At 38.5% G+C, this 254,462-nt stretch overlaps 3 protein-coding genes and 1 pseudogene across 3 annotated transcripts; 2 read left to right on the top strand and 2 right to left on the bottom strand.

The window, feature by feature from the left end:
• Positions 1 to 80,076: 80,076 nt before the first annotated feature.
• On the bottom strand, positions 80,077 to 238,444 carry ATP7A (ATPase copper transporting alpha). The gene is made up of 23 exons (XM_004022208.6): positions 238,292 to 238,444; positions 160,354 to 160,494; positions 138,652 to 139,141; positions 137,427 to 138,152; positions 132,972 to 133,178; positions 129,329 to 129,492; positions 115,971 to 116,132; positions 114,072 to 114,148; positions 113,649 to 113,874; positions 112,303 to 112,536; positions 110,940 to 111,031; positions 108,994 to 109,121; positions 107,838 to 107,992; positions 107,490 to 107,624; positions 103,539 to 103,733; positions 98,753 to 98,935; positions 96,838 to 97,054; positions 91,906 to 92,052; positions 90,936 to 91,078; positions 89,241 to 89,444; positions 88,605 to 88,722; positions 86,486 to 86,588; positions 80,077 to 86,106 (listed from the first exon to the last, which is right to left on the bottom strand). The coding sequence occupies exons 2-23, from the start codon at positions 160,471 to 160,473 to the stop codon at positions 85,830 to 85,832; spliced, it is 4,503 nt and encodes a 1,500-aa protein (XP_004022257.1). The 5' UTR covers positions 160,474 to 160,494; positions 238,292 to 238,444; the 3' UTR covers positions 80,077 to 85,829.
• On the top strand, positions 217,997 to 219,928 carry LOC114111621 (translation machinery-associated protein 7-like; annotated as a pseudogene).
• Positions 220,662 to 221,024, top strand: LOC106991989 (small nuclear ribonucleoprotein G-like). The gene has a single exon (XM_042242495.2). It carries the CDS (start codon positions 220,707 to 220,709, stop codon positions 220,935 to 220,937), a length of 231 nt encoding a protein of 76 aa, XP_042098429.1. The 5' UTR covers positions 220,662 to 220,706; the 3' UTR covers positions 220,938 to 221,024.
• Positions 238,445 to 249,957: 11,513 nt separating the features above from the next.
• On the bottom strand, positions 249,958 to 254,243 carry LOC101116886 (cytochrome c oxidase subunit 7B, mitochondrial). The gene is made up of 3 exons (XM_004022210.4): positions 254,117 to 254,243; positions 251,300 to 251,424; positions 249,958 to 250,159 (listed from the first exon to the last, which is right to left on the bottom strand). The coding sequence occupies exons 1-3, from the start codon at positions 254,169 to 254,171 to the stop codon at positions 250,082 to 250,084; spliced, it is 258 nt and encodes an 85-aa protein (XP_004022259.2). The 5' UTR covers positions 254,172 to 254,243; the 3' UTR covers positions 249,958 to 250,081.
• Positions 254,244 to 254,462: the final 219 nt, after the last annotated feature.

Genomic DNA, 254,462 nt, shown 5'->3' with positions numbered 1-254,462 from the left:
GTCAAAGGAATTAAAAGTAGAGATAACTTATTGGACAAGATTTTATCTTATAAAAACATTAGTCAAGGAAATGTACTCTGAATGGAAGAAAAAGACAGAACCTATGAATATATTTGAGTCAAAGTATATATCCATTTCTAATAAAAAATATTAGTATTGAGAATGTCTTCCATTTAGTAGAATTTTTTTTTCTTCTGTGGAGGGTGTTTTCTCATATAAAAACATTGTGATGAGAAGAGTCAATTGAAGATGTTTGCCATTTCAAATTTATAAAAATTTGCAACTATGAGACAAACTGCAGGCAATTTTATGAAAAATGCAACTTTGAAACAAATTGCAGACAGTTTTATTTAAAAAATTAAAATATCACAACCATATGGAAAAATACATTTTCAGAGAAATATTGACAGTGTGATGTTAGAGACAGGTGTGGCTCAGAAACCAATTAAAGTATGTGGATATATACCAAAAATTCTTCTGCTTGTATTACTTTTTAATGTTCAAATAATTAATACAAATAAGTGTTTTTGCTTTAATGTGAAATGACATATGTTTTTACTTTTAGAAAGAATTTTATTTTTGAAATTAGTTTTTAACAGTACTGTTTTACAGTCTACCAATATAATAAAGCCAATTTGTTGATAAATAGGTAAATATTTCATATCTATTGAATTACTTTAGTGCCTCCTTTCACTCTCTAAAGTATCCCAGTCTAGTTAATATGGTCTCTAAGGCTTTAGGATCTTTCCTGTTTGTTTTCATCCCTATCCTTTAGCATAGCAGTTTCTATAACCCAGATCTCATGTCATATGTAAATTTCACCTTCTGCAAATATAAAAGGGTCACTTATTTGGGTCACTTAAGCTACCCATTCTTTTTCACATTCAAGTGATGTGGAAAGTTTAGAGATATAAACAGGTTCTTGTTTTTGTTTTCTGGGAGGCCACTTTATGCCAATTAACTCATTAACAAGTCCCATGAGTTGCCTCAGAAAACAATTGTTATCTCCAAGTACATGTGAGTAAAGCAATAAGAAAAGAACAAGCAAAAGAAAAAAGCCTACACACATATAAGAACACACACACACACAGAGATAGCAGCCCTAGCAAATAGTAAATGATTCTGATGGGGAAAAAAAAGCACCAATGTTGTGAGGGCAGGTAAGTAAAGCCTATAGGAACCCTAGACACCTTTGCACTGGTCCCTGCAAGGGAAGAATTTATGCCATTCTTCAGGTTACAGTGCCTCAATACCTTCAATGTCAGTCCTTAGCATTAGGTCACCATTGTAGAAGAAACCATTTCCCCCTATTTACTAATAGAACTCTTAAATTTTAGCCAGCTAGATGGCTATCCAGCAAGAGACTACATTTCCTCATCTCCCTTGACACTTGGAATGGCCAAGTGACTAAGTTCTGAAAAATCAGTGTGAGCCATTCCACATATGACACTAAAATGGAAAGTTCATGTTCTCTTTTGGCCCTTTCCCCCATCCTGCTGGCTAGGAGATAAAAGATGAAGCAGCCACCTTGGACTCAGACACGGCAGAGCTTCTTTACCAGCCCTGGACCACTTACCTCTACGCTGTTAACATGAGAAAAACCAACTTCTATCTAGTTAAACTACCTGTGTTCAGTCTTGAGTCTCTTTGTTACAGTACCTGCACCCTCCTTAATAAAACCATGCTGAGCTGAACTTGCAAAATTTTAAAAGTACACACTGAGTCACTACAATATGAGGAGACAGACCACTGGGACAAAAAAGAAAGTCCAGCATAGAACCAAACACATAGAGAAAATTAGTACAAAATCAAATCAGTGCAGTAAGCATGGACATTGTTTTTTGAATGAATGGTGTTGATACAAGCAGGTAGCTGTTACTACAGAAAAAGATAAAGTTCAATCTCTTCCTCACACTATAAGGTGGGTTAAAATTCTAAGTGGAACAAAGAGTCAATGGATTTACCCTTTGAGCCAACAGCTTTATTTATGCAAATTTATTCACAATAAAGACACTCCTGTACTTTATGGATAATGTATGTACATTTTCTCATTGTTTATAATAGCTAAATACAGGAAAAAACTTAACTATCTATCAATAGGGGATTAAATTTTAAAAACTATAGTATACAATAGAATGCTATACTATATATGAAGTTGTAAGAAAGAATGGGAAGCTCTGTAAGCACTGATATATCTTCAGGATGTACTTAGGTGAAGAAAGCAAGATGCAGAATAGTATATAGTAATAAGGTACCTTTTGTATAAGTTAGGGGAGAAATTAAAATATATATTTATTTTTGCTTATGTCTGTATGAGAGTGAAAGCGAAAGGAAATGTCACTCAGTTGTGTCCAACTCTTTGCAACTCCATGGACTGTAGCCTGACAGGCTCCTCTGTCCATGGAATTCTCCAGGCCAGAATACTGGAGTGGGTAGTCATTCTCTTCTCCAGGGGACCTTCCTAACCCAGGGATCGAAACCAGGTCTTACATATTGCAGGTGGATTCTTTACCCTCTGAGCCACTAAAAAACACTAAAAGGACATATCAGAAACTAATAAAATGGTTAGTTGTGAGAGTGGAAAGAGTGGGGTAGATGGGAACAGGAATGGTTATGTGAGTTCTAAATTTGAGTATTATGTAAGTAATATTTCAGCTCACACACTAGCAAAGTGATGCTCAAAATTCTTCAAGCCATGTTTCAACAGTACATGAACTGTGAACTTCCAGATGTACAAGCTGGATTTAGAAAAGGGAGAGGAACCAGAGATCAAATTGCCAGGATCTGCTGGATCATCAGAAAAGCAAGAGAGTTTCACAAAAGCATCTACTTCTGCTTCATTTACTATGCCAAAGCCTTTGACTGTGTGGATCACAATAAACTGTGGAAGATTCTGAGAGAGATGGGAATATCAGACCACTTCCCTGCCTCCTGAGCAATCTGTATGCAGGTCAAGAGGCAACAGTTAGAACCAGGCATGGAACAACAGACTGTTTCCAAATAGGGAAAGGAGTACGTCAAGGCTGTACATTGTCACTCTGCTTATTTAACTTATATGCACAGTACATCATGAGAAACGCTGGGCTGGATGAAGCGCAAACAGGAATCAAGATTGCCAGGAGAAATATCAATAACTTCAGATATGCAGATGACACCACCTTTATGGCAGAAACGAAGAAGAACTAAAGAGCCTATTGATGAAAGTGAAAGAGAAGACTGAAAAGTTGGCTTAAAACTCAGCATTTAGAAAATGAAGATTATGGCATCTGGTCCCATCATTTCATGGCAAATAGATGGGGAACCAGTGGAAACAGTGACAGACTTGATTTTGGGGGGGGGGCCTACAAAAGCACTGCAGATGGTGACTGCAGCCATGAAATTAAAAGATGCTTGCTCCTTGAAAGAAAAGCTATGGCCAACCTAGACAGCATATTGAAAAGCAGAGATGTTACTTTGCCAACTAAGGTCCATCTAGTCAAGGCTATGGTTTTTCCAGTAGTCATGTATGGATGTGAGAGTTGGACTGTGAAGAAAGCTGAGTGCCAAAGAATGGATCCTTTTGAACTGTGGTGTTGGAGAAGACTCTTGTGAGTCCCTTGGACTGCAAGGAGATCCAACCAGTCCATCCTAAAGGAAATCTGTTCTAAATATTCATTGGAAGGACTGATGCTGAAGCTGAAACTCCAATACTTTGGCCACCTGATGCAAAGAACTGACTCATTTGAAAAGACCCCGATGCTGGGAAAGATTGAAGGCAGGAGGAGAAGGGGACAACAGAGGATGAGATGGTTGGATGGCATCACCGACTCAATGACCATGAGTTGGAGTATACTCTGGGAGTCGGTGATGGACAGGGAGGCCTAGCATGCTGCAGTCCATTGAGTTGCAAAGAGTTGGACATGACTGAGTGACTGAACTGAACTGAACTGAAGTAATAATTATTACTATTATCAAGTATTAATAAGAATTATTATATAAGTAAATGTATTATTTGCATTTTGAACTATGCTGATATATTACTTATTTTAAACAAACAAATATAAATTTCAAAGAAAAAAAATAAGGGTGAGGAAAAATGGCAGAGAGGATCAGCAACAATGAGATCACAGCATGCAATGAATTTTTATTGAATCATTTAGCCATTTGGTCATGTACAAAGATAGCTGTATGAACAGAGAGAATTGATAAGGATCTTCAAATGGCTTCAAGTGGCCACCTTGCTTAGATTTCCGGGTACATTGAAACTAACAAGTTCTTAAATCATTTAAGGCAATGTTGGGTAAAATTTGGACAACCTTGGCTAACTAGGGAGTTAGAGTTGTATTAGGTGATTACCTAATATTGTGCAGAGGAGAAAGAACCATCAGAGAGGGAAGGGGCAAAGATTCAAAGTAAGAGTAGTGATTGTTGGAAAGAGATTTCTAAGATAATAAGAAGGGATGGGAGATAAAGCTGGCCAGGAATTCTTGGAAAGATTGAGGTATAGCACTGAGAACTTTATTGAAGCAGGAGACTATAAACTTTTTGGGTGTTATCAGATCAAAATGTGGTGAGTCAAGAATATGGAAAATAGTGGTTGAAGTAATGAATTGTAGGGCCCAGGCCAGTTAGGAAAGAAAATTAGTCTGGAAGAGACTGATAAATTGGGAGGAAACAGGAGACCAAAGATTAGGAGTAGTAAGAATAAGGAAATATAATCCCTTAAATGGGGAAAAAAAAGTAGCCAGAGTTGCAAATACAAATTTAAGATATTAGAACTGGAACAGTAATGAGTTATTTAAAAGACCCTGGATGTGGCCATGAGTGTGGACAACTGAAGTGCAGGGGAAGTCTCTGAAGTTGAGTCAAGTGGTGCTCTGTATGATTTATTTTCATGGATGTTAAAGTCTCTCCATGATAGTACAAAGACTTCATCAAATATTCAGTTTACATGTGGGATAAACCAGGAAGTAGGCAGATGCCAGTGATGAGACTCATTGGTAGGAGAAAGCTAGTGTCTCAATTTTCATTTACCTACCCTTTAACTATACCTTTGTCCATATAGTCAAAGCTATGGTTTTTCCAGTAGTCATGTATGGATGTGAGAGTTGGACTTTTGAACTGCGGTGTTAGAGGAGACTCTTGAGAGTCCCTTGGACTGCAAGGAGATCCAACCAGTCCATCCTAAAGGAAATCAGTCCTGAATATTCATTGGAAAGACTAATGCTGAAGCTGAACCTCCAATACTTTTACCACCTGATGTGAAGAACTGACTCATTGGAAAAGACCCTGATGCTGGGAAACTGAAGGCAGAAAGAGAAGGGGATGACAGAGGATGAGATGGTTGTATGGCATCACTGACTCAATGGACATGAGTGTGAGCAAGCTCCAGGAATTGGTGATGGACAGGGAAGCCTGGTGTGCTGCAATCTATGAGGTCGCAAAGAGTCGGACACGACTGAGCAACTAAACTGAACCTAGTAGTATCTTATTAAGAATTAAACTAGAGTTCTGAAAAATGAGAACAAGAAATTATTATTTTCATTCTGGAAAGAAAGCTAAAAGGAATGATGCAATGAACCCAGAAGAGGGCAGGCTTGGGTGAGTCACAATAATAGAGATTGTGAGGAAAAAATAAAACATGAGAGCTTAGAAAATGGAGTTAGACAGGGAAATGGATGGGCCAGGACAAAAATCAGTCTAGTTCCACACAAATGTCTGAGCTCCTCCAAGGTTTACTAGATTATATGGTAGATGAAACTTCATACAATACAAAAATGTAATACAAATTGAAAGAGGAGCTATAAAATTTTATCAAGTACCCCAGGTGAATCTAATGCACAATGAAATTTTAGAATTTCAGTTTTCTGGAATCTATTCACTATGGTAGTTGTATCTGTCATTGTGAATAATTAAATTTGGTTTGGGGGGAGGGTTGGACAATTCTACAAGAATTCAACCCTAGGACATGCCTAAGGCCTCAGTGACTTTAGGGGACTCTAATAGTTCATGATCAAAGACTGGAATTAAAGCAAGTGAAAAAAAGAGAGGGAAAAGAAACACTTTAAGAAAAGTTTGAAGCAGGGCAAACTTGAGCAGACACTGGCCTTATCGTAAGATGAAGCAACAAATCCACAAATGCCAACAGATTCTACGAAGGAGGAAACAGAAAAGGCTCTATCTTGAAAGCAGGACTCCATCTTGGGCCGGACTGTGGACTTTTAGCTATATCCTTAGTATCTATGGAAACGACATACCAAATGGAAAACCAGGCCCCCAGAAGGAAGAATCCCAGGGCTCTCCATCGCCTAAAAGAATACCTTAATTATCTGTGTAACCGAATAGAATTCTATTCTATTCTATTCATTCTATTATCCTTATTGGGGTATGACCACAGGCCTGTTGATAACTGTCCACTGTTAACTACCTAGGTTTAAGGCACATGAATCACTGGTTAACTTTGATTGTCAGCGAATTTGGGGAGGTGGGTTTGTCCTCATACACTTAGGGTATATAAGGTTTTCACAAAAACTGGTCAGGGTCCTTGGCTAAGAGAAGACTCTTCCTTGGGCCTGCCAGTGTAATAAACTGCACTGTACTATTTGCATCATCCTTCTGAGTGAGTTTGTTTTCCAGAACGTGTGGCTACAACACTAATATTATAGTTACAAACTGAAGGATACTGTTCACACATGCATAGTAGTAAAATAATGATTGGTCACACAATGAATCATCAACTACATTTCTCTATTAGCCATATTATCATGAAATATAAAGAACAATACATTATATATATTTAGAGATAATTCAAGCTTTCACATAATTAAAGCTCAGCACTCTGTGCCTCAGACAGTGAAGAGTCTGCCTGCAATGCAGAAGACCTTGGTTCGTTCCCTGGGTTGGTAAGATCCCTCTGGAGAAGGAAATGGCAACCCACTCCAGTTTTCTTGCCTGGGAAATTCCATGGATAGAGGAGCCTGGAAGGCTACAATCCATGGAGTCACATAGTTGGACACAACTGAAAGATTAACACACACACCAGTTTGGCTGTAGAATATATTTTTTAAATGTGCTCAAAAGTAAATATGTATCAAAATTCTGATGATAATGTCACGCGAGTGTATGTTCCTCCATTCTTTGTCTCGTCACAACAAAGATTTGGAGTGACGGACATTAAAGCCCCCTCGGCGTGTCACAGCTCTCAGGTCTTGGATAGACCGTGTTATAGCTCTCAGGTCTCGAATGGACCATGTTATAGCTCTTAGACAAATCAACTCTTAGACAGCTCAGTGTTACAGCTCTATTTTATTTAGAAGATAGCAGGAAAATCCATCTTCGAGGCGTGAGGGCGCGTCGATCTAAAGACACAAGGAGAAGAGCGCCCCAGCGCTCGGGAGAGAGAGAGAGAGAGCTGGCATTGGCTCTTCTATTTATGTGTTTATCTTTCCCTGGGCCTGTCCTATGTAAATTGGGCCAGCCAGGAGTGTTGTTTGTTTCACCTGAGGTCCTCACTCCGGTCCTTGGACCTTCTTTTGTTTCATTTTTGCGGGCTTTTCCCTTCCTTGTCTTGTAGCCACCGCCATTTTGGACTCCTTTCCCCTGTCCTACTACCTAACAATAACATAACAAATGAGTGCCTGTATTTAAAAAGTTATTTGCTTTATAGCAAGTATGGTCAGAGTATGATTCTCTTTACAATAATTCAACTTATAGACAGCACTTTAAATCTGTTGTTTAAATTTGTTTTAATTATTTGGGGGGCAAGAGGTGAGTAGTGACTAAAGAGCGGCTAACAATCTTTTCTTTGCTAATCGGCTGCTCATTACTTGAGTGTGTCTATGAGATTTCATCAGGCTTATGCATTTTATGTATACTTCAATTGAAAGGTTAAAAAATAAAAAGATGAGGGAAAGTATGACAGGAAAACAAACAAAATACACAATGAGAAATAAATAATGCTAGAGCAGATACTGTCATTTTCCTGTAAGTTTGAAGAGAACCATACAGTTTTGGTCACTCTCATCAATCTATAGATAACTGTAAACTACACGTGGGGTAAGATTTAGATGTGGATATGAATAGTTTAACAAGTGTGAATTAAATTTTTGTGATTGCTTTACCAAAAACAATAACAATAAAATAAAGATTTTTGGCTGTATACATTCTCTCAGATTTTCTAGAAGAAAATCATATTGTCTGCAAACAATGACAGCTAGTTTTGTCTTTTCTTTTATCATATTTATACATTTTTATTTCTCTTTCTCATTGATTGGCACTTCCAGAAAACTGTTGACAAGAAGTCATGCTATTGAACCTCTTGCTTTTGTTTCTGACTTTTATCAGTACTTTCACCTGTATATCAAGGCTTTTCAACTTTTTTGATCATGTTTTGCAGTTTAAAAAAATTATTTTATATTCCAATACACACACACACACCAAGTTTTCAAGAAAAAATGTTTATCTTTCCTATATGCAGCACACTCTAACATTTTGCGTCCTAGTTTATGTTTTCATGCTGAATGCATTAAAGACCTTTAGTGACAACTGAGTAAATTTGAATATGAACAGATTTTATCTGATATTAAGAAATTATTGCTATTCTTCATTAACTTTAATAATGATATTGTGATTATATAGAGAAATATGCTTATATTATAAACACTGAAGGTTTTAAAGGCCAGGTGACATGATAATTTACTTTGGTGATGAACACAGCTATTACACAGCTTTCTTTGTTTTGGGGGGGTTTTTGGCCATGCGACACAGGATCTCAGCTCCCCAAACCAGGACTGAACTCAGGCCACAGCAGTGAAAGCCCAGAATCCTAACCACTAGGTAACTGGGGAACAGTCTTACATGGCTTTTTTTAAAAGCTGGCAATATCAAGACCTGGTGAGGATGCAGAGTAATTGAAGCTCTCATATATTGTGGTAGGAATACCAAGTGGTGCAGCCATCCCGGAAAATACCTTAGCAGTTTCTTATAAAGTTAAGTGTACACTTACCATATGACCTAACACTCTCACTCTTAGGTATATATTCAAGATAAATGAGAATATATATCTACATAGAGACTTGCACATGAATGTTTATAGCAGCTCTATTCATAATAGCCAAAAGTGGAAATAACTTTAAATGTCTGTGAACTGACAAGTGGATTTTTTAAAGTATGGTACAATGGAATAATACTCATTAATAAGAAATAAACCATTATTAAATGCAAAAGCATGGGTGACTCTCTAATGCATCATGTTAAGTCATAAGAAGCCATATTCAAAATGCTATATACTATCTGATTCCCAGGGCGAGGAGTAGGATGAGAAAGGTTGGTGCTCAGGGCTGTGCAGCTGCAGGATCAGAATCTGAGAGTGGATGGCTCCTTACATTTTGCTCCATAGACATACTACTTGCCTCTCCCTAGTCATGGCCCTAATGATTCCATTTATATGATGTTCTAGAAAAGGCGAAAAAAAAGAATAAAATGAAGATCAGTGCTTGTTAGGGATTGGGGTGGGGAAAGGGTTGGCAACAAAGGAGTAGAATGACAGGATTTGAGAGGGATCAGTCATAGAATACCCCACTCCAGTACTCTTGCCTGGAAAATCCCATGGATGGAGGAGCCTGGTAGGCTGCAGTCCATGGGGTCGCTAAGAGTCAGACACGACTGAGCGACTTCACTTTCACTTTTCACTTTCATGCATTGGAGAAGGAAATGGTAACCCACTCCAGTATTCTTGCCTAGAGAATCCCAGGGATGGGGGAGCTTCGTGGGCTGCTGTCTATGGGGTAGCACAGAGTCGGACACGGCTGAAGCGACTTAGCAGCAGCAGCAGCAGTAGTCATAGAATATCACCTGATTGTGGTGGTTACATGACTGGGACTGTATGTATTTGTCTAAATTCAGGTAACGATACACCAAAAAGAGTGAACTTTAGTCATATAAATCTTTTAAAGTGAACAAAAATCAAGAAAAAATCTACAAATGAGTATATAATAATTCATGATATTATTTTCTCCACTTTTCTTGATGCTAGGTATTTTTCATAATAAAGAGTAAAACATCAAAATGCCAGTTGCTTGCAAGCATATTGATTTCTCAACCAGTTGTTTTAAAAACACTGTGCTAAATTATACATTGAAACGTGTATATTATCATATGTAAAATAGATGACCAGTGCAAGTTTGATGCATGAAGCAGGGTACTCAAGGCTGGTGCTCTGGGACAACCCAGAGGGATGGGGTGGGAGGGGGGTTCAGGATGGGGGGACACATGTGTCCCATGGCTGATTCATGTCAATGTATAGCAAAAACTACCACAGTACTGTAAAGTAATTAGCCTCCAATTAAAATAAATTTATAAAAATAAAAAAAATAAAAACACTGTGCTAAATTATACATTTCTGTAATGTTTGAATATTTACTACAGGATGGATACACAACAAGGTCCCACTGAATAGCACAGGGAACCATATACAATATCTTGTGATAAATTACAGTGGAAAAGATTATATGTATAGGTATAACAGAATCACTATGCTGTACAGAATAAACTAATACATGATAAGTCTACTATACTTGAAAAAATACATTTGAAAAAAAATTTCATCTTCTGTTCAGTAAGTGAAAGCATACTTGAAGATCAAAAACTTTCAGGCACTTCCCTGGCTGTCCAATGGTTAGGGCTTCAAGCTTCCACTGCAGAGGGCATGGGTTTGATCCCTGTGAACTAGAATCCCACTTGCTGCAAGGTATGGTCAAAAAAAAAAATTGTTCTAAATTTTAACAAATCTTGCATCTCCCATGAAGGAGTCAAGCTGGCAGGGATAGTTCTTCATATAAAAAGCTCTAATTAAATTGGAAACAATTAATGAGACTTATTATGGAACTGGCATCATGCTAAATATTTTACAAGCTATATCAGTTTGCTAGGGCTGCCATAAGAAAATATCACAAGTTGAGTGACTTGAACAACAGAGCTTTATTTTCTGAGTTGTGGAGACTAGAATTTTGAGATCAAGGTTTCTTCTGAGGTCTCTCCCCTTGACTTGTAGACCAGCGTCTTTTCACTGTGTCCCCAGCAGGTCTTTCCTCTGTGCACACGTGTTCTGAGATACTGGGGGGTTAGGACTTCAATGTATGAATCCTGGAGGGACACATTTCAGCCCATAACTCATGTATTATCTGATTTATCCAACAATATTATAAGGTACATTCATTCCCCATTTTACAAATGCAGAAGTGTGTGGGAAGAAGTCAAAATATAAACTCAATCCATTAATTTAAAAAAAAAAAACTTCAAAAAAAGCCTACTCACAAAAAAGCATTTTGTAAAAAGTTTCACTTTTAATTAAAATATAAAGAGATGGAAACAACTAAAGCAGTTTTTTATTTGAAAGGGAGGTGATTTGGTTCTTTCAATTTGTCTTCTAAGGCAAATACTATTTCATTTCTGTGCAATTTTTGTTTTTACCCTGACTGGGCCAGATGTGACCCTCTACCCTGTGGGGATTTCTGCTTCTCTTCCAGTCCTCTTTACATAGCAAAACCATGTCAGCCGGAGAGCTAAGCTGAAAGAACCATTTCAGCTATCTCCAAGAGGTTACCATTAGAATCCTCCTCCTCCTTCTGTAACCAGGAAGGGTTAATTTTAAATTCATGCTAGATCTGCTTCTGTGACTTTAACTCTCATCTTGCTGCTTGCTTTTATTATTATAGCATACATAGTAACTTCCCATGTTGCTCAGTGGGTAAAGAATCCGCCTGCAAGGCAGGAGACCCAGGCGACTGGGGTTTGATCCCTGGGTCAGGAAGATCACCTGAAGGAGGAAATGGCAACCCACTCATGTATTCTTGCCTGGAAAATTCCATGGACAGAGGAGACTGGCAGGCTATGGTCCATGGGGACACAGTCATCCACCACTGAAGCAATTGACCATGTATGCATGCAGGCAGGGAGGCATACCTAATGGCCTGCCTCAGGGAGATAACCTGAGCCTGACCACCTGTGAAGGACTCTAAGGAAGTGAAACTAACACGACACCCAGTCTGAGGCTTGCCATTCTAGGAGATATTTGCAAGGATTGAATAGTCTTTTTACTCTGTTTCCTTACCTCCTCCCATCTCTGATCCATAAAAGAACCTGGCATCTAGGCCCTGACAAGGCAGTTATTTTGAGGTGCTAGCCTGCCATCTTTTCCATCAGCCAGCTACCCAAATAAAGCCCTTTCCATGTCTCAACTCCTCATCTCTTGGTTTTATTGGCCTAACATGTGGTAAGCAGAGCAAACTTGGACTCAGTAACACTCCATCTGAAAAAAAATTAAAAAGAGGCTGGAGAGATTTGTTCTATACCAGTTTGGCCCAACTCCAGACTTTGAAAAAGAATCACAAAAATTTTTTCATACCAATAGCAAGTCAGAAAAAACTGACTATATTACAGCTTCCCTCAACCAGTGGTTCAAGACCAATCCTTTTGTAATTTAAACCTCATTGATTTACTTTCAAATAAGCTAGGAATCAGATTTGAAGAATATATTTGGGGGAAATGCAGCTTTATTATGAAAATTAAAATGGTCACCCATAAGTAAGCAATTAACCATTTGTCTGCCTGAAGCAGCACCAAAACAATCAAACAAAAACCCTAAGAAGTGTTGTTTACATTTGATGTGGGCACTCATTGAAGTAGGGTGAAGTAGACAGAATCTGGTTTCCAACCATACTAGGTGTGTCATCCCTTAGGCACTCAATTCTCAGCAAAAGAACCTTCTAATTTAATCTGAAACATTTTTGTTTATGTTGAGGACAAACAGGCATTATGTTGAGTCCTGCTCAAGGCCACAGATATGAGGCTTTGCACCAAAGCCACAGAAGTGGAGCCCAGAACCACAGTCACCTCCTAAGCTGACTGAGTATGTGTGTTAGTTGCTCAGTCGTGTCCAACTCTTTGCTACCCCATGGATTGGGGCCCACCAGGCTCCACCATCCATAGGATTTTCCAGGCAAGAATACTGGAGTGGGTTGCCATTCTCTTCTCCAGAGGATCTTCCCAACCCAGGGATCAAACCCAGGTCTCCCACATTGCAGGCAAACTCTACCATCTGAGTCACTAGGGAAGCTGACTGAGCCCCTTTGTAACTGTTGCCAAAAGCCCTCTGTTCATCACCAACAAGCTTCCTGACTCCCAATTAGGCAAAGGTGGCCACTTCAGCAAGCACCCTATAGCACCCCAACCAATCACCTAATGCCAACCTGCCAGCAGGAATTTTCTTTGTCTTTAGGCTACAAAAGTTGGCTATTAACCCACAGAAGCTGTCGACTTTGCCTGGTCTATCAGGTGGTCAGCCCACTGCGATCACAGTGCCCACTTATCTCTGCTCTTTGTTCTTAATAAACTCACTCCCTTCTGAAATACTGTGTCTGGAAATTCTTTTTCAACCCATACTCGGACTGCCTCAACACGATAGTCTCCATTCAGACTTGTGACTGTTGCGGTGAGAAAGAAAAAATAGGAATGAGTTTTTCTCTTTCTTTCCTGAGAACAAAGATGATAAAGAGAACAGTGGGCCGGCCTGAACATTCCTAGTATTTTTACTTTAACAGCTCCTAACTCTAATGTCTATTACTAAGTTTGCTTTTCTGCCCCCTAACTCTGCAGGAGCTACAATTCACATTTTCTCCTTTGACTCTATGCTAAATACATCCCCTATCTGGTGTTTACCCTTACAACACCTTTCCCCTTGTAGTTACACATCAGAAAGAAGGCTGCAGAGACACCAAACTACCAAGCTCAATTACTGGCTTACCAATGCCATTTTATGACTGCCTTTGAAACAGTGCAAGAGGAAGAAATTAAGATCCTATCACCTTCGTTCCGCATCACTGACTCCTGACTGATAGCCCTTTCCTTATATAAGCCCCTAGACGTCCCCTCATGGCACAGAGGCACAGTTCTTGAAACATGCGACTACTGTGTTCCCCTCTCTGCCAGCTGAGAATAAAAGCCACCTTTCTGTTTCCTCCAAACTGTCTCCGTATTTTTCATTTGGTTTCAGTGGGCAGAGAAGGCCAAGATTTTAGTCAGCAACATGACCATGCTCCAATCTGGGGTAGAATTTAATGGCACCCTCATTATACCTCTCCCTGGTTATTTCTATTTGAAATCATCTAAAAGGATCCTCCCTTTAAAGGAGGAAACAGACAGAGCTGGACTCCATCTTAGACCAGCCTGTGAACATTAGGCTACACACAAGGTCACCCTCCCAATGGACTCTGAACTTTGCGCCTGGTGTCTATAGAAACGGCATACCAATGGAAAACCAGACCACCACCACCACTCCCCTCCCGGGGATAAAAGAGACTCAGAACTTGTACCTAGACTCTCGGTCGGTCGCCTAAAAGAATATGCTACTTATCTCTGTAACAGAACAAAGTCATAAATCCCCTAATGCTTACTGGGGAATGACTGCAGGCCAATTGATAAATGTCCACTGTTTATGTAGGTTTATGACACATGCATCATGGGTTAACTTTGATTGTATCTCTCTTTTACCTTGTCCCAGACTAGTTTCAAGGAATTTGGGGAGGTGGGTTTGAGCACATACACTTAGGGTATATAAAGTTTCCACAAAAACTGGTCGGGGGTCCTTGGCTAAGAGGAGACTCTGCCTTGGGCCCATCGGTGTAATAAACTGCACTCCACTATCTGCATTGCCTTTCTGAGTTTGTTTCCCGGAACACGTGGCTACAACACCTTTACCCAATTCCCCCTTTTCCATCAACCTTCCCTAACTTCCCATCCCTTTCCTCATTTTCTCGTTATATTCCCATCAGTCATAAGCCTACAATAGACTGCTTATAAAAAATGTTAATGTTATAATGATTTATTTACTATATTTATACTTATTTAGTGTCAGGAAGTGCTTGGTTAACTCTACCACTTTTGCTTATTCTGAGGTATTTCCATCTTTGCCTGGGTACATAAAACCTGTTGAAATTGAAGTAAGGAAGTGTGAAATGAAAATATCTCCTGACACATTAATCAACAAGAAATGGCACAGGCATCAGCGATTTCTGGCCTCCAAATGTCAACGAGAGATCCCAAGCTGCAATCCAACCTGGCAGATGCTGCCACTCCCACAGTGATTGCTGAGGAGCTGGAGGAATGCAAGAAGCAAGGTGAACAAGGAAACAGGATTGGCCCCAGACAGCTGAGGTGCACGTGAAAGGAATGAATTCAGTGAGTCCAGAGGCTTGCATCTTCCCATATATAGAGTGCTAAATTCCTTAACTTGATATCTGATCTTTGATGTTCAGACTGTCCACTCCCTTTGTTACAAGCTTGTATATAGCCTGACTTCCCCTCCTGCCTCCTTGGAACGGTTTTCTCAGAGCTACTGAGATGCTGTCCCTGGCTCAGTGTCCTAAACATTCCCACCAAATAAAATAACTCTCTACTTTCAGGTCGTGACTATATTTTTTAATCAACAGAAATCTGCCTAAACTGCAGAAGACACTGCACACCACACCAAGTGACAAGAAATGCCTGTGGAGGGTACTGGATATGGATGTTGCACCTGGAGCTCCACAGGGCTGAGATTTTTCCATTTCAATAAATACATAAATTTATATGAGGCCTGCATAGCATTCCTTTTTATAGACCTATTGTCATTTATTTTATCAATGTCCTATTTGCAAACATTATTATGGTTTCTGAGTTTTTACCATTACATATAATGCTTGAAGAAATAGGTTTTTGTATCTTTTAGAATTTGTTATTTCCTTACTATTAATTCTGGCAGTCAAAAGGCTAGATTCAAGAGAATGGGCATTGAAAAAATATTTAATGGAAAATACATATATATGTAGGTTGATAAAAATTCAGATCATACAAAATTCAGGATATGGAATTGAAAATGTCTCCCTTTTACTCCATACTTTCCAAGTCCCTCTTCTTTTCACATGAATGATAGCATAATATATACATGGTATTGCTTTTCTTCATTCAAATGTCTTAGAAAGATTTCCATGTCTTATTTTTCATTTATTTTCCATACTAAAGATAAATAATGAAGCTTGAAGACGGTATGCTAAGGTAAATAAACCAGATAGAAAAGGACAATTATTATATGATTCTATTTACATGGATACCTATAGTAGTCAGATACATAGGATGGAAATTAAAGCAGCAATTACCATGAGCTGGGAAGAGGAGAAAGAGGGATTTATTACTTAATGAGTACAGAGTTTCAATTTGGGATAACAAAAATATTTTGGAGATGGATAGTAATAATGGTTGCACAATAGTGTGAATGTACTTAATACCACTGGAATGTGCACTTAATAATGGTTTAAATGGTACATTTTATGTTATGTGTATTTTATCACAATAAGATAAAATAAAAAGAACCATGAGCACTCTCCTTCATCTTGCTAGCACAGTTAAGTGCAAGTGGTCATAATTCTGCATTTTCATAAAGGTAATCGGACACAACTTGGCAACTGAATAACAATATAAAAAATCTACCCAACATTATATAATGTGTGTAAATAAAGTTATTTGTATAAGATGGACGGTATTAAACAAAATCTTTTGCTCTTGAGAGGAAAGCTAGAAAAGGAAACTAGGAGTCGGTACCAGAATTCTGCAAACAGGCTCTCTTGAGGACCCACAAGGCTAGGTTAGTGGCAAAGCCTCATTTTTCTCAATGATCCATTATTTGAATGTATCAAAATGTAATCAGCCACTGCCTTACTGAAGGACGTTTCCAATCGTCTGTTACTAAAAACAATGCAGTAACAAACACCTTTATATAAATGTCTTAGAAAGGAAGAGGGAATATATATGTAGAACAAATTCTTAACTATTCTGAGTCAAAGCATTTAGGTTTAAATTATGGATACATATTGTGAATTTCCTTCCAAAAAAGTTGTACAATTTACACTGTTATCCACGATATATGAGAGTGTTCTTTTCCCTACCAACACAATGTACTGTCAATCTTTTTAAAATCTTTGTTCATAAGCAAGGTAAAAATGGTATTTCCTTGTAGTTTTAATTTGTACTTCTCTTATGAATAAGGTTGGAAATGTTGGTTCAGTTCAGTTGCTCAGTTGTGTCCTACTCTTTGCAACCCCATGGACTGCAGCATGCCAGGCTTCCCTGTCCATCTCCAACTCTCGGAGCTTACTCAAACTCATGTCCATTGAGTCAGTGATGCCATCCAACCATCTCATCCTCTGTCACCCCCTTCTCCTCTTGCCTTCAATCTTTCCCAGCATCAGGGTCTTTTCAAATGAGTCAGCTCTTCTCATGAGGTGGCCAAAGTATTGGAGTGTCAGCTTCAGCATCAGTCCTTCCAATGAATATTTAGAACGGATTTCCTTTAGGATGGACTGGTTGGATCTCCTTGCAGTCCAAGGGACTCTCAAGAGTCTTCCTCAATACCACAGTTCAAAAGCATCAATTCTATGGCGCTCAGCTTTCTTTCTAGTCCAACTCTCACATCCATACATGACTACTGGAAAAATCATAGCTTTGACTAGACAGACCTTTGTTGGCAAAGTCATGTCTCTGCTTTTTAATATGCTGTCTAGGTTGGCCATAGCTTTTCTTCCAAGGAGCAAGCGTCTTTTAATTTCATGGGTGCAGCCACCATCTGCAGTGATTTTGGAGCCCAAAATATGTTAAGGCTTTTTATTATTGTCAAACTGCCTTTTAGAAAGAGGTTTATCCCTATCACCCCCTAGAGGAATGCATAAGAATAATAATTTTATTAAATCCTCACCAGCAACTAGTGATTTTTCTTTTCATGTTTGCCAATTTGTTCAGTCAAATATGGAATCTTATTATTTTTACTTTAATCTATAATAATACTAGAGTTGAAAATTTTTTCATGTACTTATTGACCAGTTGTATTTCTGGTCAATTGTATTTCTTGTCACTAGCCTTTTCATACCTGCTGCCCAATTTTTCTACTATGGTAGATATATTTTTCTTTCTAATTAAAAAACTATAGTCTGCCTCAATCCTAGAGGCAGTAGAGGCATGTCTTTTGGAAAGTGCATTGTGTGTGGAGAAATGGTGAGCGTATGATTGTCTTCCTAGCAACAAATGAGTAGTGTCCCTGTCTTTTCTCCTCAGCTCCTGTTTTTCAGTGCCTACATCCTAATCTTTCAGGAAGAGGTGGGAGGGCAGTGTACTTTCCTGCTACACTTTCTCAACATCTCATTCTCAGTCATTTTTCCCCTTGCCATTGTGGGGTGTGTGACTGTGTGTTTTGTTCTCTATAAAAGGAAGCAGGGATATGGTCTTGCTCTGGCTGGCGACCTTGGTTCTAATCACTTGTACTGCAGCAGAACCAGGCCTTGTGCTCCCTTTTATTTTTTTTTATTTTTTTTTTATTTTTATTTATTTTTATTTTTTAAATTTCAAAATCTTTAATTCTTACATGCATTCTCAAACATGAACCCGCCTCCCACCTCCCTCCCCACAACATCCCTCTGGGTCATCCCCATGCACCAGCCCCAAGCATGCTGCATCCTGCGTCAGACATAGACTGGCGATTCAATTCACATGATAGTATACATGCTAGAATGTCATTCTCCCAAATCATCCCACCCTCTCCCTCTCCCTCTGAGTCCAAAAGTCCGTTATACACATCTGTGTCTCTTTCCCTGTCTTGCATACAGGGTCGTCATTGCCATCTTCCTAAATTCCATATATATGTGTTAGTATACTGTATTGGTGTTTTTCTTTCTGGCTTACTTCACTCTGTATTATCGGCTCCAGTTTCATCCATCTCAACAGAACTGATTCAAATGAATTCTTTTTAACGGCTGAGTAATACTCCATTGTGTATATGTACCACAGCTTTCTTATCCATTCATCTGCTGACGGACATCTAGGTTGTTTCCATGTCCTGGCTATTATAAACAGTGCTGCGATGAACATTGGGGTACATGTGTCTCTTTCAATTCTGGTTTCCTCGGTGTGTATGCCCAGAAGTGGGATTGCTGGGTCATAAGGTAGTTCTATTTGCAATTTTTTAAGGAATCTCCACACTGTTCTCCATAGTGGCTGTACTAGTTTGCATTCCCACCAACAGTGTAGGAGGGTTCCCTTTTCTCCACACCCTCTCCAGCATTTATTGCTTGCAGATTTTTGGATCGCAGCCATTCTGACTGGTGTGAAGTGGTACCTCATTGTGGTTTTGATTTGCATTTCTCTAATAATGAGTGATGTTGAGCATCTTTTCATGTGCTTGTTAGCCATCCGTATGTCTTCTTTGGAGAAATGTCTATTTAGTTCTTTGGCCCATTTTTTGATTGGGTCGTTTATTTTTCTGGAGTTGAGCTGCATAAGTTGCTTGTATATTTTTGAGATTAGTTGTTTGTCAGTTGCTTCATTTGCTATTATTTTCTCCCATTCAGAAGGCTGTCTTTTCACCTTGCTTATATTTTCCTTTGTTGTGCAGAAGCTTTTAATTTTAATTAGATCCCATTTGTTTATTTTTGCTTTTATTTCCAGAATTCTGGGAGGTGGATCATAGAGGATCCTGCTGTGATTTATGTCTGAGAGTGTTTTGCCTATGTTCTCCTCTAGGAGTTTTGTGCTCCCTTTTAAAATGAGAAAGTCTAAAGGATTTGTCATCTGAGATTTTGTTCTTGTGTAACTAAGCTTCTCAAGTGATATGAACTTAGCAGGAGCAGCAAAAGACAGGTCATGTGGTAATCCTTCATTCTTTTATGCATCCTGTTTGGGCAAACACACTTACTGGACACAGTGCATAACTGTGGAAGATATCAAGATAAATTAAATTATCTGCCTTGAAGGAGCTCTCAGGCTTGTGAGAGTTGAGTAGTATTTATGTCTTCTCTAGATTTACTGGGACAAACATAGAATAAGTGAAGACCCAGAAGAAATCACCAAGATTGCAGAGAAAATGTTCACTGTGCCCCCAGGTGAGAGTAGCTTCCTGATTGATTCATGCGACAAATATTTATTGAGTGAAATAATATATACTCAATACAGGAGGGGCAACTACCTCCTGTTTTAACAAGACACAGTAAGTGAGAATCTGGCAGATTTGTATGTTTCATAGCAGAAAAAAGTTGGGAGAATGCCCATTTGATATCTGCTCTGTGAAATGAGGTCATCTATCCAGAGGGAGAATGGGGGAAATTGTAAGATTAGAGATTTGAAAAAAGTGGAAACGTTTTGTAGAGTATTGAAGCATAAGTTAACCAAAGAAATAGAGTAGGACTGCTGAGCAGTGTTAAGGGTCAATTGAGGTTAGTGATAAAGGATTTATATTGGCGCCAAGTTGCCCTGGGGAAAGACTTTCTGAGGAGCTCTTGGTTGCTACAGTGTAGTCACTGCCATATCAGCAGGGCCCTTGAGAAAGTGATTTTGGAGCCCAAAATATGTTAAGGTTTTTATTATTGTCAAACTGCCTTTTAGAAAGAGATTTATGCCTAGCACCCTTGAAAGGAACCAGGTCACTGCATAATATCTAAGGGCTCAAACCTTTGCTTCTGTTTGTTTTGTTATGTTTTCTGTGTATCTGCATACATTCTGATATTCTGACTATAGAAACAATATTTGCTAATGTGGTAGGTTAACCTATGAAGATACTAGTTTATTCTTACTTTTCTCAAGGATAGCTAAAGAATTAGAAGGTTAATTTTTCCCTTCTGCCTCTTGTGAAAGGATAGCTAAGCCTTTGTATATGAAAGTCTAGGTTCTTTGTGTTCAGGAGCTGTCCTTGAAAAAAACCCTCTGTGAATTGAGTCTCAACTGTTAGGAGCATTAAGTCAAATTCTTTTGTCTGTTGTGCATTCATCTTTCTATTATTGATTAATAAAAGGTCCTGTTTGGTAAATGTTTCATTCATTTTTGTGTTTTAATTTTGTTTTATGATGGGTTGTTGTTTTGACATATAGAAATTTTACATTTTATGTCTTGTCTTTTATGATTTTTGGTTTGTCTTTTGTTTAGAAAGGCCTTTCCCAACCCCATGCAAGAAGTTTTAAATATATGGCGCTATTTTCTTCTAAACAAAAAAAAAAAAACAAAAAAAACTTTTGTTTTACATTTAAATCTTTAATCCAGTTATATGGTTACTTCTGAAAATGTGTTGGGGAGTTTTAAATAGCTTTAATAAGGTGCTTTCTTGGAAATATTTTCATTTGGAAGTCACAGAAACATCGACAAAATCCAGCAATTATGCAACACAATGTTGCATTGTGTACAAGACAAAATAATTCCATATGTATTTTAAATATCAGTATAAGAACACTTTTCTGTATTGAACTTTAATGAGATTTCCACCATGAGTTGACTTTAAATACTTTAATGTCCAAAATATTCTGTTAAGAAGTTTTATCTGTATCAGTACTAAAATTCAAATACCATGACCTCCAAGACCAATGGCAATGCTGCCACTCTATTTGGTTTTGTCAAAGTCCCTTATAGCCTTTAGGACCAAGGCCATTCACCTACATTTGTTCAGTTTATAGCCCCAGTTCCTGCAGTAATTTATCATGTATCACAGACTCATTGCATGTACCTACAAATATTTAAGCATAACTGCTTGGGAACAAAAATTGAACTAAAGATAGAGGGAAAGATATTTAACTTCAAGAAGCAAGATTTTACTGAGCTAGGTGAAAACAAAGATAAAAGAAATGATATGATGTTAGTGCTTTTTGAGAGGTGCTTATGCCATCTAAAAATTTATGCAAAAACAATTTCTGAGAGTTCAATATGTATTTATACATATAAAGATGTCATATATACATATTTTTAAATTTTTTGAATCAAAAAAGAAAAAAAACTTGAATCAATTTGGAAATAATATTTATAAAATATGCATGTATGTATTTATAATCCCTACTTACTTTACTTAACATCTCACATAAAAGCATTTTTCATGTTATGGTACACTTTTCATAAACATAATTTTTATGACTATATTTCCTCATATGGAGGAACCATAATTCACTCAACTATTACTCTCTAAAGGTAGACATTTGAGCTGTTTTCAATATTCAAGAGTACCTTAAAAAGGTATAGGAATGTCTTTGCGCATAAATCTTCCTATATTCTGATTATTTCCTTAAAATAGATTTCTAGACGTAGAATTACTGGATAGAAGTGTATAATATATATGTAGAATTGTTCTCCAGTTCTCCAAAAGGATTTTACCAACTCCACCCATCTCACCAGCAATGTCTGAGAGTGCCCATTTCCTTATACATGTAGAGGATTTAAAAAGTCAGGATCACACACATTCAGCTTATTAAAAACAAACAAAAGTTAAATCTTGGCTCACTACCCCTTTCTTGCTCTTTCTATTCTCTCTCCTCCATACCAGAGTCTTCTGTGCTACTTCCCAGCCACCCAAGGTCTCTCACCAAGCTGTCCACCCAAGCCAGCCTTCCCGAGAAAACACTCGACTTTTCCTTCCTATCTCATCCCCACATCCAAATTCAAAACTCAATATCCTGCATCAGCATGCCCTGGCCAGCAGATTGATCTTATATATTCATTACTGACAATGTAAATGATAATAAAGAGAAATATGTTAAGCCAAAAAAATGGTCCCCAAAAGCTATCCACATCAAATGACTAGAGTGTTTCCTGCCCTATTTGGAAAAGAGTCATTGCAGATGTCTATTGAATTAAGCAGAAGCAGATGTTTTTCTGGAACTCTCTTGTTTTTTGATGATTCAATGGATGTTGGCAACTTGATCTCTGGTTCCTCTGCCTTTTCTAAATTCAGCTTGAACATCTGGAAGTTCATGGTTCATGTACTTTTGAAGCCTGGCTTGGAGAATTTTAACATTATTTTGCTAGCATGTGAGATGAGTGAAATTGTGCGGTAGTTTGAACATTCTTTGGCATTTCCCTTCTTTGGGATTGGAATGAAAACTGACCTTTTCCAGTCCTGTGGCCACTGCTGAGTTTTACAAATTTGCTGGCATATTGAGTGCAGCACTTTCACAGCAACATCTTTCATGATTTGAAACAGCTCAACTGGAATTCCATCACCTCCACTAGCTTTGTTCGTAGCGATGCTTTCCAAGGCCCACTTGACTTCACATTCCAGGATGTCTGGCTCTAGATAAGTGATTATCATGATTATCTGGGTCGTGGAGATCTTTTTTGTACAGTTCTTCTGTGTATTCTTGCCACCTCTTCTTAATATCTTCTGCTTCTGTTAGGTCCATACAGTTTTTGTCCTTTATTGTGCCTCTCTTTGAGTGAAATATTCCCTTGGTATCTCTAATTTTCTTGAAGAGATCTCTAGTCTTTCCTATTCTATTGTTTTCCTCTATTTTTTTTCCAGTAGTCATGTATGGATGTGATGGTTGGACTATAAAGAAAGCTGAGCACCAAAGAATTACTGCTTTTGAACTGTGGTGTTGGAAAAGATACTTGAGAGTCCCTTGGACTGAAAGAAGATCCAACCAGACAATCCTAAAGGAAATCAGTCTTGAATATTCATTAGAAGGACTGATGCTGAAGCTGAAACTCCAATACTTTGGCCACCTGATACAAAGAACTGACTCATTTGAAAAGCCCCTGATGCTGGGAAAGATTGAAGGCAGGATAAGGGGACGACAGAGGATGAGATGGTTGGATGGTATCACCGACTTGATGGACATGAGTTTGAGCAAACTCCAGAAGTTGGTGATGGACAGGGAGGCCTGGCAAGCTGCAGTCCATGGGGTCACAAAGAGTCGGACACGACCAAGCAACTGAACTGAACTGATTGAATTAAGAGTCTTAAAACGAGGAGAAGATACTTGATATTCCAGTTGGCCCTAAATGCCATTTCCCTATAAAAGAGAGACAAAGAAATATCAGACACACAAAACTGGAGAAGACCATATGGAGTAGTCAAGCAGAGATTGGAGTGATGTAGCCACAAACTCTGCAATAGCAGCCAGCAACCACCAGAAGCTGAAAAAGGCAAAGAACAGATTCTCTCCTAGAGCTTCTAGAGGCATAATGGCGTTTCCCACACCTTCATTTTGGACTTCTGGTCTCCAGAACACTGAGCGAATAAATCTCTCTCGTTTAAGTCACCATCTTTGTAGTGATTTGTTATAGCGATTACCAGAAATGAATACAGTGTATCATCCCGTTCTCTCAGTTAACACTAAGGGTGCACATTAGAACAAGACTGTATGAGGAAATGGAGGAGGAAATGGCAACCCGCTCCAGTATTCTTGTCTGGAAAATTCTATGGACAGAGGAGCCTAGTGGGCTACAGTCCACCGGCTCTCAAAGAGTCGGACATGACGGAGCACGCATATGGGAGGAAAAGATAGCGTAGGTCATTACATAACCACCAGGTGGCAGTACGTGCAGGGGATAGCAAGAAAACACGTTCTGCTGCTGCGTGTTCTCTTTTTTCCTTTCCTCGCTGCAACTCACGGACTCCGATCATTTTTCTGATCGTAAATAGCTGCAGGCTTGGGCCTTGGGTATCCAGGGGTACTTTAGATTATAGAGATTAGGTTGGGCACGTCAGGGGATGGTAAGCAATGAAATGAAACCTATCTTTTCAGTTCAGTTCAGTCGCTCAGTCGTGTCCAACTATTTGTGGCCCCATGAATTGCAGCACGCCAGGCCTCCCTGTCCATCACCAACTCCCGGAGTTCACTCAAACTCACGTCCATCGAGTCAGTGATGCCATCCAGCCATCTCATCCTCTGCCGTCCCCTTCTCCTCCTGCCCTCAATCCCTCCCAGCATCAGAGTCTTTTCCAATGAGTCAACTCTTCGCATGAGGTAGCCAAAGTATTGGAGTTTCAGCTTTAGCGTCATTCCTTCCAAAGAACACCCAGGACTGATCTCCTTTAGAATGTACTGGTTGGATCTCCTTGCAGTCCAAGAGACTCTCAAGAATCTTCTCCAACACCACAGTTCAAAACCATCAATTCTTTGGTGCTCAGCTTTTTTCACAGTCCAACTCTCACATCATACATGACTAATGGAAAAACCATGGCCTTGACTAGACGGACATTTGTTGGCAAAGTAATGTCTCTGCTTTCGAATATGCTATCTAGGTTGGTAATAAATTTCCTTCCAAGGAGTAAGCATCTTTTAATTTCATGGCTGCAATCACCATCAGCAGAGATACTCTACAAATCTTGAAGTACCATTAAAGCAGAGCTGTATCCTTTGAGGGAAACAACCTAGGTATCCCTTTGAGATGACCTTTAGTAAATGGTGAACTGTACAGAGCTGGTGGCCTCTATATTTCTAGCTGCTCCTCTTTAGTAAGCGCATCCTCAGACACACATTGCTCTTTCTGCTCCAGGTCCTTCAGTAACGAGGAAGGTGCATTTCTTAGCTAACATCTATAAGCCAGGCATCCTCCTAAGACCTTCTACCCATTGTTTTATTCAGTCTTTAAAACAGCTTAGAAAAAAAAACTATTATAATTAACCTGATTTTTACAAAATGGAAAATTGAGGTTTAGAGAGGTTGAATAATAGAATTACAGTTCCTAAGTGGTGGAGTCAAGCCTCAAACCTTGGTCATTTGATATTAATTGCCATTCCTTAGTGCTACTCAGATTCTGATCATCTTTCTCTTCTCTAATTAACTTAGCATTTACTGTCTGTATCACTCATTTGACTAGCATTTTAATTTTGTTACATAAATATATGTTATCTCCTGATTAAGTTGCAAGCTCCATTAACCTAGGGATTACAATTTAAGCTGTGTTTGCAGCCCACACAACATTTGAGGTAGTGAGCCTAAAAGTTGTAGCTTTTCAAAAATGCTCAACATTTATCATCTTGGGAAATAGTTCCCACAGTTAGAACCCCGGTCTGTGCCACTTTGTTTAATGATTTTCAATTTAGAAAGATTCCATTGAGAACTTTATTTCGAAGCTACAAAAATTGTTAGGACTGGACTCAGAACCACCATAATCCACAATAGCTTTATCTCATTCTTCCTAAATGTTTTGGGATGCAATACACCACCTAGGACAGGCTTAAATTCCTCCTAGAGGTACTATTTTTAAAAATCAAAGATAATTGTAGTAAGTGACATTATTGGGTCAGTGTCATCTTCTTAATCTGCCAACAAACCTTTACAGCAGTGTCCAGACACATCTGCAAATCTGTTTTTATAGTTCCCAAGTTAATAGATCCTCTACACTGTTCTCATTTTTCCATTTAATATCTGCATTTTCTTAGGCTAATTTTAACTCAAGTTGTTTACTATTTTAAATGAACACATGTATAGCTTCCAGAACCCTTTTTTCACTTCAACAATTAGAATGAATGTTATTTTAGACATAGTAATTTAATCTACCCAATGATGAAGAAGAGTCTTTCTAGGAGTCTATGAACAATTCTATTATTTTCATGCTTAAAGATATATCCTCACTATATTATCTTTTATCTTAAGACTCATATCTATTTTGTACTCATAATTTATTTGAATTTCACTGTACCTATATATTAAGGGTTTCCCAAGTGGCACTAGTTGTAAAAAACATGCCTGTCAATGCAGGAGACATAAGAGATGCAGGTTCAATCCCTGGGTCGGGAAAATCCCATGGAGGATAGAGGAGCCTAGTGGCCTATTGTCCATCAGGTTGCAAAGAGTCAGACATGACTGAAGTGACTTAGCACACACGCCCTTACCTATATATTATTCTTGCAGTTTTTCCCCTGCCTTAATGATATATAGCTGACATAATATTGTGTATGTTTAAGGTGTACAATGTGTTGATTTGATACTTTATATACTGTAAAATTATTACCATCATAGCATTCTTTTTAATGGCCTTTGGCAAAGGCAATACAGTATTGACCTACCTTCATATTTATTGGTAGAATGATTAGGGTACACTTGTTTAGTGGGCTACCCATCACAGTTATCAAGTAAGATCATAGGTATGAAAGTGCTTTGGAAACAGTAATCAACAACACATGTAAAATTATAGTACTGTTACTGTTATTTTTTTTGAGAAATATCACAAGAAGAGAAATCCAAAGAATATGTAATGATTACATTTTGGTCACTGTGTAACCTAAGAGGAATTAATATTTGAAGATAGAAGAACCTTCCCAGAGCTTCCTCAATGTAAATAATTTCTTAACCCAGTGGTTTTCAAGCTTTAATGTGCATAAGAATCTTCTGGAGATCTTGTTGACATGCAGATTCTGGTTCAGTAGGTCTGGGATAGGCCTGAGAGTCTGCATTTCTGACAAGCTATAGGGGGTTGCTCATGCTTCTGATCTCTGGACTACACTGTGCATGCCAGGGAATAATTTTGGCTTTGCCTCTTAAACCCAATCATTAATCCTATTATTAAGGGCAAATGTGTTTTTACAAAGAAACATATATTCAGTAGGTGGAGACATTATCCTTTTCCCATAAATACAGAGCTGGCACTTAAACTCTGATTTGGAAGATAAGTTTAAAAATCATTCAAGCCCATATAAATAATTTGAAACAGATTTCTATCCCTTTTTTCAGTATCTGTAGGGAAAAATCTTTCAGATCTTTCTAGCAAATTAAGCTTAATATATTTCTAACTTTACTGGTAGAAACATTTCTCTTCCTCTCATCTAAATTTTTTTCTATTCCAAGTTAAACCTCTTGTTACTCCGAATTAACTATGTCATTGTTTGCAAATATCTTTTTTTATATAATCAGAGCTCCAATGACTTCATTTTAAAATGCCTATGTGTGTGTGCTAAGTTGCTTCAGTCATGTCCAACTCTGTGCAACCCCGTGGACTGTAGCTTGCCAGGCTCCTCTGTCCATGGGATTCTCCAGGCAAGAATACTGGAGTGGGTTGCTGTGCCCTTCTCCAGGGGATCTTACAAAACTAGGTGTCAAACCAGACTGTCTTACATCTTCTGTATTGGCGGGCTGGTTCTTTACCACTAGCGCCACCTAGGAAGCCCAAAATGCCTATAGTTATAGTAATTTAGTTTAGGAAATGAATTTCCCTGTACCCCAGCTAGTCAAGGCTATGGTTTTTCCAGTGGTCATGTATGGATGTGAGAGTTGGACTGTGAAGAAGGCTGAGTGCCAAAGAATTGATGCTTTTGAACTGTGGTGTTGGAGAAGACTCTTGAGAGTCCCTTGGACTGCAAGGAGATCCAACCATCCTAAAGAAGATCAGTCCTGGGTGTTCATTGGAGGGACTGATGCTGAAGTTGAAACTCCAATATTTTGGCCACCTCATGCAAAGAGTTGACTCATTGGAAAAGACTCTGATGCCAGGAGGGATTGGGGGCAGGAGGAGAAGGGGACGACAGAGGATGAGATGGCTGGATGGCATCACTGACTCGATGGATGTGAGTCTGAGTGAACTCCGGGAGTTGGTGACGGACAGGGAGGTCTGGTGTGCTGTGGTTCATGGGGTCACAAAGAGTCAGATATGACTGAGTGACTGAACTGAACAGCTAAGTAAATATTTGATACATGTAAAGACATAATGCAAACCTTTGTATAACATGCATGCCTTGAGTTACTACCCCAGTCCTATCTAAGATTAAAACAACAAAAAATGACAACAGCATTTAATCTGTGGCAGTGATTTTTTTTTAATACAGAAGACAATTCCATTTATTTTTTTAGATGACCTCAAAGACTGGTGAGATAGTTTCATTCAAAGAAGTAATCATCCATTTACTGGATTAAATAATATGTTCTGTGGGAAAATACCTGCTGTTTTCCTATTTGGAGATTTAAGTTGTAAGAAACCAATCCTATGCACCTGGCTGATAGTCATAAGCAGGGCGGGTGTCATGGCCATGTGCAGTCACACAGGGCCCCACACTCAGAAGGTCCCTATACTTGGTTCAATGCTCTGCCATCTCTGTCTTGAAATTCTGAACATTTTTGGACAAGTGATCACACATTTTCACACTAGGCCCTGAACTTATGTAGCTGATTCCAAGTATATGGGTAAACACTGCCATTCATCTACTTACCTAGAATATGTGTATAAAATTTAGTCTCTGTTCCAGCATGGTTGCCTCATCATTTCAGAAATGAAACCAGTTCAAGGTATTAATTATTCACCTTTCCTTCTAAGAAAGATTACACACATATGCACCAATGTGTACTTTCCTAATAGGCTACAGTCATCACCCTGTTCATGGTATTGTGTCTCTTATATCACACACTATAATTTCAAGGAATCCTATACTGTCATTGATTGGCATGCTGCCCAATTATCTCGGTTTGCCTGTCATTTTCACTTATTAATTTCACAGCAAGGATAATATATAGAGATATTTTTGCTTTATTTTTCTTGCTGTGTAAGAATCAGGAAGAATAAGAGAAATATAGCTCCCCCTATCCAAAGGGAACATGCTCCTATACCTGTTGAAGTTGTCTGAATACAACCTCTATTCCTGTCATATTTCATTGAGTCATGCCACTGTGTGTGTGTGTGAGTGTGTGAGTGTGTGAGTGTGTGAGTGTGTGAGAGTGTGTGTGTGTGTGTGTGTGTGTGTGTGTGTGTGTGTGTGTGTGTGATGGGGAGAGAGCAGGGCATCAAAGCAGCCAGAGAGGTAAAGGTTACTAAAGACCAGGAAAATAACAGAAGTCTACTTGCTGTTTCCTTGAGTAGAAGGATTCAAGACATAGTCCATATCGATGGAAGTGAGTGGCTATGCCCAATTTAAGGGGGAAAAAATGCATTGTTAAACACAGCCCAGAGGCAGCATTGTCCTCATATTCCAGGGATCTGACTTGGACAATGGGCATATAAGGGGTAATCAATGTGGGCCAAAGACTGGAGGATTTGCCCCCCGTTTTCTTCAGGATGCAAAAAGTTGTTATGTTTTACTCCTCCTGAGCACTTCTTTTCTTTCTTTCTTTCTTTTTAATTTATTTATTATTATTTTTTTTTACTTTACAATATTGTATTGGTTTTGCCATACATCAACATGAATCCACCACAGGTGTACACATGTTCCCCATCCTGACCTCCCCTTCCACCTCCCTCCCCATACCATCCTTCTAGGTCATCCCAGTGCACCAGCCCCAAGCATCCTATATCATGCATCGAACCTGGACTGGTAATTTGTTTCACATATGATATTATACATGTTTCAATGCCATTCTCTCATATCATCCCACCCTAGCCCTCTCCCACAGAGTCCAAAAGACTGTTCTATACATCTGTGTCTCTTTTGCTGTCTCGCATACAGGGTTAGCATTACCATCTTTCTAAATTCCATATATATGCATTAGTATACTGTATTTGGTGTTTTTCTTTCTGGCTTACTTCACTTTGTATAATAGGCTTCAACTTCATCCACCTCATTAGAACTGATTCAAATGTATTCTTTTTAATGGCTGAGTAATACTCCATTGTGTATATGTACCACAGCTTTCTTATCCATTCGTCTGCTGATGGACATCTAGGTTGCTTCCATGCCCTGGCTATTATAAACAGTGCTGCGATGAACATTGCACGTGTACAATGTGCACGTGTCTCTTTCAATTCTGGTTTCCTCGGTGTGTATGCCCAGCAGTGGGATTGCTGGGTCATAATGCAGTTCTATTTCCAGTTTTTTAAGGAATCTCCACACTGTTCTCCATAGTGGCTGTACTAGTTTACATTCCCAGCAACAGTAAAAGAGGGGTCCCTTTTCTCCACAGCCTCTCCAGCATTTGTTGCTTGTAGACTTTTGGATAGCAGCCATTCTGACTGGCATGAAATGGTACCTCATTATGGTTTTGATTTGCATTTCTCTGTTAAGGAGTGATGTTGAACATTTTTTCATGTGTTTGTTAGCCATCTGTATGTCTTCTTTGGAGAAATGTCTGTTTAGTTCTTTGGCCCATTTTTTTGATTGGGTCATTCATTTTTCTAGAATTGAGTTGCAGGAGTTGCTTGTATATTTTTGAGATTAATCCTTTGTCAGTTGCTTCATTTGCTATTGTTTTCTCCCATTCTGAGGGCTGTCTTTTCACCTTGCTTATAGTTTCCTTTGTTGCTGAGCACTTCTTTTCTACAAAAGTCTTCCACCAACTTTTTCTTTCTTTCTTTTTTTTTTTTTTGCCTTATACAAGAACATGAGGGGTTAGTGGGTGAGAGGGAGGAACCCATAATTTCTAAGGTAGACTTTTCCACCAATCTAGTAGAACAGGGCCTTAAAATCAGATATCTTTTGATTTTTTAAAAATTAAGTAATGTGCTATTTCTTGCATGCCTTATAAGGCAGTTGTAAATTATTTCTTGCAACAGTGTAATATTTAACCCACAAACATCCAGCTGATGACTCACAATTTCCCATGCAAATGCCTTTGGATTTTTCCATAACAGTTTAACCAAAGTCCTGTCCGAAACATGCTGCTGACCTCCCTTCACACAGGGATGTCATTTCTATACAGAGAGATCTGGCAAGGGCCCACTGAGATAAACATTTGACTACCCCAGCTGCTAAAGATTCTGCCTGTCAGGATCTTTTTTTCCTCAACAAACTCTTCCTAGAGTCTTGGGGATAAAGGAGGACTGGAGAAGGAAGCCAGTCATAAAGACCAAGTCCTTGTGGAGAGACAACCAGAAGAGAGCCATGTTGGTACCCTACTCATCTGGTATAGACTGAGCTCTAGATCTCTATGGCCCCTCTTGCTCCACGAATTTATAGTAATTTTCCTATAAGAAATTCCCTTCTACAGGAATTTGTAGCACTTTCGCCTACTACCAGAGCCATGGCCCCTATGCTGGGTGTTGTTCCCTATAAACATTGCCTGCTATAGGACACTGGTGCCTCTGAAAGATGAACCCATTGGGAATACAACCCAGTCTAAGAATGGCTACCAAAAACTGCTTGGTCTATGAAGTCTGATTTTATCACAGCTAGGTGATAGTTTCTGCAACCCTCATTGTGCTGCTAGATCAAGGCTGCTTCCCTTTGAGTAAATCAGTGGAATCAATCTAGGACTCTTCTAACTCTTGGGCTCTGACTTAAACAGAAGCTGGCCTTTGGAATTTCATGCCCTAACAGAGAATACACCAGAATCCTCTTTTTTGCTTTTATTGAAGCCTGTGTGGTGTTTCTGTTCTTATAGGTTCTTGGAAGAAGTGCAGTTCAATCTATCTTGACAGGAACTGATTTGGATAAACTAGATGAACAATGTTCTCAAGTACATATGAGGGCCCTGCTTGTCCTCAGAAATCCTAGTGCTTTGTCTCCCAAGCTTCCCCTTAATAAAACAAGAATACTTTCCAGATATCCAATACTCTAATATTGGGATTACTTCCTTTAACAACATTCCTGAAGCTTCCTCAAGCAGCTTCCTTCACTCTTCCAGTTGCCTGATGGACATTAGCCAAATAACAGTCATAAGCAGCCTTCTCCCTGCAGAGCAGTTATGTTCAGTCACACTCATAGCCTGTACACACCTTAGGCAACATTGGATTTGAAGTCACAAAGACTTCCCGTCACTGGGCCACAATTAGTTGTGTGTTGTCTTTCTCCACAGATTTGTTGCCCAATGCATTTCTAATGTGAGCCCAGATGAGTGGCCTCTCCTGGGCACTGTCTGGCCAGGTGATAAATGTCTGCCTGTTCACAAGTTTCCTGAGTTGGTGGTAGCTGGATAACTTATAGTTCAGGATCTCTTCCAGGAAGATCAAGATGATGACATCTTCATGCTCATAGCACATCTTGATGCTGGCCAACTGTACTTCAAGCCAGCACCATTCACTGTGCAGGCAGTGGTTACTCACCACACACAAAGTTTTCCGGCTGGTGTCAATGGCATTCTGGATGTTCTCAAAGATATCTGTGCCTGGCTCAAAGTCTCAGTGGTGAAGGCAGAGCTTAAAGGTAGGCTGGCCAACTTCCTTTAGGGCTGGAACAAGCTCTTCATATACCCACTGCTCATCAGTGGCAGTGAAAGAAACAAAGGCATTATAGATGAACTCCTTCTTTGTCCAATGCCACTTGGCCAGGTACTAGGCTCTAACTATGTAGAGCCCATACCATAGAGATGGAACCATCTTGTCAATGAACCAAGAGAAGATCATGGTTGTGAGGATCAGACTGAAGGAGCAGAAGAAGCACATTTTCCCAGATCAACAGTACACATAGAATCATCAAATCTATCAACAAAGTTTTGATATTTGGCTGTTGACAGGTGTAGCTCTGGAGGTAAGGGATATGGACATTTGCTGTGTTTATTGACCAATTCTTGAACCATGCATTGTCACAGCTGCACTGAAGTTTATTCCAATAGATATCAAAGTACTTCAGAGATTTCAGATTCTCCAGATGACTTTGATTAATGACCCTTAGGTTGTTGAATCTTAAAGAGAAGATCTGAAGGCTTTCTAAGGCAGAGAATATGCCAGGAGTCAGTGACTCTAAGTTGTTGTTTTCCAGGCACAGTATTTTTAGTCTTTTGAGTTTTTGGAATAAAAAAACATTTAAACTGAGACTTCAGTCTCCAGATTTTGTTCCTGAGATATCCAACTTTGTGAGATTAATCAGGGAGTCAAATTGAAGGTGGTCTAGGAATACAATGGGATTTTCCCCTAGGAGTAGCTCCTGCAGGTCATTCAGCCCTTGGAAGAAGTTGGTTGGAACAACTTGAATCCCATGTATTTGTCCTTCTAGGTTGAGTTGTTTCAAAGACTTGAGGTTCATAAATGGATGAAATGGCAAGGTCCTAGTGGTTTAATAAGTGATTTTATTAAATCTGAGATTCAAAACTTCTAGATTTTCCAGGCCCAAGAAAAGGCCAGCTTGAAAACTTGACAAGATATTGTATGCCAAGTCGATTTAATAGAGGTGATTGAGGCCAGAAAATGCATACTTCTCTATGATGCTCAGGTGGTTCTGGGAGAGAATGAGAACTTGGAGCTTCTTCAGAAACTGAAAGGTTTTGTGTTTCAGGGTCCAAATATTGTTGTATTCAAGATTTAAACTCTTTAAATTTGGAAATTGAGCAAAGCAGTATTTGTCAATTTTTACTATCCAGCACCCAGCCAAATTGAGCTCCTTTAATGAATACAGCCCATAAAAGGGGATACTATTGAGTTCTGTGATGGAATTTCTAGAGAGAAAGAGTCATTGTAAGTACCTCAAGGGTGAAAATGCAAAATCTGGAAAGTTTTTAAACTTGCTGTGGCTCAGGTCTAGAGCTCTCAAGTTCTCGAGGGCATTCCAGGTCCTGTCGCTAACAAAGGAAAGTTGACACTTGTTTAGATTCAGCCTTTGGAGGCTGGGTATAGCATCAAACTCACTGTCATTGAGGTGAACCAGATCATTGCTTTGGCTCAGGTCAAGGGATAAAAGCCTGGTACAGTTGTCAAGGTGCTTTATGCTCCCTGCATTAATGGCATTTTTCCTAAAAACCAAAGCCTTCAATATAGGTAACTTCTGGAGGAGGCAACACAGAGGAGGCAACCTCTGGAGAGGTTTAAGTGACTACCTCTAAACTTCTGGTTACTAAGATCCATTTCACTTAGATTCTGTAGGTGTTTGGCTGGAAGCATCTCTAGTTTCACCAGTGTTCCACTCAGATTCAAGTTCCTCAGTTGGGGCAGAGTTTCCAGATCCACATTCTGAATGACTCAATGGATCCAGAGTGGTCAGATTAGGCAGTGGACAGGGCAGAGAAGTTTAATTCTGTTAGTTTGTTCCCCTGCATCCCCAGCTGGGTCAGGGAGACCAATGATCTGGGGCTGTGATCCAAGGATCAAGGCTGTTGTTAGTAAGATCAAGGTATTCCAGGTGCAGCAGATGCTGGACTGCTTCAAGAATATTGGAAAAATCGTAATAAAATTTTGAGATAAACTTAAATGTTTCAATTTGACAAGAGGGACAAAAGCATTTTTATGAATATGGGTGATCTGATTGTGACTCAGGAGCAAAGTTTCCAAGTTGGACAGGCCCTCAAAGGAGTAGTTCACAGTTTGAATCTTATTTTCCACTAAATTCAAAAGGGTTAGACTTTCTAGTCCCCAAAATGCCCTCTCATCAATCTTCCAAATGAAATTCCATTGCAATCGCAAGTCCACCAGAGCAGACAAATTAGTGAAGCAGTAGGGAGGAAGGACCTGAATTTGGTTCTGTGTCAGTTTGAGGTGAGTAGTGTATCCAGGGATGTCATGAATGGCATCTGTTAAGTTGGTGATCTTGTTCCAAATGAAGAACACATGGTGAATGTCCAATTAATACTGTGTGCATTTGCTGAACCCATGTCTCTGCCAAAGACAGCAAAGAAAACCCAATTAAAATGAGCCAGAATGGTTGAGGAGGCAGTAGGTTCTCTAAACTCATCTTGTCAGCCCCAGACCTCAGAGTTACTATTAAGAAAAAATCCCTTCATATGTATGACACTCATTTTTGAAGGAATGGTCCTTCCATTTCAATTTGCTACAAAGAAAAATGGAAAGTTATTTAGTTTACATTTCTCTCTTCTAATAAATACTTCATAGCTGCTTCAGGAAAACTAAAAAAACAATGTCCCAAAGTTAAATTTAGAAACAAATCAAATTCCAAAGCAATCTCTGTACAGATCATTAAAAACCAGTGTTATTTTTCCTGTAATCAAAGTTGTTAGCACATGGAGGCAGAGAAGGCAATTACACACTTGATTTGATTTAGAGAATTAAGATGCACTCCAGCCCTACTCTCACCCCTGCACAATAAATTACCCACTGACTGTTTGCACTGATACCTGAGATTCCACAACTGGAGATGTCCAGGTAAAAGATAATCATCATGGTAGGGGGGAAAAAACAAGATTTACAGGTTCAGTCAGTTCAGTTCAGTCCCTCAGTCATGTCCGACTCTTTGCGATCCTATGAATCGCAGCACACCAGGCCTCTCTGTCCATCACCAACTCCTGGAGTTCACTCAGACTCATGTCCATCAAGTCAGTGATGCCATCCAGGCATCTCATCCTCAGTTGTCCCCTTCTCCTCCTGCCCCAAATCCCTCCCAGCATCAGAGTCTTTTCCAATGAGTCAACTCTTCGCATGAAGTGGCCAAAGTACTGGAGTTTCAGCTTCAGCATCATTCCTTCCAAAGAAATCCCAGGACCGATCTCCTTCAGAATGGACTGGTTGGATCTCCTTGCAGTCCAAGGGACTCTCAAGAGTCTTCTCCAACACCACAGTTCAAAAGCATCAATTCTTCAGCACTCAGCCTTCTTCACAGTCCAACTCTCACATCCATACATGACCACTGGGAAAACCATAGCCTCAACTAGACGGACCTTTGTTGGCAAAGTAATGTCTCTGCTTTTGAATATGCTATCTAGGTTGGTCATAACTTTTCTTCCAAGGAGTAAGCGTCTTTTAATTTCATGGCTGCAGTCACCATCTGCAGTGATTTTGGAGCCCCCGCAAAATCAAGTCTGTCACTGTTTCCACTGTTTCCCCATCTATTTCCCATGAAATGATGGGACCAGATGCCATGATCTTCGTTTTCTGAATGTTGAGCTTTAAGCCAACTTTTTCACTCTCCTCTTTCACTTTGATCAAGAGGCTTTCTAGTTCCTCTTCACTTTCTGCCATAAGGGTGGTGTCATCTGCATATCTGAGGTTATTGATATTTCTCCTGGCAATCTTGATTCCAGCTTGTGTTTCTTCCAGCCCAGCATTTCTCATGATGTACTCTGCATATAAGGTAAATAAGCAGGGTGACAATATACAGCCTTGACATACTCCTTTTACTATTTGGAACCAGTCTGTTGTTCCATGTCCAGTTCTAACTGTTGCTTCCTGACCTGCATACAGATTTCTCAAGAGTTTTACAGGTTACCTCTATCTTAATGTGAATGAATGCAGAGTCTGCTTTAAAGCCACTTATTTCACCACAATTTACATCTCTTAGGCAATCATATTCATTATGAGGATATGGTATTTCTGGTAAGCAGGAAAAATAAAAGCACAATAAGCATAGATCTGTCAGTCTACTTTCTGATGTGTGCTGCCCAGTGTTTCCCTACTCTTGTCTCCCAGTTTCAACCTGTTTGTTCTCAGTCATTTGTGGTAATGTATTGGAAAGTGGACCAGACCAGACATGGACTGCAATCTGTGCCCTTTGACGAATTATTTAACCTCTCTGAACATGTTTCCTTATCCAAACAATGGGCTAATAGTACCTATTCCCTCATAACGATGTATAGATTCAATGAGACAATTTAAAGTGCTCAGCTTGATGCCTAGTACACTGTGGAGCTCAAAAAAGATCATTTCCTTCTTTTTACTTTAACTCTAGGCCAACATTAGTATACCATCTGTGTGGATTTTCTAGCTCTTGTCTCAAGAGCACTGGTAGCCACAAAGGAAGAAGAGAAGCAGTATAGTTGAGTTCGGTATATAACTTATAAAATGGGAATTTTTTGGATTGGTATATTTATAATTATGATGGTATTACAGTGAATAGAATCACAAAATATGACTTTGAAAAGCTTTTATAAGTAAAGTAAGCCATTTGCTGAAGTCTGTAATATTAAGATTCTCAAGACTACTGCATAAGAAGGGCCATCGGCTCACATCAGTAACACTTGGTATTATTTCTATAATTTTTGCAATTCTGGTGATATTAGTGATATAATTTTGTCTTTTACTAACATATTTCTGAATATTTGTGATTTTGAAAATCTTTCCATATATTTAGGGTTTCCCAAGTGGCTCAGTAGTAAAGAATCTGCCTTCAATGCAGGAAACGCAGGAGACACAGGAGATGCAGATTCGATTCCTGGGTCAGGAAGATCCCCTGGAGAAGGAAATGGCCACTAACTCCAGGTTTCTTGCCTGGAGAGTTCATGGACAGCGGAGCCTGGTGGGCTATATTCCATGGGGTTGCAAAGAGTCAGACATGACTGAGCAACTAAATAACAACAAGATGCTAATTCCTTGTTGGCTGTAATAGTTTAGATATCATCTATATGTCATTTATCACTTAATTAACATTGTCTATGATATTCTTTTTTTTTATGATATTCTTAATGACCAGAAAATTTTAATGATAATATGGTAAAAGCCATCAAATTTTTGCTTTAAAAAAAAAAAAAGCTTTTGCCTCCTTAGATTACAATAGGAGCTTTACCTTAGATTACAATAGGAGCTTTACTGCCGGGAGCCAGCGTGAGGAATTCCACCCTTGACAAGGTCATGTGGCAGAGCTCTGATGGCAAGGCTAATCAGACCTCAGGTTTTCCCCCTGGAATTTCCTAAGCATCCCTCCCAAAAAATAAGAATCTGCCTGCTTTTCCACTCTTCTGACATTCTCTGGAAAAAGTCAATTCAGGGCTTTAATCTTCTGCATTTGAAAGAGTGTTTCAATCCAAAAACCCCTCTGATGGCTTTCTAGCCTGCCTGCAGGACTCATACAGCTGTGCATGTGATTGTTTGAGGCCTCCTGACCGCAGGAGGCACAGGAAGCTTAAAACATCCTAGGAATGTAGGGGCTTTCAAAGAGTCAAAATCATTAGACTATGACTGATTAAAAGTTTCATTTGTTGAGCCAATACTTGCTGCCAAATTTTCATATCCTTTATTTTTAGATATAGTTGGTATATAGAAAAACAAGTAGTAGACCTGGTATTAGCAACATTAGATCTTTGAGTTAAGTACCTTCTTTGTTATAACCCACTGCGCCTTTGTTCTATAGAGATGTAACTTTAGCACTTTAAGGAGATGTAGATTAAAGAAAAACACTTCAGGGAAAACGAAATTAACATTCATTAAGGAAGAGAGCCAAAAGGTGTTAACAAGCCTCTTGGCCAGAAGATAATGTAAATCACCTGAGACCTTTTGTATACAAAATGATATACAGAAAGAGTCTGGGCTGCGAACACTACATAATTTTGTGTTACCCATTGATCTCCATGTTTTATCAAAAGTATAAAAGGCCTTCTGAACAATAAAGGATTGGACCAGTTTCTCGAACTAGTCTCGGTCTGGTTTCTTGGGAATCTGGCTCCCCCGTGTCTCTCTCTCTCTTCTTCTCTCCCTTTCCTTCCCTCTGCTCTTTAACTTCAGGCTGAATTTCCACCTGGGGCGCAGAGGCCCGCCAAGTATACTTACTTGCCCTGGCTGTTAAGACCTGCGGGAAAGGGAGCCTAAGGCGAGGCACCCTTAGATATTCAAGCGAGCGCCAGTGGCCCAACGTAGATGGTGCAAATTCCTTGTCTGGAATTTTATTGGTCTTCCGCGTAATCCAAGCTATTCAGCCCTCTTCCTCCACTTAATTCTCCTACTACACTATTGTTTCTTAATCTAATCTTATATTAATAAATAAACAAGTCTTTCCACGCCAACGCCGTCCACCCTTCGAATTCCCTGGATCCACTGGGGCTGGACCCCGGCACTTTACCTTTCCCATTTACATCTAATCCATCTAAATTGCAGTTTTGCATATTGTATAAAGGACTTCCCTGTTGGCTCAGATGGTAAAAGCATCTGTCTACAATGCGGGAGACCTGGGTTCAATCCCTGGGTCGGGAAGATCCCCTGGAGAGGGAAATGGCAATCCACTCCAGCACTATTGCCTGGAAAATCCCATGGACAGAGGAGCTTGGTAGGCTACAATCCATGGGGTCACAAAGAGCCGGACACGACTGAACGACTTCACTTAAGGTACAGGGATAGAACCTAGGTCTCCTGCATTGTAGGCAGATTCTTGACCATCTGAGCCACCAGGGAAGCCCCCAAATTAACAAAGTAGCTCACAAAAATGGAAAAAAAAATCGGTTGTGTTTCTAATGTTTTTAGGGCTATCTTTATCATAGATCACTAAGGTACAGGGATAGAGCCTAGTCGCCTGCATTGTAGGCAGATTCTTTACCATCTGAGCCACCAGAGAAGCCCTCGAATTAACAAAGTAGCTCACAAAAACAAAAAAAAAATCAGTTGTGTTTCTGATGTTTTTAGGGGTATCTTTATCATATATCAAATTACCCTACATAGGTGAATGTATTTCTGAGCTCACTTTTCTGTTCCTTTGTTTACTTATGAGTTCCTATAAGAAAGGTACCATGCTATTTTATTACCATGGCCTTAAAGTGTATCTTAATATCTATTAGAGTGAATCCTTTCTTACAGCTTTTCTTTGTCAAGTTGATTTTCAAAGTGATTATTCATGAATTTTTTTCACTATAAATGTGATAAAGTTTCCCAAAGTTCTGCTGGCGTTCGATTTGAGACTGCACTGAATTTGCAAGTTAATGTGAGATGAATTGGTGCAATTGCTATGTTAAATCACCCCAAATATAGGCATGGAATGTTTTCATTTAGTCAAAACTTCCTGTATATTTTTAAAAAGTTTTAAAATATTCTCTGTAAAATTTTGTGTCTCTGCGTTAGAGTATTTCCTAGACACTTTTAGATTTTATTATTTTGGGAAATATCTTATTTTTCTTATTTAATTTTCTAGTTAGGAATAGCAAGAGTACCATAAGTTTTTTTAATATAAATTTATTTCTTTTAATTGGAGGCTAATTACTTTACAATTTTTAGTGTTCTTTTAGTTTAAATTTTTAAATTGTTGATCATAAGCAGAAAGGGTTTCCCTGGTGGCTCAGATGGTAAAGAATCTGCCTGCAATGTGGGAGACGTGGGTTTGATCCCTGAGTTGGGGAGATTCCCTGGAGGAGGGCATGGCAACCCACTCCAGTATTCTTGCCTGGAGAATCCTCATGGACAGAGGAGCCTGGCGGGCTACAGTCCATGGGGTTGCAAAGAGTAGGACATGACTGAGCGACTAAGCATAGCACAGCATAAGCATAAAAAGCTTTCTGAACTTTTATTAGTTTTAAAAATGTGACCATTGGGCTTTACTGATGGCTCAGTGGTAAAAAATTTGCCTGCCAATGCAGGGAACTCAGGTTCAATCCCAGATCTGGGATGATCCCACATGCCGTGGAACAACTAAGTCTGTGCACCACAACTATTGAGCAGTGTTCTAGAGCCCAGGAGCCACAACTACTGAGTCCATGTGCTGCAAATACTGAAGCCCGCACGCCCTAGAATCAGTGCCCTGCAACAAGAGAAGCCGACACAATGAGAAGCTTACATATCACTACTAGAGAGTAGCCCCTGCTCTCCACAACTAGAGAAAATCAGCTCATCAATGAAGACCTAGCATACCCAAAAATAAAAATACATAAACAGCGTGTTTATTCTATTAATCTGTTAATGATTATATTCTCTGTAGGTAATAGAAGCTATATATCTTTTTCAAATTCATAATTCCCTATGCCCTTTTTTATGCTAGTCTCATAATACTGGTCACAATCTCCCTATGTTAAGTCATAGTGATGATAGAATTTTTTGTTACTAGGATAACATCTATAGATTTTTCCATTATTTTATTTGCTGTAAGTTTTAATATATATCAAGTCAGAAAATTGTGCTTATAGTCCTAATGTTTTAAGGAAGATTATAGTTGAGTTTGGGCTTCCCAGGTGGTATTAGTGGTAAAGAACCCACCTGCCAATGCAGGAAACTTATTAAGAGACTCGGGTTCAACCCCTGAGTTGGGAAGATCGCCTAGGGGAGGGCATGGCAACCCACTCCAGTATTCTTGCCTGGAGAATCCCCATGGACAGAGGAACCTGGCGGGCTACAGTCCTTAGGATCACAAAGAGTCAGACATGATTGAAGTGACTTAGCACGCATGCATGCATGCATAGTAGTTGAGTTTGACCAGAGCACAAAAGAGTGAGGGGGGAATAAAGCCATCAACTAAGGGAGAGTGTACAGGGACAACTTTCTTGCATGATAAACTGGCAGTAAGTACAGAAGTATGAAAATATCAAGCACTTATTGTGTGTTCAGCATTTTGATAGGAATAAACCACAATAAAATTCAGCAAGATAAACAGTCTTAACCGCATTTTATGAATGAGGAACTGGAAGCTCAGAGAGTGGGCTTGCACAAATATTGCACAGCTAATGTATGGCAGATTAGCGATTCAAAGCAAAGGTTGTATCATCTCCAAACCTCATGCTCTTTCCACTACACCCTGTCACCCCTTAATTCCAAAAAAGCAGTCCCCAAACATTTGTAACAAGGGTTACATCACAAGGATACTCATAACAACTCTGATTGCTTTGATAAATGCTAATTTGGTATATAAATTCTAGAATATTCCAGAAAAGGTGGTGTCCTAAGTTCACACTTACAATTTATATTCATGTCAATGACTGAGAAAAATGAAAAAAAAAAAACCAACAATGATCTAATGATAGTTTCAATTTCAATTTTAGTCAGCCCCCTGGTATTGGGGGATTGGTGAGGATTGGTTCAGTGCTGGAGGCCAATGCTTTAAAATATGTTAACTTTGTTAGGCAACAAGAAGGAAATTGTTGAAAGGATGAGAGATTTCTTTGTAAAAGTAAATATAAGAAAAAGAACGGAAAAGAGGAGAAGGAGCAGAAGAGGAAGAAAAGGTAGTAGTATAAGTAAATATGTCTTGCATAAGTGTGAGGTGGGGCTCAAGGAAACTGGGTGCAACAAGATGACATTACTGGATTCATGTGTTCTCTGCTCTCATAGATGACAAGGGTTACCAATATGATCCCCAATATCTATCTCTGCTTGTCACAGGAAATTTTAAATGAAAGGAAAGGGTAAAGATCCAAACATCCAAATAGCCTGCCCTGACAAGGTACACAAAGGGACAAGCTTTGTTGGCAAATGTTTCACGGGGACAGGGCTAGTGGAAGAGGTTTCTTTTACCTGAAACTGCTGCTGTTACTGCAATCAAAGGAGCATTCAAAGTCAGCATCAGAGCAGGGAGCTGAGACCTGAAAAACCATAGAAGAAGAGAAGTACTTAAAGGTAAGCAAAATGAAGGGCTTCTAGAAGCAGTTGTGAAACTAAGTTCAGCATGCCAGGGAGATGAGAGCAAAGAGCAGACAAGCAATAAAAAGAATAGAAAAGAATCTGTGCAGCAAAGACCCAAACAGTGCTGTTTTTTGCAGCTTCAGTTTAGGCCTGTCACACAGAATTTTTTCTTTTCTGATTGCCGTGGCTAGGACTTCCAAAACTATGTTGAATAATAGTGGTTAGAGTGGACATCCTTGTCTTGTTCCCTCTTCTAGAGGAAATGCTTTCAGTTTTTTTATTGAGTATGATGTTAACTGTAGGTTTGATGTTAGCTGTAGGTTTGTCATATATGGCCTTTATTATGTTGAGGTAGTTCTTTCTATGCTCCCTTTCTGGAGAATTTTTTTTAATCATAAATGGATGTTGAATTTTGTCAAAAGCTTTTTCTACATCTATTGAAATGATCATATGGTTTATCTTTCAAATTGTTGTATGGTGTATCACATTTGTTAATATTTGCATTATACTGAAGAATCTTTGCATTCCTGGGATAAATCCCCCTTGATCATGGTATATGATCCTTTTAAGGAGTTGTTAGATTCTGTTTGCTAGTATTCTGCTGAAAATTTTTGCATTTATGTTTATCAGTGATATTGGTCTTTAATTTTCTTTCTTTGTAATATCTTTGTCTGGTCTTGGTATCAGGGTGATGAGGATCTCACAGAATGAGTTAAGGAGTGTTCCTTCCTCTGCAATATTTTGGAAGATTTTGAGAAAGATAGGTGTTAACTTTTCTTTAAATGTCTGATAGAGTTCATCAGGTCCTGGACTTCTGTTTGTTGAAAGATTTCTGATTACAGCTTCAATTCCATTACTTGTGATTTGTCTATTAGTATTTTCTAATTCTTCCTGGTTCAGTCGTGGAAAGTTGTATCTTTCCAAGAATTTGTCCATTTCTTCCAGTTGTCCTTTTTACTGGCATACAGTTACTCCTAGTAGTCTCTTATTTCTGTGAAGTCACTTGTAACATCTCCTTTTTCATTTCTACTTTTATTGACTTTTTTCTTGAGGAGTCTGGCTAAAGATTTATCAATTTTGTTTATCTTCTCAAAGAACAAACTTTTACTTTTATTGATCTTTGCTATCATTTTCCTCACTTCTACTTCATTATTTCTGCTCTAATCTTTATTACTTCTTTCCTTCTACTGACTTTGGATTTTCTTTGTTCTTCTTTCTCTAGTTGCTTTAGGTATAAGGTTAGGTTGTTTATTTGAGATTTTTCTTTGTTGTTGAGGTGAGATTGAATTGCCATAAACTTCCCTCTTAGAACTGCTTTTACTGCATCCCATAGGTTTTGGGTCATCATGTTTTCATTGTCATTTGTTTCTATGCATTTTTTATTTCCTATTTTATTTATTAAGTGATATCTTGGTTATTTAGCATCACACTGTTTAGCTTCCATGTGTCTGTGTTTTTTTACAATATTTTTCCTCTAATTGATTTCTAATCTCATACTGTTGTGGTCAGAAAAGATGTTTGATATGATTTCAATTTTCTTAAATTTTCCAACGCTTGATTTGTGACCCAAGACGTGATCTATCCTGGAGAATATTTTATGTGTGCTTGAACAGAAAGTGTATTCTGCCACTTTTGGATGGAATGCCTTATAAATATCAATTAAATCTATCTGGTCTATTGTCTAATTTAAAGCTTGAGTTACCTTATTTATTTTCTGTCTGGATAGTCTGTCCATTGATGTAAGTGGGCTGTTAAAGCCCTCCACTATTATTGTGTTAATGTTGATCTCCGCTGTTACGGCTGTTAGCATTTGCCTTGTGTATTGAGGTGCTCCTATGTTGAATGCATAAATATTTATAATTGCTGTATCTTCTTGGATTTGTCACTTGATCACTATGTAGTGTCCCTCCTTATCCCTTATGCCTTAGTCTTTATTTTAAAGTCAATTTCATCTGATGTGTATTGCTATTCCAACTTTTTATTGGTTTACATTTGCATGGAGTATCTTTCTCCATCCCCTCACTTTCTGTTGGTATATGTCCCTAGGTCTGAAGTGGATCTCTTGTAGACAGCACATATGTGGGTCTCGTTTTTGTATTCATTCAGCCGGTCTGTGTCTTTTGGTTGGAGGATTTTATCCATTTACAATTAGGGTAATTATCAATACGTATGTTTCTATTACCATTTTCTTAATTGTTTTGGGTTTGTTTTTGTGGGCCTTTTTCTTCTATTGTGTTTCCTGCCTAAAGAAGTTCCTTTAGCATTTGTTATAAAGCTGGTTTGGTGGTGCTGAATTCTCTTAGCTTTTGCTTTTCTGTCTGCTTCTGTCAAATATGAGTGGGATCCTTACTAGGTAATCTTGGTTGTAGGTTTTTGCTTTTCATCATTTTAAATATATCCTGCCACTCTCTTCTGGCCTGCAGAGTTTCTGCCAAAAATCAGCAGATAACCGTATGAGGATTTCCTTGTATGTTATTTGTTGCTTTTTTCTTGATCCTTTTAATTTTTTTTTTGAATTTAATTTTTCTTAGTTTGATTAATATGTGTCTTGATTAGTTTCTCCTAGAGTTTATCCTGTGTGGGATTCTCTGCACTTCCTGCACTTGAGTGACTATTTCTCTTCCCATGTTAGGGAAGTTTTTGACTATAATCTTTTCAAATATTTTCTCAGGCCCTTTCTTTTTCTCTTCTTCATATGAGAACTCTATAAATTCAAATGCTGGTGCATTTAATGTTGTCCCAGAGGTCTATGAGACTGTTCTCAATTCTTTCTTCTTTATTTTGCTTCTCAGCAATTATTTCCACCATTCTATCTTCCAGTTCACTTATTTGTTCTTCTGCCTAAGTTATTCTGCTATTGATTCCTTCTAGTGTATTTTTCATTTCAGTTATTATGTTGTTCATCTCTGTTTGTTCTTTAGTTCTTCTAGGTCTTTGTTAAACATTTCTTGTATTTTCTCAATCTGTGCCTCCATTCAATTTCCAAGATTTTGGATCATTTTTACTATCATCATTTTGAATTCTTTTTCAGGTAGGTTACCTACTTATTCTTCATTTATTTGGTCTGGTGGGTTTTTACCTTGTTCCTTCATCTATAATATATTTTTTTGCCATCTCATTTTTTTTTTTTTTTGATGAGTGAGACTGTGTTCCTGTCTTACTGGTTGTTTGGCCTGAAGCTTCCAGCAGCAGAGTTTGCAGGCAGTTGAGTAGAGTTGGGTCTTGGTGTCAAGATGAGGAACTCCAGGAGATCTTAGTCTGATTGATATTCTCTGGGGTCTGAGGTTCTGTTAGTCCAATGGTTTGGACTTGGTGCTCTCACCACAGGAGCTTGGGCCCAACCCCTGGTGCATGAACCAAGATCCTGCAAGTGCTATGCCGAGGAAAAAAAAAAAAAAAAAAATGGAGCAGAACAATAACAAAAAATAAGAAATAAAATAAAATTAGAAAAATACAGATATGTTAGAAAAATTAAAATATAAATGAAACAACAAGGTAAAACAAAACCATAATAGCAAAAGAACAAAAAATTCCAGAAAAGGCCTTGACTGTGGGGGGCAGAGCTTAGATGAAGTGGGATTTAGGTGGGGGTGTGGCCTATGCTCATGATCTAGGAAGCTGAACAAGGCCTTGGGGGGTGGGGGCTGGGGCAGAGCTTAGGGTCAGCACTGCCAGAGGGGGCCCCAGATTACCTCTGGCCTTGGAGGGTGGAGGATCAGGCCCAGAATTTCAGTAAGCTCACAGGGGCCCAAGTATGTGAGGGGAAATGCTAGCAGAGTTCCCTCTTATTTCCCAAGGGTCTCCTTCTCTTCCCCATTGATCCTTTCACAGTGAGTGGACCCCTCCAGAGGTAGGAACCCCTCCGATTCCTCAACTCCTGCCTCCATTTCTTCTCCCCCCTTGGTCCCCCCATGTCCTACCCAGTCACTTGAGGGCTCCTCTTGTCCACTTAGCTGTGGAAGTCCCCCACGAGCATCCAGTAGATGCCCTACTTGTGAGAAGATGCAAACTTTGTGACCTCCTACTCCACCATCTTGACTCCATCCCCTCTGTCACTATACACTCAGGTATAAATACTAATTCACTTTTAAACTCAGCTTTTTTGATTAAGAAAGACAAATGATATGAAAGAATTTCACATATACTGAATTAACTTGCCAAACCATTTGTGTGGAAGACTAGCCCATCTCTATCATGACTCAGTATAAATCCTTAAAAAAATAATACATTTGGAGAGATGAAGTGACTTGTCAAAAGAAAAGCCATGAAAAGAACCCAAGTTTACCAATTTTAAGATGATTTTATCTTCCATTAGGTTGTCCATGTAAGTTCCAGTCCCACAGATGGCAGAAAGGGCAATGAAAGTCCTACTAGAAATGATGTTACTTTGCTAGATGGATGGCTATCTCACAAACAGGAATACAATGTTTCCTTTAAGATAAGAACAATAAAGGGAAACAAAGGGATAATTCTTTTCTAACAATATCATTGCCACAAGACATATATTTAATGCTGGTCCAATCATATTTTCAGCAAAATCTCCATTGACCAAAAGGTTTAGAACTTTTTCCAAAAGGGAAAATTTAAGAATCTTTTTTTTATTAAAAAGATAGCATATCTGTAGATTAGTCAAGTATTTATAATAAAAAAGTGTACTAGCTTTGTACTTTATGATTTATGGTGTAGAAAACACCACACTTGTCTGTCATTAAATTGTCTTTATTCAGTGGCAAAAATATGTTTAATAATTATAGAGTAGAATTAGGAAACATTCTGAAATATTTTTAGGCATCAAGTAACTTATTATATTGTTTCATCTCACTTCTCCTATAAGATGCAATTTGATACAGTGGAAAGGATATGGGTTTCAGAATCAGATTTCAACTTTTGCTCTGTGTAACACTGGACTTAATCCTTGAGAACCTTAGTACTAGAACATTTATAAAATGAGTTAAAAATCCACACCACACACAGCAAAGTTTACATATGATAACATGGATGAAACTGGCTAGCACAGGGCCTGGAAGATCATACGTGCTTAATAAATGTCAATTCCTAATAGCAGGAACTTAGGCTTTGCCAACTGTTGCACCTTAGAAAAAGCAAGAGAATTCCAGAAAAACATATATTTCTGCTTCATTGACTACTCTAAAGCCTTTGACTGTGTGGATCACAACAAACTGTGGAAAATTCTTAAAGAGATGGGAATACCAGATCACCTCAGTTGCCTCCTGCAAAACCTGTATATAGGTCAAGAAGCAACAGTTAGAACCAGACATGGAACAACAGACAGGCTCAAAATTAGGAAAGAAATATGTTGTCACCCTACATATTTAACTCATATGCAGAGTACATCATGCAAAATGCTGTGCTGGATGAAGCACAAACTGGAATCAAGATTGGCAGGAGAAATATCAATAACTTCAGATATGCAGATGATACAACCATTTCGGCAGAAAACAAAGAGGAACTAAAGAGCCTCTTGATGGAGGTGAAAGAGTAGAGTGAAAATGCTTGCTTAAAACTCAACATTCAAAAAACAAAGATCATGGCATCTGATCTCATCATTTCATGGCAGATAGATGGGGAATAAATGAAAACACTGACAGACTTTATTTTCTTGGGCTCCAAAATCACTGCAGATGATGACTACAGCCATGAAATTAAAAGATGCATGCACCTTGGAAGAAAAGCTATGACAAACCTAGACAGTGTATTAAAAAGCAGAGACATCACTTTGCTGACAAAGGTCTGTATAGTCAAAGCTATGGTTTTTCCAGTAGTTGTGTACTGATGTGAGAATTGGACCATAAAGAAGGCTGAATGTCAAAGAATTGATGCTTTTGAACCGTGATGTTGGAGAAGACTATTGAGAGTCCCTTGGACTGCAGGGAGATCAAACCAGTTAATCCTAAAAGAAATCAACTCTGCATATTCATTGAAAGGACTGATGCTGAAACCGAAGCTCCAATACTTTGGCTACCTGATACAAAGAGCCAGTTCAGTAGAGAAGACCCTAATGCTGGGAAAGATTGAAGGCAGGAAGAGAAGGGGACAGCAGAGGACAAGATAGTTGGATGGCATCAGTGACTCAATGGACAGGAGTTTTGTCAGACTCCAGGAGATGGTGAAGGATAGGGAAGCCTGATGTGCTGCAGTCCATGGGATCACAAAGAGCCAAACATGACTGAGCGACTGAACAACAAGGCCTTTTTGATATCTCAGATACAAGAAGGCTGTAAAAGACAAGTCTAAGTGTTTTCAGGTTGGAAATAGTAAGAGTATTATGTTCATTGATAATATAATCAGTTTTTCAGGATTTGCATAACATAATGATCATTTCTACGTCACACAGGTTTAACATGAAGGAAACCAAAATTCAGTATTCATCAGAATTAAGAGTGGGGCTGCTCCCTGCAGCAGAAAAACATCCAGAGCAAGAGACAGATTAGATGTCTCAGGGCATTACCTGTGTCCTAGAAGCCTGAAGGCAAAGAGAACAAGTTTTTACTTGTGTTGAGAAGGAAGAAGTAGAGGAAGCAACATGGAGTGGGAAAGAAAGAGTGAAGAGTGCCGGGAGCCAGCAGGGGAGATCCCACCTATGACAAGGTCATGCGGAGGAGACCTGACAAGCAAGGTGGATCAGGACTCGAGGGACTCCCTGGACCTGCTCGAGCATCTACCCCAAACCAAAATCTGTCTGTCTACTGTTTACTATATTATGCCTTTCACCAACTCTTCTGACATTAACAGGGGGCTATCCCCGACCACCTTTCTTTGGAGAAAATCAACTTAGGGCTCTAGTTGATAAGTCTCCTGGGCATGAAAGGAGCATTTCAATTCAAACCCCTGTGTTAGCATTCTAGCTTGCTTGGAAGGTTTATCCAGACTCTTGCAACTACGCATATGCTTGTTCACAACATCCCAACCATGACACGGGAAGCCTAAGCATTCTAAAGATATAGAGCCCTTAGAAGGGTGAAAAAGTTTTATTAAAATAATACGGTGAAGGGTTTCATTGTTGAGCGAATGCTTGCTGCCAAGTTCTCATATCCCTTATCCATTGTGTGCCTGGGAGTGCATTAGTTAATATAGTTGGAATGTAAGAAAAACAAGTAGTAGCCTTGGTATTAACCACATCAGACCTTTGAGCTAATAAGTTCTTTTTTGTTGTTGTTGTAACCCACGGCACCTTTGCTCCATGAGAATGTAACTTTGTTTAGTACTTTCTGAGGCTGACACAGATTAGAGGTATAAAGAAAAAACACTTCAAGGGAAAACAAGTTTTCTGGTTGATCAACCTTCATCAAAAAAGGGTCATAAAATGTCAACAGGCCTCCAAGGCCAGAAGATAATGTACACAACATAAGACCCTTGTTTATGGGAAAGGTATGCAGAAAAAAATCCTGGTTTCGAAAAGGGCAAAACTGCTGGAGTGTTTGAGCTGACTCTGCATGACCTTGCATCTTTCATTTTCCTCTATGTACAAGTCAGGGTATAAAAGCCCCTTTTGAAAATAAAGTTACAGGCCTCGCTCACCAAAGCTTGGTTTCCTCATGTCATTCTTTTCACCAATGCCGTTCATCCTGAGGGTATCCCTGGATTCTGCTGAGGCTGGACCCCAGCAGAAGAGGAAGTGACAGAAAGAGATTTGAACTGTGGCTGTGGAGATGGACAAGAGAAGGGGAATTTTATCAAGCCTCACTGTTTGACATGCTATGTAAACCAATGTATCTTTAAGAAAATCTATAGAAAAGATTTTAAGAAAAAGTTGAAGTTGGATTTGTGCTTTGACTCTGTGCCAAGACTATACCATGAGTGAGTGAGTGAGTGAGTGAGTGAAGTTGCTCAGTCATGTCCAACTCTGCGATCCCGTGGACTGTAGCCCACCAGGCTCCTCTGTCCATGTGATTCTCCAGGCAAGAGTACTGGAGTGGGTTGCCATTTCTTTCTCCAGGGGATCTTCCCAACCCAGGGATCAAACCCAGGTCTCCCACATTGCAGGCAGACGCTTTAACCTCTGAGCCACCAGGGAAGCCCCAGTCTATACCATAAGAGGACCTAATTTTAGCAGTTTATACAAGCCTAATACAAGCTGATTTCCAGTGCGTCTCTCAGCAAGACAGATTGTTAATTGACTGCAAATTGCCTGGACCCTAAGAAGACTGAAGACTTTGAATTCTCTAAAACCCATTTAAAAATCTTACAGGGAGCACCTTATCGTCTCAATCCATCTCATTCCTGGGAAGTAAGAAAAAGAGGTGGGAAGTTCTTGGGCTGACCTGACTAGAGGTAGACTCAGCTTTGAAATCTGGAAAATCTGGCTTCAAGTTCCAGCTCTGTCAGTTACCAGCTATGCTCAAATTGTATACTTGCTTCAGTCTTGATTTCCTCATCTACAATCTAGAAGTCAATCAGTGGCCTAATATCCATTGTAACTCAGGCCAAAATCTTGTTGTGGAGCACTGAGCAACCAGGCTTCTGGTCAGCCCATGGTCTCTTTGTATGTTACCCATCAACTGGAGTTCCTCCTGGAGAAAAGCAGAACTGAACAGAGGGGCCAAGGTGCCCAATGGAGAGGGGCATAGGAAGAAATATTCTGTGTTGCTAAAGGAGCTGCAAATATCCTTTTGACCATGCTGGGGGGTGGGGTGGGACTAGAATCATGTCTGAATTCCTGGGCCATTTCAGCAAAACCCAAGAGGGGACTGAAGGCTACTGTGTACTCCACAGAAGCATTATTTTGCTTGGGCAACAGGAACCAACACTGGGTGGAGCTGGAAATGAAAGTGGAGGTAGCATAGGGGTTGGGAGGAAAGCTGTAAAGCGCTAATACTGGAAAAGTTTGACCTTAAATAACAAAGTTATGCAAGAGGCTGATTCAGAAAACTGTGATTTACTTAGTCTGCAGTCACTAGGGAGCTTTCAGAGCAGATGGGGCTTTGGGCACTCTGGCCTCTCCCATGCCAGAAGCTAAGCTGGCTGCTCTTTTTTCTTTTTCTTTTTTTTGTACTTTTAAAAAACTTTTTGTTTTGTATTGTGATATAGCCGATTAACAAACGTGTTGTGATAGTTTCAAGTTGTGAAGGGATTCAGCCATACATATACATGTATCCATTCTCCCTCAAACTCCCCTCCCATCCAGACTGCCACATAACATTGAGCAGAGTTCCCAGTGCTATACAGTAGGTCTTTGTTGGTTATCTATTTTAAATATAGCTGTGTGTACATGTCCATTTCAAACTCTCTAACTATCCCTTCCCCCCATCCTTCCTCCCATAAGCCAGGTGCTCTTAAATGGAAAAATGAGGAGTAGAAGTATGACTTAGGCAGAATAGGGTACAGGCTACACTGCCCTTGACTTCTGTGGATGAGGTTAGGAACCAGCTTTAGATAGATGGACCCAGAAATTTCACTAAGAGATGTCTAGACTGCCACCAATCTGCTCCTTTCCCAACAGAGATTTTCTTGCCCTATGGCTTAATCCATCCTGGGATCATCTGCAGATCCTAGCTCCAGATATAGCTAACTGACCTTTATTGCTAATCTAGCTTTAAAAAGCAGTTAGAGGGACTTCCCGGGTGACCCAGTAGTTAAGGATCTGCCTTGCAGTGCAAGGGATGTGGGTTTGATCCCTGGTAGGGGAACTAAGATCCCATGTGCTGTGGGGAAACAAGCCTGCATGCTACCTCCAGAGAGAAGCAACTAAGACTCAATGCACTCAAATAAATATATTTTTTTTTTTAAGTAGAGAATTTCAGGACTGGGAGGGACTTCAGGACTGGGAAAGACCATCAAACAGGCCTCTGCATACAGGCCTCTGCATACACAACGGATGAATTCTGAGCCAATTTGTCAGGGTCCAGGGAAGGAGAGTCCACAACCTTCTTGGTTTACATATACAAGTATTTGTTTAGTGGTTCCTTATAGCCCTGATCTTCCAACCTTATTCTCTGCAGCTTAAATTTATTCCTTTTTATTGGACTTTCTAGAAGTGAAGAGAAGCTATAGCACACAGTACCTAGCTAGGATAAATGTAAAAATGAAACATGCCTATAAAATAAGATATACTGGGGACAAGAGGACAACCTAAGGAATTCTTCAGTTACGTTCTGAACAGAAAGAAAAAGGAACATGACATAAAAAAGATGAATACATATAATTTATCAACCAAATTAGGACACTTTTGAAAGTGAAAGTGGCATTAAACACAATAGGCACTAATTGAGCTGTAGAAGACTACAACATCTGGTCCCCTTGATTATAAGATAACACACCTGGACTTCCCTGGTAGTCTAGTGGTTGAGAATCTACCTGCCAATGCAGGGGTCACTGGTTCGACCCGTGGTCCAGGAAGATTTCATGTGGTGCCAGGTAACAAAGTCCATGTGCCACAACTACTGAGCCCTCACTAACTGCTGAGCCCACAAGTTGTAACTACTGAAGCCTGCATGCTCTAGCGCCCATGCCCTATAACGAGAAGCTACCACAATAAGCTAGCACACTGCAACTAGAGAGTAGCTCCCACTAACCACAACTAGAGAAAGCCCATGCACAGAAATGAAGATCCAGCCCAGTCAAAAAATAAAAATAAAATTTAAAAATAATAAAATAACATATCTAAGATAACAAAAAGAAATCCAGATTACTCAATTATATTTTATTTATAGCTTCCAAGTCAAAACAACAGCAATCAACATTTTCAAGTTGGAAAGGATAGAATAAATATGACTAAGAGGGAGTTGAATGCCAAGATAGTTAAGGTATTGGTAAAAGAATGTATGTGTGTGTGCTAAGTCACTTCAGTCGTGTCTGACTCTTTGTGACCACATGGACTATAGCCCGCCAGGCTTCTCAGTCTGTGGGCTTCTCCTGGCAAGAATACTGGAGTGGGTTGCCATTTCCTTCTCCAGGGGATCTTCCCAACCCAGGGACTAAACCCAACTCTCTTGTGTCTCCTGCATTGGTAGGCGGATTCTTTACCACTGAGCCACCTGGGAATCTTAGAGAAAGAGAGAGAGAGAGAGAGAGAGTCACTATATACACAGTGACCATTATGTCTCAGTTTATGCCTATTGCTGTCATTCCATTCAATTATTATCCCCTCCCATTCTCCAAATTATTGAGGTTGAGTGATGAAATTATGGTTACCCTACATATGTACAGCTAATATTTATTAGTGCCATTTATAGTGTCCTAATATTTGTCACTGCAGATGGTGATTGCAGCCATGAAATTAAAAGATGCTTACTCCTTGGAAGGAAATTTATGACCAACCTAGATAGCATGTTCAAAAGCAGAGACATTACTTTGCCAACAAAGGTCCGTCTAGTCAAGGCTATAGTTTTTCCAGTACTCATGTACGGATGTGAGAGTTGGACTGTGAAGAAAGCTGAGTGCCAAAGAATTGATGCTTTTGAACTGTGGTGTTGGAGAAGACTCTTGAGAGTCCCTTGGACTGCAAGGAGATCCAACCAGTCCATTCTAAAGGAGATCAGTCCTGGGTGTTCTTTGGAAGGAATGATGCTAAAGCTGAAACTCCAGTACTTTGGCCACTTCATGCGAAGAGTTGATTCATTGGAAAAGACTCAGATGCTGTGAGGGATTGGGGGCAGGAGGAAAAGGGGATGACAGAGGATGAGATGGCTGGATGGCATCACCGACTTGATGGACGTTGGGTATGAGTGAACTCTGGGAGTTAGTGATGGACAGGAAGGCCTGGCATGCTGTGATTCATGGGGTTGCAAAGAGTCGGACATGACTCAGTGACTGCACTGAACTGAACTGAATATTTGTCATGCAAAATTTCACTTAATCCTTATTACAACCTTGTAATATAGGTGTTATATCATTATTCCCATTTTGTGAATGAGGAAGCTGAGTCTCTGAGTGTGTAAATATGCATCCCCAGATCATAAAGGTAATGAACAGGACTGACATCAGTTAGGCACAAGTAGATACAGGGTCTAGGGCTAAGTACACACTGTATCTACAATATATCTATACAAGTAGATACATTCAGTTCAGTTCAGTTCAGTCACTCAGTCATGTCTGACTCTTTGTGACCCCATGAATTGCAGCATGCCTGGCCTCCCTGTCCATCACCAACTCCCGGAGTTCACTCAAACTCATGCCCATCAAGTCAGTGATGCCATCCAGGCATCTCATCCTCAGTCGTTCCCTTCTCCTCCTGTCCCCAATCCCTCCCAGCATCAGAGTCTTCCAATGAATCAACTCTTCGCATGAGGTGGCCAAAGTACTGGAGTTTCAGCTTTAGCGTCTTTCCTTCCAAAGAACACCCAGGACTGATCTCTTTTAGAATGGACTGGTTGGATCTCCTTGTAGTCCAAGGGACTCTCAAGAGTCTTCTCCAACACCACAGTTCAAAAGCATCAATTCTTTGGCGCTCAGCCTTCTTCACAGTCCAACTCTCACATCCATACATGACCACAGGAAAAACCATAGCCTTGACTAGATGGACCTTTGTTGGCAAAGTAATGTCTCTGCTTTTGAATATACTATCTAGGTTGGTCATAACTTTTCTTCCAAGGAGTAAGTGTCTTTTAATTTCATGGCTGCAGTCACCATCTGCAGTGATTTTGGAGCCCAAAAAGATAAAGTCTGACACTGTTTCCACTGTTGCCTCATCTATTTCCCATGAAGTGATGGGACTGGATGCCATGATCTTCGTTTTCTGAATGTTGAGCTTTAAGCCAATTTTTTCACTCTCTTCTTTCACTTTTATCAAGAGGCTTTTTAGTTCCTCTTCACTTTCTGCCATAAGGATGGTGTCATCTGCATATCTGAGGTTATTGATATTTCTCCCGGCAATCTTGATTCCAGCTTGTGCTTCTTCCAGTCCAACGTTTCTCATGATGTACTCTGCATATAAGTTAAATAAGTAGGAGTCCATAAAAATGTTTTATTGTCTTTTTCAAATCAAATATGAACTTTCAAGTTGAAGGAAATGTTTTAATACATAATATATTTGTCTTTGTACCAACACAGTTGAAAATTCTAATTTTTATAGGTTTTTTTCTTTAACAGAAAAGGCCCACAAGGTAAAGGCATCTAGGGCCTATGAAACTCATAATATGGCCCTGGTAATGAGTGATAGAACTAGGATCCAAACCCAGTACCCACGCTCTTAAATAGTAAATTGGAAAGCTAAACAACTGAGGGAACAGGAGGTAGGCAGACCCAGAGCATTATCTGATGTCATCAGCTATCTGAAGGGTGGCCATAAGAAAGCGCTTTCATACTTATTTGATGTTTCTTCCTTGCCCTTCTGCCTCAACTGGGCTTGCTGAAATCTTACCCAAACTTCAAGATAGAGCTTAGTTCTTATCATCTCTATGATGCCTTCCCTAACTCCCATCTTTGAAATTGGTTTCACCTCTTCTGTACTCCAGCAGGTCATCTTTATATTTATTTTATTTGTATTATATTACCTATGTTATAGCATGTAATATAAATTTTATAGTATTTATATTATGGCAGATACCACATTCTGCCATTGTATGCATGTTTGTCTTAAAAATCTATAATGGACGAAGACTCTATTTTCCTTATCTTTGTATATACAAAATAGAGTGGTTTAAACATACTTTTGGCTCAGCTTATTTGCACTGAGTTGATCAGTTCACTGTAAAGATAAACTTCTCAACAGTCAGAGATGGTCCATATTGGACCTTTGAGATACTAAGCTCCAGGTATTGAAAATGTTCAAGCAGGGCAGGAATTACATAGAGGGGATTCTTGTGTTGGTTGGAAGGTTGGACTGAAAGTCCTTTAATGACCTTTCCAACTCAGAGGCTATTGTTTTAGAAATTTGCTTGCAGCCTTGAGAGGCAATACAATACAGTGATTGAGAGTATGAAGTCTGGAACCAGACTGCCAAAGTTTAACTCCTGACTATTGACTTTCTGGACTTGAGCAAATATTTAATATCTCAGAGTCTCAATTTCTTCATTTGTAAAACTGGGATAATAATTGTACCTTCTACATAAAGTTATTAAAGATTAAATGAGTTAATATATGGCAAGTACCAGCACCTAGAACAGAGTGAAAACCATATAAATGTTTTTTTCAATAAATTTTCTGCCCCTTCATTTGTGTGTGTGTGTGTGTGTGTGTGTGTGTGTGTGTGTGTGTGTGTATAATAACATATATTTTGAAATCCAAAGTACCATATATTTTGAAGATGTAAAAAGCCTGGACCAAACTATAGCCCAAAAGAAGGCTGATCTCTCAACTCCAGTTATATGTGATGCATATGATGCTTTTGAACTGTGGTGTTGGAGAAGACTCCTGAGAGTCCCTTGGACAGCAAGGAAATCCAACCAGTCCATTCTAAAGGAAATCAGCCCTGGGTGTTCATTGGAAGGACTGATGCTTAAAGTTGAAACTCCAATACTTCGGCCACCTCATGTGAAGAGTTGACTCATTGGAAAAGACTCTGATGCCGGGAGGGATTGGGGGCAGGAGGAGAAGGGGACGACAGAGGATGAGATGGCTGGATGGCATCATGGACTCAATGGACATGAGTTTGAGTGAACTCCGGGAGTTGGTGATGGACAGGGAGGCCTGGCGTGCTGTGATTCATGGGGTCAAAAAGAGTTGGACACAACTGAGTGACTGAACTGAACTGATATATATATCTGATGATGTGACTCGCATATCATGCTTACCTTTTGAGCAGATCTCCAAGGACCTTCTTTTGTCAATCTGAAATGTCAGGATGCTATTTCAGAATCCAGGGAACTAAGGACAACCTAGCATCTTTCTTGATGTCTTGGTCATGTTGGCACTGCAGTTGCAAGCAAGCAAGAAGGGATTGCTTATCTTTTGGACATAAGATGCACTTTCTGGTTTGGCAGACAGTCAGAAAACTTAGATTTTGGTCTTAGCTTGTTTAATTATCTGGAACAAATCTTATTCCTCCCCTGGATCTAAACCTATTAGTAAGGGTTCACTTCAGCCTGGCTTGCTTCTTAAACAACCACGTTACTGTGAAGTTTAGGGAAATGACAGCGTGTCTGGTGATTGTAACAGGAAAAAAGCTTCCACAAATCAGACATAACCTGCATTCAAATCCTACCTGACACTGTGTGTCCTTTGGGAATCAGGTCATATAAGTTCAGTCTTTTCTGTAAAACGAAGTAAGAATCCTACAAGATTATTGAAAGGATCAAATAACAGTGATTATAAATAAAATGACATAGACCCTCAATTAATATAACCATATTTGCCCCTGTGCAACATGCATTCCCACACATGTATGTAAACATGACTCTGTTTCTATACACCTTTATTATAACAGTAAGCCAAGAGAAGATGTAAAATAATAGACTGATTTAACTTCAAACAGAAGTTCATATTTTCTCTCTGCTGCTTCAGGATTCAATAGTTACATGTATGAAATAATTTTGCCCCTGAAAACCACTTTTTACATAAATATGATGAGTACAGACTTTTCCCCATAAAAATTTCACTGTGTAATGGAGGTGGTTTCACTGTACTGTGCATTTAATACATTGTCAAATGTGGGTGGTCTTTCTCTCAGCCCTGCCTGCCCCCTTCGTGCTTTGAGTGATGTCAGGCATTAGTCCCACTTTCTAAAATGGAGAAATGAAAGCAAAAGAAGTGCCCGATCTGAGGTCATAAGATTTTGTGACTAGGGGAGTTGGGAGTAATGAGGGGATAATGAAAGAAATGAAGGGACTAGAGATGTCTAGTTTGAAATGAAGAATATTCATGGACTTTACAGTAGCTGTATTTTAGCAACCACTGTCCCCAGTCACTATTTTCTTCAGAACCTCTTATTCTAGGTCTCTATACAGGAACCCTATATGGAAAATTGCTTTTTCTAGACCTTTAAAGAAGAAGAGACGGGACCAATGGGCAGAGGCACTCTAGCTTCCTTACCAAGAAACACAGGATTCACTCTGCCTAGGCCTTAATTCCATCACAGAGACAGGCCCTGAGCCAGGAAATGCTATCTAATCCTACAATCTATAGTCCAGACAATGGATTGGAAAGCCCATGACAAAAACTTGGTACAATCTCGAGAAACTTGTTCTTAAGGATAGAATGCACTTGTGCTTCTCAACTGCCTGAGCAACAGTATCATGCAGGGATTAAAAACAGGGATTTTCTGGGCCCCACTCCAAACTCTGTATTTTAAACAAATGCCTCAGGTGTGCAGCCAGGGATGAGAAGCCCTTAATCCTATAGTTTTCAAGTTTGAACATGAGTCAGAATCACTTGAATGGCTTTTTAAAACATGGATTGCTGGGCCCCACTCCCAGAGTGATAGATTTATTTGGTCTGGAGAGGGGCCCAAGAATTTGCATTTTCCTCAAGTTCCCAGATGGTGTTGTTACTGGTCCAGGGACCACACTCTTGTGAGCAACTGGCATTACCTCTTTATCTGAGTTTGGCCTCGATTCAAGCAGTTCTCATGGCCTCTACCTCAGGTGATCCTTGTACCAAACAAGTGCTGAGGAAAATTGAACCAGCCCAAACCCTCAGTTATCAAGTCAATCTCTACCTACTCTGTGGACCACTACAAAAAACAATCAGCTCACAACACTGCCAAGATCTTCTGGGCTAAGCACACATTCATGCACCTAAAGCCATCTGCTTCATAATGTAAAATTTCCCCCTAACACCTCCTGGATCCTGAAGAGAAGGGCTGGCCCAGCAGGGAACAGCAGCCTCTGACATAGTCTCACTGAGGCTCACCTAAAACAGAGAGCAACTTGGGGAAGTAAATCACTGTGCAGATAAATCAAGACATTTCCTAGCAGGAGATAAGCATAAGTCTGAGAACAGAAGACAAAACTTGTCACATTTACAAGGATTATCATGCCTCAGGAGAATTCTTAAGGTTCTTTTCCAAGGCTGATGACCTCATTGCTTTTACCCTGCCCTGTGTCCTTCTGAGAGAGTTAATTCATAGGTAGGCTGATAAGGAGTCTAGGGTCCTAGGGGAGGAGAAAAGGGTCTGGGGCCCATGAGGAGGAGAAAGGGACAAACTTTTTTTTCTAACTACATTCTTTCCTCTTAGTCACATAAAACTTTTTTTTCTTAAGCTCTGAGTTATTATGGCAACAAACTATTTGTTCTAAGATGAACTTTCTTTAAGCCCAGAGCTAATGATTACACAACTAAATGACATACCTTGCACAACTCAGTTCAGTTCAGTTGCTCAGTTGTGTCCGACTCTCTGCAACCCCATGGACTACAGCAGGCCAGGCTTCCCTGTCCATCACCAACTCCTGGAGTATACCCAAACTCATGGTCATTGAGTCGGTGATGCCATACAACTATCTCATCCTCTGTTGTCCCCTTCTCCCCCCCACCTTTAATCTTTCCCAGCATCAGAGTCTCTTCAAATGAGTCAGTTCTTCACATCAGGTGGCCAAAGTATTGAAGTTTCAGCTTCAGCATCAGTCCTTCCAATGAATATTCAGAACTGATTTCCTTTAGGATGGACTGGTTGGATCTTCTTGCAGTCCAAGGGACTCTCAAGAGTCTTCTTCAACACCACAGTTCAAAACCATCAATTCTTCAGCGCTCAGGTTTCTTTCTAGTCCAATTTTCACATTCATACATGACTACTGGAAAAACCACAGCTTTGACTAGACAGACCTATGCTGGCAAAGTAATGTCTCTGCTTTTTAACATGCTGTCTAGGTTCGCAGGCAGCTGCAACCGGCGCACTAACCACGGCTGAGAGGAGCTGCCCCACGTCCAAGGTGAGGGGCAGCCACTGAGAGTGCCAGGCTGTGACGGCGCAGGAACGGCCAAGAGGAGCTACCCCGCATCCGAGGTCAGGGGCGGCGGCTGGGAGGAGCCACCCTGCATCCGAAGTCAGGGGCAGCAGCCGGGAAGAGCCACCAAGAGTCCGAGGTCAGGGGCAACAGCCTAGAGGAGCCACCCCCCCTTCCGAGGCCAGGGACGGCGGCCGGGAGGAGCCACCCTGAGTCTGAGGCCAGGGGCAGTGGCCAGGAGGAGCAACCCCAAGTCCAAGGAACGGTGGCTGTGCGGGCGCAGGAGGGCCTAGAGGAGCCATCCCATGTTGAGGGTCAGGAAGGGCAGCAGTGAGGAGATACGCCTCATCCAAGGTAAGGAGCATAGGCTGCGCTTTGCTGGAACAGCTGTGAAGAGACCCCACTCCCAAGGTAAGAGAAACCCAAGTAAGATGGTAGGTGTTGTAAGAGGGCATCAGAGGGCAGACACACTGAAACTATACTCACAGAAAAATAGTCAATCTAATCACACTAGGACCACAGACTTGTCTAACTCAATGAAACTAAGCCATGCCTGCGGGGCAACCCAAGACAGGCGGGTCATGGTGGAGAGGTCTGACAGAATGTGGTCCACTGGAGAAGGGAATGGCAAACCACTTCAGTATTCTTGCCTTGAGAACCCCATGAACAGTATGAAAAGGCAAAATGATAGGATACTGAAAGAGGAACTCCCCAGGTCAGTAGGTGCCCAACATGCTACTGGAGATAAGTGGAGAAATAACTCCAGAAAGAATGAAGGGATGGAGCCAAAGCAAAAACAATACTGAGCTGTGGATGTGACTGGTGATAGAAGCAAGGTCCAATTCTGTAAAGAGCAATATTGCATAGGAACCTGGAAAGTCAGGTCCATGAATCAAGGCAAGTTGGAAGTGGTCAAACAGGAGATGGCAAGAGTGAATGTCGACATTCTAGGAATCAGCAAACTAAAATGGACTGGAATGGGTGAATTTAACTCAGATGACCATTATATCTACTACTGTGGGCAGGAATCCCTCAGAAGAAATGGAGTAGCCATCATGGTCAACAAAAGAGTCCGAAATGCAGTAATTGGATGCAATCTCAAAAACGACAGAATGATCTCTGTTCATCTCCAAGGCAAACCATTCAATATCACAGTTATCCAAGTCTATGCCCCAACCAGTAATGCTGAAGAAGCTGAAGTTGAATGGTTCTATGAAGACCAACAAGAACTTTTAGAAGTAACACCCAAAAAAGATGTCCTTTTCATGATAGGGGACTGGAATGCAAAAGTAGAAATTTAAGAAATACCTGGAGTACCAGGCAAATTTGGCCTTGGAATGCAGAATGAAGCAAGGGCAAAGACTAATAGAGTTTTGCCAAGAAAATGCACTGGTCATAGCAAACACCCTCTTCCAAACACAAGAGAATATACCCATGGACATCACCAGATGGTCAACACCAAAATTAGATTGATTAATTCTCTGCAGCCAAATATAGAGAAGCTCTATACAGTCAACAAAAAAAGACCAGGAGCTGACTGTGGCTCAGATCATGAGCTCCTTATTGCCAAATTCAGACTTAAATTGAAGAAAGTAAGGAAAACAGCTCGACCATTCAGGTATGACCTAAATCAAATCCCTTATGATTATACAGTGGAAGTGAGAAATAGATTTAAGGGCCTAGATCTAATAGATATAGTGCCTGATGAACTATGGACAGAGGTTCATGACATTGTACAGGAGATAGGGATCGAGACCATCCTCATGGAAAAGAAATGCAAAAAAGCAAAATGGCTGTCTGGGGAGGCCTTACAAATAGCTGTGAAAAGAAGAGAAGCAAAAAGCAAAGGAGAAAAGGAAAGATATAAGCATCTGAATGCAGAGTTCCAAAGAATAGGAAGAAGAGAAAAGAAAGCCTTCTTTAGCAATCGATGCAAAGAAATAGAGGAAAACAATAGAATGGGAAAGACTAGAGATCTCATCAAGAAAATGAGAGATACCAAGGGAACATTTCATGCAAAGATGGGCTCGATAAAGGACAAAAATGGTATGGACCTAACAGAAGCAGAAGATATTAAGAAGAGGTGTTACAGAAGAACTGTACAAAAAAGATCTTCATGACCACGATAATCACAATGGTGTGATCACTCACCTAGAGCCAGACATCCTGGAATGTGAAGTCAAGTGGGCCTTAGAAAGCATCACTATGAACAAAGCTAGTGGAGGTGATGGAATTCCAGTTGAGCTATTTCAAATCCTGAAAGATGATGCTGTGAAAGTGCTGCACTCACTATGCCAACAAATTTGGAAAACTGAGCAGTGGCCACAGGACTGGAAAAGGTCAGTTATTATTCCAATACCAAAGAAAGGCAATGCCAAAGAATGCTCAAACTACCACACAATTGCACTCAACTCATATGCTAGTAAAGTAATGCTCAAAATGCTCCAAGCCGGGCTTCAGCAATACATGACCCGTGAACTTCCTGATGTTCAAGCTGGTTTTAGAAAAGGCAGAGGAACCAGAGATCAAATTGCCAACATCACTGGATCATGGAAAAAGCAAGAGAGTTCCAGAAAACCTCTATTTCTGCTTTATTGACTATGCCAAAGCCTTTGACTGTGGATCACAATAAACTGTGGAAAATTCTGGAAGAGATGGGAACACCAGACCACCTGACCTGCCTCTTGAGAAACCTATATGCAGGTCAGGAGGCAAGAGTTAGAACTGGACATGGAACAACAGACTGGTTCCAAATAGGAAAAGGAGTACGTTAAGGCTGTATATTGTCACCTTGCTTATTTAACTTATATGGAGAGTACATCATGAGAAACGCTGGACTGGAAGAAACACAAGCTGGAATCAAGATTGCTGGGACAAATATCAGTAACTTCAGATATGCAGATGACACCACCCTTATGGCAGAAAGTGAAGAGGAACTAGAAAGCCTCTTGATGAAAGTGAAAGAGGAGAGTGAAAAAGTTGGCTTAAAGTTCAACATTCAGAAAACGAAGATCATGGCATCTGGTCCCATCTCTTCATGGGAAATAGAGGGGGCAACAGTGGAAACAGTGTCAAACTTTACTTTTTGGGACTCCAAAATCACTGCAGATGGTGATTGCAGCCATGAAATTAAAAGACGCTTACTCTTTGGAAGAAAAGTTATGACCAACCTAGATGGCATATTCAAAAGTAGAGACATTACTTTGCCGACTAACGTCCGTCTAGTCAAGGCTATGATTTTTCCAGTAGTCATGTATGGATGTGAGAGTTGGACTGTGAAGACGGCTGAGTGCTGAAGGATTGATGCTTTTGAACTGTGGTGTTGGAGAAGACTCTTGGGAGTCCCTTGGACTGCAAGGAGATCCAACCAGTCCATTCTGAAGGAGATTGGTCCTGGGATTTTTTTGGAAGGAATGATGTTAAGGCTGAAACTCCAGTACTTTGGCCACCTCATGTGAAGAGTTGACTCACTGGAAAAGACTTTGATGCTGGGAGGGACTGGGGGCAGGAGGAGAAGGGGACGGCAGGGGATGAGATGGCTGGATGGCATCACTGACTCGATGGACATGAATCTGAGTGAACTCCGGGAGTTGGTGATGGACAGGGAGGCCTGGCATGCTGCGATTCATGGGGTCGCAAAGAGTCGGACACGACTGAGCAACTGAACTGAACTGAACTGAACTGAACTAGGTTGGTCATAGCTTTTCATCCAAGGAGCAAGAGTCTTTTAATTTCATGGCTGCAGTCACCATCTGTGGTGATTTTCGTGCCCCCCAAAATAAATTTTTTCACCATTTCCACTGTTTCCCATGTTTCCACTGTTTCTATTTGCCATGAAGTGATGGGACCAGATGCCATGATCTTTGTTTTCTGAATGTTGAGTTTAAAGCCAACTTTTCACTCTCCTCTTTCACTTTCATCAAGAGGCACTTTAGTTCTTCTTCGTTACTGCCTTAAGTGTGGTTTCATCTCCATATCTGAGGTTATTGATATTGCTCCAGAAAATCTTGATTCCAGCTTGTGATTCCTCCAGCCCAGCGTTTCTCATGATGTACTCTGCACATAAGTTAAATAAGCAGGGTGACAATATACAGCCTTGACGTACTCCTTTCCCAATTTGGAACCAGTCTTTGTTCCGTGTCCAGTTCTAATTATTGCTTCTTGACCTGCATACAGATTTCTCAGGAGGCATGTCAGGTGTTCTGGTATTCCCATTTCTTTAAGAATTTTCCACAGTTTGTTGTTATCCACACAGTCAAAGCCTTTGGCATATTCAATAAAGTATAAGTAGATGTTGTTCTGAAACTCTCTTGCTTCTTCAATGATCCAATAGATGTTGGCAGTTTGATCTGTTCTTCTGCCTTTTCTCCATCCAGCTTGAACATCTGTAAATTCACAGTTCATGTACTGTTGAAGCCTGGCTTGGAGAATTTTGAGCATTAATTTGCTAGCATGTGAGATGAGTCCAATGGTGCCATAGTTTGAGCATTCTTTGGCATTGCCTTTTTTTGGGATTGGAATGAAAACTGACCTTATCCAGTCCTGTGGCCACCACTGAGTTTTCCACATTTGCTGGCATATTGAGTGCAGTACTTTCACAGCATCATCTTTTAGGATTCGAAATAGCTCAGCTGGAATTCCATCACCTCCACTTTGTTTGTAATGATGCTTCCTAAGGCCCACTTGACGTCACATTCCAGGATGTCTGGCTCTAGTGAGTGATCATACCATCGTGATTATCTGGGTTGTGTAGACCTTTTTTGTATAGTTCTGCTGTGTATTCTTGCCATTTCTTCCTAATATCTTCTGCTTCTGTTAGGTCCATAGTATTTCTGTCCTTTATTGTGCCCATTTTTGCATGAAATGTTCCCTTAGTATCCCTAATTTTCTTGAAGAGATCTCTAGTCTTTCCCATTATATTGTTTTCCTCTATTTCTTTGTACTGATCACTGAGGAAGGCTTTCTTATCTCTCCTTGCTGTTCGTTAGAACTCTGCATTCAAATGGGTATGTCTTTCCTTTTCTCCTTTGCTTTTCACGTCTCTTCTTTTCACAGCTATTTGTAAGGCCTCCTTAGATAGCCATTTTGCTTTTTTGCATTGCTTTTCCATGAGGATGGTCTCGATCCCTGTCTCCTGTACAATGTCATGAACCTCTGTCCATAGTTCATCAGGCACTATATCTATCAGATCTAGGCCCTTAAATCTATTTCTCACTTCCACTGTATAATCATAAGGGATTTGATTTAGGTCATACCTGAATGGTCTAGTGGTTTTCCCTACTTTCTTCAATTTAAGTCTGAATTTGGCAATAAGGAGTTCATGATCTGAGCCACAGTCAGCTCCTGGTCTTGTTTTTGCGGACTGTATAGAGCTTCTCCATCTTTGGCTGCAAAGAATATAATCAATCTGATTTCGGTGTTGACCATCTGGTAATGTCCATGTAGTCTTCTCTTGAGTTGTTCAAAGAGTTTGTTTGTTATGACCAGTGTGTTCTCTTGGCAAACTTCTGTGAGGTTTTGCCCTGCTTCATTCTGTATTCCAAGGCCAAATTTGCCTGTTACTCCAGGTATTTCTTGAATTACTACTTTTCCATTCCAGTCCCCTATAATGAAAATGACATCTTTTTTGGGTGTTAGTTCTAGAAGGTCTTGTAGGTCTTCATAGAACCATTCAACTTCAGCTTCTTCAGCATTATTGGTTGGGGCATAGACTTGGAGTACTGTGATATTGAATTGTTTGCCTTGGAAATGAACAGAGATCATTCTGTTCTTTCTGAGATTGCATCCAAATACTGCTTTTTGAACTCTTGTTGACTATGATGTCTACTTCATTTCTTCTAAGGGATTTTTGCCCACAGTAGTAGATATAATGGTCATCTGAGTTAAAATCACCCATTCCAGTCCATTTTAGTTTGCTGATTCCTAAAATGTTGACGTTCAGTCTTGCCATCTCCTGTTTGACCATTTCTAATTGCCTTGATTCATGGACCTAACATTCCAGGTTCCTATGCAATATTGCTCTTTACAGAATCGGACTTTGCTTCTATCACCAGTCACACCCACAACTGGATATTGTTTCTGCTTTGGCTCCGTATTTCATTCTTTCTGGAGTTAGTTCTCCACTGATCTCCAGTACCATGTTGGGCATCTTCCAACTTGGGGAGTTCATCTTTCAGTGTCTTATATTTTTGCCTTTTCATACTGTTCATGGGGTTCTCAAGGCAAGAGTACTGAAGTGGTTCACTATTCCCTTCTCCAGTGGACCACGTTTGTCAGAGCTCTCCACCATGACCCATCTGTCTTGGGTGGTCCTACACATCATGGCTCAGTTTCATTGAGTTTGAGAAGGTTATGGTGGATGTGATCAGATTGGTTAGTTTTCTGTGATTGTGGTTTTCAATCTGCCTGCCCTCTGATGGTAAAGTATAAGAGGCTTATGGAAGCTTCCTGATGGGAGAGACTGACTGAGGGGGAAACTAGGTCTTGTTCTGATGGGCAGGGCCATGCTCAGTAAATTTTTAATCCAATTTTCTGTTGATGAGTGGAGCTGTGTTCCCTCCCTGTTATTTCAGTTCAGTTCAGTGACTCAGTCATGTACGACTCTTTGTGACCCAATGAATCGCAGCACGCCAGGCCTCCCTGTCCATCACCAACTCCCGGAGTTCACTCAGACTCACGTCCATCGAGTCAGTGATGCCATCCAACCATCTCATCCTCTGTCATCCCCTTCTCCTCCTGCCCTCCATCCCTCTCAGCATCAGAGTATTTTCCAATGAGTCAACTCTTCACATGAGGTGGCCAAAGTACTGGAGTTTCAGCTTCAGCATCAGTCCCTCCAAAGAAATTCCAGGGCTGATCTCTTTCAGAATGGACTGGTTGGATCTCCGTGCAGTCCAAGGGAATCTCAAGAGTCTTCTCCAACATCACAGTTCAAAAGCATCAATTCTTTGGCACTCAGCTTCTTTCACAGTCCAACTCTCACATCCATACATGACTACTGGAAAAACCATAGCCTTGACTAGTGGACTTTTGTTGGCAAAGTAATGTCTCTGCTTTTGAATATGCTATCTAGGTTGGTCATAACTTTTCTTCCAAAGAGTAAGCGTCTTTTAATTTCATGGCTGCAATCACCATCTGCAGTGATTTTGGAGCCCCAAAAAATAGTCTGACAGTGTTTCCACTGTTGCCCCCTCTATTTCCCATAAAGAGATGGGACCAGATGCCATGATCTTCCTTTTCTGAATGTTGAGCTTTAAGCCAATTTTTTCACTCTCCTCTTTTACTTTCATCAAGAGGCTTTCTAGTTCCTCTTCACTTTCTGCCATAAGGGTGGTGTCATCTGCATATCTGAGGTTATTGATATTTCTCCTGGCAATCTTGATTCCAGCTTGTGTTTCTTCCAGTCCAGCGTTTCTCATGATGTACTCTGCATATAAGTTAAATAAGCAGGGTGACAATATACAGCCTTGATGTACTCCTTTTCCTATTTGGAACCAGTCTGTTGTTCCATGTCCAGTTCTAACTGTTGCTTCCTGACCTGCATATAGGTCTCTCAAGAGGCAGGTCAGATAGTCTGGTATTCCCATCTCTTTCAGAATTTTCCACAGCTTATTGTGATCCACACAAAGGCTTTGGCATAGTCAATAAAGCAGAAATAGAGGTTTTTCTGGAACTCTCTTGCTTTTTCGATGATCCAGCACATGTTGGCAATTTGATCTCTGGTTCCTCTGCCTTTTCTAAATCCAGCTTGAACATCTGGAAGTTCATGGTTCACGTTTTGCTGAAGCCTGGCTTGGAGCATTTTGAGCATTACTTTACTAGCGTGTGAGATGAGTGCAATGGTGTGGTAGTTTGAGCATTCTTTGGCATTGTCTTTCTTTGGGATTGGAATGAAAACTGACTTTTTCCAGTCCTGTGGCCACTGCTGAGTTTTCCAAATTTGTTGGCATAGTGAGTGCAGCACTTTCACAGCATCATCTTTCAGGATTTGAAATAGCTCTACTGGAATTCCATCACCTCTGCTAGCTTTGTTCGTAGTGATGCTTTCTAAGGCCCACTTGACGTCACATTCCAGGATGTCTGGCTCTAGATGAGTGATCACACCATCGTGATTATCGTGGTCGTGAAGATCTTTTTGGTGCAGTTCTTCTGTGTATTCTTGCCACCTCTTCTTAATATCTTCTGCTTCTGTTAAGTGCATACCATTTCTGTCCTTTATCGAGCCCATCTTTGTATGAAATGATCCCTTGGTGTCTCTAATTTTCTTGAAGAGATCTCTAGTCTTTCTCATTCTGTTGTTTTCCTATATTTCTTTGCGTTGATCACTAAGGAAGGCTTTCTTTTCTCTTCTTCCTATTCTTTGGAACTCTGTATTCAGATGCTTATATCTTTCCTTTTTTTCTTTGCTTTTCACTTCTCTTCTTTTCACAGCTATTTGTAAGGCCTCCCCAGACAGCCATTTTGCTTTTTTGCATTTCTTTTCCATGGGAATGGTCTTGATCCCTGTCTCCTGTACAATGTCACGAACCTCTGTCCATAGTTCATCAGGCACTCTATCAGATCTAGGCCCTTAAATCTATTTCTCACTTCCACTGTATAATCATAAGGAGTTTGATTTAGGTCATACCTGGATGGTCTAGCGGTTTTCCCTACTTTCTTCAATTAAAGTCTGAATTTGGTAATAAGGAGTTCATGATCTGAGCCAGTCAGCTCTTGGTCTTTTTTGGTTGACTGTATAGAGCTTCTCCATCTTTGGCTGCAAAGAATATAATCAGTCTGATTTCGGTGCTGACCATCTGGTTATGTCCTTGTGTTGTTGGAAGAGGGTGTTTGCTATGAGCAGTGCAATTTCTTGGCAAAACTCTGTTAGTCTTTGCCCTGCTTCATTCTGCATTCCAAGGCCAAATTTGCTTGTTACTCCAGGTGTTTCTTGACTTCCTACTTTTGCATTCCAGTTCTTTATAATGAAAAGGACATCTTTTTGGCATGTTAGTTCTAAAAGTTCTTGTAGGTCTTCATAGAACCATTCAACTTCAGCTTCTTCAGCATTACTGGTTGGGGCATAGACTTGGATTATGATATTGAATGGTTTGCCTTGGAGATGAACAGAGATCATTCTGTCATTTTTGAGATTGCATCCAAGTACTGCATTTTGGACTCTTTTGTTATTTACCTAGGGCTAAACTATGGTGGAGATAATGAAGATAATGGCGACCTCCTTCAAAATGTCCCGTGCATGTACTGCTTATTCAGTGCCCCCCACCCTGCAGCAGGCCACCGCCGACCCACGCCTCCAGTGGATACTCCTTGACACTCCTGGGCAAGTCTAGGTCAGTCTCTTGTGGGGTTACTGCTCCTTTCTCCTGGGTCCTGGTGCACACAAGGTTCTGTTTGTGCCCTTCAACAGTCTATTTCCCAGTCCTTTGTAAGTTCTTGCAGCTCTACGGTGGGGTTTACGATGACCTCCTCCAAGAGGGCTTATGCCATACCCAAGTCTGCTGCACCCAGAGCCCCTGCCCCTGTGGCAGTCCACTGCTGACCCTTATCTCCACAGGAGACACTGATATAAGTTCTCAGTCTCTGTGGGGTCTATGGGTCCTAGTGCACACAAGGCTTCTTTGCCCTTGGACGTGGGGTTGAGATTCAAATCCAGACCTCTTGGTACAGAGAAAGGGAACCCTCCTACACTCCTCAAAGTCGCTCTAGTGCCACGTGGCCACTGCTCAGGTACATATCTTGCTCAAGGGTATGTTTTTCCTAAGCTCTATGCTAATGATTATATAGCAACAATATATCTTGATCTAGGACATGTTTCTCCTTAACAAAAACCTTCTGGCTATCCTGTTATCTTAAGATGTATGTTGTATGAGTGGGTCTGATAAGACCTTTCCATAGTTAGTAACCAATTGTAAAAGTATATAAAGTGAAATTGAAGTCGCTCAGTCATGTCCAACTCTTTGCGACCCCATGGACTGTAGCCTACCAGGCTCCTCCGTTCATTGGATTTTCCAGACAAGAATAGTGAAATGGGCTGCCATTTTCTTCTCCAGAGGATCTTCCTAACCCAGGGATCAAACCCAGGTCTCCTGTATTGCAGACAGTTTACCATCTGAGCTGCCATGGAAGCCCCAAAGTATATAAAACCCTACACAAACTAGTGAGTGGGACACTCTCTGCCCCCTTCTGATGTCTATGCCAGAAGCTTTTTCTATCCCTTTTTTACTGTAATAAAACTTCCCACACAAAGATCTGAGTGCCTGAAGCTGCGTCTTTGGTCCCAAAGCAAAATTCTCTTCTTCAGAGATCACAAATCTGACACCACTCACCATAAGCTATCACTTCAGAGACATTCTTGAACTTGTACAAAGAGGAAAGGACCAAAGGAATTTTCCCTCTAAAATGTGGGTAAGGTCCTAGTGAATGTTTTTAGAAAACACAGTTTCATGACTCACACAGAACCTGAGAGTATGACACTCCATCTATTCCGTGGAAGGAAAGTTATGACCAACTTAGACAGCATATTAAAAAGCAGAGACATTACTTTGTCAACAAAAGTCTGTCTAGTCAAGGCTATGGTTTTTCCAGTAGTCATGTATGGATGTGAGTGTTGGACTAGAAAGCAAGCTGAGCGCTAAAGAATTGATGGTTTTGAACTGTGGTGTTGGAGAAGACTCTTGAGAGTCCCTTGGACTGCAAAGAGATCCAGTCAGTCCATTGTAAAGGAGATAGTCCTGGGTGTTTGTTGAAGCTGAAACTCCAATACTTTGGCCACCTGATGCGAAGAGCTGACTCATTTGAAAAGACCCTGATGCTGGGAAAGATTGAGGGCAGGAGGAGAAGGGGATGACAGAGGATGAGATGGTTGTATGGCATCACTGACTCAATGGACGTAAGTTTGGGTAGACTCCGGGAGTTGGTGATGGACAGGGAGGCCTGGCATGCTGCATTTCATGGGGTCACAAAGAGTCGGACACGACTGAGTGACTGAACTGAACTCATCTGCAAACAGGCATTCTAACAGTATTGGCTGAAAGTCTGACACAAATTAAACTGTTTATATCTTGTTATTACTATTATTTTTAAAATATTCTATGCTTTCTCTGTGAAATTAGAAAGAGTGGATGCTTTTATTTCAATTCTTGGAAGTTTCTTGACAACTTGAAAACTCAGCTGAGGATAGGGGAGATGAGAGCAGATATGATCCATATTTCATGCTCTACTTTGAGGAGTCTGTGGGCCTGACACCCAGAAAAGACAGTCTGGAATTAGCACTTTCCAATTTACAGTTCTGTCACATATTTCGCTGTGAAATTTTACAGGAGAGGAAAGGAGGTCAAGACAAGTAGCATGACTTTGCACTCAGCTGGTAAGTGATTACATAGGGTTGAGATTCAAATCCAGGCCTCTTGGTACAGAGAAAGGGAACCCTCCTACACTGTTGGTAGGAATGTAAATTGGTACAGCCACTATGGAAAACAGTATGGCATTTCCTTAGAAAAAACTAAAAATAGAGCTATCATATGACGCACCAATCCCACTCCCAGGAATATACCCAGAGAAAGCCATAATTCAAAAAGATACATGCACCCCAGAGTTAATTACAGCACTGTTTACAATAGCCAGGACGTGGAAACAACTTAGATGCCCATCAACAGAGGAAAGGATAAAGATGTGGTACATATAGACAATGGAATATTGCTGAGACATAAACAAGAATGAAGCTGTGCCATTTGCAATAACATGGATGGACATAGAGATTATTATACTGAGTGAAGAAAATTCAAGAAAGATGAATATCATGATATTACTTAAATGTGTAATCTAAAAAATGATACAAATGAACTTACTTACAAAATAGTAACAGTCTCTTAGACATATAAAACAAAATTAAGGTGATTGGAGGGGAGATGGGGAAGGATAAATTAGGAGTTTGGAATTAGTAGATACAAACTACTATATATAGGATAAACAACAAGGTTCTACTGTATAGCACAGGGAACTATATTCAATATCTTGTAATAACCTATAATAGAAAAGAATATATGTATAACTGAATCACTTTGCTGTACACCAGAAACTAATACAACATTGTAAATCAGCTATACTTCAATAAATAAATATAACAAATCCAGTCCTCTTGACCTCCATTCCACTGCTCTTACCGCCTCAGCACAGGTGGTGCAAACAGACCTTGACACCTGCTCTCCAAGTACTGCTGAAGGGACTGTGGGTGACATGGGCCCAGAATGCTATCTAGAATTCTATTCTTTTCTTTTAAATGCTTACTCTTGATACTTCTGAGGTGTGGTGAAACCCAGTCAAGAATCACTGTGGTAGTCAAAATCAAAATTAGCTCTAAACTTGCATATGTAATCTTAGTGAGTTTATTAGACTAACAAGTGCATTTTTTAAAGGACTGTGAAAAGCTAGAAAGCATATTCTGCCCAGTAGTTACAGCAGCACTTAGTTTAGGATGTACCTGGGGATCCCAAATTCTTTTATTCCAGTTTTATTGTTATATTGTTATGCTGCTGCTGCTAAGTCGCTTCAGTCGTGTCCGACTCTGTGCGACCCCAGGGACGGCAGCCCACCAGGCTCCCCCATCCCTGGGATTCTCCAGGCAAGAACACTGGAGTGTTATATAATTGACATATAAAATTGTGTAAGGTATACAACACAATGATGCGATATTTGTATATGTTGAAAAATGATTATCACAATAAGTTTAGCTAAAATCCATCACCTCACAGTTACAAAATTTTTTTCCTTGTGAAGAGAACTGTTAAGACCTACTATTTTTAGCAATTTTCAAATATACAAAATGGTACTTTTAGTTACAGTCATCATGCTGTGCATTAGATCCTCAGAACTTATTTATCTTATAACCAGAAGCTTGTACCTTTAGAACACTTTCACCCAATTGCCCTACCCCCATCTCCTGCCTCTGGCAACCACAAATCTGATCCGTTTCTATGAATTTTGTTTTTTAGATTCCACATAAGAGCGAGCTCATATACTATTTGTCTTTCTCTGACTTATTTCACTTAGCATAGTGCCCTCAAAGTGTATCCATATTGTTACAAGCGGGAAGATTTCTCTATTTTTTATGGATGAGTTTTATTCCCTGCATATAAATACCACATTTTCTTTATCCAGTCATCCACTGTTGGACATTTATTTCCAGATCTTTGCTATTGTGAATAGTACTGCAGTGAACATGGAGGTGCAGATATCTCTTTAGATCCCAAATTCTTAGAGCTTCTTAGGTCATCGGGTACAGGTGGAAAGGTTTAAGCAGTAGGAAATAAGGCTTGTTGAGTGATATGAAAAGAAATGTTATGCCACCTCCATGTAATGCCACTGTCTATAGTGGAATTTGTGAACGAATTACTTTGAAAAAAACATTATTGTCTCGATCCTCCAGTCTCTAATACTGCTATCTCTTGCTACCATTCTGGGAAGGATTTCCTCCCATAATTCCCTATATATTGCTGGGATGCAACCAAGGGTCAAGGGAAACAACATACCTGTGAGAAGCTCTTGGTACATATTCCTGCTGCTCATCTTTCTGTAGTCAGATTTTCTCTAAAATAAACTTTTCTCTTGGGAATCTTCAAAACCTCAAGATGATTGCTGAGCTCTTAGGACATGTGACCAAGCTAAAAGCATTTTCTTCCTCTTTGGATCTCATCTTTTTGTTTCCCCCCTGCACCTCCCCCCCACCCCGAGGAACTAAGGGAGTTTCAAATCCTGCTTGACATGTGTTATGAAACAAACATTTTTAGTGAGAAGATTTCACTTTCTGCTCACCACAAGTTTCTCCAGATTTCTTCCTCCCTGGGAGCTCTTGGGGTTACTCTGCTGGTTCAATCCCTGCGTTGAGAGAAATTCTAGCCAATATGTCTAGAATTGCACATATGGATTGGGTGTGCTTCATCATCCAGATCTCAGCTGTGTCTGAGCATTGTGGGCAGGCTGTCTCATCCTGCTTCCTTCCCCTCTGACTCCTTTCTACCACAAACTTGGCTGCCAGTATGACAGCATTGCCTGTGTTGTCTTATATTTTCTTTGAAGTGCAGAATTTGTTATTTTCTCCTAATGATGGCCAAGAGAAAAGTAAAGTAAAAAAAAAAAAGTAAAGAGACTGAATTCTGAACCTACAACATGATCAAGAACTAACTTGAAACCATTACTAAAGGGTGGGAGGAAGAAACATCACACAAACCCATTTATAGGGCCAATTCTTGGCAGAACTGAGAAATTTCTAGCTAGGTCTTAGTGGTTTTAACCTTAGTACTCTCTCCTTCATACACCTCTAGAGTATCTGGGGCCAAGATTTTGTACCATGTGTGTCACACTTCAGAAACTTGGAGAGAAACCTTCCTTTGATAGCCCAGTGCTTCTCACTTTTAAGTACTGAAACTACAAGGTTTCAGTAGAAGTGTTTCTCAGAAAAAGAGATAAAAGCATAATAGCATGTTTTGCAAAAACATCATAATGGGGAGGAGGGGTAACCCCTGGACAACATCTTTTTTGTGAGTCAGGAGACATTCCCTAGCAGGATCCCTGAGGTTTGTAGCAATGCCTTTCTTGGGAGGAAAGGACCCCTTTTTGGCTTTTTCAAAACTCTCACCTATTCTATGTATCCTCTTTTGTTTTTGAATAAAAATAGCAAATGGCAACTTCCCTGGTGGTCCAGTGGTTAAGAATATGCCTTCCAATGCAGGGGACGTGGGTTTGACCCCTGGTCAGGGACATAAGATCCCACATGCCTTGGGGCAACTAAACCTGTGCACCACAACTAGGGAGAAGCCTCTGTGCCACAAGGAAAGATTCCACATGTCTCAGCTAAGACTCAATGCAGCCAATAAATAATAAATAAATAGAAACAATTTATCATCTGCCAGGTGTAATTAGTACTTTACATGTATTTACTAGGGTAACAAGTAACTCTATGAAGGAAATATCATTGTTCCAGTTTTTAGATGAGGAAACAGACACAGAAAAATAAGTAGTCCAAGGTCACCTAGCCGGTAAGGAACAGAGCTGTGATGGTATCACTATTTACCCAAGACCATGTGGCTTCTCTTAATCCCTATACTTTCTGCTGGTGAGCTGGGTTGATACATGGATCTAACTATTCCTATGCAATATCCTTGGCAGGTTCCTAAGCAATATTGTTCTTTACAGCATCGGACTTTACTTTGACCACAGACATATCCGCAGCAGAGTGTCATTTCCACTTTGGCCCAGCCACTTCATTCTTTCTGGAGCTATTAGTAATTGCCCTCCCTTCTTCCCCAGTAGAATATTGGACCCCTTACTACCTGTGGGGCTTATATTCTGGTATCATATATTTTTGTGTTTTCATACTATTCATGGGGTTCTCACAGTAAGAATTCTGGAGTGGGTTGCCATTTCCTTCTCCAGTGGACCACGTTTTGTAGGAACTCTTCACTACGACCCCTTTGTCTTGGATGGCCCTGTATGACATGGCTCATAGCGTCATTGAGTTATGCAAGCCCCTTTGCCACAAGGCTGTGATCCATGAATGCAAGAATAGCTGGAACTCTCCTATAATACTGGCAGGAAGGTAAGATGGCACAACCAGTCTAGAGGAGTTTGGTTATTTCTTACAGACACTCATCATATGACCCAGCAAACAAACTCCTGAGCATTTACCCTAGACCAGGATTTCTCAACCCTGGCACTATTGACATCTCAGGCCAGCTAATTCTTGATTGGGTGGTGGGGAGCAGGTTGTTCTATCCTTTGGAGGATGTTTAGCAGCATCCCTGATTTGTGCATTCCAGTGATGCAAGTAGCACCCCCTTCCACCAAGATGAGACAATCAAAATGTCTCCAAACATTGTCAGATAGCCCTTGAGATTGCAAAATAGCACCCACTTGAGAACCACATTGCTAGAGAAATGAAACAAGTTCATGCAAACCCAAGTTCATGCAAATACCTAAACCCAAATGTTCATGAGTGTCTTATTCACAATTGCCAAAAACTAGAACCCAAATATCCTTCAATGGAGAAAGGAATAAGAAAACAATGCTAAGTCCATGCAGTGTAGTAGTACTACTACAGCAAAAAAAAAAAAAAAAAAAGTCATTGATATACACATTAAATTTAATGGACCTGAAAGTTATTATGCTGAGTGAAAGTCAATCTCAAAATGTTACAGAATGTATGGTTCCATATACATGACATTCTTGAAAAGTCAAAATTATAAGGACAAAAAGGTAGATCAGTGGTTGCCAGAAGTTAGGAATGAAGGGAAAATGTGGCAAAGGGATAACATGAGTTGAGTTTTGGTGGGTAGTAGAAGTCTTCTGTATACTGACTACTGTGGTGTTTACATGTGCTATAGCTTACAGAACTGTATACCAAAAGAAAGATCCAATTTTATTGTATGTTCAAAGTAAAAAAAAAATTAATTTGGCTGCATCAGGTCTTAGCTATGGCCCATGCGCTCTTCCTGACAAGGTGTAGGCTTCTCTCTCTAGTTGTGCCTCATAGGCTTAGTTGCCCCATGGCATGTGGGATCTTAGTTCCCTGATCAGGGATTGAACCTGCATTCCCTGCATTGGAAGGTAGATTCTTAATCACTGGACCACCAGGGAAGTCCTAAAATTTTTTTAAATAAGTTTTTAAAAACCTGGGACGCAAGGTTTTTGGATGTTATTAAGTGAAGCTGTGATTCCAGGAGCTGCTATAGTCATCTTGTCTTTGATTATGTCAGTGGTAATGAACTTTGGAACTGCCCCTCTCAGGACTTCTTGCTGTGTGACATAATATATCTCCTTTATACTTAGGAGATGTGGTACATATATACAATGGAATATTATTCAGCCATAAAAAGAAAAAAAGAATTACCATTTGCAGCAACATGGATGCAGCTAGAGATTATCATATTAAGTGAAGTAAACAAAGACAAATATCATGTGATATCACTTATATGTGAAAGCTTTAAAAAATACAAATGAGAATGGATAAAAAAGCTGTGGTACATATACACAATGGAATATTACTCAGCTATTAAAAAGAATGCATTTGAATCAGTTCTAATGAGGTGGATGAAACTGGAGTCTATTATACAGAGTGAAGTAAGTCAGAAAGAAAAAAACCAATACAGTATACTAATATATATATATATGGTATTTAGAAAAGATAGTAACGATGACCCTATATGTGAGACAGCAAAAGAGACACAGATGTAAAAAACAGACTTTTGGACTCTGTGGGAGAAGGCAAGGGTGGGATGATTTGAGAGATAGCATTGAAACATGTATATTATCATATGTGGAATAGATCGCTAGTCCAGGTTCGATGAGACAAGGTGCTCAGGGCTGGTGCACTGGGATGATGACCCTGAGAGATGGGATGGGGAGGGAGGTGGGAGGGGGTTTCTGGATGGGGGACACATGTACACCCATGGCTGATTCATGTCAATGTATGGCAAAACCACTATAATATTGTAAAGTAATTAGCCTCCAATTAAAATAATTAAAAAATACAAATGAACTTATTTACAGAATAGAAATAGACCCACAGACATAGAAAAAAAAAATTTATAGCTACTGAAGACAAAAGGGCAGGGGAGGGATAAATTAGGAATATGGGATTAACATATATACATTACTACCTATAAAATAGATAATCAACAAGGACCTACTCAATATTTTATAATATTATAATTTTATAATGTAAAATATTTAAAATATAATTTTATAATATTATAATATCCTGGAAGGTCCCACATTCCATGGGGCAATTAAGCCTGGTGCTGCAACTACTGAGCCCATGTGCCCTAGAGCCCATGCTCTGCAACAAAAGCCACCACAATGAGAAGCACGTGCACTGTACCTAGAGAGTAGGTCCCAACTGCCACAACTGGAGAAAGCCTGCATGCAGCAACAAAGACCCAGTGCAGTCGTAAATAAATAAATAAATATTAAAGAAAAGAAACAGTGGATGCAAAAGTGAAAGGTAAAAAGCTACAAGAAGGAAGAAGAGCTTACAACTGATTCTGTGTTCTACAATATGACCCCTTCTACATGGCCTGTTGTTTTTCATTTCAATAAAGTTATTTGGATTTAAAATAATCTTTTAAAGTAATTGCTAATACTTCTGGCTAGATCTAAAGGTCATTAGTACTTTAGAATGAATTAATCTCAGTTTTTTATTATGTGATTCTAATAACTGCAATGAAGAAATTGAAATTTTGATTGGGTGAGGGTTAAGCAAATAATGCTCAAGTAATGGCAGCACTTGAGTTTACAGAGAGGCCTGGGGGTTGGGGGAAGGGCTTTGACAATGAAAAGCTGGGGGCCATTCGAGGGCAATAGACACAATATGCCAGACTATTTCAAACTTTTTCAGAGAACTACATGCATGGAAGTTTTCAGATTTAAATTGCATGTGATCCTGTTTATACTAGCAATTTCATTTAAACCTTGTCCTCAAGAACCTTGCCTTTCACACCTTACTCATCACTCATTTCCACAACTAGTGGTCACATCTATGAAAAGGAAGCATTAAGCAATTCACAAATTTGACTAGGGCTCACTGGCTCTAGTCAAATTTGTGAAAGCAGCAGCCCAATCTCTCATCTCTATCTGAATTTTAGCAGGGCCTTTAAAGCCTCCCCCAACAGGTTTCTGGCTTCTTTGTTTTGTTTTGGTTTTGTCTGGGAGGTTTTGAAACCTGACGTCTTTCTCAGAGGTCAGTCAAGACTCCAATAGGAAAGAGGGCTGGCCAGCCAAGCAGATACCTCAGTGATTTTTTTTCTTCTGCTTTCATTTTTAATCTTATTTTCATACCCTGAATAATCCCAAGGATTTGAGAGGGAAATAAAACTTAGTTTTTCCTTACAAATAAGTTTAAAACCCTTCCTTAACTTGAATAAGTGTTAGGTATGGGAATATATTTTGGGTGGGATCCTCATACACAAATAGGACTCCCCAGTTGCTAGAAAAGCTCTTGTCTCCATTTAGCTCATTTAGGGTAGACAATCTATAAAGAAAGTATTACAGGCTATGAAGGAAAGGAGGACAGTTATATTCCTTTGTTTCTTATCATCACTAAAAGATACAGCAAGAGGAGTGAAGTCTGAAGGAAAACAGATTTCTCTCCTCTCACTCTTAGTGAATGTGTGGTACTGCCTCCAATCCTGCCCCATTGTTGATTAAAAAAAAAAAAAGACACCAAAACCACAAGGTAGTTTGGAACTTCTGGTAGAGGAGTTGGATGATATAACAAAATAGACACTGACAAAAAAAATTTTTTTTAGAATACTATAATTGTAAAATTGAAGGCACATCCTTGGCAGAAATATGATCAGTTGCATGCTTATGGAAGAACAAACTACTGAATATCTTATCTACAGTAGATGATTATTGCACAACATCGTCCACTGATGTTTTGGGTATTAATTAATGTTCAACAATGGTTAATTAAACATTTCTTTAACTAAAAGCATAAGATTGAGACGCCTGGTTTTGGCTATAAAAGGCATTTATTATCAATGTCATTACAGAAGCTCTTTTCACTGAAGAACAAGAATTCGTGCTTTTGTATTTTATCTGGTTACCCATACCAGATAAACTTTCAGAAAGACTACAGAAAGTTAGTGTAAAAATAGCTAATAATTTGGCATGAATCTAAATATTTTATATTTGGTAAAACAGTATTTTTAAAATATGGAAAAGAAAAAAAATCTAAAAGGAGTGAGGCCAGAAATGTTTTTATTTTATTAAAACAACCAGTAACCAGATGCCTCACCCAAAGAAAATAATAAAATAGAGTAAAATAAATATTAAGGAAAATAATTTTAAAGCAAGATCCACAAGTAATGGAAAAATTTCTCTAAGAACATACATTTTTGATTTTTAAGCTGCATATATAAAAGATATGGACATTTAAATTTTTGGAAACATTTTGTCTACAACGCAATTTTAAGTATTCTTAACAAGGAATACATCCAATAGAATAACTTTTAAAAAGTTAAAGCAAAGTATAAAATTATTTGTTCACAAGGCATCAAATCTAATACTCTAAAATGTTGATACTAAACTAGGAAAAATAACACTTCTATTCTCACAACTGACAACCATACTTCTTTAGACAATGACACTAAATAGTTATGTTTTAACCTTTGAAATTTAAAAGGCATCTTTGGGTATTTAAGATAAAAGATGCCCCTTAGTTGAGTCTGAATCAGCACTGGATATGACAACATCCTTGTTATCATCAGACTGAGGGCATGGTTGCTGAATGAATACAGAAACTGACGAAGAAACAACAAAAAAACGAACTTCAAATAGTCTAATATCAAATTCAAATATAAATCCATTTCCTTCTATATGGTAACGTGTATATGTGTATGATACGAGTAAACACAGATGCATATGCACACATTTATAAAGTTTGTTCTTATTAGTAAATAATTACCTAAAGCTAGTTACTAACTCAAAGCAGGGGTTTTGATCCCCTCCGTATATCACCTCTCTCTTTGGTGACTACAGGTGCTCTATGAAGCTAATAGGAGCTCAGAATTTCAAGAGACTTGTGGAAGAGAATTCAAAGATAGTGACAGATATTTAAAGCAGGATTCTTTTGAAATGGCATGTTTTCTATTCCTATACAAAAGGCTAAATTATATTATTGATTTTTCTGAGATTATATAGGCTCTCTTCTCATTGTCCTATGGTGTGCATCTCTTGGCATGTGGGGCCAAATGGACAACTCTAACACACACATGAAATAAAAGTAGTAACTGGCTATGTTCAAGTGCTTCAGAGAGACAGCAATGAGAATGAGGGGAAAGGTGTCTCTTTTTTCAAAAGTCTCTATTATACATTTTTTTGTATTAGCTATTTCTTCTAGAAGAAACAAGTTATGGTATGATGGACCACTGGGATTGAAATAAAAAACAAGTATTAAAATTCAAATTGAAAGCATGGAGGATGGCATAGGCATTGGTCTAAAAAGAGCCTAGACATACAAATTCATTCATACTTCATTAAAATTGGTTTGCTTTTCTAGATTAAAAGCACCTTCATCACATTTTAGTTCTCTTTTTAAGATAGCTGAGATAAAAACAAGATCTTTTCCAAATCTTAAAAGTCAATGTAGAATTATGTTGTAAACTTTTTGAGTCTGTATGAAAGAACAAGAGAAAAAGGAAGTTGGGGAAGAAGAAACCCATCCCCTACTCCCACATGATTTGACTCTGCTCTGTAAAAACAATTTTTAATATTTATTGCTGACCTCAAGGGGATATAATAACTAATATTTACTGAGTATAAATCTTATGTGCTAGGCATTGAGTTAGCAGCTTTACATGTGACAATGGGACTAGACATTAGGAACTTACGAGTTTTTTTCACTTACATATTCTGCATCTGAAATCCACCTTGCAGATAACAAATTAGTTTAAATAGTCATACAAGTACCAGACCTCTGACCAATGTATTAACTCTCAGGCACTCACAGGGCAATTTCTAAGTTTATATGCCAATGAGAAGCCCATAAATCTGCCAATCACACTAACTAGCAAATGCAAATATTTTAAACTACAGACAAATATAGATTTGGCTAAAAGGTATCATAACCTAGGGAAATTCTCATTTCTGTATTACAATTTAGTACAGTTTTTGGAAAAAGCAGCTTAGTGTAATGATATTATTTTAAAGTCATTTTGAGAGATTATCTAAAACAATAAGAAAATTAAAATCTATTAAATTATAAATATCAGCTAATGTCTTGTATTCTCTCCAAAAAGGACAGATTTAGTGAATCCAGGTTTTCATTCCAATCCCAAAGAAGGGTAATGTCAAAGAATGTTCAACCTACCGTACAACTGCACTCATTTCACATGCTAGTAAAGTAATGCTCAAAATTCTCCACACCAGGCTTCAACAGTATGTGGACCAAGAACTTCCGGATGTTCAAGCTGGATTTAGAACAGGCAGAGGAACCAGAGACCAAATTGCCAATATCCAGTGGATCAAAGAAAAAAGCAAGAGAATTCTAGAAAAACATCTACTTTTACCTCATTGACTACACTAAAGCCTTTGACTTTGTGATCAAAACAAACTGTGGAAAATTCTTAAAGAAATGGGAGTACCAGACCACCTTAACTGCCACCTGCGAAACCTGTATGCAGGTCAAGAAGCAACAGTTAGAACCAGACAAGGAACAATAGACTGGTTCCAAGTTGGGAAAGGAGTACATCAAGGCTATATATTGTCACCCTGCTTGTTTAACTTATATGCAGAGTACATCATGCGAAATGTCAGGATGGATGAAGCACAACCTGGAATCAAGACTGGCAGGAGAAATATCAACAACCTCAGATATGCAGATGACACCACACTTACGGTAGAAAGTGATGAGGAACTCAACAGCCTCTAGATGAAAGTCAAAGTGGACAGTGAAAAAGCTGACTTAAAACTCAATGGAGTGCTCAGCCTTCCACTGAAGACTGGTCTGCAGCCCCCACCGCCCAGGCCACGGAATGGGTAGGAACCACCACTGAGTGGTCGTAAGCTGCTCTTCCACACTTGTAGAACTTCCACAAACTTCCACCAAAATGGAAATTTGGTTGATGGAAAATAAACTTTCTAAAAAATAAAACTCAATATTCAAAAAACGAATATCATGGCATTTAGTCCCATCACTTCAGGGCAAATAGATGGGGAATAAATGGAAACAGTGACAGACTTTATTTTCTTGGGTTCCACACACAGACTGTGACCATAGCTATGAAATTAAAAGACACTTGTTCCTTGGAAGAAAAGCTATGACCAATCTAGACAGTATATTAAAAAGCAGAGATATTACTTTGCCAACAAAGGTCCATATAGTCAAAGGTGTGGTTTTTCCAGTAGTTACTTATGGATGTGAGAGTTGGACATAAAGAAAGCTAAGCACCGAAGAATTGATGCTTTTAAACTGTGGTGTTGGAGAAGACTCGAGAGTCCCTTGGACTACAAGGAGATCAAGCCAGTCAATCCTAAAGGAAATCAGTCCTGAATATTCATTGGAAGGATGGATGCTGAAGCTGAAGCTCCAATACTTTGGCCATCTGATGTGAAGAAATGACTCACTGGGAAGGACTCTGATGCTGGCAAAGATTCACGGCAGGAAGAGAAGGGGACAACACAAGATGAGATGGTTGGATGACATCACCGACTTCATACACATGAGTTTGAGCAAGCTCTGGGAGATGGTGAAGGACAGTGAAACCTGGCATGCTGCAATCCATGGGGTGGCATAGAGTTAGATGTGACTGAGTGACTGAACAACAGCAAGAATAACAACAAGGTAACTTTATGACCAGTATATGTTAAAGATGGTAGTGTCAATCTTTTGGGGAAAAAAAATCAATTGTAGAAGTGGTACAAAATCTTAAGTTCCTGAATAGAGGCTGAAATACTAAGAACTTATAGCTGAACTCAGCAGGAGTGAACTGAAAGATTACACAGAGCGTATGCAGGTAAAGAAGCAATAGTTAGAACTGGACATGGAACAACAGACTGGTTCCAAATAGGAAAAGGAGTACATCAAGGCTGTATACTGTCACCCTGCTTATTTAACTTACATGCAGAGTACATCATGAAAAACGCTGGGCTGGAAGAAGCACAAACTGGAATCAAGACTGCTGGGAGAAATATCAATAACCTCAGATATGCAGATGACACCACCCTTATGGCAGAAAGTGAAGAGGAACTAAAGAACATCTTGATGAAAGTAAAAGAGGAAAGTGAAAAAGTTGGCTTAAAGCTCAACATTCAGAAAACTAAGATTATGGCATCCGGTCCCATCACTTCATGGCAAATAGATGGGGAAACAGTGGAAACAGTGTCAGACTGTATCTTTTTGGGCTCCAAAATCACTGCAGATGGTGACTGCAACCATGAAATTAAAAGATGCTTACTCCTTGGAAGAAAAGTTATGACCAACCTAGACAGCTTATTGAAAAGCAGAGATATTACTTTGCCAACAATGGTCCATTTAGTCAAGGCTATGGTTTTTCCTGTGGTCATGTATGGATGTGAGAGTTGGACTGTGAAGAAAGCTGAGTGCCAAAGAATTGATGCTTTTGAACTGTGGTGTTGGAGAAGATTCTTGAGAGTCCCTTGGACTGCAAGGAGATCCAACCAGTCCATTCTAAAGGAGATCAGCCCTGGGTGTTCTTTGGAAGGACTGATGCTAAAGCTGAAACTCCAATACTTTGGCCACCTCATGTGAAGAGTTGACTCATTGGAAAAGACTCTGATGCTGGGAGGGATTGGGGGCAGGAGGAAAAGGGGACGACAGAGGATGAGATGGCTGGATGGCATCACTGACTCAATGGACGTGAGTTTGGGTGAACTCCAGGAGATGGACAGGGAGCTTGGCGTGCTGCGATTCATGGGGTCGCAAAGAGTCAGACCCAACTAAGCAACTGAACTGAAATGAACTGAACTGAAGGAGTCACTGAAGGAAGAATCTGATGTATTTTTTTTTTAACAGTGGAAAGATGGGAAGCAGGGAACTATGTAGTGTATAGGCCCTTAAGGACTTTGAACTACAAGATAAAGAAACAAAGAAGGTACTGGAAAAGTCATCAGTTACTTTTGTCAATGAGAAGCTATCTACACTTAGCTCACTTGAAAGAACATAACAAAAGTAAACACACTGGGGCATCTAAGAAAGCAACCACAAAAACCAAGATGCAGGGAGAATAAGAGGGGAAGAAAGTCTGTAATAAATAAGGCACGTCTATTTTTAAACAATTTCTACTGTTTTCCTTCAAAAACTAGACGTTTTATACAGTGCTTTGAAAGCCACAGCTCCCTAATCTGGCAGGCAGGGAGAAGGGCTCAAGAATCTCAAGATTATGCACTCAAATTTTACAATGTTTAATTATTTTTTCTTGAACTTTTAGTCAAATAAAAAATTATTTATGACTTCAGCAGCAATTCAACATCTTCAGCTGTAGGACTTGTAAACCTCACTGCTCTGCCTTATCTGTTGCTAGTGAAAACAAAAAATACTGGAATTTCATTTTCAATAAAGCTAGGTTCTGAGCTGATGCCCTGAAAAAGATATTTTTGCCATCAGACAAATGCAATTCAAACAGATTCCCTAAAATGAGAGCATGAGACCAACATAAAGCCTTGCAATATTTTAAAAAGCTAAGGTGATCATGAATACTGTGTCAGTGCAGGACAACACCATCTAGCAGCATTCTCTGTGGCCTGTTATAACGCACTGTCGTCATCTTCCCTGCAGTCTCCGACCAGGAGTGAATGCTTGTCAGGTTCACTGGTACCAACGCTGTTCAGTGATCGTTTATCAGATAGTAGTGAATTTATGGAGGCTCTACTGTAATTAACAATTCGGTCCAGCAAACCCAGTTTAGGAGAATTTCTTGAGGTATCATCTATTCCAACATGAACACTTATTTCTGAAGGACTTTTCTGTCCCATTTGGTTTCGGGCATGTAGTTCATAATTCTCATAAGTTGGTTTCCTGTAACTGGAAAGATGCAAAAGTATACTAGTTTGAAATAATCAAATGTGAACCAGGCACTTGTTACATTCAAAAATGAAGAGATTTGGATAGTATGAAATGTATAAAGGTGGTCCCTGCTAGGAAATTAGCTCAAAAGGAGTTGTATGAGGTCACATGATCAGAAATCCTACTTCTCAGAGCCAGTGTACTAGATATTACACCCCTCAGTGCTTGTGGTTGCTCTGTATAGACTACACAAGGTGATAATTACATAAAGTTAATATTTATTATTAAAAACAGTTTGGGCTTGTCATTAATCAATACAAGAATAAAACCTAGCAAGACTGACTGTGGATGATAAAAGGAATACAAAAGAGAAGCGTGAGCAAGTCATTATACTTACAGTTTAAGGAAGAGTGAAGAAAGTACTACTGAAACAGATGAAGCAGCCATTGCAGCAGATCCCATCCAGGGCTGCAAAACCAAACCAATGGGCATAAAAACTCCTAGGAAATAAGTTTGGATTAATTAGAGCAGACAGTACTAAACACATTACCAATGTGTTCCTAATACATATATATAAACATTTCCTTCCTCAATATTTAATCAGCAATTTATCCTCCTGTTGGTATAGATTTATGTCATTGCCAATTTTTCACTAACACGGTGTTGCTGTGAACATTCTTGTACATGTCTCCTTGTGTATGTTTGAGAACTTCCCTAGGGTACATACCTAGAGGTGAAACAGCTGGATTATAACATGGGCACACCTTCAACTTTAGGTAGATGCTTCTCAGTTGCTCTCCAAAGTGGCTATACCAGATCACAAACCCCCCAATAATGTATTAGAGTTCATATTCTACAAACTTATCTACACTTGGTTTTGACAGACATTTTAAAATTTGTTCAAATGATAGAGATGAGATAGACTTACTGTACTTGTAGTTTTTTATGTGCTAATCTGTATTTTTATACTTTTTCTACAGTGACCATATATTACTTGTATAATTTTTCAAAAATAACTTGCTCCATGAATTAATCTCCCTGGACTTTGTTTTTTACTTTGTCCTCTCTGTATCTGTGTTTCCCTGTTGATAACCAGCTTTGTAATTGTTCTCATGTTCTTCATGTTCATCTTTGGCTCTCTAACCAGAGAGAACAAAAAGAAAGTGATAATTATTTTTTTTTAAAAAAATTATTTAGTTTTTATTTATTTTTGATTGTGCTGGGTCTTCATTGTTGTACATGGGCTTTCTCTAGTTGCAACAAGCAGGGGCTACTCTTCACTGCAGTGCACAGGCTTCTCACTGTGATGGCTTCAGTAATTGAGAAGCATGGGCTCCAGTAGTTCTGGCTCACAGGCTTAGTTGCTCCACGGCATTTGGGATCTTCCCAGACCAGGGAAGATTGAACCCGTGTCCCCTGAACTGGCAGGAGGATTCTTAATCACTGGACCACCAGGGAAGTCTGATAACTATTTTTCTCATGTTATTGTTAACACCTACCAAGCCCCTAGGTAACAGGGATGATCAGATGCTTATTAAATAATTGTAACCTGCTTTTGGGGGGGTCATATTCTTTTGTTCAATCTCTCTCTCTCTCTCTCTCTCACACACACACACACACACCCCTGGCTCCCCAACCTAAAAAAACTGTTGGTATTTTAAAACATTAAGAACATTCTCTGTATGTTACAATTACAAAAATGAAACAAGATAAAAACTGATACAGAGTAAAAAAGATCAGAAAGACATGTACAAACTAAAATACCAACAGTAGTTGTATTTGGGTAGTGAGATTAAAGGTAAATTTATTCTCTTCAGCAAAAATAATAAATGACCAAGTAAATAAGTACATATGGAGAAAGAGATGAAGCAATGTGGCAAGATATATTAACTGTGAATTTAGGTGAAGGGTATACAGATTTTATTATATCATTTTTTCCCTTTCATAGGTTTGAAAATTTCAAAATACACAGTTGGAAGGGAAAAACGGTAAAATAAAATAAACCTGTCTGAATGATTATACATTTTAAGGCATAATGAAAATGCTGAAAATTTAAATTACTGATTATCCCTGATAGCTCAGTTGGTAAAGAATCTGCCCGCAATGCAGGAGACTCTGGTTCAATTCCTTGGTTGGGAAGATCCACTGGAGAAGGGATAGGCTACCCACTCCAGTATTCTTGGGCTTCCCTTGTGGCTCAGCTGGTAAAGAATCTGCCTGCAATGCAGGAGACCTGGGTTTGATCCCTGGGTTGGGAAGATCCCCTGGAGAAAGGAAAGGCTACCCACTGCAGTATTCTGGCCTGGAGAATTCCATGGACTATATAGTCTATGGGGTCGCAAAGAGTAGGACATGACTGAGTGACTTTCACTTTCACTTTAATATTCTCTCTCACCATACCAGCAGGCTACATACAAAACTGGGCTCAAAACTAGTAAGAAGAAGAGTAAAACTTCCAATATGGTAGGCATCTAACGACTTCAGGAAAAAAGCAATACAAGTTAACCATCACATACCAGCAGCTATAGGAATTCCAATCAGATTATAAATTAGAGCAAAGACAAAATTTATCCGAATCCTCTTGACTGTCTTCCTTGATAAATCAATACTTGCCACTACATCCAGAAGATCATTCTGAGAACAGAAATATTTATGATATTAACAACAGATTCTAACTTAACTAGTAACTTGTATTTGATACTATGTATGACAAAGATGATATGTATCTTAGGGAAATATGTGAATTAACTCAAATCTCAGATAGTGCTAAAAATTTGAGTCAGTCTTGGAAGAGGTTTTTCAGAATTTTTTTCTCAGGGTTCTGAAAACACTTTTAGGGTTGTATGCTGGTACAGGGACTAAACCCCACTAAAATAACTTCAGCAAGTACTTGCTGAAGATAATTGTGTTCTATGCATATTCCTAAATTTAATTCTTCATTTAGAAGCTTGTTGTTCTCATTTGCTCCCCTGAATTGAGAAAGTCTGAAAGTAATTACTAAGACTTCTCATACTCCCATCCTGAATTCTCCCTTTCTCAAAGGCCAGGAGGATGGAAATTAGAAGGACAGAGTCATATGCTCAATATACAACATTATCTCTGACCATGCAGAGCAGTCTCACACTCCTCAAAGGTCAGGCCACCAGACTTACCCTTATCAAAACCACATCAGCTGCTTCAATGGCTACGTCTGTGCCTGTGCCAATAGCAATTCCAACATTAGCCATGGCCAGAGCTGGGGAGTCATTGATTCCGTCTCCTACCATTGCTACCCGTTTCCCCTCCTCTTGAAGTTGCTTCACCTTAGCAACCTTGTGGGAAGGTAGAACTTCAGCAAACACTTTAGTAATGCCAACCTACATGAGGGAAAACAAACTCCACTCATTTCAAGAAATATTACTGAGTATGTGAAATACAGGGCTTCCCTGGTGGTTCAGTGGCAAAGAATCTGTCTGCCAATGCAGGAGATGCAGGTTCAACCCCTGGTCTTGCTTGGGAAATTTCATGGACAGAGAAGCCTGGTGGGCTACAGTCCATGGGGTCAAAAAGAGTCAGACATGACTGAGCAACTAAATAACAAAAACAACAAAGCCTAAAATATAACTGTTATATTTTATATAAAATATTTATTATTTTACAGTGATTTTATATACATAACAATGATGGTTCATTTTCCACCTTCCAGATGTCCAAATTTTAAAATATTAGTAATATCTAGGGATAGTAAGACTACAGGAAAATGAGCTCTCTTAGATACTGTTGGTGGGTATGTAAATGTGTACTGTCATTTTGGAGGGCATGTACCAGCATCTATCAAAGTGTGCATGTCATCTGGTTAAGGAATTCCACTCCTAGCTCTATTTTGGACATTCTTATACATGTATAAAAAGATGTATGCCCAAGGATGTATATTACTGCCTTAGTTGTAACAACAAAATTTTCAAAAGCACATAAATTATTATTTTTTATTAGAGGAATGGTTAAGCCAATTATGATACATTCACACCATGGAATTCAATGCAATGATGTAGAAAGAATGAAGTAACTTTATATGTTCAGACATGGACAAAGCTCCACGGACATGGACAAGGCATACATATTATTATCTGAAAGAAAGTAAACTGCTAAACAATTTGTACAAAAATGATCCAATTTATATTGAAAATACCAGAACTATACATCTGTATATGAACAATAAGTATATGAAAAAGTGTAAGGGGAGAGGGCTGGACAGGGAGCTTGGGAAAAGGGTGACAAACTTTTTACTTTATATCCTTCTGTATCTTTTTATACAAGACAGTATTTATATATTACTTCTATTAGTCAATAGAAGAGGGGAGAAGGCATTCCAAAGTAGAAAAGAATAACATGAGAAAAGTTTTAAAGAGAAAGCAAAAGTGGGGGATCAGTAGCAGGAAAATGCTATGGAAGAGATGGTTCGTTCTATCAGTGGTATCCAGGATGGACTAGAGAGGGTCATGCGTGGAGCTACTGCTGTACTTTAGGCATGAGAGGATGAGAGCCTAGCTTAGGCTGGCAGCACTGGTAGAGACTATGAGCAACATTTCAAAGGAAGCATCAACAGAAACTGTGTACAATGTCACTAAGCATCTCATGAATTAAGCAAATAGCTTTTTACTTATAACAGTTCCAGAAAAAAGCACAAAGTCCTTCCTGTGCAGACAGTATGTCAATTCTTTTTTAAGGAACCAGGTATGGCTACTCAGGGATAATGAATATAATAGGTAGTACCAATTCTTTAGCACCTGAAGGCAAGAAAGAAAATGTACGTGAAGAGTTAGAAGTTAACACATACTCCCACCCCAACTACTAAGTAAACCCATTACCTGAGAAGCAATAGATCTAGCTGTTTTACTGTTGTCTCCAGTCATCAGAACTACTTCTAAGCCCATAGATTTCAGAATATGGACAGCCAGTTCTGCTTCAGGCTTCACTGTATCAGCAATAGCTATCAAACCGCACAGCTCATCTAATATAGGAGCAGCAGAAAATAGAATTTGGAATATGGTGAAAGCAGAATAATATTCTGACTTAAAATTTCAGAAATAAATGATTTTTGTTAAACAAAGTTGTTCAGGGCTTAGCTTAACTCCAAATACCCCCAAGACCACACAACCCCACAGTAAGCCTCTATTCTTGGTTGTGAAAATACCACAAACCCCACAGTAACCCCACAGTAACCTCACAGTAAGCCCCTATTCTCGGCTGTGAAAATCTCAGAGTGATGTAGAGGTTACTAATGAAGGTAATAATAGGAAAATGAAAATAAACTTTACTGGATATACTAAAAGACTTACATTCTTCCTTTAGAGAAGTATTGCCAAGAGCTCCAAACACTTCAGCTAATTTAAAGGCAAATGAAACTGAAACCCAACACTTTCTTCCTTTCAAAGGTGAAGGGGTGGATGAAAACAAAACTGGCATTTTACACTGGGGGAAAAAAATCACTGCAAGTAGCTATTTTATTTCAAAAATGAAAGTAAATGGTATTTTCTGCTTTTTTCCTGGACCTAAAAAGGCCATAGAAAGATACTACCTTCATACTTAGCAAAGATGATAAATGTTAACTAATTAATCTCACAGCTATAAACTTACCCTAAGAAATAATTTAATAAAAGCCAGGCATATGCAAGATAATTTTAAATTAATCAGTAACAATTATGTATTGCTGACATTTTTTATTTTGCATTCAGGCTGCTTTTGAATAACCCTCATAGTTCAGATGTCTCTCAAAAATACACAGAAAACAATTGAGATCACAACACTGAGTCACAGTGTACTTAAGGAAAACCTTACCATCAACTGCTACCAGTACAGCAGTCCGACCTCTTCTCTCATGTTCAGTCATGGAATCATTTACATTACTATTAATGGCAAGACCATTTCTAATCATCCACTCCCGGTTGCCAATGAGAACTTTGTACTGCTGAGCATTAAGAGTATCTGAAAGAAAGTACAGAAGAAATATTTAGTGAACTCGTTTAATATTTATAACAACTCTTTAGGGACATTCTTCCTCTCTAAGCTTGCAGTTACTACATTGGTTTTTTTGGTAGAACAGCCTGTAACAGTGATTTCCAAATGTTCAAGGAAGACACTCTGCTCTTCTATGCCTCTGGGCCTTTGCACATGTTGCTGCCTCCACCTGGAGGTCCTCACCTCTCCTCTCCAAATACCAAATTGCATCATATTCCTTAAAAGCTAGTTCAAGCATTACTTTCTTGGTGATGCTTTCCATTCAACATTTCCTTATGATCTTCCATGACAACTGAATAAAGTTAAAAATATTTAGTGTACATCAGTACAACCATCAATGGTTAGATAAGAACACAGAACTACAATGATATCTTACTAACTTTAAGTGGGTCCTTAGTGCTTTCTGGCAATGCTACTATTATTTCCCTAGTCCATTCATTCTCCATTCCTTCTACATGGCTATTTTATACCTTTTCTTCTCCCATTCTCATAACAGATGATGATGTGCTTCTTACTTCCGAAAGAAAATAAAAGCAATCAGAAAAGAACTTCCAGAAGCTCTCATTGCCATATATACCCAACTACCTAAGCCTCTGTACATACTGATCTAGTTTCTTTTCTGTTACTATAAACAGCCCCAACTCCTATTTAAGGCCAACTTCTCCACTTGCATAAATAGATCCCTCTCCTTTGCCTATTTCAGAACATCTCTCCAACAATTCTCTCCTCTCTCTTCTGCATCATTGTATTTTCTACTTCTGCTGCACACAGTCCTATTTTTAAAAAAGAAAACAAAACAGATCTCATTTATCTCTCTAGCTACTGCCCCATTTCTTTGCTTCTGTTCATAGCAAAACTCCTACAGTGTTGTCTGTATCAGCTTCCCATTCTCCTGTGAACCTGTTCCAATAGAACTTTTGTCTCTCTTATGCCAAAGAATTGTTCATATGGAACACCAGTGATCTTTAATAAATGTAAAGGGTAATTCTTAGTCTTCATCTTACTTGCCCTATTAGCATTTAACACAGTTGACCATTCTCTCCTTGAAATACTTTCTTTATTTGGCTTCTAGAGTACCACATTCTTATGAGTTACCTCCTACCACTTCTGTTTTCTTTACTGATCATTCTTCATCTCCCTGACCTCTTAATTTGTAGTGTTGCAGGGCTTAATCCTTAAACCTCTTCCCCACCAATCTACTCTCATTTCCTGATTTTTTGGGGGGGCTCACCTCATGGTTTACAGAATCTTAGTTCTCTGACCAGGGATCAAACCCAGGCCCATGGCAGTCAAAGTGCCTGGTCCTAATCACTGGCATGTGTGAATACTCAGTTGCTTCAGTCATGTCTGACTCTTTGAGACCCCACGAACTATAGTCCACCAGGCTCCTCTGTCCATGGGATTCTCCAGGCAATACTGGAGTGGGTTGCCATGCCCTCCTCTAAGAGATCTTCCTGACCCAGGGATCGAACCCATATCTCCCGCATTGCAGGTGGATTCTCTACTGCTGAACCACTGTGGAAGCCCCCTAACCACTGGACCACCAGGGAATTCCCAACTCTTTGAAGATTTTATGCAGTCTCATCACTTTAAAGACCACCTATATCATCAGCACTGTCCAACAGAACTTTCTGTGATGACAGAAATATTCTACATCTGCTGTTTAATACAGTAGACGCTAACAACATGAGGCTATTGAACACTGAAATGTGACTAGTATGGCTGAAGGGCTGAGTTTTAAACTAAATTTTAATTAATTTAAATAGTCACATGAAACTAGTAGCTACCACACTGGATAGCACAGATCTATAAATGGATGACTCCCAAGTCTACAGACTTGTATAGCCACCTGCCTCCTTGATAGAACATTTACACAACATCTCTACTTGAACACCTAACAGGCACTCAAACTTAACATGTCAAAAACTGAACTCCTAATCACTTTTCCTCAACATTATCTCTCCTGTGATCTCCATCTTGTTTGAATGGTAACCCCATCCTTCTAAATTGATTAGGCTGCAAACTTTGGTCTAATTCTTGACTCTTGTTTCTCTCATACCCCATTTCCAATATGTGAGATATATCAGTCATCTCTCCATTCAAGATACATCCTGGGGAAGTCCCTGGCAGTTCAGTGGTTAGGATTTCCATTGCACAGGTACACAGGTTTGATTCCTGGTGGAGGAACTAAGATCCCACAAGCCACGTGGCATGGTCAAAAAAAAGAAGATACATCCAGAATTTGACCACTTCTTACAACCTCTACTGTTATTACATTGGTCCAAGCCATCATCTTTTACCTAGATTATGGCAACAGCCCACTAACTTATCCCCTTGCTTCTGTCCTTGTCCCTACCCACGGAAACAGTATATTTTTACCAAAGAAGCCCAAGTAATACTTTTAAAATATTAAGTCAGATTCTGTCACTCCTATGCTCAAAACTCTCCAACGGCTTTCCACCTCACAGTAAAAACCAAACTCCTTACAAAGTTCCCAATCATTTCCTCTGTTCTAGCCACAGGGTTCCTCAAACTAGTCAAGCACACTACTGACTTAAGGCTTCTGTACTCAATATTCCTCCTAACTGGAATGCTTTTGTCACAGATATTCACATATTCTTCCTCCCTCGCCTTAGGTTTTTGCTCAAACAGCACCTTCTCAATGAGGCCTACCCTGATCAGTCTATATAAAATAGCATTCCCTAGCATGCCCAATACCACTTGCTCTTCTTCATTTTCTTCATAGCACTATCCATCAGCCAGACTCTACTTGCTTATTTGCACACTGTCTAGCGTTCTTTCACCAGGAATGTAAACTCCATGAGATAGGGCCTTTGTCTATTCTGCTCACTGCTGATTCTTTAGTATCTTGAACAGTGCTTATAAAACCTGTCAGATGAACGAAATCACTATGTGTCAGTGTGCTTGATACTATGAATTCATAGACAAATAATAAAGAGATCACAACTTAGTAGAATCAGGCAGATAAATAAAGAATTATCATGCAGTGTGCCAGATAAAGTATAGTTATGACTAAAAAGGAAGAGCAAATATCTCTGCCTATGTATGTCAGTCAGTGGAGGCTTCACTAAAGAGAGATGTGAGCTGAGTCTTCAAAGATGAGAAAATAGTAAATAAAGTGATCTAACAGGCATGAAATGACACGATGTACAGAGAAACTTTAAGTAGTTCCATAAGAACAAAACACAGGGTACACGGGTGACAGTGGAAAAACACAAGATGGGTGGTGCAGGGAGGCAGGAGACATATCATGGGGAACAGATCTTGAACAAAACACAGAGAGACTGGACTTTGTCCTGTCAGAGACGGAGAGCCTATAAAGCCAGGATCCTTAACAGATTTCCACGGAGGGGCTTAGGGATATATACAAATGTGCAAATCAGAAATTTTCTGAGTAGTGGGAATAGCTTTTATCTCATTCCTTCAAAGGTTCATGACTCAAAAATAGGTTATAAACCACTGCAATAAAAGGTATTAGTCAGAAAGTGATATAATCAGGTTTGAATGTTAGCAAAATTACTCAAGTACAAATGTGTGGGGAGGTGCAAGCACACTTAGGTATATATATCTTGGTTTTGGTCAGATGGATAGACCAACAAGAAACTCGGTAAAGTGGCGTTGCTGCAGATATGGATTTTAGAGTGGCGGTGGAAACCCTGCAAGTGGTAGAATAAGCAATAAGCATGAACGAGATTATATAGAGAGAATATGTAAAATCAGCAAAAGACAAAAGACCAAAACTCTGAGGACACCCAACATTTGAGAGGAGGAGAAAAGAGCAATCAGGTGAAGATTAAAAAGAACAGCCAAATTGGTGAGAGAAGACTCTAGAGAAAGCAGGGTCATGGAATCAAGGGAGGAAAAAAAAAATTAGGAAAGAAGAAATGGTCAACATTGTCAAGTGCCTTAGCGAAGTCATGCAGCAATGAAGACTGAAAACTAACCACTGGAGAGGGGACTAAACAAGGTCATTGGTGAACTTAAAATAGTTTCACTAGTATGGATGGGGCCGAAGCCAGACTGTGCAGTGAATTCAGCCAGCTTCGACTAGTCCTTCTAGAAGCTTGGATATTAACGAAAAGACAGACAGATGGGACAAAAATCTAGATGGGAATACAGTGATTTTGATGGGAGAAATGTTTCTATTTTTAGGAGAAGGAGCTATGACAAAGAGTTGGAAAATAAAAGCAGCAAGGGGATATACTATAACAGAGTGTGAGGTCCTTAAGGAATCAAGAGAGGGTGAGATCTGGACCAAAGATGAAGGGATTCATTAGGTAAGAAACGGTATACTTTTTTCTCTGAAAACGGAAACATTCTAGGCAAAAAAAAGAGAAAAGAAATGGAAAGAACACATGTCTGAGAATCTTAAATTTCTGTGCGAAAAATAAGCCAGACAATTTGCTTAGAGAACTAGGGAGAAGGCCATAAGAGCTTGTGAAAGATACAAAAGGTCTGGAGCAGTTGTGGTGAGAAATAAAGACAGCTGAACTAAGATGGAAAATCAGCTAGAGCTAGGGTTTATCACCCTCTATTGTAATCAAGGAGTGAAGTTGAAAAACATTCTTAAGCAATTCTGTGAAATAATTAGAAGGCCTGTGGTGAAACTGATTTACAAGAATGAAACCATGATGCCAATCTTTGCTTCTTATGTAACAGTTCAATTTATAAGGTTAGATACCTGTTAATAACTGTCCCATAAGTGGTACTACAAAAAAAAAATTAGCTTACTTGAGAACTGAGCATCAATAATCATGGAAGACGAAGTTGATGACTGTTCATTACTCTCATCTATTTGAACCAGGGATGCATTTTTAATATTATTTTCCTCTATCTTCCAGTTATTCTTGTGTAGCAAGCCTTCAATATTGGTGACTTTACAGTTAATGCCACAGCCTGGCACAACCTGGAAATCTATGCAGGTACCCAAGGTTTCAGTGTCCAGCTCCTAACAAATAGAAACAGAAGGATTTCTTCTGCTGTTCTAACAATCCAAGGTCATCATTAGCAAGATCAAAGATTATTGCTGGTTAATTCTAAATGTTTAGATACAATCTACAGGCCTGGTTAATTCTAAATGTTTAGAATAAAATTGTCACTTATCATTGCCTATTTGATAGTGGGTTTTGATAAGGACAAAGGAACAGAGCATTTTGAGTATAATGTTCAAAGTTACAGGAGAACCTCATAATCCTTTAAAAAAAATCCCATTCCATAAGATTTATACCAAATTTAGGGGAAGAAAATGTGGAAGGTTTATCAATATTCTCTGTCCTTTCCAGTAGAGAATTACAAGTTAAATATTTAATTCTATTGTCAAGTTAGATTTTCTATTTAGTACAGGGCAAAGGGTAACAAAGAACAGAGCCTTTAGTTACCAGAGGGCCTCTCTAGTATGATTCTGTGTCCTTAGTAAGCCAAAGAATTCTGGTGACCATCACTGTTTCCTGGCTCTTTATATCTTTGTCCTCTCCATTGTTTGATTTGGGTGTATAGAAGCCAGATCAGTAATAGTTAATAGGTAAAAAGGAAAGAACAAATAAAGAAATGGCAACATCAATGGTGAAACTGCCACATTTTAACAGAAAAATTATGTGAGATAATTTACAAAGAACTTATACAAATCAATAAGAAAAGGTAAACAATCTTATGAAAAAAATAGGCAACAGATACAAGCAAACAGGGTATAGGAAGAAATGCAAATAACCAATACGCATGTGGAAAGATGCTCAACCTTATTCACAATTAAGACAATGCAAAGTAAACAGTCAATGAATAAATATTTTTTACTTACTGAATTGGAAAAATTAAGTGTTAGTGAGAATGTGGGGAAATGTCATTCAACTTTTGGTAAAAGTATAAACTGGTATACCTTTTTGTGTGGGTGTTGATAACATTTGCCATTTGAGCGTTGGTAGCATTCATCAAAATTTAACTATACCTATCCTTTGATCCAGCAATTACATTGATAGGCATTAAACATTAGAGATAAACTTGAAAAAGCTGACAAGGATGTTAACTACAGGTTTTAAGAGCCAAAAAGCCAATCATACAATGGAATATAATACAGGCATTAAAAATAATGAAGCAAATCTGTATGTCTTGATAAGGAAAAAATCACTTAATACAAATTTTTAAAAAACACCAAAGACTGGTCATTGTATTATCACCTTTCTATGTAAAGTTTAAAAATAACAAATGTTGGTATATACACTAAAAATGGTTAACAGATGCACACTTTTGTAAATATACTGAAAATTATTGACTTGTACACTTTCCAAGCGTGAACTTTAGAGTATGTGAATTTTATCTCAATAAAGCTGTTGTTCAAAAAGCCTGTTAACAGGTTAATACTTGTTAAACTTTGGAGAGAGGAATTATGGAAAGGGGCAGGGAATGAGGCTTTCCTTTTTCATTACGTAATGCTGAACTATCTAAAATTTCCTCCCATAAATATGTATTATTTCTTTTTTATTTCTTAGTTGACTGAGGTTATCTGTGCTGTAGGGTTACAGTTAATTTTCATCTTTATACTTTTCTGTATGAAGAAATTAAGACATACAAAACAAAATTAGAAAACACAAGTCTCTCTAGTTCCATATGAATTATATATGTAAATCATGAATAAACAAGGGAAAAATTGTACCTGCTTGCAGTATTTGGTTATGGCTGCTCCCAGAGGGTGTTCACTGTTACTTTCAGCAGTTCCCACAATAGCCAGGATCTTATTGCGTGGCATTCTGTTACTTTCCACTAGAACCTTTACTTGATTCACTACTGGGGTTCCATGGGTAATGGTTCCAGTTTTATCAAATACCACCACCTTTACCTGTAAGAAAATCAAAGCAGAATGCACTGTATGACTTCATAATTCTTAGTATCAGCATTCCAGAAATGAGAAAGAAGGTTTACTGTGACAAACACATTACTATTTTGTTTCTTAATGAGCTGACTTTGATTTAATTGGACTTTAATGGTCTTTGGGAGACTAAAAAGAAGGGAGAATAAGGGAAGAAATATTGTTAGTTACACCTAATAACCCTCCCTTGCAAATGTTCAATGTGCTGGGAACATGTGTTAAATAGCTAGAACTACCCATTAAGAGTTGACTGTTAATAGGTAACTTAGGCCTCTAGTGCTTCTGGGGAAAGAAAAAGACTTTCAATACTAATGAATTTTAGATCTGTAGGGGGAAAAAATCTGGGAAGTAGGTAAATAATTACAATTGAGGAATTAATCTGAAGTGTGCACCAGCTAAAACCTGGGTTGCTTTGACTTTATTGAGACTAGATGAGAAGCTTGGCCAGAGAATACAGCTCAGGAAATCAATGAGGGAACATCAGATCAGGCAGCAAGGAGGAATAATCTGGAATTAGAGAACATAGTTGCCTCACAGTAAATTCAGACAACGAACCTTGAGAAATGAATAGCTTGAGGAACCAAGATGAGAAGAGATCAGTTCAGTTCAGTTCAGTCGCGTCCAAATATTTCCGATCCCATGGACTATAGCACACCAGGCCTTCCTGTCCATCATTACTCCTGGAGCTTACTCAAACTCATGTCCATTGAGGTGGTGATGCCATTCAACCATCTCATCCTCTCTCGTCCCCTTCTCCTCGCACCTTCAATCTTTCCCAGCATCAGGGTTTTTTCAAATGAGTCAGCTCTTCACAACAGGTGGCCAAAGTATTGGAGTTTCAGCTTCAGCATCAGTCCTTCCAATGAACATTCAGGACTGATTTCCTTTAGGATGGACTGGTTGGATCTCCTTGCAGTCCAAGGGACTCTCAAGAGTCTTCTCCAACACCACAGTTCAAAAGCATCAATTTTTTGGTGCTCAGTTCAGTTCAGTTTAGTCGCTCAGTCGTGTCTGACTCTTTGCAACCCCATGAATCGCAACACGCCAGGCCTCCCTGTTCATCACCAACTTCTGGAGTTCACTCAGACTCATGTCCATCGAGTCCGTGATGCCATCCAGCCATCTCATCCTCGGTCGTCCCCTTCTCCTCCTGCCCCCAATTCCTCCCAGCATCAGAGTCTTTTCCAATGAGTCAACTCTTGGCATGAGGTGGCCAAAGTACTGGAGTTTCAGCTTTAGCATCATTCCTTCCAAAGAAATCCCAGGGTTGATCTCCTTCAGAATGGACTGGTTGGATCTCCTTGCAGTCCAAGGGACTCTCAAGAGTCTTCTCCAACACCACAGTTCAAAAGCATCAATTCTTCGGCACTCAGCCTTCTTCACAGTCCAACTCTCACATCCATACATGACTACTGGAAAAACCATAGCTTTGACTAGACGGACCTATGCTGGCAAAGTAATGTATCTGCATTTTAATATGCTGTCTAGGTTGATCATAGCTCTTCCTCCAAGGAGCAAGTGTCTTTTAATTTCATGGCTGCAGTCACCATCTGCAATGATTTTGGAGCCCCCCCCCAAAATAAAGTCTGTCACTGTTTCCCCATCTATTTGCCATGAAGTGATGGGAATAGATGCCATGATTTTAGTTTTCTGATGTTGCGTTTTAAGCCAACTTTCTCACTCTCCTCTTTCACTTTCATCAAGAGGCTCTTTAGTTCTTCTTTGCTTTCTGCCATAAACTGTGGTGTCATCTGCATATCTGAAATTATTGATATTTCTCCCGGAAATCTTGATTCCAGCTTGTGTTTCATCCAGACCAGCATTTCTCATGATGTACTCTGCATACAAGCTAAATAAGCAGGGTGACAATATACAGCCTTGATGTAGTACATTTCCTATTTGGAACCAGTCTGTTGTGCCACGTCCAGTTCTAACTGTTGCTTCTTGATTTGTATACAGATTTCTCAGGAGGTAGGTCAGGTGTTCTGGTACTCCCATCTCTTTAAGAATTTTCCACAGTTTGTTGTGACCCACACAGTCAAAGGCTTTGGCATAGCCAATAGAGCAAAAGTAGATTTTTTTTTGGCAACTCTCTTGCTTTCCTGATGATGCAATGGATGTTGGCAATTTGATTTATGGTTCCTCTGCCTTTTCTAAATCCAGCTTGAACATCTGGAAGTTCACAGTTCACATACTGTTGAAGCCTGACTTGGAGAATTTTGAACATTACTTTACCAGCATGTGAGATGAGTGCAATTGTGTAGCAGTTTGAACACTCTATGGCATTGCCTTTCTTTGAGATTAGAATGAAAACTGACCTTTTTCAGTCCTGTGGCCACTGCTGAGTTTTCCAAATTTGCTAGCATATTGAGTGTAGCACTTTCACAGCATCATCTTTTAGGATTTGAAATAGCTCAACTGGAATTCCCGGAGAAGGCAATGGCACCCCACTCCAGTACTCTTGCCTGGAAAATCCCACGGATGGAGGAGCCTGGAAGGCTGCAGTCCATGGGGTCACTAACAGTCGGACAGGACTGGGCAACTTCACTTTCACTTTTCACTTCCACGCATTGGAGAAGGAAATGGCAACCCACTCCAGTGTTCTTGCCTGGAGAATCCCAGGGATTGGGGAGCCTGGTGGGCTGCCATCTATGGGGTTGCACAGAGTCGGACACAACTGAAGTGACTTAGCAGCAGCAGCAACTGGAATTCCATCACCTCCACTAGCTTTGTTTGTAGTGATGCTTCCTAAGGCCCACTTGACTTCATATTCCAAGATGTCTGCTTCTAGGTGAGTGATCATACCATCGTGAATATCTGGGTCATGAAGATCTTTTTTGTATAGTTCTTCTGTGTATTCTTGCCGTCTCTTCTTAATATCTTCTGCTTCTGTTAGGTCCATACTATTTCTGTCCTTTATTGTGCCCATCTTTGCATGAAATGTTCCCTTGGTATCTCTAATTTTCTTGAAGAGATCTTTAGTCTTTCCCATTTTATTGTTTTCCTCTATTTCTTTGCACTGATCGCTGAGGAAGGCTTTCTTATCTCTCCTTGCTATTCCCTGGAACTCTGCACTCAAATGGGTATATCTTTCCTTTTTTCCTTTGTCTTTCGCTTATCTTCTTTTCACAGCTATTTGTAAGGCCTCCTCAGACAACCATTTTGCCTTTTTCTTGGGGATGGTCTTGATCACTACCTCCTATGCAACGTCATGAACCTCTGTCCATAGTTCTTCAGGTACTCTATCAGATCTAATCCCTTGAATCTATTTGTCACTTCCGCTGTAAAATCGTAAGGGATTTTATTTAGGTCATACCTGAATGGTCTAGTGGTTTTTCTACTCTCTTCAATTTAAGTCTGAATTTGACAATAAGGAGTTCATGATCTGAGCCACAGTCACCTCCCAGTCTTGTTTTTGCTGACTGTATGGAGCTTCTCCATCTTAGCTGCAAAGAATGTAATCAATCTGATTTCAGTATTGAGTCTCTGGTGATGCCCATGTGTAGAGTCTTCTCTTGTGTTGTTCCAAGCGGGTGTTTGCTAGGACCAGTGCGTTCTCTTGGCAAAACTCTATTAGACTTTGCCCTGCTTCATTCTGTACTCCAAGGTCAAATTTGCTGGTTACTTGAAAAGAGATATGACAACTAAATACAAAGCATGATTCCAGACAAAAGAAAAAAATAACTATAAAGGATTATGGAGTCAACTGAGGAAACTGGAATATGGACAAGAGATTAGACAACAGTATTTTATCAGTATCAACTTCTTGATTTTGATCTTTGTACTATGTGTATGTAAGAGACTGTCCTTGTTCTTAGGAAAGGAGCTTGATATTTTCAGTAAAGGGTGTGTGAGATTTCTTTATACTATTCTTGCAAATTTTATATAAGTTTGAAATTATGTCAAAATTTAAAATTACTATAAAAATTAGTAGCTTGTATTCACTGGCTAGATGAAGTTCTAAAGTTGTTCTAAGTTGCGTTCTGTGTTTAGTAGAGGCATGTGTATATAATTTACATCCTCATAATAAGAATATACTAGAAGGAACATGGTTTTAGTTGAAGTCAAGTGGCTTTGATTGAGATTGTAATGGAAATTCTAACATGAGAGAAATCAGGGACAGGATTATATATTCTTGAAATCATAGTTGCAAACTGTCAGCTGGTGGCAGCAAAGATGAAAGTAAGGGCAAGCACTATCAAATGTTGAACAGCACAAACATGGAGTCACACACAAATAGGTGAGAGGCCTGACAGACTTGGGCAAATTGCCTTAGCAAATATCTATGATATCTTCCTGCCCTAAAGACTAGTCTAGAATGAGTTGGGACAGGACTCTAGGTTTTCCACATGAGAGTATACTCTAAAGAGAGCAAGTCTGGAGTAGAGATCTTATACTCTCTGCCAATTCAGAGCAGAACCAAAATAACACCTTTTCTACCTCCACCCTCAGGACAATGCCAGAAGAAGCTCAGCTTACAGGCAATGTAGAAATAATTTAAGACTCTGTTTTTCAGTAGGGGTGCTATTGCCAGTTTGGATGAGACAACTCTTAGTTCTAGGAACTATCTTACCTTATGAGCCATCTCCAGGGGCTCACCACCTTTGATTAGTATGCCATTTTGAGCACCTACTCCTGTACCCACCATCACAGCAGTTGGAGTGGCCAGTCCCAATGAACAGGGGCATGCAATGCACAGAACTGTGATAGAGGCTTGGAAAGCAAAGCGTATTATTGTTTCTGTTCTGGAGATACTTCTGTTGTAGCCCTTGAGAAGAAACATGAATTTTGATTACTGATTTAGAACTGAATAAAACAAAAAGAACAAAGCTTAACTCTAAATAAAACCACAATTCTGGAGTAACACATAATCCTACTTAGCTATGAACATAAGTTTTAATATGAAAACACTTTTAGTAAGAAAATACTTTTTTTTCTTTTATGAATATAAGAAATTATTGACATAACTGTAAACAAGTTACAGTTCTAAAATTCAAGATTTCAATTTTGCTGATTCCCAGAGTTACACACTATGGAGTGACTATAAAAAACAAGAAAAGTAAGCTTCTCCACTCCCCATATTGAGAATAAGTGTTTTTATTAGGCACTTTCAGAAATGGCTGCAAACATGCGATCTAATTCTCAACATATTTGACCCAAAACAAAAATAATTCTGTCCTGTACACTAAGACCATAAAACTGTCTTTCACACTTTTTTTGAAGACAATGAAAAAAATCACTCAGCTTGCAAATGTTGCTTAATTACATCTCAGTAAAATTCTTTTGGACAAAGCAATGTTAATGAGTGCATCTGGTAGTAAAGCTCTTACTGACATTGAGTATGTGCTTCCATGAGTAAAAATGATTGATAGTATTATGAGAAATCCCCTAAGACCCTCTGAACTCATGAGAAAAATTCCTGAAGGAAACACATTCCAAAATACTTCTCAGCAATCCTGTTGTTTAGTGAGTATTTAACCAATGAGTGGTGGTTTCATCACTAAGTCATGTCCAACCTTTGTGACCCCATGGACAGAGGAGCCTGATAGGCTACAGTCCATGGGATTCTCCAGGCAAGAATACTGGAGTGGGTTGCCACTGCCTTCTCCAATTTAACCAATATGAATCATTTCAAGAAACTTTTTATACTAATGATCACATCATGGAATAGATGTTCTGATTCTACCCATTCTTTAATTGAAGGGACAAACACTATGAAACAATGTATATATAGGATGGCATTTTTAAAAGAAAAAATTCAACAAAGATCTTCTTAGTAATAATGGTTTTACAGTGCTGTATTCTTACTAAGTTCTCAAATACTTTTTTTTTACATTTTAATTTTTAAATTTTTTTCATTTTTATTTCTTTATTTTATTTTACAACATTGTATTGGTTTTGCCATACATCAACATGAATCCACCACGGGTGTACATGTGTTCCCCATTCTGAGCCCCCCTCCCACTTCAAATACTTAAACTAAGTGATCATCTAAGAGTTATAGAGAGAACTGGAAGGTATTTTCATAGACATCTAAGCTTATGCTTTCATGTATGTCTTAAATGTATACACTAATTCCAATCCTGAAATTTAGGTATTATTATCACTATGTTATAAATGACAAAACTGAAGATAAGAGAAGCTAAGTGAATTAAAGGTTATATCTCTAACATGAGGCACAGTCTAGGTTTACTATACCACTTTAAATACCATACCATAGAGACTATCGTAGACTTTGAGAGAAGCAGACATTAATATTACCTTAATATTGGGATTGGGGGCAGAAGGAGAAGGGGACAACAGAGGATGAGATGGCTGGATGGCATCATCGACTCGATGGATATGAGTTTGAGTGAATTCTGGGAGTAGGTGATGGACTGGGAGGCCTGGCATGCTGCAATTCATGGGGTCACAAAGAGTCGGACACAACTAAGCAACTGAACTGAACTGAATATTACCTTATATTTATAAAGAGTTCAATAAATTACAAAGAGTTTCTAATATATCATTTAACTTTTATGACAACTGCAAGTTATGTTGGATGAGTACTATTAAAATCTCACTTGAGAAAACTGAAGCTCAAAGAGAAATTAAATTGACCTCAGATCACACTGATTGTGACAGAGCTGAGATTTCAAGGTTTTTCTCAATATATCCATAGTCCTTGGTGAAAGCAAAATCATGCTAGGATTGAGACTGTGTATAAAATGTGAAAGGTCAGTATAGGCATCGATTGAGTTCAGTCACTCAGTTGTGTCCGACACTTTACAACCCCATGGACTGCAGCACGCCAGGCTTCCCTGTCCATCATCATCTCCCGGAGCTTGCTCAATCTCATGTCCATTGAGTCGGTGATGCCATCCAACCATCTCATCCTCTGTTGTCCCCTTCTCCTCCCGCCTTCAATCTTTTCCAGCAACTGGGTCTTTTCTAATGAGTCGGTTCTTCACATCAGGCGGCCAAAGTATTGGAGCTTCAGCTTCAGCATCAGTCTTTCCAATGAATATTCAGGACTGATTTCCTTTAGGATGGACTGGTTGGATCTCCTAGCAGTCCAAGAGACTCTCAAGAATCTTCACCAACACTACAGTTCAAAAGCACCAGTGCTTCAGCGCTCAGCTTTCTTTATGGTCCAACTCTCACATCCATACATGACTACTGGAAAAACCACAGTTTGATTAGATGGACCTTTGTCGGCAAAGTAATGTCTCTGCTTTGTAATATGCTGCCTAGGTTGGTCATAGCTTTTCTTCCAAGGTGCAAGTGTCTTAATTTCTTAGGTGCAATCACCATCTGCAGTGATTCTGGAGCCCAAGAAAAGACAGTCTGTCACTGTTTCCACTGTTTCCCCATCTATTTGCCATGAAGTGATCGGACCAGACGCCATGATCTTCACTTTTTGAATGTTGAGTTTTAAGCCAGCTTTTTCCACTCTCGTCTTTCACTTTCATTAAAAGGCTCTTTAGTTCTTCTTCGCTTTCTGCCATAAGGGTGGTGTCATCTGCCTGTCTGAGGTTACTGATAATGATATCAATAACCTCATTATAGGCATACCTCAGAGATACTGTGGGTTCAGTTTCAGACCACCAAAATAAAGTGAGTCACATGAATTTTTGAATTCCCAAAGAAGGTAAAAGTTATGTTTATACTATACTATACACTGTGTGTGTTAGCCTCTCAGTCACGTCTGATTCCGCGACCCCATGACAGTAGCTCACCAGGCTCTTCTGTCCATGGGATTCTCCAGGCAAGAATACTGTAGTGGGTTGCCATTCCCTTCTCCAGGGGATCTTCCTTACCCAGGGATCAAACCCAGGTCTCCTGCATTTCAGGCAAATTCTTTACCAACTGAGCCATCCGGGAAGCCCATACTGTACACTATACTGTAGTCTATTAAGTATGAAATATCATTATCTCTAAAGAAATGTTTGGTGTTGGTTTAGTCACTAAGTTGTATCCGACTCTTGCGACCCCATAGACTGAAGCCCACCAGGCTCCTGTGTCTATAGGATTTTCCAGGCAAGAATACTGGAGCGGGTTGCCATTTCCTTCTCCAAGGGCTCTTCCTGACCCAGGGATTGAACCCGGGTCTCCTGCACTGCAGGCAGTTTCTTTACCAACTGAACTACCAGGGAAGCCCCGAAAAGGCCAAGGAAATATGTATATACCTTATTTAAAAAGTAATGCTGTTGTAAAAATGCCATCAATAGACTTGACACAGGGTTGACACAAACCTTCAGTTTGTAAAAAACACAATATCTGCAAAGCGCAATAAAGCAAAATGCACTAAAACAAGGTATGCCTGTACTTGCTTTGGGAAAATAACAAGTTATAATGAAAAAAATCTTTCCAAAAGGAAATCTTTTGGAAATGCAAAGAAATGCAAATGTTATTCTTATCAGCTTTTCACTCCAGTCTGTTAAAGATACCAGTAATTATTAAAGTTATTTTCAAATTAATTACTTATGCAAAAGATTCACAAACTGTTTTATATATGATAAAGAGATGTTTATAAGTCACTCACGGGAAAGTAGGTTTCCACGATTTCAAAATTCAGAAATCCAATTATAATCCAAACCAAAAGGGTAGCAATGGAAATAATAACAATAAAAGGAACAAAGTAGCCACTGAGTTTGTCTGCAAACTGCTGGATAGGAGCCTACAATTAAAAAAATAATAATAATGATATGTATGTGAAAGTCTCTTGTTTTGATAATGAATACAGAGTATATGTACTATTGAGCAGAAATATTTTAATAAACTCCATATTAATACAACTGGAATTAAACAAAGGAACCTATCAAACCAGACCAAGATTTATACTGAGTGGGCTTTAATGAAAATACTTTCTGTTTCTAGAGAATTAAGTTACCTTTGATGTTTGTGCTTCCTCTACAAGTTTGACAATTTGAGAAAGGGTTGTGTCTGCTCCAACATGGGTTGCACGGATAAGGAGTGACCCATTCTGGTTAATGGAACCAGCAATCACTGTGCTTCCAGATTTCTTTGCCACAGGCATTGCCTCTCCTATGGAAGGAAAAAAGATAGATTTAGGGAGCATAAGTAAATACTATCTTGAAATACACCATTATTTGTTAATTATCAAAAAATCATCTAGAAAGGAGATTCTTCCTTCATGCAACAGAATCTGGACAAACACCTAGGTGCAAATTGCCTGACTTTTTCCTTATGCCAGTTCTGGGCCAAACCCCAGGGATATATATATGTTAAACTGGAAAAATCTAATGTGCTAACTCTTTTGGTAGGTACTTTTGGAACTCCACACTAGTCTTAGATCATTGGTTCTCAACCTGTTCCCAAGGAGCATTTATAAATGTAAGAGAGTTCTTATCTGTAGTAACTATGGATGGGGCACAGGGTATTGCTACCCCAACTTAGTGGGTCAGGATCAGGGATACTAAATGTACCATAATGTACAGGATAGTCAGAGAGAACTAAGAACTGTCCCATCCAATAAGTGATAGCACCCCTACTGAGAAATGAAGAATCCTACATTATTTTCACACACAATTCATAAGCTGAGCCTCTTCTGGTACTATGATAAGGATTGAGGTAGGAAAGGTGTTAGTTTGGTTCTACTTTAGATTGGCCTTAGTTATCTAAGATCTCTAAAACTACTCCAGGTCTATTCTTTTTAGAGCTGACCCTGATGTTGAAAACATGGAGTCCTATCCCAGCTAAGACTAGATGGGTCTTTAGGGCAGGAACTCAGGAAAATTTGTCAAAGTGTATTGGGCTCTACAGCAGGATATGACAACTTCTTCTGGTTATACACCCTAGTAATTAACAATCCTCAGTGAAAAAGAGCCTTCAGTAGCATAAGTAAAATCACAAAGTAAATCTGCAGAAATTGATTTAAAACGGTCTTAAAAAGAACTCATATCCTCTATGCTTATTATTTATTCAGTCCACAGTTTCTATAAAGAGCTTTTCACCTTTCACGCAATTTTTAATTAATACTTTGGATTCACTTCACCTTCATGTCATGATACTCTGAAAGATCATACCTGTGATGAGGGACTCATCTACCATAGAATGTCCTTCAATAACACGCCCATCCACTGGAAATTTGCCTCCTGGAACCACTTTAATAATGTCTCCACGCTGTACAAGTTCCACATCCACTTGCTCTTCACTACATATGAGTTAAAATAAAAGTTACTATGAAAATCTGCTTCTCCCTGTGATCTTTCCATGCAAGTTTTATAGTTCACATCACGCTTATAGCTCCATTAACTGCTACCAATGGAAGTTAGAACCAACACTTGAGTTAGGAACTACAATGTCAGTCATTCCTTTTCATTGTTGGGGAATAGCTTAGTACCTGGCACAAAGTAGCACTCTAAATATTTGTTGAATAGTCACTGAACAAATACATGAAAGCTTTAGAAACAAAGTAATAGGTTTTATTTAACAAAACCACTTATTTACACAATTTTATATGGACAGAAATGAGAAATATGAAAGAATGAAATATAATCAAGTCTTTAGCTCTTTCAGTTTACAGGTAATATAGGAGTTACAGAACAAGTGAAATGATTCCAGAAGGAAACAGAGACAAATGGACTGTGGCATATTTTCAGGGACAACTGACAGATGTTTCTTTACCAAGTTAAATGTATGGAGAGAGGGAGGAGCAGCAAGAAATGAGGGAGGGAGAACTGGAGAGAGGAGTTGTTCCAGATTAAAACAAACATGTCAGGAGAAAGACAAACTGTATGATGTGTGTGCGTGTGTGTATGTGTTCAGTTGTGTTTGATTATTTGTGACCCCATGGCGTGTAGTTTGCCAGGCTCCTCTGTGCATGGGATTCTCTAGATAAGAATACTGGAGTAGGTAGCCATTTTCTTCTCCAGGGGATCCTCCTGACTTAAGGATCAAACTCACATCTCCTGTACTGGCTGTGATGTACTTATTCACTCAGTTGTGCCCAACTCCCTGTGATCTTTACCAGTGCACCACAAGTTCTTATGCTGTATGATATCACTTATTATATATGTAGAATCTAAAAAATACAACAAACTAGTGAATATAATAAAAAAGAATCAGATTCACAGATACAGAGCACAAACTAGGGGTTATCAGTGGGGAGAGGGAAGGGTGAAGAGGAACACTGGTAAGGGATTAAGAGGTACCAACCATTAGGTACAAAAAAACCTACAAGTATATATTGTTCAATATGGAGAATATAGCCAGTATTTTATAATAACTACAAATGGGGTATATAACCTTTTAAATTGTGAATCACTATACTAAATCATTGTAACACACAATATCATACATCAACTATAACTCAATTAAAAATTTAAAAAAATACATGTTAGTCAAATGCAATAATACATGGACTTTGAATTCCATTTTAAACAAAGAAACTCAAAACATTTTGGAGACAACAAGAGAAATGTTAATAAGGACTGTGTATTAGACCATATTAAAGAATTATTGTTCATTTTCTTAGATGCAATATGGTATTATAATTATATAAGAATATGTCTTTTTTAAAGATACAATAGGAATATTGGCAGTGAAACCGTATGACTGGGATTTACTTTAAAATTCTACTACAACAAAAGAAAGATCATACAGATGAAGTAAAGTGTGGCAAAATGTGAATAATTGTTAAATCTTGGAGAAAGATTATATGGGTTTATTATACCCTTCTCTCTGATGTATGCTCAGTCACCAAGTCACGTTCAACTCTGCGACCCCATGGACTGTAGCCCACCAGGCTCCTCTATCCATGGAATTTTCCAGGCAAGAATAGTGGAGTGGGTTGCCATTTCCTACTCCAGCAGACCTTCCCAACCCAGGGATAGAACCCATGTCTCCTTAATTGCAGGTGGATTCTTTACCACTGAGCCACCAGTGAAGCCCCACCCTTCTCTCTACTTCTGTGTATATTCAGTATCTTTCCTAAAAGGTAAAGAAGAAGAGGAATAATGAAGATAAATACCTCAAGAGGATATTATCAGAGTCAAGAGTTACAATAGTTGCTTCTGTAGCTTGTAGTGAAATTAGTTTGGCAAGAGCCTCTGATGTTTTGCCCTATAAATTAAAACACACATGTAAACAATGCCAAGGAAGAAAAAGTCTTATGTAAAATAAAGACATAATCTTTAACATTTACCTAAGATACCACTTTAGGAATGTTAATTAGTTCATATCAGATGTCTGACTTTGAAAATAAAAAGTACACAAGATATAAAATATATTATTAGGTATAATTCATAAAAAATAATGTATAATAAGAAAAACATCAGAACCCAATAGGTACAAAGGCAAAGGACATAAATAAGCAATTCATTTAAGAAGAAATATAATACCTGATGTGTAGAATAATGTTTATTACTGATACTAATAAAAGAAATGAAAACTAGAACAACTCTATGATACCATTTAATACCTAGTAACTTGGCAAAAAATTTAGATAGGAATCGGTGCTGATGAAGTTGTAGTAAAACTACTTACATACTCTTGATGGCAAAAATTGTTAAGATTAATAGCATGAGTGACAGAATATTTATGTCCTTTAATCATATCTTTTGTAATTTATCCTAAGATATTAATTCAACAGAAATAACTATTAAACATGAATATGTTTAACGCAGGATTATCTAAAATTAAACACTGGAAACAATCTAACTTAGAACAAAAGCAGAATGGTTTAGTAAATTATAGCACAATGACTTGAGAGAGTATTATTTAGAAATACTGAATAATTATCTAGACTGCAAAAATAGGGGAAAAACTTTAAAATGTTAAGGGTACAAAGTGGTATATATACCATATATATACCACTCTGTAAAATATAAATGAATATGGAATAGGATTGGAAAGTTATTTCCATTATAGCATGGGACTGTGGGTGAATTTTTTTCCATTGTTACTTAAAATCTTGTGGTCACATCAATTTTTCCATTAATAATGTGATGTAAGTAAAATGTGCTTGTGTTGTGCTATTGTTTAGTTTGCTCAGTCATGTCCAACTCTTTCAACCCTTTGGACTATAGCCCATCAGGCACTTCTGTCCATGGGATTTCCCAGGCAAGAATACTGGAGAAGGTTGCTGTGCCTTACTGCAGGGGATCTTCCTGACCCAGGGATCAAACTATTGGCAGGCAGATTCTTTACCACTGACCCACCAGGAAGCCCTCCAAAGGAATACTTAACCTAAAATAGTGCTAAAATAAGAATATTTCTTTTAGTACATGGTTAACAACATAAATCAATGTATATTTCCAATAATTGGTCTAGAAAATATTATAGTCATTTATCTACCCAAGATTTTTAACAAATGTCACCCTTTTTTACTTTACCTTTGCTACATGTTCCAGCCATCGGCCTAGTGCAATAAACACAAATAGCATAGGAGGTGTGTCAAAGAAAGTAACAGGGTTCACTTTGGCTCTCTCATACATTGCAACCAGAAGAATAACCAAAGAGTAAGCAAATGCAATGGTTGTTGCCAGCACAATCAATACATCCATATTTGCAGTTTTATGCTTCAGTGCTTTGTAGGCCTGAATATAGAAGTGCCAGCCTCCAAAAAACTGTAATACAGAAACAGTGATCAGTGCTTTTTTAAAAAAAGCTGACATTCACATTTATACCTCAATAACTTAAGATAAAGTATCAATGTTAACTTCCTTCGGCTTTTATCTAATCCATAAACAACTAAGGAGAATTTTTTTTTAGCCACACAACGTGGCTTAGTACCCCCATCAGGGACAGAACCCAGGCCATGGAGAAATTCCCCTAGGGCTTTTTTAAAGCTGAAACAAAAGTGTTTGTAGTTTAGCAGATACATGTGTGTAGGGATTCAAAGCGCTGTAAAGCCCTTGGCAGTCATCCTCAATGATTTAATGAATATTCCATAATATAAAGAAAGTCAAATGATTCTTGGATTTTTCTTTTGAAGCTAGCAAAAACAAGAACTAGGGAAAGAATTACATTCTTAGACGATGATTTTTTAAATATAAAACTCGCCTTCTTTTCAAAATTCAACCTGAATGGTACATCACAAGCTACTGGATCTGTCCACTGTTTTCATTAGAATGCATAACTGAAAAGCTTATTTTTCATTAGTTAAGAGAAACATACTAGGATGTTTTAAAAATCATTATTGTTTTTTATGAGGATCAGAAAAAGGAATAAATCTATTAGAAGTGTTCCACAGGAAATATTTATCTGAAAAGAAGAGTTGAAAACATACAAAGAATAATGAACTTAAGTGCCATGGAGAAATAATAAAAATAATATCACTGTTATGATTATTTAATAGAATAAATAAATAATAAACATGCTAAAATAAATCATATAAAATAATTTTAATGAAAATATAAAGAAATAAAATAATGTATTTTATTATTATAATAACTGTAAATATGAAGTTGTACACAGTGGCAGATATGAATGCCAAATTCATATCTAAATACGAATTGAACTCTTATTATTTGCTCTGTCATTAAATAATATCCTTTAGGGATTAAAATGAAATTCATTATATACTTTAATCCTCAGTTTAAAATTATTTTTGTAAAGCATCCAGCATAAAATGATCATACTTCTGACCAGTATTTGTCATACAATTGAAAACAGCCTCACCTACTAGTTTTGACTAGTTTTCATTATTAACAAATATACTTGCTAACATTTCACTTGCCTGTACAGGAACACACAATAAAAAAGATAGCAAATTCATAATGGACAATCCTGGCAAGATCTGGCGCTCCAGGAACATAGAAGAATGAATACTGATCATTTCTTCTTGGCTCATGTTCTGATTATGGTGAAGACTTGCAAGATGGTGGTCCACAACCATCATATATATCATCAGTCCCATTACAGGTATGCAGAAAAACAGGCTCACAAGAAAGGCCCGTCGCCATCTAATATAGAAAAGAAAGATCATTTGAGTAAACATCTAATGGTTAAAGATTCTGTGTACCATAGCAAAATATAACTTGTGACCAATTCCCACCCAGTGTAAGGATGCTATTGAAAAAATAACTGACATGCTAACAGTATGTTAAATTTGTAACATAAATCAAAATCTGATTTTTATTGACACTCCAAAAGCACTTACTGTCTTATTTCTCGTTTATGGTCTAGGTGGCTTGCTGATCGGTCCTTCTTGACCAAAGAAGCTTCAAAACCCAAGCTCTAAGGAAATTCATGAGAAAACAATTATTTCTCTGAATGTATAAATATTATGTACAGAAATTTTAAGCTGTGGTATTGTCATTAAGAATAATTCAAGTACAAATCACTATGGGAAATATAAAGATGAAGATGTGCTTCCTTCTCTTGCATGCTCAGCTGTGTCTGACTGTTTTGACGCCTCAGACTATGGCCACCAGGCTCCTCTGTCCATGGAATTCTCCAGGCCAGAGTACTGGAGTGAGTTGCCATTTCCTTCTCCATTTCTTAATCATCTTTGTTTCTAGCCTTTCATCAAAGAAATAAATGTTTCCTCAATTCTAGTTAATATCTATCCTACTATTTCCAAATTATTGATTTAATTCAAGTGTAGTTGTCCTCAGTAGAGGTTCTTCTATCAAGAAGTAAACTAAAGCCTCTAATAAGTAATTTTGGAAAAAAAAGCAGAAATCTATGGCTTGGTCAAGTTGACAAACTGTATGATGATCTAATAACGACAGAACTCAGCAGTAAAATCATAAATCTTACACTTGGACAAGCATCTACTAGTACTGATGTATACTGTAGAAAGTGAAAGTGAAGTTGCTCAGTCGTGACCGAGTCTTTGTGACTTCACTGACTGTAGCCTACCAGGCTTCTCTGTTCGTGGACTTTTCCAGGCAAGAATACTGGAGTGGGTTGCCATTTAATGAGTTTATTTTTTACTTTTAGTTTTGACATCTATCTATCCATCCATACATCCCCGAGAGCACAGAAAACTGAATGATAGGCCATAAAAGTTAGCACCATGCTAAACATATTATTCAAGGCTTTGCATATATAGTCTTTACTCTTGTTCTAGCAGGAATAAATAACAAGAATGAAACTTTTCCTCAATAAAATAAAGTATTGAAAGAAAATTATATCTACATAAGTTTCATATGAACATAGACAGTAAAATACACTATATTTTCAGCTGCTAGGGAAAATGCTGCCTTCTTATATTTTTTGACAGTGTAGCACAGAGAAAAGAGCAAGCATGAACACTGGAGTCAGGAAGATTAGGCTCAAATCCCTGGCATGACACTTACTAGCTTATGTGACTTTGGGGAAGTAACTTAACATCTCATAACCTGAGTTTCCTCACCTACAAAATGAAGACGACAGTACTGTTGTGAGAATTAAATCAAGAGCTGAAGCTTTGCAATTTGCGTAACTGGCACATAGAAAATACTCGAAAATGCTAGTTTCACAAATGTGTTAATGGTACTACTGTCTACATTAACAGGATCTTATCTAAATGATTAATATGCTTTTTAGGTCATTAGAACAACAATGCTACACCACATTGAAACAATACATGCTATACTTCACATGTACTACCATTTACAAGTTACTGAAGAATACAGGATGAATTTGTCACAATGAAAAACGTTTGGTCTTTTATATTTCTTACTTTAACTAAGGTATTAGTTAAAGCTTTGACCTAACAAACAATATAGCATCTAGCAGGATGTTTCACTTTTGTAATGATTAATATGAATTTTACTCAAAAGAAATTATCCTTTACTTATATTTTCTAAACATTTTAAATGACCTGAGGTTCTACTTCAAGTCCCATCCTGATTAATACTATCAATGTGCCTTTAGCTAATTCCTCCTGACAAAGTCCAAAAAATAAAAAATAAAATGGTAACACATGCTTATTAAATTTTGAGACAATTATTACCTATAAGCAAAGGAATCAGATTTTTTTCATCATTTCTTTCTGATATAAACCAGAAGTGATCTGAGGGAGTGCTGACTGGATAGGTAAGAACATAGAAATGTAAAGTGTTGAACTTACTTCAATTGTATGAATAATATCTCTTGGACCAATAATTTCTGGATCATATTTAATATGTGCTTTGTTGGTTGCCAGGGCCACAGAGCAGTAGAAGATCCCTCTGTGTTTTGTGAGGGTAGACTCTATTTTATGGACACAGGAGGCACATGTCATTCCTCTCACCTGTTAAAGACAAAGGCTTTGTTATTCAGAAATGCACTTATTTCTCTCCATTAAACGTGTTATTACTTTAAACTGAAAGAAATCCTATAACACGGTATTAACAAAAAAAATCTTATCTGCACTATTAATATGCTTTAGATACGACCATTAGAACACTGTTTTTATATCACATTGAACAAAGATATGGTCCCAGCTACAAAAGTTAAGGGCTCCCCAGGTGGCGCTAGTGGTAAAAGAACCTGGCTGCCAATGCAGAAGACAAAAAGATGCAGGTTTCATCCCTGGGCTGAGAAGATCCCCTGAAAAAGGAAATGGCACCTCACTCCAGTATTCTTGCCTGGAGAATCCCATGGACAGAGGAACCGGGTGGGCTACAGTCCATATGGTCACAGAGAGTCAGACATAGCTGAAATGACTTAGCTAGCAACAGGTTAAACAGAAGAGGATCTCATTAAAAGTCTCCCTCTTCCTGTTACACTCACTGATAGAGGATTTGACAATTATCACTGTTTCTTGTATTCAGTGCCTCTAAATTTTTCTCACCCTGCTCAGTTCAGCTCAATTCAGTGACTCATTCATAACCAACTCTTTGAGACCCCATGGACTGCAGCACGCCAGGCTTCCCTGTCCATCACCATTTCTGGGAGCTTATTCAAACTCATGTCCATCGAGTTGGTGATGCCATCCAACCATCTCATCCTCTATCATCCCCTTCTCCTCCGGCCTTCAATCTTTCCCAGCATCAGGGTATCTTCAAATGAGTCAGTTCTTCCCATCAAGTAGCCAAAGAATTGGAGTTTCAGCTTCAGCATCACTCCTTTCAATGAATATTCAGAACTGATTTCCTCTGGATGGACTGGTTGGATCTCCCTGCAATCCAAGGGACTCTCAAGAGTCTTTAACAACACCACGGTTCAAAAGTATCACTTCTTTGGTGCTCAGCTTTCTCTATAGTCCAACTCTCACATCCACACATGACTATTGGAAAAACCATAGCTTTGACTAGACAGACCTTTGTTGGCAAATGTCTCTACTTTTTAATATGCTGTCTAGGTTGGTCATAGCTTTTCTTCCAAGGAGCAAGTGTCTTTTAATTTTATGGGTGCAGTCACTATCTGCAGTGATTTTGGAGCCCCCCAAAATAATGTCTCTCACTATTTTCATTGTTTCCCCATCTATTTGTCCTGAAGTGATGGGATCAGATGTCATGACCTTAGTTTTCTGAATGTTGAGTTTTAAATCAACTTTTTCACTCCACTCTTTCACTTTCATCAAGAAGCTCTTTAGTTCTTCTTCGCTTTCTGCCATAAGGGTGGTATGATCTGCATATCTGAGGTTACTGATATTTCCCCCAGCAATCTTGATTCCAGCTTATGCTTCATCCAGCCCAGCATTTCTCATGATGTACTCTGCATATAAGTTAAATAAGCAGGGTGACAATATACAGCCTTGACGTACTCCTTTTCTTATTTGGAACCAGTCTGTTGTTCCATGTCCAGTTCTAACTGTTGCTTCCTGACCCGCATACAGATTTCTCAAGAGGCAGGTCAGGTGGTCTGGTACTCCCATTTCTTTAAGAATTTTCCACAGTTTGTTGTGATCCACAAAGTCAAAGGCTCTAGTGTAGTCAATGAAGCAGATGTTTTTCTGTAATTCTCTTGGTTTTTCAATGATCCAACTAATGTTGGCAATTTGATCTCTGGTTGCTCTGTGTATTCTAAATCCAGCTTGAACATCTGGAAGTTCAGGGTTCACATACTATCTCACATACTGAGAATTTTGAGCATTACTTTGCTAACATGTGAGATGAGTACAATTGTGCAGCAGCTTGAGCATTCTTTGGCATTGCCTTTCTCTGGGATTGGAATGAAAACTGACCTTTTCCAGTCCTGTGGCCACTGCTGAGTTTTCCAAATTTGCTGGCATAGTGAGTGCAGCACTTGCACAGCGTCGTATTTCAGGATTTGAAATAGTTCAACTGGAATTCCATCACCTCTACTAGCTTTGTTCATAGTGATGCTTTCTAAGGCCTACTTGACGTCACATTCCAGGATGTCTGGCTCTAGGTGAGTGATCACACCATCGTGAATATCTGGGTCGTGAAGATCTTTTTTGTATAGTTCTTCTGTGTATTCTCGCCACCTCTTCTTAATATCTTCTGCTTCTGTTAGGTCTATACCATTTCTATCCTTTATTGTGCCCTACTTTGCATGAAATGTTCCCTTGGTATCTCTGATTTTCTTGAAGAGATCTCTAGTCTTTCCAGTTCTATTGGTTTCCTCTATTTCTTTGCATTCATTACTGAGGAAGGCTTTCTTCTCTCTTCCTTCTCTTCTTTGGAACTCTGCATTCAAATGGATATATCTTTTCTTTTCTCCTTTGCCTTTCACTTCTCTTCTTTTCACAGCTATTTGTAAGGCCTCCTCAGGCAGCCATTTTTCCTTTTTGCATTTCTTTTTCCTGGAGATGGTCTTGATCCCTGTCTCCTCTACAATGTTACAAACCTCCATCCATAGTTCTTCAGGCACTCTATCTATCAGATCTAATTCCTTGAATCTGTTTGTCACTTCCACTGTAAGGGATTTGATTTAGGTCATACCTGAATGGTCTAGTGGTTTTCCCTACTTTCTTCAATTTAAATCTGAATTTGGCAATAAGGAGATCATGATTTGAGCCACAGTCTGCTCCCAGTCTTGTTTTCGGTGACTGAATAGAGCTTCTCCATCTTCGGCTGCAAAGAATATAATCAATCTGATTTTGGTATTGACCATCTGGTGATGCCCATGTGCAGAGTCTTCTCTTGTGTTGTTGGAAGATGGTGCTTGCTATGACCAGTGTGTTTTCTTGGCAAAATTCTATTAGCCTTTGCCCTGCTGCATTTTGTACTCAAAAGCCAAATTTGCCTGCTACTCCAAGGTATCTCTTGACTTCCTACTTTGCATTCCAGTCCCCTATAATGAAAAGGAGACATCTGTTTTTGGTGTTAGTTCTACAAAGTCTTGTAGCTCATCACAGAACTGTTCAACTTCAGCTTCTTCAGCATTAGTGGTTGGGGCATAGACTTGGATTACTGTGATATTGAATGGTTTGCCTTAGAAATGAACAGAGTTCATTCTATCATTTTTGAGATTGCATCCAAGTACTGCATTTCCCTGGTGGCACAGAGGGTAAAGTATCTGCCTGTGATGCAGGAGACTCGGATTTAATCCCTGGGTCAGGAAGATCCCCTGGAGAAGGAAATGGCAACCCACTCCAGTATTCTTGCCTGCAGAATCCCAGGGACAGAGGAGCCTGGCAGGTTACAGTACATGGGGTCACAAAAAGTTGGACACGACTGAGCGACTTCACTTTCTTTTCTTTCACTGCATTTCAGACTCTTTTGTTGACTATGAGGGCTACTCCATTTCTTCTAAGGGATTCTTACCCACAATAGTAGATATAATGGCCATCTGAGTTATATTAACCCATCTCAGTCCATTTTAGCTCGCTGATTCCCAAAATGTTGATGTTCACTCTTGCCATCTCCTGTTTGACCACTTCCAATTTACCTCGATTCATGGACCTTACATTTCAGGTTCCTATGCAGTATTGTTCTTTACAATTTGGAATTTACTTCCATCACCAGTCACAATCACAACAGGGTGTTATTTTTGCTTTGGCTCTGTCTCTTCATTCTTTCTGGAGTTATTTCTCCACTGTTCTCCAGAAGAATACTGGGCACCCACTGGCCTGGGAAATTCATCTTTCTATTTCCTATCATTTTGCCTTTTCATACTGTTAATGGGGTTCTCAAGGCAACAATGCTGAAGTGGTTTGCCATTTCCTTCTCCAGTGGACCACCCTGCTAAAGCATATGTATGTATGTAGGTCTGTATATACATATATATGTATGTATGTTCATATATATCTTTTAGTATTACTTCTAGTGAAGGTTAGTAAATGACAAACGTGTTCTACCTTTCTCCAAAAATGTATTTTGTCCTATGTCTTGAGTAAAGTTATAAATTCTACAGTGGAAGGGCAGGACTTCTGGAATGACTGTGCAAGGAGTTCAGCAAATCCTTGCCCCAAACGGCAATGATTAAACTGCAAAGTTTAATCACTGGACAAAAGTTTCAAAACCCAACCACTGAAATATTATGAGAAGTAACCAAAAGGATTATATAACAACTTACAAAGTATTTATTCAAGAATATCCACTAAAAGAACATCATCAATAGCAGAGGAAGGATTTCTGAAAATTCTCCCCTCCCTAAAAGAAATGAGAAAATCTGTAAAAGTTGTCAGTACCAACTATTTCAGAAAAGTTAGAAAGTTGGTGGGAATGAAAATGGCTGCAGCCACTATGGAAAACAGGATGGATCGTCCTCAAAAACTAAAAACACAACTACCATATGATCCAGCAATTCCACTTTTGGGTGCAAATCCAAAGAAAGCAAAAACACTAGTTCACAAAGATACAAGTATCTCAATGTTCATACCAGCATTATTTACAATAGCCAAGATATCGAAGCAACCTAAGTTCCATCAACAGACAAATGGATGAAGAAGATGTTGTATGTATGTATATGTGTATATATATATACACACACACACACAGGGGAATACTACTCAACCACAAAAAGAATGAAAATTTGCCATTTGCAACAGCATGAATGGAGTTGGAGGATATCATGCTTAGCAAAATAAGTCATACAGAGAAAGATGAGTACTCTATCTTATCATGTATATGTGGAATCTAAAAAATAAAACAAATGAATATAATGAACAGGAACAGGATCATAGAGAACAAATTAGTGGTTATCAACGGGGAGAAAGTAGGGAAGAGGGACAATATAGGGGTAGGGATTAAAAGGAACAAACTACTATGTACAAAATAAGCTATAAGGATATATTGTACACCACAGGATATAGAACCAGTATTTTACAATAATGTTAAACAGAATATAATCTGTAAGAATTCTGAACCACTATTCTGTATACCTGAAACTAATATAATATTGTAACTCAACTACACCTCAATTTTAAAAAACTGATTAAAAAAGAAGTGGAAATTAAAAGCTTACAGCAATGCAGGAAGCATTTATTCAAGACAATCAGATAAATTCCAGTAAAATAGTAAGCTATGTGGCATTACAATTTGCTGTATTCCCATCCCCTCTCTCCAGCTCGGTGGTAGCTATGAAGACCAACAGGCCACAATCCTGGTGAAAAACAGCATCAGTTGAGCCACCAGAGAGGGAAAAAAAGGATTGGCATGTCTTCAAAGTCTCATTCCCATAGAACTGCCATTATTTGACCTGTCTGATGGTTCTCTGAAATATTCCACTTGCAAAGCTGTCTGTCTATCCTCGACAATCTCAGTGCATACAAAAAGCCTTTTCCCCAGGAGAATTTGTCAAAACAATAAGGGGAAATTATTTAACCTTATGGTTGCCTGAGCCAATGGATAACAGCTGGGGAAAACAACAGACTAACAAAAGACCCTAAAAGGGAAAAAGCTGGGAAGGAAGATGTCCATAAGAGTTCCAGCACATTCCTAGGAATCTAGAAGACCATGCACATGCATATGGCTATGCACATGTTCAGGGCTGTGTGTATCTTCAGAAAAGAACTGAGAGAGCCCTAAGTTCTCACCTCAGGCTGAGCTTTAGGCTCTGTAGAAGCAGGAATTGAAGTTTAAGGCAAAACTGACAACTGCTTGGCTGAGTGTTCAAGGCATGCCTCAACATTTACAAAGAGCTCTTTAGCAAAGACTTGGACCCTTTCCTTTCTTTTTTAAACAAATTATTTATTTTTTAATTGAAGGTAATTGCTTTACAGAATTTTGTTGATTTCTGTCAAACCTCAACATGAATCAGCCATAGGTATACATATATAACTATATGTCTAATCCCTCTTGAACCTCCATCCCATCTCCCTCCCCATCCCACCCCTCTAGGTTGATAGAGACCCGGTTTGAGTCCCCTGAGACATACAGCAAATTCCCATTGGCTATCTATTTTACATACTGTACAGTCAACAAAAACAAGACCAGGAGCTGACTGTGGCTCAGATCATGAACTCTGTATTACCAAATTCAGACTTATATTGAAGAAAGCAGGGAAAACCGCTAGACCTTTCAGGTATGACCTCAATCAAATCCCTTACGATTATACAATGGAAGTGAGAAATAGATTTAAGGGACTAGATCTGATAGATAGAGTGCCTGATGAACTATGGAATGAGGTTTGTGACACTGTACAGGAGACAGGGATGAAAACCATCCCCATGGAAAAGAAATGCAAAAAAGCAAAATGGCTGTCTGGGAGGCCTTACAAATAGCTGTGAAAAGAAGAGAGGCAAAAGCAAAGGAGAAAAGGAAAGATATAAGCATCTGAATGCAGAGTTCCAAAGAATAGCAAGGAGAGATAAGAAAGCCTTCTTCAGCGATCAATGCAAAGAAATAGAGGAAAAGAACAGAATGGGAAAGACTAGAGATCTCTTCAAGAAAATGAGAGATACCAAGGGAACATTTCATGCAAAGATGGGCTCAATAAAGGACAGAAATGGTCTGGACCTAACAGAAACAGAAGATATTAAGAAGAGCTGGCAAGAATACATGGAAGAACTGTACAAAAAAGATCTTCATGACCCAGATAATCATGATGATGTGATCACTCATCTAGAGCCAGACATCCTAGAATGTGAAGTCAAGTGGGCCTTAGAAAGCATCACTGTGAACAAAGCTAGTGGAGGTGATGGAATTCCAGTTGAGCTGTTTCAAATCCTGAAAGATGATGCTGTGAAAGTGCTGCACTCAATATGTCAGAAAATTTGGAAAACTCAGCAGTGGCCACAGGACTGGAAAAGGTCAGATTTCATTCCAATCCCAAAGAAAGACAATGCCAAAGAATGCTCAAACTACTGCACAATTGCACTCATCTCACATGCTAGTAAAGTAATGCTCAAAATTCTCCAAGCCGGGCTTCAGCAATACGTGAACCGTGAACTCCCTGATGTTCCAGCTGGTTTTAGAAAAGACAGAGGAACCAGAGATCAAATTGCCAACATTAGTTGGATCATTGAAAAAGCAAGAGAGTTCCAGAAAAACATCTATTTTTGCTTTATTGACTATGCCAAAGCCTTTGACTGTGTGAATCACAATAAACTGTGGAAAATTCTGAAAGAAATGGGAATAACAGACCACCTAACCTGCCTCTTGAGAAATCTGTATGCATGTCAGGAAGCAACAGTTAGAACTGGACATGGAATAACAGACTGGTTCCAAATAGGAAAAAGAGTATGTCAAGGTTGTATATTGTTACCCGACTTATTTAACTTCTATGCAGAGTACATCATGAGAAATGCTGGACTGGAAGAACCACAAGCTGGAATCAAGATTGCCGGGAGAAATATCAATAACCTCAGATATGCAGATGACACCACCCTTATGGCAGAAAGTGAAGAGGAGCTAAAAAGCCTCTTGATGAAAGTGGAGAGTGAACAAGTTGGCTTAAAGTTCAACATTCAGAAAACGAAGATCATGGCATCTGGTCCCATCACTTCATGGGAAATAGAGGGGGAAACAGTGGAAACAGTGTCAGACTATATTTTTGGGCTCCAAAATCACTGCAGATAGTGATTGCAGCCAAGAAATTAAAAGACACTTACTCCTTGGAAGAAAAGTTATGACCAACCTAGATAGCACATCCAAAAGCAGGGACATTACTTTGCCGCCTAAGGTCCATCTAGTCAAGGCTATGGTTTTTCCAGTGGTCATGTATGGATGTGAGAGTTGGACTGTGAAGAAGGCTGAGCGCCGAAGAATTGATGCGTTTGAACTGTGGTGTTGGAGAAGACTCGTGAGGGTCCCTTGCACTGCAAGGAGATCCAACCAGTCCATTCTGAAGGAGATCAACCCTGGGATTTCTTTGGAAGGAATGATGCTGAAGCTGAAACTCCAGTACTTTGGCCACCTCATGCGAAGAGCTGACTCATTGGAAAAGACTCTGATGCTGGGAGGGATTGGGGGCAGGAGGAGAAGGGGACGACTGAGGATGAGACAGCTGGATGGCATCACTGACTCGATGGACTTGAGTCTGAATCAACTCCGGGAGATGGTAATGAACAGGCAGGCCTGGCGTGTTGTGATTCATGGGGTCGCAAAGAGTCGGACACAACTGAGTGACTGAACTGAACTGAACTGAATGTAAGTTTCCATGTTACTCTCTCCATATGTCTCACCCTCTCTCCTCCCCTCTCCCCATGTCCGTAAGTCTGTTCTGTGTGTCTGTTTCTCCATTGCTGCCCTGAAATAAATTCTTTGGTACCATCTTTCTAGATTCCATATGTATGCATTCAGTTCAGCTCAGTTCAGTTCAGTCACCCAGTTGTGTCTGACTCTTTGCGACCCCATGAATCGCAGTACGCCAGGCCTCCCTGTCCATCACCAACTCCCAGAGTTCACTCAGACTCACGTCCATCGAGTCAGTGATGCCATCCAGCCATCTCATTCTCGGTTGTCCCCTTCTCCTCCTGCCCCCAATCCCTCCCAGCATCAGAGTCTTTTCCAATGAGTCAACTCTTCGCATGAGGTGGCCAAAGTACTGGAGCTTTAGCTTTAGCATCATTCCTTCCAAAGAAATCCCAGGGTTGATCTCCTTCAGAATGGACTGGTTGGATCTCCTTGAAGTCCAAGGGACTCTCAAGAGTCTTCTCCAAAAAAAAAAAAGAGTCTTCTCCAACACCAGTTCAAAAGCATCAATTCTTCGGTGCTCAGCCTTCTTCACAGTCCAACTCTCACATCCATACATGACCACTGGAAAAATCATAGCCTTGACTAGACGGACCTTAGTCGGCAAAGTAATGTCTTTACTTTTGAATATGCTATCTAGGTTGGTCATAACTTTTCTTCAAAGGAGTAAGCGTCTTTTAATTTCATGGCTGTAGTCACCATCTGCAGTGATTTTGGAGCCCAAAAAATAAAGTCTGACACTGTTTCCACTGTTTCCCCATCTATTTCCCATGGAGTGATGGGACCGGATGCCATGATCTTCGTTTTCTGAATGTTGAGCTTTAAGCCAACTTCTTCACTCTCCTCTTTCACTTTCATCAAGAGGCTTTTTAGTTCCTCTTCACTTTCCGCCATAAGGGTGGTGTCATCTCCATATCTGTGGTTATTGATATTTCTCCCGGCAATCTTGATTCCAGCTTGTGTTTCTTCCAGTTCAGCGATGCATTAGTACATGCTATTTATCTTTCTGACTTATTTCACTCTGTATAATAGGCTCTAGGTTCATTCACCTCATTAGAACTGACTCAAATACATTACTTTTTATGGCTGAATAATATTCCATTGTGTATATGTGCCATAAGTTCTTTATCCATTCATCTGTCAATGGACATCTAGGTTGCTTCCATGTTCTAGTTATTGTAAACAGTGCTGCAACAAACACTGGGGTACAAGTGGTTTTCCAATTTTGGTTTCCTCGGGGTATATGCCTAGGAATGGGATTGCTGCATCATACGGTGATTTTATTCCTAAGGGCTGGGATACTTATTGGTTCCATATATTTAAGGAAATCACTGTGGAATTGTTAGCTGACTACTGAGCTAACCAAACAGAGACTTCAGTGGACACACAGAACAAAGAACACTGACTTTATATAATCAGCTCAGAAATCACTAAAAAAAAACCATCACAATGACAAATAACAACAAACAACAAGCCATAAGGCTAACAGCCAATCTTTCAACAGAAACTCTGCAGGCCAGAAAGGAGTGGCAGGATATACTTAAAGTGATGAAAGGAAAAAAACCTACAATCAAGACTACTCTACCCAGCAAGAATCTCACTCAGATTCGAAGGAGAAACCAAAAGCTCTATAGACAAGCAAAAGCTAAGAGAATTCAGCAGCACCAATCCAGCTCTTCAACAAATGCTAAAGGCCTTTCTCTAGACAGGAAACACAGAAAAGGCCTATAAAATCAAATCCAAAACAATAAAATAAATATTAACAGGATCATATTTATCAATAATCACCTTGACATAAATGGGTTAAATGCTCCAACCAAAAGACAAAGACTTGCCAAATGTATACAAAAACAACATCCCTATATATACTGTTTACCAGAGACTCACCTCAAACCTAGGGACACATACAGACTGAAAGTGAGGGGCTGAAAAAAGCTATTTCACGCAGACAGAGATCAAAAGAAAGTGGGAGTAGCAATAGTTATATCAGATAAAATAGGCTTTAAAATAAAGACCATCATAATAGACAAAGAAGTTAAGTGAACAAGACAAAGTCACTCAGTCGTGTCTGACTCTTTGCAACTCCATGGACCATACAGTTCACGGAATTCTCTAGGCCAGAATACTGGAGTGGGTAGCCTTTCCCTTCTCCAGGGGATCTTCCCAACCGAGGGATCAAACCCAGGTCTCTTGCATTCCAGGTATATTCTTTACCAGTTGAGCCCACAAGGAAAGCCCAAGAATACTGGAGCAGGTAGCCAGTCCCTTCTCCAGTGGATCTTCCTGACCCAAGAATCAACCCAGGGTCTCCTGCATTGCAGGTGGATTCTTTACCAACTTAGCTATCAGGGAAGCCCTAAGGACACTACATAATGATCAAGGGATCAGTCCAAGAGGATATAAAAATTATTAATACATATGAACCCAACATAGGAGTACCTCAACACACAAGGCAAATCCTAACTACTGTTAAAGGGGAAACTGACAGTAACACAATAATCGTGGGGGACTTTAATACCCCACTCACACCAATGGACAGGTCATCCAGACCAAAAATTAATAAGGAAACAAAAGTTTTAAATGATACCTTGGACCAGTTGGACCTAATTGATATTGACAGGGCATTTCACCCCCAAACAATGGATTTCACCTTTTCTCAGGTGCACATGAAACACTCTCCAGGATAGATCACATCCTGGGCCACAAACCAAGCCTTGGTAAAGTTTTAAAAAACTGAAGTCATTTCAAGCACCTTTTCTGATCACAATGCTGTAAGATTAAAAATCAACTACAGGGAAAATCTATAAAAAACACAAACATATGGAGGCTAAACAACACACTTCTGAACAACCAACAGATCACTGAAGAAATCAAAAAGGAAATTAAAATATGCCTAGAAACAAATGACAATGAAAACATGACAACCCCAAACCTATGGGATTCAGTACAAGTGGTGCTAAGAGGGAAGTTCATAGCAGTACAAACCTACCTCAAGAAACAAGACAGACATCAAATACACAACCTAACCTAACATCCAAAGCAACCTAAAAAAGATGAACAAAAACCCACCAAAGTTAGAAGAAGGAAAGAAATCATAAAGATCAGAGCAGAAATAAATGAAAAAGAAATGAAGAAGACTATAGCAAAGATCAATAAAACTAAAAGCTGTTTTTTTGAGAAGATAAACAAAATAGATAAACCATTAGCAAGATTCATCAAGAAAAAAAAGGAGAAGACTCAAATCAGTAAAATTAGAAATGAAAAAGGAGATGTTACAACAGACAACACAGAAATACAAAAGATCATGAGAGACTACTATGAGCAACTATATGCCAATAAAATGGACAACTTCAAAGGAATGGACAAATTCTTAGAAAAGTACAACCTTCCAAAACTGAACCAGGAAGAAATGGAAAATTTGAACAGACCAATCACAAGCACAGAAATTGAAACTATAATGAAAATCTTCCAACAAACAAAAGCCTACGACCAGATGGCTTCACAGGTGAATTCTACCAAAAGTTTACAGAAGAGCTAACACCTATCCTACTCAAACTCTTCCAGGAAACTGCAGAGGAAGGCAAACTCCCAAAGTCATTCTATGAGGCCACCATCACCTTAATACCATAACAAGACAAAGATGCCACAAAAAAAGAAAACTACAGGCCAATATCACTGATGAACATAGATGCAGAAATCCTCAACAAAATTCTAGCAAATAGAATCCAATAACATTAAAAAGACCATACATCATAATCAGGTGGGCTTTATTCCAGGAATGCAAGGATTATTCAATATATGAAAATCAATCAATGTGATATACCATATAAACAAATTAAAAGATAAAAACCATATGATTGTTTGAATAGATGCAGGGAAAGTCTTTGACAAAATTCAACAGCCATTTATGATAAAAACTGTCCAGAAAGTAGGCACAGAAGGAACATACCTCAACATAATAAAAGCCATATACAACAAACTCATAGCAAACATTATCCTCAGTGGTGAAAACCTGAAAGCATTTCCTCTAAAATCAGGAACAAGACAAGGGTGCCTACTCTTAACATTACTTACCTTTTGACTTTGGTTATGGTTTTCTCTCCAAATATGAAATTTTCATGTACCCGAATTTATCAATCTTGTCTTTTATGTATTTTGTATGACACTTAAAAAGACTCTTCCTACTCTAATATTATTTTTTAAACGTTAAATTAGGTGTTAACATTGGGAAAAACTAGGTAGTGGTTACAAGGAAATCCTCTGTACTATTTTTGCAACTTCTTTGTGATTTTAAAATTATTTCCACAATGGACTGATGGACTAATGTATGATAAAACAAATAGAGTAAAACATTAATTGTAGAATACATGCAGTGTGTTTGAGAGTGTTCAACTGCACAATTCTTTTGACTTTTCCAATGTCTGAAATTTTTATAATAAAACATTGAAAAAAAAACTCTAAATATGTCTTCTAGTAATTCATGGTTCCATTTTTTACATTCAAATTTTTGTCTGAGCTGGAACTTTGGTACCAGGTTAAATTTTTTGTTTTAATTATTCAAGTTATACAAATAAAATATTTTCTGGGTTGGCAAAAATGTCATTTTAAACCAATATAACTTATACCTAGCTTTATGACTTTATTTATAAAATTTAAGTCTTTAATGCATCTAGAATTTATTCTTTTATATGCTACTAGGTAGGAATTATACTATATTTTAAAAGTTAATTTTCATCTATTCATTCAAACCCAATTCCTGTTTATTGGTTCTTAATAGAGATGATGATTATCTTTTACATTCTGCACTTGAAGGTCACCATTGTCAATATCTTTCCAGTTTCCTTCATTTTCATTTTATGTTTTACTTTCCCAACATTTTAATTATTTTTGGATCTCTTTTCTGATTTCTTGCCAAGTTTTTCCTGGAAATTCTATTAACCACACAAACCTTCTTACTTACAACAAGTTCCAAAACACCATCTCCTTCATCAGCATTTTCTATCACAATGGCTCCAAATCCAAGCTCTCGGATTAACTCGGCTATCATTGGGGGTTGTATGAGAGCAGGGTTATACCTCACTTCTGCCTTGCCAGCCATCAGAGCCACAAGTACAGAATATATTCCTAGGAATATTGATAAGAAAAACAAGTCAGATAACATTTCTCATAAAAAGAGCAGTCTTTTAAAAAAATATTTATTTATTTGACTGTGCCAGGTCTTAACGCAGCATGTGGGATCTAATTCCTTCACTGGGAATTGAACCCAGGTCACCTGAATTTACAGCATTGAGTGTTAGCCATTGGCCCATTAGGGAAGTTCCCAAGAATAATGTTATAGTAGTTTTCTTTTCATTTAACTATGAAAGGGTTAAGTGAATCTGGAAAATTTTATTTCTTCACTTTTATACAATCTTGAACCCAAATAAAAATTTTTAAAACTTGTCCTCATTTTTAAAAACTTTTTATTATGGAAAATTTCAAATACACACATACACTCAACACAGAACAACATAATAAACTCAATGTACCCATCTCTCAGCTTCAATAACTATCAATAATACTGGGCTACTCAAGTTTCATACATATTCCTACCCACTTATCCCTACCCTCTACCCTGATTATTCTGAAGCAAATCCCAAATATCATATAATATGTAAAATTTTAAATATGTATCTCTTAAAGATAAGACTCTTTTTCTTGGACTTCCCTGGTGGTCCAGTGGTTAAGAATCCACTTGCCAATGCAGAGGACATGGGTTCAATCCCTGATCCATGAGGATCCCACATGCTACAGGGCAACTAAGCCCATGTACCACAACTACTGAGCCTGCGAGCCGCACTATTGAAGCCTGTGTCCCTAGAGCTCGTGCTTCACAACGAGAGGCCACCACAATGAGAAGCCCTCGCACTGCAACTAGAGAAGCCCCGTTCACCACAACTAGAGAAAGCCCACACACAGCAAAAATTGAAAACTCAGCACAGCCAAAATAAATAAATAACCCTTTAAAAAAGACTTTTCTTAAAAAAAAAATACCATTATCAAAACCTAAAATAATTCTTCAATATCATCAAACATCCAGGCAATATTCACATTTCCACAACTGTCTTAGAACTGTTTAACACTGTTTGAATTGCAATCCAAATATAAAGTATTTTTAGGAAATGAATATAAAGTATTTTTAGAAACCTGTAAGATAGAGTCCTAGAGAAAAGAACTCATTTACTTAGGAAATCAATGTAATTGTAGCAAAGAATCTAAGAATATACCAACATACACATTATAATATTATCAAATAACAGTCATTTCTCTCTCAAATTGTATTGCCTGACACACATTAATCTAAAATGCTCTTATTCCGCCCCCCTCCAAAAAGTGCCACACAGCTTAACAAAGCAGTTCATTTTATGGCAGTCATGCTGTTCTCTGGTATCAGCATTTTGTTAACAACCACTCCACTTCTCTAGGTCAGCTATTGCTGTCATTTCCAGGAAGAAAATTAATAACATGCAGCAGAAATGGCAGTTCCTTCTAGGAATCTGTGGCACTTAGTGGCTACCTAACAGGGAATAGGAATCAGCAGTCCATAGGTCAGCTCTGGGGTCTGATAAAAAGAAAAAATATCCAAATACTAATTTAATAATAGTTTTTAATATGAAAATAAACTATCTAATATAATCTAAGCTTTCTACATGAAATTGGCTACCAAAAAAAAAGTACTCTTTGGAGAAAAAAGGTAGTTACACACTGGGCTTTGTGAATACCAAATAATTCAGAGGATCAGATCATAGGAAAGTATCAGTGATAAGAGAAGGATATAGGGAAACGAAAAATATCTTTTCACTTCAGTTGAAGGTAATCTATAGCCAAAAAGAAATAGAAAATCTGTTTTTTCAAGTTTTAAAAACATTTTATACTTATATAAATTATGGACAATTTTTAAAATTTTTACTTCAAAATACAATTAGAACTTTTTTCTATTCATTTTAAAAAATATAATCCAGATGAAACTGAGGGAAGACCAGTGCCACTTAATTAAAAAAAAAAACAAACAAACAGAAGTGAATATAGGTAGATTGTGAATGTAGTGAAGGTTGACCCCAGCTAGGCCAAAGATATTTCTAACTAGGTTAAAAGGTGGTAAAGGAGCAATAGAAAGTAAGTGAAATAATCAGTTTTAGGGATTAAAAAAAAATCTGTAATTGTTATCTGTAGTAGCCATTGCTTGTCTCATGAGAAAGTCTGTATCTGAACTTCTCCTAAAATAGTTGGTTCTAAAGTTAAACAAGCCCCTTGGAAATTTCTTTTTGCTTTCATTTTCTTGCAACCTTCCTCCTATTGTTAATCACTCAAAGTATAATTTAGCCCAGACTGCATTCTAATTAGATATAATGCAAGATGAAATGAAGGATGTAGAAATGACAGAACGTGGACAAGATAATATTGAACTTAAGTTAGCTCTAGTATATAATAATACATTTTGTTACAAATGTTCTGATCTTTACATATAAGGTGAGTTTATTAGCCATAGGTCTGTATTATTACTCTATATACTTTATTTCCCCAATAGTGATGATAAGCTTATACTAATCTTATTTATTCAGCCCTTGTGACTATCAGCAAGATACCTGGAGCTAGGGCTACCTGAGTACCAAACCTATGACTTCAGGCTCATTAAACATAATCACCTATCTCTATGGTTAACAAATCTACTACACTATGCAATGAAGTCCATTAATGTGAATGCAAAATTAAAAGCTAAAACATCTGAGTGTGACTAAATAAAAAAACATATTGCAGATTTTCTAAGAATTTGTAACCAAAAATGAACACTTGTACACAATATTGAGTAACTTTTGAACACTTTTACTGCAAGTAAAGATCAGTAATCAAACTGCTGGAAGAGAACACTAAAACTTGGCTTTGGTCCAGTGCTTGCCCTGGGTATAGTAATACTGAAAATTATGGATTCTAGCTGTTAGTTTTAAGCATAGCTTTATCAGAAAATTTATGTTTCTTAAAATCTACTACAGCCAAGGTCCATAAAGAATAATAATCTTATGTATTTCTTTCTGCTGCTGCTGCAAGGTCGCTTCAGTCGCGTCCAACTCTGTGCGACACCATAGACGGCAGCCCACCAGGCTCCTCCATCCCTGGGATTCTCCAGGCAAGAACACTGGAGTGGGTTGCCATTTCCTTCTCCAATGCATGAAAGTGAAAACTGAAAGTGAAGTCACTCAGTCGTGTCCAACTCTTAGCGACCCCATGGACTGCAGCCTACCAGGCTCCTCCATCCATGGGATTTTCCAGGCAAGAGCACCGGAGTGGAGTGTCATTGCCTTCTCCTTTCCTTCTGCTATTTGACTACAAATTTCACTGATATGAAAGTGCAGCCATGAGATTAATGAGACAGGAACTATATCTAAGGGAACAAAAACATTAACAAAAACTGGCTATCAGGAAGTCAAGGTTGTCCTGTAAATCACTGATAGTCTTTATGAGGCTTTGGCAATAATCATAAACATGGTTACAAAACACATAAGAGGACAAAAAGGACAGAGTTCTCAAATTAGTACATAAAATAGCAAGTTTTAAGAGTGTCTTACCTTCTTCTCGTCTTAAATTCCGTTCAATGTTTGCTACACAGGAAGCACAAGTCATACCAGTGACCTGTATATAACACTTAGATGAAGTCTTTGGCTCCTCCTTGTCATGAATTGGTGTCATCATTTTGGTGTGAAATTCATTAGTTGAGGTCAAAAGTGGCATTTCTGATGAGGGCTGAGCTATTACTACCAACGGCTCATTTGTATCTGGTGGACAGGGAAAGATTCTTTTCATTTGAGGTATTCTCCAGCTGCATCCTTGTCATTTATCACAATCCACACCTCCTGGCACTGTCAACGCTGCTTCAGCTGCTGCTGCTAAGTCGCTTCAGTCGTGTCCGACTCTGTGTGACTCCATGGACAGCAGCCCACCAGGCTCCTCTGTCCACGGGATTCTCCAGGCAAGAATACTGGAGTGGGTTGCCATTTCCTTCTCCAGGCACTGTCAACCCATTCCTTTAAAACTGTCATGGACCTAGAGCCCTGTGCAATGCTATCTTTACACTTTCCAGGATGTGACTTCCAAGTTCAACACTGCCCATCCCAATTCTTGGGAAAATCGGAACTAGCTGAATAAACAGAACTTTATATCAAGATCTTCAAGCCCATTATCTCTACCCCAAACTCCAGTAGACAGTGGTTTATTAATAGAAAGACTTTAGTTTTATAATGAATTTCTATCATTATGTTAATGATTTACATACTGGCAGTAAAGCAATTTGTGTAAGTGGGACAAAAAGCAATCTGCAAAACAGCAATGCAGTACAATGTCATTTAAAAATTGTTAGAGTGCATACACGAGAACATGCATAAGCAAGCCTAGGAAGGCACATACCAAACTACTAGTAGAGGCTATTTCTGGGGAATCAGGTTATAGCAGGAATAGAATAACAGAAAGATGAACCAATTTCCTCTATAGACACTGCTGTATGCTTGAATTTTAACAATAATACATAGTGTTTTTTAAATTAAAATGTCTTTGGTGGACAATGGAAGAAGAGGCAAGGAATAAGTCAGCAATAATCTTCATTTTTCACAAAGTATTCAGAGAATTTTTCTGTAGAATGTTTATGGACTGTGAAACAGTGGAAAGCATCTGTCATCCCAGAAGCTCCCCTGCAGTCTTAGTGGAGACTTAGTTATCCATTTCAGTATTAATCACCTCCCAAGAAGGGAGAAAGTATTCTTTTTAGCACTTCCATGTGCCTGCAAAAAAGCTAAAGATTTTCAACTCTGCTGCAGAGATAAGGAGGAAAAGGAGTGATGTGGAAATTTCCACTAATATGTTACTTCTTTCCCTTGGGCAAAAAACTGATTCAAGTCTATTTGGCTAGTCCATAGAGGAAACCCTTCATAGCAGAGCTGGTTTTTAGGATACCGAAAAAAGGCATTTTTGAAGAAACTTTAACAAAAGCCTGACCACTTCCATAACAAAAGCCTGACTTCTCAAATCAGTTATAATAAAGGCTCTTAAATTTTGACATATAATCACCTGGGGGATCTTGCTAAAATGCAAATTCTGATTCAGTACATTGAGGGTGAGGCCTGAAATTCTGTTCCAATAAGCTTCCAAGTGATGGCAGTACTGCCAGTCTGGGTATAGCAAAGGACACTTCCCAAAATTAGACAGTCTCTGATCTTATATGTGAATCAATTCAGGAAATGATATTCATTCAGATTACGAGAGTATTATTTAGAACAAAGAGGATAAAATTTACCAAATAGTACCAAAAATTCAAAAAGGAGGCTCATTTGCTCAAAGGAAATAGCTTTGGCTTGGGGGAAAAAACATTATTTTAGTCTAGCCAAGAGCTTATTCATTCTATCCTAATTATTATGAAGATTTAAAATTTTGAACTTGGACAATGAAAAGAAAGTTTATATTACCAATTACTTTAAGTCTTATTAAAGAGTAATTTAGTTATTTCAGGTACCAGAAGTAACCAAAACACCATCTGCAATTTCACACTCTAGAAGTACAGTATTGAATTAAAATAAGTCATAGAGGTAACCCCTTTTAGTTACAATGGCATGATTTCTCAACAAAGATTCACAAAATTGTGACCTTTACCCCAGTGAACGTGGCAAGAGCAAATGCTTCCATCTTTCACAGAGGCAGTACAGGTGTTAAAAAGCCACAGTGAATTAAATGGCTAGTTTCTTTAAACTGGCTTTTCTATAAACTGTAGCAATACTACTTTTGCATAAATGAATTCAAAAGAAGACTGACTCTCCTGAATGTGAGGCAACAATCAGAAAAGAATCCAAAAATTTCAAGAAAGGGTTTCTAGTCTGATCCTCAAAACTGGCAGGTTTAGTCTAAAGTAATATGAATAAATATATAATCAGAAAATGGCTTAAAAACAACTATGTTTATGTTTAACTATAAACATCATGTCTGCAACTTACTCTCAAATGATTCAGAAAAAGAGAGCTACGTGTGTGTGTGTATTGTGTGTTTGAATATATGTCTATAGACATATGTTTAGAGAAAAAGAATGATAAAACAAATGCAGCAACAGTATTAACAATGGAATCCGAGTAAAATTGGTAAACAGGAATTCTTTGTACTATTCTTGCAGCTTTTCTGTAAGTTTGAAATTAAAGATTAAAAAGTTACAAAAAAGGAAAAGGAATTTAACTGAGTGTTTTGTTTGCTTTAATTGGTTAGTGAAGACAACTTCATATATATCTTCTTACGATAATGACGATATTGGTGGTCATGATAAAAAGCACCTCCTATATTTCTATTTTGTTTATTAACATTTATTGTCCACCCAGGACTGGTATGACATGAAGGCAAAATGCAATGATCCCTCTAAGTCTATATGAACAGGTTTCAGAGTGGTAGACTATGAAGCCTGGACCGGCACTGACACTAGAAAATGGGCAGCCACAATTCTGGTGGCATCTTAAACTCTGACTGATCTATAGCCGAAACACACAATGCAGTCAATTGATATTAACTTTTTATCCCAATAATATGGGTTACTGTAGTCATAATTCATAAGTTATTTTATGGTCATAATCACTCTGCCAAGGTTTTCTACCTATTCATTATGGCTTTTAAAATGTTTGTTATTGTTGCTGCTTAGTCACTAAGTCATATCTGACTCTTTTGTGACCCCACGAACTGTAGCCTACCAGGCTCTTCTGTCCATAGGATTTCCCAGGCAAGAATACTGGAGTGGGTTGCCATGCCCTCATTCAAAGGATCTTCCTGACCCTGCGATTGAACCCATGTCTCTTGCACTGCAGGTGAATTCTTCACCGCTGAGCCACCAGGGAAGTCCAATGACACTGTCTAGAAATTATTCAACTTTTCCATTAATATTCAGAGCAAGAAATTTCATTTAGGGAATTTCCAGTTTAATTCAAGGCTAGGTTCAATTCTAGTTCAAAACAAGTTCACATGGGCAAATTCCATTGGATATACATCTCTGGTTTCAGTTCAAGGTAAGAGCTGCCAGAAAACAGGAAGACTTTGGGCCAGTTCTAGAGTCAGGTTAATTAGAATGCCTAAATTTGAAACTACTGCTTAAATCTACTATTTATCTCTACTATTTTCATTTTCTTTTTAAAATTTTTGTTTACAATATAGTTGATTTACAATATTATATTAGTTTCAAGTGTACCGCATAGTGAATCAGCTATACATATACATATATCCTTTTTTTTTTTTTTAAGATTCTTTTCCCATATAGGCCATTATGGAGCACTGAGTAGAGTTCCCTGGGCTATACAGCAGGTTCTTATTAGTTACCTGTTTTATATATAATAGTGTGTATATGTCAACCGAATCTCCCAATTTATCCCTCCTCCCCCATCCCTTGGTAACTGTAAGTTTGTTTTCTACATTTGAGGCTCTATTTTTTCTTTTAAAATAACATTTGCTTCTCCCATATTATATATACACATAAATATATACAAATATACATATAACCCTATCACAAAAAACTTGAAATACATAGGAAAGCACAATGAAAACAAATTATCACCTTTATCCTACCACTCACAAATAACTACGATTAAAATTTTGTTCACATTCTACCAGGAATTTTATTCATATACATAAATAACAAACATAGCATAAATCCTTATACATGTGTTTATAAAATTTTGACCATATGACTTTTTCACTTGCTTTTTCATTTAACAAAATATCTCACTTTCCCATGGCATTAAGTATCTTCAACACCATAATTTTTATGGCTTCAGAGCATTTCCTCATATGGAGGTATCATGCTTTATTTAATGTTTCTAGTTTCTATATAATTATGCAAACATCATTATGCATCTTTATACATGCTTCCTATATGCTGCTGACATATGTCATATTTCTAAAAAGTAGAACTACAGTGCCTATTACTCATTTTTCACTGATAAAAGCCAAAAGAATTAGCAAAGTGTAAATAAAAGAACATTAGAGGAATCAAAGAAAAAAATGATAATTACCTGACAAGGAAGCATCAAATCCCATGTTTTCTATTGCTTCTCTCAAGGTTTCTGGAGAGGTTAGTAAAGGATCATACTCAACAGTCCCTTTGCCATTTGCAAGTGATACTTGTATGGATTTTACACCTGCCTTTTTTGATATGACACCTTCAATAGACTGCACACATGAATTACAAGTCATGCCATCAATGTTTATCACAGTTTCTTGAGTTAGAGGCTGGCTAACTATGTTCAAAGGACTCTTTTGAAGAGATGAGCTGGAGGGAGAGTTTGAGGTACTCTCAATTTCACTTGCACTACTAACTCTATATTGCCCTTGTGATATGGCCTCTATTGCTTTTTTCAGTGTTTCTGGAGTGACTAAACTTGTATTGTACTTTACTATGGCAGATTTATTCTCTAAAGAAACTACTACACTGCTTATATGTTGGAGTGTAGATAAAGCACTTTCAATATTTGACACACATGATTTACAATGCATGCCATCTATGGTGAAAATGACTGTTGAATTACTGGTGTATGATGGACTCCTTTGCTGTGATCCTTCTGAGGATTTGACTGGTGTGTTCTTTAGACGTTCTATGTCAATAGCTCCCAATTTGAGGTACTTGGGCTGTTTTTTGATGAATGCTGTGAAGCCCACAACTTCAATCTGCTTTTTTATTTCCTCTGCTGTGATAAGATGAGGTTGATAAACAACAGTAGCTTCTTGATTGTCCAAGGAAACTAGTTAATAGAAAGAAAAATATTTAATTCAGTTATTCCTGAGCCACTTCAGAAAACATTCTGTAGACCAAATTAATACCACACATAATTGTTTCCCTCTCATTGTTGTCATTATCCTTTCTTAAAATAATTCTGTTCTTTTCAGAAAATGTTACTGATGTGACCACTGTATCTGTGGTCTCCAAGTTTCTGCATGCCTGAATAGAAACAGAGGTCAAGAGGACCCTAGGCATGTTGCATTAAGAACCCTGAACTCCATGAATGCCACCTTGTCTGCCTTTTATGCTAGTTCAAGATTCATGTAACTTTTAATTATAATCATTAACTTTACTTGACATTAATCCTGGGAATACACTGTTTCTCAGACTTCAATGAAGCAGTAACACTCTAGTCCCACAGATTCAAAACCCATGCTTAAAGGAAAATGCTAAAGTTAAAAGACCAAAACAGAAAACCAAGCCTTACAAAGCAATCAAATAAACAATATCAGTCATACTACCTTTAATTCGCTGAACACCTTGCAGTTTCCCAATTTTTCCTTCAATGGTGCTAGTACATGAATGGCAGGTCATCCCTTCCACCTTCATCTTCAGCATGACTTCACCTGGTTGAGCCATACTATAATCTTCGCAAGTTCCTGACTTTTTTTCCAGAGTTCCAGTATCTAAACTGAGATCAGGAACCAGCTCTACTATCTGATTGGCATTCACTATAGAAGGGATTATTGTCACCACTGCAGTTCTCTGCTGAGGGGAAATTTTAATATCTGTCACACCCTTGGTCTTGAGCAATGTGCTTTGGATATGGTCCCATGGCGGAACCAGTGAAGCAGTACCAGTCAGAAACACAGTTTCAGTTAAAACAGGGAGAGGCTTAGGATTGTGGAGAATAGCATCAAAGCCCATGTCATCAATAGCTTCCTGCAGGGTCTTTGGAGTTTGTAGTTTGGGGTCATAAATAATAGTTGCATTTTTTTCTTCCAGTGAAACCTTTGGGAAAGAAATTGCAGAAGTCATTTTAATTAAATTTTATGATATGGAACTTAAAATTATCAATCATCACACCACCATCAAGAATGAAACAAATAATTAAATCAAATAGAGTTTCTTTATTAGTTCTCATCTTTCCTATTCTCTTTAGAAAGCAGCACAAAATGTCTTGTGTACCTACAGGAATGGTAAAGCTCTATGTAGGTGTACTTGACTCAGGTAATGATTAGGCATTTGAAATGTGCACAGACAAACACACCTTAGAATTTCATAACAGAGAACAAACTACTCTTCATCTCCTTTCACAAAGTATTCCAACACTTAGCACTCTACCAATTCAAAAGATAATTTCAGGAAAGAGGATCACCTACATAAAACAAATTGGAAATGAAGTTTAAAGTTTTAAAATGTTCAATTAAGATAAACTTGTTGCAAGAAAAGGTATAAACATGCTGGTTTATGAAGACAATATTCATAGTTTTTTTTTTCTTTCACTTTATTTTTTTTTCCTTTCACTTGATTTTAGCAAGTATTTCTATAACCTTCTACTATAGTCCAGTATTACTTTTGTGCAAAATAAGAACATCTTTATAATTTTTCCTGATTTGATTATTAAAATAATGACTGTATTCTTAAAGCTCAGCAACTGAATATAATTTAACTACTACCTGGACATCTTACCCTGCATCTCTTTGGGTAACACATGGGTTATAAAGATTTATGAAGTAGTCACATACACACACCCACACACATACAAAACTTGGTTGAGTCAGAAGATTTGAGCTCCAGTGTCAATTCTCCACTTACAAGTTAACCACACTCACTAGCTCTACCATCAGAAAAATGAAGAAATGTGCTCTATTATCTTCCAGGGTTGTTATAAGGATCATATGAGTAAATAGGAAAGTAGTTCTTTGAAGCAGTAAGTCATATAAAAGTAAACACTGAAAAACTAATATTTATCAAACACTTATTATATGTGCCAGGAACTAAGATTCTCATGATACAAAGCTGATCATGACATAGTCACAGGGAGCAATGCTAGAAAAGAGGACAGAAAAAATGAACACCCATTCATCCCAGGGAATGTGTGTCAAAAAAGCTTCTTAGGGGAGATAATACCTGAATGTTAAAGGAATAACAGAAATTAGCAAGGACATTTGAAGCAGGGAACTCATGACAAATGTAAACACAAAAGTAGAGAAAAATGAAAGGCTGCATAATTAGGCAACTGCTTTATCATGGGGGCTCTTGTATGCCAATAATCATCTGTGCTTTATTCTATAAGTAATAGAGAGTCATGGAAAAGTTAAGCAGGGGAATGACATAGTTATATTTGCATTTAGAGAAGAATCATTTTGGAGTGATGGAACTGTGCTGTCCTGGCTTGGGGTAGTTAAATTAATCTATGTGTGTTAGTCGCTCAGTCATGTCTGACTCTTTGCGACCCCATGGACTGTGGCCTGCCAGGCTCCTCTGTCCATGGGATTCTTCAGGAAAGAGTACTGGAGTGGGTTGCCATTTACTTCTCCAAATTAATTTATACATGCGTTAAAATTAACCAAACCTAAAAAAAGCAAGCAAACAAACAAACAAAAAATTCATAGAACTGTATGCCAAAAAGAAGTCAATTTGGGAGTATAATTTTAAAAACAAAAATGAAAAGATTAAAAAATTCAGTTCCTCAACTGCATTAGCCACATTTCTAGTGTTCAATGGCCAATGTGGCTGCCACAAGGGACAGAGTAAATACAGAACATTTTCACCATTACAGAATGTTCCATTGGACAGTACTGCTCTATGTATTACTCTACTTCTGATCAAGTGCCAAACTTCTAAAAAGGGAAGGGGATTTTTCCCCCTCTAGGCTTAAATATATCTGGTATCTCATAAACAAGTCCTGATTTTGAGCTAATCCCCAACTCCTCCTGCCAAATTTCAATTTACCAACGTACCCAATGAGGAAGTATTGTGAAAATTGATTTTTAAAAGCAAAAATCACTTTATCATCCAATGATTTGCTATACTTTTTATTGCCATAGCCTGTCTTCTAGATATAAAAGACATAAAAAAAAACAAGGAAACTATGTATATAAAATACTATACAAAAAAGTTGTATTACCCTATTTTGTTTTCATGCTGCAAACCAGAAAACACTTCCTTATTCAGTAACTTCTATCTGTGTGTTTTAAGGCCAGGTCAGCCATACCTAGCACAAAAAAAAATGTTCCCCTTTGGGATAACAGCAATTGACTTTTCCTCTGAATGTTAGATATCAAAGAGATTTTTCAAGCCCAAGGTCTCAAAGGAAACAAAAACAGGCAGCACCTTTGTGTAAGAGGAAATTCACCAAGTGTTTATCACAATACTATTCTGGATGCCAAATCCTTGAGCAGGAAGCTAAAATAGCACTTATTTATTTAACAAACATTTACTGAATACCTATCACGTGCTAGTTATCCAATGGTGAGTAAAAGCAAGCACAGACTCCAAAGAACTGGAAATTGCTGGGAGCAATCTGTCTGATTCTGGGTCTGTGCCACTCTCCTTGAACACCACCAATGCAAACCACCTTCGCCTATTCCCCACAGTGCTCCAAAGTTTTAACTGCTTGTTTTTCCTCTCAGAATCTTTCATTAGGAATCAATGTTGTTTTGTTTTTTCCCAGGGGAACTACGTTTCTATTTTATCAATAGTTCCCCTGAAAATAAACATCCAGTGGCTCCTATGAAGGACTCAAGATGGAGCACTGTTCACTATATTTAGATGAAGGTAGGAGTGAAAGATGGAGAAGGAAATGGCAACCCACTCCAGTATTCTTGCCTGGAGAATCCCAGAGACAGAGGAGCCTAGTGGGCTGCCATCTATGGGGTCGCATAGAGTCAGACACGACTGAAGCGACTTAGCAGCAGCAGCAGCAGCAGGAGTGAAAGAAGAAAAGAAACCAAATATACTCTGTGGCCTCAACAGTATTAACAGTGGTGTAGAGGGTGCTGTCCATAGATATTGTAAAGATCCATTATTTTAATGCATAAGGAGTTATTTGTCTACTGAAATGTCTAAAACATGAAATTCAAGCATCATATACTTTATCTGTATGTAATTTCTGTATAATTTGCATAAATATAAAAAGGCTGCATCATCTATTCTCAAGCAAGAAACTTAAGACAAATCTAAGGGCTTAAGTTTCTTGAAAGACAGTTCTTTTGACTTCTAATTTTCTATAAAAGCTAAAAACTGTTATTACCACTTCTTGGGTTGTCATTAGTATATTTTCTTTTGTGTATTCCTTCTCATCTGATAATAAAAGGTGATCCAACTTCCTATCTGAAGGCTAGGACACTGAATAAATTGCTCAAGAAATTCAGCAAGAAAATGAAAGAGCTAGAATTCAAATGTAGGTCTCTGTAACTCCAAAGTCCATACTCTTTCCACTTACACATGATGAGGCTAGATGATCTCTGATCTCCTCGAAAAACCAAAATTCTATGCCTGTGATTTGAACAATTTGTGACTTATAAATAAAAATACTTGATAAGTATGAAATATTTCTAGTGTGTGAACTAAATTTTAGTTCTATGTTTACTTTTCCCCTCTACATTTCATATCTTCTCCCATACCAGTTTAAATTAAAAAATGACTAACAGAACGTATTTCCTTAGGTTTTTACCAAGATTTGACAATTATATTCTATATTCTAACATTTCCCCATTTTTAAAAGTCACTTTGGGAAAGGTACTTTGCTTTAGCACACTGAAATTCTCTTTTATCCCCTCAGGAGTTAATTGATACATCAACATAATAAATTCAGATTCAGTCAGTTCAGTTCACTTCAGTTGCTCAGTCGTGTCCTACTCTTTGAGACCCCATGAATCACAGCACGCCAGGCCTCCCTTGTCCATCACCAACTCCCGGAGTTCACTCAGACTCGCGTCCATCAAGTCAGCGATGCCATCCAGCCATCTCATCCTCTGTCGTCCCCTTCTCCTCCTTCCCCCAATCCCTCCCAGCATCAGAGTCTTTTCCAATGAGTCAACTATCCGCAAGAGGTGGCCAATGCACTGGAGTTTCAGCTTTAGCATCATTCCTTCCAAAGAAATCCCAGGGTTGATCTCCTTCAGAATGGACTGGCTGGATCTCCTTGCGGTCCAAGGGACTCTCAAGAGTCTTCTCCAACACCACAGTTCAACAGCATCAATTCTTCGGCGCTCAGCCTTCTTCACAGTCCAACTCTCACATCCATACATGACCACAGGAAAAACCATAGCCTTGACTAGACGGACCTTAGTCGGCAAAGTAATGTCTCTGCTTTTCTATATGCTATCTAGGTTGGTCATAACTTTTCTTCCAAGGAGTAAGCATCTTTTAATTTCATGACTGCAATCACCATCTGCAGTGATTTTGGAGACCCCAAAGATAAAGTCTGACACTGTTTCCACAGTTTCTCCATCTATTTCCCATGGAGTGATGGGACCGGATGCCATGATCTTCGTTTTCTGAATGTTGAGCTTTAAGCCAACTTTTTCACTTCCCTCTTTCTCTTTCATCAAGAGGCTTTTTAGTTCCTCTTCACTTTCTGCCATAAGGGTGGTGTCATCTGCATATCTGAGGTGATTGATATTTCTCCCAGCAATCTTGATTCCAGCTTGTGTTTCTTCCAGTCCAGAGTTTCTCATGATGTACTCTGCATATAAGTTAAATAAGCAGGATGACAATATACAGTCTTGGCGTACTCCTTTTCCTATTTGGAACCAGTCTGTTGTTCCATGTCCAGTTCTAACTGTTGCTTCCTGACCTGCATACAGATTTCTCAAGAAGCAGGTTAGGTGGTCTGGTATTCCCATCTCTTTCAGAATTTCCCACAGTTTATCGGGATCCACACAGTCAAAGGCTTTGGCATAGTCAATAAAGCAGAAATAGATGTTTTTCTGGAACTCTCTTGCTTTTCCCCCATGCTACTAAGCCAGTGGGGAAATCTTCAAATGGTTTAAAGCCTATTTTCTAACATTTTCATAACAACTCAATATAGAGGGATTCAGAGGTTTTGCAGGAGCTTGAAAGGATCCTGTCCTTCAACAGAGACTAAACTCAGAAAAGTAAAATGATTCATCAATAATCTTGAATTTCTAATATGTCTGATTCTTCTTACACAATATATTTTGCCAACTAAATACTATATAAAATACACAATAGGAATCCCATTTATATTACATATGTCTCAATATAAATTTTATTACTGTTTGCTGAGAAAACAATATATATATATATATATTTTAACTGAGTAACACTCTGATGTTTCAATAAAAGATACTGAAAATTAAAGTATAAGAGGAAGGCATCAAATTCTATTGATATTTATCCAATTTGACCAACCCAAATAAAAGTTACAACTGAAAAATTTTAAATCAATCTACGAACTAGCAAAAGACAATTCTTAGAGACTAAGACAACAGCCCAAAACCACTCTAAAAATTCAAAGGTCAAATGTTTGAAAATGAAAAAGATGTGGAGATTTTGTTAGTTTAAGTTGTAGTAAAAAAAAAAAAGTTGTAGTATTGTTTTTCTATAAATTGAGTGTTTTGTCTGAATTTTCATTACTAATATAATTTCATTTTCTTCAAAAATTATGTAACTAATGAATGATTATTCATTATAAAAATTTATATACAAAAAAAGGAAATAGTAAAAGTCCTTCTTTACATGATTCCTCTACTGCTAGTTTTTAACCTTTGATTTGATATTTCTTTGATCCTTGGTTCAACTAAATCAGAAACCTAAGCCTGTTTGAATAACTGATTCTACATCTTCATGGATGGTCATTTATTACCTAAGAATTTATACAAGGCAAAATGCCTATATTACTCTAATAAAGCATTTGAAAAAAAGAAATGTTCAATGCACTATCATCATTTGCCATACCAAATGTTAAAGAGAAAAAGTTCCGAATAGAAATAAAGATGGATTTCTATATGCTGACAGGAAACAATAAGATGTATTTGCTAGGTGAAAAAAAGCAAGGTTAGAACAGTATGTATATAGTATGCTTCCATTTATATACAAAGGAGATACACACACATATATACACAGTTAACCCTTAAACAACAAGGAGATGAGGGTGAGGGCACCCACCTCATGTATAACTTTACATTTGGCCCTCCATATCCTCAGTTCCACACCCTCAGATTCAACCAACCACAGATCATGTAGTACTATAACACATATTTATTGAAAAAATGTGTATAAGTGGACCCGTGCAGTTCAAACCTAGGTTGTTCAGTCAGCATATAGATCTACAAATGTTATTCATCTTATATTCAGTCTATTTCTAGGAGAATTCATACATAGGAAACTGATAACTGGTTTCTTTTGGAAGGGGATTTTACTCTGGACATATGTTACTTTTTCAATAATTTTAAAAAATAGTTAATATTAAGGAGAGTAAGGAATGTATTGATCCACAGGATGAATTTGGTAACTGCTAGCATCTAGATTGGTTTTTTTTGTTTTTTTTTTTTTTTTTTGGCCACACTGTGCAGCTTGTGTGATCTTTGTTCCCTGGCCAGGGATTAAACCTGGACCCTCAGCAGTGAGTCCTAACCACTGAATTGCAAGGGAATTACCTAAGTGGTCATTTTTTTAAAGGATAGTCTGTGTTAGGAAAATGGACTGCAGCCTTTATCTGAGTAAAGGAAAAAGCACACAAAATGCAGTTAAGTTTCAAGGACAAAGTAATCTGTTAATAAGGCATTAACCTTTAGAGCCATTTGGTGCTTATATCTAATTAAATTTAATTTTACATTACCACTTTCAAAAAGGCCAATCTCAGAGAAAGACTTTCACATTATCTACCCATTTTATCTTCCCCCTGAACAGACAACTGTGGCAATTAAATAAAGCTTCAAGTTAATCTCTTTAAAGTCTACAGTCTTGGCAGAACAAGAGTATAACACTCATTTATAAACTTTGCAATTTAAGATATAATACCCAAAATATATTTAAATGCTGAAGCTGCAAGAGGTATAATCATATTCATTCTTATTTCAAAATTAGAGACTTCTTGACTATTCACTTGCCTTGAATCCTGTTAATTAAATCTCTAATCTGTTCCACTGCAACATTTTTTAAATAAAACAATCATACTAAGTTTAACATCACAATTATATTAATTCATATCAGAGTTTTATTCCAAACACAACAAACATCTCTTCGACTTTAACACCAAAATTATATTAATTCATATCAGAGTTTTATTCCAAATACAACGAACAGCTCCTAGACTTAGCTGAAACAATGTCCTCTTCAAATCTGGTTTCTGAATTGACTACACATTAGTTTTAATTATAATCTCAGAAACTATGATCCAGAAAATTTAAACCTTAACAGTCTTTGAGAAGTGACCAATATTTATGTGTTAACATGTTAAGCTGCATCCTGACTATAAATTATGTTCGGACAAGGACAATTTTCCATACAGTGCCTAGAAAGAGGTGAATTCACCTTTTGTTGCCTCTGAAATGTAAGCATTATGAGGGACCTTCATTAAGCAAAACAGCACAAAACTATAAATGAAAAAACATCTGTACAAATGCAAATATTCTAAATGAGTATCAAAATTACAAGTTATAAACTTTTGAAACTTACCAAATACTATAAAATCCATTAAAGTAACTTTTTTATTAATAATACCTCCTATACCTGTGTAATATTTTCTCTTTCTACATGTTTGGCTATATATGTACTTTGATTGCTGCTCCATTTAACAGTGATTTTGTAAAATCATTTTATATATGATTGTCAAATTTGGGAAAACTATCAAGTTTCTTTCATATATGAACAATAAGATCTCTGGGCATTTCAGAAAAGTTTACTTGTGCAGTCAACTAGTTTTAAATACTCTTTGAATTGATAACACTCATTTATCACTTTTACACTAAGCCCTACTCCTTTATGCCATGACCCTGGTGTGTTGGCATCATGGGTGGTAAGGACATTATCCTACCAGAACCTGTAGCACAAATTTCATTACACACAGAAGCAACTAAGAACCGTGTGTGTATCTGCGTGCATGCATGCTCAGTCATGTCCGACTCTTGGCGACCCCATGGACTGTAGGCTGCCCGGCTCCTCTGTCCATGAAATTCTCCAGGCAAGAATACTGGAGTGGGCAGCCATTCCCTTCTCCATTCCCTTCTTCCTGACCCAGGGATCGAACCCATGTCTCTTGCATCTCCTGTGTCTCCTGCATTGGCAGGCAGATTCTTTACCACTAGCACCACCTGTGAAGCCCCTTACCGCCCCTTAACCCCAAACTAAACATATCCTCAATTCAACCTATTAATCAGATCCCCAAAATGCCTATGGCACATCCAATACTACCTACATAAAAGGGAAGTCTAAAAGAGCTGGGTCGAAGTGGAAGTACACAATGGATTTAAAGGATTGTGGTTAAATTATTTTACTTTCAAAGAAAAAGATAACCATGGGAACATTGCTACGATTCCTTCCAGGTCTTAGAAGGGGTAGATGCAAGTGGCAGGCTCTGTAACTTAAGCTTAACGTCACCAAAAATCTGTTTCTGGGCCTAGAAAACAACACTTAGTAATATACTTTTTAAAGGAAGGAGAAAAGAAGGATTACTAGTATACTCTGTATCATATGGGCTTCTGACTGCAGAGGCAGAGCTAGAAAAGGTAGAAAAAGCATGTCTACCTTCATTTTTAGCAAACAAATTATGAATGTACTCTGGAAACTATAGCCTTAAGTATCTGTCACTAGGATCCATATAAATCACTGTTGATAACACAAAGTGCTTTCATGTTATACTTCTGCTACTTTTCTAGTACAGCTTAATACAATTTAATTACATTTCTCTGACTTTAGATAGGCCATTAAGCAGTGGTAAATTCTGGGAAGATGCAGTAAACATAGCAGCCTTACCTATGAGTGGGGTACAATAAGTCTCTAGGGGAAAATTTATACAGGAATGTACTTGCAAATGTCAAAACAGAATCTCATCCTTTAGTTTTACATAGATAACTAGGATGAATTTAATAATCTAAAACAGTTCGTCACAGAGTTGAGGGTTTTGGAAAATGTATTAGTTGTCATAGACAATAAGAACCTAAGTAATTTGGAGAAAAACTATGTGAACTAGTTTCTAGATGGTTAACATAGCTTTACTGAAATTAGCACACACTTAATTAGTAAGACTTAGCTTCTAATCTGCTCCTCAGTTCACTTCAGTCTCTCAGGAGTGTCTGACTCTCTGCAACCCCATGAATCGCAGCATGCCAGGCCTACCTGTCCATCACCAACTCCCAGAGTTCACCCAAACTCATGTTCATCGAGTCCGTGATGCCATCCAGCCACCTCATCCTCTGTCATCCTCTTCTCCTCCTGCCCCTAATCCCTCCCCAGCATCAGAGTCTTTTCCAGTGAGTCAATTCTTCACATGAGGTGGCCAAAGTATTGGAAGTTCAGCTTTAGCATCATTCCTTCCAAAGAACACCCAGGACCGATCTCCTTTAGAATGGACTGGTTGGATCTCCTTGCAGTCCAAAGGACTCTCAAGAGTCTTCTCCAACACCACAGTTCAAAAGCATCAATTCTTTGGTGTTCAGCTTTCTTCACAGTCCAACTCTCACATCCATACATGACTACTGGAAAAACCATGGCTTTGACTAGATGGACTTTTGTTGGCAAAGTAATGTGTCTGCTTTTCAATATGCTGTATAACTTTCCTTTCAAGGAGTAAGCGACTTTTAACTTCATGGCTGCAATCACAATCTGCAGTGATTTTCGAGCCCAGAAAAATAAAGTCTGACACTGTTTCCACTGTTTCTCCATCTATTTCCCATGAAGTGATGGGACCAGATGCCATGATCTTCGTTTTCTGAATGTTGAGCTTTAAGACAACTTTTTCACTCTCCTCTTTCACTTTCATCAAGAGGCTTTTTAGTTCCTCTTCACTTTCTGACATAAGGGTGGTGTCATCTGCATATCTGAGGTGATTGATATTTCTCCCGGCAATCTTGATTCCAGCTTGTGTTTCTTCCAGTCCAGAGTTTCTCATGATGTACTCTGCATATAAGTTAAATAAGCAGGGTGACAATATACAGCCTTGACGTACTCCTTTTCCTATTTGGAACCAGTCTGTTGTTCCATGTCCAGTTCTAACTATTGCTTCCTGGCCTGCATACAGAAATCTCAAGAGGCAGGTCAGGTGGTTTGGTATTCCCATCTCTTTCAGAATTTTCCACAGTTAATTGGGATCCACACAGTCAAAGGCATTGGCATAGTCAATAAAGCAGAAATAGATGTTTCTCGGGAACTCTCTTGCTTTTTCCATGATCCAGCGGATGTTGGCAATTTGATCACTGGTTCCTCTGCCTGTTCTAAAACCAGCTTGAACATCAGGAAGTTCACGGTTCATGTATTGCAGAAGCCTGGCTTGGAGAATTTTGAGCATTACTTTACTAGCATGTGAGATGAGTGCAAGTGTGCGGTAGTTTGAGCATTCTTTGGCATTGCCTTTCTTTGGGATTGGAATGAAAACTGACCTTTTCCAGTCCTGTGGCCATTGCTGAGTTTTCCAAATTTGCTGGCATAGTGAGTGCAGCACTTTCACAGCATCATCTTTCAGGATTTGAAATAGCTCCACTGGAATGCCATCACCTCCACTAGCTTTGTTCGTAGTGATGCTTTCTAAGGCCCACTTGACTTCATATTCCAGGACGTCTGGCTCTAGGTGAGCAATCACACCATCGTGATCATCTTGGTTGTGAAGATCTTTTTTGTACAGTTCTTCTGTGTATTCTTGCCACCTCTTCTTAATATCTTCTGCTTCTGTTAGGTCCATACCATTTCTGTCCTTTATTGAGCCCATCTTTGCATGAATTGTTCCCTTGGTTTCTCTAATTTTCTTGAAGACATCTCTAGTCTTTCCCATTCTATTGTTTTCCTCTATTTCTTTGCACTGATTGCTGTGGAAGGCTTTCTTATCTCTCCTTGCTATTTGGAACTCTGCATTCAGATGCTTATATCTTTCCTGGCCCCTAGCACCAGCCATTTCAGCTCTAGTGGAGAAGTTTAACTGGTTTCATTTGAGGATAAGTCAAGTACATATGTCATTACCTATTCACTGAAATTAAATTATTTATTTTTAAAGTTTTGGGACCGAAGGTTGCAGAGCTATTTTTGCCATCCTCTTTTCTAATTAACAAATTGCAAAAATATCTGTCTGATTTTTGGACAGTTACAATTAGTGAAAATTTTCAATAATTTTTATAAATTTGAGTATTCTGAATACAAACACTTTGGCGGAAACTTGTAGTAGAGTTAATAAAAGTTACCTGTCATCTCTCAGCTTTTCCAACTTGGCTCTCTCTCAAAACAAATTAAAGGCAGCAATGTCCTTAGGGCAGGGAGGAGGGGAGGAGGCAATGAGGAAGCCTCTAAGACTGTAGTTATGCCAAGGTAGATGGTAAATGGGGCTTCCCAGGTGGCATTAGTGGTAAAGAGCCTGCCTGCCAATGCAGGAGATGTAAGAGACACTGGTTTGATTCTTGGGTCAGAAAGATCCTCTGAAGGAGGGCATGGCAACCCACTCCAGTGTCCTTGCCTGGAGAATCAAAGGAAACCCTACATTTGGAGCATGTGAAAGTGAAAACTTCATATGTAAGTATTCACATGGATAGCTACAGGACAGAAAACTCAACAGAAGGCATATGCACTGTGTAAAGAAAGATTTTCCTGCCACAACCATCAACATAGTCTCATCTGACCAGAGTGTGTAGTTTAGTAAGCAAATGAGAAACACTACTTTCTTCCCAAACAAATAGTAAAATGGATACAGTTTACTTTGTCCTCTCTGGCCAAGATGACATTGAAAAAAACACGTAGAGTTTCAGGTATAGAAAATAATTGTCAATATATTGGCACCACAACATGTGGCAAAATTTTGTATCAAATTTCACGAAGAATCACTATGTGCTAATTAGCCAATTTTTTGGTAATAAAAACAAGACAAACTGAAGCTAATTTGCTTAAGATCTTATGAGATGTATGAATCACAGACAAGAACACTGTAAGGACAAGAAAGCATGAATCCCGTACTTCACTCAAAAGCTAAAATCCATTTGAAATCTCTGAAGACGGGGTAAAAACTTAAATGTTTAGATTCAGATTAAAAGACAGAACTCCCATAAGTATTTGATCTGGATATACACAAAAACATTCTGGTTCCAATTTAATGATTCGAGCACTTAAAATATGTAATGAGCTTCTGATTATTAGAATCCATCAGATTCCTAATTCTATATCCTGTAGTAAATCTGATGTTCAGTTAGATAAAGCTCCCTTTAGAATATTTACATCTACTCTGGGCAGCATGTCTAAAATTTATCTTTGGCATATGGATCTGAAGTAGGCAAAGAAAAACCTTTTTAGGACTGATGCAAGCTGATCAAACTCCAAAGTTGCATTAACTTTCTGTCATCATTGTAATGAATACTGAATAAAAGAAAAATTACAGAAAACTTCCAGTAAATAGAACCACAACCAATATAAAGTTGTTTCAAAGATGCTGAAAACTTAAACAATATATCAAAACAATAAGTACATCATACAAATGAAGACACAACTCAGTTAAAATTACACATTGACTCATTAAGCCCTGGCAATAAAAATAGACATGCTGAAGAGTCAGCAATTCACACTATATTTAAGAAAAAGCCTCCATATATTACCATCAGTTAAGTTCGGTTCAGTTCAGTCACTCAGTTGTGTCCGACTCTTTGCGACCCCATGAATAGCAGCATGCCAGGCCTCCCTGTCCATCACCAACTCCCAGAGTTCACTCAGATTTGCGTCCATCGAGTCAGTGATGCCATCCAGCCATCTCATCCTCTGTCTTCCCCTTCTCCTGCTGCCCCCAATCCCTCCCAGCATCAGAGTCTTTTCCAATGAGTCAACTCTTCGCATGAGGTGGCCAAAGTACTGGAGTTTCAGCTTCAGCATCATTCCCTCCAAAAGAAATCCCAGGGCTGATCTCCTTTAGAATGGACTGGTTGGATCTCCTTGCAGTCCAAGGGACTCTCAAGAGTCTTCTCCAACACCACAGTTCAAAAGCAACAATTCTTCGGTGCTCAGCTTTCTTCACAGTCCAACTCTCACATCCATACATGACCACTGGAAAAACCATAGCCTTGACTAGACGGACATTTGGTGGCAAAGTAATATCTCTGCTTTTGAATATGCTATCTAGGTTGGTCATAACTTTTCTTCCAAGGAGTAAGCGTCTTTTAATTTCATGACTACAATCACCATCTGCAGTAATCTTGGAGCCCCCAAAAATAAAGTCTGACACTGTTTCCACGGTTCTCTATGTATTTCCCATGAAGTGATGGGACTGGATGCCATGATCTTCGTTTTCTGAAGGTTGAGCTTTAAGCCGATCTTTTCACTCTCCTCTTTTACTTTCATCAAGAGGCTTTTTAGTTCCTCTTCACTTTCTGCCATAAGGGTGGTGTCATCTGCATATCTAAGGTTATTGATATTTCTCCCAGCAATCTTGATTCCAGCTTGTGTTTCTTCCAGCCCAGCGTTTCTCATGATGTACTCTGCATAGAAGTTAAATAAGCAGGGTGACAATATACAGCCTTGACGTACTCCTTTTCCTATTTGGAACCAGTCTGTTGTTCCATGTCCAGTTCTAACTGTTGCTTCCTGGCCTGCATACAGATTTCTCAAGAGGCAGGTTAGGTGGGCTGGTATTCCCATCTCTTTCAGAATTTTCCACAGTTAATTGGGATCCACACAGTCAAAGGCATTGGCATAGTCAATAAAGCAGAAATAGATGTTTCTCGGGAACTCTCTTGCTTTTTCCATGATCCAGCGGATGTTGGCAATTTGATCTCTGGTTCCTCTGCCTCTTCTAAAACCAGCTTGAACATCAGGAAGTTCACGGTTCACGTATTGCAGAAGCCTGGCTTGGAGAATTTTGAGCATTACTTTACTAGCATGTGAGATGAGTGCAAGTGTGCGGTAGTTTGAGCATTCTTTGGCATTGCCTTTCTTTGGGATTGGAATGAAAACTGACCTTTTCCAGTCCTGTGGCCATTGCTGAGTTTTCCAAATTTGCTGGCATAGTGAGTGCAGCACTTTCACAGCATCATCTTTCAGGATTTGAAATAGCTCAACTGGAATTCCATCAACTCCACTAGCTTTGTTCATAGTGATGCTTTCTAAGGCCCAGTTGACTTCACATTCCAGGATGTCTGGTTCAAGATGAATGATCACACCATCGTGATTATCCGGGTCGTGAAGATCCTTTTTGCACAGTTCTGTGTATTCTTGCCACCTCTTCTTAATATCTTCTGCTTCTGTTAGGTCCAAACCATTTCTGTCCTTTATTGAGCCCATCTTTGCATGAAATGTTCCCTTGATATCTCTAATTTTCTTGAAGAGATCTCTAGTCTTTCCCATTCTCTTGTTTTCCTCTATTTCTTTGCATTCATCACTGAAGAAGGCTTTCTTATCTCTTCTTGCTATTCTTTGGAACTCTGCATTCAGATGCTTATATCTTTCCTTTTCTCCTTTGCTTTTCACTTCTCTTCTTTTCACAGCTATTTGTAAGGCTTCCCCAGACAGCCATTTTGCTTTTTTGCATTTCTTTTCCACAGGGATGGTCTTGATCCCTGTCTTCCATACAATGTCACGAACCTCATTCCGTAGTTCATCAGGCACTCTATCAGATCTAGGCCCTTAAATCTATTCCTCACTTCCACTGTATAATCATAAGGGATTTGATTTAGGTCATATCTGAAAGGTCTAGTGGTTTTCTCTGCTTTCTTCAATTTAAGTCTGAATTTGGTAATAAGGAGTTCATGATCTGAGCCACACTCAGCTCCTAGTCTTGTTTTTGTTGACTGTACAGAGCTTCTCCATCTTTTGCTGCAGAGAATATAATCAATTTGATTTCGGTGTTGACCATCTGGTGATGTACCATCATTATAGTAGAAATCCCCAAACTTTTGGCAAGGAGATATTGTTAATGTCTTTGGGCCCTCGGATATAAGTTGGAGAGAAATAGGAGAGAACAAGTGGGGAACCAAACTGAATGAAGCATGGGAAAGAGTGCTGAAATTATGCTCCAAACAATGCTGAGAATTCTGAAGAGTGACAAGAAAAACGGAAGTCGACAGGGGGCAGCAAAAAGGCTTGAAAATGGCATGGAGATATACTAGGAATTTCCAATCCATTAGTCAGGGCTTTCCTGGTGCCTCAGTGGGTAAAGAATCCTTCCACAGTGTGGGAGACCTGGGTTCGATCCTTGGGTTGGGAAGATCCCCGGAAGAGGGCATGTCAACCCATCCAGTAATTTTGCCTGGAATATCCTCATGAACAGAGGAGCCTTGCATGCTGCAGTCCATGGGCTCACAAAGAAATGGACATGACCGAGTGACTAAGCATAGTCAGGGACCTCTACCTTAAACAAAGCAGAACAGGCAGGAAGGCCCAGAACAAATCTTCAAAAGCATCAGCAAAATACATTATCAAAATCAAATGATGCTGTCATGAAAATAAACAGCAAGGAATTCTGCCAGTGACCGGTAAAAGTTGTACTTCTGTGTACGTTTGAAATTTTTCTTTAAAAGTATTCTTTGACCAAGTTGGGCTTATCCTTGGAGTGTATGGCTAGTATAACATTTGAAAATCAATCAATGTAATTCACCATATTAACAGCCTTAAAGAAGAAAAACAATATGATCACCTCTAGATGCAGAAAAAGCACTTGAAAAAATTCAACATCTATTCATGATTACAAATAAAAGCTCTCAGAAAACCAGGAAGAGTACAGAATTTCCTTAACCTGATACAGGGCATCTACAAAACCCTACACTAACATAATACTTAAAGGTGAAGGACAATGTTTTCCCCCTTAATCAGGAACAAGACACAGATGTTCACTTTCAACACTCCTATTAAAAATTGTAATGGAAGTTCTAGACAGAAAATGAATAAAAGACATACAATAGAAAGGAAGAAATAAAACTATTTTTATGCCCTGATGATATAATTGCTTATGTGGAAAATCTCAAAGAATCTTCAGGGAACCTAACAGATTTAATGACAGTTTAGCAAAGTTCAGGATACAAAGTCAACATACAAAAACCAACCGCATTTCTGTATGTTTGTAATGAACAACTGAAACTGGAATTTTTTTTAAAAGTACCATTTAAACATCATCTAAAAACAGAAAATACTTAATATAAGTTTAATAAAATATATGTAGGATCTCTACAATGAAAACTACAGATCCCTGATAAGGAATACCTAAATAAATGGAGAGTTATATCATGTGCAAAGGTGTGAATACTTAGTATTATTAAGATGTTAATTCTATCCAAATAGATAGACAGAATAAACACAGTCACAGTCAAATTCCCAGGCGATATTTTTGTAGAAACCTATACACTGATTCTAAAATTTATGTGTACAGGGAAAGAAAACAGAATAGCCAAAACAATTCTGAAAAATAACAAAGTTGAGAAATTATACTACTTGATTTTAAGGTTCATTACAAAGCTACAATGATCAAGATTGTGTGATATTTATAGGACAGACACACAGATCATACCATATCCATAAGTATATGGTAAATTGAGCTTCAACAAAGGTGCAAAGGCAATTCAATGGAGTAAAAATTACCTTTCAATAAATAGAGCTGCTTAGCAAACTGGATATCCATATTTAAGACAATTAACCTCAACTCATACTTCATAATATATACAAATTAATTTAATATGGATCATAGATCTAAAGGTAAAATCTTTTAGAAGACACAGTTGTAAAATCTTTGTGATCTTGGGTAAGGTCAAGATTTCTTAGCGATAACACCAAAAGCATGCTCCATAAAAAATTGGATAAATTGGAATTCAACAAAAGTAAAAACTGCTGCTCTGGGAAAGACATTTTAAAAATATTAAAAAGTCAACCCATGGACTGGGGAAAAAATTGGAAGACACATATCTAATAGAAGACATATTCAGAATATATAGAAAACAATCAAAATTGAATAATAACGAAACATGCAGCTAAAAATTTCACAAGAAGTTTGACAGACATTTCACAAAGAAGGTATACAAATGCCTAAGAAGCACAAAATAAGATACTCAATATCATTATCCATTAAGGGAATGAGAATTGAGATACCACTACATACCCACGAGAATGTCTAAAACTAAAAGGACTGGTAATACAAAGTGCTGTAGAGAATGTGAGAGAAGTGGAATCCTCACACATTGCTGCTGGGAACATAAAATAGTATAGCCACTATGGTAAATCATTTGCCAGTGTTTCAAAAAGCTGAACATACACTTACCACATGATAGAATAAATCCAATCCTAGGAATCTGCCTAAGAGAAATCAGAACTTATGTCCACACAAAGACTTGGATGTAAACATTCAGAGGATTTTTCATAATCACAAAAGAAACTTAAAACAATCCAATGTCTCTCAATAGATGAATGGGTAAACAAACTTTGCCACAATCCATACAAGAGAATAACGCCTCAGAAACAAAAAGGAAAGAGCCAGTGATACATGCAACAACATGGATGAATCTCAGATGCACAATGTTAAATGAAAGATGCCAGGCTCAAAAGGCTATATATTATATGATTCTATTTATATGGTAGTTTTTAAAAATTAAAGCTATAGGAACAATAAATAAATCAGTGCTTATGAGGGTCTAAAAGTAAAGGGGAATGATTTCAAAGTAGGTTACCAACTAGATTTAGTAAATGAAAATATAGGACAGACCCAGTTAAATTAAATTTCAAACAAATGACAAATAATCTTTAGTGTAAGTATAACTCATGCAATACAATGGTTCTTAAACTGTGGTCCCAGAACCACAGCTTTAGTTAAGTTCTTAGGCCCCATTCAGATCTACTACTAACACAGAAACTCTGGGCGTTTTATGTTTTAAAGCAATCTATGTTTTATAAGCCTTACAGGTGATTCTCATGCTGTGGTTTGAGAACACTGTTCACTATACCCATCACTGGCAAAAAAGAACCATAAGAAGCTAATATGAAGAGAAAGGGGCACATGAGCCTGTTTGAAACTCAATTTACCATCATCAAATAATAACTAAAGAGCCAAAGGGTATATAATAGACGTTCTCTGAGAAGGGACAATTGCACTCATCTCACACACTAGTAAGGTAATGCTCAAAATTCTCCAAGCTAGGCTTCAGCAATACATGAACGGTGAACTTCCTGATGTTCCAGCTGGTTTTAGAAAAAGCAGAGGAACCAGAGATCAAATTGCCAACATCTGCTGGATCAACAAAAAAGCAAGAGAGTTCCAGAAAAACATCTATTTCTGCTTTATTGACTATGCCAAGGCCTTTGACTGTGTGGATCACAATAAACTGTGGGAAATTCTGAAAGAGATGGGAATACAGACCACCTGACCTGCCTCTTGAGAAATCTGTATGCAGGTCAGGAAGCAACAGTTAGAACTGGACATGGAACAACAGACTGGTTCCAAATAGGAAAAGGAGTACGTCAAGGCTGTATATTGTCACCCTGCTTATTTAACTTATATGCAGAGTACATCATGAGAAACGCTGGGCTGGAAGAAACACAAGCTGGAATCAAGATTGCCGGGAGAAATATCAATAACCTCAGATATGCAGATGACACCACCCTTATGGCAGAAAGTGAAGAGGAACTAAAAGCCTCTTGATAAAAGTGAAAGAGCAGAGTCAAAAAGTTGGCTTAAAGCTCAACATTCAGAAAACAAACATCATGGCATCTGGTCCCATCACTTCATGGGAAATAGATGGGGAAACAGTGGAAACAGTGTCAGACTTTATTTTTGGGGGCTCCAAAATCACTGCAGATGGTGACTGCAGCCATGAAATTAAAAGACGCTTACTCCTTGGAAGAAAAGTTATGACCAATCTAGATAGCATATTCAAAAGCAGACACATTACTTTGCCAACAAATGTCCGTCTAGTCAAGGCTATGGTTTTTCCAGTGGTCATATATGGATGTGAGAGTTGGACTGTGAAGAAGGCTGAGTGCCAAAGAACTGATGCTTTTGAACTGTGATGTTGGAGAAGACTCTTGAGAGTCCCTTGGACTGCAAGGAGATCCAACCAGTCCATTCTAAAGGAGATCAGCCCTGGGATTTCTTTGGAAGGAATGATGCTAAAGCTGAAACTTCAGTACTTTGGCCACCTCATGCGAAGAGTTGACTCATTGGAAAAGACTCTGATGCTGGGAGGGATTGGGGGCAGGAGAAGAAGGGGACGACCGAGGATGAGATGTCTGGATGGCATCAGGGACTCGATGGACGCGAGTCTGAGTGAACTCCGGGAGTTGGTGATGGACAGGGAGGCCTGGCGTGCTGCTATTCATGGGGTCGTAAAGAGTTGGACACAACTGAGCGACTGAACTGAACTGAACTGAACTGAGAAGGGACTACAGGAGCGATCTTCAACCGAGGGCAATTTCATCCCTAGGGAACACTGGCAATGTCTGGAGACATTTTTGGTTGTCACAAGTGGAAGGAGAGGGTACTGGCATCTCATGGATAGAGGCCAGGGATGTTGCTAAATATCCTTTGAAGCACTCTCCTAAGACAAAGAGTTATCCGGCCCAAAATGTCAACAGTGCTGAAACTGAGAAAGTTGGACCTCGTCAAAACATATTTTTAACCTCAAAGGCTTTAACTTCAAAGAAACCTTTATGAACATGGAAATAGAAAGATTAAAAAGACAGTGACAAATAAAATATAATTCAAGGCATCTCATGCTAAAAATATTAGAATTATTCTGAGAAGAATTTATATAGAGAATAGTGACACAGAGCTAAAACAGCAATTTTGTGGTAGAAAGCCAGTTGATGATGAAAATACCAGGCTGCTTTTTTTTTTTTTTTTGGAAGTTATGTGACAGAATAAATTGGAGATCACAAATTTGAGAACCATATGCAAATTAAAATGCATTTGTAAATACTGTATGACCAGAAAACATTCCGGCCCAGGAATCATGGAACTTGAGTTCTAGTTTTATTTGGTATTAGGTAGCTGTGCAATTTAGCACAAATCACTTCCTTATCTGGGCTTCAGTCTGTCCATGTGTAAAATGAGGGGGTTAGACTACTTAAGTCATATCTAAGACCCCTTGCTGCTTTAACACACTATGTCTATGCCAAAAAAAAAACGAGCACAGGAAACATTCAAAGACATTTTTTACAGGATATAGGGGGCATGGTATCATTTTGTTTCCTTTTGGGCAGTCCTGTGTTGACTTTGCTACTTTTGGCCTTTGTGTTTAAAAGGTGTTAAACAGAGCTTGCTGCTGCTGCTAAGTTGCTTCAGTTGTGTCCGACTACTAGTGACCCCATGGACTGCAGCCTACCAGGCTCCTCCATCCATGGGATTTTCCAGGCAAGAGTACTGGAGTGGGTTGTAAACAAAGCTTAGCTTTTCTTATTTATGTATAATAATTATAATAACAATTCATGTTCATTACAGAGAAACTAGAATATATGATAAATCACTCTTTTTCACTAAATAGGATTCTGAGATGAATTACAGCAGGAATGTGTTAAGATAGTCTAACAAAAGTCTATTTTAGTTTTGCAATGAAAAACTAAAGTGAAAATGTTTAGAAAATTAGTTACACTTTGTATGCACGTTCTTAGGGAAGACTACATTATTATTAACATACTAACTGTCATGATATAAAAGGGAAAGAAACCCCATAATCCTTCCTTTGAGAACATGTATTTTAGTTCAATATGACATCAACAGTAATAAAAAATACTGTTGCTGTTGTTCAGTCGATAAGTCTTGTCTGACTCTTTGCACACCAGGATTCACTGTCTTTTACTATCTTCCAGTTTGTTCAAACTCATGTCAGCACCTATACTTATAAAATATAAACTGATACAACCATAACATCAAGACTCAATGTTCAGATGTTTTTAAATTTAAAAAATATATAATTTATTATTGTCTTTAACAAGAAAATAAGTTAATGGGCCAAAGAAAATTTACTCAGCTTCAAGGTTTGAAGTATGACAGTCTTTGTGTCATACATGTTAGTGTTTCTGCATCTATTTCAGTGTTAGAAGTATAATTTCCCAGAAGAATTCCAGTCAACAGTATTGATTTCCAAGGAGTAACTTACTTTAATATGATGTACACCATTCAGTTTTCCAATCTGCTGTTCAATGGTCCAAACACAGGAACTACATGTCATTCCCTCAACAGAGATGGTGACAGAATTCACACTCATACTCAGATCCATTTTGATTTCTTCTTTACATTCCTATTAGAAACAATAAACTTATAAATATCAGCCATGGAAATAACCCTTCCTCTTACATGTACTCCAGTGTTCATTGCAGTGCTGTTTACAATAGCCAAGACATGGAAACAACCTAAATATTCACCAACAGATGAATGGATAAAGATGTGGTACATACAGTGGAATATTACTTGGCCATAAAAAAGAATGAACCATGCCATTTGCAGCAACATGGATGGACCTAGAGATTATCATAAAAAGCGAAATAAGCCAGAAAGAGAAAGACAAATATCATATAATTTATATGTGGCATCTAAAAAAATGATACAAATGAACTTATTTACAAAGCCAGAAGCAGACTCACAGACTTAAGAGAAGGAACTTATGGTTTTGGGGGGGAAGGTGGGAAGCAGGGATAGATTGGGAATTTGGGATTGTCACATATACACTACCATATTTAAAATAGATAACCAATAGGGACCCATTGTATAGCACAGGGAGCATCTGTAATAACCTAAACGGGAAAAGAATTTGAAAAAGAATAGATACATGTATATGTATAACTCAATCACTTAGCTATACACCTGGAACTAACACAAAATTGCTAATCAAGTATGCTCTAATATAGAATAAAAACTTAAAAAAACAAAAAACAACAAAAACTTTAAGTTAAAAGAAAAAGAAAAAAGAATCCTTCAACGTTCCCACTTGCCCAACTGAAAATACACTACTAATATAACACGGTTAGCATTCTTTTTTCTCACCTCATTTTACTCCCATCCCAGCACTGTCAGGTCATCTATTCCCTTGATTTAGTGCTTTCTTCTCTTAGATATCTGCTTAGCTAACTTCTTCATCTCTTTCAAGTCTTTACTCAAATCTAATCTTCCTAATGAGTCTTACACTGACCACCTTGTTGAAAATTGCAACCTACATCCCTTCCACACACACACATACTCTGAGTCCCCTTATTTCTGCCCTCTTTATTTCTTATTTTCATAGAATTTAAAACCTTCTAATAAGCTCCATTAATTTACTTGCTATGTTTATTGCTTATTATGTCTTCCTGTTGTTTTAAAATGTGTTCATGAATTCTTTGTCACTCCTTCATTCAAGAGATCAAATTTGATCAAGAGATCAAATCGAGTATGGCCTCAATTCAGTGACTTGCTTCCAAATCACTAGTGGAAGTGACAATGTGTGATTTCCAAGATAAAAGGCACTGCATTTTGGGGGAAAAGTCAAGTGGCTTGCTCCTTATCCTCTCTCTTCAATCACCCCATCTAGGGGAAGCCACCTGCTATGTCATGGGACACTCAAGCAGCATTATGGAGAGGCTGACATGGTGAGAAATTGAGGCCTACAATCAATAACCAGCAAAGACATAAGGCCTCCTGCCAATAAACAGGTGAGTGAACTGTCTTGGACGCTGATTCTTCAGACTCAGTTAAGTCTTTAGATGCCTGCAGCCTCAGCTGACATATAGACTTACAACCTCATGAGAGATCTTAGGCCAGAACCTCCCATCTATACCACTCCCAAATTCATGGCCCACAGAAACTGTGAGATAATAATTGTTGGTTTTTTCAAGCCACTAAATTTTGGAATAATATGTTATACTGTAATAAACTCCTCATTAAAATGAAAATTCTATGAAGGCAGGAGTCTTTTTTTTTCCATTGATAATTAGTTTGAATCACATAAAATTTCCATTTATTGATATAATTGATATATAACATCATATTAGTTTTAAGTGTACAATGATTTGATGTGTATATATTGCAAAAGTACCACCAAAAGTTAACACCTATCACCACACAGTTACAATTTTTTCCTGTGATAAGAATTTTTAAGGTCTACTGTCTTAGTGACCTTCAAATATACAATAGAATATTGCTAACTATAGTCACCATGCTGTACATTGTATCCTTGGGACTTATTTATCTTATAGCTAGGAGTTTACATCTTTTAATCATCTTCATCCATTTTGTCCACTCCCCACCCCCTACCTCTGGTAACCAACCCATCAATCTGTTCTCTGTGTCTATGAGTTCAGGTTTTTTCAGATTCCACATATAAGTGAGTTCATACAATATTTATCTTTCTCTATCTGACTTATTTCACTTAGCATAATGCCCTCAAGGTCCATCCATGTTATCACAAGTGGCAGGATTTTCTTCATTTTTATGGTGAATAATATGCATATGTGTATCACATTTTCTTTATCTATTCATCCACAGACGGACATTGGTTGTTTTGACATGTTGACTGTTGCAAATAATGCTGCAATGAATATGGGGGTGCAGATACCTTTGAGATAGTGATTTCATTTCCCTTGGATAAATACCCAGGAGTTAGTAGATCATATGATAGTTCTGCTTATTAATTTTTTAGAACATCTATACTGTTTTCCATATCTATTTTTTAAATGTAAAAATCTTCACAAAGCTGAAAGAAAAATTCAACACTAGCTGCATCTTTCTCAGTCTTAATTTCAACTAACACTAATTATGGAACTGTACTTTATAGTTTGATTTGATCTGAAATAGACTATTTTTGCTACTTTTAGAGCCAAAGTTATTCCAAATGCAACACTTAACAACTGTTATGTCCACTAATTCTTCTTATGAAATTAGTATTATCAATTTTTATATAAATTATAATATCCATTCAATATAAAAGAATATAGTTTATCTAACTTTTGTTTTTAATGACTTGAAATAGCCTTTATTCAAAGTAAAAAAAAACAACAATCTCTAATGAACCGTACTGCCAGTGATATTCACATTCTGGTAATTTATGACTTATAATCTATATGTAAAAATAAGCTGTCATCACTCTGAGAAACTTCATCGTCCTTCCTCTAGCTTGAGCAGCTGCTGTCAACAGGACAAAATCTGAATCTTTGAATGAATGGTTAAGTGGAATAGGGAAGAAGCAGTAGAAATGAGGGCTTCCCCTGTGGCTCAGTGGTAAAGAACCCGCCTGCCAATGCGGAAGACGTGGGTTTGATCCCTGGGTCGGGAAGATGCCCTGAAGAAGGAAATGGCAACCCATTATAGTATTCTTACCTGGGAAAGCCCATGGACAGAGGAGCCTGGCGAGTTACAGTCCACAAGGCCACAAAAGAGTTGGACACAACTTAGCGACTAAACAACAACAATAGAAATTTAGAGGAGCTAGAACTAGTTACTCCAGCTCAAGAAGTTCTTCATACTGTCTGAATTCTCCATTGCATGAAATTTACAATTTAAATATTATTCTATTAATGAATAGCTTCCCTGTTTTCCAAATCTTTATTATGAAAAATTTCAACTACGCATAAAAGCTGAAATAGTACAATGAACATCTATCTGTATATCCTCTACATGAATTCAACAACTGCTAATATTTTGCTGTATTTGCTTTATTTTTCTAATCTAAGTTTTAGAGATCATAATACTTCAGCATGCATTTCCAACGAATTAAGAACTGCTGCATAACCGCAATACTATGATCACAGCTAAGAAAATTAATCGGAGGCGGTCCTAAGATGGTGGAGGAATAGGACGAGGAGACCACTTTCTCCCCCAAAAATTCATCAAAAGAACATTTAAACACTGAGTAAATTCCACAAAACAACTTCTGAATGCTGGCAGAGGACATCAGGCTGGTCAGAATGGCTACTATCCAAAAATCTACAAACAATAAATGCTGGAGAGGGTGTGGAGAAAAGGAAACCCTCTTACACTCTTGGTGGAAATGCAAACTAGTACAGCCACTATGGAGAACAGTGTGGAGATTCCTTAAAAAACTGGAAATAGACCTGCCCAGCAATCCCACTATTGGGCATACACACCAAGGAAACCAGAATTGAGAGACACGTGTACCCCAATGTTCATCGCAGCACTGTTTATAATAGCCAGGATGTGCAAGTAACCTAGATGTCCATCAGCAGATGAATGGATGAGAAAGTTGTGGTACATATACACAATGGAGTATTACTCAGCCATTCAAAAGAATACATTTGAATCAGTTCTAATGAGGTGGATGAAACTGGAGCCTATTATACAGAGTGAAGTAAGCCAGAAAGAAAAACACCAATACAGTATACTAACGCATATATATGGAATTTAGAAAGATGGTAATGATAACCCTATACAGGTTATTTTTGCAAGACAGCAAAAGAGACACAGATGTATAGAACAGTCTTTTGGACTCTGTAGGAGAGGGAGAAGGTGGGATGATTTGGGAGAATGGCATTGAAACATGTATAATATCATATATGAAATGAATTGCCAGTCCAGGTTTGATGCATGATACTGGATGCTTGGGGCTGGTGCACTGGGATGACCCAGAGGGATGGGACTGGGAGGGAGGAGGGAGGGGGGTTCAGGATGGGGAACAGGTGTATACCTGTGGCAGATTCATGTTGATGTACACCAAAACCAATACAATATTGTAAAGTAATTAACCTCCAATTAAAATAAATAAATTTATATTAAAAATAAATAAAATCATTGTACATCCTTTAATACAAATTTTCTATTTAAACTGTCCCATTTGTCCTAAGAACATCCATTCAGTTCAGTTCAGTTGCTCAGTCATGTCTGACTCCTTGTGACCCCATGAACAGCAGCACACCAGGCCTCCCTGTCCATCACCAACTCCCGGGCACCCAAACCCATGTCCAGTAAGTCGGTGATGCCATCCAACTATCTCATCCTCTGTTGTCCCCTTCTCCTCCTGCCCCCAATCTTTCCCAGCATCAGGGTATTTTCCAATGAGTCAGCTCTTTGCATCAGGTGGCCAAAGTACTGGAGTTTCAGCTTCAGCATCATTCCCTCCAAAGAAATCCCAGGGCTGATCTCCATCAGAATGGACTGGTTGGATCTCCTTGCAGTCCAAGGGACTCTCAAGAGTCTTCTTCAACACCACAGTTCAAAAGCATCAATTCTTCTTTGCTCAGCTTTCTTTACAGCTTTTATATTTTTCCAAATCAGGATCCAGACAAGGTTCACATTCTGCATTTGGATGTATCTCTTTTGTTTCATTTAATCTAAAACAGCCTCTCTCCCATATCTCTTTCCTGGTAAGAAACTTTTTGAAGAACCTAGGTCAGCTGTCTGAGACATTGTATCCTCTTTTTAAAATACAGACTCCTCTTTGAGAGTTCTAGACACTGACAGCTGGAATTACATCTCCTAAAAACTAGGTAAGATCAATTACTACAATAGAACAGAAGCCCAAATGGAACAGGAAAGGCAGGTAATTGTGAACAAAGAATTCTTGGGATATAGGGAATTCGTAGGCCCAGGTTAAAAGTCTAAGGTGGGGTACTCAAGGCAAGCATGAAGGCTTTAGGGCTACCACTAGGGAGAGGGTCACTGGGAAGCACTAATATACACGAAAAGGTAAGTAGAATAATGTCTAAAACAAACAGATTTTATCAAAATTTTGCCTACCATTAGTCTTGTCCTTAAAAAAGAATAGCTTCCTCTTGTAGCACATGGTTGCTTGCCTCTAGGTCAAAACATTCACACTTAGTACCAATATGGCTCAGATATGTTATGGGTCAAAATAGAGCTTTTCAGGGCTCATCCAGGTACATTATCAAAACTGACTAAATTGTTTTATAAGAAACTGTCGAGTTCAAAAAACAGAATCGGTAACAAACTTTTGGAATACAATACACTCAGCTTATGAAGGCTAGTTTATCTGGTTAGTTAGGAATGCAAAACGGAAATACAGTTTTATTTTGGGCCATGTCCCAGGCCAAAGAGGAACTGATAGAGACTAGTTAAGCAGCAAAGCACTTTTTAAAGTGACTGGATTATTTACCCTGGAAATGTGTGTGTGTGTGTGTTAGTCACTCAGTCGTGTCCAACTCTTTGTGACCCTGTGGACTTTTCCCCACCAGGCTCCTCTGTCCATGGGATTCTCCAGGCAAGAATACTTGAGTGTCAAGTCATTTCCTCCTCCAAGGGGTCTTCCTTAGCCATGGATTGAACCCAAGTCTCTTTCTTGCATTGCAAGCAGATTCTTAATTGTCTGAGCCACCAGGGAAGTCCCAGAAATATGTATTAGGGACCAAAGAAATTCTGAGCATGAATGAAAATTACATTAATACAGCCACTTTTCCCACTACGTCCTAATTTAAGCATATCAAATCATCTATGAATAACATATTTCCCTTGCCTTCATAATTCACCTGCATTTTTCTCCAAAACTATATTTAAAGTGGGCCTTATACTCAAAACCTGAGGAATTCCATCTACTACATACTATTTTATTTTTTCATATATTGTACATATATTTATATACAATATATAACACACAACTCACTAATTTTGTAAATATATGCTATGCCCATCTTTTGAATTTTAAATGTCTCAAAAATAGATACAAAGTCAAGAACATCCTTTGTAACTCTCACTACATTTAGCAGAATGACTCAGAAAACAAAGTAAGAATATAAATAATTGCATACAGTGTCAATATCAAAGAAACAAATCTGGCATGCAGCTATTAGTAATGAGGTGACTGAGAAAAAGAGCATCCAACAACACTGAGGGAAATAACTTCTAGTTATTAAAGTATTTTCAACCACTCCCTAAACACAGATGGTAATCACTATCAGTAATAACATTTTGTAAGAGGAAGAAGAGTATTATGACTAGATCATCATCTCTGGTTTGGAAACAGAAACTGTAGAAGTTGAGTACAAACAAGCATGACATGCATGAAGTCTGATGGCTGAAAACCACTTCCTAAAGCTGATCAAAGAAGCTCAAACATTATTTTTAAATCCACCTAAAATAATGAGTCCTCATAATTTGAGAAAGGTTTCTAGATTCTTAATAAATTATATGGTAAAGTTAAATTTTTTGGATGCAGCTCCACCTGCGTAATTTTTGATCACTGCAGTAATCAAGAAAACGAAAATTAAAACTACAATGAATATCATTTACACCTATCAGGTAGACATACATTTCAAAATCTGACAATACCAAAGTGTTAATTAGAATGTGGAGCAACAGGATCTCACTTATTCAGCTGGTGAGAGTGTAAATTAGTACAACTATTACAGAACATGGTTGGCAATATCTGGTAGAGTTAAAGATATGCATAGATTAGAACTCAACATTTTCACTCCTAAGCCTATTACCCTACAGAAAATCTCACACTGTGTAAGAAAACATGAACAAAAATATTCACTGCAGAAAAGAAAAAAAAAAAAACTTTAGAAATAATCTAAATGTCTATCAACTGGAAAATGGAAAAATAAGTGGTGATATATACATCATGAAGCATGACAAAGTAGTTAAAATGAATGAAGTAAAATAATGGTTCTCACTGGGAGAAGGGAGATTTCGCCATGAAAGGGACATTGGCAATGTCAGGAGACATTTTTGGTTATCACAACTGGGCTGGGGAATAGAGGGGAAAGTGCTACTGGGATATTGCTAAAATTCCTATAAAGGACAAGAAAGGGCCTCACAACAAAGAAATAGCAACAAATGGCAACAAAACAGAGATTGAGAAACTGAAAACTAGGGCTATATGTAGCAACATGGAAAAATCTCATAAACATAGTTGAGGAAATAAAAAGTTTCAGAAGGATACAAAAGCCTAAAAATGTAAAATAATATCAAATATTGGTTTTGTATACATTCATATATAGTACTGTTAGTTAAAATATTAAAATATTCATGGGAATAATAAACTCCAAATTCAGAAGTCTGGGGAGGGGGGAAGGGATGCAATTGGAGCACAAAGGGAAACTTCAACTGTATATGTAATGTTTAATTTCTTAGGCTAAGAAGAGGATACACACATATGTTATAGGGTTTCCTATACTCTTTGTAGGTCTAAGTTATTTCATTATAAGAATTTTTCAAAGGAAAATAAATGAATAAACCAGGAGGACATTATGTTAAGTGAAATAAGTCAGACACAGAAAAACAAAAAACTGCATGATCTCACTTACATGTGGAATCTGAAGTCTGAGTCTTAGAAGCAGAGACTAGAATTGTGGTTATCAGGAGCTGGGGAGTTGGGGAAATGATGCAGGATGAATAAACTCTGGAAATTCAATACACAGTGTGATGACTACAGTTAATAATACTGTACTGTTTACTTGAAATTTGCTAAAAAGAGATTTTAACTGTTCTCAACAACAAAAAATGGTAACTATGTGAGGTGATGGATATGATAATGAGCTTGATTGCAGTAACCATATCACAATTATATCAAAGCATCACATTGTACAACTTAAATATCAACAGTTTCTATTTGTCAAGTATACCTAAAGAAAGATGGAGGAAGAAAGATTCTTTAAAAACACAGCCAACTTTAGGGGGAAATAAAGAAGAAAAAATGTGCAGCAATTAAGAGAAAAGTTACCAAAATTGAAATAATTAAATAAGTGAGACTAATAATAAACTGAAACATATAAATAGGCATAAATTACCCAGTCTATTACACCAGGGCTATAAAAAATACCCCTATTTTGTTAAGCAAACTGATACTTTTTAGCTATGCAAACAACATTGAACTAGCTGTCTCCAGAGTATATATTGCTAAATCAAATTTTTTATTTAGTTTTTTCCTATTTGCTTTTATTTAAAATCTACTACCTCTAAATTGAAAACAAAAGGGAGAAAGTATTGGCTTCTTTATTATTTTATATAACACATCTTGTTTAAATTGCATGAACATTTAAAATGAACACATCTTACTCCTTGTTTTCAAAATATCGAGTGTCTAATCCCTTTCATCAGACAATTGTCATTATACAAACAAAAGACTAAGATTCCAGATGAAACAGGTGGAGTAGACAAATGTATGTTTCAAAACATAGCTGTTCTACTCAATTGATGATTCCCAAAATTGACGCTAGTGATAAAGAACCCGCCTGCCAATGTAGGAGATGTAAGAGACATGGGTTCGATGCCTGGGTCAGGAAGACCCCCTGGAGAAGGAAATGGCAACCCACTCCAGTATTCTGCCTGGAGAATCCCATGGAAAGAGGAGCCTGGCACGCTACAGTCCATAGGGTCACAAAGAATCAGACACAACTAAAGCAACTTAGCACACATGCACAAAAGATCAGGAGTCAGGACTTCAGACATATTAGTTAAGGTCAAAAAAGATCAAAACATTCAAATTAGGAAAAGGCAATGTGCTCTGCTGGCTATTTTTGTGATTCCTAGACAAATCACTGCCTCTTAAAAAAGTGTTATCCTTTGGATAACTAGAGATATTTCAGAGTCCTATAGCATTGCATAGTTGACAAAACTTTCATATACATAATTTCACAACAATCCTGCGATATAAATAAGGTAGTAGCCTCCTTTTATTTTAAGGACGCTAATACTCAGACTTCGTTGTTGTTCAGTCAATAAGTCATGTCTGACTCTTTGCAACCTCATGGACTAGGCTTCCCTGTCCTTCACTATCTCCTGGAGTTTACTCAAATTCATGATCATTGAATCGATGATGCCATCCAACCATCTCATTCTCTGTTGTCCCCTTCTCCTCCTGCCCTCAATCTTTCCCAGCATCAGGGTCTTTTCCAATGAGTAGGCTCTTCGCATCAGGTGGCTGAAGTAATGGAGCTTCAGCATCAGTCCTTCCAATGAATATTCAGGGTTGATTTCCTTTAGGATTGACTGGTTTGATCTCCTTGCAGTCCAAGGCACTCTCAAGAGCTATCTCCTCCTCCAGTGGATCACATTTTGTCAGAACTCTCCACTATGATCTGTCCACCTTGGGTGGCCCTGCACAACATGGTTCATAGCTTCACTGAGTATACTCAGACTTACCTATGCTCATACAGCCAATTCAAGCTAGAGTCTAGAGCTAACAATAGCCTCAAAGGAATTAACTTAATAAGGTAACGTCTGCAAAAGGCATAAAAGAAAACCAGACAAAGATGCTCCCATCTTTGGAACTGAGGAAAATGCTTGAAAAAATAGTTACCCTGCAATGAACACAGGTGAGGGGACAAGTTACTGAGAAACTGAGAAACAGACCTCAAGTTACTATCTGCCTTTCTACCAGGAACTGAACATTTGCTGCCTTGTCAATAATAGACTAGAGGAATATGCTTTTGGGTGAAACTTTTCTTGCCTCAGACAAGGCCATTTTTATCCCAGAAAAAGTAGAGGCAAATAGTTTTCAACAATTTGACATCAAAATATGTCAACTACTTTTCAATCACATTATGGATTAAATATGGTCTTGGTGCAGTAATCTAACTTAGATTCTAAGATTATTTAGTAGCTGGAATGCTTTTTTCCCCCATAAAAACAATCACCTGTTTCAAGCTTCTCAGATATAATCTGTAGCTAAGTCATGGTCCACTTGTAATGCTATAGCTCTTTTTGCAAAGAAAAATCCATCTTCTAATTTTAGTTCTAAGACAAAACTGTGCCCCAAATCAACGATGAAATAACATTAAATACCTATGAAAAAGAAAACAACTGACAGTATTTAAACACTATATACAGTAAGCTGAAAAAGCACTTATATTTGCTATAACTGATTAAGAAAAAAAAACCATAAAATAAATGATAAAGGTTTGATGAGGTTGAAAATGACAATTCAGTTTGACTAAAACTTTCCAAGTATGTCATTAATTTTATAAAAACCATCACTAAAAAGGATAATAATGCTAATTACCCTACAACACATTAAAATATTTTTAGAAGTTTTATTTTTTAAATTGGTTTATAACACTATATAAGTTTCATGTGTACAATACTACTAATGTCAGAACAGACAGATTCTTGGTAACAGAACAGAGAGTACCAGAAACAGACATGTGTGTATATATAAGAATTTAGTATATAATAAGGGAAATATTCAAATTAATGGAGAAATAAATGGTGTTGCTATAACATGCTAACCATGTGAGGTAAACATGTTTAGACTCCATATTATTCCAAAATTAATTCTAAATGAATTAAAGACTAAACTGTAAAAAAAAAAATTAATGCTATAAAAAAGTGGATAATAATTAACAACAACAGCAACAACAAAACTTGGGGTGGGAAGGCCTTTCTAAGCCTAAGCCAAAAGCAGATAGAAAAGATTTTTTAATTTAACTTTTATGAATTTTAAAAATGTCATGTGACAAAAAAACCCATGTGTTGATTCATGTTGATGATTGGCAGAAACCAACACAATTCTACTTCAATTAAAAAAATAATTTTTAAAAAGTTTTTTAAAATAAAAGAAAAAATATCCATGTAAGCAAATTACAAAAATATATATGCATGGGGTTTCTTTCTGGAGTGATGTTCTGGAATTAGGTAGTAGTAATAGGTGCACAAGTCTGTGAATATACTAAAAACCCCAGAATTACACATATAAAATTATAGTAAATTTTATGACATCTAAATTATATTTCAAAAAAGTCCATATATGTAATATATGTAATTAACAAAATGTTTTATAATTTCTGGTCTTATGTTGAGGTCTTTAATCCATTTTGACTTTATTTTTGTGGATGGTATTAGGAAGTATTCTAATTTCATTATATGTAGTTAACCAGTTTACCAGCACCACTTGTTGAAAAGATTGTCTTTTCTCCATTGTATATTTTTGCCTCCTTTGTCAAAGATAAGATGCCCAAAGGTAAGTGGATTTATTTCCATGCTGTTTATCTTGTTCCATTGGACTATATTTCTATTTTTGTGCCAGTACCATACTGTCTTGATGACTGTGGCTTTGTAGTATAGTCTAAAGTTAGAAAAGTTGATTCCTCCAGTTCCTCCAGTTCCATTCTTCTTTACCAAGATCACTTTGGCAATTCAGGGTCTTCGGTGTTTCGATACAAATTGTGAAATTATTTGTTCTAGTTCTGTGAAGAATACCATTTGTAGTTTGATAGGGATTGCATTGACTCTATAGATTGCTTTCGGTAGTATAGTCATTTTCACTATATTGATTCTTCCAATCCAAGAACATGGTATATCTGTCCATCTGTTTGTGTGGTCTTTGATTTCTAAATGTAAGACCAGAAACTATAAAACTCTTAGAAGAAAACATAGGCAGAACACTCTCTGACATAAACCATTGAATTGATGCATTGATTTGTTCCCCACTGAAGACTCAAGGGGGACCCTCTGCAGATCTTTGGATATCTCCCCAGCCTCCATATATGAGATCCTCTATGACCCACCTCTGAGAGTAATGGAAATCAAAACAAAAATAAACAAATGGGACCTAATTAAACTTAAAAGCTTTTGCACAACTAAGGAAACTATGGGCAAGGTGAAAAGACAACCCTCAGAATAGGAGAAAATAATAGCAAATGAAACAACTAAGAATTAATCTCCAAAATATACAAGCAGCTCATGCAACTCAATAACAGAAAAACAAACAACCCAGTCAAAAAAGTGGGCAGAAGACCTAAACAGACATTTCTCAAAAAAAGACATACTGATAGCTAATAAACACATGAAAAGATGCTCAGTACTGCTCTATATTAAAGAAATTCAAATCTAAACTACAATGAGATATCTCATACAGGTCAGAATGGCTATCATCAAAAAGTCTACAACAATAAATGCTGGAGAGGGTGTGGAGAAAAGGGAACCCTCTTGCACTGTTGGTGGTAATGCAAACTGATACAGCCTCTATGAACAAACAGTATGGAGATTCCTTTAAAAACTAGGAATAAATACACCATATGACCCAGCAAACCCACCACTGAGCATATACCCTCAGGAAACCATAACTGAAAAAGACACATGTACCTCAATTTTCACTGAAGCATTATTTACAATAGCTAGGACATGGAAGCAATTTAGATGTCCATCAACAGATAAATGGATAAAGAAGCTTTGGTACATATACACAATGGAATATGACTCAGACATAAAAAGGCATGCACTTGAGTCAGTTCTAATGAGGTGGATGAACCTAGCGCCTATTATACAGAGGAAATTAAGTCAGAAAGAGAAAAACAAATACTGTATATTAATGCATATATATGGAATCTAGAAGGTCAGTATTGATGATCCTACTTGCAGGGCAGCAAAAGAGACATAGACATAAAGAACAGACTTTTACACACAGTGGGGGAAGGAAAGGGTGGGATGATTGGAGAGAATAGCACTGAAACATATACAGTACCATATGTAAAACATATAGCCAGTGGGAGTTTGCTGTGTGACACAGGGCATCCAAAGTCATTGCTGTGTGACAACCTAGAGGGGTAGGACAGGGAGGGAGGTGGCAGGGGGGTTCAAGAGGTAGGGGACATATGTATACCTATGGCTGATTCATGTTGATATATGGCAAAACCTATCACAATCTGGTAAAGTAATTATTCTGTAATTCAAAATAAAGTTAAAAAAAGAAAAAACAACATAAGAAATCCAAAATTCCAATAAACATATGAAACTATTATATATAAATATTATTAGTTATAAATAATAGTTATATATAACTTTTATATTAATTATAAATAATATATTATATATAACTTTTATATGTTATAAATAATAAGTATATATAACTATTTAAAGTTATAAAGTTATAAATTAAAACAACTAAGATATAATGTTTTCTACCTACTGGATTAGTAAAATGTGTCTATTACCATGTAGCTTAAATCAGCAAAATAGGAAACAACCTACATTTTTTTTTACAGTAGGGCACTGGTTAAATAAACTCTAGTATATTCACACTTTTACAGATGGTTGTCATATTTTTGGCTACCCACACAGTCTCTAGGTTAAGGAAATCCCCTGCTGTGAGAGAGAGTCTTGGTGATAGGCAGTAGGACTGGGTCCTGACTACTGAAGCCAAAGTTTGGAGGAGGAGACATTCCTTTTCCCTTCATCCTTGAAGCTGAGACACTGCTAAGTAAGTCTAGATCTGACTGGGCAGATGCTTCTGCTCAGGGTTTTGAATTCTGAGAAAGTGACACAAATACACAGTGATAATTTAAAAGAATTTGCAGCAGCTGCAGCAACACAGTCAAGATGCTAGCAGTGGTGGTGGCAGAAGTCCTGAGAAAGCTAGTGCCACTGCAGACGACTACCAGACTGTCATGGGGACCGTGACCTTGGCTGTTTTAGCCTCCCTGGGCTTCTGCCCATTTTTCCAAACCTGGCTGATCATCTTTCCTGTTGACTCTATAAACAGTCTTAATAGCCTACCAATTAATTCCTTCTCTGGTTAAGTGAGTCAAGCTGTTTCATGTCGCTTGCCAGCCAAAACTCATCACAATACATGTACAATAAATACCATGTGGCCATTAAAAACAGTGATGTAGACCTCCATTTACTGATGGGAAAAATACATTAATGTTCAGAATACATTAAGTAAAAAAAAGTAAATTTTCACTCTGCAAAAAGTTCTCTTAACCAACCATCAGTGGATTAACTGATAGTCTCCATTCTATCACTAAAATATTCAGATGCTCACAGCAAGCTTAAGAGCACTCCTTGTCCCATCAGCAGTGTTGATATGCTTAGTTTCAACTGTGTTTGTTCCAAGCCTGTGTATGCCCACTGACCTTTCTTTAATATGACTTAATTAAATATTATGTAAACTGATGAAATGTGAGTATAAAAGAGTTATTATTTCTATGAAAACAAAGGTGTATGCTTTAGAGACATTCAATAAAGGTGAACAGTAACTGCCAAAATAGCTGTACATGAAGCAACTTTAACAGAATGGGGGCGGGGGGGCGGTGAGGAGATCACAAAAATTTAAAAATTCTGTTCTCTACTTTCATGAAAGCAAACTAGAAGCTGGAAATTTGGAAACCTGGAATGAAACAATATGGATATGGCTATACTACAAAGAAAAGGAGGATTTCAAAGGACCCATATATAAACAAAAAGCCTTGGGCCTACATATAAATATTGGGGGATGAATGAACATATGTTCCAGGTTTTTACAAAATGAACAGGCTACATATACATAGTTACTATGGTTCCTTTCTTCAACTGACAAACCACTGGATGGTTTAGGAGTTTCTATCATTATTTCCAACTTCTGTGAGGAAGTCTCTAGGATATACCACAGAACAAAGAGGAAAAAATACCTGACTCCATTTTGTTTTAAAGGGCCCCAATAGTTTTCATTTTCAGCCTTGACTAAAAATTTTGTAAATAGTTGAATAACAAGGTAGGTTTCAGAGAGTATATCCCTAACAAGGACATCACTGAAATTGAGACTTTAAAGAATTTTCTTCCCATTATGAATGTCCTGTTTGTCCTCTAAAGACATGAAATATTACAACTGTCTATCACAATAGCTATGTCCAATACATTATGCTATTTTTTGTTTCCATTCAGAATCCTCAGTGGAAGCCAGAGATGATTTTCCTCACATAGTTTTATATGGCATTTCTTTTTCCTCTAGAAGTATTTATGGGCTTAGAAAAATGACTATTTCCTGATAAAGGCAGATACTTTGTAAAAGTGTGTGTGTGTGTGTGTGTGTGTGTGTGTGTGTGTGGTGAAATATACATAAATTGGATCATTTTAACTATACTTTAAATTATAGTTGATTTACAATATATTAGTTTCAGGTAATACAGTAATTTGATATTTTCATAGAATATATTCCATTAAAAAATCATAAAATATTTTGTTCCCTGTGCTATACATTACATCTTCGTAACTTATTTACTTTATAGCTAGTAGTCTGTGCCTCTTAGTTCCCTTCAGCTCTTTTGCCCCTCCTCCCACTCTTCTCCCTCTGGTAGACACTAGTTTGTTCCCTGTATCTATGTTATCTGTTTCTGTTCTATTTGTTCATGTATTTTGATTTTTGGATTCCAAATAATGTTAAAATATACAATATCTGTCTTTCTCTCTGAGTTATTTCACTAAGCATAATACACTCCAGGTCCATCCATGTTGTCACAAATGGCAAAATTTCATTTTTCAAAGGCTGACAAATATTCCAGTGTGTGTGTGTGTGTATATACACACACATATATACACATGACAACCTCAGTATCCATTCATCTGCTGATGGCCACTTAGGCTGCTTCAATATCTTTGCTAACTGGAAATAAAGCTGCAAACAACATTGAGGTGCACGTGTATATATATATATATATATATATATATATATATATAAAATTGGTTTTTTCATTTTCTTTGGATAAATACCTTGAAGTGGCACTGCTAGATCACATGTAGTTCTATATTTTAAAGAACTTTTATATTGCATTCTATAGTGGTTGTACCAAGTTACATGCCCACCAGCAGTGTATGAAGGCCCCCTTTTCTCCACATCCTCGCCAATATTTATTTCTTGTCTTTTTGATGATAGCCATTATGACAGGTATGAGGTGATATTTCTTTGTGGTTTTGATTTCTATGATGGTTAGTGATATTCAGCATCTTTTCATACATCTGCTGGCCATCTGTATATGTTTTTTGGGAAGAAACGCCTATTCAGGTTCTCTGCCCATTTTTTAATCAAACTGTTTTTTAATATTGAGCTGTATGAGTTCCTTATATATTTTGGATTTCACTCATCAGACATATTGTTTGCAAATGTCTTCTTCCATTCAAGGTTGTCTCTTCATTTTGTTGATGGTTTCCTTTGCTGTGCAAAAGTTTTTAAGTCTGATTAACTCTCATGTTTAAATGCTTGCTTTTGTTTCTCTTGTCTGAGAAGACAGATAAAAAAACTATTCATAAGACCAATGTAAAAGAGCATGCTGCCTATGTTTTCTTTTAGGAGTACTATGGTTTCAGATTATTCCACCCTTAAGGCAAAAAGCAAAGAGGAATTACACAACCTCTTGATGAAGCTGAAAAGGAGAGTAAAAAAGCTGGCTTAAAACGACACTGAAAAAACGAAGATCATGGCATCTAGTCCCATCACTTCATGGCAAATATGGGGAATAAATGGAAACAGTGACAGACTTTCTTTTCTTGGGCTCCAAAGTCACTGTGAATGATGACTACAGCCATGAGATTAAAAGATGCTTGCTCCTTGGAAAGGCAATGACAAACTAGACAGAATATTAAAACAGAGATATTACTTTGCCTACCAAGGTCCATATAGTCAAAGTGAAAGTTGCTCAGTCACGTCCGATATTTTGCAACCCCATGGACTATAAACTCCATGGAAATCTCTAGGCCAGAATATTGGAGTGGGTATAGTCAAAGCTATGGTTTTTCCAGTAGTCATGTACAGATGTGAAAGCTAGATAATAAAAAAGGCTGAGCACTGAAGAATTGATGCCTTCGAACCGTGGTGCTGGAGATTTTTGAGAGTCTCTTGGACAGCAACGAGATCAAACCAGTCCATCCTAAATGAAATCAACCCTGAATGTTCATTGGAAGGACTGACTGCTGAAGCTGAAGCGCTAGTACTTTGGCCACCTGATGCAAAGAGCCAACTCACTGGAAAAGACCCTGATGCTGCGAAAGACTGAAGGCCAAGGAGAAGGGGATGACAGATGGTTGGATGGCATCACCGACTAATTAGATATGAGTTGGAGCAAACTCCGGGAGATGGTGAAGGACAGGGAAACCTGGCATGCTGCAGTCCATGGCACTGCAAACAGTTGGACACGACTGGGAGACTGAACAACAACAATGGTTTCAGATCTTACATTTAGGTGTTTAATCCATTTTGAGCTTACTTTTGAATATGATGTGAGGAAATGTTCGTTTCATTCTTTTTGTACAGCTGTCAAACTTTCCCAATACCACTTATTGAAGACACTATTTTTCCCCATTGTATATTCTTGCCTCCTTTGTCATAGATTAACTCAACAACATTTCAGAAAATTCTGAAACAGATGGGAATACAGACCACCTGACCTGCCTCTTGAGAAATCTGTATGCAGGTCAGGAAGCAACAGTTAGAACTGGACATGGAACAACAGACTGGTTCCAAATAGGAAAAGGAGTACATCAAGGCTGTATATTGTCACCCTGCATATTTAACTACTATGCAGAGTACATCATGAGAAACGCTGGGCTGGAAGAAGCACAAGGTGGAATCAAGATTGCCGGGACAAATATCAGTAACCTCAGATATGCAGATGACATCACCCTTATGGCAGAAAGTGAAGAGGAACTAAAAAGCCTCTTGAAAGTGAAAGTGGAGAGTGAACAAGTTGGCTTAAAGCTCAACATTCAGAAAACAAAGATCATGGCATCTGGTCCCATCACTTCATGGGAAATAGATGGGGAAACAGTGGAAACAGTGTCAGACTTTATTTTTCTGGGCTCAAAAATCACTGCAGATGGTGATTGCAGCCATGAAATTAAAAGACACTTACTCCTTGGAAGGAAAGTCATGACCAACCTAGACAGCACATTCAAAAACAGAGACATTACTTTGGCAACAAAGGTCCATCTAGTCAAGGCTATGATTTTTCCAGTGGTCATGTATGGATGTGAGAGTTGGACAGTGACAAAAGCTCAGCGCTGAAGAATTGATACTTTTGAACTGTGGTGTTGGAGAAGACTCTTGAGAGTCCCTTGGACTGCAAGGAGATCCAACCAATCCATTCTGAAGGAGATCAGCCCTGGGATTTCTTTGGAAGAACTGATGCTGAGGCTGAAACTCCAATACTTCGGCCACCTCATGCGAAGAGGGGACTCATTGGAAAAGACTCTGATGCTGGGAGGGATTGGGGGTAGGAGGAGAAGGGGACAACAGAGGATGAGACGGCTGGATGGCATCACCAACTCGATGGACATGAGTTTGAGTGAACTCTGGGAGTTGGTGATGGGCAGGGAGGCCTGGCGTGCTGCGATTCACGGGGTCGCAAAGAGTCGGACACGACTGAGTGACTGAACTGAACTGAAGTATACAGTTCAGTGGCAGTAAGTTCATTCACACTCTTGTGCAACCATCATTATCATCCATCTGCAGAACTTGCTCATGTTTGTAAACTGAAACTGTAAACACTAATTACCCACATCCCCTCTATCTACCCCCAGTCTACTTTCTGACTCTATTATAATTTGACTACTCTGGTTTCCTCATATAAGTAGAATCATTTATCCTTTTTTTTCTGCTGTATTTCATTTAGCATCATATGTTAAAGGTTTATCCATATTGTATCACATGTCAGAATGTTATTCCTTTTTAAGGCTGAATAATATTGCATTGTATGTGTATACTATATTTTGTTTATGTACTCGTCTTCTGACACAGCAGTCCCAAACCTTCTTGGCACCAAGGACAGGTTGGATGAAAGACAATTTTTCCACAGATCATGGGGCAGGGAATGGTTTGGGGATGATTTTAGTGCATTACATTTACTGTGCACTTCATTGCTAATCTAATTCCATCACTGATCTGACAGGAGGTACTGGTCCACGACCCAGAGGTTGGGGACCTGTGTTCTAATAGACCTTTGGGTTGTTTCTACTTGTGTGCTATTGTGAATAATGCGGCTATAACCACTACTGTATAAATATCTGTTCAATTTCTTTATTTTAATTCTTTTGGTGATATACTCAGACTTGAAATTGCTGAATCATTTGGTAATTCCACAGTTAATTTTTTAAGGAATCACCATAATGTTTTCCACAGTGACTGTACCATTTTTCATTTCTACCAACACAGGAGTTTCAATTTCTCTACATCCTTGTGTTATTTTCTGCTTTCAGGGGGTTCATGTTTGGGAATGCATGTAAGAATTAAAGATTTTAAAATTAAAAAAAAAATAATGGGTGAGAAGTGGTAACACATTTCATTACATCTCAGAAATTTCAATAAAGAATTAGTAAAAAAAAAAAAAAAAGAATTTGTGAATAAGGGACATCTCTAATGGTCCAGTACTCCACACTTTCAATGTAGGAGGTCTAGGGTTGATCCCTGGTCAGGGAAGTAGATCCCACATGCCACAAAGAGTTCACATGTTGCAACCAAAAATCCTGCATGCTGCAATAAAGATTGAAGATCCTAAGTACTGAAACTAAGACCAGGTGAAGCCAAATAAATAAATGCATGCTTTTTAAAAAGGAATTAGTGAATTAATGCTAAATTATGAAGTAGATGGAAAGCCATGATCTTTCATTATCAGCTATTTCATTTTTTATTTCATTTACAATGCATTTGTATACTATTTCTTAACAATTTCTCCTATATTCTGATTTCATGACAAGAACTGGTTACAATATATACTTTATTTTTTTTAATATCTATTTATTTTTGGCTGCATCAGGTCTTAGTTGCAGCATGCAGGCTCTTCCTTGTGACACTCAGACTTCTCTCTAGTTCTGTTGAGTGGGTTCCAGAGTACATTGGCTCAGTAGTTGTGGCATACGGGCTTAGCTGCCCCATGACATGTGGGATCTTAGTTCCCCAACCAGGCATCAAAACTGTGTCCTCTACATCAGAATGCAGATTCTTAACCTGGACTACCAGGGAAGTCCCTACACTATATAGTGTAAATGTGAAAGATTATCTTTCAGTCCTATTTTATGAGTGACTACCTTAATAAATTAATACAATAACTTGGGATGAATTCAAAGGGAACGGGATAAGAAGATGTGGAAATTCCCTGGTGGTCCAATGGCTAGAATTCAGTGCTCTCACTGCTGTGGGCTGGGTTCAATCCCTGGTCAGGGAACTAAAATCCCTCCAGTTATGTGTCATGGCCCCAATTCTTGAATCAATGTTTGCTTATTTTTGTAGTGTATATAAAAAGAGGAAATGTTGCAAATTTTATTTACAGCAGTTCTTCCGAAACTTAACTTTCAGATTTAAGCACATTTCTCTAAAGATTTTCCTAAAGCTAATAACAGTATACTGAGTGAATGAAGTCACTCAGTCGTGTCTGACTCTTTGCGAACCTGTGGACTGTAGCCCAACAGCTTCTACATCCATGGGATTCTCCAGGCAAGAATACTGGAGTGGGTTGCCATTTCCTTCTCCAGGGGATCTTCCCAACCCAGGGATCGAATTCAGGTCTCCCACATTGCAGGCAGACACTTTAACCTCCGAGCCACCAGGGAAGCCCAAACAGTATACTAAAGGAAGCATTATTGTGCTTTCAGCACTATAAATGAATAGTTAAACAATAATGAAGCCAACAGTTCAGTTCAGTGCAGCCAATCAGTCATGTCTGACTCTTTGCGACCCCGTGAATCGCAGCACGCCAGGCCTCCCTGTCCATCACCAACTCCCAGAGTTCACTCAGACTCATATCCAACGAGTTGGTGATGACATCCAGCCATCTCATCCTCTGTTGTCCCCTTCTCCTCCTACCCCCAATCCCTCCCAGCATCAGAGTCTTTTCCAATGAGTCAACTCTCCACATGAGGTGGTCAAAGTACTGGAGTTTCAGCTTTAGCATCACTCCTTCCAAAGAAATCCCAGGGCTGATCTCCTTCAGAATGGATTGGTTGGATCTCCTTGCAGTCCAAGGGACTCTCAAGAGTCTTCTCCAACACCACAGCTCAAAAACATCAATTCCTCGGTGCTCAGCCTTCTTCACAGTCCAACTCTCACATCCATACATGACCACAGGAAAAACCATGGCCTTGATTAGACGGACCTTTGTTGGCAAAGTAATGTCTTTGCTTTTGAATGTGCTAGCTAGGTTGGTCATAACTTTCCTTCCAAGGAGTAAGTGTATTTTAAATTTCATGGCTGCAATCACCATCTGCAGTGATTTTCGAGCCCAGAAAAATAAAGTCTGACACTGTTTCCTCTGTTTCCGCATCTATTTCCCATGAAGTGATGGGACCAGATGCCATGATCTTCGTTTTCTGAATGTTGAGCTTAAAGCCAACTTGTTCACTTTCCATTTTCACCAAGAGGCTTTTTAGTTCCTCTTCACTTTCTGCCATAAGGGTGGTATCATCTGCATATCTGAGGTTATTGATATTTGTCCCGGCAATCTTGATTCCAGCTTGTGTTTCTTCCAGCCCAGCGTTTCTCATGATGTACTCTCCATATAAGTTAAATAAGCAGGGTGACAATATACAGCCTTGACGTACTCCTTTTCCTATTTGGAACCAGTCTGTTGTTCCATGTCCAGTTCTAACTGTTGCTTCCTGACCTGCATATAGGTTTCTCAAGAGGCAGGTCAGGTGGTCTGTATTCCCATCTCTCTCAGAATTTTCCACAGTTAATTGTGATGCACACAGTCAAAGGCTTTGGCATAGTCAATAAAGCAGAAATAGATGTTTCTCTGGAACTCTCTTGCTTTTTCCATGATCCAGAGAATGTTGGCAATTTGATCTCTGGTTCCTCTGCCTTTTCTAAAACAGCTTGAACATCTGGAAGTTCACGGTTCATGTATTGCTGAAACCTGGCTTGGAGAATTTTGAGCATTACTTTACTAGCATGTGAGATGAGTACAATTGTGCAGTAGTTTGAGCTATCTTTGGCATTGCCTTCCTTTGGGATTAAAATGAAAACTGACCTTTTCCAGTCCTGTGGCCACTGCTGAGTTTTCCAAATTTGCTGGCATATTCAGTGCAGCACTTTCACAGCATCATCTTTCAGGATTTGAAATCGCTCAACTGGAATTCTATCACCTCCACTAGCTTTGTTCGTAGTGATGCTTTCTAAGGCCTACTTGACGTCATATTCCAGGATGTCTGGCTCTAGGTGAGTGATCACACCATCGTGATTATCTGGGTCATGAAGATCCTTTTTGTACAGTTCTTCTGTGTATTCTTGCCAGCTCTTCTTAATATCTTCTGCCTCTCTTAGGTCCATACCATTTCTGTCCTTTATCGAGCCCATCTTTGCATGAAATGTCCCCTTGGTATCTCTAATTATCTTGAAGAGATCTCTAGTCATTCCCATTCAGTTGTTTTCCTCTATTCCTTTGCATTGATAGCTGAGGAAGCAATACTAGGTACAATTACTAAAGCAAAGTTGACTGACTAGTGAAGAGGATGTGGTCGTTACCTAGAATCTAGGAACATATTACTCTATTTCCCTCCACAACTTCTTTGTTATATCTACTTTGGAAAGTAATAGCAGATGGACTGAATTCTATCATTAAAAGTTACTTATTCTTGGACTTCCCTGTCAGTCTGGTGGTTAAGACTTCATGCTTGTACTACAGGAGGCATCGGTTCAAGATCCTGTATGCTGCACAGTGAAGTTATTTATTCAAATACTTGTTCTCAGGGCTTCCCTGGAGGCTCAGTGGTAAAGAATCCACCTGCCAATGCAGGAGACATGGGTTTTATCCCTGACCCAAGAAGATGACACATTCTGCAGAGCAAATAAACCCATGAGCCACAAATACTGAGCCCACGTGCTGCAACTACTGAAGCCCATGTGCCCTAGAGCCTGTGCTCCACAACAAGAGAAGCCACCAAAATGAGAAGCCCGCAATGAAGAGTAGCCCTGAAATTAGAGAAAATTAGAGAAAATCCTGTGCAGCAATGACGACTCAGCACAACCAAAAACAAATAAGTAAAATTATGAAAAAAATACTTAAAAAAACACAAATATTAGTTCTCAACCCACCTATGCTTTGATATAAATGTCTCCCACAGAAGAATAAAATAATTTGTAACACCTTTAGGGCCAATGAAACTGCATGAAATCTCAGGAAAATTTAAGTAGGAAATTATACCTATTTAAATTAGGCAAATGTATATAAACAGCAACCTAGTACTAGTTATTGCTACATGTGTTATAGTTACATAGTAAGTATTATTACTATACAATAAAAAGACAGAGATTAATGGCATGAGCCAAAATCACATATACTTAGCCAAACACTGATCCAACATTAATCACTTTTTTGCTTCTCCATAGGGACTCCCAACTAGTGGCAGATATAGCTACAGCATAAACCTGTGCCTCTATTGTTTCCCCTCTTACTTAGATGAAAATCACCTATTTCAAATATTCCAAATATGAACTAGGGAGAAAACCAGGCTGGGAGGAGAGACACCCAAACAAAGAGTAACCCAAAGCAGTTTTTCAATAAACACTTTTTTGTTATTGGGTGGATGGTCAGTTGACTTGCCGGACAGAGAAACCAACTCTGAATTCTGCCATGAGATAAGAAAGATGAATGAGGGAAAGTGATTTCTTCTTAGTCAGAGGCCCAAATATGGTGGGAAACTACTAACATTCTGAGATATTTTCCAGATACTCTTTACTTTTCCTCTGACTGCAAAATGAAAAGGAACAAATTCACCTTAACTAAGTAGTCAATATTAGTTATCACTGATAGTGAAACTACCAGGCATTGCATGCCTTCTATGTACCACCTGTTAAAAAAGTATTCTCACCAAAAATCCTTAACTGACATTGGCAGTTAGAGGTAAGCTAACCTAGTTACCTCTAATTTCCAATGTACAGGAAATAAGAAGGAATAAAGGATGATGTTAATGACAATATAAGGAAATAATCAGAAAACTTCAGAAGGTGGAGCAATAGCAGCACTGTGCAATAGAACTTTCTGCAGTATTGGAAATGTTCTGTATTTTTGCTGTACAATACAATGTGTCTATTGAGCATCCAAAATTTTCCTCATCAAAAATGAGATGTGCTTTAAATGAAAATATATATACTGGTTCCACAAAAAAAAAAAAAAAAAACACAAAAAAAAAAAAAAAAAAAAAAAAAAATAAAAGATGTTACAGAAAAAAAGAATGCAAACTATCTCAATAAGTATATATTGATTAAATATTGAAAGAATAACTTGTATATAAAGTTAAATAAAATATATTATGAAAATTAATTTCCCATTTGCATTTATTTTTATTGTGGCTATTAGAAAATTTTAAATTACATGTGTGGTTCACATTTTATTTCTATTGGACAGTGCTGTTCTAGATCACTGCACGAGCAGGCACGCATGGGTGCATGGTAAGTCATTTCGGTCAAGTCTGACTCTGTGCAACCCTATGGACAGCAGCCCACCAGGCTTCTCTGTCAGTGGGATTCTCCAGGCAAGAATACTAGAGTGGGTTGCCATTTCCTCCTCCAGGGGATCTTCCCAACCCAGAGATCAAACCCATATCTCTTATGTCTCCTGTATTGACAGATGGGTTCTTTACCACTAGCACCACCTGGGAAGCCCCTCTAGATCATTATTTTACCTTTGAAAGTTAAGCCTGTGATCCACTTGGAACTATGTTTTGTATATAATATGAAGTAGGAGTCCAGCTCATTTTTCCCCATAAGGATACTGAATTTTTTTTTTAGTTTTTTATTTTTTTAATTTTAAAATCTTTAATTCTTACATGCGTTCCCAAATATGAACCCCCCTCCCACCTCCCTCCCCAAGGATATTGAATTGATCTACTACCATTTATTGAAGGAGATTTTCCTTACATGTAATGTTCTTCTCAGTTTTTGGTATAAAGATTACACTTATTCCATAAAAAAAAAAGTTGTAAAATATTCATCATTTTTCAGCTCTCTAGAAAATTTGGTGTTAGATTGGTATTAGCTCTTTACTAACTGGAAGAATTCACTGAAGAAGCCACTTGGACCCTAAGTTCTCCTTGTGGAAAGGCTGTTATATCAGTTATTGAGAGAAGTGTATTAAAATCTCCAACTATAATTTTTGTTTCATACATTTTAGGCTATAAAATTGGTTACATAAAAAGTTAAGATATTATGCCTATCTGTTGAATTAATCTTTTTATCATTATAAAGTATTCTCCAGTAGTATGACCACACCAGTTATCTTTTGGAAGTATTTGCCTAAGATGTTTTTCATATTTTTATGTTCAACCTTTTTATGGATGACATACAGTTGTATATTATGTCTCTGAATAGCATTTAGTTGGTTTTCTGAATCCTCATAAGTAATACTCTCAGAGAAGGAAATGGCAGCTCACTCCAGTACTCTTGCCTGGAAAATCCCATGGACGGAGGAGCCTGGTAGGCTGCAGTCCATGGGGTCGCTAACAGTCAGACACGACTGAGTGACTTCATTTTCACTTTTCACTTTCATGCATTGGAGAAGGAAATGACAACCCACTCCAGTGTTCTTGCCTGGAGAATCCCAGGGACGGGGGAGCCTGGTGGGCTGCCGTCTATGGGGTCGCACAGAGTTGGACACGACTGAAGCGACTTAGCAGTAGCAGCAAGTAATACTTTGAAATGTAATATTGGATCAATTTACATTTAATAAAATTACTAATATTTTAAGGTTTATATCTATCTCCTTGATAGTTTTCTATTTGGCTCAAGTATTGAGTCTTTTTCTCCTTTCTTGCTTTATTTTGCATTAATCAAGTATCTTTCATTATCTTCTTTTCCCATGTAATAGGGCTTCTTAGCACAACATAGCACACCCATGTAATAGCTTCATATATTATAGTTGTTAAACATTACTCTCATAGTACCCAAGAGATTACAACATGTATCCTTGATTTACTACAGTCTACTTTAAATTCAAACGTTCATTCTATGCCTACATAGTGTAAAATTTTTTTTTAATTTTATTCATTTTAAATTTATTTTTGGCTGTGCTGGGTCTTAACTGATGTGCACAGGCTTTCTCTAGTTGAAGCAAAGGGGGCGGGGAGCACAGTGCTACTTGTGGTATGGAGGCTTCTCATTGCAGTGCCTTCTCTTGTTGCAGAGCATGGGCTCTAGAATACGAGGGCTTCAGTAGCTGCAGCACCCGGGCTCAATAGTTGTGGCCCATGGGCTCTAGAGTGTGCAGGCTCAGTAGTTGTAGCACAGGAGCCTACTGTGCTCCATGGCATGTGGAATTCCCCTGGACCAGGGATCAAACCCATGTCCCCTGCATTGGCAGAGGGATTGTCAACCATTGGACCAACAGGGAAGTCGCGAAAAACTTATAAAACATGTTAACTCCATTTAACATCCTCATCCATCAGTTTCTTATTGCTGCTTTAAAAAAACTGCCATAAATGCAAATTTATTATCTTACAATTTTGGAGGTCAGTAATCAAAAATAGGTCTCACTGGGTGAAGTAGAGTGAAGGGAGAAAAGTCCACCTTCACTTAGTGATCAACATAAATACCATGATAATGTCATTTGCAGTAACATGGATGGACCTACAGATTGTCATACTAAGTGAAATCAGTCAGAGAAAAACATCATATGAGATCACTTATAGGTGAAATCTCTTGACCAAGCTCCAGAAGTTTGAGCAAGCTCTGGGAGTTTGTAATGGGCAGGGAAGACTAGCATGCTGCAATCCACAGGGTTGCAAAGAGATGGACACAACTGAGTGACTGAACTGAACTGAACTGATAGGTGGAATCTTTTATTAAAAAAGAAAAGGCACAAATGAACTTATCTACAAAACAGGTACAGATATACAAAATAAACTTACGGTTACTGGGGGTAAGTGAGGGGGAGGGATAAATTGGGAGATTGGGGTTGACATATACACACTACTATATATAAAACAGATAACTAATAAGGACCTGCTGTATAGCACAGAGAACTCTGCTCAATACCCTGTAATGGCCAATATGGGAAAAGAATCTTTAAAAGAGTGTATATGTAAATATATATATATATGTGTGTATATATATATACACATACATACATATATATATATGCATACATAACTGAATCACTTTGCTATATACCTGACACTAACACAACATTGTAAACCAACTATACGCCAATAAAATTTTTTAAATATTAGTATCATGAATATTCAGTTCAGTTCAGTCGCTGAGCCATGTCCAACTCTTTGCGACCCTATGAACTGCAGGACGCCAGGCCTCCCTGTGCATCACCAACTCCCAGAGTTCACTCAGATTCACGTCCATCAAGTCAGAGATGCCATCCAGCCATCTCATCCTCTGTCGTCTCCTTCTCCTCCTGCCCCCAACCACTCCCAGCATCAGAGTCTTTTCCAGTGAGTCAACTCTTCACATGAGGTGGTCAAAGTACTGGAGTTTCAGCTTTAGCATCATTCCTTCCAAAGAATACCCAGGGCTGATCTCCTTCAGAATGGATTGGTTGGATCTCCTTGCAGTCCAAGGGACTCTCAAGAGTCTTCTCCAACACCACAGTTCAAAAGTATCAATTCTTCGGCGCTCAGGCTTCTTCACAGTCCAACTCTCACATCCATACGTGACCTCTGGAAAAACCATAGCCTTGACTAGACGGACCTCAGTTGGCAAAGCAATGTCTCTGCTTTTGAATATGCTATCAAGGTTGGTCATAACTTTTCTTCCAAGGAGTAAGTGTCTTTTAATTTCATGGCTGTAATCACCATCTGCAGTGATTTTGGAGCCCAGAAAAATAAAGTCTGACACTGTTTCCCCATCTATTTCCCATGAAGGGATGGGACCGGATGCCATGATCTTAGTTTTCTGAATGTTGAGCTTTAAGCCAACTTTTTCACTTCCCTCTTTCTCTTTCATCAAGAGGCTTTTTAGTTCCTCTTCACTTTCTGCCATAAGGGTGGTGTCATCTGCATATCTGAGGTGATTGATATTTCTCCCAGCAATCTTGATTCCAGCTTGTGTTTCTTCCAGCCCAGCGATTCTCATGATGTACTCTGCATAGAAGTTAAAGAAGCAGGGTGAAAATGTACAGCCTTGATGTACTCCTTTTCCTATTTGGAACCAGTCTGTTGTTCCATGACCAGTTCTAACTGTTGCTTCCTGACCTGCATAAAGATTTCTCAAGAGGCAGGTCAGGTGGTCTGGTATTCCCATCTCTTTCAGAATTTTCCACAGTTTATTGTGATCCATGCAAATATTATGCACCACCTATTAAACATTTTTACCAAAAATCTTTTTTGTTGTTCTTGTTCAGTTGATAAGTCATGTCCACTCTTTGTGACACCATGGACTACGGCATACCAGGTTTCCTGGTCCTTTACTATCTCCTAGAGTTTGCTTAAATTCAAGTCTATTGAGACAGTGATGCCATCCAACCATCTCATCCTCTGTCATCCCCTTCTCCTCCTGCCCTCAATCTTTCCCAGCATCAGGGTCTTTTCCAATGTGTTGGCTCTTTGCATCAGGTGGCCAAAGTATTGGAGCTTCACCATTAGTCTTTCCAATGAATATTCAGACCGATTTCCTTCAGAGTTGACTGGTTTAATCATCTTGCTGTCCAAGGGAACTTAACTCTCCAAAAATCTTTAAGATGTACCTAATCAAGCCTTCTGTGTATTCTTGCTACCTCTTCTTAATATCTTCTGCTTCTGTTAGGTCCATACCATTTCTGTCCTTTATCGAGCCCACCTTTGCATGAAATGTTCCCTTGGTATTTCTAAATTCCATGAAGAGTGCTCTAGTCTTTCTCATTCTGTTCTTTTCCTCTATTTCTTTGCATTGATCACTGAAGAAGGCTTTCTTATGTCTCCTTGCTATTCTTTGGAACTCTGCATTCAGATGCTAATATCTTTCCTTTCCTCCTTTGCTTTTCACTTCTCTTCTTTCCACAGCTATCTGTAAAGCCTCCTCAGACAGTCATTTTGCTTTTTTGCATTTATTTTCCATGGGGATGGTCCTGATCCCTCGCTCCTGTACAATGTCACAAACCTCTGTCCATAGTTCATCAGGCACTCTATCTATCAGATCTAGGCCCTTAAATCTATTTCTCACTTCCACTGTATTATCATAACGGATTTGATTTAGGTCAAACCTAAATGTTCTAGTGGTTTTCTCCACTTTCTTCAATTTAAGTCTGAATTTGGCAATAAGGAGTTCATGATCCAAGCCACAGTCAGCTCCTGGTCTTGTTTTTGCTGACTGTATAGAGCTTCTCCATCTTTGGCTGCAAAGAATATAATCAATCTGATTTCAGTGTTGACCATCTGGTGATGTCCATGTGTAGAGTCTTCACTTGTGTTGTTGGAAGAGGGTGCTTGCTATGACCAGTGCATTCTCTTGGCAAAACTCTATTAGCCTTTGCCCTGCTTCATTCTGCATTCCAAGGCCAAATTTGCCTGTTACTCCAGGTGTTTCTTGACTTCCTACTTTTGCATTCCAGTCCCCTATAATGAAAAGGAAATCTTTTTGGGGTGTTACTTCTAAAAGGTCTTGTAGGTTTTCATAGAACCATTCAACTCCAGATTCTTCAGCGTAACTGGTTGGGGCATAGGCTTGGACCACCATGATATTGAATGGTTTGCCTTGGCAATCAACAGAGATCATTCTGTCATTTTTGAGATAGGATCCAAGTACTGCATTTTGGACTCTTTTGTTGACCATGATGTCTACTTCATTTCTTCTAAGGGATTCCTGCCTGCAGCACTAGATATAATGGTCATCTGTTAAATTCACCCATTCCAGTCCATTTTAGTTTACTGGTTCCTACAATGTTGACATTCACTCTTGCCATCTCCTGTTTGACCACTTCCAATTTGCCTTGATTCATGGACCTAACATTTCAGGTTCCTATGCAATATTGCTCTTTACAGCATCGGACCTTGCTTCTGTCACCAGTCACATCCACAACTGTGTATTGTTTTTGCTTTGGCTCCATCCCTTCATTCTTTCTGGAGTTATTTCTCCACTGATCTCCTGTAGCATACTGGGCACCTACTGACCTGGGGAGTTCCTCTTTTAGTATCCTATCATTTTGCCTTTTCATACTGTTCATGGGGTTCTCAAGGCAAGAATACTGAAGTGGTTTGTCATTCCTTTCTCCAGTGGACCACATTCTGTCAGACCTCTCCACTGTACAAAAAAGATCTTCACAACCCAGATAATCACGATGGTGTGATCACTCACCTAGAGCCAGACATCCTGGAATGTGAAGTCAAGTGGGCCTTAGAAAGCATCACTACGAACAAAGCTAGTGGAAGTGATGGAATTCCAATGGAGCTGTTTCAAATCCTGAAACATGATGCTGTGAAAGTGCTCCACTCAATATGTCAGAAAATTTGGAAAACTCAGTAATGGCCACACGACTGGAAAAGGTCAGTTTTCATTCCAAACCCAAAGGAAGGCAATGCCAAAGAATGCTCAAACTACTGCACAACTGCACTCATCTCACATGCTAGTAAAGTAATGCTCAAAATTCTCCAAGCCAGGTTTCAGCAATACATGAACCGTGAACTTCCAGATGTTCAAACTGTTTCAGAAAAGGCAGAGGAACCAGAGATCAAATTGCCAACATCCTCTGGATCATCGAAAAGCAAGAGAGTTCCAGAAAAACATCTATTTCTGCTTTATTGACTATGCCAAAGCCTTTGACTGTGTGGATCACAATTAACTGTGGAAAATTCTGAAAGAGATGGGAATACCAGACCACCTGACCTGCCTCTTGAGAAACCTATATGCAGGTCAGGAAGCAACAGTTAGAACTGGACATGGAGCAACAGACTGGTTCTAAATAGGAAAAGGAGTACGTCAAGGCAGTATATTGTCACCCTACTTATTTAACTTATTTGCAGAGTACATCATGAGAAACACTGGGCTAGAAGAAGCACAAGCTGGAATCAAGATTGCCGGGAGAAATATCAATAACCTCAGGTATGCAGATGACACCACCCTTATGGCAGAAAGTGAAGAGGAACTAAAAGCCTCTTAATGAAAGTGAAAGAGGAGAGTGAAAAAGTTGGCTTAATCACTGACTCAATTGACATGGGTTTGGGGTAAACTCCAGGAGTTGGTAATGGATATGGTGGTCTGGCATGCTGCAATTCATGGGGTCGCAAAGAGTCGGACACGAGTGAGCGACTGAACTGAATCAAGCCTTTTGAGCTAACTTCTAATATACAGGAAATAATAGGAACTAAAGGATTTCATCTTGTAGTCAGAAGGCAATGGAAGAAAAATCAAGATACTGGCAGACTGTATCCATCTGAAGGCTCAAGGGGAGAATCCACCTTTCTGATTTTTCCAGCTGCCTACATTTCCTGAAAGTCATGTCATCTGGTTCCACCACTTCATGGCAGATAGATGAGGAAACTATGGAAACAGTGACAGACTTTATTTTCTTGGGCTCCAAAATCACTGCAGATGGTGACTGCAGCCATATTAAGATACTTGCTCCTTGGAAGTTTTTAATATACTGTCTAGAAAAGTAGAGACATCACTCTGCCGACAAAGGTCCATCTAGTCAAAGCTTTGGATTTTGCAGTAGTCATGTACTGATGTGAGAGTTGGACTACAAAGAAAGCTGAGCACCAAAGAACTGATGCTTTTGAACTGTCGTGTTGGAGAAGACTCAAGAGTCTCTTGGACTGCAAGGAGATCAAACCACTCAATCTTGAAGGAAATCAGTCCTGAATATTCATTGGAAGGACTGATTCTGAGACTGAAACTCCAATACTTAGGCCACCAGATGCAAAGAACTGACTCACTGGAAAAGACCCTGATGCTGGGAAAGTTTGAAGGCAGGATGAGAAGGGGATGACAGAGGAAGAGATGGCTGGATGGCATTACCGAAGCTGTGGGAGTTGCAGATGGACAGGGAAGCCTGGCATGCTGCAGTCCATGGGGTCGCAAAGAGTCAGACATGACTGAGCAAATGAACTGAACTGAACATTCCTTAAATTCAGCCCCCAATTGCACAACTCTGACCTCTGCTTCTACCTGTACATTTCCTCTGACTCTCCTGATACCCGTTTACTTTACAAGGACCTTTGTGATCATATTGGACCCAACCATATAATCAAGGATGCTTCCATCTCAAGATTCTCAAATCAATCACATCTGCAAAGTCCTTTTTACTTGTAGGGTAGTCACTGGTTTCAGGGATTCAGACATACATCTTTGTGGGGCTATTATTTTGTGTACCACGACCCTCCTACACTTTGTGTTAGTGGTGGTGATGCATATTTTAATTCAATATGTTTACAAATACTTCAGAAGGGAAAGCTGTACCTCTCAGAATGCCAACTAATGAATGTAGACAGAATAATGAAATTAGAATAATCACCACTTGATAAATGTCACAGTAATAACTGACTGAGGAAGAAATCATTAATGAATGAACAACAGACTGGTTCCAAATAGGAAAAGGAGTATGGCAAGGCTGTATATTGTCACCCTGCTTATTTAACTTATATGCAGAGTACATCATGAGAAACGCTGGACTGGAAGAAACACAAGCTGGAATCAAGATTGCCAGAACAAATATCAATAACCTCAGATATGCAGATGACACCACCCTTATGGCAGAAAGTGAAGAGGAACTAAAAGCCTCTTGATGAAAGAGAAAGAGGAGAGTGAAAAAGTTGGCTTAAAGCTCAACATTCAGAAAATGAAGATCATGGTTTCCGGTCCCATCACTTCATGGGAAATAGATGGGGAAACAGTGGAAACAGTGTCAGACTTTATTTTTTGGGCTCCAAAATCACTGCACATGGTGACTGCAGCCATGAAATTAAAAGACGCTTACCCCTTGGAAGAAAAGTTGTGACCAACCTAGATAGCATATTCAAAAGCAGAGACATTACTTTGCCAACTAAGGTCCGTCTAGTCAAGGCTATGGTTTTCCAGTAGTCATGTATGGATGTGAGAGTTGGACTGTGAAGAAGGCTGAGTGCTGAAGAATTGATGCTTTTGAACTGTGGTGTTGGAGAAGACTCTTGAGAGTCCCTTGGACTGCAAGGAGATCCAACCAATCCATTCTGAAGATCAGCCCTAGGATTTCTTTGGAAGGAATGATACTAAAGCTGAAACTCCAGTACTTTGGCCACCTCATGTGAAGAGCTGACTCATTGGAAAAGACTTTGATGCTGGGAGGGATTGGGGGCAGGAGGAGAAGGGGACAACAGAGGATGAGATGGCTGGATGGCATCACTGACTCGATGGATGTGAAACTGAGTGAACTCTGGGACTTGGTGCTGGACAGGGAAGCCTGGCGTGCTGCAATTCATGGGGTCGCAAAGAGTTAGACACGACTGTGTGACTGAACTGAACTGAACTGAATATTGGTAAAAAAAAAAAAAGTTTTATGAGAAAAAGGATACTTACATAATCACAAGTACCACCCTACAAAATAGTTACCAATTAGCAAAAAAAAAAGTACAAAATACTCCTTAATTGGGCTTCCCTGGTGGTTCAGTGGTAAAGAGTCTGCCTGTGATGCAGGAGACATGGGTTTAATCCCTAGGTCATGAAGATCTCCTGGAGAAGGAAATGGCAACCCACTCCAGTATTCTTTCCTGGAGAATCCCATGGACAGAGGAGCCTGGTGGGCTATACAGTCCATGGGGTGGCAGAGAGTCAGACATGACTGAGCAACTAAACAACAACTCCTTAATTAACCTTATAGGAAATAAATCTTTTAAACAAAGTTTAAAGAAGTTTATCATCACAAATTATCATCACAATTAATAAGAAAAAATTGACATACCATGCTAACTCTATTAAAAAGAAAGCTAAGAGGTTATATTAATACATAAGTATATTTCAGAGCAAAGACTATAAAGCAGAGATAAAGGGCATTTCATAATGATAAAGGGGCCAATTCATGAAGGACATAATAATTCTAAATGTTTATGCAATTAATGACAGCTTCAAAATTCAAGAAGCAAACAGTGAAAGAACTTCAAAGAGAAATAGGAGAAATATAAAAACCTGCAAGTATAGTCAGACATCTCAGTACCCCTCTCTTAATGATTGATGTGCCTCCCTGGTAGGTCAGATGGTAAAGAATCTGCCTACAATGCAGAAGACCTGGGCTCAATTCTTGGTTCAGGAAGATCACCTAGAGAAGGGCATGGCAACCCACTCTAGAATTCTTGCCTGGAGAATCCTATGGACAGAGGAGCCTGGCAGGCTGTAGTCCATGGGACTGCAAAGAGTTGAACACAACTGAGCAACTAACACTCACTTACTTACACTTAATGATTGATAAAACATGTAGGCAGAAAGCCAAGGAGGACAGAGTAGATTTGATCCACACTACCAACCAATTTCACCACATTGACAAGCACAGAATAGTCCACCTAACATCAATGAATTACACTTTCTTCTTCAGTTCAGAAAGAACATTAACCAAGATAGACCAAACTTTGAGTTACAGAATGCCATGCCATGTTAAGTAGCTTCAGTCATGTTTGATCCTTTGCAGCCCCATGGACTGGAGCTTGCCAGGCTCCCCTGTCCATGGGAATCTGCAGGCAAGAATACTGGAGTGGGCTGCCATTTCCTTCTCCAGGAGATCTTTCCATCCCAGGGATCAAACCCACATCTCTTAAGTCTCCTGCATTAGCAGGCAGGTTCTTTACCACTAGATCCACCTGGGAAGCCTAAGTTACAGAGCAAGTTTCCCTAAATTCAAAAGGATGCAAGTCAAAGAAAATATGTTCTCTGGCCGCAGTGGAATTCTAGCAGAAATAAAAAACAGAAAGATCTCTAGAAAACCCACAATTATTTGGAAGCCAACTACATATAACTATGGTCAAAGACAAAATCAAAAAGGAAATTAAAAAGTATTTTGAACAGCATTAAAATGTGACATACCAGAATCTGTACTATGACACTAAAGCAGTAGTTAGGGGATATTTTATGGTACTAAATGTTTATATGAGAAAAGAAAAAAGGTTTCAAATCAATGACCACAGGTACCACCTCCAAAATCTAGAAAAAGAAGAGGAGCTAAACCCAAAGTAAGCGGAAGAAAAAAAAAATAAAGATGACAACAAAAATCAACAAAAGAAAAAGAAAAACAACAGAGAAAATAAATAAATAAGTGCTGATTCTTTGAGAAGATCAGTAGAATTGACAAATCTCTCTCCAGATTTAGAAGGGAAAATATGATGACACAAATTACCATTATCAGAAACAGCAGAGGTGACATCATTACATATTCTGTAGGAATGAAAAGAACATTAAGGAGTAGTATAAACAAATTTATGTCAATGAACGTAACATTTAAACAAAATGGACCACTTCACTGAAGGATACAAGTGCATCCAAGAAGAAAGAAATAGCCTTAAAATTCCTAACCTATTAAAGGAATCTAAATTACAGTAAAAACAAAACTTACTTTATACGAAAAACTCCAGGCCCCAATAACTTCAGTAGTAAACACTACCCAACATTTAAGGAAGAAACCATACACACCCTTCACAAACACTTTCAGAAAAAAAGGGGAAGCGGAAAATACTTCCTAACTAAAGTCTATGAGCCAATGTTAGCTGGATACAAAAACAAGATAAAGGTATCACAAGCAAAGAAAAGTACAAATATTGCAAGAACACAGACAGAAAAATCCTCAGAAAAATCCTAGTAATCCAAATCTAGAAATAAATAAAAAGGACTATATACCATTATCAAGTAGAATTTGCAAGGTTGATTCAACATACAAAAATCAATCAATGATGTACACCACGGTATTAGAATAAAGGACAAAAAAACACAACTATCTCAGTGGATGCAGAAAAGACATTTGACAAAGCTCAACAGACTTTCTTGTTAAAAAAATCTCAGAAAATGGAAAATTGAACAACTGAAAGAACTTCAATCTGAAAAAGGGTGTCTTTGAAAAGCCTACAACTAACATCATACTTAACAGCAAAATACTAGAAAGCTTTTCCTTTAAGTCAGGAATAAGGCAAAGATGTTGAACCTTGCAGTTTCTAATTCATATAGTACTGGAAGTCCTATCCACAGTAGTTAGGTGGCAGCAGGGGGTGGGGTGGGGCGCTGGTGCGGGGAGTAGGGAAGTCATCTAAGTTGAAAAACGAAAAGTAATGATCTCTGTTTACAGATGACATGATCTTATATCCCCAAAGACTCTACATTTTTTAAAAAAGTTAGAGTTAATAAAGAATTCAGCAATGTTTCAGGATATAAAGTTAACAGACAAAAATCAGTTGTGCTTCTGTACATTGACAACAAACAATCTGAAAAGAAAATTAACAATTCCATTTATAATAGCATAAAAAAGAATACGTAGGAATAAACTTAACCAAGGATATGAAAGATCAGAATACTGAAAACTACAAAACATTGCTAAAAGAAATTAAAGGAGATTCCAAAAAATGGAAAGACATCCTGTGTTCACAGATTGGAAGACATAAAATTAAGATGCCAACACTATCCCCAACAATCTACAGATTCAATGCAATCCCTATCAAACCTCACAGAATATTTTTTTGCACAAATAGAAATAAACCTATCCTAAACTCTATATGGAATCTCAAGAGACCCCAAGTATCCAAAACGATCTTGAAAAAGAAAAAAATTAGAAGTCTCATAGTTCCTAGTTTCAACATATATTACAATGCTACAGTAATCAAAACAGTGTGGTACTGGCATAAAGATGAACATATAGACCAACAGAATAGAAGCCCAGAAACAAACCCTCTAATATAAGGTCAAATAATCTCAAACAAGGGTGCCAAGACCACTCAATGGAGAAAGGACAGTGTCTTCAACAAAGGGGCTAGGGAAACTGAATATCTACATGCATAAGAATGAAGTTAAATCTTTACTTATATCATACAGTAAAATTAACTAAAAGTGGGTTAAAGACCTAAACTTAAGAGTGAACTCTATAAAACCCTTCAGAGAAAACATAGTAAGAAAGTTTCATGACACTGGATTTGGCAATGATTTCTTGGATATGACAGCAAAAGCACAAGTAACAAAAGGAAAAACGGGTAATCTCAGTTCAATTCAGTTCAGTCACTCAGTCGTGTCCAACTCTTCGTGACCCCATTAATCGCAACACACCAGGCCTCCTGTCCGTCATCACCTCCTGAAGTATACCCAAACTCATGTCCATCGAGTCAGTGATGTCATGCAGCCACCTCATCCTCTGTCGTCCCCTTCTCCTCCTGCTCCCAATCCTTCCCAGCATCAGGGTCTTTTCCAGTGAGTCAACCCTCTGCATGAGGTGGCCAAAGTATTGGAGTTTCAGCTTCAACATCAGTCCTTCCAATGAACACTCAGGACTGGTCTCCTTTAGGATGGACTAGTTGGATCTCCTTGCAGTCCAAGGGACTCTCAAGAGTCTTCTCCAACACCACAATTCAAAAGCATCATTCTTTGGTGCTCAGCTTTCTTCACAGTCCAACTCTCACATCTACATATGACTACTGGAAAAACCATAGCCTTGACTATATGGACCATTTTTGGCAAAGTAATAGCTCTGCTTTTGAATATGTTATCTAGGTTGGTCATAACTTTCCTTCCAAGGAGTAAGCATCTTTTAATTTCATGGCTGCAATCACCATCTGCAGTGATTTTGGAGCCCCCAAAAATAAAGTCTGAGACTGTTTCCATTGTTTCTCCATCTATTTCCCATGAAGTGATGGGACCAGATTCCAATGAAAAACTTTCATGCATCAAAGGACACTATCAAGAGAGTGAAAAGACAACACCTACAATGGAAGAAAATATTTACAAAATAGTTATCTGATAAGAGATTGTATTTTTAGAATATATAAACAAATGGTAGAACTCAACAACAACAAAAAATCAGTTGAAAAATGGGCAAAGGACCTGAATAAACATTTCTCCAAAGAAGATAAATGGCAAAAAAAAATACATGAAAAGATTTTAACATTTCAGCCATTAGGGAAGTGTAAATCAAAACCTCAAGGAGATACCACATCATACCTACTGAGGATGACTATAATAAAAAAAAAAAGCATTGGTGAAGATGTGGAGAAACTGGGACGCTTGTGCATTGCTGGTAGGAATGTAAAATGGTGTACTTTAGCTGCTATATAGCACAGGGAGCTCAGCTCTGTGCTCTGTGATGACCTAGAGGAATGGGATGAGGTTGAGGTTGGAGAAAGGCTCAAGAGAGGAGGGATATATGTATACATATTGCTGATTCACATTGTTGTACAGCAGAAACTAACACAATATTGTAAAGCAATTATGTGTATGTGTTAAGTCACTCAGTTGTGTCCAACTCTTTGCAACCCCATGGACTGTAGCCTGCCAGGCTCCTCTGTCCATTAAATTCTCCAAGCAAGAATACTGGAGTGGGTTGCCATGCCCTTCTTCAATGGATCTTCCTGGCCCAGGGATCGAAGCTGGGTCTCCTGCATTGCAGGTACATTCTTTACCATTTGAGCTGTCTGGGAAGCCCAAAGCAATTATACTCCAATTAAAAATAACATAAATAATACAAAAAATAAAATGTATAATAAACTTGTATAATTTATAATGTATATAATAATGTGTATAATGTATAATAAACCATTCTAATAAATAAAATAAATTATATATAATGTATATAATGTATAATAAACCATTCTAATAAATAAATTAAATAAGATACTGCACTCACGGTGGAAAAGTTTAGCAGCAGTTCCTCAAAGAGTTAAACATAGAATTACCATATGATTCAGAAATTCTGCTTCTAGGTCTATATCCAGAAGAACTGAAAGCAAGGACTCAAACAGATAATTGTATACCCAAGTATTCTTTTTAATGTTTAGCAATATAACAGGTAAAAATATTTCATTCTTTACATGTTTCTTAGATTATTAATGAGGTTGGTTATCTTTTTATACATTTCTTAATCACTCACTTTTCTTCTCTTGTGTACTGATTATTTGACCATTTTTCTGTGTTTGTGTGTGGGTAGGAGGATATTCCAAATGAAAAACAAGCACTTTGAAAGTTCTTGATACATGCTGACAAATTTTAATAGCTAATATTTATGCTTTTATAATAAATCTGATTCACTCAGCATTTACTGAATTTTTATTCTACACAGGCATTAGAGGATATGAGAAGAAACAACCTGTCTCTTCAGGGATTTATAAATCAGAACTATTTTTCTATTAATACATACAAGCATATGTTTGATTACCTCATCTTTTTTGACAAATATGTTCATGATTGAAATGCAAAATCTAATATAAAAAAGTTTTAACATATATGAACATATGGGATGACCTTAGAGGTTAGAACTACTCATCAACATATCTTGAGGTTAAAAGACTATAACTCATCAAAAAAACAAGAAATAATAAATCTTGGCAAGGACATAGAAAAGAGGGAACCCTTATGCATTGCTGGTAAGATATAAACTGGTAAAGCCACTATGGAAAATAATAGGAAGTTTCTCAAAAAATTAAAAATAGAATTACCATAGGATCTAGCAATTCTGCTCTGGGTATATATCCACAGGAAATGAAATCACTGTGTCAAAGAAAGATCCGGACTTCCATGTTCACTGCAGCATTATTTATAATAGCCAAGTCACAGAAACAACCTAAGTGTCTATCAATAGATAAATGGATAAATAAAATGTGATATATATATACAAACACACACACACACATACATATGATGGAATACTATTCCACCATTAAAAAGAAGGAAATCCTGTCATTTGGGACAACATGAATGGAACTTGGTTGCATTATGCTAAGTGAAATAAGTCAGAGAGAGAAAGATAAACACTGTATGTGGAATTTAAAAAAAAAAAACAACAACAACAACAAAAAAAAACAACTTAGAAAAAGACCAGAGCTGTGGTTACCAGAGGCAGGGAGTAAAGGGTAAGAAAATTGAATGAAGGTAGTCAAAAGGTACAAATTTACAGTTATAAGATAAATAAGTACTAGGGATGTAGTGTACAAATGACGACTATAGTTAACACTGCTGTATGATATATTTGAAAGTTGCTAAGACACCACCCTTACAGCAGAAAGTGAAGAGGAACTAAAAAGCCTCTTGATGAAAGTGAAAGAGGAGAGTGAAAAAGTTGGCTTAAAGCTCAACATTCAGAAAACGAAGATCATGGCATCCGGTCCCATCACTTCATGGGAAATAGATGGGGAAACAGTGGAAACAGTGTCAGACTTTATTTTTTGGGCTCCAAAATCACTGCACATGGTGACTGCAGCCATGAAATTAAAAGACGCTTACCCCTTGGAAGAAAAGTTATGACCAACCTAGATAGTATATTCAAAAGCAGAGACATTACTTTGCCGACTAAGGTCTGTCTAGTCAAGGCTATGGTTTTTCCAGTAGTCATGTATGGATGTGAGAGTTGGACTGTGAAGAAGGCTGAGTGCCAAAGAATTGATGCTTTTGAACTGTGGTGTTGGAGAAGACTCTTGAGAGTCCCTTGGACTGCAAGGAGATCCAACCAGTCCATTCTCAAGATCGATCAGTCCTGGCTGTTCTTTGGAAGGACTGATGCTAAAGCTGAAACTCCAGTACTTTGGCTACCTCATGAGAAGAGCTGACTCATTGGAAAAGACTTTGATGCTGGGAGGGATTGGGGGCAGGAGAAGGGGACGACAGAGGATGAAATGGCTGGATGGCATCACTGACTCGATGGACGTGAGTCTGAGTGAATTCTGGGAGTTGGTGATGGACAGAGAGGCCTGGCATGCTGCGATTCATGGGGTTGCAGAGTCAACTGAGCGACTGAACTGAACTGAACTGAACTGAAGAGAGTAAATCCTGAAAGCTCTCATCACAAGGAAAAAAAATATATCTTTTTTCTTTTTTTTAGTATCTATATGAGGTGATGGATATTATTAAACTTATTGTGATAATTATTTTGCAATATATGTAAGTCAAGTCCTTATGCTGTCCTCCTTAAACTTATACAATGCTGTACATGTATTATACCTCAATACACCTTTAAGAAAAAAGACTGCTAACTTCAGTCCACCTTATTATATCTATAAATTTATTTTAAATCACACCTCTTGATGGACAGTAAAAGTCAGAATTAAATCTCTATGTGTTCTGGGCTTCCTTGGTGGTACAGTAGTTAAGAATCCACCTGCCAATGCAGGGGACATGGGTTCGATCTCTGGTCCAAGAAGATCCCATATGCCCATGTCCCACAACTACTGAGCCCACATGCCACAACTACTAAAGCCCACACACCCTGGAGCCCGTGCTCCACAAACAGCCACTGCAACCAGAAGCCCATTCACCACAATTAGGGAAAGCCCCCATGCAGCAACAAAGACCTAGCACAGCCAAAAATCAATAAATGAATCTTCAAAAAAATCTATATCTGTCCTTTTAAAATATATATGTATATGTGTGTGTGTATATATATATATATATATATATATAATTTGTAGCCTTATAAATATAACAATATAGAATGGCAGGACTCTTAACAAAGGTCGGCAAATAAAATCTCTCAGGTGAAGGCAGTGTTATAATATATATTATCTTATATAATTATGTAAGATAATATATATTATATACATATATACAAAATCACAGTTATATATATATAATCACTGAAGAGAGAAGAATCTGTCCAATTTTTGAAGTTTCAATGAAGACCACAAATCCCAGTGACTTACAATTTATCATTTCAGTGTCAACCTACAGAGATTATATGGCAAATTACACTTCTACTGCCTTTTGGCTCTGTGATTTTATTGTGTAATTCTGGTCAATTTAGTGCATATGCCTGCAGGGACTTCGGCCTATAAGCATAAAGTAAATAAACAGGTCTCATAGCAGGTTGATGTTAAATACAAGTGAACTAATCAGTCATCAGGTTAAAAAAGATCTATAAAGTAAAAAAAATTAGCCCACCATCAGGAATGACATAACTATCCACAAAGATAAGTCACCCTCACAGACAGACTTGAGCAGTGGCCTATTCAGGGAGATAACAAGCAAGAGTGCAGCCTAGGAAAGAGACAAGCCATCAGCCCAACACATTCTGAAATCTATCAGTTGGGATTTCTATATATGCACCTGAAAAGATGACCAATTCATACAAAATTCATGCATTCATTACTTCTTTCCCACCATATGCAAGAAATGAGAGGATAAAGATTGCATGATTTCTTCTAACACCTACATTTTTTCTTACTGAGTGATCATAGTATATGCTTACAATCCTTTATTCAACATATAATATAATTATTAAGGACTTCCCTTGTGGCTCAGCTGGTAAAGAATCTGCCTGCTATGCAGCAGACATGGGTTCGATCCCTGGCTTGGGAAGATCCCCTGGAAAAGGGAAAGGCTACCTACTCTAGTATTCTGGCCTGGAGAATTCCATGGACTGTGTAGTCCATGGGGTTATTAAATGAATAATGTTATTAAATGGGGTAGTTATTAAACTACTTATTAACTTATTAATGTTATTCAATGAAAAGATGTTTAAACTAGCTAAAAATAAAATTTGGGAAATACAAATTAGATATTAACTAAAACAGTAACATCATATATTTTGCTTATCATGGAGGCAAAAACTTAAAAGACCAATGCATCTATTCAATATGATCAAGAATGAGAAAAATATTTCACCATCCTCTCAATCAAGTATAAAACACTATGGGGCTTTCCTGGTGGTCCAATGATTAAAACTCCATGCTTCCACTGCAGGGGGCTCAGGTTCCATCCCTGGTCAGGGAATCAAGATCCCATATGCCGCACAGCACAATCAGAAAAAAAAAAAAAATGTATAAATCACTATTGTCGGGGAGTGTTTAACAGGAGGATTCCTACATGCTGTTTCTCACAAGTCCTTTGTTTCTTTTCAAGCAGAGCAGCACACTGCTCCTAGGAACTGTGGTCATTGTGTGAGACAGGCTTGAATCTCCTTTAGTAAACATTCTCTTTACGACAAAACTGCTTAGTCTCAATCCCCTTTCTTGAGATATGGATTGTCTCCTGACCTTGTGACCATTATTAATCCCTTGTTCCCTTGGTAACAGTTGCTGTACGTTTGGTTTTCTGATCTTTATTATTGTCGAAAGAAATTTCTTGTACCACAGCCTATATATACTCACAGAAAAATAATTAAAGTACCTTTGCTCCATCAGAGTTTGCGTCCCCGTGTCTGTCTGTCTTTCTTTCTTTCTTTTCTTTCTTTCTGTCTCTCTCTCTCTCTCCCTCCCTCCCTCCAGCTCTCTCTTTCACTTTCTTATCATCGACTCCAGACTGCCAGGTCCTGGTCCATTAAAGGACCCCAACAACCATAGCTTTTTTTTGGAGGGCAGTTTTGCAATGCCTATCAAAATTATCACATGTATATAACCCTTAGCCAAGCAATTTTACTTAAAAGACTATAATCTACAAAAAATGTACACAGATGTTCAAAGCCATAGGGTAAGCACACTTAAAATAGTTAAAACTCGGAGATTCTCTAAACATCAATAAATAGATTATGATGCATTCATACTATAGAACACTACATAGCAGTTAAAGAGAATAAGCTAAATCTACATATACTGACATGGAACCATATCCATAAATAGAAAAAGGTCTTAGAAAGAGACAAACCATTAAAAGTGATTACCCTTTGTGGAGATGACTTTCTGTTTGTTTGTTTGTTTGTTTTTTTACTTTATATACTTACATTATAATTTCATTAAAATAAGCATGCATTACTTTAGTATTCAGAAAAAATAATAAAGAAAAAGCTAAAATTGGCTAAACATACTTTCTTTGATTGAGGTGGATATATCTATTTTTTTCTAGAGCTTTAGACATCTGCAGATACCGTTTTTCCAAACACAAGAGGAAGCAGGTCACATACAGTTCCTGTTTTTGAAAACAAAAAAACGTTAAGGGTGACAAAGAAAAAGGAGACTGTATAAAATAAAGGAAGTGAGGGAAAGAATAGTAAAAGATGGTTGACAGAGAAGTGTGGGAAAAGGGATTCTTTTAGTGCTGGGCCTGAAAATAATGAACAGAATATAATGCTTTAACCTTAAATTAAAAAGAGAAGCAAAAAAGAAAAACTGAGAAATAGGTTTCTTCAGTCACAGAGACTGTAAGCAGCAACAACAACAACTCTCACTACAATTAGTTTTAAAAGACTAGAAAAATCCAACTGTGATCAGGAAATTTTACATACTTTCAGAAAAAGAAGAACAAACTAGTTATCAAACTGGTTGAGAATCTTCGGAATAGCAAGGAAAACATACAGCATGTCCTAATAATCTGACTATAGGGATGGATTTGGGACAAAGGAATTTGCAAAATTTCCATAAGCAAAATGAACTGTTTTCTTCAATCCTAGTAATATCAAGTCTATCAAATTAGAAATAAGACACATATAAATTAGTTAAGTCCCCTACATACTAACCTTCAAGTTGCAAACTTTCAAAGATATGAATCTCCATTCACATGTCCGATCACATTAGTTTACATGTATGGCATACATTGTCACACGCATGCATCCTCTACAAGTGGTTGTCCTTTTGTGTACAAGCATGAACTAGAGCAGCAAAAGGATGACTTCACTGAACTCCTTGTCATGCAACATGAGAAGCTTACTAATGAAGACCTGATGAAACCAGAGGCTGAGAGAAAGGATGAAGAGAGACAACATGAAGAAGTAACTGAAGAAACAAACAGATTCACAATGCAGGAAATGGCAAGATTTTCTTTATCTGAGGAGGCGTTGTTAGTTTCTGAGGCACAGGAACCAAAGGTTGCAGCAGCCATTCAGAATGCAAATCCAGTGCAACCATGTCATCTATGATGAGATAAAAAGAGCTACTACCCAGACATTACTGGATAGTTTTTTCAAGAGGGTAGATAGAATTGAATCCAGCAAGGAACCAGAAACTGTGCCATCTGCATTAGGCGTGAATGAAATTGCAGCTTGCACTCCATCTCCTATTGTTGATAGTCCTTCAGCTCTACCATCTCCCACCTCCTCTCCTTCCTCCAGTAAGTAACTCTTCTTACTTGTTCACTTGATGCCAGCACCTGTATACCAGGTGTTGTATTGTGCATGCGTGCTAAGTCACTTCAGTCGTGTCTGACTCTGTGAGATCCCATGGACTGCAGCCCGCCAGGCTCCTCTATCCGTGGGATTCTCTAGGCAAGAACACTGGAATGGACTACCATGCCCTCCTCCAGGGGATCTTCCCAACCCAGGGATCAAACCCACGTCTCTTACGTCTCCTGCACTGGGAGATGGGTTCTTCACCACGGGCTCCACCCTATCGTGCTGTACTACTGTATTTTTCAAGGTACTTACTGTAAGATTTAAAATGTTTTCCTTATTATTGTTTTTATGTATTATTTCTGTGAAAAGTACTATAAACCTACTACAGTACAGTACTATATAGCCAAGTGCATTAGTTGGGTACCTAGGCTAACTTCATCAGACTTAACTTTTTGATGGACTTATGAACGCACTCTCCGAATGGAACTCATTCATATATAGGGGACTTACTGTACTTATAAAACTCTATGAAAAAGCAGCTACAGAGGGTTGCATGTTAAGTGAAAATTTTGACATTAGGAAATAATATGGTGGTTTGATTTTGAGAGAATCTTTCTTTTTTTAGGCTCAACAACAATAAATAACACCAATAAATCTGCCCTGGGCAAGTAATTTTAGAGGTTATACTGCCTTGATAATTAAAACACTAATCATTTCAACCTGCCTAAAAATGGTATCAATAAAACTGGTAAAACACTTTGCTGAACATTCTCTCTACTCAAAATGCTGAAAGACCTGGATCTCTACCCTGTCACATCATTTCTATTCTGAGACTTATAGGTTGACATTGTTCCCAGAGGAAAAAAATTCTTTGTGCAATATACTATAAGCAAAGGAATACAGTAATTTATTCTCATAACTTTTAAGGTAACTAATATAAAGATATTTTATATTTAAATTATATAGTACATGATGTTAGTTCTCATGTCCAGTCAACAGAACTTTTAACGCAACTGGAAACAAGTTAAAATAACTTATTCCTGAATTACATTCTAAGGATACAAATGAGCACTTTATTATTATTTTAGGAATCACACAGACAGAGCAGACAGACATGCAGTGAACACTAAAGGTGGAGTCAGGAAACACGGGGTCAAGAATAAATTATCTATGCAAATCTGGGGAAGTCATTTAATTGCTCTCACAGTCACAGTCTTTGCTCCAAAGATCCCCAGACTTCAAGGTACTTAATTACCTAGGGGAGAATTTTTAAATTCTGGATTTCAAAGCTCTCCACCCAAAGATCTTATTCATTAGGAGAGAAATGATGTCAAACAATGTTTACACTTTAACAAACACCTCTGAAGATTCTAACACAGTAACGCAAAGACTATACATTGACAAACATAGTCCTAAATAATATGGGAATGATAGCTACTTAATCTGTATCATAAAGTTGTTATTTGGATCTAATGAAAAAAGCAAGTAAAATAAGCAGATATGTTCATTAAAATGTATACATTTTATAGAAAATTTATGTGTATTAGATGATACACTTGATTTCCTGAAATGTAACTCTAACTACAGAGTTTATTAAGGTTTAGTTACTACAGAGAGTTATTAGTGAGTATAGTAGGATTGACAAGGAAATATATCAAAATCAATTGCTTATACACTGACAATGAAAGTGAAAGTGAAAGTCGCTCAGTCGTGTCTGCCTCGTTGTGACCCCATGGACTATACAGTCCATGGAATTCTCTAGGCCAAAATACTGGAGTGGGTAGCCTTTCCCTTCTCCAGGGGATCTTGCCCAGCCAGGGATTGAACCCAGGTCTCCTGCATAGCAGGAGGATTCTTTACCAGCTGAGCCACAAGGGAAGCCCAAGAATACTGGAGTGGGTAGCAGAATAATCAACTAGAAAGCAGAATGAAAAGATTCATTCATATAGCACTCTACATCTCCCTGAAGAAAATATTTTAAATAATCAGTAATAAACTTAATAAGAAATGTGTAGAAAGATATTATTAAAAGAGGTTCAGTTCAGTTCAGTCTCTCAGTAGTGTCTGACTCTTTATGACTCCATGAATCACAGCAAGCCAAGCCTCCCTGTCCATCACCAACTCCCGGAGTTCACTCAGACTCACGTCCATCGAGTCGGTGATGTCATCCAGCCATCTCATCCTCTGTCGTCCCCTTCTCCTCCTGCCCCGAATCCCTCCCAGCATCAAAGCCTTTTCCAAGGAGTCGACTCTTCTCATGAGGTGGCCAAAGTGCTGGAGTTTCAGCTTTAGCATCATTCCAAAGAAATCCCAGGGTTGATCTCCTTCAGAATGGACTGGTTGGATCTCCTTGTAGTCCAAGGGACTCTCAAGAGTCTTCTCCAACACCACAGTTCAAAAGCATCAAGATTCTTCGGCGCTCTGCCTTCTTCACAGTCCAACTCCCACATCCATACATGACCACTGGAAAAACCATAGCCTTGACTAGACGGACAAAGTCGGCGAAGTAATGTCTCTGCTTTTGAATATGCTATCTAGGTTGGTCATAACTTTTCTTCCAAAGAGTAAGCGTCTTTTAATTTCATGGCTGCAGTCACCATGTGCAGTGATTTTGGAGACCCCAAAAATAAAGTCTGACACTGTTTCCCCATCTATTTCCCATGAAGGGATGGGACCAGATGCCATGATCTTCATTTTCTGAATGTTGAGCTTTAAGCCAACTTTTTCACTCTCCTCTTTCACTTTCATCAAGAGGCTTTTTAGTTCCTCTTCACTTTCTGCCATAAGGATGATGTCATCTGCATATCTGAGGTTATTGATGTTTCTCCCAGCAATCTTGATTCCAGCTTGTGCTTCCTCCAGCCCAGCGTTTCTCATGATGTACTCTGCATAGAAGTTAAATAAGCAGGGTGACAATATACAGCCTTGCCATACTCCTTTTCCTATTTGGAACCAGTATGTTGTTCCATGTCCAGTTCTAACTGTTGCTTCCTGACCTGCATATAGGTTTTTCAAGAGGCAGGTCAGGTGGTCTGTATTCCCATCTCTTTCAGAATTTTCCACAGTTTATTGGGATCCACACAGTCAAAGGCTTTGGCATAGTCAATAAAGCAGAAGTAGATGTTTTTCTGGAACTCTCTTGCTTTTTCGATGATCCAGAGGATGCTGGCAATTTGATCTCTGGTTCCTCTGCCTTTTCTAAAACAAGCTTGAACATCTGGAAGTTCACGGTTCATGTATTGCTGAAGCTGGTCTATAAATTTAAGACAGTCAGTGGAATTCTGAGGTGGGGAGAACCTAACACAATAATCCTAAGGTTCAAATGAAAGAATAAATATTTGAGGACACACTAATTTTTAAGGACTGGTAAGGAGGGTGTCTCTATATATACAACTTTATATCACTATATATAAAATAGTGACAGCATTTTAAGAAGGTAAAAAACAGTGGTTCATTAACAAATGATCTTGGGACAATCAGTTACTCACTTTGAAAAAATATAAAAGTTAATTCTCTATATAATATACTTAAACTAAACTAAATTCTATATCAGGACTTCCCGAGCAGTCCAGCGATTAAGACTCCACACTTCCACTGCAGAGGGCACAGGTTCAATTCCATGTATTTAGTGGAATACTGTACAGCTAGGAAGTTTAAATATTCTGACATACAAAGACAGTCAACAGTATACTGAATAATAAGTCTTTGTTTTCAAAGGAGACACAAACAGACCAAAGTTTATGTTTGCACAATAAAAAGTTTGGAAGACTATATAAAGTTATCTTGGAGAGTAGTAATACTGATAGAACTGTCTAACCACACTTAGGCAGATACTGTTAGAAGTATCAGGGTTTCCCTGATAGCTCAGCTGGGAAAGAATCTACCTGCAATGCAGGAGACCCTGGTTCGATTCCTGGATGGGGAAGATCCACTCGAGAAGGGATAGGCTGCCCACTCCAGTATGGTTAGACAGACACACTCCTACACTGCTAGTGAAAGCATGAAATTATATTTTTCTGGAGGACAACTTGGGAGTATGTATCAAAAGTCTTTCACTCACCACTTTTATATGCTGTTAGTGGCAGTATAAATGTGTACCACTTTTCTGGAGGGCAATTCGGCACTATTTACCAAAATTTAGAATGCACGTGCCCTTAGATCTAGCCATTCCACTTCTAGGAATTTCATCTAGAAGGTCAGTTCAGTTCAGTTCAGTCACTCAGTCGTATCCAACTCTTTGCGACCCTATGAATCGCAGCACACCAGGCCTCCCTGTCCATCACCAACTCCCGGAGTTCACTCAGACTCACATCCATCGAGTCAGTGATGCCATCCAGCCATCTCATCCTCTGTCGTCCCCTTCTCCTCCTGCCCCCAATCCCTCCCAGCATCAGAGTCTTTTCCAATGAGTCAATTCTTCGCATGAGGTAGCCAAAGTACTGGAGTTTCAGCTTTAGCATCATTCCCTCAAAAGAAATCCCAGGGCTGATCTCCTTCAGAATGAACTGGTTGGATCTCCTCGCAGTCCAAGGGACTCTCAAGAGTCTTCTCCAACACCACAGTTCAAAAGCATCAATTCTTCGGTGCTCAGCTTTCTTCACAGTCCAACTCTCACATCCATACATGACCGCTGGAAAAACCATAGCCTTGACTAGACTGAACTTTGTTGGCAAAATAATGTCTCTGTTTTTCAATATGCTATCTAGAAGGTAGGCTCTAGGAATTTAATCTAGAAGATAGGCTCATAAAGATATATATACAAGGATATTCATTGAAGCACTGTCTATTATAGAATAGAACTAAAAACAACTTAAATGTTAACCAAAAAGGAACTAATTAAATAAAATACAGCACATTCACATGATGAAACATCATATAATCATTCTCTAAAATGAAGTAGGTCTATACTTCTTCATACAAGATGAACAAGATATGCTAAATGAAACCTGCAAAGTGAAAAATAGTATATGTATAGTATAATCCCATGTGTGTAAAGAGGAAAAAGCAGAAATAGGTATTACAAAGGCTTGAAAATGCACTGAAGTGTTTTAGAATACACAAGAAAGTCCTAACACTTTCTTTGAGGAGGGGCTGGGAATTCAGAGCGTTTTACTTTTTGTACCTTGTGACTTTTTATTATGAACATATATATTATTTTTGTTATGAAAAAGAAGCTTTCCATTTATTTCCTTACAGTATATTCCTGAAAGCAGTACTGCCATGTCAGAGTGGTAGTTGTAAGGAAATAAATGGAAAGACAATCAAAGATACTGTATAAACATAATAATATTCTTCACAAAAAAAACTGGATACAAGTTAAAAGACTCAAAAAAATGAGGATTAGTAAAATAAATGATGATCCATGTATTTAGTGGAATACTGTACAGCCATGAAGTTTAAATATTCTGACATAGAGAGACAGTCAATAGTATACTGAATAGTAAGTCTTTGTTTTCAGAGACATAGACAGACCAAAGTGTATATTTGCACAGGAAAAAGTTCGGAAGACTATATACAGTTATCTTGGAGATAGTACTGTTATGATTTTTTGCTGTACTTTAAAGTTTTCTACAGTTAATATATTATTTACTGAAAGAGAGTGACTAGCAACCCATGTGAAGTCAACCTCATGCCTGCCTGTGCTAGGTGCTCAGTCGTGTCCAACTCTTTGTGACCTCATAGACTGTAGACCACCAGGTTCCTCTGTCCATGGAACTTTCTAGGCAAGAATACTGGAGTGGGTTGCCATTTCCTCAGGGGATCTTCCTGACCCAAGGATTGAATCTGCGTCTCCTCTGTCTCCTGCATTGCAGGCAGATACTTTATCCACTTAGCCATAGGAGAAGCGCTGGTCAAACCCATAAATCCTAGGATTTAGACAATTCAGACCACTGCCCATGTATATTCCTCAAAGAAGTTGAAATTCCACTTTGATTAATCCAATCCTGTTAGAATACTGGGCTATGTCTAGCTCTAGCAAGCTGTTTTACAATGGTCATATGATTCCTGATGTTTATGAGAAGATTTTATTAGAAAAAGAAGCACTAAAACTAAATAAGCCTTTTGAAAATGTGAGTTAAAATCTTGCTCTCTATAATATTTAAAATTTCAGGATACTTGTGAAAGAAAAGTACTTATCTCTTGTTAGCACCTTCCATTTTGGGCTGCCTAGAGTGTAAGATAAATGCTTTTCTGTAAGAGTCCAAGAAGCTCAAGTAGATATACTATGCTCACAAAATTTATCATTACCTTACACAAATGGTCTTCTGAATGACCTAGTAGTGGGGTAAAAGTTTTTCTGGTATGATCAGTAAATACCAGTGAAGTGAAAAGGTTTTTTTGTTTTGTTAATATATGATTTCCCATGTTTAATTGAAAAGGACATTTCTATGACTTTCTACATGACTTCAGAGTTAATAAAGTTATATTTACTTTCATTAATTGAATTGTAGTATATATGTTACCAACTTGACATACATCTTAAGAGAATCCCTTTATTTCTTCAGAACAAATATTAACACTAACCAACAGCATGTCTATTGATTTGGTGAGAACTGGCAAGAAGGGTATGTGGGAGGGGTGGGAGGGAGAGAGAAACATTCCATTACTTCCAAACTTCTCTCATGCTGCTCCTTTATAAACACCTCCCTATATCCCCAAACCCTGGCATCCACTAACCTCTTTCTCTTCCTATAGGTTTGCTTTTTCAGATCGTCGTATAAATGGAATAATACATTATGTAGCCTTTTAAATCTAGCTTCTTTCACTTAGCTAAATGCATTTTAAGATTCACTTGTGTCACTGCATGAATCAATAGGTAGTTCCTTTCTTATCATAGAGTAGTATTTCACAGTGTGGATATAAAACAACCTGTTTATCCATCAGTTGAAATAACTGAGTTTTTTCCAATCTGGGGTGACTAATGCTAAATAATGCTGCTATAAATATTCATGTCAGGTTTTTGTATGAACATAAGTTTTCAGTTCTCTTGGATAGCTAGCTAGAAATAAGACTGCTGAGTCATATGATTAAAATATATTTAATTTCATAGGAAACTAACAAATTGTCTTCCAAAGTGGCTATTCCATTTTTCATTCCCACTAGCAATGTATGAAAGTTCCAGTTTCTCTGACTTGCTAACCTTTGGTATTGTTGGTTTTGTTTTGACATTCTAATAGGAGCAATATGGTGTCTCATTATGATTTTTTTTTAATTTCTCAGAGCATTTTTAGATCAGAGAAAAATTGAATGAAAAGTACAGAGATATCCCATTTACTCCTTTCACCCCCACATGCAACCTCCCCCACTATGAACATTCTGAATCAGACTGGTATATTTATTACAATCAACACTGTGGTTTTAATTTGCATTTCTCTAATGATTTAAATTTGGATTTCTTTCATTTGTTACTTGTATATCTTCTAGGTGAGGTGTTTATTCAGATCTTTTGCCCATTGGATTATTTCTCATTATTTTTTTCTTTATAAATCATTTTGCCTTGTTTTTTTTAACATTTTTTTTTCAGACAAAATACACTTTATTTTTTTTTCAATTGGAGGATAATTGCTTTAAAATGTTGTGTTAGTTTCTGCCATACAAAACCGTGAATCAACCATGAGTATACATATATCCCCTCCCTCTTGAGCCTCCCTCCCTGCCCCTCCATTGTTGACTTAAGGGTTTTTAAATTTTATTCTAGATATAACTTTCTGTTAGAAATGTGATTTGCAAATATTTTATCCCAGTTTGTGACTTGAGTTTTCATTTTCTTTCACAGTTTTTTTTTTTATTTTAATAAAGTCCATATATCCATTTTTTTCACTTATGGATTATGCTTTGGGGATAATATAGATTTTTAATCACATCTCTTTGTTTATGTCTTTCTTTATATGAGTAATATTTCTAACTACAGCTTCAGTCATAAAGTTGAAAACAAATAAAAACTGCCATCAATTTTCTTTAAATGGGTACAGAGTTTCATTTTGGGAAGAAAAAAAGAGTTCCAGAGATGGATGGTGGTGATGGTGGCATAACAATGTGAATGTATTTAATTTCAACAAACTGTACACTTAAAAATGGTTAAGTTGGGACTTCCCTGGTGGTCCAGAACTTAAGACTCTGAGCTTCCACTGCAGGGGGTGCAGTTTCAATCCCTGGTCAGGGAACTAAGATCTTACATGCCGAGTGGCCAAAAAGAAAAAAAAAAAAAAGGTTGTTTGTTTTATAATTTTACCATAATAAAAAGAAAAAAAATTGCCATCAAGCAACAGTATGTCAGGAAAGTGTCTGTTCTACAGCTCATGGACACTGTATGGCAGTGGTGAAACCAAAGTAATGGAACCAAAGCTTCACTTTACATGGATGATGAATGAGGGTCCATTTCCAGGATGAGAGGTAGCCAGCCAAAAGGGACATTGCCCAGCACTTTATAGAAAGGTAGCCTCATTTAGTCCTCATACTTACAAGGAAGATACCATACTATGCTTTTTTCACAAGTAACGGAGCTGAGGCCTGGAAGGCAAAGTTGCCTATTCAAGTTTGAGTAGGTAAATCAAGGAATGCAGATGAGAGAACAATCTGACCCCAGTGCTTTCACTCCAGACCGTTCCCTTATATGGTTTCCAAATCCATGAAGAAAAAGTCTCTATTCAGCTTTTGTTTTTAGATATATAAAAGTCTTAGGAAATTACAAATAATTTAACAAACATTCCTCGGGAATTGTTAACTGTAATTTCACTATATTGATTTCCCAAGGTACACCGAAAAAAGAAAAGCTATCTGCTATCTTTTTTTAAATATATTTATTTAATTGGAGGCTAATTACTTTACAATATTGTAGTGGGTTTTGCCATACATTGACATGAATCAGCCATGGATGTACATGTGTCCCCCATTCTGAACTCCGCCTCCTACCTCCCTCCCCATCCCATCGTCAGGGCCATCCCAGCGCACTGGCCCTGAGTACCCTGTCTCATGCATTGAACCTGGACTGGCAATCTGTTTCACATATGATAATATACATGCTTCAGTGCTATTCTCTCAAATCATCCCACTCGCCTTCTCCCACAGAATCCAAAAGTCTGTTCTTTACATCTGTGTCTCTTTTGCTGCCTCACATATAGGGTCACTGTTACCATCTTTCTAAATTCCACATATATGCGTTAATATACTGTATTGGTGTTTTTCTTTCTGACTTACTTCACTCTGTATAATAGGCTCCAGTTTCATCCACCTCATTAGAACTGATTCAAACACGCTCTTTTTCATAGCTGAGTAATATTCCATTGTGTATATGTACCACAGCTTTCTTATCCATTTGTCTGCCGATGGACATCTAGGTTGCTTTCATGTCCTAGCTATTGTACACAGTGCTGCGATGAACATTGGGGTACACGTGTCTCTTTCAATTCTGGTTTCCTTGGTGTATATGCCCAGTAGTGGGATTTCTGGGTCATATGGCAGTTCTATTTCCAGTTTTTTAAGGAATCTCCACACTGTTCTCCATAGTGGCTGTACTAGTTTGCATTTACCCTCTCTAGCATTTATTGTTTGTAGACTTTTTGATAGCAGCCATTCTGACTGGCGTGAGATGGTACCTCATTGTGGTTTTGATTTATATTTCTCTGATAATGAGTGATGGTGAGCATCTCATGTGTTTGTTAGCCATCTGTATGTCTTCTTTGGAGAAATGTCTGTTTAGTTCTTTGGCCCATTTTTGATTGGGTCATTTATTTTACTGGAACTGAGTGACAAGAGCTGCTTGCATACTTTTTAGATTAATTCTTTGTCAGTTGCTTCATTTGCTATTATTTTCTCCCATTCTGAAGGCTGTCTTTTCACTTTGCTTTTGTGCAATGGAGTGGGAAACAGTACTACACCTGATGTCAAATGGCTTGGTGTCAAATCCTGGCTCTGGCTTTGTGCTGAAATAACTTATGCATATTAGTTCTTATAAATTTTCTAATTGGGGTTGATAAAATCATAGAGCACTAGATGCTATTCGCTCAAAATATGTTACTTATCCTATTTTGAAGCTCCAAAATATGCATAAGCTTCTCTGATATTGTGAAGACCCAGTAATGCTTAGAATAGTATTTTGAATCTCTATAAAAGTTAGCTATTATTGTTTATTAAAAAAGAGTTACCTTGGACAAATCCCTTCATCTATAAAAATGGAAAGCATTTAAGAACAATGGCCCTGGAATCAGGCTACCCTGGTTTAAATCCTAGTTCTGCTACTTGCCACCTTTAAAGCCCTAGGCCTGTCACTTTGTCTCTTTAAGCTTCAGTTTTCCATGGCTGAAAAATAACAGTAATAATAACATTCCTGAGGTTAAAATGAGACAATCTGTGCAAACTGCTTGGCACAGTCCTTTGTATACAGTAAGTCATCAATGCACATGAAATGTTGCTCTTTTACCAGCAATATCAAAATTTATAGCTTCAAACTACTGCACAATTGCACTCATCTCACACACTAGCAAAGTACTGTTCAAAATTCTCCAAGCGAGGCTTCAACGGTACATAAACCAAGAACTTCTAGATGTTCAAGTTAGATTTTTAAAAGGCAGAGGAACCAGAGATCAAATTGCCAGCATCCACTGGATCATAGAAAAAGCAAGAGAACTCCAGAAAAACATCTACTTCTGCTTTGTTGACTACTCCAAAGCCTTTGACTGTGTAGATCATAACAAACTGTGGAAAATTCTGAAAGAGATGGGAACACCAGACCACCTGACCTGCCTCTTGAGAAATCTGTATGCACGTCAAGAAGCAATAGTTAAAACTAGACATGGAACAACGGACTGGTTCAAAATTGGGAAAGGAGTATGACAAGGCTGTATATTGTCACCCTGCTTATCTAACTTATATGCAGAATACATCATGAGAAATGCCAGGCTGGATGAGGCACAAGGTGGAATCAAGATTGCTGGGAGAAACATCAATAACCTCAGATATGCAAATGACACCACCCTTATGGCAGAAAGCAAAGAGGAACTGAAGATCCTCTTTGATGAAAGTGAAAGAGGAGAGCAAAAAACCTGGCTTAAAACTCAACATTCAAAAAACTAAGATCATGGCATCTGGTCCTATCACTCCATGGCAAATAGATGGGGAAACAATGGAAATAGTGACGGAATTTATTTTGGGGGGCTCCAAAATCGCTGCAGATGGTGACTGCAGCCATGAAATTAAAAGATGCTTGCTCACTGGAAGAAAAGCTATGACCAACCTAGACAGCATATTAAAAAGTAAAGACATTACCTTGCCAACAAAGGTCCATCTAGTCAAGGCTATGGTTTTTCCAGTAGTCATGTATGGATGTGAGAGTTGGATTATAAAGAAAGCTGAGTGCCTAAGAATTGATGCTTTTGAACTGTGTTGTTGGAGAAGACTACTGAGAGTCCATTGGACTACAAGGAGATCAAACCAGTCAATCCTAAAGGAAATCAGTCCTGAATATTCATTGGAAGGACTGATGATAAAGTTGAAGGTCCAATACTTTGGCCACCTGATGCAAAGAACTAACTCCTTAGAAAAGACCCTAATGCTGAGAAAGACTGAAGGCAGGAGGAGAAGTGGACAACAGAGGATGAGATGGTTGGATGGCATCACCGACTCAATGGAGACGAGTTTGAGCAAGTTCCAGGAGTTGGTGATAGACAGTGAAGCCTGTCGTGCTGCAGTCCATGGGGTCGCAAAGAGTCGGACATGACTGAGTGACTGAACTGAACTGAACTTGAGGCAGCACTAGGAATTAAATCACAGGAAGGACATTTTGTAAATCTGTAGACAGCAGTACACTAAGCAATCAATTCTTAGAGAACTGTCCCTTATCTCATCTCATAAACATAAACCACTTCACTGAAAGTTACCCTCCACCAATCCCGCTAGATCACAATCTCCTTGTTTTATATTTTTTCATACCATTTATTGCCATTTGATATTTATTTTCTCTATTTACTTATTTACTGTTTGTCTTCTTCTAAAATGTAAGCTCCATGAGAGCAGGGAGGCATAACAGTTAAAAGACAGAGGGACTGGATATGATTCCTGTCTCTACTGCTTTCTAGCTGTGTGACCTCGAGCATGCTACTGAAGCTCTGTGCCTCAGTTTCCTTATCTGTAAGACAAGAATGTTAATGGCATCTGTTTCACAGTGTTGTTATGAGAATTAAGTGACTTTATATAAAGCACTTAGCAAAACCTAGCATACAATAAGTACTCAGTAAATGCTAGTATTGTTATCGACCCACTTCACGGCTATCATTCCAGCAGATTGAACAGTCCTTGGCATAGAGCAGGCACCCAATAAACATTTATACAATAAATGAATAAGAAGAGCTCATTGCTGAGCCAGTCATAGCTCAAAAGGGTTCCTAAAAGAAAGTGTTGGGGATGATGGAGAGGGACTGGGGTAAGTTACCTACTGTGAGGTCAAAGCCTCAGCTTCCACACTAAGGAAAAAAAGTCTGCTGGTCACTGTGGAATATCATTTAAATTGTGGAACTGCCTTTGGCAGCTAGGGAAGTCCCTGAATACCACCTCTTTCCTCAGCTAACACTTATTGAGTGGTTACTATGAGTAGTACTTAGCATGTGTTAACTCATTGAACCCTTACAATAACCTTGAGGTAAACAGTACAATTACTCCCATCTTACAAATGAGAACACAGAAGCACAAATAGGTTAAGTAACTTTTGCAAGGTCACACAGCTAATAAGTAGCTAAGCCTGAATTTAAACTAAAAAAGTCTAGTTCTAGAGCCCATCCTTTTAGGAGCTAGCTGTTTTTTTTGTTTTGTTTTGTTTTTTCATTGTAAAACACTGACATGTTAGTGTCTGGAATTCTTTTGTATAGAGTCATATGTTTTTCAGAAGACTAATTCTCCAATCTCCTACCTGGGAAGCATATACCAGGACACTAAATTTAAAGCAAAGTGAGGGGAAGAGGCTAACCACTCGGTCTGAAGACTTCCACTCAATCTCCCTGTTCTCAGCCCTTTGTTTCAGTGCCCTTCACTCTGCCCACTGTCCAAGAGCTCAAAGCCTGTCAGGTTCACTTAGGTCAGAGACTCTCCTCTGGGTCTCCTACCACTCAAGGTGGGTGGAAGTTGGAGGGGGGGGGGCAGGTGGATGGATCACCTTACTGCAGCATGAAAGGGAAGAGACCTAAGGGGTCCAATCCCATTCTGTCAGTTTTTAAAACATTTCCCTTATTTTCAGCCCTGGATCACCTCCTTACCTTTTAGGAAAAACCACTTACCTTCAAATTCTTAGCCTCTCATGTGTCCTGTGAGATAAAATAACTCACTTCTCCAATAAAACAAGATAGAAAGCCCAGAGATAAACCCACACACCTATGGGCGCCCTATCTTTGACAAAGGAGGTAAGAATATACAATGGGAAAAAACTCTCTTCAATAAGTGGTGCTAGGAGAACTGGACATCTACGTATAAAAGAATGAAATTAGAACACTTTCTTAACACCACACACAAAGATAAATTCAAAATGGATTAAAGATCCCTGATTTTTATTGCAGCAGTGTTTACAATAGCCAAGACATAGAAACAACCTAAATGTCCATTGACAGAAGAATGGATAAAGAAGATGTGGTACATATATACAATGGAATATTACTCAGCCATTAAAAACAACGAAATAATGCCATGTGCAACAACATGGATAAATCTGGAGATTATCACACTAAGTAAAGTAAGTTGGACAGAGAAAGACAAACAGCATATGGTATCACTTACATGCACAATGTTTTAAAAATGACACAAACAAGTTTGTTTCCAGTGGCAGAGTCTGGGGGAAGGGCTGGCAGGCGCCATATTGGGCAGCAAAGGTGGCAAGAAGCCCCTGAATCAGCCCAAGAATCAAACCAAGGAGATGGATGAAGAAGATAAGGTATTCAAGCAGAAACAAGGAGGAGCAGAAGAAACCTGAGGCTAAAAGCCAAGGCTGTGGGGAAAAGTCCCCTGGCCACAGGCACAATTAAGAAATCTGGCAGCAAGTAAGCTGTTCCTTGTGCCTGAGGCAATGATGATGATCCTTAGTTTTATTCCTATTTAAATACCTGAATCCCCTGTCATAACATCTGTTTCCACCTATAGCTAGAATGTAGTGATGTCTTGGAATCCACTGTACATTTAAGAATAAACTTTTGGGACTTCCCTTGTGGTCCAGTGGCTAAAACTCCACGCTCCCAATGCAGGGAGCCCAGGTTCAATCCCTGGTCAGGGAACTAGATCCCACATGCCACAACTAAGACCTGATGCAGCCAAATAAATAAGTATTTTTAAAAAAGAATAAACTTTTGTGTAAGAAATTTAAAAAACATGATACAAACAAGCTTACTTACAAAACAGAAGCAGACTCAGAGTTTTTCTGGCCACGCTGCATGGCATGTGGAACTTCACCAACCAGGAATCAAATGCATGCCCCCTGCACTAGAAGTATGGAATCTTGACCTCTAGACCACCAGAGAAGTTCAAGACTCACAGACTTAGAGAAGGCACTTATGATTATCGGTAGAAGCTGGCAGGGGGCAGGGGGAAGTAGTAGCTTAGGAGTTTGGGATTGACATGTACACACTGCTATATTCAAAATGGATAATCAAAGATTTCATTGGTGGGCCAGCGGTTAAGACGGTACTTCCAATGCAGGGAACGTGGGATCAATCCCTGGTCAGGGAACTAAGATCCCACATGCCACGTGGTATGGCCAAAAAAATTAGTTAATTTAAAAAATAGGAATTCCGTTTGCAGGCTTCTTTGATCTCGCAGAGTAGACATTATGAGCAAAGCTCACCCTCCCAAGTTGAAGAAATTTATGGACAAGAAGTTATCATTGAAATTAAATGGTGGCAGACATGTCCAAGGAATATTGCAGGGATTTGATCCCTTTATGAATCTTGTGATAGATGAATGTGTGGAGATGGCAACTAGTGGGCAACAGAACAATACTGGAATGGTGGTAATACGAGGAAATAGTATCATCATGTTAGAAGCCTTGGAACGAGTATGAACAATGGCTGTGTTCACCAGAGAAATCAATGCTTCCATGTGTCCCCTCTCCACATTTTACTACCAGAAAAATTGGGTTGTGTACATTTTCTTACTGAACTTTTTTGTTAAATAAACTTTTGTAATAGCCAAAAATAATAATAATAAATAAATAAATAAATAAGATAACTAACAAGGACCTACCTACCTACTATATAGCACTGGGAACTCTGGTCAATACTCTGTAATAACCTAAATGGAAAAAGTATTTGAAAAAGAATAGATACATATATATGTATAACTGAATCCCTTTGCTGTACACCTGAAACTAATACAAGATTGCTAATCAACTCTACTCCAACATAAAAAAATTTTTAATGGTAAATAATAATAAATTGAGTGCTCTATGTTCAAAAAGTAAAATAAAATAAAAGCTGCTCTAGTAGAGCAAAAAATGTGCTTTACTACAAAGGAGACTTTTTCCCCATTTTAAACAATCAGTTTTCACAAGGTAGATGTTTCCCTTCAGTTAGTTAACTAACTTAAAGAGGGTTTAGGAACTTCCCTGGTGGTCCAATGGTTGGGAGTCTGCCTGCCAATGCAGGCGACATGTGTTTGATTCCTGCTCCAGGAATATCCCACATGCTGCAGGGCAACTAAGCCTGTGTGCCACAACTGATGAGCCCATGTGCTGCAACTACTGATGCCTAAGTGCTCTAGCACCCATGCTCTGCAACAAGAGAAGCCACCACAATGAGAAGCCTGAGCACTGCAACTGGATAAAGTCCACTTACAGCAATGAAAACCCAGTGAAGCCAGAAATTTAAATAAATAAATAAAAATAATTAAAGGGGGTTTACCTTCTTAATTCTTAAAAATCTGTGGGCCCATGCTCTGCAACAAGAGAAGCCACTGCAATGAGAAGCTTGTGCACCACAGCAAACAGGAGCCCCCATTCGCCACAACTAGAGAAAGTATGCATGCAGCAATGAAGACCCAGCATAGTCAAAAATAAAAAGATTAATAATTAATTTTTTTAAGAAACCTAAATTCTAAATTATGGGTTAGTATATTCTGTTAGGTCTTTGAAATAAATTATTAAAGCACTTCTTCTCTTGCCTTATCTGCCCTTTTTTGCTACTTCTGAAGAAGGGTTCATGTGCACAAACACACACAACTAATTCTGACAACACCTTTTTTTGAAAAAGGTATAGCTATGAATGCAGGACAGAAAGGGAATTGAACCCAGGCTGTGGCAGTGACAGCACCAAATCCTAATCACTAGACCACCAGGGAGTGTCTGATTCAATATGGATCCTCTTAACTTCTTGGGGAAAGTATGTGAAACAAAAGCTTTAGGCAATGCTTTATAATAAACTATACTATCATTTTTCTCTCTCAGTAATTCCTCAGGTCTCCTATTTATTTCATCTTTGCCTCCTCCTCCTGACCTACTACCAAGTGATCAGAATGTTATAAAATAACAGCTGAAAAGGAGAAAGAGTTTTAGGATCTCCCAACTGCTTGAACCTATAAATATTTCTAAATATTTTGAAATTTACAGGAGTGTTCCTGCATGCTAGCTGATTAAAGGGAGGGTGTGTGCTTTCTTCATGTATCTCAGCGTCAGCCATGAAAAAGGATCTGATCCCCAACACAGACTCTCCCAACAGCAATTTCTATAATGTGAGAGTTTCCTAAACCTTTGTAGAACCAAGTAACAAACTTTCTCTGGGTTTTAGCAACAGTTGAATTATGCATCTTTTTTCTTTTTTAAAAAACTATGTGTGAGCATGTGTTAGTCAGTTGTATCTGACTCTTTGCTACCCCATGGAATTCACCAGGTAAGAACACTGGAGTTGGTTGCCATTCCCTTTTCCAGGAGACCTTTCTGATCCAGGGAAGAACAAACCTGGGTCTCCTGCACTGCAGGCAGAGTCTTTACCATCTGAGCCACAAGGGAAGCCCTTCTAAACTATACTGGCTTTTAAACTTACCCCAATAGCTGCTAAGATTGGGGCTTGATAAATCCACCTGATGTCTCCCAAGATTCCAGCATCTAACATATGAAAAAACTCCCATAAATAAATCAGCAAAGCAAATAAGCACTGAGAATTAAGTAGCATTTTAAGGTTTACCAAAAACACCAGGAGCAGGCTTTTGATTTAGAAACAAGTAGACAAAAGATCTTTTAAAACACACAAACCAGTAAAAAATGTATAATGGGTACCAGTTTTCACACTATTAGCTCCCTCTTTGGGAATAAAGAGAATATTATAAATAATGGTATATTGTTTTCATAACATGAATCAAATCAATGTTTCCAGAGTCACAAAAAATGTTGTCTTCTAAATGTGGTATCATTGATACTTTATTTTTTATCACTTAAATGAGCCATTCATATCAATCAATTTCATTGATTAAAGTCTTCTAGAATATACTCCATAGGTTGTAGAATACTGACATTAATGCCTTCTTATCCACAAAACTACACCAGTAAGCTGACGATAATGCAAAGATTCTTTCTGATAGGAATGTAAAGGAAAACTGAATGTGGGGACTTCCCTGGTGGTCCAGTGGCTGAGACTTCATGCTCCCAATGCAGAGGGCCTGAGTTTGATCACTGGTCAGGAAACTACATCCCTCATGCCGCAACTAAAAGATCCTACAGGCCACAACTAAGACCCAGTGCAGCCACATAAATAAACAAATACCACACTCACAACACTTCTGACACCAGACACGTGGAGATTTTTCCCCACAAAGCAATTCTCTGCAACACCAGCTAGGTGGCCTATAATTTAACTAAATTCTAACACTATCCACATGGAGATGGAGACAGATACCACAGGTTAAGGCCTCAGTCCAAAAAGACTGTTTCCACACCACTTCTCATAGACTTAAATAGCTCTTCAGAGAGTTACAAAATACAGCCCACATCTATCACATTCAATACTCCTTCCAGAAATAAAATCTCTATTACACTCAGGGAACTGCCCTCACTGCCATACAGTCCATGCTTGCCATCTCTACGATTCTGTTTAGACTGTCCCCTCACCTTCTACATATTTAAATCCTATCACCCAACTCATCTGTAAACTCCACAAAAATGTGATCATATCTGTTGTGTTCACTATCATCTCCTAGCACCCTGTACATGATAGCTATTCAAAATAACTGGGTGAGCAAATGAACTGAAATACCACCTCTTTCATGAAAAACACTGTCAAAAATTCATATCCCATAATAAAAGCCATATATGATAAACACACAGCAAACATTATCCTCAATGGTGAAAAATTGAAAGCATTTCCCCTAAAGTCAGGAACAAGACAAGGGTGCCCACTCTCAACATTACTATTCAACATAGTTTTGGAAGTTTTAGCCACAGCAATCAGAGAAGAAAAAGAAATAAAAAGAATCTAGATTGGAAAAGAAGTAAAACTCTCACTGTTTGCAGATGACATGCTCCTCTACATAGAAAACCCTAAAGACTCCACCAGAAAATTACTAGATAGAACTAATCAATGAATATAGTAAATTTGCAGGATATAAAATTAACACACAGAAACAACTTGCATTCCTATATACTAATAATGAGAAAATAGAGAAATTAAGGAAACTATTCCATTCACCATTGCAATGAAAAGAATAAAATACTTAGGATATATCTACCTAAAGAAACAAAAGACCTATATATAGAAAACTATAAAACACTGATGAAAGAAATCAAAGATGACACAAATAGATGGAGAAATATACCATGTTCATGGATCAGAAGAATCAATATAGTGAAACTGAGTATACTACCCAAAGCAATCAATAGATTCAATGCAATCCCTATCAAGCTACCAATGGTATTTTTCAGAGAACTAGAACAAATAACTTCACAATTTGTATGGAAATACAAAAAACCTTGAATAGCCAAAGCAATCTTGGAAAAGAAGAATGAACTGGAGGAATCAACCTGCCTGACTTCAGGCTCTACTACAAAACTACAGTCACCAAGACAGTATGCTACTGGCACAAAGACAGAAAGATAGATCAATGGAACAAAATAGAAAGCCCAGAGATAAATCCATGCACCTATGGACACCTTATCTTTGACAAAGGAGGCAAGAATATACAGTGTGTTAAAGACAATCTCTTTAACAAGTGGTGCTGGAAAAACTGGTCAACCACTTGTAAAAGAATGAAACTAGAACACTTTCTAACACCATACACTAAAATAGACTCAAAATGGATTGAAAATCTAAATGTAAGACCAGAAACTAAAAGTCCTAGAGAATAACATAGGCAAAACACTCTCTGATATCAATCATAGCAAGATCCTCTATGACCCACCTCCAAGAGTAATGGAAATAAAAGCAAATATAAACAAATGGGACCTAATTAAACTTAAACACTGTTGCACAACGAAGGAAACTCCAAGCAAGTTGAAAAGACAGCCTTCAGAATGGGAGAATATAATAGCAAATGAAGCAACCGACAAAGAATTAATCTCAAAAATATACAAGTAACTCCTGCAGCTCAATTCCGGAAAAATAAGCAATGCAATTAAAAAAAAATGGGCCAAAGGACTAAACAGACATTTCTCCAAAGAAGACATACAGATGGCTAACAAACACCTGAAAAGATGCTCAACATCACTCATTATTAGAGAAATGCAAATCAAAACCACAATGAGGTACCATCTCACTCCAGTCAGAATGGCTGCTATCTAAAAGTCTACAAGCAATAAATGCTGGAGAGGGTGCGGAGAAAAGGGAACCCTCTTACACTGTTGGTGGGAATGCAAACTAGTACAGCCACTATGGAGAGCAGCGTGGAGATTACTTAAGAAAACTGGAAATAAAACTGTCATATGACCCAGCAATCTCATTGCTGGGCATACACACCGAGGAAACAAGAACTGAAAGAAACATGTGTACTCCAATGTTCATCGCAGCACGGTTTACAATAGCCAGGACATGGAAGCAACCTAGATCTCCATCAGCAAACGAATGGGTAAGAAAGCTGTGGTACATATACACAATAGAATATTACTCAGCCATTAAAAAGAATGCATCTGAATCAGTTCTAATGAGGTGGATGAAACTGGAGCCTATTATACAGAGTGACGTAAGTCAGAAAGAGAAACACTAATACAGTATATTAACGCATATATATGGAATTCAGAAAGATGGTAACAATGACCCTATATGTGAGGCAGCAAAAGAGACACAGATGTAAAGAACAAACTTTTGGACTCTGTGGGAGAAGGCGAGGGTGTGATGATTTGACAGAATAGCACTGAAACATGTATATTTTCATATGTGAAACAGATTGCCAGTCCAGGTTTGATTCATGAAACAGGGTGATCAGGGCTGGTACACTGGGATGACCCTGAGGGATAGGATGGGAAAGGAGGTGACAGGGAGGGTCAGGATGGGGAACACATGTACACCCATGGCTGATTAATGTGAATGTATGGCAAAAACCACCACAATATTGTAAAGTAATTAGCCTCCAATTAAAATTTTAAAAAAACCTCATATCCACTTTCTTATTGAATTCTGAATATTGCCAAAATCAGCATCATAGTTTTAGTACCTAATTTCTATGCAACTGTTTGGCATTAGACTTATTTCTTAACTAGACATTCAATGTATATTTTATGCTTCTATGCATATCTCACAGGGTCTATGTAAACACTAGACGTACAACAATCACAAGTAACATTTATTCATTAGAGTGCTGATATTTTTTATAAAAATTCAATTTATATACAACTTTTATAAGAAAGCAGCTATTCTATAAAGTAGGTTAGACATGCATAAAGCCTTTTCTGTTGCCTACATTTTATATTTCAGAAATCATTCAGCACAAGTAAGGTTCACCATTTGGCAGAGAAATAATCTAGAAAATCTGATGTCCCAAAGTCTGCAGCTCATTAATTGAACAAAGCAGACTGCTCTGAGTTTTCTTGGTGGAGAAGTAGAGAACTAGAATGAGTATATCAGGGTGAATTGATTTGCTAGCTGTCATGAGTTTTGAAATGCTATGGTTAGCATATTATACGTAGACTGTAGGTTATTGTGCCCTCTCAATCTGAGTTTCCTATTTTCTGTGGCATAACTTAGAAATTAAGTATCTCATTCAGATACTGACAGGTATGCTATTCCTCTAGTTAACTAAATTTATAGTACAGTAAAACTATCATTTAGGCCTTCCCAGGTGGCTCAGTGGTAAAGAATCTGCCTGCCAACTGAGGAGATACAGAGACACAGGTTTGATCTGTGGATCAGAAAGATCCCCTGGAGAAGCAAATGGCAACCCACTCTAGTATTCTTTTTTTTTTTTAATGAAGGATAATTGCTTTACAGAATTTTTGTTGTTTTCTGTCAAACCTCAACAAAAATCAGCCATAGGTATACATACATCCCCTCTTTTTGAACCTCCCTCCCCATCCCACCCCTCTAGATTGATACACAGCCCTTGTCTGAGTTTCCTGAGGAATTTATTTGCAGGACAGCAATGGAGAAACACACATAGAGAATAGACTTATGGACATGGAGAGAGGGGAGGAGAGAGTGAGATGTATGGAGAGAGTAACATGGAAACTTACACTCCAGTATTCCTGCCCAGAAAATTCTATGGAGAGAGGAACCTGGTGGGTTACAGTCCATGGGTTTGCAAAGAGTCAGACACTACTTGGCAACTAAGTGTCACACACTGAACTATAACTTACAATCTTAGGTAAATGAAATAATATAATTTACAATTTTACAGTAAATCTATAATATACATTTTAGTGGTTGCTGAAAGTTATGACCAACCTAGATAGCATATTCAAAAGCAGAGACATTACTTTGCCAACAAAGGTCCATCTAGTCAAGGCTATGGTTTTTCCAGTGGTCATGTAAGGATATGAGAGTTGGACTGTGAAGAAAGCTGAGTGCCGAAGAATAGATGCTTTTGAACTGTGGTGTTGGAGAAGACTCTTGAGAGTCCCCTGGACTACAAGGAGATCCAACCAGTCCATTCTGAAGGAGATCAGCCCTGGGTGTTCTTTGGAAGGAATGATGCTGAAGCTGAAACTCCAGTACTTTGGCCACCTCATGTGAAGAGTTGACTCATTGGAAAAGACTCTGATGCTGGGAGGGATTGGGGGCAGGAGGAGAAGGGGACGACAGAGGATGAGATGGCTAGATGGCATCACTGACTCGATGGACATGAGTCTGAGTGATCTCCGGGAGTTGGTGATGGACAGGGAGGCCTGGCGTGCTGTGATTCATGGGGTCGCAAAGAGTCAGACATGACTGAGTGACTGAACTGAATTGAAAAATATCTTTATAGTGAATTATATACAAAATATATATATATATATATGTGTGTGTGTGTATATATATATATATGTGTATATATATATATATATATATATATAAATAAAGACAATTTCCTGGTTCCAAATAGGAAAAGGAGTATGTCAAGGTTGTATATTGTCACCCTGCTTATTTAACTTATATGCAGACTACATCATGAGAAATGCTGGGCTGGATGAAGCACAGCTGGAAGATTGCTGGGAGAAATATCAATAACCTCAGATATGCAGATGGCACCACCCATATGGCAGAAAGTGAAGAACAAAAGAGCCTCTTGATGAAGGTGAAAGAGGAGAGTGAAAAAGCTGGCTTAAAGCTCAACATTCAGAAAACAAAGATCATGGCATCCAGTCCCCTCACTTCACGGCAAATAGATGGGGAAACAGTGGAAAGTGTCAGACTTTATTTTTGGGGCTCCAAAATCACTGCAGATGGTGATTGCAGCCATGAAATTAAAAGACGCTTGCTCCTTGGAAGAAAAGTTATGACCAACCTAGACAGCATATTAAAAAGCAGAGATATTACTTTGCCAACAAAGGTCCATCTAGTCAAAGCTACGGTTTTTCCAGTAGTCATGTATGGATGTAAGAGTTGGACTATAAAGAAAGCTGAGCACCAAAAAATTGATGCTTTTGAACTGTGATGTTGGAGAAGACTCTTGAGAGTCCCTTGGACTACAAGGAGATCCAACCAGTCTATCCTAAAGGAAATCAGTCCTGAATATTCACTGGAAGGACTGATGCTGAAGCAGAAACTCCAATGTTTGGCCACCTAATGCGAAGAACTGGTTCACTGGAAAAGACCCTGATGCTGGGGAAAGATTGAAGGCGGGAAGAGAAGGGGACGACAGAGGATGAGATGGTTGTATGGCATCACCAACTCAATGGACATGAGTTTGAGTAAACTGTGGTGCGGGAGTTGGTGATGGACACGGAGGCCTGGTATGCTGCAGTCCACGGGATCTCAAAGAGTCGGACACGACTGAGTGACTGAACTGAACTGAAAGACAATAACAATAACTAAACATCATTGTGTATTTACTACCTGCCAGGCACTGCTCTTAGGGTGTTACATGTATTAATTCATTGACAATCCTACCATTATTGTTGCTATTTTAGAAAGTTGAAGAAACTGAGGCACAAAAGGTAAGAGACCAGTCCAAGGTCATATAAGCAATAAACAGAGGAGCTGAGGTTCCAACCAAGGCAGTCTGGTCCTGAAGCCCCACTCTTAACTCTATATTATACTGCCTCCCTCAAAAAAGCAGATTACAATACAATGGTTAAAAGTTTAAAAGCCTTGAAATTATCAACAGAAAAATATCCAATAATCCATAAAAATGTAACTAGCAATGTCTTAATTTATGCTTGCTTATTAACTTTTACTATATGTTCTCTTAGTACAGTTTACATTCAAAGCATGTGGTAAATATCAAAGTCTTGTCAAGTTCAAAGATGTGCTTACTGTGAAGATAAAAAAAAAGACATAAACCATTTCTTTTCCTGGGAGACTCCGAGAATACAAATCAAATAAGACTAGCATCATTTTAAGCATTAGGTTATTTAGCATATCTCTTAAAAATGTATAATTAGCCAAAAACAAAACTGTGAGCCTTTACTTTTGGGGAATTTCATATAAAAATACCAAGGAAATTTGAGCTAACAATAATTTTTAATCATCAAATCAGTTTGCTCATTCATGCTTTCAAATAAGATAAATGAGTATTTCCCTCTTTAGGACAAACAAGGAACTTAATTACAATAGACCTAAGTTTGCTCAAATGTTATGTATTCTTTTTAAAATTTCCCTGGTTGCCCAGTGGTTAAGAATCTGCCTTCCAATGCAGGCAACTTGGGTTTCATCCCCGGTAGGGAACTGAGATCCTACACCACAGGGCAACTAAGTACCCATGTCACAACTAGTGAACCCATGCCTGCAACAAGAAGCCCTTGTGCTGCAACGAGAGAAAACCTCAGGCACTCCAACTTGAGAAAGTCTGCATGTGGCAACGAAGAGCCCATGTGACACAATGAAGATCCAGTGCAGTCAAAAATAATAATAATAATAAGTTTAAAAAACAGGGGTAGGAAGGAGGTTCAAGAGGAAGGGGACATATGTATACCTATGGCTGATTCATGTAGATGAATGGCAGAAATAGAAACAACATTGTAAAGCAATTATCCTCCAATTAAAAATAGATTTAAAAAAAGAATGCTAGGATCATAAAAACTTTTTTAAATAAATAAATAAGTACTTATTTATTTGGCTGCACTAGGTCTCTGTTGTGGCGTGCACGAGGGATCTTTTAGTTATAGCATGCGAACAGTTGCAGCATGTGTGACCTAGTTCCCTAAACAGGGGTTGAACCTGGCATCCCTGCATTGGGAGTACAGAGTCGTAGCCACTGGACCACCAGAGAAGTCCCATCAAATACCTGTGTATTTTTAAAACCTACCGTTCCTTTATGTCTGATAAGAACATAGTTTCTGAAGCCAGACTGACTGGCTTTAAACCTCATTTTAGCCGCTTGCTAATTAAAAGACGCTTATTCCTTGGAAGAAAAGTTATGACCAACCTAGATAGCATATTCAAAAGCAGACACATTACTTTGCCAACTAAGGTCCGTCTAGTCAAGGCTATGGTTTTTCCAGTAGTCATGTATGGATGTGAGAGTTAGACTGTGAAGAAGGCTGAGCGCCGAAGAATTGATGCATTTGAACTGTGGTGTTGGAGAAGACTCTTGCGAGTCCCTTGGACTGCAAGGAGATCCAACCAGTCCATTCTGAAGATCAACCCTGGGATTTCTTTGGAAGGAATGATGCTGAAGCTGAAACTCCAGTACTTTGGCCACCTCATGCGAAGAGCTGACTCATTGGAAAAGACTTTGATGCTGGGAGGGATTGGGGGTAGGAGGAGGAAGAGGATGACCGAGGATGAGATGGCTGGATGGCATCACTGACTCGATGGACGTGAGTCTGAGTGAACTCCGGGAGTTGGTGATGGACAGGGAGGCCTGGCGTGCTGGAATTCATGGGGTTGCAAAGAGTCGGACACGACTGAGCCACTGAACTGAACTGAACTGAGGTCTAGGAATAAAATTTGGCCCTAAGAAAGAATGTGTCAACTTTTACCAAATTGCAAACAATAGACAAAATAGAAGATAAATTTTTTTCTATAACAGAGGAACAGTTCTGGGCTTCTTCACTTTGTTGTTATTGTTTTTCATTCTGAGCTTGTCCGACTCTTTGCAATCCCGTGGACTGCAGCATGCTAGGCTTCCCTGTCCTTCACTATCTCCTGGAGTTTGCTCAAATTCATGTCCATTGAGTCGGTAATGCCATCTAATCATCTCATGCTCTGCCACCCTCTTCCCCCTTTGCCTTCAATCTTTCCTAGCATCAGGGTCTTTCCCAATGAGTCAGCTCTTTGCATCAGGTAGCCAAAGTAATGGAGCTTCAACTTCAGTCCTTCCAATGAATATTCAGGGTTGATTTCCTTTAGGATTGACCAGTTTGATCTCCTTGCAGTCCACGGGATTCTCAAGAGTATTCTCCAGCACCACAATCTGAAAGATCAACTCTTTGGCACTCAGCCTTCTTTATGGTCCAACTCTCACACCTTACATGACTACTGGAAAAACCAAAACTTTGACTATAGGGATGTTTGTCGGCAAAGTGACATCTCTGTTTTTTAATACACTGTCTAGGTTTGTTGTAGCTTTCCTTCAAAGGAGCAAGTCTTTTAATTTCATGGCTGCAGTCACTGTCTGCAGTGAAATTGGAGCCCAAGAAAATAAAATCGGTCATTGCTTCCACTTATCCCCCTTAACCTGCCATGAAGTCATGGGATCAAGTGCCACAATCTAAGGCTTTTTAACATTGAGTCTTAAGCAAACTTTTTCACTCTTCTCTTTTACCCTCATCAAGAGACTTCTTAGTTCCTCTTCACTTTCTGCCATTAGAGTGGTATCATCTGCCTATCTGAGTTTGTTATTTTTCTTGAAATATTGATTCCAGCTTGTGATTCATCCAGTCTGGCATTTTGCATAATGTACTCTGCATATAAGTTAAATAAGCAGGGTAACAATTGTATGACAATACAGCCTTGTCATACTCCTTTCCCAATTCTGAACCAGTCAGTTGTTCCTTGTCTGGTTCTAGCGGCTGCTTCTCAACTCGCACACAGGTTTCTCAGGAGACAGGTAAGGGGGTCTGCTATTTCCTTCTCTTTAAGAATACTCCACAGTTTGTTGTGACCCACACAGTCAAAGGCTTTCGCATTGTCAGTGAAGCAGAACTAGATGTTTTTTCTGGAATTCTCTTACTTTTCCTATAATCCAATGAATGTTGGCAATTTGATCTCTGGTTCCTCTGCCTTTTCTGAATCCAGCTTGTATCCCTGGAAGTTTTCGGTTCACCTACTGTTGAAGCCTAGCTTGAACGATTTTGAGCATAACCTTGCTAGCATATGAAATGGGCACAACTGTATGATAGTTGGAACATTCTTTGGCATTGCCCTTCTTTGGGATTAGAATGAAAACTGACCTTTTCCAGTCCTGTGGCCACTGCTGAGTTTCCCAAATTTGCTGACATACTGAGTGCTCAGTTTCACAGCATCATCTTTTAGGATTTTAAATAGCTCAGCTAGAATTCTGCCAGCTTTGTTTGCAGTAATTTTTCCTATGGTCCACCTGAATTCACACTCCAGCATGTCTGGCTCTAAGCAAGTGACCAAACCATCGTGGTTAACCTGGTCAATAAGATCTTTTCTGTATAGTTCTTCTGAGTATTCTTGCCACCTCTTCTTAATCTCTTATGCTTCTGTTAGGTCCTTAACCATTTCTGATCTTTATCATGCCCATCCTTGCATGAAATGTCCCCCTGATAGCTCCAATTTTCTTAAGGAGATCTTTAGTCTTTCCCATTCTATTATTTTCCTCTATTTCTTTGCAGTGTTCATTTAAGAAGGGCTTCTTATCTCTCCTTGCTTTTCTCTGGAACTCTGCATTTAACTGGGTATATCTTTCCCTTTCTCCCTTGCTTTTTGCTTCTCTTCTTTCCTCAGCTATTTGTAAAACCTCCTCAGACAACCACTTTGCCTTCTTGCATTTCTTTTTCTTGGGGATGGTTCTGAACACTGATTCTGTATAGTGTTACAAATCTCTATCCATAGTTCTTCAGCAATTTTGTCTACCAGATCTAATCCCTTGAATCTATTTGTCACCTCTACTGTATAAGCATAAGGGATTTGATTTAGGTCATACCTGAATGGTTAAGTAGTTTTCCCTACTTTCTTCAATTTAAGTCTGAATTCTGCAATAAGAAGCTCATGATCTGACCCACAGTCAGCTCCATGTCTTGGTTTTGCTGACTGTATAGAGTTTCTCCATCTTCAGCTACAAAGAATATGATCAATCTGATTTCAGTATTGACCATTTGGTGATGTCTGTGTGTAGAATCATCTCTTGTGTTGCTGGAAAAGTGTTTGCTATGACCAGTGTGTTCTCTTGGCAAAACTCTGCTAGTCTTTGTCCTGCTTCACTTTGTACTCCAAGGCCAAACTTGCCTGTTATTCCAGGTATCTCTTGACTTTCTACATTTGCATTCCAGTCCCCTATGATGAAAAGGATCTTTTTTGGGTGTTAGTTATAGAAGGTCTTGTAGGTTTTCATAGAACCAGTCAACTTCAGCTTCTTTGGCATTAGAGGTTGGGACATATACTTGGATAACTGTGATGCTGGTTTGCTTTGGAAACAAATCAAGATCATTTTGTCGTTTTGGAGATTGCATTTAAGTACTGCATTTCAGACTGTTCTGCTGACTATGAGTGCTACTGAATTTCTTCTAAGGGTTTCTTGCCCATAGTAGTAGATACAACGGTCATCTGAATTAAATTCACCCATCCTCGTCCATTTTAGTTTACGGATTCCTAAGATGTCGATGTTCACTCTTGGCATCTCCTGCTTGAAGATGTCCAATTTACCTTGATTCATGGACCTAATCTTCCAAGTTTCTATGCAATATTGTTTATTCTTTATAACATCAGACTTTACTTTCACCACCAGACACATGCACAATTCAGTGTGATTTCTGTTTTGTTTAGCTTCATTCTTTCTGGAGCTATTAGTAATTGCCCTCTGCTCTTCCTGTAGCATATTGGACACCTTCCAACCTTGGGAGCTTAGCTTCTGGCATAATCGTATCTTTTTGCCTTTTCATACTGTTTATGGGTTCTCACAGCAAGAATACTGGAGTGGGTTGCCATTTCCTTCTCTAGTAGACCCCATTTTATCAGAACTCTTCACTATGACCCATCTATCATAGGTGGCCCTGCAGGGCATGACTCATAGCTTCAATGAGTTAGCCCCTTCGCCACCACAAGGTGGTGATCCATGCAGGGATCACTTATGCACAACAGAAAGAAAAAGCAAGATTCAAAATCCCATGACTTATCATTTGCCCCAAAGTTAAGAAACAGGAATTCACAGGTTAGTTTTATAATAAACAAAGTGGACAAACTCTAAGGCAATCTTTTTTTTTTTTACTGAGATACAGTTGATTTACAGTATTATGTAGGTTTCAGCTATTACAATATAGTGATTCACAATTTTAAAATGTTATATTCCTTTATAGTTTTTATGAAATATTGGCTATATTTCCTGAGTTGTACAATATATCCTTTATAGCTTCTTTATTTCATGTGCAATTGTTTGTACTCTTAATGTCATACCCATATCTTGCCCCTCCCTTCTTCCCTCTTCTCACTGGTAACCACTAGTTTGTTCTCTTATTATCTATGAGTCTGTTTATTTTTTGTTATATTCACTAGTTTGGTGTATTTTTCAGTCTCCACATATAAGTGATATCATACAGTATTTATCTTTCTCTGTCTGACTTATTTCACTTAGCATAATACCCTCCAAGTCCATCTATGTTGTTGCAAATGGCAGGATTTCATCCTTTTTATGGATGGGTAATATTCCACCATGTGTGTATGTGTGTGTGTGTGTGTGTATGCAGTTGCTTTATCCATTTATCTGTTGATGGACGCTTAGGCTGCTTCAATATCTCAGCAACTGCAAACAATGCTATTATAAACATTGGGGTACACACATCTTTTCAAATCAGTCATTTTGGTTTTTTCAGGTATATACCCAGAAGTAGAACTGCCAGGTCATATAGTAGTTCTATTTTTAGTTTTTTGAGAAGCTGCTATACTGTTCTCACAGTGGCTGTACAAATTTGTATTCCCACCAACAGTGTATGAGGGTTTCCTTTTCTTCATATCCTCATTAGGCAATCTTAATCATACTGTGACACTCAAGGTCAAATATTAATTTATTCCTTTATCTATCATCATACAATGAATTTAAGGCTTTAAAACAATCTGAAGGTTACAAAGGTTTTTATGACTAAAATAAATCCTATTGTTACCTAATTAGAAACAGATGAGCAAGATAAAATACCTTGCTTTAGATGGACAATACTTAATGACATACGACACCAAGTTGATTGCTAATATGTAAAAGAAAGGTACAGTTATGATAAGTAATTATTACCAAGATACTATGGCTATAAATCTGGACTAAAAATTGATATTAAGAACTAACAGTAAAATGTTATAGTAAAATAAGAGAAAGCATTTATTGGTCAAAAGGAAATTAGCTGTATACAAACAATTTAATATTAATATTACTGTTTAAATAATATTATTAATCTACTTACCAATTATCAATACACTATACTTTCTATTTTAATACTATTATATTAATGATTAGTAGTTCAATTAGAATTCTTAGACCAAATAATTTTATCATTACCAAAAAAGTCAGACACCTTTTCTCCCTACCATTTTAAGTGAAAGGATCAAGAAAGGAAATTACATGTTGAACTCTTTAAGAACTAAGCTCTCTAAGCTTTTGTTAGCTCAATATCAACTTGTAGTATCCTAATGACCCTAGAGATCAGCTACAAATTTATCCTAAATACGCCTGACAATTTTGTTCAGCGGGCTCTCCACTGTGAAATTCTTCCTTTCCATTCTTCTGCGTTTGTTGATAGTGTTTTAGGTCTTAACAGAAGCCCTCTTAATGCCCTTTTCTCCTGAGTGGCAGGTAGCATGCTTCAAGTAAACATTTAGGAGTTGGGAAACAATTTTCTCCACATTTCCAAGAAATATACAGTGTTCTCCAAACTCAGGTGGGATCAGGGGAAAGAAGTAATTCCAGTATTATTCCCTCCCTATCTACTTTGGTTGTGACATCAAATCCACAAGCAGATCGGGAGCAATTACAATATCAAACAAAAAACTTTAACAGTTTAGAAACAAAATTAACTAAGGTAAATAATTTCCGTAAGATGTGGAATAACCCATTTATTCCAATTAGTAAATTGTTAAAATGCTCTCCTGATTACAGGTCTGGAGAAATCTCCTGATTATAGATCTAGAAAACTGAGTGTCTACACTAGAAAACTATAAAGAAAAAATAGGTTAAAAAATTCAATCCTTCAGCCATAGTTGTATAATTCTAAATATAAATGGGCAACATGGGACAAAGCACAGCTTACTTTATATTCATTTCCTTCAAAGATAGAAGTATCGGTGAAAACTGATGTAATCTACCAATATCAACACATTTGAGCCCACAAAGATGATTAAATCAATTTTCTAATAGTGTTGGAACATATTTGTGAAACCAGAAACACCTTACCCTTTCACTTTAATGCAACACATTCGAAAAGTATTGTGACACTATTTCTGCCATACTATCTCAGCAATTAAGTAAACAAGTGATATGAAAGCCACCTGAAGACTGAGATCTAAATGAAACACATGGTTGCTGGGGTAACAGACTGAACTGAAATAGGCCAACTGTCATCTGTTTCTCTCTCACCCTGCACCCTCATTGTGATTTATATCCTAAGAAAGATTTGTTTAAAAGCAAAACTGTAAAACCTTTAAAAGGTGAACTTCCCTTAAATAAAGATGAGTAGAAGGACTTTTGAGACAAAACCCCCAAATATCTTTCTCATTTATGCCAATGCCTGTATCGTGACAGACAAATCTCTCCTCACAATTTACTTTCCCAACTGGCAAGAGAAAATTATTTTCACTCGCTGGGGTGTCAAAAGTCTAGATGAAAGTTTGCCATGCATTTTAAAATATGTAGATAAAAGCAGTTATAATGAAGAATTTATAAGAAAGAATATGTTGCCTTAGATCTCTCACAGAAGTAAAGCTTGTGGTATGTTGGGGTTATTTTTGCTTGCTCTTTTTGAACTCAAATTGAATGTAAACGCTCTTAAGGCCAGGGACTTTGTCCTGTTTCTTATGTATACCCCTACCACACCCCACACCTCAATACTACCTAATTCAATGTTCTGCACATATTCTCAATACAAAGTCATACTACTGTAGATGAAGAGGCTGTAATTAAAACAAATATCAGATGCTGGGGAAAAAAAGGGCTTGCAAAACGATAGAAGAGTTGCTAGTGCTTAGGATAAACCTCAACATACACAACAAAAAGTGTCAAAGACAAAGATGCCACAGAGTACAATAAGGACAGAGGGTAGCTTTACTGGGAAGGGGGAAGAACGAACAAAATGAAATGGAAACAAAAGTGTTCTCGCACTTTAGTGCATACTCCCAGAACGAGACAAGAAGCAAGATATATAATTTCTTTACATTATTTCATTAACGGTGATCAGTCCATGTGACTTTCAATACAGTTCACAGACCTTGTACCATCAATTAATTAGGTAACATGGGCCATGGACGACCAGGACACTTCCTCAGGAGGGAACAAGAAAGCGACAGGGGGTCAGGACCTAATCTCCCCTCCTCTGTGCTCTGCTAGGGGGACGTAAAACAAGACTGCAGTAAATACCTGACTTGTGAAGCAGAGAGAGTTTGGAAACACCCTCATATTAAAATGATATTCTTGTTCCACTCAGTAGTACAGACAGTACAGAATACCCCTCCAATAGAAGTGGATTCATATAGGACTTACCTGTATTTTTTTCTGTCCTATGGTTAAACCTCCGGAGCTACGCAGCCGGTGGCGGCAACAAACCCACACGCGTGGACTCCGATCTCACACTCCGGCAGAAGTCACGGCAGCCCCACCGGCGATGGCGACGGCAGCGGAGATCACCGCGATTGCGGCGGCAGCCCCAACTCCTCCCTCTGCTGCTTCTCTTGCTCCACCCCCACGCCGCCAGGCCGCCGCTTTGACCCAACCCTCCCTCCCCTCGACTTCCGGGTGTTGCCCCGACCGGAAGCAGCCAGCGAGGCGGAGGGACGGGTCACGTGAAAGGAGAAAAGCGCAGCGGAGAGTCAAGCGTCTCCCGCCCCCTGCTGCTCCCGGGCTGACACACAGCCTCGGTTGAGTTTTCCTTTTTGGTGCTGCAAGGCCTCTTCCCATTTCGCCAAGGACAAAACAACGCCCTCCCGCCACCAAAATCCGTAGTTTCCTAATCTGAAGCCAAGAAATACTTTAGTCCTCCTTATAAATCTTCTTCTGGGTAGTTCATCCTCTCACAGCATGAAATTAACGTGCTCCTGTCAGATTGTGTAGCGTAACCCCGGATGTGAATGTCAGAACTATGAACTTACCCCTCGATTGAGAAATGATGTCTCTACGTGCTCTGGTTAGGCCTTGGGAGATCACGTTCTTTGCGCGAAGTGGAATTCGCTTTGCTTCACTTCCGTGTTTCTCCAACAAAAAGGTGAACAAATGTACCTCAAAAGTTTTAAAAAATCCATGGCTGAGGCTTGAAAGAGTGACGTTAGATTCTGAGTGAGAATACCGCATGTATGTGAACTTATAAGGCCCAGGAAGCTAAAGCTTTCTTGCAAAACAAATGTGAGGGACAAGGAGGGATCTGTTCCAGCTCAGCACCCTACTGAGAAACCTTGTAAATGGATTCTGCTCTGCTTTTCACCATTCCAAACCAGTCAGTCAGGCTGAGCAGCAGAGCCTTGGGTTTCGCTCTCCAGAGGAATCGGTTTGCCTTGGGCGGGCGGAGGAAACCCAAACATTGGAGCAAAACCAGAAACAGAACCAGAACACACTATTTCCTTTTGACGAAACTAGTGAACTTACTAGTGGGCTTCCCTGGTATGTCCGCTGGTAAAGAATCCTCCTGCAACACAGGAGACCATGGTTTGGTTCCTGGGCAGGGAAGATCTCCTGGAGAAGGGATAGGCTACCCACTCCAGTATTCTTGGGCTTCCCTGGTGGTTATGACAGTTAAGAATCCGCCTGCAATGCGGAAGACCTGGATTCGCTCCCTGGGTTTGGAAAATATCCTCGAGGAGGGAAGGGCAACCCACTCCAGTAGTCTTGTCTCGAGAATCCCCATGGACAGAGGAGCCTGGAGGGCTGCTTGCTATCCATAGGGTCGCAAAAGAGTTGGACACGACTGAGCGACTAAGCACACCACACAGCAGTGAACTTACATGATTGTTAGCATTCAAGGAAAGGTTGTTTAATTCCCTGGCAGATTGTATAGCAGTTGTCTAGAATTTATTCATCCTGCATAACTGAAACCTGATACCCACTGATTAGCAACTCCTCATTTCCCTTACCCTCTGCCCCAGGCAACAACGGTTCTATTCTCTGCTTGTAGGATTTTGACTATTTCAGGTTTCTCAACTAAGAGGAACCATGTAGTAGTATATGTCCTTCTGTGACTGGTTTATTTCACTTAATGTTCTAAAAGTTCATCTATGTTGCCACATATTGCAGAATTTCCTTCTTTTTTTAAGTCTGAATAATATTCCATTGTGTGTATGTGTGTATATATATATATATATATATATATATACACATTTTCTTTAGTCATTCATCTGTTGATGGGCATTTAAGTGCTTTCCACGTCCTGCCTGTTTCAAATAGTGCTGCAGTGATCATGGCAGTGCTAATATTTCTGCAATTCTTTTGGAAAAGTACTGAGAAGTGGAATCAGGGGATCATATGGTAGTTCTATTTTTTAATTTTTGGAATAACTTCCCTACTGTTTTCCTTAGCAGTTGCACCAGTATACAAGGGTTCCACTTTCTTCTCATTCTTGCAAACACATGCTGTCTTTTGGGGTTTTGTTGTTGTTGCTGTTCATAGCCATTCTAACATGTTTGAGGTGATATTGTGGGTTTGATTTGCATTTACCTAATGTTGAATATCTTTTCATATATTTGTTTGCCATTTGTGTGTCTTTGAGAAATGTCTATGCCAAAGCCTTTGACTGTGTGGATCACAATAAACTGTGGAAAATTCTGAGAGACATGGGAATATCAGACCACCTGACCTGCCTCTTGAAAAATCTGTATGCACATCAGGAAGCAACAGTTAGAACTGGACATGGAACAACAGACTGGTTCCAAACAGGAAAAGGAGTATGTCAAGGCTGTATATTGTCCCCCTGCTTATTTAACTACTATGCAGAGTACATCATGAGAAACGCTGGATTGGAAGAAACACAAGCTGGAATCAAGATTGCCGGGAGAAATATCAATAACCTCAGATATGCAGATGACACCACCCTTATGGCAGAAAGTGAAGAGGAACTCAAAAGCCTCTTGATGAAAGTGAAAGAGGAGAGTGAAAAAGTTGGCTTAAAGCTCAACATTCAGAAAACACACATCATGGCATCCGGTCCCATCACTTCATGGGAAATAGATGGGGAAACAGTGGAAACAGTGTCAGACTTTATTTTTGGGGTCTCCAAAATCACTGCAGATGGTGACTGCAGCCATGAAATTAAAAGACACTTACTCCTTGGAAGGAAAGCTATGATCAACCTAGATAGTATATTCAAAAGCAGACACATTACTTTGCCAACTAAGGTCCGTCTAGTCAAGGCTATGCTTTTTCCTGTGGTCATGTATGGATGTGAGAGTTGAACTGTGAAGAAGGCTGAGTGATGAAGAACTGATGCTTTTGAACTGTGGTGTTGGAGAAGACTCTTGAGAGCCCCCTGGACTGCAAGGAGATCCAACCAGTCCATTCTGAAGGAGATCAGCCCTGGGTGTTCTTTGGAAGGAATGATGCTAAAGCTGAAACTCCTGTACTTTGGCCACCTCATGCGAAGAGTTGACTCATTGGAAAGGACTTTGATGCTGGGAGGGATTGGGGGCAGGAGGAGAAGGGGACGGCAGAGGATGAGATGGCTGGATGGCATCACTGACTCGATGGACATGAATCTGAGTGAACTCCGGGAGTTGGTGATGGACAGGGAGGCCTGGCGTGCTGCAATTCATGGGGTCGCAAAGAGTCGGACATGACTGAGTGACTGAACTGAACTGAATTGCTTCCCCTCCCCCCAAATATGGAGTTGTGGAAATTCATTATATATTTTGGAGCATAGCCCCTTATGAGATATATAGCTTGCAAATATTTTCTCCCAATCCTTAGATTGCTTTTCCACTCTGTTGTTTTTTCTGATATGCGGAAACCTTTAAGTTTGATATAGTCCAACCTGTTCATTTTTGCTTTCGTTACTTACACTTTTGGTATCATATCCATAAAATCATTGTCAAGACAAATGTCATGGAGTTTTTCCCCTATATTTTCTTCTACAAGTGTTAATTACATTTAAGTCTTTAATTCATTTTGAGTTGATTTTTGTGTGTGTTGTGCATTCTCAGTCACTCAGTCATATCCGACTCTTTGAGACCCTGTGGACTGTAGGCAACCAGACTCCTCTGTCTATGGGATTTTCCAGGCAAGAATACTGGAGTGGGTTGCCATTTCCTACTCCAGAGGATCTCCCTGATCAAGGGATCGAACCCAGGTCTCCTGCACGAGCAGGTGATTCTTTACCACTGTGCCACCTGGGAAGCCCCGTATGCTGTTAAGATAAATGCCCCAGTTCATTCTTTTGTATGTGGCTATATAGTCTCATTTGTTCAAGAGACTATCCAGTCCCCATTTTGTATTTTTGTCACCTTAATTCAGTACAGTTGCAAGTTACAAAATCAACTTATAAAAATCAGTTTCATTTCTATATTTTAACAATCAGTTCAGTTCAGTTGCTCAGTAATGTCTGACTCTTTGCGACCCCATGAATCGCAGCACGCCAGGCCTCCCTGTCCATCACCAACTCCCAGAGTTCACTCAGACTCACGTCCATCGAGTCAGTGATGCCATCCAGCCATCTCATCCTCTGTCGTCCCCGACTCCTCCTGCCCCCAATCCCTCCCAGCATCAAAGTCTTTTCCAATGAGTCAACTCTTCGCATGAGGTGGCCAAAGTACAGGAGTTTCAGCTTTAGCATCATTCCTTCCAAAGAACACCCAGGGCTGATCTCCTTCAGAATGGACTGGTTGGATCTCCTTGCAGTCCAAGGGACTCTCAAGAGTCTTCTCCAACACCACAGTTCAAAAGCATCAATTCTTCAGCACTCAGGCTTCTTCACAGTCCAACTCTCACATCCATACATGACCACTGGAAAAACCATAGCCTTGACTAGACGGACCTTAGTCAGTAATGTGTCTGCTTTTGAATATGCTATCTAGGTTGGTAATAACTTTTCTTCCAAGGAGTAAGCATCTTTTAATTTCATGGCTGCAATCACCATCTGCAGTGATTTGGGAGCCCCAAAAAATAAAGTCTGACACTGTTTCCACTGTTTCCCCCTCTATTTCCCATGAAGTGATGGGACTGGATGCCATGATCTTCGCTTTCAGAAGGTTGAGCTTTAAGCCAACTTTTTCACTCTCCTCTTTCACATTCATCAAGAGGCTTTTAGTTCCTCTTCACTTTCTGACATAAGGGTGGTATCATCTGCATATCTAAGGTTATTGATATTTCTCGCAGCAATCTTGATTCCAGCTTGTGTTTCTTCCAGTCCAGCATTTCTCATGATGTACTCTGCACAGAAGTTAAATAAGCGGGGTGACAATATACAGCCTTGACGCACTCCTTTTCCTATTTGGAACCAGTCTGTTGTTCCATGTCCAGTTCTAACTGTTGCTTCCTGACGCGCATACAGATTTCTCAAGAGGCAGGTCAGGTGGTCTGGTATTCCCATCTCTTTCAGAATGAATCATCTCATTTGTTGATTAACAACAAAATGTTTATGAGAGAAGGAAAAAAAATGAGAATGGAGACAGATATGATGTTCATTGACTGGAAGACTCAATATTGCTAAGATGTCAGTTCATCCCAAATTGATATGTATATTTAATTAAATAACAATCAAAAATACAGCCAACTCGGGGCTTCCCTGGTGGCTCAGTGAAAAAGAATATGCCTGCCAATGCAGGGGACACAAGTTTGATACCTGGTCTGGGAAGATCCACATGCTGCAGAGCAACTAAGCCTGTGTGCCACAACGTTTGAGCCTGTGTTCTAGAGCCTAGGAACTGCAACTACTGAGCCCAAGCATTGCTACTACTGAAGCCTGAGCACCTGAGAGCCCCAGCTCCACTTCAAGAGAAATCACCACAGTGAAAAACCTGAGCACCACTACAGAAAAGCCCAAGCAGCAATGAAGACCCAGCACAGCCAAAAATAAAAAATAAATAAATAAAATTTAAAAACAAAAAACAGAGCCAACTGTGTGAAAAATAGTACAAATGACTTGAAAAAAAATACTGTTTGGCAATTTTTCATATAATTAAACATACCCTACCATATGATTCAGCAATCCCATTCTTAAGTATTTATCAAAGATTAATAAAAATATACATTCACAAAAAAATGATCAAAATGTTGTACAAAAAATGTTTAGTGAGTTTATTTATAATAGTCAGCAATTGGAAAAAGCCCAAACATCTATAAAAGGAAAAATGGATAAATAAATGATGGTGTATTCAGACAATAAAAGGAAAATTTTAAGACACATGCAATAGCATGTATGAATATCAAAAATATTGTATTGCATGAGGGAAGCCAGCAACAAAAGAGAACATGTACTATGATTCCATTTATATGAAGTTCAAAGAAGGCAAATAACTGTGGTAATAAAAATCAGAAAGGAAAAACAATAAACTGTATGAAAAGGGAATTAAAAATCCCATTTAAAATAGCATGAAAATATAAAACACTTAGGTAAACTTAAGTAAGGAGTTGAAAGTCCTTGTACGCTGAAACTTCAAGATACTGATGAAAGAACTTTGAAATACAAATAAATAGAAAGATATACCCCCCAAAAGCTCAAACATTTTTAATTCATAGCTTTTTAAAATTCATGTTTTAGTTTCATAATTTTTACATGTGCATTATTTGACGTCAGGACAGAGATCTCACCTCACACTACCTTCATATCACTGTTCTAAGCCCTCAACCACTTCCACATTTATTCATTCATTTGTCCAAGATCTTAAAAATCTACAGAATTCCAAAGATGCAAAGAACATTAGAGTATCTATCACCCTGATTTTAGACAGAATTGAGATGCCTAAAATGTAGCAATACAATACAATAAATAAGTGGTACAGAAAGCATTTCAGAAAAAAAAAGTATTTTTTATTCCTGAATCTGTCATTTTAAAAAGCAGCCAAATTCTAGAATGTTTTAAACTATAAATATTGAAAATAAGAGGGATAGGCTCTGTGTTGCTAATTTTGAAGCAACATGTGGTCTTTTATTACTTTCTCTCATTAAACATCAGTCATAAGATGTTGGGGGAAAATAATCACAGGATTATTTATATTTTCATCTTGAACCACTTAACTCAGTTACCATAAACAGTATCAAGTTAAACAGTGTTGCAGAACTAAGTACATAAGATGGAAATATTATTGTAAAATTGTAAAAGTGGCAAACAGTATCTGTATTTACATGTTTATAATAATTTTCATCCTGTTTCAAATCCCTATGAAGCCTTGACAGGCAATACTTTAAAAACTGCCAATACAGCATATACTGAGGAAACTACAATTGAAAAAGACACATGTAGCCCAATGTTCACTACAGAACTATTTACAATAGCTAGGACATGGATGCAACCTAGATGTCCATAGACAGATAAACAGATAAAGAAGCTGTGGTGTATATATATGTATAATGGAGTATTATTCGACCATAAAAAGGAACACATTTGAGTCAGTTCTAATGAGGTGGATGAACCTCAGTTCAGTTCAGTCAGTTCAGTTGCTCAGTCATGTTGGACTCTTTTGAGACCCCATGAATCATAGCATACCAGGCCTCCCTGTCCATCATCAACTCCCGGAGTTCACCCAAACTCATGTCCATCAAGTTGGTGATGCCATCTAGCCATCTCATCCTCTGTCATCCCCTTCTCCTCCGGCCCCCAATCCCTCCTAGCATCAGGGTCTTTTCCAATGAGTCAACTCTTCGCATGAGGTGGCCAATGTATTGGAGTTTCAGCTTTAGCATCAGTCCTTCCAATGAACACCCGGGACTCATCTACTTTAGGTTGGACTGGTTGGATCTCCTTGCAGTCCAAAGTACTCTCAAGAGTCTTCTCCAACACCACAGTTCAAAAGCATCAATTCTTCAGCGCTCAGCTTTCTTTATAGTCCAACTCTCACATTCATACATGACCACTGGAAAAACCATAGCCTTGACTAGACTGACCTTTGTTGGCAAAGTAATGCCATCTAGATTGGTAATAACTTTCCTTCCAAGGAGTAAAGTGTCTTTTAATTTCATGGCTGCAATCACCATCTGCAGTGATTTTGGAGCCCCCCAAAATAAAGTCTGACACTGTTTCCACTGTTTCCCCATCTATTTCCCATGAAGTGATGGGACCGGATGCCATGATGTCTGTTTTCTGAATGTTGAGCTTTAAGCCAACTTTTTCACTCTCCTCTTTCACATTCATCAAGAGGCTTTTTAGTTCCTCTTCACTTTCTGCCATAAGGGTGGTGTCATCTGCATATCTGAGGTTATTGATATTTCTCCCGGCAATCTTGATTCCAGCTTGTGTTTCTTCCAGTCCAGTGTTTCTCATGGTGTTCTCTGCATATAAATTAAATAAGCATGGTGACAATATACAGCCTTGATGTACTCCTTTTCCTATTTGGAACCAGTCTGTTGTTCCATGTCTAGTTCTAACTGCTGCTTCCTGACCTGCATATAGGTATCTCAAGAGGCAGGTTAGGTGGTCTGGTATTCCCATCTCTTGAAGAATTTTCCACAGTTTCTTGTGATCCACACAGTCAAGGGCTTTGGCATAGTCAATAAAGCAGAAATAAATGTTTTTCTGGAACTCTCTTGCTTTTTCCATGATCCAGCAGATGTTGGCAATTTGATCTCTGGTCCTAGAGCCTATTATACAGAGTGAAGTAAGTCAGAAAGAGAAAAAAAAATATCATATATTAACACATATATAACACATATATATGGCATCTAGAAAGATGGTACTGATGAACCTATTTGCAGGGCAGCAATGGAGATGCAGACATAGAGAACAGACTTGTGTTCTGTTCTGAACAAGGAGGGAGGAGGAGATATTGGGACAAATGGACAGAGTAGCGTGGAAACATATACACTACCATAGGTAAAATAGCCAGCCAGTGGGAATTTGCTCTATGACTCCGGGAGCTCAAGCTAGTGCTCTGTGACAACCTAGAGAAATGGGATGGTATGGGAGGTGGGAGGGAGGTTCAAGAGGGAGGTGATATGGTTTCCCTGGTGGCTCAGATGATAAAGCACCTGCCTGCAATGTGGGAGACCTGGGTTCAATTCCTGGGTCGGGAAGATGCCCTGGAGAAGGAAACAGCAATCCACTCCAGGACTCTTGCCTGGAAAATCCCATGGACAGAGAAGTCTGACAGGCTACAGTCCATGGGGTCGCAAAGAGTCAGACACGACTGGGCGACTTCACTTTCACTTTCATGGCTGATTCATGTTGATGTATGGCAGAAATCAATACAATTACCCTTCAATTAAAAATATTTTTCAAAACTGCCCATAGATTTAAATCTTAGGCCTACAATTAACTGTTTCAAAAAGGATCACTTTGTCCCTCTGCATGCGTACTCAGTCACATTCCACTTTGTGACCCCCTGGACTGCAGCCCACCAGGCTTCACCATCCATGGGATTTTCCCAGTAAGAATACTGGAGTGGGTTATCATTTCCTCCTCCAGGGGATGTTCCTGACCCAGGGATCAAACCTGCATCTCCTGTGTCTCCAGCATTGCAGGTGGATTCTTTTTTGTTGACCAAGAAAGCCCTTGACCCTCTACACCCACCCACATAAAAATTCACTTCAGGACTCTACCTCCCTGGTTATCAACTGTAGTTGTCAGTGTGCCTAGCCTTAACTATCAAAATACAAATTCAGACCCAAATTTAAAATCTTGACTCACATTACACAAAATTAAGATGGCTTTTAAGTGGGTTTCCAATTATTAGCAAGTTGGTTTGTAACTCATTAACAGTGTCAAGCTTTCAAAGAAACTTACTGAAAGGCAGAAACCTGAAAGCTTTATCAGAAGACCCTCTATATCCTTAGTCATTGGGCCTTTCCCTCACTTTTAAAACACTTTCATACCTCTAAATGAATCATCCCCAATCTCCCTTATCAATGTGTGAGCATACCAACACTTTCAAACTTTTTACTGTATTAAACTGAGTTTTCAAATAGAAGGGAATGTCTTTAAGTATATCAGTTTTCCTGGCATTGAGCAGATAGTAGGTGACCCCTAAATGCATATGAAGTGGTTATTGATATCACCAGTAATGTTAAGTCAGGAGGGTGAGAACTCAACATGTGTCTCTACAACTACCACAGTACCTAGTTCTAAGTAAGTTTAATTAAAATAGAATGTGTGCTAAAATAGTTTTGAGTCTAAGAATGGCATTTATGACCTTCACCCTAATTTATCTAAATTCTTCAAACATGTTTTATAGGGGAACTAATTGGATAACCTTCACACAGAATGAGTACATCTGTGAGAGGATAAATCTTTGAATACACTAAGGAAGCAGCAAGGTCAGAATATTGTGATAGCACAAAACAATTACAGCTTCATTTCTGGTAGTGGCCATAGTAGTTTTATACCTACTCATCAAGCCAAGATTAACAATTAAGTTTAAAAAAGTATTTTCAAAGATGCCAACTACCACCATCAGACTTCATCACATAAGGCAACACATGCTGGTAAAGTCATACTATTTCTTTTTGCCTATTAGAATAGGTGACAATTATCACTAATCTGACAGAAGTGGTACTCATTATACTGAAAATTATATTAGAAATTCTCAGTGCCAACTGAGGAACAAAGGTTGAAACTTCCTTAGACATATTTATTTTGCTTAATCATGTTGATTACATGCATTTGAACACTTTTAACATTCTAAATATGACATGTTCAAATTTAATCAAACAGTGGCACTATGTAGTTTCTAATCTTGGAACCTTTTATTGACATGACATTCAAATAATTTTTCCTGCTTAAGACTTGAAATTACTGGCTTTGGTACATTTAATGAGAAAACAGGACATGTTGCCATAAGAGCAATTCTTTTAGTATTTCATATACTGAGTAAACATTCTTCAAATGTTTGCTTAAATATAAATCCTTATCTACATCAGGAAATTCTGGAGATTCCTAAGTCACTTACCTGATAACCTACATTATAAGTTAATTTTAGAAATCTTTTAATTTAGCCAATGGGTTTCCCTGGTGGCTCAGTGGTAAAGAATCCACTGCCAATGCAGGAGATGCAGGTTCAGTCCCCGGGTTGAGAAGGTCCCCTGGAGAAGGAAACAACCCATTTCAGTATTCTTGCCTGGTAAATCTATGGACAGAGGAGCCTGGTAGGGTACAGTCCATGGGGTCGTGGAAGAGTTGGATGCAACTTGGCAACTAAGCAATTAAGCAATACAGATAGGTTACTCAACTCAAATTTCATTCTCTGCTTACTTGAGTACTATAAACAAACTACTACAAGAGGCTCACTTCACAGCCTTTGTACAAGGAGTAAAGCAGCACATGGTTGAAGATATTGAGCTTTATTCAGTTACTATTTTACAGATAAAATCCAATGTTATAATGAATTCAGGGCAATCCACAAATCCAGAAGTTGGTATAGTTACAGAAAGCCAACAGCAGAGGTCACTAATAGATAAGTGAAAGTAAAACCATATCTCACAGATTCTTCAATAATATCATAAAATCTCAAATAAATATGCTGAAAAGGTTATTAAGATAAATGTACCAAGGGAGCCAAGAAGCTAGCTAGTCTTCAGACATCTTAGGGGTTCATTTGATAGGACCAGTTTTCTCATGGATCTGGTGACAACTTATGTTCTCTTGGCAGGAGTTAAAAGGACTTAATGGCAATTCCAAATATAAACATAAACAAGACTGAAAAGTAGATATAACCAAGATATGGACACCAAATTTTAAACTCAAAAATGACCCAAAGTAACTCTGTGATGTTATTCATGAACTGTAATTTCAGCCTACCATAAAGTTGACTTCCAGGTGATAGCCAAACTTTCCTTTCAAACTACCTAAGACAGAAAAGCTATTCAAGAAGTTGTACAAACCCCGCTGCCTTGGCCCCTCATTCACCTGCACACAGAGGTGCATCAGACTGGCCTCCACCTCAGGCTCATGTCAGCATGAAGGAGGCAGCACAGGGCATTAAAAAAATTGTATAGTGTTTTGACCTTAATATTAACACAAAGGTTAAATAAATAAAAGCAACCAAGCTTGGTTTCATTTACAAAAGAAACAAACACACCTACAATGAAAGTTTCAAGTATACTTTATTTCTTCAAACATGCCATATTTTAATGGGTACATAGTACTTTTACTTGGAATTAATTATGAGTTGATTTTGAAACAATTCAGTATTAAACCAGCTGGGATGATTACTGTTCTCTCCATTCCTTTGGGGTGACTCTGCCAACAGGCGATGGGTTCCATTCTATTCCAATTTGTGTTGCCGTCTGTAAGAATTAAAATGCTGTCAGTTGTCAGTTATCAGTTATGTTTAAATCAGAGTTCATGCTCCCTTGGAGATTATTTCCTAAAGTAGCAAAGGTATTCTGCTCTATAGGTTAAAAACACACAGTGCCCTCCATGTAGGCCAAAGCTAATTGCTGTTCTAATTCTCTAGGGTAGTGCTGTTCAATAGAACTTCCAGAGATGACAGAAATGTTCTGTATCTGCACTGTCCAATACAGTAACCACTAGCCACATATGGCTAGTGAGCAACTAAGATATAGCTAGCGTGACTGAGCAAGTACATTTAAAAAATTTTTTTAATAATTCATATTGATATTTCACATTTCTATACTACCTCCTCGAATTATTGTTTCACTCAACCACAACTACTGAAGTACTGCCAAGGAGGACATTTGTAATATCCCTTCATCAAGGAGAATTTCACCTCCAAAAATGCCCCTGATAACACATTTGTTCAACATCTGTTCACTCTTCTAATTAAGCACACACTTAGACTCCTACTTGAACCAGCAAGTACAGTAACTGGTAAATAAGACTGGTAAATCTTAGATGTAAAAAACTAAAATATTAAAAGCAAGTCATTTTATATCTCATCCATCAAAAACACTGTACTCAGTTCCAAGGGTAGAATGCAGCAGACTGACTAAGCAAAGAAAGGTGACTTAAGATGGTGAAAACTCCAGAAACCATATAACAAAATGATAGAACTAAGAATGTTTAATATGAAAGAGAAGATCCAGGAAACAGAAATTTTCTAGTATCTAATGGCTGATACATGGAAATATGATCAGAATTTGTGTTGCAATGGAATGATGGGTAAATATGGAGGAGGCAGATTTTAACTGAATATAACATGTTTTCAAAAAAAAAAAAGATGTTTTCAACAGCTACACAATATGGAAAAGACTGCCTTTTGATCCATAAGTAAAATGTTAAGAACAGATGAACTAATGCTCAGTGCTGAGGAAAAATTCCTGCAATGAGTGGGTAATTACGTTAGAAAATCTCTAAAGCCCCTCCTAACTAGAAATGTACACTACTGTGTGAAAACATTTTGAATACATAAACTAAATGGCAATAAGAAAAATCTAAAACAGAGATCATCAGTCAATAGTACTTACATATATCCATACAGCAACACAGAAAGTGGCTCCACTAGCTAATACGGCATTACCATATTTGTCATGGAAATCAGGTGCCCGCTTCTGGTGGATCTGCCTTGCCACTGCTTGCTGAATGCTTTGAACTTAAAGAGAAAGAAAGAGAATACAGGAGCATATCTACCAATTATCAGGAAAAGAGAACATTTGTAATTGATATTACCAGTTAACAAAAGCCAAGGAAGTTACTCTATAGCATTATGCAGTATAATAAAATGTTAAAACATTGTAGCTAAAAGCAAAGTTGCATACTTTGAAATGCTTCACAAATAAGATGAATTGACAAATGGATAGTATGTGATGTAACAAATAGTGCAAAATGTTAGTTGTAGAATCTACATGCTGGGTACATGGGTGTTCATTAGACAAATTATTCCAACTTTTCAATATGTCTGAAATTTTCCCCAATACAATGTTGAGTGGGTAAAACAAAGAATAAGTGATGTCAGTAACATCCATGATAAATTGGTATTTGTATAATCCTTGAACTTGGCTCCTATTTCATTAATCTGAGTATTTATGATTTTGATTTTCACAAAAGTTTACTCAGCAGTGCTCAACAACTTGAAAACTATAATACATAGACACTGTTCTCAGGTAACTTACAGTCTAGAGAAGTCTATTATATACATAGACACAAACCATTATAATACAAGGAAGTAAAATGTTAGCTAAGCACTTTGAATAGCAGGTAGGATTTGGTTATGTAGATATGGGAAAAGAAAATCTGAAAAAAAGCAGAAACAGAAAACCCAGTGTACTATAAAACCAATCACGTTTGAAGGATAAGTTGTATAGATTAGTGCACGTGTGCTAAATTGCTTCAATTGTGTCCGACTCTGCGACCCTATGGACTGTAGCCCATCAGGCTCCTCTGTCCATGGGGTTTTCTCAGCAAGAATACTGGAGTGGATTGCCATGCCCTCCTCCCGGGATCTTCCTGACCCAAGGTTCGAACCTGCAGGTTTCTTATGTCTCCTGCATTGGCAGGCGGCGTCTTAATCACTAGCGCCACCCGGGAAGCCCCTATACATTAGTAACAGGAAATGAAGCCACTTTTTTGGTAGAGCTAAGTCTCTGAGCAGAATGACAACATCAAAACCTTGTCATTACTGTTATTCTAGAATTTCCAAACTGCTTCTGGAGGCACTTGGGGGGCTTGGGAAAGAACAAAGACTAGAAAATGCTTATTTCCAACTGCTTTTTTTCTTCCTTTCCAATCTAAGTAGCAGGTCCTTATTGTTTCACAGCCTCAAAAGGTATTTGAGTATGTAATGAAAATCGTATTAAAGAAGAGCAATGTTGCCCATTCCTTAGCACTGACGAATATAATGGCTTCTATGTGATACAATGGGTTATTTCTAGTTACTACACCATGTAATGGTTTCCTAAGTGCCTTACAGGTTTTTGTCACCGTTGGTTACATTTCGAATGGGCAAATTTACAACATTTCACAATATATTCTGTTTTAGAGCAGTTAAAAGTGAGCATGTGAATTCCGCATTGAAAGTAACAACTCCCAAACCCCCTTCCCTGAAGTCCAAGGCCCTACCTTCTCCGAAGGCAAAGAAAATAATATTACCAAACTGTTCTGCAACACCTCATGACCTCAACACTCAAGTTACACAAGTGGATTTCTTTAGACCTCTTCTCTGTGACAAAAAACGGTTCAGTTACCACCTATTGATAATTTTATATAAACCTCAACAACTCCATGAGGTAGGTATATTTACTAAGCCCCAATTTTACAAAAGAGGAAAATCAAGTTCAGAGACGTTAAATTATTCGCCCAAAGTGAAAGGGATAATAGACGTGGCTTTCAGAATATGAAAAACCAGTCAGGCAACTATTTTTTCGTTATTGTCAAAGGTGCTTCAGTATTTCGTATACAATCTAGTAAAACTTCTAATGACTTTAAGCTGAAAATAAAAAGGTAGCTAATGAACTAAATGCTAATTGCTCAAGGTCACTTTCATTTTAAAACTATTCACGTTATTCAAGGTCACCTTCAGTGCAAATGAAGTATGGAAATGACTTCTACTTCTCTAATCTAGAGCATTCTCAATACGTAACTCTGGATTCAAATTTTCCCTGTACTTATCTAACTTTTCAGTTCAGTTCAGTCGCTCAGTCATGTCCGACTCTATGCGACCCCATGAATCGCAGCACGGCAGGTCTCCCTGTCCATCACCAACTCCCGGAGTTTACTCAAACTCATGTCCATCAAGTCCGTGATGCCATCCAGCCATTTCATCCTCTGCCGTCCCCTTCTCCTGCCCCCAATCCCTCCCAGCATCAGGGTCTTTTCTAACTTTTGGGTAAGAATAAAAACAACCACAATTATTCAGTTAATAATCCACAAAGAACATAAATGCTAAAGTGCTACCATTTACCAGGTAGCAGCATTGCAATGAAACCAGGAGCTGGATAAGAAGCTCTTTTGCGGGTAAATTGTATCCCCAAAGCTAAAATTTATGAAATTACTTAAGGAACAATAAGTATTCACTAAGTGTCCCCCTTGAAATCGTAGGCTACCGAATAATGAAACACAGCAGGGTTATAACTCCAGTAACAGAAAGAGAGCTGGGAAACCAAACAGAAACGCTGTGCGATTAGGCTAATGCTAAGGACATCTTCCCAATTACTTAGGGTGAGGTGGGAGACCGAGCCTTTAGAATTACAAGGTCGGGCTGCAGATGGAAGGAAAGGGCACGAGAGACCACGAGCACAAAAGGATAAAAGTTGGTTGGAAATGATCTGTTCAGAATTTTTGCTCACCTCTCAGACGACTTAGTGCGTTTCTGGCCAAGGGAAACATCCTGCGGTTGAACATAAAATGGCTGCAACTACAGCTGCTGGCCTCTATCAATTAGGCGTCTAGTACCCTTGCAGAGTCCTGAAAAACAAAATGGCTCTCGGCTGCGCTCTTCAAAGAGATTTGATGAAATCTCTCGCGAGACCTCTAAAGACCTATAGAATTTGTCCTCTTTACAGCACGCAAATATACATGCCTTTTGGGAAATGTAGTTTCACGCTTTATAAATGCCTTAACAGGGTATTGAACAATGAGAAAATCGCTTGCCTTGAAGCCAGGTTTAGGGCTCTTTAGAGGAGAACTGAGACA

Source organism: Ovis aries, chromosome X (genome assembly GCF_016772045.2).
Source record: "Ovis aries strain OAR_USU_Benz2616 breed Rambouillet chromosome X, ARS-UI_Ramb_v3.0, whole genome shotgun sequence".
NCBI classification, from domain to species: domain Eukaryota; kingdom Metazoa; phylum Chordata; class Mammalia; order Artiodactyla; family Bovidae; genus Ovis; species Ovis aries.
The sequence above is the reverse complement of the archived record's forward strand: the minus strand, read 5'-3'. Positions and strand labels throughout refer to the sequence as shown.

Coding starts and splice junctions, on each gene's coding strand:
- ATP7A (XM_004022208.6), bottom strand. CDS start 160,473: ATGGATCTGAGTATGAGTGTGAATTCTGTCACCATCTCTGTTGAGGGA. Junction 114,149..115,970: donor ATATTATTCATACAATTGAA/GTAAGTTCAACA, acceptor GAATTTCCTTAG/AGCTTGGGTTTTGAAGCTTC. Junction 86,589..88,604: donor TGGAATTCCTATAGCTGCTG/GTATGTGATGGT, acceptor CTTATTTCCTAG/GAGTTTTTATGCCCATTGGT.
- LOC106991989 (XM_042242495.2), top strand. CDS start 220,707: ATGAGCAAAGCTCACCCTCCCAAGTTGAAGAAATTTATGGACAAGAAG.
- LOC101116886 (XM_004022210.4), bottom strand. CDS start 254,171: ATGTTCAACCGCAGGATGTTTCCCTTGGCCAGAAACGCACTAAGTCGT. Junction 251,425..254,116: donor CGCACTAAGTCGTCTGAGAG/GTGAGCAAAAAT, acceptor TTTCTCTTTAAG/TTCAAAGCATTCAGCAAGCA. Junction 250,160..251,299: donor GTGTTGCTGTATGGATATAT/GTAAGTACTATT, acceptor TAATTCTTACAG/ACGGCAACACAAATTGGAAT.